Genomic DNA, 251,959 nt, shown 5'->3' on the forward strand with positions numbered 1-251,959 from the left:
CAACTTTAAACAATTTTAAACATATTTTTATTTTTCACAGTGTGGAGCCATCCTGTTCTCTTTGAGCCCAATCCTAAATTGGAAAATTCAGAAAAGTCAATTATAAATACAAAAGATCAATTGATTTCTTATGAACGTGATTTTTCTTACCTGACATGCTTTCCATAAATTAGGATAATGTGGCTGTGTTTTTAGATTCAAAGACCCGGTTCAGTATGTCTATCCGCGGAAGAGAAAATGAAACATCTACCTCGTGCATCCATTAGGAAGATGGACTTATGACAGGCAGCTGTCAGGCAAGGCGTCTGGATTCTGATGGTGCTGGTTTAGATCGTGGGGCTGAAAGTCGTCAAGAATCCATTGAAAGTCATAGAAACTTACCACAGCCCTTCCCCACCCTCCATCCCCAGAAACATCATGTACGATATGGCTGCCCACACATCCACAATCCTGGGTTTTTGAGCTTCCCCACCCCCAAGGTCCAGACCTGGATCCCACGTCCATGAGTTTCAAGCTGTCCGACCTGGGTCTCACCCATCATGACAGCTGGTTATTATGTGTTATTTTCATGCTTGGGCCGTGAGGTCAAGATTTCCTGGTCAAAAAGAATAATATAGGTGCTTTACAGTTTACTGCTACCATTTTTTAAAAATCCATATTACAGTTTTATGGAATAACAAACAGTTCAACGTATGGGTTTATTTTACAATGTTCCTAATTTACTTTAAAATAGTTGGACATTGAGCATGAGAACATGAGTTTGTATTACTGGAAGTCTCAACTCTAGGGGCATTTAGTAGCCCTTAGAAATTCAGGGGCGGGTGGCGCGCCTGGGTGGCTCAGTCGATTAAGCGTCCGACTTCAGCTCAGGTCATAATCTCATGGTTCATGAGTTGAAGCCCCGCAGCCGGCTCTGTGCTGACAGCTCGGAGCCTGGAACCTGCTTCAGATTCTTTGTCTCCTCCTGTCTGCCCCTCTCCCGCTTGTGCTCTCTCTCTGTCTCTCAAAAATAAATACATGCAGGAAAAAAAAAGGAAAAGAAAAGAAAGAAATTCAGGGGCAATAGAGAAATTCAGCCTCGAAACGTATTTCATCAGAAAGCCATCAGCTCTTCTGATCTCAATCACCACTTGAGGCTTTAAAACTCAGAATAGTGAGTATCAGAAGTGAGTTTCTTTAAGTGTTTATTTTTTTAAAAAATGTTTTTATTTATTTATTTTTGAGACAGAGAGAGAACCTGAGCAGGAGAGGGGCAGAGAGGGAGGGAGACACAGAATCGGAAGCAGGCTCCAGGCTCTGAGCTGTCAGCCCAGAGCCCGACGAGGGGCTGGAACCCAAGGAGTGTGAGATCATGACCTGAGTTGAAGTCGGACGGTCAACCGACTAAGCTCACCCAGGTGCCCCTGTTTATTTATTTTTGAGACAGTGCAAGAGAGGGAGGAGCAGAGAGAGAGGGGGAAAGAGGATACAAAACGGGCTCTGTGCTGAGAGCAGAGAGCCCGACATGGGGCTCAAACTCACGAACCGTGAGATCAGGATCTGAGCCAAAGTTGGAGGCTTAACTGACTGAGCCGCCCAGGCGCCCCCATGAGAAGTGAGTTTCTGTTGGCCAAAAGAGAGGCTTGCTGGTTTACATGATGAATGTCAAAAATGGGCTCTCAGTGTTCAAATTAAACGTATTCATATTTTGAGGACTGGGGAAATATTGGGCAGGTGCTCCCCAGCCCAGGTGTGAAAGGGCCGTAGGAATCCAGTGAGACCTGAGACCATGTCCTTAGGGACGGCATCTGACTCAAAAGAAGCTTTTGGACGAGAGGAATCCCCGAGCTCGCAGTTATATGAACTGTCCCAGGTCTGCTTTCTAAAGGGAGGTTTGTTTAATAAAAGATCTATATTTGTGGCCAAATCTGGCCTGAGAATTGCTTCCTTGATAACAAGATAATGAGGCCGAGGACATAGCTAACTCTCACCCACCTTCGATGCCCCAGTGCCATTATATGCCCCAAATTACCCACGAGTCGTGGTTGGACCTTTTGGATAAGGTCAGTTGACAATGACCTTAAAAAGAGGTAGACTTAGAAGCCTGGGTGGCTCAGTCAGTTTGAACATCGAACTCTTGATTTCAGCTCAGGTCATGATCCCAGGGTCGTGGGATCGAGCCCCACGTTGGGCTCTGTGTTGAGCGTGAAACCTGCTTAAAATTCTCCCTCTCTCTCTCTCTCTCTCTCTCCCTCAACCCCCTCCCCATGCTCTCTCTCTCTAAAATATAAATAAGTACATAAATAAATAAATAAATAAATAATAGACTTGAACTTGGATCCGGGATCTGCTCCTTGCCAGCTCTTTAACCTTGGGGCAAAAGTCCACAAGTGAGAAAGTAATAAAAGCATGGTCATGGCTATTATTAAGTGCTTAGCAATTCTTACTTCTCCTAATTATAAGTGGCTTTTCAGTGTCCCTTGATTTTCATTTTTCTTGATGTCTTACACGGAACTGTAAGTCAAAACTGTTCACTCTTATGCGTCTGTAACCTCTGTTGCTCCGGTGATTCCTCGACCTCTCTGGCTGCTTACTGTCCCCTTAGAATAAATGTTCCTCAAGGGTGATCTCCAGCGCGTTCCTCCTCCCCCATCTAGATATTTCCTTTCCTCGGCTATCTTCAGTAAAGCTGCCAGGTGTTTCTATGAAAAGCCTGCTTTGCACAAGGCATCATTCTCTTAAAAACAAAAACAAACACTTTCAACAACCCTCACCTGAGAGCATCCAAATCCCGCAGGCTGGGCGGCACTGCAGAGTCCGCGACCTTCCCCCGTGGACCTTCCTTTTGGGCGATCTTTCACTCCAGTCAAAATGGTTTACTCATGATCTGCTGTTGATCCCTGTGTTCACAGTCTAGCATCTCTCAAACCTTCCTACCAGTCTCCCCAAATCACAGAGGAGGTTGACCCAAGTACACAGTGGGAGACGTGACTTTCAAGCCTTGTGTTTTATATGAAAAGCCATATCTATCTTGCATATATCTGTCAGTGGTAAGAGCTTTTCTGATGCGATGCTTTAAAATGCTTCCAACAGGGGCGCCTGGGTGGCGCAGTCGGTTAAGTGTCCGACTTCAACCAGGTCACGATCTCCCGGTCTGTGAGTTCGAGCCCCGCGTCAGGCTCTGGGCTGATGGCTCAGAGCCTGGAGCCTGTTTCCGATTCTGTGTCTCCCTCTCTCTGCCCCTCCCCCGTTCATGCTCTGTCTCTCTCTGTCCCAAAAATAAATAAACGTTGAAAAAAAAAAAATAAAAAAAAAAAAAATAAAAAAAAATAAAATGCTTCCAACAGAGGGGCACCTGGGTGGCTCTGTAGGTTAAGCGTCAGACTCTTGATTTCGGCTCAGGTCACGATCTCACAGCTTGTGAGTTCGAGTTCTGAGTCGGGCTCTGCGCTGACAGTGCGGAGCCAGCCTGGGATTCTCTCCCTCTCCTTCTCTCTCTTCCCCTCCCCAGCTTCTGCTTGCTTTCTCTCTTAAAATAAATAAGTAAACTTGAAAAAAAGGAGGAATACAAGTAACAAGTAATGGCTACTTTTTCAATTAATTCGTTAGCACTTTATCAAAGTCAGAGATTTATTTGACTTGTTTCATAGTAACACACTAGTTAAGAATCCCTCACTGAAGTAATGCGGAACATTCTAGAAGAGTACCCACGCAACTCTTGACTTTCTGGCGGCCCACTTCCTTTCTCTGCCTGGCCTCCCCCCATTTAATTCCTCAATAACAGCCTCACGACAGGGAAGAGTGAAGGCAGTGATCTCAGGAAAGGAAGGGCTTTGAAACAAAAGATTATGATGAGAGTAGGTTCAGGCATTAACTATGTTTTCTGTTGTCCTCATTAACCTAGGTGATTGAGAGACAGAGAGAAAGGATGTGTCAGCTGAATCACAAAATGTTATTGTGGGTTTTGTCCTCTCTGTAGGCGCGAACGAATCACACACACACACACACACACACACACACACACACTTTCCCCAGCTCCCCAACCCCACTGCCAATAAGGCCTTTTGCTGACGGAAGTTACAAGAATCATCCCACTTCACGGTCAATAGCATCAGCTAGCACTCTTTTCACACCAGCTGAAGCATTGGTAAATTTGAATATAATTGAGGTGAGGGAGGGAGGCTGTGTGCCCAGTGGGCGTGGCTCTTGGGCTCCAGGTGAGAATAGACGTTTCCAGACAGTTGCTGTGGCCGCGTTCTGGTTGCCATCGTGTTGACGTCGAGGAAGCAAACATACACGTAGGGAAGGAAGTCATCTTGCACCAAAGGTTCAGTCTTCTGCTGTCTTGTTCATTGGCTGAGAAGTCATTTATTAGTCTGAATTCTGTGAAGGCTTATATTTCATTTTGTTTATGCAGTGGCTTCTAGTCCATTTTTGCAAGTCTTCAACTATGAAGGCCAATTTCCGTTAAAAATTGTTTCTAAAAATTATCATAAGAGAGACAGAGTGGTTGCTTTCCTATAGATAGACCTTCTGATATGCTTGCAGCCCACGCTGACTTCTTTTAGGCAAGTTCGAGTGCGCCCATTTGCAGGGCTGCAGGAAATTCAAACGCGTGTGCTCCGTGCAGACCTTCTGCGCTCCCTATCAGCACGGCATCTAAGTGCTTAGGCAAGGATAACGAGAAGAAAAGGAGGATAAACTTCTCCCGGGACTCTGGTCTATTGGTGTGCCAAGCCAAATTTTTAATTTGGAGAGCAATTCTGCAGAAAATGAACAGAAACTGCTATCTAAACATTTTAATAAGAATAAGCCCCCAAGCCAATATGCAATCGAGTGCACTGCTTTCTAGTAATTTCATTTATACAACAGCTCCCACAAGCTGTTTCTCTCTCCATATTCAGATAACCCTCGCCTCTAGGGTGACCGTAAAAATGATATTTTAATAATGTGCCACATCTGTGATCAGAAATACTTAATGAAACACTCTCGTGATCATATGGTAACAAGCTTCAAAGAACTATTTCCAGATTCAGACAGGACCAGTTTGCTTCTTGTGGTAACTTTCATCGGCACATTTTTCAATATTGTCTGCAAGAAATCATCCCTGAAGATAAGTGCGCAGGGTGGGGACCAGCACTTATTTCAGCTGTGAGGCTTGCTGGCTCCCGTAGAACTTCTAGATCAATAGGAACATAATGTGAGCTGTATATGTAATTTAAAATTTCTAGTAGTCAGATTAAGAAAAGTACAAAGAAACAGGTGAAATTAATTCTAGTAATACATTTTACTTAACACCTACAGCCACGAGAGTATCATTGCAACGTGTGATCCATACAAAAACATTATAAATGAGATACTTTACATTTTTGGTATTAAATCTTTGAAATCTGGCGTGCACTCCACATTTACAGCACATCTCAGTTTAGAGGAGCCATCTTTCAAGGGCTAGTAGCCGCCATATTGGGTGGTACAGCTGTAGAACGAAAAGCTTCTGGAAGAGTGGTCTTCAACTATCTGCATCAGGAAAATCCAGAGAATCTTAATAAGAATGTGAATTCCTGGGCCCAATCCCTAACCTACCAGATCATATCTCTGGGGGTGGTGCTGAGGGATTTCCACTTTCTAATGGGTCCTCTAGCTGGAGTTTGGCTTACTCAAATTTAAGATCATCTGTAAGGCTCCCTGTCCTGAATTTGCTCACAGCCCTTTAGCCATCACCACTGCAACCTACCTCCCAGTCACTTAAGCCAGTAGACACAATCATCCAACCCAGTCCATTCTTCCATTGACTCATTCTGTATGTCTGGAGCACTGATTATCTGCCTAGCACTGTTCTAGGCCATGGGAATAGAGGGATGAGCAACACAAAATCCATGCCCTTTGGAAGCTTCTATCCTAGGGCAGGAGACAGACAATGGACAAGTAGGGGACTAAATAAGTGATCTAACTTCAGGCGACAGAGAAGAAAAAGTAAAACAAGTGTAGGAGATGGAGGGCGGGGCAGAGGAGGAATCGCACTTCTATGTAGACTCCGCACTGGTCTTGGAGGGCTCTGGGAGGAGGTGACCACTGGCAGACTCTGAGCGCAAGGAGGGAGGGAGCCACAGAGCTCCTGGGGGAGGAGCCCCGCATTACAGCCGGCAGCAGGAGGGCCAGCGGGGCTGATGCCCAGTGAGCCAAGGCGGGCAGCTCGAAGAGGAACACGGCCACCAACCGCAGACGCCCTGGAAGGCCACCTCAAGGCACTTGGGGTTTATCCCAAGAGTGATAAAAATGCCCTGGCAGGTTTCAAGCAAGGGCATGTGATGTAACACCCAATGGAGGTGGCTACGGAAATGGTCCAGGAGAGACATAACGTCGGCTCAGGCAACGGGGACAGCCAGTCAGGGACATTCTTATGAAAATAGCGTATTTTAGTCAAAATGGAAGGGGAGGGTGGGGTTCATTTCTTGTTTGTCTCAGCTTCATCTGTTCTATCACTGCACTGTTTCCCACAGGGGATACAAAAGGTTATGAAGGAACTTTCCCTGCTCCTAAGGAGTTGGGAGAGACCCCAGCCTCCTTCCTAGTAGAATTCTCACCCAAATGTTCACACGTGCACGAGCACACACACACACACACACACACACACACTCCACCCTGCTTCTGCCCAGAAGACCCATAATCTCACCATCCATCCCGCTCCCTTTGGCTCCTCTGAGACTGGGAGGTAAGCTGGGTAGTCAGAATCCTAAAATGACTCACCCTTCTGTATCATCTGCCCCCCGCCTCGAGGGTGAGCAGGGCCTAGATTGTAATCTCACTAAGTTGCATTATAAGGTAAAAGTGAAGGGGTTTTGCAATGTCACTGTGGTGCCAAAGCAGTTGATTTTAAGTTCATCAAAGGTGAGCTTGACCTGGGTGGGCCTGGCCTAATCAGGAGAACCTTATAAAAGTGGGTCTAGAGGTCAGAGATGAAAAAGGCACCAATGTTCCTCTCCTGTTGGCCTTAAAGAGGTAAAAATGCCATGTTGTGCAGAAGCCCATGTGTCAGGGAAGGGGCTACCAGGAGCTGAGGGCTTTTCTTCTGGAGTGGCAAAGAACCGAGTTCTGCCTACAACCAGTGAGCCTGAAGAGAATGCCAAGCCTCAGTGGAGATTGCATCCCAGGCTGACATGTTGATTATGGCCTGCTGAGACCCTGAACAGAGGACCCAGCTCAAGCATATGACCTCTGACCCAATGAAACGGTGAGGTGGCAACGTATGGGGTGATAATCAACTAAGGTTGTGGGAGTTTCTTATGCAGCAATAGGAAATGAATCAAACAACGTAACGATAATAAATATAATAAGTATAGCAATACCAGATGATAATATTCAGCACGTATTATATGCTAAAATTTTTCAATTGCTTTCTCTCTTTATAGCAACCCCATATTTTGATGCTATTATTATCCCAATTTAATAAATGCAAAACTGGAGGCTTGGGGGGAAGTCACAGAATGGAGGGGGTGACAGGGCAAGGGTTGAGCCCAGGCCTGGAACTCTGAAGACAGAGTCTGACCACTAGGCAGGGTCACCTCCGACCAGACAGCAGTTCTGCCCCGAGACCCTCTTCTTCATAACAGTCAAGTCTCCTCTACCTGCACCTCAACCCCTGAGTGCCCTCAGTCGTGGACTCTCCACCCAAGCCAGAGTCCGCAGAGCCTCTGATGGGCCATGACGTCATTTCCTGTCTTTGCACTCTGGAGGTCCCATGGTCAGTTCGGACGGTGCGGCCTCTGGGAGCTAAGGGGTCCCCAGGCTCCCCCGAGCATATCCTGGCCCAGCTCGCCCTTAGAGCAACCCACTCATCTTGGTTTTCCCAGGACTGTCCCAGTTTTAAAACCGAAAGCATCTCCTCCCAGGAAATCTCTTAGTCCCAGGCAAACATGGATGCCTGGTCACCTTGTTGCCCTCCACACCAAGCCAGGCTGAGGTGGCCCCTGGAGCCCCCTCCACCTTGCGGTCTGCGAAGCCCTTTCCTTCCCACTGCCCACTAGGACATTTGGGTCCTGGTCTCTACAGAGAGCTAAGAGCGGAAGCAACTCTGCTGGAGCCATGGGCACGGAGAAGCTTCTGCTGGTTGGGGTTTGGCCAGAAGACCCCAAGCGGGGCTTTAGTCTGGACCATCAGATAAGCCTAGGAAACCATGCCCACATGGGGGTTTTCCCGCGAATTGAGAAATCTGCTTGCCTTGGGCATCGCATGAGAAGCACCTTGATCCAGACGTCACACAGGCCGGATTCCATGTTTCATTCCCTCCACGCCCCAAGCAGGCAACTCCGAGAAAACTGGGGAGCTGTGGCCCCTGGATTTGTCTCATTCTGCCTAAGACTGTGACCATCATGAGACTCAGCGGGGGTAGCAGGGACTCATCCATCGCTGTTCACCTCAGCCGAGAGCTCAGTCCTCAGGAGTTGCTGGCTTCTCTCTGTCGGGAGTCCTGGACCCTTGACCACACCCAGCTATTATCTAAATTGTGACAAGGGACACCGTGTGTGTGTGTGTGTGTGTGTGTGTGTGTGACAGTTGGTTGCACCACCGTGAATCCATCCTCAATATGGGAAATGGCTCGCTCTACAGACATATTTTATTAAATACTGCTAGCCAGTGATTTATAAACTCATTCATTCATTTATTCATTTGTTCAACCAATACCTGGGGGCCCCACAATGGGCCCGGCATTATCCTAGGCTCTGACACTGAGTTACGGCATGTTTCGTTTTGTTTTGTTTTAAATGTTTATTTCCGAAAGAGAGCACACAAGCAAGGGAGGGGCAGAGAGACAGGGGGACAGAGGATCTGAAGTGGGCTCCCTCACTGACAGTGGTGAGCCCTATACGGGGCTCGAATTTACGAACCGCAAGATCATGACCCGACGCTCAACCTACTGAGCCACCCAGGCGCCCCACAGCACATTTTAAACTGAGATGATATGATGGGTGCTGGGCACGATGCTAGCACATAAATATACCAACCTAATCCTCATGGGGTGTGTGAAGGATTCTTAAGGAAGTCAACAAAAGATCCTTCAGGAAGTCTGTCTAAGGAAGGATAGTGTGGGGGGCGGGGGTTTGTTTTCGTTTTTGCTTTTGCATTTCTCCACAATTAATCCCATTAAAACATCGAAAGAAAACATCTTAATCTCCTAAAACACCCCAACTGTCCCCTACCATATATCACTTTGCAGGACGTCTGTTTGAGTTCCGAACTAGCTTGAGGCAGGATGCCTGCGATGTGACAGTCTCCGAGCTTGGCACAGGAAAAGCAAAATAGATGGGACATCAGGGATATCCAAGAGCTAATGATTTAGTGGGACGGGGCGACACGCGCTAATAAACATCTTTCCATTGTAATATGGATTTGCTGCGGTTGAGATGTTCAGAGGGTGCTGTGGGAGGTCAGAGGGCAACACTAGACCAACCGGGAGATGGGAAGGCTTCCCAGAAAGGCCACGCTCTGGCTGTGTCTCTTCTGGTTCTGTGCTGAGTGCCATTTATTTGCTGCAAATAATACATGAAAACATAAACACAGAGTAAAACTCACCCCCAAATCGCTTCAGCCCAAGATAATCCTAATTGACGTTTTGGTGAATGCCTTCCAGGCACGCCTGCGTGTAAGGACAGTGTATTTTCTATCATCGTCGTCGAGGTTGACGAAAACCGAGTAGGTGTTCAAATGTAGCAAGAAGCCCACAAAAAAACTCGACCCCCAGCCTGAAACATGTCTCTGCGCTTTATTTGAGGAAAACATAAATGTGGTCACAAAACATCTTCGGGAAGTGGGGTAACTCAGGAAACCTACGGAACTACCGAACGGGTCTGAGTAAGAGATACGGGGCCACTGCCATTCTCAAGGGCGGGGGAGCGGACACTAAGTTATTTTCTTCCGGGGAAAGCAAGGTTAACTCGAGCTGCGGAGCCCAGATGGTCATTCGATTTACAGCTGTCTACAGAGGAGCTCTATCTTTCCAAGGGCTGAGTTATGATGACTTTAGGTATCGATCAGATGGAAATGCCGACCCTGTATTCGGCGGAGAGTCAGGGGATGAGGAGTAGAGGGGAGACGGTGGTGGTTACTGTCTTTATGTAGTTTTCGAAGTCACTTCCGAAAAAGAAGATGAGATAATAGTTGAAGATTCCGGCAAGGGACATGAGGAACAGGAACAGTATGATTCGCTTCCCAAATATGTAGCCCGGTGTGCTGGAAAAGAGAGAAAACAGTAGAAGCGGCAACTGAGATGGGCTTAACAAAGAACGTCACCAATTTGAGACACAAGGGGTTTCGATTATAGTTCCTTTTACTCAGGCATGCTCCATTGACTTCCTATGAAGAATGGAAGGGTCTCTGCTACTATTAGCCACTGAACGTACTTCAGAACCAAGCTACGAGAGCCCAGACCCCAAACCCCATCATCGTTAGGGCTCTGCTCTACAGCTTCTCTGCGTTCCCCCGGTGTCCTTCTGAACCCTGAGGGCGTGAAGGCAGTGGGTGCTGTCGGTCGGTCGTCAGGCCTTCTGACCTGGGATCAGGAACCCCAGTGACTCGTTGCGACCCTTTCTGCAGCCGCTCTGCTCCAGGAGTGCCTGCGAAGCAGTGCTGGCCGCTGTGTCTCACCCAGGACTGAAGTGCCTCTCCGAGACAGGGGCTGGTTTCACGAACCAGTGAGGCTGATGGAATCTAAAAGGTGCTTCAGGATCCGAGGGTTCAATCTATTCTCCTGAGGCTGCTTGGGAATGAGCCATGTTCACACTAATGAAAGCTGGACCCCTAGCAGCGGAAGACAGGCTCTTACATTTTAAGCGAATGGAGGTGGGGCAGAGATGTTTTAGTACATTCATATTCTTCTCTCAAAGGCTCTAAATCCTACGCTGCTTAGGCAAGTCATCAGCTGGGGTCAGGAGGCAGCTCCCCAGTGATAGGTGACCACCTAATTGTGCACAGCGGCTGCCCTGGCTCCCCTCTGAACGATCCTTTTGTGACCGCTGTGGCCGGATCCAACCCGGGTAGCGCTAGTGCATTTGGAAAGTCCAGCCAAATGGCTCGTTAAGGCTGTTAGTCACGACCCAGTGAGGGGACCCTTTGGCAATCATGGCTGTTCAACGAGAACAGCCAACTCAGCTAAACAGGTGCGTCAGTGCTGCTGAGCATTATGGTTTTTGACATAATCAAGAGAGAGAGCAGAATTTGGCATCCCCAGGCTCGACGTTAGAAATTTTATCTTTTGAAATGGACCCCAAAGCTTCATCACGGAACTCCTAACTTCCCTATGTCAAGGGTCTGAAAAACGTTCAGCGGTGCGACTATTTCCTTGCTACTCAAAGTGTGGGCCGCGGACCAGCAGTGTTGGCATCCACCGGGGGCTTGTTAAGAAATGCAGAATCGCAGGTCCCTCTCTGGATTCAGCGGATCCAAATCTGCGTTTTGACAAGTCCCTCCGTGACTCACAGGCCATTAAAGTTTGAGAAACATGGCTGGCCGACATTGTCCCTGCTCCTTGGCCCGCTGTGTTCTTCTGCCCCGTCCTGACCTGTTCTTCCGTCCTCGGTTCCCTGTTTACAGTCATGCTCACGAAGTGAGACCTCCTGTTTCTTTATTGGGGAGAAAAATAATATGCTCTCTAAAGAGAGCATGATGGGCTAAATTGTGTCCCCCCCCCCCTTCCTATGTTGAAATCCTAACCCCAATTCCTCAGGACATGACCGTGTTTAGAGACAGAATCTTTAAAGAGGTAATTAAGGTAAAAATGTTATCACCAGGGTGGACCCTGACTCAATATGGCTGGTGTCCTTTAAGAAGAGAAGATCTGAACACAGACCTACACAGAAGGAAGACACAGGGGAAAGATGGCCACCCGTGAGCCAAGGAGGGCGGCATCAGAAGAAGCAAGGCAGCCAACACCTTGATCTCAGATTTCTACCCTCCGGAGACAATCAATCTCTGTTGTCTGAGCCACGCCGTCTGTGGTACTTGATTACAGTGGCCCTGGCGGACAAATACAGTCACCTGCTAATGCTGATGAGAAAGTAACAGAGTCTAAGGAAGGGCTATCTTTTAGCCAGAGAGAGAATGGAGGGTTCAGGGAAATTAACTTGTGAAAAGTCAAATATTGTGGTGGCTCAGATTTATCACAGGAATGAGGCCACCATATGCTCATTACAGAAACAAGAAAAAGCGATCTGCAAAGCTGTTTCAGAATGTGCTCGAGATAAATCTGCGGTGAAGGATAAAATGGCAGCGCCTGCTGCTGAAATAGTGGTGTTCTCGACTTCGGGGCAGCATTTTTCAAAGGCCTCAAGGCATCCCGCCCCCGAGGAGACGGCTGTGTGGTGCCTTAACTCTTCCCGGACCGTGCGAAGGGCGTGGAAGGCAAGGGTTCAGCACGTGCCCACCACCCGCAGGGCTGAGTGTGAATGGGGGTCCCCACCTCGGGCACTTCGGGAGCCTCAGTTTGAAATCTGTCCAGCCTGGCGGTGGGCGCGGTGGGGGCAGAAGGAAGGGCCGGGTTGGGGGGCCCGCGGGACACGTCCTGCATAATTAGACTGAAACCCAAGGCATCTCTATGATTGTCTCTGGAAGCTGATGCACAGTTCTCTCTAAATGGGGCGGGGAAGGTCAGAATTAAACGAAGCATCTGAGGGACAGGCATTTTATATCTGTGACTTTGTGAGGTATTGGTAACCCATTATCCAGGTGGGGAAACTGAGAAGAGACGGGTTGAATGATGTGCCTAAGGGCACACAGCCAGGAAGAGGCAAAGTGGGAATTCAAACCTGTCTGGGTGAGGCCAGAGTCCTGCTCTGTCTACCTTTCCCCAAGGCTCCTTTGGAGACTAGGATTTTGTTGTTACGTTTCGAAATAAATGTATCCCCCCTCTCTTACACACACACACACACACAGCATCAAACCTATGTGAACACATCAAAAAGGCATTATGACAGGGGCACCCGGGTGGCTCAGTCGGTTGAGCATCCAACTTCCGCCCAGGTCACGATCTCTCACCATTTGTGAGTTCGAGCCCCGCGTCGGGCTCTGTGCGGACAGCTCGGAGCCTGGAACCTGTTTCGGATTCTGTGTCTCCATCTCTCTCTGCGCCCCCGCCCCCCAACTTGTGCTCTGTCTCTCCCTATCAAAAATAAATAAAATAAAATAAAAAATTCAAAAAGGCATTATGACAGACAATTCCCATCTCGAATGTGCCTAAAACTTCGAGGAGGAGGAGGTGTGGTGTGAGGTGTAGCTGGGGCCAGGCACCAGGACCCCTGAGCTCCAGCCCCCCCCTCCCTGCTGTGTGGCCTTGGGCAAGTCGCTGACCCTCCCCCGCCTCACATAAAAATATATACAAAATGTGGGTGGAAGAAAGAAAACTGCATGGTCCCATCTGGCCTTAAAATTCTGTTCTTTTCAGAAAGGAAATACCACTTTAAACCCGGTAACTTCTAAAGGGAATAAAAATTGTAAGGCCCACGAGAACAAGATATTGTTCCTCTGCTCACCCACATATCTCCAATAAATCAGGCCCTCCAGAGATTTTTGTCAAATGAGTCATTCTTAGAAAAGAGGCATGAACAGCCTTCAGTGATCCCCACACTGTGTGCAGAAGTTGTTAAAATGCATACTCCCGGGGGCGCCTGGGTGGCGCAGTCGGTTAAGCGGCCGACTTCGGCTCAGGTCACGATCTCGCGGTCCGTGAGTTCGAGCCCCGCGTCGGGCTCTGTGCTGACCGCTCAGAGCCTGGAGCCTGCTTCGGATTCTGTGTCTCCCTCTCTCTCTGCTACCCTCCCCTGTTCATGCTCTGTCTCTCTCTGTCTCAAAAACAAATAAAACATTAAAAAAAAATTAAAAAAAAAAAAAAAAGAAAGAAACCCCAGCCTTGGTACCCATACACTCACCCTGGGGGTTCCAAGAAAGCAAGTTCATTCTCTAACTCTGGTGAAGTAACCCAGAGTCCACACTTCAGGTGGGGGAGGGGAGGAAGAGATTCTAAAATATTGACACGAGAGGGGAAAATGGCTATGAGGGATCGGGACTTTTGAAAACTGTGCCTGTTATTGTTTCTATAAGGTGAGTAATTTTGGTACTGCTCCTGACTCTAGCAGACCCCGGGCCTCTTTGAGGGCAAGGGTTTTGTCATGTTTATCATCATCTCAGCCACTGACTCTTACCACCCCGGGGGAGGGGTGGTCAGTAAATATTTGCTACACGGGTGCTGAGTGCATGGGGAGTGAAGGTGGGGCTGGTTAACCTGAGTCGCCAATCCTTGCTCGTCCACCGCTAGGTTAAGAACTTCAAAATGCACAGAGGGATTTTAGTGGGAGCTCCCACAGGGAACAGGGCCCTGAGGGACGGGAAGAGAGAGCAGCTTGGAACCAGCTAGGGAAGGTACATGATAAAAGTCAAGTAAAGGTACGGGTGCCTGGGGGGCTCAGTCGGTCAAGCGTCCGATTTTGGCTCCGGTCATGATCTTGCGGTTGGTGGGCTCGAGCCCCGCGTCGGGCTCTGCGCTGACAGTTCAGAGCCTGGAGTCTATGTCTCTTTCTCTCTCTGCCCTTCCCCTGTTCATGCTCTCTCTTTCTCTCTCTCTCTTTCAAAAATAAATAAACGTTTTTTTTTTTTTTAAAGTCAAGTAAAGGTAGATGGTAAAAGACAAGTAGTCTTGTAATATAATGCCAACCGCTGGCTCAGAGCCTGGAGCCTGTTTCCGATTCTGTGTCTCCCTCTCTCTCTGCCCCTCCCCCGTTCATGCTCTGTCTCTCTCTGTCCCAAAAATAAATAAACGTTGAAAAAAAAAAAAAATTAAAAAAAAAAATATATAATGCCAACCGCCACTGAGTTTGGGTCCCGATAGTAGCTTAGAATGAAAGGGGAAGAAACTAAAATTCATGTTTTTTTTGAGAGTCAGACAGTGAGCGGGGGAGGGGCAGAGAGACAGAGGGAAAGAGAATCTCTGGCGGGCTGCATGCTGTCAGGACAGAACCCAACACAGGGCTCGATCTCACGGCCCTGAGATCTGAGCTCTGAGACCTGAGCTGAAATCAAGAGTCGGACGCTTAACCTGCTGAGCTACCCAGGCGCCCCTGAAATTCACGTGGTTTGAGATGCTACAAACTACCTAATCAAAACGGGGAGAAAAGTGTCAGGGAGTAGGATGTAGGGCTGAGAATGAGAGCCATGAGCTCCTAGGGGGGGGACAAAGGTGGGGGCTCCAAAATTCCAGAAGGAAGACGCTTTGGTGGGGGAGACACATCAAGGAATGTCATGCCCACCCACTGCACCCAAAATGACACTAGAACTTCTGATGTGGATAGGGCCAAAGCAACTTCTGGGGAGGAGCAAAGATGGTTGACAGCCCCCGGGAGAAATTCCTGGAAGGGTCTCCCTGGGCGGTATCTTCCTCTACGGTGAGCCCAAGAACTGAAGCAGATCCCGAAGGCATTTGGCCATTAGAGCATCTGCAGGGAACAAGTGCGACGCGGCCCAGGGACGGAAGTGGGGATCCGAACGAGGGGGTCCACGGCGGAAGAGGGTATTAGCACATCGTTCCCAGAAGGCAGAATTGAAAATCCTCTTGGACCTAGCCATGGAGGCTCTCGGGGTTGCATCTACCTCAAACTATATGTCGGTCTAGATTAGGATTAGACATTTCATCCCATGGGCGTCATTTCTCCTGATGCCAATAGCTCCGAACTCTGTGTTCAGAAGCATTGTGAGGCCGCGTCCGGTCTCGGTAGGAAGGAGGACCGTGATGGATGAGTAATGAAGGCTGTGGGTGCGGGACAGGTGAGAAGGCTCTGCAGGCACCACAGACAGGTGGTAAAGGGGCCGGTGGGATCTCACGGGGGAGACCAGGACAGGATTTAAGAGGTTAGGCCAATTACATTTTAATGAGGTCCAGGGAAGTCTAGTATTTTTAAGATTTTAAGTCTAGATCTTATTATTTTTTGCCACCTCGGTTCATTCCCTAGCAGTGATTACCTTTAAAATGCAGACAGCCTACGGGCAAATCAACAAATGCTGTCATGCTCCGCAGATCGTCTTAGAATTAAAGCAACTTTAAGATCTCAGGCGAGAGGTGACAGGCGAAGAGAACAGGGACTGGGCCAGACCCCGGAGACTCTGCGGAGGAAGACAGGGATGCACGGGAGGCAGCCCAAGAGAGCAGAACCCCCTTATTTTACTGACAGACACCCCACCACCCCTCGCTTCTTGACAACAGGTGCTCTCCCGGGAAAAGGCGGAATAGAGGCTTTCCAGAGTGGAAGAGAATGAGGAATATCATTTATGAGAGTGTTGATAAGGGTAAGAGAGATAATGGAACTGTGGTTTTCAAGGGTAAATAAGAACCCCACTAGAGAGGAATGAATAGCAGACGAACCCAGGACAGAATCTCTGAGAGACGAGTCATTCTTCTCTTGGCTGCAGCTCGCCATCCCCCCCCGGCCCCCAGCCATTTAGTTTCACAGGCTCCCAAGGTCCCCAGACAGAATGCTATCACCTGCTGACCTCCCGGGATGTCAATGCCTTTGTCACCGCTGCAGATGTTAACTAAACGGAGAGCCCATTAACCGCGAGAGGAGGGTGCTATGGTAAGAGACGGGGGGGGGGAGGGGGGGGAGTGAAACTAGACAAGGGAGAAAAATGAAGGGGAGGGCTGGAGTCACCACTCGGGCAGGCAGCAGCCTCCCAGAACACACGCCTGGCTCCTGGAGCCCTGCTGGTACATTAAGAATTCAGAAGAAGTGGGAGCGCCTGGGTGGCTCAGTCAGTTAAGTATCCGACTCTTGATTTCAGCTCAGGTCACGATCTCACGGTTCACGAGTTCGAGCCCCACAGCGGGCTCTGCGCTGGCCACGCGGAGCCTGCTTGGGATTCTCTCTCGCCCTCTCCCTCTCTCTCTGCCCCGCTGCTGCTCACTCTCTCTCTCTCTCTCTCTCTCTCTTTCTCTCAAAAAATAAATTAATAAATAAAATTCGAACAAGAATCCTGAGGAACTGGTGGCAGACTATAACATGTCTCCTGTAAGTATCCTCATTTATTTTATGGAAATCCGGATTTCCCAAACCGGGTGTAGCCAAAGTTATAGCTGCTGCTCTGGGGCTTTCCGTCTGGCAGCCTCCATCAGCAATGCAACGGGGACTCTATTCACAGGCTCCGTCCTCTGAGTGTTCGTGCGTCCTATTTTTGCAACATTCTTCCTGCTGGTCCCTGGAAAATCTGTTACTCAAGAGAACTGATCACAAGGTGCACGTTTTAGTTCTCATTTCTTTAGGCAAACAATGAAATGCTTCCCTCACCGGAGGCCTTGGGAAGCCAGACCCAGAAAGTCAGACTCTGAAGGGTGGGCAGAGGGGGTGCGAGAAGGGGCAGCGGGCGGTGTGAAAGCATCTTTCGTGGGCCCGACGCCACGTGGAGGAATGTGTTACTGGGCGTAGGAATCAAGTCCCCCAGCGGTATTTGCCGAGCCCGCAAAGTTCAGGGGGAAAAGGGGGAGGGATACTATAGCCCTCACCCTCCAGCCCCGAGTGACACCCCCCGCCCCCGCCCAGAGCCTTAAATCTTGGGCAGAATATGGTGGTGAACGATCCCTCTTCTTGCTCAAAAAGCATGGCTCACACCCTGGTTCTTAAACAGTCCCAGAGGCCTACCTCTGAGTTCTCTCCCCCAGGTAGCCGACGAAGTATTTTTGCCTCACGAACAGGTACATCAGTCCAGCAAAGGCGGCGGGAACTAAGTGGAGAAAGGGAAACACCCGTGTGAGTTTCACAGATGCCAGAACATGCTAAGTTAGCATGGTATTAATCCAGTCATTATACAACGAATGTTGGTCACAAAATCTAGCAGAAGCCTCAAGTGCTGGCAGCTGGGGCTGAACTTCAGCAAACGCCCAGGGCTGGTAGAAACCTAGAACCTCGATGATAGTAGTGTTACTTTCTATGGGCGTCGTGGTACAGTTTACAAAGTGTTTTCCTGCCCATCATGTAATCTGAATCCTTCGCACATGACCAATATCATCTTTGCTTATTCGACATGTGAAAACTTGGGCTTCAGGGGTCAAAGGGCTTGTGTAAGACTGCCAGGTGGGATGGGTGGTGTGTGTGTTTGTGTGTATGTGTGCGTGTGTGTGTGTGATGTGGTCCGGGGCAGGGGATGGGGAACCAGACCCAGAACCCCAAGCCCAGCTCTAGGCTGGCTGTCTTAAAAGTATACCCTTCCCCTCTGGGCCACCAGGCAGTGCAATGCTCAACCTTTTCTGAAAAATTGCTGCCAATTCAGAAAACATCTCTAGAGAAGGAGATTCCTTTTGCTTTCTAGTCCCCTGAGGAGCACCCGTGAGCATCAGGAGTCCTGAACCTTGGATTTGAGAGTTAGAAAACCCAACCCCACAAGAACCATTTGGATCAGGAGCTAATACTTAACTCATTCTACATCTGGACAAAGGGGTGATTGCAGCTTTCCTACCTCTCAGGAATAATTATGAGGGTGATATAAGTGATGGGTATAAAAGCACCCTGAAGACCTCCCAGCATTATTCAAATGCCAAATTAATTGTGTCGACAGAGTGCTTTTTATATGTCAGGCACTGCCCCCAGGCACTTTGGGTACTTGGGTCTCCAATCCTCCCAGCCCCCTGGTAAAGAGCGTATCACTGTCGCCATTGGGCAGATGAGGAAATTTAGGCTCAAGGAAGTCAGTTTGCCCAGCTGCACTTACCAGACCAAAAGACCCATGAGGACACACATCTTTGGCCAGCCATCATCTCTGTGCTTGGCATAGCACCTGGCACATAGTGGCTTTCAAAAATTATTTGTTAACTGAATTAATAAACGTCAAGTAAGCCAAAGAAAAGTGTTAAAAAGAAAACCACACACCCAAAATGGCATCAGTTAGGCCAAGTCCCCAAACCGGGCTTCTTATCTAACCTGATAACAATTTCCATCTCCCTCCAAAATGCAGTCTTAATCTGTAGTCAGGAATTTTCTGATCCGAGCCAAGGCAGTCATGGGTCGCATGGGCCCTCTCCCACGTGGGGGATGGAAGGAAGGTGAGGTCTGCAGGATAAGGGCCCCTCCTCTCCTCTCTAAGGGAAAGCAACCTTGCCCGGAAAAATCCTTTTCTTTTGCTAACAACTTTCTTGCCTCACCCTCCTTCCTATAAAAACCTTCCATTTTGTACAACCGCTCTGCCCCCCTCCCTCCCTCCCCATCCCCCCCGCTTGCTCGATGGGATGCTGGATTCGTGAATCCTTTAATGAAGCCGATTAGGTCTTCAAATTTATTCGGTTGAATTTTATGTTTTAACAAGGTGGAATCTGAAACCAAGTTTGTATAATTTTAAAACCGTGTTACCACCACCAGTGCCATCAATAATCACATTTACTGGGCTTCTATTGTTAGGTTGAACTATATGAACTGCCATTTTTGTGGATCCTAAACTGTCAGGCATCAGCAGTTTTCTATGGTTCAGTGTGATATATGCCATGCACTATGTCAGGGACTTTATGCACAGTCTCTCAAGCACCCTGGGAACTCAATTATTCCTGCTTTACAAATGGGGAAACTGAGGCTTAGGAAGGATGAGTGAAGAACAGCCCAGGGTCACAACACCAGCAATGAGTGTCCTCACAATAGTCTCTAGGGATGCCTGAGTATTTGATTAAGTATCTGACTCTTGATTTTGGCTCAGGTCATGATCTCACAGTTCGTGTGTTAGAGCCCTCCCATCAGGCTTTGTGCTGACTGCGCGGAGCCTGCTTGGGATTCTCTCTCTCTCCCTCTGTCTCTGCCCCTCCCCTGCTCATGCATGTGTGCTCTCTCTCTCTCTCTCTCTGTCCCTCTGTCTCTCAAAATAAAGAAAGAAAACACTTAAAAAATTAAAAAAAAAAAGAACTGTCTCCAGTCTGTCAGTCCCCAGACCCTCCCAAAATACTAGTGTTATGTGACAGGTAAGAAACCCAAAACACAAAAGAAACCACTTATGAAGTTCATGCTATTATCTGAAAGTCACGAAACTGTCACAATTCACAATCTGCCCTGAACAAAGTTTTTCCTGGTTTGTCCCATCTGGATGGCTCTGCTCTAACTTACCAGCACATCTCTCTCTCAACAGGAGCTAAACTGAACATGAGCTCACAAGAGTCAGGGGTGGAAAATGGCTGTGCTCATGCCTCGTGGACCCACCAGGCCGCCTGGAACAGTAGGAAAGGCACAGTGGGTTCGAATCTGGACTCGAAAATTCTGAGGTTTGAGCAAACCGCTTGTCCCTCTGGGACTCGGGCTCCTGCTCCTGTAAAGCGAAGAATCTGGGCGAGAATGATCTCTGAGGTTCCTTTTGACTAAACAATCCAGGAATTTACTATAGAGCATAAGAAATGACGATTACCGAAGCGGGTTTACTGACACTTTTGACCCCTAGCAATGCCAACAACTGTTTGGCAGAAAATGCATAGTTCCGGGGCTCTGAAACACCTTCACACTCCCTTTGTATTTATCTAGCTAGAACAACTCTAGATCCGCCTCTATCGAGTATCATCTAGGACCTAAAAGGAATCGTAACTCCTCGTATAAGCATAGTTTGGCTTGATTTTTCAAGTGACGCCGGACACGTTTCTTATTTCACCCGGGATAGATAGTGGTAAATAAATAGTGAGTGATGACAGCCTTATGGAGCACAGGAGGAGGCCACATGCTGTCCCTGAAGGGGGTTCTGCTGCCATCCCTCACCTCTGTTCTCTGTCCCTGCGCCTGATTCCTTTCCTTCATGGCGCTTCTCACTCTCGGCAGCAATGTATCCATTCGCTTTTTTTCCTGTGGTTCGTCTCACCAAGTGCCATGTGCTCGGCCACTATGTCTTGTTATTTATCACTGTGTATCTAAGCACAGGGCTTGTCACGTAGGAGGTGCTCAAGGTCTATGCATCATATACGTGGATAATGCAGAAAAGCCCTGGTGCAAAATCCAGGACTTAGCGCCAGAGACCTGGGCTCCGTTTCTGGCTCTGTTATTCACCAGCTGAGTAACCTTGAGCCCTCATCTCCCGGAACCAAAGTGTTCTCCAGGCGAATAGAGGGAGGGGCGCCTGGGTGGCTCCGCGGGGTTAAGCGTCTGGCTCTCGGTTTGGGTTCAGAGCCTGTGTGGGACTCTCCCTCTCCCTCTCTCTCTCTGCCCCTCCCCCACTCGCTCTCTCCACCACTCTCAAAAAGAAATAAAGAAACTTAACAAAAAGATAACAGAGGGAGATAATACGCCCTCTATCTACTCCCTCAAGTGGGAGAAGAGGTAAGGATTAAAGAGTCCCTCGGGGGACACTTGTGGCCTTTTCTTACACACCCCTGCGGGGGGCCACATTGCGGAAGCTGGCCAGGTCACGCCAGGCCCCCTCCCCCCCCCGCCAGGCACAGTGTCGATCTCCAAAGGGGACCCGAAAAACACGGCTCTGGTTTCCTGGTCCTTTTAGGTCAACTCTGGGAGTCAACCTGCTGAAGTCAAGACCGTGGGCGGCTGCTAACCCCGGAGAAGGCTGGGGACCTGGAATCCGGCCCGTGGCTCTGCAGACCCAGGCCCGACAGAGGACCTGCCACCCTGCAAGCTTATTAGCAGAAGAGCAGAGTGACGGACGGCGGTCCCAGAATAGATCCCTCAGGCGCCCTCATTTATAATGCCCTTGTATCTGCGCTAACACTGCTTAAGGATTCTGAGTCACATTTAGCCTTAAACCACCCTTGTCGGCGCAGGAGCTCTCAACCAGCCACCAGGGAGCAAGCATTAGCAATGCATTATCGCACCCGCTCCGCACAGGCGCAGAGCATGCCTGAAACACGACCTCCCGAGGGTTCTCACCTCTCCGAGGGCTTCACGGGGATCGGAGCTGGAGGTCAAGGAAAGTCTTTTCAACAAAAGAGCCCGCGCTTGAACCTCCCCACGGCGCACGCTCCAGAAAGAGAACACACAAGGAGAAGCCAGAGTTACCTTGGCTGCAGAGCAGCCCCGCGCTCCAGAGCACGACAAGGAACGTGGGGTACGCGTCCACACAGTTTTGGCTGTAGAATAAAAAAAAATAAGGAGAAGAAGCATCAGGAAACACGCTACCGCGGCACCGTCTGAAAATCACCTGAAACCCCAAGCCGATAATCACCATCACACATGAAGCACGAACCCCATTCATGACTCCACTTATATCTACCGGTAGGACCCGGCTGCTGCATGAGACATAGGCAGTGGCATAAAGCAAATACATGCTCAGAATCCATTTAGTCCCTTCCTCAGTGAAGCCAGTCGGAGACTCGGTTTCTTGATGGATTCGTTTTGGCAGGGTTCCTGCTCCTGGCTGTGCCAAAGTGCTTCTTGGAATTGAAAAGTGAGCAACACAGACAGCAGGGCTGTGGCAGCTGTCAGGATTGGGGGTGGGGGGTGGGGGGTGCAGGAGAGAGGAGCCCAACTGAGAAACCTTTGTCAGACACACAAGTCAGCTCAGACCCACAGGCGAGGCTGGGGAGGGGGGGTGGGGGGGGGTGGGGAGATGAGCTTCGAGCGTGAAAGAAACCAGGGTCGATTCAGAAAAGCTGACGCTCAGAAAGGTCTCGTGCTGGTGGTGCGATCGCCGTGTTCAGGGCTCAGTCTTCACTCTCGGGGAGGGGCTCTCCCCTCACACCAGCCACCATGCTGATATTTTACACCCTTTGTCCCCCCGAACACTCACCGCAGCCGTGTGAGCGCTCAGGGTGACTGCATGCGTTTTCTGCGGCTGCTGGAATAGGTAACCCCAAACATCGGGGCTTAAAACAAGACAAATCATCTGGGGTCAGAAGTCCAAATGGGTCTCACTGGGCCACGGTCAAGGTGGGTCAGCATGGCTGCAAGCCCGCTGGAGACCCTAGGGAAGAATCCGTTTTGCCTTGCCTTTCTCAGCTTTTAGAGATCACCTGCATTCCTTGGCTTGTGGCCCCCTTCCAACCTCAAAGGCAGCAGTGGCCGAGAGGGTCTTTCTGACACCCACTTCGCCTCCCTCCTTCGCATTTAAAGAACCCTTGTTAGGGGTGCCTGGGTGGCTCAGTCGGTTAAGCATCTGACTTCCTCAGGGCATGATCTCGCAGTTCACGGGTTTGAGCCCCGCTTTGGGCTCTGTGCTAACACCTGAGCCTGGAACCTGCTTCAGATTCTGTGTGGGTGTCTCTCTCTCTGCCCCTCCCCCACTCACTCTCTGTCTCTCTCTCAAAAATAAATAGACATTAAAAAAAATTAAAAAGAAAAGAACCCTTGTGATCCCATTGGTTCCACCCAAATAATCCAGAGTAATCTCTTGATTTTAAGGTCAGGTGGCTAACAATCTGAATTCCTTCTTGCCATGTAACAGAACCTACAGGTTCCCGGGATTGGGATGTAAAGATGTTTGGGGGCTCTTTATTCAGTCTACCACAGTTACCCTCATTGTCGCATGAGAAACTGAGGTTGGGAGAAGTTGACTAACTGCTGAGTGTCACTGAGCTACAAGGTGATGGGGCCAGGATGCATGTCCTGGTCAGTCCAACTCTGTAACCATATCTGTTAGCTCTTTGACTACACTAAAAAAATAGCAAATATCCTCTGGAGAAGTTGACAGTCTCGGTCAGGACCATCAATATGCACATCCACATTGGTAAAAATCCCCAACAAAGTAGGGCCAGATGGAACATACTTCAACATCATAAAGGCCACATATGAAAACACCCACAGCTAATATCATACTCAATGGGGAAAAACTGAGAGTGTTCCCTCTGGGGTCGGGAACAAGACAGGGATGTCCACTCTCACCATTCACTATTTAACATAGTACTGGAAGTCTTAGCCTCAGCAGACAACAAAAGGAAATAAAAGGCATCCAAATCGGCAAGAATGAAATCAAACTTTCATTATTCGCAAATAACATGATATTCTATGTAGAACACCGGAAAGACTCCACCAAAAAATTGGTAGAACTAATACGAATTCGGCAGAGTCGCAGGATGTGAAATCAATGTACAGAAATCTGTTGCATTTCTATACGCCAATCATGAAGCAGCAGAAAAAGAAATCAAGGAATTGATTCCATTTACAATCACACAAAAACAAGAAGATACCTCGGAATAAACCTAGCCAAAGAGGTAAAATATCCGAGGTAAGATACCTCAGAATAAACCTAGCCAAAGAGGTAAAAACCTAACCAAAGAGGTACAGATATTTTCTACGACTCAGTCGTATATCATTCCACGACTGATTCTGTAGAACAGTTATGGAATATCTTGAAAAGGACACAAAGAACTGGAAAAATATTCCATGCTTATGGACTGGAAGAACAACCATTGTTAAAATGTCTATACTACCCAAAGCAATCCATACATGTAATGCAATCCCTATCAAAATACCACCAGCATTTTTCACAGAGCTAGAACAAACAGTCTTAAAATACGTATGGAACCACAGAACACTCTGAATAGCCAAAGCAATCCTGAAAAAGAAAAACTAACCTAGAGGCATCACAATTTGGGACCTCTAGCTATATTACAAAGCTGTAGTCATCAAGACAGTAAGGTACGACACAAAAACAGACACATAGATCAGTGGAACAGAATAGAAGATCCAGAAATGGACCTACCACTACATGGTCAACTCACCTTTGACAGAGCAGGAAAGAATACCCAATCGAAAAAAGACAGTCTCCTCAACAAATGGTGTTGGGAGAACTGAAGAACAAGGTACAGAAGAATGAAACTGGACCACTTTCTTACAGCATACACAAAAATAAATTCAAAATGGATGAAAGACCTAAATGTGAGGCAGGAAACCATCAAAATCCTAGAGGAGAACATGGCAGTAACTTCTCTGACCTCGGCGGTAGCAACATCTTACTAGACATGTCACAAGAAGCAAAAATGAACTCCTGGAGCTTCATCAAGATAAAAAGCTTCTGCACAGTGAAGGAAACAAACAACAAAACTAAAAGGCAGCCTACAGAATGGGAGAAGATATTTGATAAAGCATTAGTATCCAAAATCTATAAAGAACTTGTCAAACTCAACACCCCAAAAACAAAAAGACACCAGTTAAGAAATGGGCAGAAGGGGTGCCTGAGTGGCTCAGTAGGTTGAGTCAGTTAAGTCAGTCCAACTCTTGATGTTGGCTTAGGTAACAATCTCACAGTCAGGAAATCGAGCCCCATGCCAGGCTCCTCACTGGTCACGGAAACTGCTTAAGATTCTCTCTCTTCCTCTGTCCTTCCCCATCCTCAAAAAGAAAGGAAAGAAAGAAAGAAAGAAAGAAAGAAAGAAAGAAAGAAAGAAAGAAAAGAAAGAAAGAAAAAGAAAGGAAGGAAGGAAGGAAGGAAGGAAGGAAGGAAGGAAGAGGAAAAAATGAGCAGAAGACATGAATAGATGTTTTTCCAAAGAAGACATCCAGATGGCTAACAGACATATGAAAAGATGTTCAACCTCACTCATCATCAGGGAAATACAAATCAAAACCACAATGAGACACCACCTCACACCTGTCAGAATGGCTAAAATGAACAACTCTGGAAACAACAGATGTTGGCGAGGATGTGGAGAAAGGGGAACCCTTTCACATTGTTGGTGGGAATGCAAACTGGTGCAGCCACTCTGGAGAACATATGGAGGTTCCTCAAAAAGTTAAAAATAGAACTACCCTACGACCCAGCAATTGAGCTCCTAAGTAGTTACCCAAAGGATACAAAAATACAGTTTCAAAGGCAGTGCATGTACCCCAAAGTTCACAGCAGCACTATCAACAATAGCCAAACTATGAAAAGAGCCCAAATGTCCATCAACTGATGAATGGAGAAAGAAGACGTGGTATACATAAATACAATGGAGTATTACTCATGCTATGTGCAATGACGTGGATGGAGCCAGAGGATATGCTAAGCAAAATAAGTCAGGCAGAGAAAGACAAATACCCTATGATTTTACTCATATATAGAATTTGAGAAACAAAATAGATGTACATACGGGAAGGGGGAAAAAGAGAGAGGGAAACAAATCACAAGGGACTCTTTATGATGAGAACAAACTGAGGGTTGAGGGAGGGAGGTGGGTAGGGGATGGGCTAGATGGGTGATGGGCATTCAGGGAGGGCACTTGTCGCGTTGAGCACCGGGTGTTGTATGTAAGTGATGAATCACTAAATTCTACTCCTGAAGACAATATTACACTATATTTTAACTAACTATACCTTGGATAAAACCTTGAAAAAAGAAAAAAAAAATACACGCACATCCGTGGAAAAACCACCTTACAAGACATGGAAGCGTGAATGGGGAAGGGCAGCGCGATGGAGTGGAAAGGGCACGTGACTAAGGTTTCGCCTCTGACCTGACATTCACCATCTGTTTGTCAATGGCAAAATAATCACTTTGGATGTAGTTTTCCCACCTGAAACACTAAGAGACTGATAGTAACTCTAAGATCCACGTAAGCTTTAAGAGTTGATGCTCTAGTGAGGTGGTCCTCAAAGTGTTGTCCCTGGATCAGCAGGCATCCGGAATACCTGGGAACTTGCTAAAACCGAAAGTGTTAATGCCCATCGGAGACCTACAGAATTAAACACTCAATAGGTGGGGCCCCGAAATCTGTGTTTTAACAGGCTGACTGTTTTAACAGGCCCTCTAGGTGACTCTGAAGCACACTCAAGTTTGAAAACCACTGGTCTAATGTCACTCAAACTAACAGGCAAAGCAAAGATGCACTCTTCAAAGCATATTTGGCCTTTTATCCGAATTCCTTCCTTGGATTCCTTCATCTGGACCCTCCCTGATCTGGTTCTCATGGCTTTCCTCCTAAATCGGCGACGGACCCTTATTCAGACTGATAGCGTCTCATGCCTCAGTGGTACCATTGAGGACTCTGGAATGACTGAGCCCTGGTCCATCCCCCACAGAGAACCCAGAGAGGATGTGCCGTGTCCCTGGCCACAGGAAGTTTCATGTCCCTCTCATGATCAAAAGATCCGCCACCGGAGAGGTCAATGAAATTAAAGGTAAGAAAGCAGTGTATCCTACCCTGGGATACAGGCACAGGGGAGAGAGCACAGCCCCGCTGAGCTTGCTGGGTACCCAGGGGTTTCACTGATCTAGCGGACACAGTAGTACTTACGTAAGTACTTCTGTGTCTCATTCCCAAAGGTGGAGAAGAACAAAAGGGAAAATACAAGTCCTTTTCTCCACGAACACATTGATGGTGTGGTGCATCATATTGAACACAGCACAGTGACCTGTCCACAAACCCGGCAAGTGCCTCAGAATCAGACCCGGAGGAAGGGCAGGAGCCTTGAACCAACTTATCATTTGGGGTGAAGTACTCAGCGAACAAACAGGTCCCGTACGCAGCTATGGAGCGCCCCAACGTCACAGCTATTACGTATTAGAGGAACAAACTCACAGCCTTGGGACTGAGAATGTGACCCTAGAAAACTAGGTCACATTACTATTTATTTAACTGAATAATGCTCTATGTCTGATGAGATCTAATACCTGAGGCTCCAACAATTTGACGATCTATTAATGCCAAAGATCGCCCCTACGTCCTCCTCATTCACATGCTTCTGGTTTTGTTTGTATTTGAGTACTGGTTTGGGCTGGGTGATGCAGTTTTTCAAAATGCTTAATTATCTAAGGAATTTGCTCATTAGAGAGAACGGTATAGTAATGTGACATTGGATCAGTCCTTCAATCATTCCTGCCTGTTGTCTCAAATCACCCGGGTCCCTCATAAAACACGGTCTGTCTGGATTGGAATGAAACTCCCAACTCCTGTCCCTCGATCTAGCTCAAGCCAGTCTTTTTCCCATCCAGAGTCTCTGACCCGCCTTCGATCCACAGCTCCCCACGCATATGTTCCTCCTTGGCAGAGAGCCACCGCCGGGCTGAATTCAAGTGGCATTGGTCAGTGACAGGGCCGTCCCTTGAGGTGGAGCCGGATGGATGTTCACACGCTCTTTAAAGGCACAAAGCCTGGGTCCGATGCCTACTCTGCCGCTGCATGAGTGCACTGAGCCTCAGTTTTCTTCATCTATAAGAGGTGAGTGGAGGGGTGCCTGGGTGGCGCAGTCGGTTAAGCGTCCGACTTCAGCCAGGTCACCATCTCGCGGTCCGTGAGTTCGAGCCCCGCGTCGGGCTCTGGGCTGATGGCTCAGAGCCTGGAGCCTGTTTCCGATTCTGTGTCTCCCTCTCTCTCTGCCCCTCCCCCGTTCATGCTCTGTCTCTCTCTGTCCCAAAAATAAATAAACGTTGAAAAAAAAAAATTGAAAAAAAAAAATTAAAAAAAAAAAAAGAGGTGAGTGGAGACGTAAGTAATTACCCCCCTGGCTTATGAAAATAAAATGAGATAGAGCAGTGCCTAGCCCAGAACAAGCATTCAATAAACGGTGACTGTTACCTCTCCAATGTCTTCCTTCTTACAGTCCCCAGTGGAAATGCCTTTCCTGCGGGCAAATTATTATTACTCCAAATTTTCTTTTGTGGAGGGTTTTGTGCCGTTCTTTCTTTTTTTTTTTTTCAACGTTTATTTATTTTTGGGACAGAGAGAGACAGAGCATGAACGGGGGAGGGGCAGAGAGAGAGGGAGACACAGAATCGGAAACAGGCTCCAGGCTCCGAGCCGTCAGCCCAGAGCCCGACGCGGGGCTCGAACTCACGGACTGCGAGATCGTGACCTGGCTGAAGTCGGACGCTTAACCGACTGCGCCACCCAGGCGCCCCTTGTGCCGTTCTTTCTACGAGACAAAACTGACAGACCCATCTTGGCCCTCTTCATTTCCCCAGGTCTGATTCTGAGGCACTTGCCCGATTTGTCGACAAGTCACTCTGCTGTGTTCAATGTGATGCACGACACTCTGTGTGCTCACGGAGAAAAGGACTCGTATTTTGCCTTTTGTTCTTCTCCACCTTCGGGAATAAGTGCAGGAGAACTTACTAAGGGTTTTGTTTAGGTTAACTTAAAGCAAGTAAATTATCACTAATAATGGTAATAGTAGCTATACTAATGGATGGAATCAATGCAGAACTATTAGCTTCAAGTTATTTACAAGTCCACCCTACTTAGAAGTGAGCCTAAAGCGGATTCTGAAGGGTGCCTGGGTGGCTCAGTCGGTGAAGCGTCCGACTTCAGCTCAGGCCGTGATCTTGCGGTTCGCGGGTTCAAACCCGGCGTTGGGTTCTATGTTGACAACTCAGAGCCTGGAGCCGGCTTCAGATTCTGTGTCTCCCTCTCTCTCTGCCCCTTCCCCCCCCCTCTCAAAAGTAGATAAATGTTAAAAAAAATAAAAATAAACAAAGTGGATTTTCAGAAGTGCAGGGGAGAAGGGATATTAGGGTGGCATTTTCCAAAAAATGCATTTTGTGAAGCACTAAACCCTGGATATGATCTGCCCAAAAAAAGGGATGGGGGGGTGTATCTGTACTTAAAAAAGACTTCCTCTTCTTGGAGAACCAAGAATCACAGTGTTCCTCAGTACCTTAGAAGTTCTCAAAAGTCCTGTTTTACAGAACTTGCTCTCCTCTGTAATACCTGTTACCAGCCCAGGAACGTGTAATCTATGGAACATGTGTAGAAAATTACATTTCTCCAGAGACCCGTCACCTCTCTGCAGCCCGTGCTTACCAGCATCATGGGGAAGAATCTTGGGTCAGTTTCACTGAGACTTTTCTCCAGAAATCAAGCTCTGTTCTAGCTGTGCTCATCATCTGGGAACAGGGCTTTGGACTACGCCTTGCACACGTGAACAGAGTCAAGGTCAAGATTCTTTTTATCTCTCAAACCCTGACTCGGCTCTACCCTCGTAGACCATTAACCGGGGCCCCGTTGGAGCCGATGGGCCACACCCAGCCACGATACCCGTTTATCAACGGCCCCCCCGATCTCGAACCATCTGCATCACTCAGCAGTCATATTTGGTGCTGAAAAATCTGCATCAGGCGTTTCAATCCACCAGCATCATTTATCCTTTACGCTAGTTTTTCTTTACAGCCATGGTCTGGAAACATTTATGATCTCACACCCCATCAACCAGAAGATCTGATTGTGCAACCCTGTGACGGGTATAACATACACACCGCTCTCAACCTGTGTATTAAAACCGAGCAAAGCTTAATTTCTTATTTTTTTGATAGCAAGATTAAATCCCTGTTCTTTTCTTGCTGCACATCCACGGCTCAGCTCGCACCGTCTTCGGTGCTTTGGGGGCCAGACGAGTCCCTGTGACACAGGACCCCTTGGCAGGAACTTCCTGGCAGACGCAGGCACACCGGCGCCTCTGGGTTCTGCCAGCACATGGTGGCCCATGGCCCTGATCTTTCAGCCCTTGGACAAACCACCACAGGCACACAGAGTGCCGTCAGCTGGGTCAGGGAGGAAGTGGTCTTTGTAACAGAACCACAGCAGCATCTGGGCCGCCTCCCTCTTCCAGAAAATTCTCCGTCTCTCCCCCTTAGCTGATCCCACTCTGCAGCTCCCTCTCCTCCCAACTCTTGTGGCTCTCCTCCCACGGAGGTGAAGCACAGACGCGTGGCTTTGGGGAGCTGGGCCACGCGCCCACACCGTGGGGACCCCCGGCGCAGCCGGGATGGGCCACCACGGTCCTCCAGCGCCTTCTTCCCTCCCGGAACCCCGCAGCCTTGCGGAACTTCCAAACCGCCCTCCCAAATGACGCAGCGCAGCGGCCACCAAAGGGCGACTTCTGCAATTTGGAGGCTGGCGCCCCGGGCCAGGTATGGGCGGAGCCGCTCCTTAGGCGCAGAGCCAGCGCCCTCCCCTCCCCCCCCCCCCCCCCCCCCCCCCGCCCCGGGGGACGCGGCAGAACCCAGAAGGCCTGGCCTCCTCCTCTTCGTCTCCTCTTCGTCTCCTCTTCGTCTCCTCTTCGTCTTCGTTGCTGCCAAAATGGAAACTGAACTTCCGCACGAGGTGAAACCACCTCAGGCCACCTGCGCCGCCCGGCTTCTCCGGAACGGAGCCACCCGGTGCAACTGCTAATAACGCGGAGATCTGGGCAGAAAGAAGCTTCTCCTTCCCAAGTAGTCAAATAGCGTCAATGTGCCCTTCGGGGTTGTTTGCAGAGAGCGTTTTGGGGCGTCCCTGATCAAAGGGACCTCTCGCACCTCTTCGCACCTCTCGCACGCAGAGTGTCTGAGAGGCGCTCTCACGGCTCCCCCTGCAAATGGCACAAAGACAGCGATGCGCCCTACGTACGTTCCCTGCGCTCCTTTAAGTGTCGGTGTCTAAAAATGGCTTCAGACACATCTTTAAACTTTTCCGACTGATTCTGAGAATTAATACCCCGAAGGTCCACATGTTAAAAGAGAAATATCCCCGTAGGTAGTTTAGCAAACGATTTCCCTGAGACCAGACTGCTGGAATGACCCTACTGGGGACAGCAGAGTGTGAGCGAGGGGGGCCCCACGGCAGGTGGCGAGGGCCTGAGTGAAGGGGAGGTCTTGGAGGGGCTTCGAGCACTCGGGAGTGGCCTCAAGTCCCGAGCCCAAAAGGCAAAGGGCTCAGAAAGGGTGAAGGGACCTGGATATCAGCCTGTGACAATTTCCTTGGGTATCCACGACTGCCCCTGTGGGAAGATCTCTGCGGCCATCAGAGCCACCTCCGAGTTGAGACTGAAGGCCAGCTCCTTGGCCAGCTCCTCTCCGAAGCCTTTCCCCGTGACAGGCCCCTGGTCACAGGCACAGAGAAGCAGACAGGCCACTGCCTGAAACTGCTGTTCAAATACATTCTGCGTAAAGGAAAAACGCGTGTGTGAATAACGTCCATTCAGATTTGCATCCCGAGTAGCTCCCATCTCCTTCTCTGAGCTGCTCAGGTATTTTCAAACAGCTTTTTTATTCAAAAGTAAAGAATGGCGGGGGGTGGGGGGGTGGGGGGGTGGGGGGGGGTGGGGAGGAATTACACAGCTCCCCCATTCTTTCTGTTCTTGTTCTGGTTGCTCAAGGAGAGCGGGCGTTACCAAAGGTCCTGGCACACCTCCGGAAGTCCCCCCAAGGGGGACGCAAGGGACAGTGAGCTGAAGGCTGTCACCATCGCGTCCCACCTGTTGCCCCCAAAGCCAGCCGATGAGTTTGCATGGCTGGTTTGCATGGTAGTCCCTTTGGACGAATTCCCCAGGAAGTCGGTAACGCCGTGGCTACGTGACTGGCTCAGAGGCTTCTGGAGCACGGGGGAGCTGCGGCGATCGCACCTCTCCCCACTCCCGCCCCCACTACCCCTAATTCCTTTCTTATTAAGATGACCAAGGGTGCCCCCAACACCCCCCACCCAGGTGAGGTTCAATCGTCCCTGGGAGCTCTGCCTTCCTGGCACTCTGAAGGTCGACCCAGACAGACATGTAGCCTTGACGGTGGCCTTCACTCCAGTAGGAAGGCCCCCTTTGCCCAGGGCCCCACTCTGTTAGTTTGCAGTATCAGGGTTTGAACTCACTTGGCAGTGTAGACGCGTTCAAAGGCAAGTGTTCCAGTCCTCTGGAAGCTCCGCCCATTCTGTGTCTTGCTTTCATGCTCCACCTTGTGGGCAAAGAACCCTGACAGAGGGAAAGGTTTGGATCTGGTTTACCATGGGCACGTTCATGAGCCTGTCGTCCCCTTATTTTACTAGAACGTTAAATGTTTCCTCGGTGTGCCCTCCAAACAGCCCCAAATGTCGTCTGTCAAACGTCACTTGCCAGAAATTCACTCAGCAGCTGTCTCTACTAACCTCTGACTTGCCACGAGCCAGACACTTAGCTTGCATCCGAGAACAAAACACACAAAGGACGTTGGCCTGAGAAGCTCATGCTCTGGCGGGGGTGGAAGAGGAGGAGGCAGACCGTAAACCGCGAACAAAACACTTAGATGAAATTTATCCAGTGCGCCCAGCCGCGGATGGAGGGGAACGCAGAGCCTGGTGGGGGGCCACGTGCGGTGCCCACAGGGTGGACAGAGCGAGAAAGCACTAAGCGAGCCCAGGCCTGGAGAAGAGGATAGTTGAGAAGCGCCTGCCGGATTTGGTGGCGTGACTGTGACCTTGATGTGAGCCGCGGTAAGAAAATCAGAATTCATGCCCATCTCATGAGCCACAAGGAGTCACTGGCAGGGATAAGCTGAGCAAGTGGTGGAAGCAGGAAGCCACTCCGTCTTCTGCATGGGGAGCGTCCAGAGGGGTCAGGACGGGGACAGCGGAAGATAGGGAGCCCGCTAAGGTGGGGCGGTGGGCTGGGGGGGGGGGGTTGCCGAGAAGCCAGAATCCCAAGGGTCTGTCTATAGATTGGATGGAGCGGGGAGGGATAGAGGTCTCTCTCCCTTCCCCTCGTCTTTTACTCCTCTGCTCCTATTTCCAGAATATCAGGGGTCCCTGTGGGATCCCTTTTCATCAGCTTGATATTAGCCTCCTCAAAAAGCTGTGAAATGGATGCCTTATCAACCGTGTATAGGAATAAAAGCCTTCTCTGGTTTCCTTTTGGGCAAAAGCACAGCCGTACCCTAGCAACATGCCTGTCTGGGGGCATAGCAGCTACGGGCCCACTGGTAAGCAGGGGGCGTCCCCCTCCAGCAGACACCTGACGTCTATTCCCTCGATGGGCCTTGTGCCCACTCCGCGGAGTGGGCCATGCTGTCTCCACTTTGTAGACAAGGCCCCAGTGACTCAGGGGGGTTGGGTGGCATTCTCAGAGCCACCCCACTGGGGAACAGTGAAGCTGGGGACTCAGATCCAAGGGGGCAGATGAGGATATTTTCTTCCTGTTGCTGTCACATTGCAGCTCACCGCAGGGGACCCACCAGCCACACAGGGTTTAAGTACACATCTGTCTGTTCTGAATGTCTCTTCTTAGCACAAAGGACAGCAGGAAGTCCTGCTCACTGGCTTTCCAGAACCTAAGGGTTCCGAACCTAAGGGTCCAGAACCTAAGAGGCCCTCGCCTCTGAACAGGTAGCAGAGATAGTATTAAGAAAGTCAGAGGTGATTTCTGCAACCAGCAGCACGACGTGGCTATAGTTCTCCATGCCTGCCTGCCTTCTCTCTCTCCTTGCTCAGACAGACCCCTTCCTAGTTTGAAGGGCTTGCCCTCGACCTGTGACTTCCAGCCCATCCCTGCCGCCTCTCCGGGCCTTTGTCTCATCAGTGTTCTCCCCAATTCCTGAACCTTCCCTCTCTTTTTTCCTCCTTCTCTTGACCCTAGAAACATACTCGGATCTCTCCTACCCATTAAACAAAAAAAGCAAGCCTGCCCCAGCCTACGAGGCTTTCCCTCTCCCTCCTTCTTAGCTACACTTGAACAAATTTGCCTTCCTTTGCCCACGCCTTGCCACCCATTCACACCCCACCCCCGTGTTATCTTCCACCATGTTACAGAAACCTCGAGCGCAGAGACCATTGATATGCTTATCTTGGCCAGCTGCTGACGGTGAGCCAAACCAGAGAGATAGCGCCAGAGTCAGAGACACAGAGAGAAAAGGCTGCCGACCACTAAAGAGCACACACACCACATGCCGGGCACCGCAGGCTACTTTCCCTAGGTTGTTCCATTGCAGGGTGGCTTTGTTTGTTTGTTTGCTTGCTTTTTGGGTAGGCTTCATGCCCAGTGCGGGGCTTTAACTCACAGCCCTGAGATCAAGACCTGAGCTGAGATCAAAGGTTGGACGCTTGACCGACTGGGTCACCCGGGCGCCTCTCCGTGCGATATATTCAACAGACACGCACGGAAGTCATCGTAGCCCCACTTGTCAGTTGAGGAAGCTGGGAGTCAGAGAAGGCAAACAGCTTTCTCAGGATCACATAAAACGATCTTGAGGACTTAGTTAGGCACAAAGTTAATACGAGCCAGCAGTGCGATAACAAGTGTTCAAAAGAATAATGCACCTGTGATTATCTTAATCGGATTGATGTCTGGATCTCAGGAAGAGTGAGTTTCCCTGTACAGGAAGCGTCTGTCTGCATCTTAGAAAGCTCAGGGCAAGATGGGTGGGAGGGTGTAACCCAATGACAAGGGACTCTGGAAACCAAGTCACAAAGGAAATGATACATTGATGACAGGATAGCTGACTCTGTAAACCTAGAAGCAGCAAGCATAGTCCAAGCTTTTCCAGACAATAGAAACAGGACCAGTGGATAGAAGTTACAGGGCAGTAGATTTCAGCACGTGTAAGAAAGAACTTCTTGAGTAGGGAGCTTTTGAATAAATGAATTTGAGGCAATCAACATAGCATAAGCGTCTACTTTTTGGAATTGGATTGAATCTCAGTCCAACCATTGTTCTAGCCTCTCCAAGCCCCACTTTGCTTATCTGTAAAATAGGACCGATCGATCGATAGATAGATATAGATATAATTCACAGGCTGCAAGGATTCAGTGAAATAGTATTATGCCCAGCACAAAGCACCATGCTTGACACAAAGCAAACTCCCAATACACCTAACAAGGGAAAGGGGGAGTCCAGTAGCCGTGAGCTCTCTATCACGGGAGGGTCCAGGCCGGAGCTGTTGAGAATGCTGCAAATAAGACTTCTGCTTTGGGGGCGCCTCCTGAGTCCTGTTTCCACGGCCCATTTAACCCTACGTGGGGCCGTTAGGTCTTCCAATATGGTGCCCGCGAGATTCACTTCGAGTGTGTGTGGTGGGGGTGGAAGTACCAGGGATGGCACAGAAATGGAGGTGTTCCCTGCCAGCTCTCTAGCCCTCCTTGTCCTATGCTCACAAACCCCTGCGAGAGCAGGGCCACGATGTCTCCCTTCCTGGCTTCACGGTAAGAAGAGAGTTGAGGCGGGAGCATGATGCCAGTTCCCACCGCCTTTCCCCACAACCAGAAGGGCGGCCGGAACGGCTCTCCTGCTGGAGGACATCTCTTCTCTGCTGCCACTCAGGCTTCCATGCGTGGGCTCAGTGGCCCTTCCCCTCGGCTCACCTTCTCCTCTCAAGCTAACTAGTTGGGCTGCTTATGGAAATCACTTTCTCCAAATTCATGCTTATTGCCTGCGTGTTTCTGCATGTCAACACTGCTGGCACCTCGGCAGGAGGGGTCGGAGGCCCTCTGGATGCTATTTATAGGAAATGCATCTATCTGCATTCCCTGGGAAACCAGCCTTTGGTGGTTCTGGCCCCGCTTTCTTGGAACGACGTATTTGAAACGTGCTCTGTGCTTCCAGATCTGTGTTTTGCTGGATCGAGCTGGAAGAGGGCCACAGGTTCAAAGATCTTGATGACTGAACAACGTTTCAGAGTCGGAGGGGGAAGTTCTGGGCTCTGGGGGAAGGCTGGGCTCTGGCCTCTTTCTGGGAAATGAGGTTCTCACACAGTGAACAGAGAGCACAGACCCAGGACACCATCACGGACACAGGCGGACCGGACCTCTCTGTCGTGGGGCAAAGACAACGTCTGTGGTGCCGGGCGACAACACGGAAATATTTTTTAAAACTAAGAGGAAGGGTTTGAAGTGGCATTTGGCGGGGCAGGGAGAGAAAGGCACCGTTTTTGCATATTTTCTGAACTCTCTGAGGAGGACCCATGGTTGCAACCTTGAGGTTAATTAGCATTGCAAAGGGTTCGGGACAAGCACTTGAACCTTTGCCTTCGCCTGAAAGCCCAGGTGTAAGCGAGCACAGATATTCTCTTCCGGGTCGTTTGGCTTTGTCTTGTTCCCCGACATGGGCACATTTGACGGTCACAAGTAAAAGGCCTCACCCAGCGGTCTCCACATCACACGGCAGTCCGGGTCTCGGCCTCAGAGGGAAAGCATGGCTTTCATGTGGCTTCAAAAAGAGCCTGAAAAAGTCTCCGGGCCCCAAACGGTGGCTCCACCCTGGTCCAGGTTTGCAGCTCCCCACCGGGCAGCCTTCATCCCGCATCAGCGGCTGGAGCTCTAGCAGCGAGGCCACTGTGTTGTGTCGCCATCTCTCTGAAATGGCCTGCCAAAAGTCAAGGCCCCCACGCCGCGGCTGCTAAGGCTCAGACATTTGGCCGCCTATCATCTCCCCTTCCACACCGTACCAAGGAAGAAGACTTAATCTCATCTGCCAAAAATAATTAGGAACTTCGCCGTCCCCCTCAAGTCGGATCAGGGCTTGCTTTGCACTCGGGGAAAAGCCCGGGACCCACTCGACAGGCCCGGACCGGGTTCTGCATCTCGGGAGCGATGAAGAGACTCTATTCTCACAACAGGAGACCCTGCGGCCTCCCCCAGCTCAGCTCTGAACCGAGAGGCAGCAGTTCCGGGTGACCTACAGCCTTCCAGCTAGCTTAGCCCCATCCACACTGGCCAGTGACAAGGCACTGGCTCCCGGGTCCACCGGTATTTGTCAGTTACGTTGCCATTTACAAGGGGGAGGGTGGGAGGGGAGACCCTACACAGAGCTGGAAAAGCACCGCCCACTCACCCAACCAGACCGGTCTTTGAAGGCTTCCTACTGACCTTGCCTGGTCATCTCTTTTCGCTACCCTTTCTTTCCTGGGACACCCACCCCACAGCTATGTCCCCATAAAGCCAGGACTCTGACCATCACAAGGGCGGGGGGCGGGGGTGTCCCTGCACGTTGAATAAATGAATCCCTTGTTGATTCACAAGGCCAAGGGAGGTCCTGACGCCTGCAGGAAATAGCAACGGACTCGAGGAATGGCAGACTAAACAACCCACCTGTTCCCTCTCGGAGCTGCCACTTTATTGTGTGGGTTTAACATGAAAATGGTTGGGTCAAAAAGCAGCCAACTGTTGTTCCACAGAGGAAACATACAGGGGAAAGCGGTCTCTCTGGTGTGGGGAGGTCTCAGGGAAGCCTTACTCAGGGCTCAGAAGGCTAATCCTCAGCCTCTGTCCAGGTTCAAGTTGGGGGGAAATAACAGAGGATCCCAAACTGGTGAAACATTCAAATGTCCAAAGTGTGACAACAGTGTGTGAACACGTAATAATTACCATTAAGTGGTAACAGCCGCCCTTGGTAGTTACTTTCCTTTTTCCTCTATCTTAATAAACTGCAAAACACAAAGCCACTGGAAATACTTAGAAAAAGAAATCTGTGGCAGTCCTAACTCGGAACTTTAAAGAGAAAATGCTACACGGTCTTGTCTTTTTCAGGTCCCGGTACCTTGCGTATTTCTTTCTTCCTTGCTCGGTTTTCTTAAGTGCTAGCGAGGTGGATGGAAATGCAAACCCCGCGCAAGAAAAAATGTTTCCTCTCTCTCTTTACATTAATAGTTCATATATAACGCGTATGAAAAATGCTTCAAAACTACACATCGCTAGGAAAAAAAAAAAAGTATTACAAAGAATCTCTTTCTTCCAAAGAAGAAAGAAGCAATACAGAGATAAATGATAATAAGGTGATTTCTTCCTCCCACTATCCAAATTCAATTTTTTTTTTTTTTTTTTTAGCCTACAGGTGACAGGTAACGTCAGTTTCACTGAAGTCAGCCCAGCTGCACTTAACAAAAGCCCAGTGTCTTGAGACAACATGTATTTCACTTTCCCTTTCTAGGCTTCTTGCCTCCCACCCGGTCTCTGGCCACAGTAATTAATAGTTAAAATGCTGACTGCAGACACTTTAGTAAGGGTTTTTATAAAGCTTCTAGATCGCAGCCCCGGCTTTACAAACATGGTTAGTCACCAACATTGAAGTACAAGAAATACCAGAAGGAAACCCCCAAAGTCATGCATAAATGTATATATCCTATACATTCAAAGCAAAAAGAAAACAAATACAAATAAGGGGGAAGTGGGCAAAAGTGTGCACAGACACAGAGAACGGTGTGAGCCTCTGACTTTCAAGCGATTGACAAACAAAATCGGTTTCGTCTCCCCCTCTGAGTGAGGGCGTTCCCTTACCGTTCTGGACCACGCTGATGAGGGTGACAATGGCCAACAGGACAATATTGCCCACGGTTTCCTGATCCATGTTTGCTTCGGGCTCCCCGGCAAGGACCTGCTCCTGTCTGGTGACACCCTGTGCTGCTCAGAAAGAGGAAGTGAGGGCCCTGCCTTTCATCACTAGAATTTCCAAAGGTCCCAGCACAGTTACACAGTGACTTCTTCTTTTTCTTCTTCTTCTTCTTTTTTTTTTTTTTTTAACTAGCCACCAAAGTGTCCTGGCTCAGTGTGACCAGCCAGGAGAAGCAGGGCTTGGAAGCCGAGCCGGAAGGGAAGACAAAATAAAACTTACATTTTAGGGGCACCTGGGTGGCTCAGCTGGTTAAGCGTCTGACCCCTGATTCCAGCTCAGGTCATGATCTCTCGGTTCATGGGATGGGGCCCCACGTCGGGCTCTGTGCTGACAACATGGAACGTGCTTGGGTTCTCTCTCTTGCTCGCTCTCTAAAAATAAGTAAACTAAAAACAAAACTTGTGTTTTATTTAGAGAGCAGCAAAAAGATCTGTGTTTTGAATGCTGTCACTGCTTTCTTGAATTCCCAGGAAAAAACCCTGACTACATAACACATGGCAGGGTCCAGAGTAGCAGCCACAGAATAAGGCCTGGATGGGTGAAGAAATGGATGAATGAGTAAGAGGGGGACAGCTGACATCTCTATTTCCACAAGGGGAAAAAAAAAAAGGCAACAAGAGAATTAAAACTAAACCAAAGAATTTAGATAAGGAACAGAAATGAGGTTACAGATGACCCTTAAGGAAAACTTTGAACAGAAGTATTATTAAACACCGTGGCTTGACCCCTCAGAGCTCATTGTTGAAACACCTTCCTGCAATGGCCTCAGTGTAATTAATGATAAGAGAGGAGAGAAGGTGTAAGAGTGAGCCCGCTGGGGCAGGTAGGTGGTGACCTGGCATTTTACGGGACAGCTTTCTCCGTGTAAATGGCAATCCCTCGGAAGCCACACAGAAAGTGCGAGATTCCTGCGATCTTCGGCCCGGACCCAACAACTCTTCAGCAGCGACGGAGTGGAGCTTTTATCAAAACCTCACTTTGAAAGAGAACGTTAGCCACTATACTCGGTGGCCGCAGGGAGCTGCACCGTAGTGTGGGAGAGGCCGGCTTGAGTGTCCTCCGTTCAACTGAGAAGAGACAGACGTCCGTGGAGGCGGTGTCCAGAGCTTGGACGCGTGGAGGCCAGTAGCTAGGGCCATCCAGATATGGTCTTGACACTCTTGAGTACTCTCTGAGTGCCTGGGGCACTCTGCCAGGTGTGATGTCACAAGACCGCTTAGGGGGCTCAGCACCAGCGAGATTTGTGTATTCACCTTAATGAGATCTGATTCGTATGGGAAGTTTGGTGAAGTTTCAGGAGCTGCTTAGGGCCGTGTAGATAAGGAGTCTGACCCTCATAAAGAGGTTGCCTTTCTAATGCTCATCATAACTTAGAGATAATGCATCAGAGGCGAAGGCCAGTCCCTTTTTAAAGTACTCCCCTTGCAAACAGTGGCAACTTAGCTCAAACTAGCGTGGGCAAAAAGAAAAGGGGGGAAATGATTGGCTCAAAAAATCCAAGGAACCAAGCAACCAAAAGTTGGAAAGAAGAGAGATGTGGTTGGGCCTTGGAGGTCAGGCATTCTCACTCTCTCTCTCTCTCTCTCAAATAGAGTTCTCTCTGTCTTTCAGTCTCTCTTCCTCTCTCAACTTTCTCTTGGTTTGTCAGCTTTATTCTCTCTGCAGATCGCTTTTCCCCACACTCTAAAGGACTGACTTCTCTCATCTGAATTCTTAGAACGATCTCACGGGCTCTGGGTAGTCACATATCATTCCTTGGACAACCAGGAAAACAAACGAACTGGTGGTTTCCATATCGTTCCCTAAAGAAAGATTGGGAGGGGTGGAGGCATGCCAGGTGTACGTAAACACTATCACACTGTGACTGTGCACTCCTTGTAATTCCAGATCGAAACACCCACTTATCAAAGAAGTGTCTCTCTCATACAGCCTGATGTCTTTAAGGCTCAGCCTAGTCTCCTTCCTGCTTGGGCGTTTGTGTTTCTGGCGTGTAAGTGTGTGTCCGCAGGCACACAACAAACAGCATCAACAGAGTCCAACGATGTCTTTGAAAATCATCCCAGCCTGGGCTCCTGCCTTCCAAGAAGGGCAACCTCTCCTCTTGCTTCCCAAGCCTCCAGGGCTCCCCCTCCCCCGCAATGTGGGAGTGGGGTGGGATGGGGGTGTGGGGATTGGGGGGGGGGGAAGGGGTTGGCGGTGGGGGTGGGTAATGCCCAGCCATCTCCCCTTTAGAAGAGAAGGCCCTGGTAAGAGTTCGGGAGCTGCACCCCCCCTCCCTCCCACGGGGGGCCAGCCACATCCGAGCTCCCTGGAGTCACCCTGGCAGCGTGAGCACGTGCCGATGGAGCGAGTTCACTTCACCCGGGAAGAGCGTTTTAATAGTCAGCCGAGATGGCCGTTAAATTACAGGGCGCACATTAAGATTCCCGCTGCCGCCGCAGAGGAACACTTATCAGAGGTGAAGCCTCTGGAAATGCCATTCATCTCAATAGAGAGCTGCTGAGACAGAACAAAAAGACGAGGGGCGCCCGGGGAGCGGGGGAGGGGAGTGCACGGCCGACTCCTTTCCCACTGCTAACGAGATGGTCCCTGGGTGGGCAGCCGGCCCGGCGGGGCCCAGACCAGACCCGGCACAGGCCCCGAGGCCCTGATCGGCCTGTGCTTTTGCTTCTCAACACAGCGCCCTGTGCACAGGTTACTCCTCCCATTGCCCAAAGGGCTAGAACTGAAGTTCAGAGGGGTTAAACTCCATGCCTAAGGACCCACGTGTAGTAAAGGAGCAGGACCAGGATTCAAACCCGGGTTCCTCTAGCTTCAAAGGCTAGGTCCTCAACCGCTCCGAATGCTGCTTCTGGAACAGTTTTCAGAGTTTGGGACTCGCTGGTGCTTCTGCATCGGTGCTGGGCAGGCCCCTCAGAGGCTAGGGCATTAATCAACGGCCCAAGGCCCCTAAAGAGAGATTTATTTTTTATTTTTTTAATGTTCAGTTTATTTTATTTTAGAGACACAGAGTGTGTGAGCACAGAGGGGGAGGGGCAGAGACAGAGGGACACAGAATCTGAAGCAGGCTCCAGGCTCCGAGCTGTCAGCACAGAGCCTGACGCGGGGCTCGAACTCACGAACTGCAGGATCATGACCTGAGCTGAAGTCAGAGGCTTCGCCGGTGGAGCCACCCAGGCGCCCCAAGAAAGATTTTTTTAAAAGGAAGGAAAGGAAAACAAATACACATCACAGGAAATAACATATTCCCCAGACACCCCACTGTTGTAAAGGTAGTTTAACTAGAACTATCCCACGGCTCCGAGCTATGAGCCCGGCCCTCTGCTCCCAGATCCCTGCTCCCAGCACCCCCGTGATCATGCCTGTGCTGCACTTACAGCGCGTGACAGGTTAGTTAGACAAATGTGCTGGGAGTAGGGAAGGATAATTAGCACATTCATTAATTAAAGTACTGCTGGTAGTTTGACTGTGAAGGACAACCATTTGTCAACAGAGATCAGGACAGCTGGGGCCACGCACCCACTCAGGGGGGCAGCAATTCAGAGAAGGCAGTGGCACTGACCAGCTGCTATAAAAAACATGGGAGCTGCTCATACACTTAGCGTCAACAGGCCTCCGTCACCATGGCAACATGGGGCCACTTCGTAGGCTGTCAAGCAACAACATTCACATATCCTTCATCTCACCTCCAGTACATGTTGCCGTTCCATGATATCTCTTCCCTTCACTTTCCAGACAGGGTGGCCCTCCGTGTTCACCAGGACGAAGACTTCCCTGTACATAAGTGCTGGGAGCGAGGCAGCAGGCACAGAATTCTCCTGGGCTGGGGCCATCAACTCTAGCTGGGACATAGAGATATAGCCCAGGCCCACGGGCGCACACTGTGGAGGGGTATAAAGCAGTTCCTTTAATTTCAGCTATTCTAAAAACTATTCAGACCACATTGATCTGAAAGATAGGTGATATCAACAAAGACCAGGCCATGCTGCATTCTAGATATCACACATCAATAGTCTCCAAGAGAACCAAATCAGCCTGATTAAAGTTGTCAAGTCTCCTTCCCCAGCTACTATCAGATGGTCTTTCTTTACATGAATAAACAGCCCATGGTCCTGACTTGAAATGAATTAAACAGAGATGAGCCTTCATGCCAATAAATAGACGAGGAAACTGAGGGATAGTGAATTGGCCATAACCTCAGTCCTACTGACTAAATTGCACACACGCCCAGGGCATTGAGCTAGGTGCTTTACAAATGAAAATGACATTCACAGATACGATCTCCATGTCCTAGAGTCTCAAGCTATAAGCTGATAATACCAGCGCAAAGAAACGAATAGAAGCCTGAAGTCCGCAGATACTCAATGCAGACTGTAAGAAACCGAGGTAGCATCCAGGAAATGTCTTCCCTCCCGTATCACAAACACACAAAACACAGTGTGTGGCTATGAGCTTGTGGAAAGATTAAGTCACCCATAAGAGCAGAAAACATCATACGTGTGTCGTACAAAAACAGGTATCTCGTGTGGGTTCCTTTCCCCCAGCTATCAGCTTGTCTTACAGGCTCTCTATGGAAAGGAGGTCAGTAGTGGGCATGACCAGATGTGGGCGCATTCAGTTCTAATAGAAATAAAAAATTGTGAGGCTCATATACGCCCAGTTAATTTTTGACAGAGTAATTCAATGAGGAAAGGAATGTCTTTCAAACAAAGGGTGCTAGAACAACTGGCCATTCATGGGGGGGAAAAATGAACCTTGACCTTACGCCCAAATCGCACACGTATAAGTAGAAATGGGTCTTCAACCCAAACCTAAAAACGAAAACTGCAAAGCTTCTGGAAGAAAAAAATAAAAGGAAGTCTTTGTGAGCGTATGGAGGGCAAAGTGGTTTTTCTTTCATTTTTTTAAATTTTTCTTTCATTTATTTTTCATTTTATTTCTTTCATTTCTTTCATTTGTTTTTCATTTTTTCATTTTTTTATTTTTTCTTTCATTTTTTCATTCTGTGTACAGTTGACATACAACATTACATGAGTTTCAGGTATACAACATGGTGATTCAACTTGTCTGTATGTTATCCTGTGCTCACCACAAGTGAAGCTGCCATCTGTCACCAGACAATACTATTACAATGCCATGGACTAGATTCCCTAGGCTGTAAAAAGTTGTCGTTGTTTTTTAAAGACACAAAAAGTGTAGGGGCGCCTGGGTGGCGCAGTCGGTTAAGCGTCCGACTTCAGCCAGGTCACGATTTCGCGGTCCGTGAGTTCGAGCCCTGCGTCGGGCTCTGGGCTGATGGCTCGGAGCCTGGAGCCTGTTTCCAATTCTGTGTCTCCCTCTCTCTCTGCCCCTCCCCCGTTCATGCTCTGTTTCTCTCTGTCCCACAAATAAATAAACGTTGAAAAAAAAAATTAAAAAAAAAAAAAAAGACACAAAAAGTGTGAGCTGGATAAAGAAAAAAATCAAAATTTAAAACATTTGTGCCTCAAAAGACACCATTCAGAGAATAAGAGGGCAAGCCACAGACAGGGAGAAAATATTTGTAATACATAAACTTGATGAAGGATGTAGTCTCTCCAGAATATATAAAGAACTTATTCCCAGCCAGTGATAAGAAGATGAACAATCCCGGTTTAAAAAAAAAAAAAAAATGGGTAAATGACTTGAAAGGACATGTCACAAAAGAAGATCTACAAATGGCCGATAAGTGCGTGAAAAGATGCTCGGTGTCATTAGTCATCGGGAAACGCAAAGTAAAAGATCCCACCATAAACCTTCTGGAATGGTTAGCAAGGACGTGGAGCAAATGGGACTTTAATCTAACCCATTTCTGGTCAGAGCGTAAAGTGGTAAATGTAAAAAAGGGGCAAAGTACAAATAAAAACACTTCGGAAAAAGTTTGGTAGTTTCTTAAAAAGCTAAATCCACATTCACTCTATGACCTGGCAGTCCATTCTCAGATATTTGTCCAAAAGGGATGAAAACACGTGTCTTGTCGCAGTCAGGGTTTCACCAGAGAAGCGGAGCTGCTAGAAGATTCTATACATGTTTACATATTTATATTTATACATATAATCCATACACGTATATGCATGTGTCATAGGGATCCGAGCTTACACAACTGTCTATGTGAATGTATTTGTTTTCTAGGGTCGCTGTAAAGAAATTTAAGACAATAGAAATCCATCGGGACACAGTTCTGGAGAGTAGAAGAAATCCAAAATCAAGGTGTTGGCGGGGCCATCAGCTTCTGAAACCTATAAGGGGAAGGTCCCTCTCTGCTCCCCCCAGCTTCTGGTGGTCGCCAAGAGTCCTTGGTGTCCATTAGCTTGCAGCTGCAGCCCTTCAGTCTCTGTACCTGTCACTACCTAGTGCTCACCCCTTAGGTCTCTGTCTTCACATGGCCATCTTCTCATGAGGACAAAAGATCCTCAAAAGGATCAAAAGTCCACCCTACCCCAGTGTGACCTTTCTTAATTCATTATATTTGCAACGACCCCATTGCCAAGCAAGGTCACATGCTGAGGTACGGGAGGTTAGGACTTCAACAGGTCTTTTGGAGGACACAGTTCAACCCTTAACTGCGCAGCTTCTGTTCTGGAGAACAAGTGGTTCTCCATTTGGTGCTGAAGCCTCAAATCCAAAAGGGCAAGCCGACAGGCAAACAGGGGCAGGTAGAGAGGTACATGAAGCGGGGGAAGCAAGAACTGGACAGACGCTAAAATCTGTGAGGAAACCACGAGGACAGGCTGGAACCCGTATCTTTCACACACCGACTTTAAGCCCAAACCTCAATGACTGCGGCTTTCCGCCGGAGAATCTGGTAGCCTCGTCACAGTCCAGTCAGAGAAGCTGAAGGAGTTCCTAGAACAAGCTGCAGGGACTGAGGGCCCAGCCAACTGCCCTAAGTCAACTGGTTGAGCCAGCAGATAGGCAAGAATGTGTGTGCCAGAGAGAGAGCCATGTGCCCTGCCTAACTGCTAAGCATAAAAAGATGGCTGCTGGTTCGCGTCTACCTTCCAAACTCATGTCAAATGCCTCCTGTAGTCCACACTAACCCAGAACTATGCAGGGAGATGAGAGGAGGGTGGGAGTCAATTTCTGCCAACCGCCTGTGCGTGTTGATATTTTGACCTCCTCCCACGAATCGTGAATGTTCTTAATGGCATCTAGAATAGTGAATCCTTTCCAGAAGATTTTCAATGGACTTTGCCCAGATCCATCAGAGAAATCACTATTTATGGCAGCTCTAGCCTTACAAGATGTATTTCTTAAGACTCCTAAGTCAAAGTTACTTCTCGATTCATGAGCTATAGAATGGATGTTGCATTAGCATGCCTGAAAACAGCATTAATCCAAAAAAAAATATTAATCTCCTTGTACAACTCCTTCAGAGCTCTTGAGTGACAGGTGAATTGTCAGTGAGCAGAATTGTTGGAAGGTATCTTTTTTTCTGACCAGAAGATCTCAACAGTAGCTTCAAATATTCAGTAAGCCATGTTGTAAACAGATGTGCTGTCCTCCAGGCTTCGCTGATCCACTTATAGAGCACAGACAGAGCAGATTTAGCATAGTTCTTAAGGGCCCCAGGATTTTTGGAATGGACAATGTGCATTGACTTCAGCTTCAGGTGATCAGCTGCACTGGCCCCTAACGAGAGAGTCAGCCTGTCCTTTGAAGCTTTGAAGGCAGCCATTGACTTCTCCTCTCCAGCTCCGAAAGTCCTCGGTGGCATCTTCTTCCAACAGAAGGCACTTTGGCCTACACTGAAAGTCTGTTCTGGAGTGTGCCACCTTCATGAATTATCTTCGGCAGATCTTCTAGAGAACTTGCTGTAGCTTCTACACGAGTGCTTACAGATTTACCTTGTACTTTATGTTACGGAGACGGCCTCTTTCCTTAAACCTCACGAACCCACCTCTGCTGGTTTTAAACTTGAGTGGCTTCCTTACCTCTCTCTGCTTACAGAGAGCTAAGCCTTGCTCTGGATCAGGCTTTGGCTTCAGGGAATGCTGTGGCTGGTTTGGCCTTCTATCCAGACCGCTCAGACTTCCTCCACATCAGCAATAAGGCTGCTTCACTTTCTTATTTGTGTGGTCACTAGAGCCGCACTTTTAAGGGCCTTCAATAACTTTCTTTTTTCATTCGCAACTCGGCTGCCGGTTGGGCCCAAGAGACCTCGCTTTCAGCCTGTCTCAGCTTTCAACACACGTTTCTCACGAAGCTTCATCATTTCTAGCTTTTCATTTAAGGTGAGAGACATACGACTCTTCCTTCCATTTGAGCACTTAAAGGCCGCTGTCGGGTGACTCACTGGCCTTATTTCAATATCGTTGCGTCTCAGGGCACAGGGAGGCCTGAGGAGAGGGAGAGAGACAGGGACGGTTGGTTAGGGGAACAGTCAGAACACACACATCTATCCATTCGTTTCACCTTCTTATATCAGCGTGGTTCCCGGCACCCCAAAAACAATGACCATAATAACATCAAAGAACCCTAATCGCAGATCACTGTAAAAAATGGGATAATAATGAAGAAGTTTAAAATATCATGAGAGGAGCGCCTGGGCGGCTCAGTCAGTTGAACACCCGACTTCGGTTCAGGTCATGATCTCGCAGCTCTTGAGTTCGAGCCCCGTGTCGGGCTCTGCGCTGCCAGCTCAGAGCCTGGAGCCTGCTTCGGATTCTGTGTGTGTGCGTGTGCGTGTGTGTGTGCGCGCGCACGTGTGTGTTTGTGTGTGTGTGTGTGTGTGTGTGTGTGTCTGCCCCTCCCCTGCTCACACTCTGTCTCTCTCTCTCAAAATAAACATTAAAATAATTTTTTCATCAAAATAAAATAATAAAATACGATGAGAACTACCAGAATGTGACACAGAGACATTAAGTGAGCAAAAATGGCACCCATAGCCTTGCTCTATGCAGGGTTGACAAATCTTCGACCTGTACATCTACGTTAAAACCTGCAGGATGAGTAGGAATCAGCTTAGCAGAGACGAGAGGAAAGAGGAAATGATGTGTTCAAAGATCCTGAGCAGGAGAAAGGTCACAAGGCAGCTGAGGAACTGAAACGCTCGGCATTTAGCTGGAAACTAGATTGAGGAGATGGGAGGGGAGGGGCCTGGGGAACCGCTTCACCGAGGGCCTCGCCAGTGCGGCCAGGAGTTTCAAAATGATCTTGGGAACAGAGAGAAGCCACTCCAGGACTTTAAGGGGAGTTGTCTCGAAACAGGATGGGGAGAGCAGCTGGGAGGCCGCGTCAGAGGTCTATGGAGAAAAGGGGATGAGTTAGACTTGGTGTGGTGGCAGTGACCTTGGGCAGAAGTTGGTGGGTTGGAGGACTGTTTCTTGAAGAGTAACTGCAAGGGTTAGCGAGGGATGAGGGATAAAAGGAAGAGGAGTCAAGGGTGATTCTCAGAGGTCTGACAACCTTCCAGATGAGTGTTGGTGTAATTCCCTGAGAAGTTTCTCTCGAGACTCTTTCATTATCATTGCCCTTGCAGCCCTTTGCTGGGGGGAGCGTGTGGGCACACAGCTGAAGTTCCCGGTGCCACGTTGACTCGGGCTACCGTCGAGTGAATGCTTGATAAGCACCCTAGCTCGCACACGGTCGCGTGGCAACACGACAGTGAGGTGGCAATATTAGACCTGCTGCGGACGTGTGTGTATTAAAAATGAACGCCCGTCTTCCGTGGTCTCGGATAGCAAAGGACTAGAGGGAGGCGTGTGTGGCCGGCAGACGGGGGGGGTGGGGCATGTGGAGTAGACTCAGTGAAGGGTCCATGAACCCTGTGCCGTGACGGAGAATGGAATTACAAGCTTCATTTCCCCCCAAGTACATGGCCACAGGGGGTTCCCAGCTCGAGATGAGGGGTGGAGCATCCGCACAGAATTCCGATCCCTGCGACCACAGCGCCCGCAGAGAAGTGGAGGGACAAATTAGAAAAGCGGCTCTAATCCCAGGAGGGTGCCCTCGGGCGGCAGACGGGTCCTTGTCCTCCGCAGAGAGCAGGGAGAGGCGAGGAGAAGTCCTGTGGGGGTTGCTCGGCCTTATTTTATTGACAGAAATGATGCAACAGGCAAGGAAAGAGAATACTCAGATCAAATGACGGGGCATTTAAAGATTCAGAAGTTAAACTTCTTCCCCCAGCAAAATTAGCCTGACCACAGTACCAGAATATATATAGCATTAGAGTGTTTTTGTTCCTGTTTTCCTTTTGAATAAACCAGCCGAAAACATTATTGTTTGCGGTGCTAAATGGATTTCATAACCAATACAGGATGTGGCTAAATTCATATTACTGTGATAATTTTAATTGAATTTCCTGACTCTTACATGCTTAATTGTCAACTTTTAGCACTGCATTAAACATAAGTTTCCAATGTTATTAATACGAAATGCTCACATTCCCTTAAGACCGTGATTATATTTTGCTTATCATTCCTGCATGTTGTATTAAGTCTATTTAAAATATGTCCCGAGAGACCCTTGCATGTTTACTGCATTAGAAGAAAAACAGATGTCCTCACATATCCTGATAGATATTGCAATTTACATTGTATATGAAGGTCGCTGAGAACCACTTAGAGGTTTCTTTTTTAGTCGGCCAGAGGGCTTAAGGTTTAAGTAATCCACAGTATCCGATAGCGTGTGACACTATAAAATTCAAAACAAATGCCAGTCACATTTTCCAAACGCAAACACACATTTTAAAAGTATCCTTGGAAAGAGGGAAAAAGGAGCATTCGAACCACAGCCTCGTCCTCAGGCTGTGTTTGAATTACATGCACAAGTGAGCACTTGCCTCAAGTTTACCTGCAGAACTGCCCCAACTGTCCCTCCTCACTCACGTGGAACTTGTCCATGAACCCCACTTGTCCAGCGCACGCCGCGAAGTCCGACATAGCGAAGACAACCCCGAGCAGCTCAAACAGATTTAACGGAGACTATTCACTAAACAAAACAGCGTTTGATTCTCTGAACTGCCCTAAGAAGCCTGGTCATTTTATACAGGATCGTAACAAGCTTAGTTGTCTGAAGTCCATACTTCCGGCAAGAGAATAAAGAGCTAGAATAAGGAGACAGGTGAGTGACAATGTGGGAATATTTATCGAATGCAGCTAAATGCAAGCACTCTTACACACGTCACTTTATTTAGACTTTAAAACAACCCTACGAAGAGGTATTATTGTCCCCTTATCCAGAGAAGAACACTGAGACTGAGGGGTCACCCGGTAAACAGGAGGTGAAACCGAAGTCCCAGTCAAGGTTGCTTTGGCTTCGGAGAATCATAACAATAACGTAGTTGCTAACAGGTTGCGGCTGCCTTTTCCCCTGCACGGCGCCGCCGACAGAGAAACATCCAGGTTCCCGAGCGAGCCCGGATGCACGTGGAGATGTTCTGCACGCCCACTGCCTGAGAAGGCAGCACCACCTTCACCTTGGCCAGGGCACTGTGGCACAGCCGTATTCCTCAAAGCAGAGAACCTTCCTAATAGCAAAAGGTAACATAGATCAGGTGCGGTAAATACACCAGGCACGGTACCAGGTGGCTCGTACTCAACGTCTCCAAAGTCCCTATGATGATTGCCCTCATTTGCAGATGAGGAGAGTGAAGCTCAGAGAACCCCAGCAACTTGTCCGTGGTCACACAGCAAGTTAGAGCGTGGTACTTAAGGCCATACTTGTCAGTCCCCAAAGCCAGTGAGACCTAGGTGTTTCATGGAGGCCCCGGGGGGCTTAGGCAACCGGTCATGGGCACACGTCGACCTGGAGAAGGAGCAAGGTGGCGAGCCCAAGGACCAGGACAGCCCTCCTATATCTTGCGACATGCCATAGCCAGTTGAGAAGCGATCTGACCTCGGAAGGGCCCCCGCCCCCGCCAAGGGCTAATCTCTCACGACCTTGACCGACGCTCAAAAGGGGGAGCACGGCACAAGACTACAGTGAGTAGCAAGACAGAAGCCAAGAATGGCGTTGTTCACTTAGTAAAATGAACACTTTGGCAAGCCCTGAGTTTCCCAACAGGAACCAGAGACCGTAAGCTAAGTGGAGACGTTCTGCCAAATGCCCAGGGCCCGTTGGCAGGCGGTCCTCGAAGAGGCCACAAGAAGTCCCCCAACGGAACCACCTGCCAATGTTTCCCACATCTACGGTCCTCCCCTCTGGCGCGGCCACGAGAGCCCCACAGCGGACTGCACACCACGTGCTGGTCCCCGGAGCACCCCTTGGGCTCCCGGGCAGCTGGCAGCCTGGCAGGGGTCCCCCCCCGACAAGCCCCCTGCCAGCCGCTGCCTCTCGGGCAGGAGCCAGGGGAGGAGGGAGAGCGGGGCAGAACGAGTGCAGCCTGCGGAAAGGGATCACTCACACACGACGATGACGAAGCGCTCACCCCCCTGGTTTCCGCACCTGTGGATGTCTCCCTCTCTTTGCCCTCTCCCTCCCCCTGCACAGCAAAGGCCTTCCTGTGAGGAGGGAAGGAGCCCTTCCCTGCCCAGGTGTCTTTCTCAGGAGAGAGGGAAAGGGGTCCTCTGGCCTCTCCCTCCAGAGGAACGGAGACATAGTCTAAGCCCTTCATGAATCTCGGAACACGCGGCTCAGGTTTTTTCTGTTAAGGTTAGTACATCCATCACTTATCCTAATGCTTATTCAGCATCCCTTTAGAAAGAGCCAGGGCTGGGAGTTCCCTCGACAAAGTAGCTTTCAGGGACTCGCCATTATTTAGTGCAAGGCAAGTAAGAATCCCTTAGCTGTTGATTAGGAGTGCGACCCCATGATGCAGATTTATGGAACAAGACTGGAGAAGAAATTCGGTTCAGAAGTAGGTGAAGTTGGATGTACGTCCCAGGACCTTCGCGCTTCTGGGAGCCGTCGGCTCTTAAAACCACTGCATGTGCCCGAGGACTCAGGTGGGTTTGTAGGGGGGCACGTAGAAGATGCCTCCAACACACACACACACACACACACACACACACACACACGCACACGCACACACGCACAACAAGCACCTCAGAGACAGCCAACATCTTCTATGTTCCCAAGGCTCCCCAGGGGGCCTAAAGATTTCCCAAATTCAGAGGTTTTCAGACTTTTCCCGTGCATTCCATGAGAGCTGCGGTTAAATGCCAGCATTTTTTGCTTCTGTTGACTTCCCGGAGTTGTGCGAGGCCCTGTTTGCAGTGAGAACAACTCTACAGAGCTCTAGCAAGATCATCCAGCTGTGTCGGAACGCCCCCTTTGCACGGGGCTCGGGGGGGTGGGAGGGGAGAGAGGGGCAGAGGTGCGGGTGGGGAAATCAGGGCCTGCAGAGCCCCCACAGTGGGAGCGGGTGCCCCTTCAGCCTCACCTCTGCCAGAGCTGTGGCACCTTCACTTCCCTAGTCCCATGTGCCGGGAAGCGATTTCTGTTCCTTTCCTGGGCGCCTCATGCCTCACCAGCCTCACCAGACAAAACACACTTCAGATGAGGATGGGGGTTGGTACAGTCTTCTGACTGTGGGGTCAGAGGCGGTGCAAGGAGAGGACCCGAAGTTGCAATGTTATCTCACTTACTCATTTCCTTGTACCCTGCAGAGAGGAAGGCTCATAGGTTCAGGTCCACAGAAGGACAAGTGTCCCACGTGGACACTTCCTCTTTTCAAACGTCTGTGTCACCCCCACTTAATCTGTCTCCTACTCTACCCTCGCAGCCCGGTGTCCTCGCTCCTTCCCCTCTTTAGAAAGCTAATCCTGGGGCGCCTGGGTGGCTCAGTCAGTTACGCGTCCGACTTCGGCTCAGGTCACGATCTCACGGTCGGTGGGTTCGAGCCCCGCGTCGGGCTCTGGGCTGATGGCTCAGAGCCTGGAGCCTGCTTCCGATTCTGTGTCTCCCTCTCTCTCTGCCCCTCCCCCGTTCATGCTCTGTCTCTCTGTCTCAAAAATATATAAACGTTAAAAAAATTTTTTTTTAATAAAAAAGAAAGCTAATCCTCCCCATCCACCATTTCCAGCCCTTCAACCCCCACCCCTTCCACCATCCCGCATCCCCAGAAAGTTCTCCTTCTTATGTCTTGGAAAGTCCAGCTTCTCAGGCTTTGCTCAGATGCACAACCTCTCTTCTGCTCAACTTTTGCCAATTTAGGATTGGAGAAAATGAAATGCAGCAAAGAAGATGTGTGGGCTCTTATACCCAGGCATGGCTGGAGGCAAGTTGGCTTAGGCGCATCCAGGACCGGGACCCAAAAATCCTGACAATGCTCCCTGCCTACAGTTCTGTGTCTTTGCGAGCCGGCTTCTTCCCCTCTGGCTGGAGTCGGGCTCTAATTCAAGGGCAATGGTGGTGGTGGGTGTTTCACTCCACTTCAGAGTCCCCAACAATGAGAGCGACGACAGACGGTATCCGTTGTAATCTGGAGTAGCAACCAGTCTGGCTTGACTTGAGGCAAATGTGTTCTTCCTGTTAGCATGGCTTTGTTCCTGGACCTTGCAGAATAAAAAATCCTGGCACCTTGGTCCCGGCCCACCTTACAAACTCCATGACATGTCTTAGTAGCTGTTACTGGTTGAATTGCATCCTCCGAAAGATACGCTCAAGTCCTAATGCTGCAGCCTCAGAATGTGATCTTATTTGCAAAAAGGGTCACTGCAGATGTAGTTATTTAAGTTAGGATGAGATCATCCTGGGGTCAGGGGGGCCATTTTCCAACATGACTGGTGTCTTATAAGAAGACAGACACTCGGGGCGGGGGACGGGGGGGTGACAACAGAGGCACATGTGACAATGGAGGCACAGGTTGGAGTGATGGATCTACAAGCCAAGGTTTGCAGGCAATGCCAGGAGTTGAGAGAAAATCATGGAAAAGTTTCTCTCCTGGAGCCTTCAGAGAGAACATGGCCTGCCAACATGTCCATTTGGGACTTCTAGCCTCCAGAATGAATTCCTGTTGTGTGAGGCCTCCCAGTTTATTGTACGTTGTTATGACAGCTCTAGGAAATGAATACCGCAGTAAATACGGGTTGTTCCAACTCGAGTCAACTCTTAACGGTCACTAGCTATCACGGCGACAGGAGATATTTGTGCCTCAGTTCACCCCACCAAATGGAAAACCGTTTGAGTCGAGGCCTGCTAGGCACTTGCCTGTCCCTCGAATCAATTTCTTCCAAGAACAAGGATGGGTTAGTATTAAAGGCTAAACGAATAACTCAATAGCAGGCAGTATAGACAGACTTACGGGATCTCAAGGCAAGAAATGGTGCAATATCCATGCTGGGAACTTGAGCAGTGCCTGCTGTGGGACAAGGTAATAGAGTCTGTCACTAAGTGCACGAAGAGCAGGTTCTGATCAGAAATGGCTGTTGTTCTCCCTGACATCTCCAGGATCCAAACATTTGCCATCATGCTTTCTCTGCCTTTGAGTTTTTAAGACATAGATTCGGTTAAGATATTCACGAGGCGGTTACCTCTCAAAGATTCAAAACTTGCAAATGTAATTGGTGCAGCCACTCTGGAAAACAGTGTGGAGGTTCCTCAAAAAATTAAAAATAGACCTACCCTATGACCCAGCAATAGCACTGCTAGGAATTGACCCAAGGGATACAGGAGTGCTGATGCATAGGAGCACTTGTACCCCAATGTTTACAGCAGCACTCTCAACAATAGCCAAATTGGGGAAAGAGCCTAAATGTCCATCAACTGATGAATGGATAAAGAAATTGTTGTTTATATGCACAATGGAATACTACGTGGCAATGAGAAAAAATGAAATATGGCCTTTTGTAGCAACGTGGATGGAACTGGAGAGTGTGATGCTAAGTGAAATAAGCCATACAGAGAAAGACAGATACCATATGGTTTCACTCTTATGTGGATCCTGAGAAACTTAACAGGAACCCATGGGGGAGGGGAAGGAAAAAAAAAAAAAAAGAGGTTAGAGTGGGAGAGAGCCAAAGCATAAGAGACTCTTAAAAACTGAGAACAAACTGAGGGTTGATGGGGGGTGGGAGGGAGGGGAGGGTGGGGGATGGGTATTGAGGAGGGCACCTTTTGGGATGAGCACTGGGTGTTGTATGGAAACCAATTTGACAATAAATTTCATATATTGGAAAAAAAAAACTTGCAAATGTAATTAATGACCTGAATAAGACAGTGCTGCTTCTATTGTAAATAGGGGCAGCCTTGTGGAAGGAAGGTTGAAAAACTCCGTTCATGAATCTTATGCCCTCCTGTGTACCCCTTACCGGGTTGAGAAGCCATGAAATAAACTTATATATATAATAACTTATATATATAATATTATATATATATATGTAAACATATATATACAATAACTTATATATATTATATATACACACACACATATATATATACACATATACATATATACATATGTATATATATATATTCTGGATGTTTCTTTGTCCTCACTCTCTTTTTAAAAGTTTTCCATGTTTACTTATTTTTGAGAAAAAGAGAGAGACAGAGCGCAAGCAGGGGAAGGGCAGAGAGAGAGGGAGACACGGAATCCTAAGCAGGCTCCAGGCTCTGAGATGTCAGCACAGAACTCGATGCGGGGCTCAAACAGGCCATGAGATCGTGACCTGAGCTGAAGTCAGGTGCTTAACCGACTTAGCCACCCAGGCACCCCCGTCCTCACTCTTTATTTTTCCCCCAAGACGTTTTGTGGCACTCTCCTGGTTTGTGAGATTGACCTACATCCAGCTGCAAGGGTGGGTTCTGATTTGTCCAAAGTGATAGGTGCGATCACTCCCCTTCTGCCGCAGTGGTGGGTACACTAATGTGGTCCTCGCACAGCGTGAAAATATTCCTCTCCCTAGTCTCCATTGCCACTAGGGGGTGGCCATGTGATCGGTTCTGAGATGCGAACAGAGTCCTGATTGGGGCCTCCGGAAGGTTTTTATGATGGTTTGGTTATTTGGGTTTGGGATTTCTTTTTTTTCTTCGATTATAAAGGGGCAGACTCAGCAGGGTGCTGAGTCTTAACCTGTCTGTCCTCTTCTTCCTGCCAAGGCCAGATTGGGACGCCATTGACGAAGCAGCCATCTTGCTTCCAGAAAAACAAAATCTGCTCACTGACGATGGTGGAGCAGAGAGCCAGAAGGAACCTGGCTCTTCGCAGACAACTCCCTTGAGCAGCTTTACCAGCCCGGGTCCACCTACCTCTGGAAACAAACTAAAAACCCCATCTGAATCGAGAAGGTGGAAACTGGCGTAAATGAGAGTAGACAAGTAGATCAATAGAACAGAACAGAGAGCCCAGAAATGGATCCATGCTGGCCATACAATTAAAACCTGATCTACTGAAGTTCATCAAAATTTAAAGTTTCCACCCGTCAAAGACATTAAGAATATGAGAAGGCAAACCACAAGCTGAGAGGAAATATTCACAACACATTTATCGGGCAAAGAGCTTGTATCCACAATACACACACTGCTGTAAATTAAAAAGAAAAGAAAACAAAGGGAAATGCAACCCACGGTGTTTAGAGAACGAGCTGAAGACTTCAAAGGGCATGTCACAGAGAAAGCTGCAGAAATGACCAAAGAGCGCATGGAAAGGCGTTCAACATCACCCGTTATCAGTGAAATGTAGTCACAACCACGTGATATTTCACATCCGCCAGGATGGCCAAAATGTTTAAAACTGGCAACACTTCTGTCCGCGAGCACGCGGGGCAAAGGAACGCTCACACGTTGCCGTTCAAATTATCGTGGGCATTTGGAAAAACCGATGGGCAGTTTCTCGAAATATTAAATACGCACCTGTTTATTACCCAACTATTCCCCTTCTGGTTATTTGCCCCCGAAAAGTGAAAACTTAAAAGACGTATACAAGAATGCTTTTAAATGCTTTACTCACGACAGGCAAGAACTGAAAACGGCCCGAATGTGTATCAACCAAAGAATGGGTACAAAAAGTGTGGCATATTTATGCACTGGAATACTACTTAGCAGTGAAAAGGAAAGGACTACTGAAACTTTCAACCACGTGGATGAATACTATGACTATTACGTTGACTCGAAGAAGTCAGACACAAAGGGATACATTCGGTATTGTTCTATTTATATGAAGTTCTAGAAGCAGGCACAACTAAGCAATGGTAAGAAAAATCACAACAGTGGCTGCCTAGGGGAAGGGGTCAGGGTTCACAAGAAAGGGACATAGGATCATTTCCTAGGGTGATACACATGTTTTATATACCAATGGGGTGGTTTCATAAACTATATAGTACCTTTGCCAAAACTCACTGAACAGTAAACTTAAAATATGTGGATTTACATCATGTAAATATCTCAAAAACAAAACTAAACTAAACTAAGCAAAAAACCTTATTTGGTTAAGTCCCTGCCGTCGTGTTTCTTTTAATGTGGCTAATGCCATCCATCCTGATTCAGGAAGGAAAAACTGGAGCAAAAAATATAAAGATAATAACAGGAAAATGAAGAATCAACAGCAGGCAGTGTGGTACACAGCATACCTCCGTCCACAAGTCCTTAAATCATGTAAAAGCGTGTAAAATTAATTGCGTTCATCATATAGTTGAATGGAGTTTCTTGCGTAGGTGGGTAAGCTTTGTGTACCAGTCATGTTGCATGGAAATAGGACACATATAGTTATTCCTGAGGGGAAGCTCAGGCCCAGGGGAAGGTGGGCTACCAGACGTTCCTGACATCCTGGGACCAGCTTTAAAAACACAGCTGCAGGGGCGCCTGGGTGGCTCAGTTGGCTAAGCCTCCGACTTTGGCTCAGGTCACGATCTCACGGCTCTCGAGTTCAAGTCCTGCATCGACTCTGTGCCGACAGCTCAGAACCTGGACTCTGCTTCGGATTCTCTGTCTCCCTCTCTCTCTGTCCCTCCCCTGCTTGCTCTCTCTCTCTCTCTCTCTCTCTCTCAAAAGTAAATAACCATTAAAAAAAAAAAATAACTCACTGCTGGAAAACTGGTGTGTGAACCAAACGTACCCAAATCTTTGAAGTTCCAAGAAACCCAGACTAGAATAGGAGTCAGGATTGCCAAGGGAGGAGAGGGGGCGTATCCTTGGTGCTTGGACCCCTTCTGAGGTCCCGCTGGTGGTTCTGTCCCCATCCTGCACCCTGGTATCCAACCCAGCCACATATGTGGTGATTTGGTATCAGCTCAAAGCATTTTTCAAGGCAGCAGAGGACCTTCCGTGGAAGATCTCCTCCCTTGCCCATTTATCACTACCCAACAGACATAGCCTTGTCCCCTGGCTCCAGGGCAAGCGTCCTCCCCAAATCCTCCCCTATCCCCCCGCTGAGGCTCCAGAAAGAAAATCCTGCAGTTGCCATCTGCAGCACATCATCCAGAGTAGATTCATGTGGGGCCTTCACATCATTAGCAACGGACCCTTGCGTTCTGATCCCAACACATTCTCAACGTCCATGCAGTTCTCATGGAAAAACACTAACAACACCTTTGTATTACTTATCCCTACCGCTCGTCTCGGGCACACGCCAGGTAAATGCTTTGCCGATGGTGGTGGGGGGGGTGATGGTGATGCTGCAAAGATTATATTCCCCCCAAGGGTGGCTCTTTTTCTTCAAACCCCACCCCCCCCCCCCAGTTCTGAGGACCGCACCCGTTCGGAGTGACACGTGATATTGTTTTGCTGAACCCCCAACCCTCAAACCAAGAAAGTGGCCCTGCCTGTCCCCCGCAGCTTTGCTGGCATTCCTGCTTTGAGCTGCTGCTACACCTTTGTTGAGACACGGCACGGAGATGTCACCTGGTCTCCACGGGACACCAGCGCTTTGTTCCGTACTAAAGCCACCCCTTCGTCTTTTCCATCGGTCTGCAACCACTTTTAAAACACCGCTGGAGGGGGCATCCGGGTGGCTCGGTCGGTTAAGCGTCTGACTCTTGACTTCAGCTCAGGTCAGGAGCTCATGCGTTTTGAGCTCTAGCCCCGCACTGGGTTCCAGGCACTGACCGTGTGGAGCCTGCTTGGGATTTTCTCTCTCTCTCTCTCTCTCTCTCTCTCTCTCTCTGCCCCTCTCCTGCTTGTGCTCTCTCTCTGTCTCAAAATAAATAAATAAATAAACTTTAAAAAAAATGATAAAATAAAATAAAATAAAATAAAATAAAATAAAATAAAATAAAATAAAATAAAATGCCACTTAGCATCAAAACAAATTTGTGGATATGGGTCCTGAGGGGCGAGGTAGTACTCCTACATAAGGGGTCAATCAGCACCGAATATGCTTATTCCGACCCGTTTAGACGATCATAAACTCTAAAAAGCACAATTTCTAAAATTCTGGCAGAGAACTCTTACAACTCTGGGGAACAGTCCGGTGGGTTCTCGCCCCCCCCAACCCCCAGCCTTGGCCCGGGGCTGCAGACCCCATCGGGGAAACCCCTCACCCTCTCTCACGTTTCCCTCGATGCTTTTCTGGCTCTGCCTCAGATCTGACTCCATGGGATGCAACAGCACGTGTGACGAGTCCCAGGGGGTTTTCACGCAGGCCTGTCCTAGGATTACTATAAAAGCAGTATTTATGTCCTGGTGGTTTTCTAACGTCACCTGGCCAGGTATTACCTTCAGACTTGATGTAGCTGTCATAGAAGGAAATTGCAGGAGAAGCTTCCTGCCTCTTGGGCTTTATTCACAGGCTTCCTTACTTTTCAGCTTCTGACGTGCACTGACGTCGTTAGGCCTCAAGAGCAGGACAGAAGGGAGCGGGGTGGAGGCCTTCGTGCCCAACTTGCGGCCTGCCTTCCTCTCCCCTAGCAGATTGGCAGACTGTCGCCTGTCAGGCCCAGCTGAAGCTCCCGCCCGCGTGGGTCACTGGCTGTCAGCTGGAGGAGAAGTTCCAGGAAGTGGATGTTGTTTTTCAGGCTCAGAAAGGCCACATGCTAAAAATATCGATGGCAGAGGCTGTCACCAGGGAACACTTGGCAGTGAGGAAGATGTGCTGTGAAATGGAACAGCCTCGTCCTTCAGGGAGAGGCTTCTCGACCAGCCCGATCTGTGAAGGAGCCTTGGTGGCCAGCCCTCCGCGGAGCTCTGGACACAGGGAGCTCTCCTCGCCAGGAGATAGACACCCCCACTCCTTGACTCCTACCCACGCGGGCTCCCTTCTGTGTTTCCTCTTTGGGTCAATGAGATCATGGCTCCCCCGTGTTCCTGGGCTCAAAACCCAGGAGTCACCTTCGTGACTTCTTCGCCTTCACCCCCCTGCGTTGACGTGCCATTCTCCCGTCCCCCAGCGGTGCCTCCGCTTCCGCTCTCTCGTTACCTCTCGTCTGGACGACTGCGGTGGCCTCTTAAATTTTCTTCCTGCTCCGGCACTCCTTTCGCCAACTTGGGTTACACACATCCTCACAGTCATCATCATCTTTTACGCCTTTAAAAAAACATCGCCCCCGTTGCATACAAGTATGGCGCCTTGAAAACGAAGGCTCTTCCCAAACTCTTCTCCAAGCCTTCGTTTCTGTACGTGTGTCTATTGCTGTCTATGAAACGACTCCCAAAACCAAAGCCTTAAAGCATCAAGAGAACACCTACTGTCTCTCAGTCACTGTGGGTCAGAAAATCAGGAGCGTCTTAGCTGAGCGGTTCTGGCTCAAGGTCTCGCCTAAGTTCCAGTCAGGATATCAGCTGGGACTGCGGTCACCTGGAGCTCTGACCCAGTTCTAGCGGATCAGCTTCCAAGAAGGCTGGTTCACACAGACAGTAGGAGCAGGTTGGTGCTGGCTCGTGGCGGGAGGCTTCAGTTCCTTCCCCACGCGGGTCTATCCCTAGGCTGCTGGGTGTCGTCACCACAAGGCAGCTAGCTTCCCCCACAGCAGGCAGTCCACAGAACAGCAAGGGAAGTGGCAATATCTTCTGTGGCACAGTCTTAGAAGTCACACACCATCACTTCCGTTGGTCACACAGACCACCCCTGAGACAATGCCGGGAGGACTACAAAAGAACATGAACAGCAGGAGTTGAGGATCATTGGGCGCCATCTTGGAGACAGTTTTCCACCTTGACCCTCACCATCTCTTCCTTCGCACCCTGAACTGCAGCCCAACAAATGGTCCTCCGCCCGTTTCTACCTGACAAAATCCTACCTGTCCAACCAGGACTCACACGGCCATGAAGTCCTCCCAGATCCCACAGGCTTTAATAAATTCCTCCCCTCCTGGTCCACTTAGCATTTCTTTTCTTTTCTCTTTGCTTTTCTTCTCTTTTCTTTTCTTTCCTCTTCTTTTCTTTTTTTTTTTTTTTTTTTTTTGAGAGAGAGGGAGAAAATGAGAGGGGAGAGGCAGAGGGAGAGAGAGAGGGAGAAAATCTCAAGCAGAAAATCTTAAGGTGTGACTTCCACACCTAGCACGGAGCCCAATCCCACGACCCTGGGATCATGACCTGAGCCAAAATCAAGAGTCAGACGCGTAACTGACTGAGCCACTCAGGCACCCCCCACTTTTCTTTTTTTTTTTTTTTTTAGCACTTAGCATTTGGACCTCTAGGGTAGTGCTTATCACATTCTGCCTTGTGTTACAGTTGGGTACAAATGTAACTAACTACCTCCGAAAACCCCTGAAAGAAAGGACCCATGATCTATTCTCTTGTTCACCCAGCCCTTGGGAAAGTACTTACAGAAGTAGATGCTGTATATGGGTTTATTGAATTGAATGTGTCCTCCTTCCTGTCAGGGTTACTGGTTGGGTTAAATCCTACAAAAGAAGAGAATATTTCACTTAGCATCATACTATGTGCCTACTGTGTGCTAGCTTTTGAGGATAAACATGGTCCTTGCTGCCACAGTGTCTCAGCCTAGTGAAACATTTGTAAATTCTCATGAATGACCAGACAAATGGAGCCACATTCAAAATTCTCTACTCTGTCAACTCAGCACATTGGAATATTCGAGAATATTCCTAATTTTTGAAAAATATTTTACCTGGAAGATTTTGTGGCCCAATCTTTCCACTTTATCCTCAGCTTTTTTTTTTTTTTAATTTTTTTTTCAACGTTTATTTATTTTTGGGACAGAGAGAGACAGAGCATGAACGGGGGAGGGGCACAGAGAGAGGGAGACACAGAATCGGAAACAGGCTCCAGGCTCCGAACCATCAGCCCAGGGCCTGACGCGGGGCTCGAACTCACGGACCGCGAGATCATGACCTGGCTGAAGTCGGACGCTTAACCGACTGCGCCACCCAGGCGCCCCTATCCTCAGCTTTTTAATGATGGCTCCTACTCATTCATTCATTCATTCACCTACCCAATCAGCCATTCATCCATTCAACAAACACTCACTGAGCAAGCCACTGTGGGTATTTAAAGATAAACGAGATGAAGCGTCTCCTTTAAGACTTTTGAAATCCAGCAGAGGAGACAAACAGGTACACAAAGCACTATAACACAACCAACCGTTAGCACAGGAAAGGGAGGAGCAACAGATTTCAAGGGCAATTCAGAAGATGCTCTCCAGCCTGCAGGGTGAGGGGGCGGAACCCCCGCGTCTGCTGTAGAGGCTGCTGAGGGCAACATTAACCTCCTCAAACTACATCAGAGATGAACAGCTGTGTCTTTTTTGTCCAGAAAGATCTGGACCCCCTCCCCTGGTCCCCAGAACGAAACCTCACCACCAACCTCTCCCTCTTTCTACTCAAGGCGTTGAGAGCCAACAAGGGAAACAGGAACAGGACTGTCAATTAAGATCAAGTTCGCCAGGTGAGCCTTCTCAGCAGCATCCCTCCCTGGGTAAATGGATCAGTCCTCACCTGAGTAGTGTCCTTCCCCGCTCTGAAGCGGCCTGGAGAGGACAGGCATACCAATGATTCAATACTAGTGACTCTATGAATCTAGAACCTGCCGTCGGTCCAAGAAGGGAAAAAAATAAATACATGCTCATGTATTAATTCCTAGAAAATCGGTACTATTTCTATGGTTACTGTATTTTTTTTTTTTTGAATCATGAATAAGAATATCTGGGCGGTCCCATTGTTTGCTACATGAATCCAATAATGGGATGGAATATTTTATTTCATTGTTTTCCTGGAACCCTGGGACAGATGATTGCTAAAACAAACCTCATAAATGCTCATTTATTTTTAATGCATTTATTTTAATGCATGCAAGACATATAATACACATAAAAAGGATTTATAAGACATATGCACATTTTAAAGCTTAATAAAATGAACACCGGGTACCCACCACCCCACTCAAGAAATATATGTCAGTTGATTATTAATAATAAGAGCTAATATTTTCTAAGCACTTATTATGTGCCAGACACTGTTCTAAGCACTTTACATATATTATCTGATGGATTTTCACAACAACCTTATATGTTAAGCATCACTATTATTTCATAAATGGAATAACAAGCCTCCGTGTGGGAGCTTGCCTGAGGACACACAGATAATAAGTGGTTGAGCTGGGGTAGAAACCTAGACAGTCTGCCTCTAGAGCCCACGCTTTATTATTTTTTTAATATTTATTTATTTTGGGGAGAGCACAAGCCAGGGAGGGGCACAGAGAGGGGGACAGAGTATCCAAAGAGGGCTCTGGGCTGCAGGCTGATAGCAATGAGCCCAACGCAGGGCGCGAACTCATGAACCTCGAGATCATGACCTGAGCCAAAGTCAGACGCTCAACCGACGGAGCCACCCGGGGAACCCCCAGAGCCCACACTTTAAATCACTACACTATACAGAGGCCCTTGGCTGTACAGGATATTGGGACAAATTGACCATAAGATGAAACGTGTATGCAAACCAAATGTCTCTACTGACTCCTACTCTTACATGGAGGGTGAGTTTGGGGGCAGAAGCCTTCCTAACCACAACAAACAAAAAACTCCTGAGACCCAGGCTATCGTTGCCAAAGAGCAGCAGATTTAAAAGATGTAAAGGCAGGGGCGCCTGGGTGGCACAGTCGGTTAAGCGTCCGACTTCAGCCAGGTCACGATCTTGCGGTCCGTGAGTTCGAGCCCCGCATCAGGCTCTGGGCTGATGGCTCAGAGCCTGGAGCCTGTTTCCGATTCTGTGTCTCCCTCTCTCTCTGCTCCTCCCCCGTTCATGCTCTGTCTCTCTCTGTCCCAAAAATAAAAATAAAAACGTTGAAAAAAAAATTAAAAAAAAAAAAGATGTAAAGGCAGAAACAACAGGGCAAAAGGTATAATGATTTTTAAAAATCCTATTACCCGCACCTACAGACACATATACCTCATGGTTATTTTGCATCAAATGCAAACTTTATCCTGAAACAGCCAAACGTGATGTTAGAGCTTCAATGATCATGGGAATTTTTGATTCCACAAATAACTATTAAGGGGAAGATGGTTTCAATCGATATATTTATCTTAATCTCAATAGGGCGGCATGCAAGGCCCATGACTTTTTTTTTTTTTTTTCCAAATGTCCGAAATCAGAGTATTGGTGGGAATCAAAGATCTTTTTAAATGACCGAGCTTTAGGGGCGCCTGGGTGGCTCAGTCGGTTGAGCATCTGACTTCGGCTCAGGTCACGAACTCGCGGTTTCTGAGTTCGAGCCCCGCGTCGGGCTCTGTGCTGACAGCTCAGAGCCTGGAGTCTGTTTCAGATTCTGTGTCTCCCTTGCTCTCTGCCCCTCCCCCGCTCATGCTCTGTCTCTCTCTCTCTCTCTCTCTCTCTCTCTGCCAAAAATAAACATTTAAAAAAATTAATTAATTAAAATAAAAAAAAAAAAGACCGAACTTTAGAATGCCAGACAAAACGCCAGGAAGGTCTGCCTGAGGTTGTGCATCTGTGCAAGGCGTCCGGGGCAGGGAGAGAGCCTGCTGCAGAGCCCGGTGGGCGAGGTCCGCCTCCTCTTTCCCCTCCCCTTCTCCTTTCCTGGTGCTTGGGCTCTTCCTCTCCGCCCTTCCCTTCCGACTTCACTTCTTTCCTCCCACTCACCCTCCACTCCACGCACTGCATTTGTCTTTCCTTCCACACCCATTCTTAGAATCACCTTCTATTTCTGCACCCAAATGCCTCTTCTTTGCACCCTTCAGACCCCTCGGGGAAGCTCACCGAAGATGTGTAATGTGCCTCCATTAACAGCTGGTTCCGGGCTCCAAAGCATGGAGCACATTTGTGCAGGGACATAGGCAGGCAGGGTACAGATGCGAACGAGACTGGGTCCTCCTGGCCCCAGACAACTTCCCGTCTAGAGAAGGAAGCAGACAGAAGCCCATATAACAAACCCAGGCTGAGTGGGCTAAGGCAGAAAAGTAGGGCTAATACTATGGGTGAGCAGACCCCTGGGGGGAGCCCAGATTCATGCTGCAACAAGGAGGGCTTCCCGGAGGAGGCAGCAACTGAGCAGAAGTGCAGGGTCCTGCCTTTCTTATCTCCGAAGCTTCACGTGAAATGCTCAGGAGAGATGTCTTCACAGGGGTTAGGAGAAAGGGTTGCCGGAGAGTTTCAGCACCCGCTTGCATAACCGCGGGAGCCTGAGCTCTGCACACAACCACCCCTGTGGCTCCCCGCCCCAGCTCACACAGCTACGATTCCCCCGGGATTCTGTCTCGAGGTGCAGAGCTCCGAGGGAGATCAGCAGAAGGGAGCAGAGTCGGTCTTAAAGATCTTGCCTTCCCGGCCCGGAATGAGAAGCAAACGCAGGCCCGGACACTCAGCTTCTCTCACGTTCCCTCACCCCCCGCCCCTCTGTACGGGGTTTCCAGCCTGCCTGTCCTTCGGTTCAGACTCAGGACAGCAGGGAAGGTGAGGAAGTGGAGAGGGAGGGCGAAAGCAGATGATTCTTTCAAGAATCTGCTCTTGAGCAAACCACTTCCCCTCCCTGGGCCTCAGTTTCCTCATCCGCAAAATGAGAAAGCCCGTCCCTGCCAGCCCAGCCGGGCCAGCTGTTTTCTGTTTCCGTCCTGCCCTCCTTCGGTATGTCTTTCTCTTGCAGTCAGATGGGGCTGTTTCCCAGTTTCTGGAAACCGCTTCTCACCATCTGCCTATCATCGTCCTCTGGCACAGGAGCTCTTCCCCCCCTGGTGGGCACACACGGACAGGAGGCCGGGCTCTCGAACTGTGTGCTCAGCACTTGGGGCAAGAGCCATTGCCCCCAGCCTGACTCACAGAAGGGAATTCAGAATCTCTGCAAGGCCAGCCGAGCCGGGTTGGGGAAATGGCCTCTTTTTTTTTCCCCCCTTCGAATCCTGGTTAAGACTTCAAGGAAGAGTTAGGTGAGCGTGGTTGTGGCAAGACGGAAGCAAGGGGCCCTCCAGGCAACGGCGAGGACACGGTCTGAGGCGGGTACGGAGTCCGCGGTTGATAAATGGGAGAATGAACGCTGCTGTGGATTCTGTCGCAGAGGACGTTCCCTCCCTCTAGAACCGCTGCCAGAGGAAGGGACTTTTCTAGGATACACTCCATATGGAAAGACAGGACAACAGTCCCGTGCGCGTGAAAGCCATTTCCCTTTGGGTCTTTGGGCTGGAAGCTTCCTCCCGGCTTCCTTCTCCCGAAGCAGCCCCTGACAGGACACATTGGTCGGAAGGGCTGGCAAAGCAGGGCAGGCTGCTCAGGCGACCCAGGCGTGCGGGTGGTGCGACCCTCCTCCGCTTGGCCGTTGGTCCGTCTGTCCTTTCACTCCCGCGGCCCCTCCTTTGTGCGCCCACCTCCTCCTGCCTCCCCGAGAACAGACCTGCGACGCTATGCCAGCCTGAACTTCCGTCCCCACCCCGACAGGCGCAGCCCGCGGCGCCAGGGGTGAGCTCATGAAGGTCACAAATGTATCTGTTCTCATCCCTCACGACAGTCTTGCTCTCTCCCTACACGAAACGCCTCCAGCATTTGTGTTCTGGAACGCTCAGCCAGCGTCCAATAAACTCTGCCTTTTTTGATTGTAATCCCTTTGATGCACAGGCCCAGGGTCCCCAACCAAACTGCAAGTTGCTCTCTAACCTCTCTAACCCCGGTACCTGTCAACGTGTCTCATTCACAGTCAGCGGATTCCTTTTTATTTTTTATTATGGTTTATTACACAGATAAAACATGCTCACGGTAGGATTACATGTTTATTGGCAGAGTAAATCACCACGGAATCAAGTGCACAGCCTCCAAAGCTATTAAAGAAATGCAAATTTTTTTTAAAATGGAAGATATTCTTATACATGTATTAAATTAAGGCAAATCAATAAAAATGAAAAAACGCTATGCAAGAGTGATTATGGAAAAGAGTGTGCTTACACAGCATTGGTGGTGGGGGGGCCACCTATCGTTCGGTTCAAGACTCTGGAACACTACCTGGAGGTATCTCACAGGACGTATAAAGATCCCCATGCCCTGGGGCGCCTGGATGGCTCAGTCGGTTGGGCGTCAGACTTCCGCTCAGGTCACCATCTCGCGGTCCGTGAGTTCGAGCCCCGTGTCGGGCTCTGTGCTGACAGCTTGGAGCCTGGAGCCTGCTTCAGATTCTGTGTCTCCCTCCTCTCTGCCCTTCCCCCGCCCGCACTCTGTCTCCGTATCAAAAATAAAAATAAACGTTAAAAAAAAAATTTAAAAACAAAAGATCCCCATGCCCTTTAATTTGGGATACGAGTGTTAGATCTGGCATCGGGGTATCCTGAACTTTCTCCATTCTGTATTCTCCTCTCCTTGTTGCCTTCTCTCTCTGTCTCTGTCCTCTCTGTGTCATCTCCTCTCTGTCCACCTCCCCTCACCGGGGATTTCCTCCTGCCACTGTGTCTGTCCTCAACCACATTGCCAAGAGCCCGTTCTCATTCTGCTCCAAAGTAGAAGGAAATGTCTCCCCGGGCTAGACTTTAAGCCTCTGTCTTCCAAGTGTCTTCTCCGGTGTGGATAAGTCCCGCCTTGCTTGTGTTCCTCCCATCAGAGACTTCACCAAGCCCTCCGGGTGAATCAGGGTGTTCCCTGTGAGACATCACCAAACACCAGCACTCCGTGTGCAAGGCCAGGGAGCTATCCTTTCCTCCCTGGAGTGGGCGTGCGGAGCAAATCCCAAGAGCAGAGACTCGGAGCTTGCTCATGGAGAACATGCATAGGCCAAGGCCAGCAGCGAGACCCCCCCCACCCCCCGCACTGCTTCCTCCCCAGCTCACTCCCAGGACCAGAGGAAAGAAGAGATGGGGGGGGGGGGCGGCGGGGAGTGGGGGTGGGAAGGGAGTGCCTGTGCTGTTTCCTTACTTAGCTGGTCCTGTTTGTCTTCTCTCTGCCGTCCAGCGGCCACTGTCATGGTAGCCCTTGCCTACTTCTCTTCCGAGCCAGTTTGGAGGTTCCGCTGTGATTGTCCCATGGACAATCCCTCCGTTGGGAACTTCACAGAAGCACAAGGCCTTGGCTCAGATACCGTAGCAGACGCTGAGGGTGCTACGGCTGGAGGCCAGAGGTCCACACTCTTCATGGCACCCGGCAGATTCTTTCTTTCCTTTTTTCCTTTTATTGGAGCTTCGTTGACATACAATGTCATGTGAGTTTCAGGTGTTCAGGGTAGTGCGTCAACAGTTCTATACGTTATACAATGCGCACCACCTCCAGTGTGGTTACCATCTGTCACCATCCAACGTTTTTACAACATTATTGACGATTTCTTCTCATCCCTGTGCCTTATTGATTTCATAACTGGAAGTTTGTACCTCTTAATCCCCTTCATCTATATCGCTCATCTCCCCCACCCCTCCCCTCTGGCAGCAAGTTCTTTCTTTCTTTCTTTTTGAGAGAGAGAGAGAGAGAGAGCACAAATGGGGGAGGTGCAGAGAGAGGGGGAACAGAGGATCCCAAGTGGGCTCCGTGTTGACAGCAGCGAGCCTGACGGGGGCTCAAACTCACAAACCGTGAGATCACGACCTGAGCCAAAGGCTGCCGTTCAACTGACTGAGCCACCCAGGTGCCCCTGCGAGTTCTTTCCTGTAGAGAGAATCCAGAGCACCTGCATGGCTTCCACAACCACCTAAACATCACCTACTTCTAGGGATCCAGGAACGGAGTTTTCTTTAAGAAACGTTAGCCTTAAAGCTCTAAAGTTGCCCCCTTCCCCCTCCCTGAGACAGGAGCTGGATGCTTTTCCCCCCAGATCAAGCAACAAGTGAAAGGAGATATAAGGGAACCGCTGGAAGAAAGCGAGAGCCCGTCTCGCACGCGGAAGGACATGTGCCTGGTGCTGCTGCAGGATGGGCAGAGGGCGGCGGGATGGATCTTGCTAGAGCTCCATTTGTGTGTCTTCAGTTTGGGAAGCCTGGACCCTGGTGCCAGGGGCACGGGATGAGGGTAACAGCGGGAGCTCCTGGAATTCGTTGGCTAAAAACGCACACGGTTCCTGTTGCACAGCAGTGTGAATATAGCTAACCCTACTGACCTGTACCTTTTAAAGGATCAAGATGGTGACGTTTGCGATATGGTTTTTACCACAGCTTAACAAAAGGGGGAGAGATGCACAGGGTTTTCCACAGCCCAGATGGGCACTGCGGAAGGTAGCTGTCGGGAGCCCCAGAGGATCCCTGCCCAGAGAACTGCCTGCCGTGGGGACACGCAAGCAGGAAGAGGCCAGCGCTTACTGCTTCTGGGGACGGGGACTGAGCCGAGTGGTGGCAGATCACCCGGAAAAGGAGCACCCACTTGAAGGGATAGACACGTACAGACTCCCCAGCAGAGGGGTCACTGTGGAACCTCAGACAGGGGTCACCCTAGGGCCTCGCTATGCCTGCCCCATGTGGTACCCACTAGTGGACAACTGCTGGCCCAGAGCTCCCCACTGGGTTGGCTACTACTTCCTCAGATTGCCACCATAGTCTGGGGCGTCCCCGTCCAATCCTGTTTCCTCCATCAGCTTTTACAGCCATTGCTCTGCACTGGTAACCAGTTCAGTGTCTGCTCCCAAGGGGATCCAAACAGTCACAACTGCAGAATTTCAGAACTGGTCTCCCCAAATCATGCCAAGTGCCGCGGGTTGAGCGAGTGTCTCTCTCTGGGATGTGTGAGCGCTTTTCACCCTTTTCCTTCGGCTCTGAAACACCAACACCTAATACGCCGTTTGTTACCCACGATTTCTGTATCCTGTTACGTATCGCACAAGCCAACTTTCGCTACGTAACACTGTGGTGACAAAACCTAAAATCTCCGTGGCTTACCACGACAAAGGTTTATTTATTTATTTATTTATTTATTCATTTTAAAGTTTATTGACTTATTATGAGAGAGACAGAGACAGCGCAAGTGAGGGAGGGGCAGAGAGAGAGGGAGAGGGAGAATCCCAAGTAGGCTCCATGCTGCCAGCGTAGAGCTCTACATGGGGCCCAAACTCACAACCCCAAGATCAAGAGTCATACACGCTACCGGCCAAGCCAGCCAGGTGCCCCAACAAAGGTTTATTTCTAACTGATATTATAGGTTACCAGTCACTTCTAGATGTCTTCTCATAACGGAATCTGGGCTAAAGGAACAGCTTCTCTCCTTGATGTGCCTTTTTAACGGCAACGGGAAGAGAGCAAAAATGCGAGTGGACGTGTGCAATGCTCTGCAAGTTTCTGACACTCATATCTTATTAGCCAAAGCAAATCACATGGCCAAACCTGACAATGAAGCATGGAAGTATATTCTTCCCACAGTCCCAAGGCAGCAGGCAAGGATATCTAATCTTCCTCTGAAGGGGCAAATATTTGAAAATACAGAAAGATGCCAGGGCTGAAGTCTCCAAGAGTTCTTGACCTTTCCTAGTTGTGCCAAAGTGGCTGCCACGGCTCCAAGAAACAGAGCTATTCCACACAGGAAGGAAAAGAAAGGAGGAAGGATAAGCAGGAAGAAATGCTGACGGAGTCTGTCAATCTCTTTCTCTCTCTCTTTTTTAAGATTTTTATTTTTATTTAAAAAAATTTTTTTTAAGTTTATTTATTTTGAGAGAGACAGAGACAGTATGAGTGGGGCAGGGGCAGAGAGAGGGAGAGAGAGAATCCCAAGCAGGCTCCGTGCTGCCAGCACAGAGCCCAAAGCAGGGCTCAAGCCCACGAAACCATGAGATCATGACCTGGGCCAAAATCAAGAGTCAGACACTTAACTGACTGAGCCACCCAGGTGTCCTTAAAGGTTTTTAAGTAATCTCTGCACCCAGTGTGGGTCTCACACTCACAACCCCAAGATCAGGAGTCACACGCTCTACTGACTGAGCTAGCCAGGAGCCCAATGTCTCTTTGAAGAGTTGTTGTTATTGGGGTTTTTTTTTTTTTTTTTTGCTTTTTTTTTCTTTTCTGGCAGGCTGCCTTAAAGACTTCCACTTACTTACGTTTCATTGGCCATTTCTCTGTGCAAGGAAAGCAAGGCTATGTTATTCAGCTACCACTCCCAATAGAGGGGTTTTGTGAGTAAGGAAGATAGTATGAATATTGGGTGCTCAGCTGGTGGTTTCTGCCATTCCAACAAGAGAGGTATCTAAAAGTTTTTGAAAGCTGCAAGACAGAATGAAACAAATTAACTAATGAAACTGAAAAAGAAGCCACAGTCTCGAATTTTCTGTGGTTGTTGCAGAGATGCTGGAAGCTGATCTACCTACTAGAACCCTGACATGTTTCTGGGCTCCGAGTCAGCAGCTGGGCTAGAAGACAGAAGCAAGAAGTGGGCTGAAAAGAGAGAGAACTCGTGAATGTCTTACATGGACAACTACCCTTCACACCATTTTCCCATCATGACCCAGAAAGCCAGCACTCAGCATTTACTCCCATGCAAAACAAAACAAAACCCAAAGATACTAAACAAAATATTTCAGCCCTCTTTCTTTAAGCCTCTATTTGGAGGCCCCTGCAGCCTGACAGCCCCCTTCTCACCCACTTTACCCAGAGCTCTGCATCCAAATCCTAGTTGGTAAAGATAACTGGCTTGAGAACAGACCACTGTGGAAGCCCACATCAGCTAGGCAGTCTTTCTGCCTTATATATGAGCAAACCGTTGGGGCTTACCAGGCAAATGAGGGGCTCTACTGCAGGATCAGATGCAATCTCAGCTGATGCCACACCCACAACCAAATGTTAAGTGAAAGTCTGTAGGCTGAACCATAGGCCCACCCCCAGCCCTCTTGTATCCATGCAACAAGAACAGGTTGCTATGAAAATGGAACATTCAGAGAACCACAGAGGAGTACTTATAAACTTAAAAACTCTGCCTATCACAAATATAAATATTAACACTGGGAAGAGGGTGGTAGACTGGGCAGTGCAAAGTAAAATCTTCATATTGAAGAGTTAAAAGATAATGTCAAAAGTCTTCCAAATAAGCAAATAGAGGTAACAACATATAATCTAGAGTTCTGAAGGTAGCCACAAGAAGAACTAAATAAAGAACCTGTTTTGAAGGAAAGGAAGGTAGGTAGGAAAGAAAGGAGGGAAGAAAGAAAAGAAAAAGAGGGAGGGAGGGAGGGAGGGAGGGAGGGAAGGAGGAAGGAAGGAAGGAAGGAAGGAAGGAAGGAAGGAAGGAAGGAAAAGAAAAGAAAACATTTTCTCTGAGTTTGGGATTCAAGGAGGGGAGGAAATGTGGAAGTCCACGACTTTCCCCTATAACCTGCTCTGTATTATTTGATCTGTTGCCAGTCACATGGACTTCTGTACCTATGCTTTCTGCAACACTACATTTTTAGATATATACACATTGAAACTGCTATATAGCATTGCAGTGTCTAAATATGCCATGTTTATTTATACAGACCCTTTAGATGACTATTTGAGTCATTTAAAATGTTTCAGTATTAAGAACAATATTGGATCAAACAGTCTTGTATACATCCTTCTGTACAAGTCTGGAGGAGGGATACTCTGCACTGGAGGGAAGGAGTCTAACTTCACCAGGAAACTGACAAATTGCTCTCCAGGGCATGTGCGCCAGCTCTCATCCATAAGAGATAAAAGTGTCAGTGTTCCACACCCTCACCAATTGTTTTTCAAGTCTCTTACATTCTGCCAGTCTGGTGGGTGTGAAATGACGTCTCACTGTGACGCTGCTTCCCAGATTATTAGAAGAGTTGAAGGTCTTCTCATGAGTTTGCTGGCAATACGGATTTCCTCTTCACTGAGGCTTTGCCTGCGTTTCTGTTTTGTTGTTTATCTTCCGCTAACTGGTAGGCATTCTTTACGAATTCTGGATACTAAGGCTTTGTGGGGCACACGTGTTGCAAGGTCTTCTCTCAGTCTATTTGGTTTTTAAATCTGTTTACTTTTTGCTCATTCATTTAACATACGTTTTAAGTGTAATCAAATACATCAACCTTTTATGTTCATACTTACGTTGTGTTTATGAAATCCCTTCTTACCCTGAGGTCATCATTCTGTCTTCCTTAGGGCACAAAGTAACGCTTCAGTTAATATATGAATAAATACACGAATAAATAAAGTCTTTCCAGGTTGTTGGTCTCCAGGACATTACACAAATCCAATTTTTATTTTGTACAAGCACCTTGCTCATACAAGCAAATTTGTATTGCAAGATCAGACTTAAAGACAAATGTTAAAGGGATTGTTACCATTTATCATAATGAAATCAAGCTGAAGCATGCCTTACTTTACACACACGGAAGTGTACAACCAGCGAGACTAACTAATTCTTCTTCACAAAAGATGCACTTGAGAAATGGGGTTTTAATATACAGCAATGTTTAGATTAGAAATCAGAAAAACAATCTTGTTAGTAAGGGCTACAGCAATACAACAGGGCACCTGGAACAGCCCGTGTATTGAAAAAATTGTACTGAGCCTCTATTGTATGGCAGACCTGTAAGAAAAATTGTGGAACTTCTTTTTTAAAAAGGGTGGGGGGAGGGGGTGGCGCCTGGGTGGCTCAGTCGGTTAAGTGTCTGACTTTGACTCAGGTCATGAGTGTGAGCCCCTCATCGGGCTCTGTGCTGACAGCTCAGAGCCTGGCACCTGCTTCGGATTCTGTGTCTCCTCCTCCCTCTGCCCCTCCCATGCTCATGTCTCTGTCTCTCAGTAATAAATAAGCATTAAAAAAAATTTATGGGGGCGCCTGGGTGGCGCAGTCGGTTAAGCGTCCGACTTCAGCCAGGTCACAATCTCGCGCTCCGTGAGTTCGAGCCCCGCGTCGGGCTCTGGGCTGATGGCTCAGAGCCTGGAGCCTGTTTCTGATTCTGTGTCTCCCTCTCTCTCTGCCCCTCCCCCGTTCATGCTCTGTCTCTCTCTGTCCCCAAAATAAATAAACGTTGAAAAAAAAAATTTATGGGGCGCCTGGGTGGCTCAGTCGGTTGAGCGTCCGACTTCGCTCAGGTCACGATCTCACAGTCCGTGAGTTCGAGCCCCGCATCAGGCTCTGTGCTGACAGCTCAGAGCCTGGAGCCTGCTTCAGATTCTGTGTCTCCCTCTCTCTCTGGCCCTCCCCCCGTTCATGCTATGTCTCTCTCTGTCTCAAAAATAAATAAATGTTAAAAAAAAAAATTAAAAAATAAAATAAAATAAATTTAATAAATAAACATTAAAAAAACCCTATGCAATCATTAGATCTGAAAGCCAGAGTCATTGCCATCAGTAGCACCAAGTCAACGGCTCTAACACGCATGTTTATCAACTGCATCCCACTGCTTTTCTCCTTAAGCCTTTGTCTTTCGTGTCCTTTCCATTCTCCGTGGCCCCATCAAGGCCTCCTCTCTCCACATCGAGTTTACAGAAACAGTCACCCAACTGGTCATCTTCCTTCCAGCTCGCTCTCCCATCCTCCCGTGCTGGACGAAACGTCCCCCGAACCTGGCTGTGATCAAGCCTTCTGCTCAAAATTTTCACCGCATCCTCGCCGCACTTTGGATAAATATGCCATAGAAATGTGTACATTGTCCCTTTGATGAGTATTTAAGTCATTAAAAATTTTCCACTCTTATGAACAATACCATTCGTAATGCAAATTTTCTCGCTGGGTATTCAGGGCCCTCCATACTCTGTCACCAATTAGCTTTCTTTATGTCCCATCGCATCCTATGTAAATCCTCTGCTTCCTCTGGGCTGATCTTCTGTTCTCCGCCTTTGTTCCTTCTCCTCCCCGGCTAAAGGATCCTGCCAAGGACAGCCCAAGACCCACTTCTTCCACTGATTGTTTACTGACTGTTCAGTGATTATACCCACCTCACATTCCTAAAACACTTACCATCTGTGCCATGCAGTTGGCACATGCTGTCTTGAAACGTTTTTATATATCTCCTGGTTCCCAAAGTAGATTAAAGCGATCTGTGGGCAGGAATGATGTGTCAGGGAGTCTTGGGCAGAAGGGAGGTCCCCGAAGCATCCAGCCCAGTTCCTTACAAGATTCAATAAGTATCTGCTGTCATTTAGCCCCAAATGTATTAAATTTTTCATAGTATATTCACCAATGCTAAAGAGAAAAGTCTTAATACTCTCCAGTAGGTTGGGTTATGCTTCCCAGATGAAAACGACTCATGGTAGAAAAAGACAAATGATTGATGCAAAGAAGTGTTTTTGAACATTAAGAAGAAATACAAGAGTGACCTAAAATCTCAGGCACTCCACATCTCTTTTTAAATGAAAGCATATTTGGGGTGCCCGGGTGGCTCAAGCGGTTGAGCGGCCGACCTTGGCTCAAGTCATGATGTCACGGCTTGTGGGTTCGAGCCCCGCATTGGGCTCTGTGCCGAAACTCGGAGCCTGGAGCCTGCTTCGGATTCTGTGTCTCCCTCTCTCTGCCCCTCCCTTGCTTGTTCTCTCTCTCTCTCTCTCTCTCTCAAAAATAAATAAGCATTTAAAACAAATTTTTTTAATGAATAAATGAAAGCATATTCATTACTGAAGAGTCACACGTTGTAAAACTCCCCGCAGAAGTTTACACGTTCCCCAGACACCCTTCTCTCAGGGGGTTGAAGACTTGGAGAAGAGAGGCCAGCATTGACGGTTACGCTGTGCTCGGCCAAGACCCACAGGTCCGCACACTGGGCTGCCCAAGTCGCCACCTCAGGCGGGCACTCTTCTGGCCCCAGACAGACCAAGTGGAGAATAACCACCTACCACCCTCTACCTGTAATTTCGGGAAACTGCTGCTGTCGCCTTTCATCACTGGCTCCTTAAAAGTACTGCTTGCTGCAAATGCTTGAGGAATTAGCGAAAAGAGGTAAAGAAGAAAATACAAACCACCACCCAGGCATAACCACTAACACTCTTTTGGAGGTTTCACCAAAACTACACACACACACACACACACACACACACACACACACACACACACACTCACCGCCCTGTGGGCTCCTGCCCCACAGGCAGTGAGAGGCTGTGTGGGTCAAGGTTACAAGCGTGGCCTCCGGAGCCTGACTCCAGGTCTGAAACCTGGTCCCACCGCTCACTGGCTCCGTAACCTGAACAAAGTGCTTCCTGTGCACATTCTTTCACCTGCAAAATTAGAATCATAGCGTCTGCCTCATAGGGTTGCTAGGGGTTTAAGTGAGGTGATATATATGTCACGTCCGTACCAGCGAGATGCGTAGAAAACACCGGGCAGTTCTGAGTTATCATGATTGGACAAGTCCCCATCTTACCTTTGAACTTGACATTTTATCAGGGCTCTGTTGCCAAATCTTCTTTGAAAATACTGTCTTTATGGGGGCGTCTGGGTGTCTTAGTCGGTTAAGCGTCTGACTTCAGTTCAGGTCATGATCTCGTGGTTCGTGAGTTTGAGCCCCGTATCAGGTTCTCTGCTGTCAACGTGGAGCCCGCTTCGGATCCTCTGTCCCCCTCTCTCTGCACCTTCTGCTTGCTTGGTCCCTCTCTCTCTCTCTCTCTCTCTCTCTCAAAAATAAATAAATAAATAAATAAATAAATAAATAAATAAATAAATAAATAGGTTTTTTTAAAAAAAGAAAATATTGTTTTTATGATTATATGTTTCTCTATCCTACTTTTAACCTATCAGTTTATCACGCCTATATGTTTTTAATATTCTTTTAAAACATTATTTCTGAGGTCTGTATAACTAATACTCTATCTTCTAAATATGCCACATTCATCATTTTCTTCTATTGCGGGATGTTCAGGCTGTTTCCTATTTATCACTATGATATATAATACTGTGATAATAAAAACTTTAGTCACATCTCTGTTTGCTTTCTTGTGACTTCTAACATAGAATTTCTAGAAGGATAGGGGATAGGCATTGTTTAATGTTTATGTTACCAAACCGCCATCCAGAAAAAATACTCCAAGTTCACACCCATCAGTCCTGTGTGAGAACGGCCTCTATATCCATGATGGTGTTTTAGTGTTATCTCTTTTCTCCTTTTTTTTTTTGCTACTTGGGAAAAAGAAAAATTTTATGTCATTTAATTTTGATTTTGACAGCCAAACTTTTATGATTATAATGGTCAAGTGTATTTCCTCTTTCGGGAATATTCGATTCATGCCCCCATTCTTTTGCATTTGTTTGATTTCTTTTGGCTGAGTTGCAAAGAGGTTTTTCATATTAATTGGTAAGTGCTCCTTATAGTAGCAATTTAATTTTTCTGTTACATTTTATTTTTTTCCAGTTTACTTTAGAGCTTACGGCTTTTATTTCCTCATTGACTCAGCACATAGTTATTGAGTGCCTGCTGTGCCAGACAATGTTGTAGGTGCTGGGGATTCAGCAGGGAGCACAGCCGGCTAAAATCTCTGTCCCTGGAGAGCTTACATGTTAGTGGGAGAGTGGAATTGCAATGCACAGAACCATCTAGTTCCTGGAATGCCTGCTCTAGAGTTTTAGAAGCACCTGTAACTTCTTAGACACAACTGGCCTGTTAAGTCATCTTCTTTTCAGAAAACCATTGTACCTACATGAATACAGAGGAAGAGAGACCCCAGGGTCTCTTGATAGAGAAAATTAGATAATATTTTCAAACGCGTCTGACTGGAAGGGCACCCATAGACTTTCAGACGGGACTTGGGAGATCAAGAGCACATCTAGTGTTGTTTCTTTTTCCTTTCACACACACACACCTCGCTTACACATCCCACACTAGGGGGCAGGAGAAACAGAGGGGTGCAGGCACGGATGACGAGAATAGAAAAGCTTGCGGTCCTATCTGAGTTGGCTCAGGCTGTCACCACAAAGTGCCACAGAGCGGGTAGCTTATAAACAGCAGCACCCTCTTTCTCCCAGTTCCGAAGGCTGGAGGTCTCAGATCGGGATGCTAGCCTGGTCAGGTTCTGGGGAGAGCCTTCTTCCGGGTTGCAGACTGCTGACCGCTTGCCGTGGCCTCACACGGTGGGAAAAGGTTGAGCTGGCTCTCTGGCCTCTTCTTAAAAGGGCACTAATCCTATTCATGAGGGCTCACCCAAGTACCTCCCGGAGGCCTCACCTCCAAAACCCAGCACACTGGAGATTAGACTTTAACATGCGAATTTGGGGAGGCCATAACGAGGCTCCATAAGCAGAGGGGATTGTGCCAGGAAGGACTTTATGGAATGGTTGATGCACCAGCACCAAGTTTACAAGAGATTCCCTTCCCTCAATGGATGCACAGGAGAGCTAGGGGACCCACAACAGGAGCAAAATGGCCTTCTCAGCAATCTGTGTGCACGTGTGACTCAAGCACCAGATGAACGACCACCCCTCCAAAGTGCCAACTCTTGGAGGGGTGCCCGGGTGGTGCAGTCAGTTGAGCGTCCAACTCTAGATTTGGGCTCAGGTCATGATCTCACGGTTCATGAGTTCGAGCCCCGCATCAGGCTCGTGCTCACAATGAGGAGCCTGCGTGGTATTCTCTCTCTTTCCTCTCTCTACCTCTCCCCTGCTCTCTCTTTCTCTCTGTCTCTCCAAATGAGTAAATAAACATTTTTTAAAAAGTTTAAAAACCAAGTGTCAGCCCTTGGAAACAACTCCAGAGAAGCAGACAGAGAGAATCCTGAGTTAACTGAGGTTGTGCTTTGGGCGGCAGCAGAACAAGGCTGAAAATAAAAGTTGAATGGAGTTATAGAAAGTTCTATTTCTCATACCTCTGAAAGATCTCCCTGTGCTTTTAAGAGGGATCATGCAAAAAAGAGATCATTATTTCAACACTTAGACAAGAATTCCCACAGTTCTTAAGAAACCGAAAATGCAGATAGAAGGTTCTGTTACATTAGCATAATCTTAAATTCACTTTGGGGCGCCTGGGTGGCGCAGTCGGTTAAGCGTCCGACTTCAGCCAGGTCACGATCTCGCGCTCCGTGAGTTCGAGCCCCGCGTCGGGCTCTGGGCTGATGGCTCAGAGCCTGGAGCCTGTTTCTGATTCTGTGTCTCCCTCTCTCTCTGCCCCTCGCCCGTTCATGCTCTGTCTCTCTCTGTCCCAAAAATAAATAAACGTTGAAAAAAAAATTTTTTTTTAAAAAATTCACTTTTGCAAAGGCAGTTCCAAAAACAGCCGCTCCGATACGTACAAGGTGGAGGTCATCAATCCCTCCTTCACCCTTGGCCCCTCGCAAGCAACACATACATAAACATCCCTACAGAGCCAGGACAAACACAACGGACCCCCAAAGTCGCCCAACGCAGATGAACAAGATCCTCGTGAGGACAAAATCTCTAGATGGCCCTCCTCAGAAGACTCCTCCCTCACCCCCTCTCCTTGCCCGGCTCAGGCTTCCCTGCCGCCTCCACTTTGTCCGCTGTCTCCACTCTTTGTCAAAAGCTGCCCTCTTATCAGACGCTGCCCTCTGTCACTCTCAGCTTACTCCTCAATAAAGCAGAGCTGGTTTCAGGTTCAGAAAAGATGTTCCGCATCACTAATCGTTAGGGAAATGCACACCAAAACCACAATGAGATAACACTTCGCACCCATTGGGATGACTACTTAAAAAGGGGGGGGGGGGCTGGTGGGCAGGGAGGTTGGTGAGGACAGGGAGAAAGAGAAACCCGGGGGGGCGGGAACGTAAAATGGCACACAGCCGGTGTGGAAAATGGTGTGATGGCGCCTCAAAAATTTTTAAAAGGGGATTACCATACAATTCCCCAATTATACAGCTGGGGATGCCCCCAAAAGAACTGAGGGCAAGGCCTCAAAGAGATGCTTGCACACCCATGACCACTATCACTGCAGCATCAGTCACAAAAACCAAAAGGCGGAAGCCACCCAAGTGTCCCCAGACGGATGAATGGGTAAAGATGTGGCCTCTTCATACAATGGGACATGATTCAGCGTGAGAAAGGAAGGAAATGCTGCCCCAGGCAACAATATGGCTGAATTCTGAGGCCATTGCGCTAAGTGAAATAAGCCGTCGTCGCAAAAGGACAAAGACCGTCCGATTCCACTCCCATGAGCTGCCTATAGTCCAAGTCATAGGGACAGAAAGGGCAAGGGTGATTGGCAGGGTCAGGGGGGAAGAGGGGAATGAGGCGCTCGCGCTTGAGGGGTCGAGAGCCTCAGTTGAGGCCAGGACAAAGCTCTGGAAGTGGATAGTGGTGGCCGTTGCACAGCGATACAAATGTACTTAATGGCACAGAACCGTGCGCTTCTAAACGGGGGAGGGGGGGGGAGAATGCTGAGAAAAAGAACTTGGGGGAGGAGTGGGTGTCCGGTCAAATCGGACGGAAACAGGAACACTCAAGGACCGGCTTTACGCCCTGGAGAGCTGGAGTGAACTCCCCAGGCTGTAGGGCCAGGAGCGGGGAGGCGGCCCCACCGAGCTCTAGGGACTGGCCACCCAGAAGGATGTCTGCAGCTTATCTTAATCGCCACACCCTCCACGAAGCCCCCTTCTGATGTCCCCTAAACTCCGCCTGATCAACGGAGGCCACATGCCCTCCAAGCGGGCACTGGCTGGGGCTCAGGAAGGGAAACACATCTTACATTCTTTAGCCCAAGCACAGATCGACGTTCGGCCCGGGCGCAGACGCACGGTGCCTGCGGAATTAAAAGGTAACGGTGAGGGGTGGTGCCGAAGGGGGGGTGGGAAGCCTCGGGGCGAGGGGACACACGCGACGCTTGGGAAAGCCAGCCCTGCAGTCTGGGGCCTGACACACGCGGCCCCGTGCTCCGAGCCCACACCGCACTTGCTTCTTCTCTCACAGGCTCTACCGGGACCCCTTTGCCCAGTTCTGCCCGCGGGACCCAGGGCGGCGTCTGCTGGGGGCCGCGGGCACCCGGCGGCGCCCCGCACGCGGCCCGCGCAGACACGCAGGGCGCGCCCCTCCGCGTCCCCCGGGCTCGCGCCCCAGCGCGGGCGCGCTCACGAGCTCGGGCCGGGGCCGGCGCCGCCCGCGGGGGCGCGCCTCGTCCCCCCACTCCCTTCCCCGCGCGGCCGCGGGCTCGGCCTCTTCGCGCCCGCGCCCCCGCGCCCCCGCGCGCCCGCGCCGGGCCGCCCGCAGCCGCGGCCCCTCCCGCCGCCTCCTACGCACGCTCCTCCGCGCGCTCCTCCGCGCGCTCCTCCGCCCGGCTCGCGCGGCGACGCCCTGGGCGGCGAGAGCCTCCGCGGCCGCGGAAATCTGTACACACCGCGCGGCGAGCCTGGTAGCTGGGTCTCTGTGGCGCAATCGGTTAGCGCGTTCGGCTGTTAACCGAAAGGTTGGTGGTTCGAGCCCACCCAGGGACGGGGAGCGCTCATTTTCCTGAGATGACCTCGATACGGATCCATTTTAAAATGGCAAGCCTGAGATTTTTAGTCGAACGGGAGTACGACGCCACCACGCTTCCAGGCTAGAGGAAGACCTTGTCCTCTCAGTATTTGTTGCACGGCGGGGGCGGATCTAAGAGGGACTCTGCGTCTGGACTGGCAGCTTGTGCCTTGGTCATTCAGTTCCCGTGGTCATTTATCCACGGGAAACCTACACACATTCTTCGGGAGACCGGCCCAAGATTGTGCTTCAACAGCAGTAACTGTAACGGGGGGGAAATAATTGCCCCTTGACAAGTGAGTTTCTCCCAGAAAATCGGATACCACCAAAAAGTAAATGTACTTACTCAATACTGCCTTATCTACTGCCGGAAGAATCCGAGGAGCTGTTCGATGAACATATGCAAGGGGAGTCACCTAAAAGTGTGTGGGGGCATAATCACCCCACGTAACTGTGCTAAACGGAGCTCTGTTTTGGACAATGGACTTGAACCTAGGCAAAGGTGTTAATGTTTGCGTTAGATCGCTGACACAATTTTCCCTGAAATTAAACTCAGGCAGAAATTGTTTGTATGAGTTCTTGCTTAAAAGGTTTCCAATGACGTGTTTTCAACTCCGGTCTCACAGAAGACACAGATCTTTTACAAGCAGATGGTTCACATAAGACTTTCTATAAAGATAGAGAACCACACGATAATATGATAACGTGATGCTATAATTCGTTCCTGCCAAGATTGAGGTCATGTGGTGGGTGCTTTGTCTCTGGGATGTACTTTTCCTGGATAGAACTGAGAGACTCGGAAGAAGGAATAAGTTAGCTGCGTCACTCGGCGGTCTCTTAGGAAATGCCTTGGCAAATGCTGGCTGATAATTATTTATCAAATAATTGTTGATAATAAAATATCCTCTGTTGTCTAGTGAGAAGCCCTAAAAAAGGAGACACAGTGTTGCACTTGGAGAATTTCAGGCAGATTCAGCAGTAGCCGGCCCCCCACCCCCACCCCCCACATTCCAAGCTTTCCACTCATAGTTATGGATAGATTATAGTAGAAACAAGAAAAGGGAAGGCAGTTAGGTCATAAGATCATTCATGTACTGTCCAAATCTAGTCCAACACTTCAAGATGAAGGAGGCATAATATTTGCTAGTACTTAAGTTATGAGGCCTTAGAAAGCATATCCTTCCGCTTTAAGCTGATCGTATTTATACTAGGTTATAAGCTCCTTGAGGGAAGAGACCAACTTCTGTTCTTAGTGATCATTTTAGATTCCAAACTGCTTCCTTCAAGATGCAGTTCAAATTCTTGAGCTTAACACACAGAGGCTTTCATGATCTGTGGCCTTGTCTCCTACCGTGTTCCTGCATGAAAACTTCTAGTGGTTATATGCATTTACCAGGAGTTCCTTCAATGGCGCATGCCGCCTTGTACCCTCCACCCCCCCAGATGTCTTTCCCGTTACCCTGATGTGCCAGTCCCCGCCCCCTCTGTACACACCTGGGTAACATCCGCAGAGGAGTTACCTTCTCAGGGAGGCCTCCCCTGATGCCCCTCCTCCATTCATTCATCACGCTACCCTGAAAACAGGGAGTTACTTGTCACCTACGCTAGAATACGAACCCCTGGAGTGTAGTGACTACGTCTTTATTCACATTGTTTGCTCACCTAGCACAGGCCTGTCACATGCACATGCTCAGGACAGATGCGTTCCCTGCCTTCCCAGAGTATGTGATTAACAGAGATAGATACTCAGATAAAAATGCATATGATGAAGTGCCAGCGTGAGGGCCACAGAAAAATGTTCCCAGGCAGTAAAGGAGGAAGTCAACATAGATAGGCTGGATTGTGTCTCCGTGGAGGATTTGAAACAACCCTGGAAGATCTGGACAGGCCAGAAGGCAGGGGAGAGCTATTTAAAGCTGGCAAAATTTGGAGACAAGATGGGGGTGGGTAGGAGAGACGCGTAACCAGAATATGGAACAAATGTACTTAAATAGAGCGCACTGAAAATGTTCTTAGCTTGCGGAAGGGCCCTGAAGACCAAAGGATGAGGCTAGACTTTACCCTATAAAGTAAGGGAGTAACTGTTAAAGGTTTCTGTTTCAGGATATAATGAAATTTAGTCTTGATGGTTGGTCTGGCAACAGAATAGGGAAAATAAGAGATCAGAGAACAGTTAAGAGGAAATTATATTTCAAAGGAGAGGCAATGGGGTGACTTTAGAAACGAAGGATGTAATTCAAGGGAAGACTGGATAAGATTTAGAGACTGAAACAAGAGGGAAATGTGGAGGGTGGTGCCTACATTTACAGCCTGGGTGACCCAGGAAATGGTGATAGTGTTGCTTGATGTTGGAGGGGTCTTAAAGAAATCTTGAAATTGGAGAAATTATACATTGCCCATACTTTCAGTTTACCGTACTTGTGGCTGGTTCTCCACCATGGAGTTCATCTAAAACCTAGCCCCAAAAAGAAAAAAAAAAAAAAAGAAAGAAAAAACCTAGTCCCAGAATCAGTCTTCATTTTTTTAAAAGTTTTTATTTATTTTGAGAGAGAAAGAGAGAGCTTGTGCACATGCGTGAGCTGGGGAGGGACACAGAGAGAGGGAGAGACAGAGAGAGGGAGCCAGCACGGAGCTTGATTCGGGGCTCGAATCCGTGAACCGTGAGATCATGACCTGAGCCAAAGTCTGACACTTAACTGACTGAGCCACCCAGGCGCCCCTGTATTTATTGTATTTGTATTCTAATTAGTGATAAAGGTTATAAAGTATGTCAAATCCAAAGTGTTTAGGGATGGAAAAATTACTAAACTGAAGCTTTTAAGGTAATACAAAGAACTAGAATAGTCTAATACTATTGACAAGCCACCAAGAAACCAATTTTTCTTTTTCTTTCTTTTTTTTTTTTGCTGAGCAATTAAGTAGATATGCAAAATTAGTAATAAATGACTTCAGACCCCAAAAAAAAGCCTGCTTTGGGGTTTTAACACTTAATACCTTATTTTTATAATCTGCAATGACTTGATGTGAAGGGCTTTACTATATTGATCCTTTAAGGGTTGCTTCTATAGGGATTTACAGCACAGCAGATACCAATTTGTATTTCTTTCCTTGCAAGTTACTTTAATGACATCCAGCAAACTGTCATATTTTATTACCCCCTTGGAGGAATTGAGCCATTTTTCATTGCTTTTTTTTTTCTTTTTAGTAAAAACAGAACAGAAATTACTGTCTGCCAAAGAGGACTCAAACTAGTTATTCCCTAAGATAAAGTGACAAAGTAAATCAAACACACACTTTAAGGAGACCGACTATCTTAGTACTAAGCTGGGAAGTCGATTATTATAGATTATCATATGTGTGTGTGAGCACAGGGGTGTTTATTTATACCTAATTGAACAACATATTCACTTTAATACTAGAGTTTAGGCTAGTCTGATAATTGAAATTCACTAGAGTGTAAACTACATAGGCGAAAATCTACATTGGATGTGACTCAACATAGAACTGAAGTTTGAAATACAGAATTTCTCCATTAATCATCAAGCAAGGAGGTTCTTTACTGGAACCACAACTTTCGTGGCCAGCGGGGACATCAGTTTACTGCTGCAAACATTTTGCCATCCTGCTGAATTGGCCTGGTTTACACTGCCTTAGGGCTGGGGGAGCAGTAAATATCTGGTGTTGTAGACACTTGAACCTCAGCATATTCCACGATCTCCGCCTCCAAGCCTGGTGGGAAGGTATACTAAAAAGAGAAGGCTGGCAAGAAGGGTGCTTTACCAAGCTATTAAGTACCTGCAATAACCAAACAAAATGAATTTCCATCTTGAGATGTGAAGTCTTTCACAAGTTCCTTTTCTCTCGATGACCTCTTGCTTCTGTGGTTACATTTTAACTCCTGACGACTGTATTTTACACTTCTCTGGTACTAGCTTTGTTGTCACTTTAGCCCGTTTGCTATGTTGCAGAAGTTGATAAGCCCCTTTTCGTGGATCTGCTCGGATTAGAAACAACCTGGTATGCCATTCTGCCTCCTTTGCCACTTCTGTGGCTTCCTGAGGGAACACTGGTTGGGGAGAAGGGGTGTGGAGGTCCTGGTGCTCAAAAGTGAAAGAGAGCCAGAAAGACAGTCACAGATAAGCTCGCTGAGCAGGCCTGTTCAGACCCAACCAACTATGGGGGACTCTTTACAGGCACCCACAGGAGGGGTTGCCTCTGGAAACTGCTCGGAATGAAGTCATTAGTTTAAATGTGACTTCTTTGGGATGCTTTCTCTAACCTCCCAGGTGGATCCCACCCTTCCTCGTCATCCTCTGCCATAACACATATTGATCAATGTTTTTTGGCCCCCAGGCTCTGCGTTTGGAGAAGCAGTCCATTTTGTGTTGTTTGTATTTGTGGTATCTAGCAAAACTCTAAAGTTACCTAAATTTGATTGCAGTAATCATTTTTGTGATTATAAGCCAAAGCATTATGCTGTATACCTTAAGCTTATGCAGAGATGTAGGTCAGTTATATCTCAATACAACCGGAAGCGAACAAAAACAGAACAAAACTCTAATAAATCTTCCACTTTTCGTCCAGTGTTTCTGACTTGCAGCGTACATTATTATAATAATGTTAACTGGAAGAAAAAACAGTTAAAATTTAATAGACTTTCCTCCCAGCGTATTTTCTCCTGGAAAATTGAGATTTACACTGTTTAATTGGCATTCTACCACTGAGCACCAAAATTTCCCCCTCAACTTACTACAGGAATTGAACATTTGTTACATTTAATATGAAAGATAGGTGAATGGTGTATCCTGAATGGTTAAAGAACAGTAAGTTGATTCAGCAAATGGTGTTCAAACAAATTTACTATCAGGGGAGAAAAACCTCAGTGCAGCACATCAAAATACATTCCAAAAGAATTAAAGATTCATGACTGAAAAAAAAAGAAAGAAAAAAGAAAGAAAAGAAACCTAGCTCTACCAGAAGATATATGTAAATATTTGTATATTTGGGGTGTGGAAATGACCTGGCTAAAACATAATACCGAAAGGAAAAGAATATAAAATAATGTAAAATTTCTATCAAATTTCTCCTAGTTGCTTTTTCAACCCCTGTTCCCCTCTTCATTATAACCCTCCCGTGCCTTTGAAGCACAGACCATTAGACTGAACCACCCACGCTGTTCCTTTGCGGCCATCAGCCATTTTCGTGGTATTCCGCCTTTCCTTGAGGATTTTAGCTCCTGGCTTACTGTATATTTCTTTCCACCAGGATTCCTGCCGCCATTTAAATGACTCTGCCTTCCACAAAGTCTATCCAAACACCATCCTAGCCTCTTGATTCCTTCATCTCCTCACTTTTCATGGAACCTTGGCCATGCACTTCCCTTGTCACACTTCAGACCTTGTCATCGCCAATAACTGCACTGTTCCCAAAAGCTCAGTTTCAAGCACGCTGCTTTCTTACTCACTCCAACTAGTCCCGCGCTGGCATTCTTCGCACCCACCTCCAATCCACTGAGATCTGCCGCCACTTTTTAAATGATCACCACCTGTCCTATGTCCCTCTAGCCCTCCTTATCACATCCTTAAAATCATTTTCCTTGCATAAAGCCTTAATTCCTTTTCTCCTCTGTCCCATTTACCTGGCAATACCTCTAACCTTGGCTGGATCCAACTTCCCATCTACTCTTTCTGTCCTGAGCAGCAAATGTGATTAGAGAAAAACAACCATCTTGGCTCATTTTGGTTAAAACTTACGGCCATCAACGTCTGGTGGGTTCTCTGTACGGCCTAGTGAGCCTATTGCCATGCCCCTGTTCAATTAGCTCTCAGACTAAAAATTCTAACTTCTCTCACTCAATGTTCAACTCCCCCAACACTCATACTCAGCTGGTAATATTACTATATCCCTGAGAAAATAAAAATGTGACCTTCCTCACTGCCCAATCATCACATCTCCTAATATCTGTACCCATATATTTGTCTTCTCTAGTATTAACGGGGATAAACCTGGGGGCTCTGGGGTGGCTCAGGTAAGCGTTCAACTTGAGTTCAGGTCATGATCTCACAGTTCGCGGGTTCAAGCCCCACATCGGGATCTCTGCTGTCAGTGGGGAGCTCGCTTCAGATCCTCTCTCTCTCAAAAATAAACATTAAAAAAAATAAAATGGATAAACTCCTTCTAGCTCGTTAAGGTCACACCTCCTCTCATACACTGGGTCGCCAGCCCTGGAGAAATTTACTGTGGCAGCTATCACTCCTCTCATCTACAACATCCATTCAGGTCCACACATACACATACTATGACATCTCCCGTCTTAAAGACATTAACAAAAATCTTGACCCCTCACTCCCTCACCGGGCACCAGGTGAATGTTTCAAAAGGGTAGGTCTCTATCTGCACTTTCTCTCAATCCCTTCTCTCTTGAGCCCACTCACACTTGTCCCAACTCCACTGAACTGTCCTCCCCAAGTTACCAAAGACTTTCCAATTACAAAAGCCAATGGTCATTCTCGGTCCTCTCCTTACACTACTTCTCAGCAGCATCTGACACATCAGCATCGCTCCGCCTCAAAAAAAAAAAAAAAAAAAAAGCTTTCTTCCCTTTTCAGGACACCACACTCACGTCCCTTCCATGGCTCTTCCTGTTCCCCAGATGTTCCCTAAATGACTCCATCCTTTACTGGACATTAAATACGATCACGTATTCATAATTCCTAAGTAGGAATCTCTGGTGTCCGCCTCTCCCTATTAGATTATCTCCACTTGGCAGCCTAATGGGAACCTCACATATATTCAAAACTGAATGAGTGAGTGCTTTGCTTTAAATTTTTTCCTTCCCAAGCCTGTCCCATCTCAGTAAATAGTATGACCCATCTGCTCAGGCAACAAAACCTGAGACTCCTCTTTCTGCCCCACATCCAACCCATCAACACATCCCGTCGGCTCTACTTTTGAAATGCAACAGTAATCCAGCTACTTTTCAACACCTCCACAGGGCTCACCCTAAACTCTGGGGAGGCTGTAAAAGACTATGGCTTCTACTCTGACCGGCTATAGTCACTCTCCACGCATAAGGGATCCTTTTGAATCTAAGACTAGATATCCTGCCCTTGCCTGAAACCTTCTAGTGGCCTCCATTATTCTCAAGTGTTAACAAGGTCTTCGCTATGGCCCACAAAACCATTCAAAAACTGGCTTCTGCCAACCTCCTTCATCTTGTGTTTTAATTCTCTTTCCCTGTGTCTCTGCTCAACCACAGTGGACTTTTCCTAGTCCTCAGTCATGCCAAGCACCCTCACTCCTCTGGACTTTTGTTCTTCCTGGAATGCCCTTCCTCTACACAGTCACATGGCCCCACTCCCTAACTTCGCTGAAGCCCCTGCCAAATGACACCCATCTCCAAGAAAACTTTCCAAATCCACTCAGTCTGAGTCCTCCCATGCGCTCACCTGCGGTTTTCCTCCACAGCATTCAGTGCTATTTGACTAAATCCTCATTATGCAGATCGTTTGTGATTTTGCCTACATGCTTAGATTTATAACCTTACAAATCAACACTTACAATGTGGTTACTATGGACACCCACAGAGCCGCCCAACACATATGACCCCAGGTGAGGTCTAACAGGTCAACACTGCCTTGATTCAGCTCTCATGCTGGAAGTGTCCTTTTTACAATATATCCAGTGCCACATCTTTTGTGTGTTTTTGGTGATTTCACTGTTTAAAATGTACCTCAAGTGTAGTGTTAAACTGCTGTCCGATGTTCCTAAGCACAAGAAAGGTGTGATGTGCCTTATGTGTTAGATAAGCTTCCTTCAGGCGTGACTTAAAGTGCTGTTGGCCTTGTACTCAATGGGAATGAACCAACGATATATGTTACCTGAGGTGTTTTTAAACAGAAGCACAGAAAAAACAAGGTTATTTGTTGATCAGTTGACAATAATGCTGCAACCAGAGGCTCACAGGAACCTAACCCTGCAATTCCCCTAGGAGCAGTGGTTCAGTATTTCATATTCATGGAATGCTTGTGGAAACTTTCTAGAAGAGAACCACAAGTGACCATCAACTGTATCTGTTACCACTTAACATGATATATTTATTTCCTTGTTTAGAAGGCAAGCTCCTTCTAAAGGGCAAGAATTTCTTTTTTTACTGCTTTATCTCTGAGGTTTACAACACTGTTTGGTACTTACCAGAAATCTAGAAATATTCAAATGATTAAGCAAGTTCTTGGAGAAAGTCAACTGGCCAATCGTTATAGAGGTATATAACGTCATATAAAGTTATACTCAACCGCACCAGTAATCATGAAAATGTTAAAACAACAACAAAAAAACAGCCAAGGTTTTTTTGCTCCTTCAATGCTACTACTTGGTGTTGGTGAGGATTCAGGAAAGCCAATCATGCCATCATTAAAAGACTTTAAAAATGCATATCCTCTGACCCAGCAATTCCACTCCCAGAAAATAAGACAAAAATAAGAAAGAAAAAAATCTGTGCAAAAACTTAACAAGAATTGTTGTGGCACAATGAATAACAACAAAACAGTACAAATCACCTTGAAATCTCAAGACTGGTAAAACAACGATAATCCGTACAACCTAACATTATGGAGCTATCCCAAAGGTGCCAAAGCTGTTAAGATGGAGAAAATGCTCATGAAACGTTAAAACAGATTGTACAAACACGTCGAGTAGAGTTTCTTTCTTAAAGTCTATTTGTATACAAATGTGAAAATGTTCGTGGTAGTTATTACCACTAAGTGTAAAGATCGAAGATTCAAAATCTTCCTATTTTTCTGGATGTTCCAAGCTTCTCCTGACAATAAACACGCGGTACTTTTGTGATAAAAAAAAGAAAATGGGGGCGGGGGAGGGGACGGAAAGCAAATTGGACAAATCAATCACGAAGTGCCGAGTCCCAGAGTACTCTATCCCAAGACTGCCACCCTTAAAACCTTAGGAAGTACCCCTAGTAACTCAAATCACTATTGCAGTGGTGCGGTTTAAGCAACCAAATTTTAAGTGGGTCCTGAGGGGGAACACATGCTTCTAACAGCTGCAGGAAGCACACTACTCAAACCCGGCTGTACGACTTACTAAGCTCTGTGCTGTTTTTTTAGGTCAAATGTGATAAAAGGAGCCTGCTCACAGAAATGTTGATTTTTGTTTTGATTTTAAAGTTTATTTATTTTGAGAGACGGTGTGCACAAACGAGGGGAGGGGGCAGAGAGGTGACAGAATCCCAAGCAGGCTCCATGCCACCAGCATAGAGCCCATCGTGGGGCCTGAACTCACAAACTGTGAGATCACATCCTGAGCCAAGATCAAGATCTGACGTTCACCCGACTGAGCCACTCAGGTGCCCCAGAAATGTTGGGGTTTCAATGAATTAGTGTTTCATACAAAACAGAACGTAACATACAGCAAGCTTTATAAGCACTTGGTTATTATTTTCTCCCTAGAACAACTGTTGGATGGCGTCCAAATTTGCTTGCGGAAATAAATGTGTGGGAAAAATATGAGATTTATGATCATGTGGACTCTTTGCATATAACACAAAAATAGATTATTTTCCTGTTAGAGATCATTTATTGATCACGTAATGTTACTTAAAGTTCTAGTAACAAGGTTCCTTCCATCCTTACTAAGTAGAGAAGGAAAGTTCTTTGGGGGAGGTTTACATTCCACAGCAACTTGACTGGTATAAGAAACAGGCGTTAGGATCTATGACCATAGAACGATTACCAGTCACACATTCATATCCCATGTACAATGACTTAAGTTTGTACAAACTAGTGTTTCTCCTGAACCACTGTAACCGAAAATTAAAATGTAGAAATTTAATGTACCCAAATGTAAAAACTGCCAGAAACTAGACACTCCTCTGTATCATTTTTAACATTTTGAAAAACTCACTCTCCTACAATACAAAATGAAGCAAACAAGGAAAACCAATTCCTGATCATTTTAATTTGTAAAACAGATTACATGCTTTGTGGGTAGAACCAAAGGTAAAACCTCGCGTAGCTTACATTTTGTTCATGACAAGGCCAGTGTATAAATACTACTTAATAACATATTAAGTTTTCCAAGAGCCATAATAAATATTAAACTAAAAAAAGATAGCATGCAGTCAACAACTCTCAAACAGATATTCATCAAAATGAGGTAAGTCTAATGTGTCATTTGCTAAAGAATTTAACGTCGAAGTGGAAAAAAACTCATCAAAAATATCAGTCTTCATGGAACTTTCCAAGTTCAATGTCCTAACGCAGGCATTATTTGTCAGTGAGTCTGGCTGAACTTCACACGGATTCTTCTTGGTAGGGCTACAGTAATTATGGTCCTGTCTCAGGTGTGTATTTTGGGGAATGTAATCTAACTCAGTAGGCACTGGTGCTGCGACGTGGTCATCTCCCATTTCTAAATACCTGAAATCAGCCTCCCCATTTGCCGAGTGCTCTGTTGAGACAACAGCTGTAGGAGACAACAGTTCTGCCAAAATTTCTTCATGACTTTGACCACTGTATGGAACCGCGGTGCATCCAGATTTATTCTCAGCGGTATCGATCTGATACTGTAGTTCTTTTAACAAGTCTTCTATCGAGTCACAATCGTTTGGAGACCCACAATGGGACACGTGTTCTAAATTTTCACTTGGAAGCGCTCCGTTTTGGGGGGAAGACATAAGAGCAGCTAATTTCTTCTTCTTTGCCTTAAGTTTTTTAAGAAGTTTGAGACGAAGTTTATGAATCTGACCCTCAACTGAGTCTCCATGGTTTGCAGAAGAAACACCATGTTCTTTGACACAGGAACTGTGACTGCGGTGAGCTCCGTAGGGGGCGTTTTCACATTTCTTCAGAACATCTGAATCAGCAGTAACATTAGCATGAACATGAGAAGTCGTGCCACCAGGCAGTGGATGACTTGGTGGCGGGGTGCTAACCGTAGGAGGCTTCCTTGCACACCTATTAGCTTTCCTGGATGCCCGGGTAGCCTTTTGGTTCACACCTTTAGTTTTAAAGCCACCAAAATTACTTGCCCCCTTAACCGAAGGCTGCAAATCAGTTACAGTGTTCCTATTACGAGCCGAAACACAAGGTGGCATAAAAGAAGCACCTTTGCTTAATAAGCCTTTAACCCAACTTCCTACAAATGGTTTCTTCGGAGTGTCTTTCAGAGATGGATTCTGCAGTGGCTTTGCTGTTACAGGTTTAGAAAATGCTGCCGTTTCGTTTTTCTTCAAATTAGATACCTGAGATGTAACCTGTTGTTCGGGTTTTAATTTCTCAGTCTTTGGTGAAGGAAACCGTGTCAATGGAGTGTCCTTCTCGTGGGCCACTGTGCCCTCAACTTCCGGCTGCCCACCGTGTACAGGATCAGTAGCGGGGATATTATTCACAGGTGCAGCAATCCCCGTGTCTTCGGCATTCGGCGGTGCAAATCGCACGCTTGCATTTACAGTTTGAGACGGAAGCTTTAAATCCATGAATTGGTCTTGAGTCAGGTTTCCAACACATGGAGCAGATACTAAAGAAGCCAGTAGTGACTCTCGTGATTGCAAAGCCTCTGTTTTGCCAACTCCTGCATTCTCTGCCACAGGTTTATTTTCAAACGGGAAACTTTCAGAGTTAACCTGTATTTCTTCAAGTGTCAAAGATAAAATATTGTCGTCCCCCAAACCTTCTGGACCGGAAAGTAAATGATGTCCGTGAGCTACAGCCTGACCCTGCGAAAGAGTATTAGGAGCAAATGACACACTGGTGGGGAGAGTTCCTGAGGACAGCTCGGCGGAGGCAGCATCACCCACAGAACACCACGCTGGAGAGGCTTGTTCCTCATCACCAAAAGCATGCTCATCACTAGTCTTTTTAAGTGGAAGGCAGGCAGATGTTTTATCTGTCATCTCAGATGTTCTTCTTTCCCAAATAACAATATGGATCTCTGAAGCAAGAACTTCAAATTTCTCACGCCTTTCAGAACATAGGCCTTTTAGGTCATCACATTCCAGCCAAGTTCCTGGGGGATGAGGAAGTTAAATAAATGAGGTTAGACATTCAAAACGCACCAGCTAGGTTAATTTTCTTCTGGCCATTTTAACTGCTGTATCCCTGAATATCCATCAAAGGAGAACACTTGAGAACATGGCCTTATCGTTGTCACCATTTCCTTCTGCCAAAGGTTAAAGTCTTTATTTGGACAATTAAAGTTACGGACTAACATCCAGAAATTTTAAGAACTGAGATAGTGTTTACTCTTCCCTAAATTACCCACAAAAATCAAGACAGAAGTCTAAATATTTAACTTTTGTGACTTGGAATACAGTATGTATCGCCCAATTTATCCAACAACATCAGAAAATGGATTTTTTCTGAGGCGCCTGGGTGGCTCAGTCACTTAAGCTTTTGACTTTGGCTCAGGTCATGATCTCATGGTGTGTGGGTTTGAGCCCTGCATTGGGCTCTGTGCTGACAGCCCAGAGCCTGGAGCCTGTTTCGGATTCTGTGTCTTCCTCTCTTTCTGCCACTCCCTTGCTCGTGCTCTGTCCCTCTCTCTCTCTCTCTCAAAAATAAATAAACATTAAAAAAAAAAACAGGGGGATTTTTTCCATATCTGTGAATTTTCATGAAGTCTGTTACCTCAAGTACCAACATTTGTTTGAATTCTTATTTTAATTTTTTTTTCTGATTAAAAAAACGAAAACTTTAGAGCTTTCATGTGTTTAGTTGTTTTATTTCTGAGCTTCTATTCTCTCATTTGTCAAGCAAAAATGAAATCATGTAGGTAGGACAAGGGAAGAGGTTAAGACCCTGTAGACACACACAAAAAAAAACCCAACAAAACCATTCACTAAGTTTATGTGGATATATCCTTATAAACCACCTGAACCTACTATTTCTAAATTTTTTTTTCAACGTTTTTTATTTATTTATGGGACAGACAGAGACAGAGCATGAACGGGGGAGGGGCAGAGAGAGAGGGAGACACAGAATCGGAAACAGGCTCCAGGCTCCGAGCCATCCGCCCAGAGCCTGACGCGGGGCTCGAACTCACGGACCGTGAGATCGTGACCTGGCTGAAGTCGGACGCTTAACCGACTGCGCCACCCAGGCGCCCCTGAACCTACTATTTCTATACCCATTAAAACTTCTGAGACTCTGTTGTCTGTTTATGTCAGTGGTTCTCTACCATACATGCACATTAGAATTACTTGGTTAGGGGCGCCTGGGTGGCGCAGTCGGTTAAGCGTCCGACTTCAGCCAGGTCACGATCTTGCCGTCCGCGAGTTCGAGCCCCGCGTCAGGCGCTGGGCTGATGGCTCAGAGCCTGGAGCCTGTTTCCGATTCTGTGTCTCCCTCTCTCTCTGCCCCTCCCCCGTTCATGCTCTGTCTCTCTCTGTCGCAAAAATGAATAAACGTTGAAAAAAAAAAAAAAAAAAAAAAAAAAGAATTACTTGGTTAACATTTGGACCTAATCCCCAGGGACTGATTCAATGCTCGAGGGAGGAGCCATGACCTTTTTTATAAGGTAACCATTTGATTTTTATATGTTGGAAACCATATAACCATGTAACCTACTGAAGAGGATTTCAGATTCCCTGGAATGCAGTAAAAAATTAATTTTTTTTTCCAGTTTGTTTATGTTATTGAGAACCACTTCCCTCCAAATGCTGAAGCAGAGTAAAATTTTAAGGTAATCTTATTTATAATGTGAGTTTTGGCTTGCAAAGTGCTTTTATAACACATTATTGTGCCACCCACCCAAACCACCCAAAGAGGAAAATATCAGCTATGAGAAGTGTCCAAATAATAGAAAATGGAAAAAACAGAAAATATCAAAAAGACCCCTTACCAACAGCCTGATACAACACTTTAAGTGGCTGCGTTATCTTGTTTAAGACAAAGTGAACACTGTGAGAGAAACACACTCAATATTAAACCATATTAGATAAATGTTAGGAAAAACCTAGCAAAGTTCATGGGCTGTACTATTTAATCTTCTTTTGAAAAGTTTAACTATTTAAATAAAGGCTTTACGGGGCACCTGGCTGGCTCAGTAGGTTAAGCGTCTGACTTCAGCTCCGGTCATGATCTTGCGGCTCAGCTCGTGAGTTCGAGCCCTGCGGAGCCTGGAGCCTGCTTCAGATTCTCGGTCTCCCTCTCTCTCTACCCCTCTCCTGCTCACTCTCTGACTCTCTCTCTCTCTCTAAAATAAATAAATAAGTAAATACATACATACATACATACATAAAGGCTTTACGCTATAGCAAATTATAGAGTTCAGATACTCTATTTCATGGGGAGAGAAGGCTACATGATCTGTAATGTCCAATAGTCTTAGAAATAGATGTTTTCTTTATGACTAACAATTGTAAACTAAGCAAAATTTTTTTATTCTCAGTTAAAAACCTTTCAGTACGATGCACTCTCTTTTTAAAAGAAGTACATGTTACATATCTAAGAAATCAGAACTGGCACCATTCGCTTATCTGTACTGACCACCTATTACTCATGGAATAAAAGCAAACAGGGGAAAAAAGCAAATTGTAAACTAACAATAGTATATGATCCCGTTCTTCACCTAGAAAAGAAATACGCATAAGCACATGTACGCCCATACAAAAGCAGCAGAAGACAGGAGTGATTCTAAACCAGAGTGACAGAGAGGAGGGGGCAGAAGAATGAAAGGCAAGGGCAAGAAGTGAGAGGGAAAGGAGTCAAGACAAAGTCTGTCTTTAAAAAAAAAAAAAAAAATCGAGAATTTAGCCTCCATGCCTATTATCATAAAAGAAAAAGGTTTAAACACTTACCGTCAGCATCTAAAATCCATGTTATAAAATGATTATTTGCTTGGTACTGAATTACAGAAGTTATTTGATAAAGACAGCCTTCAAAATGGAATGAATAGCGCTGCAAGTCATTTCGTGGCAAGCCTTCCACAAAGTGCAACATGAATATGGGAGATACTCTGTGGGAGAGGAAGGCAAGCAAAGTCAAACAAATTTCATGCCCGTGCCTGGTTATACAAAAGACAGTCTGAAGCAAGGAAGTCATACATAACGCTTTCAAGGCTAACTGCACTAATTTTTCTTGAGAACCTCCAGATGTGTGCCTTAATTAGCAATGGAGAACTCACTCTACGAAGTATGTAACAGTAAACCCTTCTCAGAATGGTATCACTGACAGTTGGAAGCCATCATGCAATAAGGCTCTAACACAGACCATTAAACAAAAATTGCTCTGTAAGCCACACTGCTGCTTTGGCTTAAAGAAGATCTCACAGTAACATAACTATTCTGCAAAATCACAGGGAAAAATCCAGACCTTTTAGAATTTTCTTGGGCATCCAGTGGCCCAAATGAATTACTTTTGTGAGATGGCATAGGTAATATGGGAAAACAAAGTAACAAACCTAAGACACTGAAATAAACATTTAAAAAATTGCCAATATGCTAATAACTTGTCCTATTTCACTTTTATCTCAAGAAGCAGAGTGGTCCATCAAAGTAAAACTACTCCTTAGGAAGCTTAATTTGTACCTAAGTAGACAAGAAAATAGAACATACTGGTTGATTTACCATAAACTTCAAGACATCCCTAATTTCAAAAATACACTTTGTCGTTACAGTCACATGCCAAACCAGAAAACAGAATCCAAAGATGGGCCTCAAATTAACCAAATTTAACAAAGCTCTCATGATTTAAGAAAAATGTCAAATACCCCTTTTCCCAATATTTAAACAGCTGTCAAACTTATCAAAACTTATTCAGCTGAAATGAACTTGAATCAGTGTCCAAAATGCAGATTATTCAGACAAGGAATAATTAGTAAATTATCTCATCGATCATTCTGTTAGAGGAAAGAATCAAGTCTTCAAAATTTAAGTACCTATAAATAACAAGTCCTGCAGACCTGTCTATAATGCTAACCCCCTTTGTTCTTTTATCATATCTGTAGCATCACTTTAAGATAATACTGATTATAGAGGCGCCTGGGTGGCTCAGTCAATTGAGCGTCCGACTTCAGCTCAGGTCATGATCTTGCATTTGTGAGTTCGAGCCCCGCGTTGGGCTCTGTGCTGACAGCTCAGAGCCTGGAGCCTGCTTCCGATTCTGTGTGTGTGTCTCTCTCTCTGCCCCTCCCCTGTTCACGCTCTGTCTCTTAATAACAAATAAATAAAATTTATTATATTTATTATTTAAATATACTATATTTATTATTAATAAAATAAATAAAAAATGAAAAAAAAAGATAATACTGATTATAAAATATACCACTAGGAAAGAGAACTGCTAACTAAACTCTACCACGCCATTAATTTATAGACATACTCCCATTTTAAATATGTGAAAATGTGCCTCTGAATCAGTGATCCACAGTGAAAGTACAGATATGTTCTCACAGCTTGATATGCAGGCTTCAGGCACCTACTTGACTCCTTAAGTACTAATATCTTTCCAAGATATCTTTTTAAAAAAAAATTTTTTTTTAATGTTTGTTTATTCTTGAGACAGAGACAGAGCGTGAACAGGGGAGGGGCATAGAGAGAAGGAGACACAGAATCTGAAACAGGCTCCAGGCTCTGAACTGTGTCGGCACAGGGCCCAATGCTGGACTCAAACTCACTGACTGTGAGATCATGACCTGAGCCAAAGTCAGACGGACGCTCAACCAACTGATGAGCCACCCAGGATACCTTCTGTGGCTAGTTACTAAAACATTCTCTCCTGGATCCCTAGATTACGCAAACTTGCCTCCTTAGTAGTGTGAATTACACATGGAAAGTGTTCAATGGTCAGTATTTTTTTCTTAACGGCATATTTAAAAAAACAGTACAATTTATAATGATGGCATCTTGGATTCAGTAAAATAAAGCATATGCCCCCTCCTCTTCGAGTTTATTTTCCTCTCTGGGTCCCTAGACTCTAGCGCCCTTTAACAGTCACAGATTTCTCCTACCCGTACTTCCAGCTTGTCTCATTTCCAGCCTCGTAGCTGAGGGTACAACTTTACTCTTAAGCTGGCAACAGATCTTGTTCTCAGGCTTCTTGCTACTCGCAATGCCTAGCATGTCGAGGATGATGCTCAGAGCTGAGACTGAGTTAAGCTGAGACTTAACCATAAAAAACCTGGATGGGACAGGTTAACAGAATTGGAATGAGAGTCACAAGAGATTTCAAGCTAAGATCTGCTTGCATTCACCTCCTTAACTTGAGGCTGAACTCCTCCTACTAGAAGGATCTACCCTCAGGAAGAGAAACAGAAAAGAGAAAGAAGCACAAGAGAACCGTGCCAACTGCCCCGCTACTCAGACAGCAGGGCAACACAGAGTCCCTGTCCCACAAAGAGCAGCCAGTTTTATGTAATGGCCTAGATAGAGTACAAGTTTTTTATTTTTATCCCAACTAATGTAATGTAATAATTCGTATTTTAGAAAATGCAGATTTAACAACGTGCATATATACTCCTGAACTGTAATAACAGGCTTTAGGCAAAAAAAAATCTGCAAATATAATTTTTAAACCTCATTACATTCTAGATCTAATTACATCACTGAACTAGTTCATATTTCAGATTCTATGACAAAAATTGAGGGGTGCCTGGGTGGCTCAGTTGGTTAAGTGCTGACTTCGGCTCAGGTCATGACCTCACGGTTCGTGGGTTCTAACCCCATGTAGGGCTCTGTGCTGACAGCTCGGAGTCTGGAGCCTGCTTCAGATTCTGTGTCTCCCTCTCTGCCCCTCCCCCATTCATGCTGTCTCTAAAATAAACATTAAAAAAAAATTAAAAAAAAAATGTGAGTAAAATCAGGTATAATTAAAGTGAGAGTTGGGGGTGCCTGGGTGGCAGAGTCAGTTAAGAGTCCAACTCTGGATTTTGGCTCAGGTCATGATCTCACGGTTCATGAGATCAAGCCCCATGTCGAGCTCCATGCTCACCAGCACGGAGCCTGCTTCGGATTCTCTCTCTCCCTCTCTCTCTCTGCACGACCCCCCACTCATGCACACATGCACTCTCCCTCTCTCTTAAACTTAAAACAAAAACCCGTAATTTTAACTTTTTTAAAATGTTTTTTTAATTTATTTTCGAGATAGAGTGTGAGTGGAGGAGGGGCAGAGAGAGGGAGACACAGAATCCGAAGCAGGCTCCAGGCTCTGAGCTGTCAGCACAGAGCCCGATGCAGGGCTCGAACTCACAAACCGTGAGATCATGACCTGAGCCGAAGTCGGACGTTTAACCGACTGAGCCACCCAGGCGCCCCTTAACTATTTTATATGTCAGTACTCCAACCAAACTTTTGTAGGGAATGGTTCAATTTATCTGCTTGGAAGAAAGTCTCAAAGTCATTGTATTTTAATGATACTTTAATGACACTTTAATAAGCTCTATAAGCACAGAACAGAAACATCTAATTCTCTTCCTATCACTCCCCTACCCTTTACAAAAAGTTATTAAAAAAAAAAAAAATCATGGCACAAAAACAGACACTCAGATCTAGGGAACAGAATAGAGAACCCAGAAATGGACCCACAAACCTATGGCCAACTAATCTTTGACAAAGCAGGAAAGAATATCCAATGGAATAAAGACAGTCTCTTCAGCAAGTGGTGCTGGGAAAACTGGACAGCGACAAGCAGAAAAAGGAACCTGGACCACTTTCTTACACCATACACAAAAATAAACTCAAAATGGATAAAAGACCTAAATGTAAGACAGGAAGCCATCAAAATCCTTGAGGAGAAAGCAGGCAAAAACCTCTTTGATCCTGGCCACGGCAACTTTTTACTCAACAAGTCTCCAGAGACAAGGGAAACAAAAGCAAAACTGAACGACTGGGACCTCATCAAAATAAAAACCTTCTGCGTAACAAAGGAAACAATCGGCAAAACTAAAAGGCAACTAACGGAATGGGAGGAGGTATTTGCAAACAACATATCAGATAAAGGGTTAGTATCCAAATCTATAAAGAACTTATCAAACTCAACACCCAAGGAACAAATAATCCAGTGAAGAAATGGGCAAAAGACATGAATAGACACTTCTTCAAAGACATCCAGATGCCCAACTGACACATGAAAAAATGTTCATCACTCATCATCAGGGAAATACAAACCAAAACCACAATAAGATACCACCTCACACCTGTAAGTGGCTAACATTAACAACTCAGGTAACAACAGATGTTGGTGAGGATGGGGAGAAAGAGGCTCTCTTTTGCACTGCTGGTGGGAATGCAAACTGGCACAGCCACTCTAGAAAACAGTATGGACGTTCCTCAAAAACCAAAAACTAGAACTGCCCTACGACCCAGCAATCACACTACTAGGTATCTATCCAAGGGATACAGGTGTGCTGTTTCGAAGGGGCACATGCACCCCAGTGTTTATAGCAGCATTACCAACAATGGCCAAAGTATGGAAAGAGCCCAAATGTCCATCGATGGATGAATGGATAAAGAAGATGTGGTGTACATACATACATACACACACAGACACACACAGACACACACAGACACACACACACAATGGAGTATTACTCGGCAATCAAAAAGAATGAAACTTGCCATTTGCAACTACGTGGATGGAACTGGAGGGTATTATGCTAAGTGAAATTAGTCAGAGAAAGACAAATATATGACTTCACTCATATGAGGACTTTAAGACACAGAACAGATAAACACAATGGAAGGGAAGCAAAAATAATATAAAAACAGGGAGGGGGACAAAACATACGAGACTCTTAAATATGGCGCACAAACAGAGGGTTATGGGAGCCGGTGTGGGGAGGATGAGCTAAATGGGCAAGGGGCATTAAGGAATCTACTCCTGAAATCATTGTTGCACCATATGCTAACTAACTTGGATGCAAATTAAAAAAATAAAAGAAAATAAACTTTAAAAAAATATCGAGTACCCGCTATATAACAGGGAGAGATGACACAGTACTGTTTACTGATACATGAAGATTCCATAAAATAATAATAAAATTGGATTATAAAACAACAAAAAAAAATAACTGTTAAAACTGAAGTTTAAATAAATAAACTTTTCAAATTACAATCCAGGGTACTGTGTGACTTAGACTCCTAGTAATGAGGTTTTTTTCAAGATCTGTAAAGTAAAATTAAATCAGATTCTAAGTTGGTGCTCCGTATCACCATGCTCTGAATATAATTCCTAAATAATACACTTAAAGTAGCAGATCTGGCCTTGCTAGATTTAATTCATCTGATTTATCAATGGACTCTTTTTCCAATGGGAATATATTAGAGTGTGGATTACCTGAGACAAGGTGTTCGGGGAACTCACAATACTATTAGTTTTTAGAATGCTGACTGTAAGGTTGAATTATACATGATATCATAATGGATCTAATTACTTTTAAGTTATCCTTAAAAACTATTAAATTTGTTTCTAGATTCCATTCGACAACAATAAATCTTGATTTGTTGAATCTTGTTGTTGAATATGAATTTCAGGGGCTCCTGTGTGGCTCAGCCAGCTAAGCATCCGACTTCAGCTCAGGCCATGATCTCGCGGTCCATGAGTTCAAGCCCCGCATCAGACTCTGCGCTGACAGCTCAGAGCTTGGAGCCTGCTTCAGATTCTGTGTCTCCCTCTCTCTCTGCCCCTGCCCCACTCACGCTCTGTCTCTGTCTGTCTCTCGAAAAATATACGTTAAAAAAATAGTAATACAAAAAGAATATAAATTTCAAAGTAAAAAACTCAGAGGACTTCAAAAGACCCTGTCGTTTAAAATTTAAGTGAAATTTTACACACTAGTTCAGTTTACTTTTGAATATAGTCAATGTCCAAATTATAAACTCAGCTTATAATTGGCCTGTTAGAACTCTAAACACATTTCACATTGAAACACTTATATTCAACGGATATGTTCCTGATCAGAGCCTGAATCTCTAATGTAAGTAATGCATCTTATTTGTATAATTAAAAATCGTACGTTGCAGTACATCCAATTAACAGATCAAACAAAATCGGAGTAAAAGTTTATCTTCAATGCTGGTGCGTGAGAAAAAGCAGGTGTAAGTGTTAGATGAAATCACATACACCAGGCACCTCAAGCAACCCACCGGTCCAGTACAGGATGGCAGATACCCACACCCTGCTGCCCTTCTACCTCCTTCTCAAGACAGGGCGTAAACAAAAAAGACTCCCACAACACTTCAATCTCAAAGTTTGAAACCCCAGACAACCAAAACAGACTGTGGACTTTCCATTAAAGGTAGCTCCTCTTCTTTTCCATTCAAATGCTATCAAATGATAGCGAATGGGGGGAAAGAAAGGAAAGAAACCGAAAGGGCCAAGAAGGGGAAGAAGACATGAGGAAACAAGCAAACAACAAATATTCTGCAGGCAAAAATTAAAGAGCAACAGGGAAGCGGTAACTGAGCAGAACGGATGAAACGGTGACGGGAGCGCTGTGGGGTGGGCACACTCAGGAGAAGAGCTTACACATGTCACAGAACCCCTCGAAGACTCAACGCTGATGGGCAACAGATACTGCAGAATGTGGGGTAAGGCCCTGGGCTAAAAACTAGGGTAGTGACAGGAAGAGTGTATCCAGAGCTCCCATGCACCAGGCTCAGAGAGGAACCAGTATAGACCGGAACACTGGAGCAAAAGATGAAAGGTGGCAGAAGAAAGGTTTCTAGAAAAAAACGTGGGGGAGGATTGCAAAATTGTGAAACATTTAAGTGTTTAGAAAATGTATCAATGAGTGTTTGAAGAATTTGGAAAAATTTCACAACGCATACATAAAGAAAGCAAATGAAAACACAAGGAAATAATTCCAGGAAAACTTAGAAGTTATAAAAGAAATGAAATACAACCACATATACTGCTTGGCTGGAGAGGAAATACACAAGTATTCATAATAATAAATAATGAGTACTGATTACAAAAATCAGTACTGATATCAGTATTACTGATAACAAAAAATGTTATCATGTTGCAAGGACAGGGAGAGGTTAAAAACAGACGGAGCCCAGTGATTGGTGTTAAGAACCCTAGTCTTCAACAACTATAAAAGAAGGAGAATGGGGCGCCTCAGTTGAGCTTGGTCCAACTTCAGCTCGAGTCATGATCTCACGGTTCGTGGGTTCGAGCCCCGCATCGGGCTCTGTGCTGACAGCTCGGAGCCTGGAGCCTACTTCGGATTCTGTCTCCTTCTCTCTCTGCCCCTCCCCACTTGTGCTCTGTCTCTCTGTCTCTCAAAAATAAATAAGTGTTGAAAGAAAAAAAAAAGACTGCATAAAAGTGGAATAAGCTTTAAAAAGAAAAAAGAATGAAAACAAAGAGAAACAAAAGGTGGAATAAGAGCACTGTTCTGAAACGTCAAAGTAAATACCGCTTCACAGGTGTAAAGTAGACGCTTATGGGAGAGGAGGTCGGAGGGGCACTGCTCTCTTTCCTTCTAGGTCTTGGCAGGATTAGATTAACCAAGAATGTATTACCTGGATGAAAACAACTCTTTAGGAAAGATTGGAGGGATTTCCTGGCACATCCAAGGGCATCAGAAAAGGTATGAAAAGCTTAATGCCCCTGCTTCTTTATATCACATTATACCTCCAAACATTTCTTTACTGAGAGTCAGAGGCGAGGATGACTAAACACGAAGGTTACAGGATGCATTTGCGCGAAGTGTATTAACAAACGAGACAAACTGCCTAGAATGGAACTGACCCATGAGCTTAAAATATGGGCTTCTGGTAGCAATTTTAGAAAAGGTAATTCTGACCAGTGGTCCCACTGCGGACAAATAGAAAAGCTGGCAAAATATACTAAAAACACATCTGCTCAAAGGCAGCAGAAAGCTTCCAAGGGGATGAAGAATTAGCAGGCCGAAGTCTGGGAGAAGATGGGAATTCAGACAGATGAGCCTGTGGTTCACCTTTGAGTCATCTTAGTTCTTGAAATCAGATTAAGGAAATCCCAGAATTCTAGTGACTCCAGGCACTTGGCAGAGGAGACAACAACTGATGATTAATATCCTTAAAGGGAGAAAACAAGGTAAAAGAAGGCAAGGCCCCGTTAGAGTGGGGTCAGACAGTCACCCTGAGACAGGTGCAGCGGTACTTTGCCTGGGACAGTTTGCTGTCGGCCAGAGTCCACGACGGAGAGGCATTTTGGCAATTCGTAACAACGCAAACTTCTGACAAACAGTTTCAATTCTACAAATTAAATCCACCTTCATTTCGTGCTAAAAATAGTAAGACAATTTTAACTCACTTTTCCAATACCATTTTTCTTATCTGTGACTTATTCCTGCAATTGTTACATGGACCAAAATGGGCAGCATTAAGTGGGTGCCACTCAGGGATGACATTTGTAAAGGTGACCAGATTCTTCATGTATCTGTAAAACATAAGACATAAAGTAACTTAAATTCGTTTACATTAATTTCAATCAATGCCTAAACCTTCATTCATTTATTTATACTTCCCTATTCCCCCATATCCCATGATCAATCAATATGCTAACGTTCCTCGCACACCCTAGTAAAGCTCTCTGTGAAGACCCTCCACAGTGACTCCTGTACTTTTTCAGCTGTGAGATGAAGACAGTATGAAAGGCAGGGTTTCTCAAGAACAATACTGACATTTTGCGCTGGGTATTTCTTTGCTGTGAGGCATCTGTCCCATGCACTGGGGCTGTTGAGCACCATCTCTGGCCTCTACCCACTAGATGCCAGTAACAGCCTCCAAGTGTAGCGACCGTTAGCTCCAAACACCGCCAAACGTCCCACGAGGTGCAAAACAGCCCCTCGCTGAGAACCACCGCTTCCAAATTGATTACGAGCTCACCCCTTACCTACAAAATTACAATCTGGCTACCCGTATGGACAACCATAAAGGAAAAAAGACAGTTCCAAATGTATAATCACGAACACATACAACTTAACTTTCTTGATCTTTAAAAAATTAGAATGCCAGTTGTGGCAGAATTTTGTTTTCCCAGATACAGAAGTTCCAAATTTGCACTTTAGTCTAGATACCTGACAGCAAGAGGCACCTAAAATGATCTTTCAAGATGTACACTACATCAATTGGGTCTACTTTAATAAAAAAAACCTTTAAAGGGGCAATTAATTACCTAATAGACATTAGTTTTTTCCTAAACAATAACAACAAATAATTGATCAATCGTAAGTGAGATCAGCACAGGCTATTACAAATACAGCAGTTCTCAGGGAAGCTAACATTTTAAAAGCGAGCAGCATAAAGTTATCAACAAAATGGAATGATTTATTTCTACTAAATTTTTAGTGCTCACAGATGACTGTTAAGGCTCCCATTTTTTAGTCTATAAGGGGGAGTTTGTCTCTGCAAATAAATGTTCATGCTCCGCATGACAGCTAACGTTTTTGAGCACGTACTATGTGCAGGGCAGGGCGTTTACGCTCCTCTCCCAAACAACCCTAAGTGGCAGATACTATTCTTATCCCCATTTTACAGATGAGGAAAGTGAAACAGACTGCATATCAGATGATAAATGACCGACTTGAGATTTTAATCCAGGGAGTCTGACTCCAAAGACCATGTAAATAACTGCCTCCAGAATATACCTTATAAATCAAGTAACAGATCTTAAACTGGCACCAAAAAAAGCAGCACAAAACCCAGTGAGTTTGCTGGATATTCTCACGTTGGATTAAGTGGAAATAGTTTTAAACTATGATATATTAAGATTTAATGAAATGCCACTTCATGTTAGCTTTTCCTCTAGAATTATTTTTAGAACAAAGGAATTTAAAAAAATAAAACCAGAAACCAGCAAACTCAAACAGCCAGTGGCTTCTTTCCCCTGAGCCCTCTGAGATTTTTCAACACACCTCCAAAATGCTCTTGTATTCAAAGTATTCAAAGTAACTTAATGCAGCCAACAGATCAAAATAATTACTAAGTCACTGGCCCTCAATAATGTGTTTATATGTTATCTCCCTAACTAACTGGTCTGAATTTGGCCAGATAGAGATTATTTCTGTTGAGTTCCTGGCACATAAAACATACTCAATGAAAAGCTGTCAAACAACTCAGATGTAGACTTTGGAAAAGCTGTAATTAAGCTGATTTTAATCATCAAGCTTGTTTGTATTACTTAAAATCCAGGTGGTGATTAGGGAGTGTGTATACGACAGTGAGCAAGAAATCGAGGCCAGAAAACGTAAGCCTGAGTTTTGCCATCTACTAGTGTGTGTCACCTCGGGTGTCTGTCTACCCCCTTTTCAAGGTTCAGTTTCCCTATCTGTCAAATGAGGAGAAAATTAGATAATTTATATAAACCAGTGACAGAAGACCGAGAAATAGATAACTTGTTCTTATACTCACTTACAGAAAACTATTTTAAGTCCTAGGTGTGAGTGAGTGCTCATTCTTACTCTGTTCTACTACTTTTGAGTCAACTGGTAAAAAACAAATGTCTTCTGGTTCTGTTGCTTGCATTCCCTAGAACATTCTCTCAGACTTAACTCTCCTTGAGTGATGCTTAAATATCAAAAATAATCTCAATTTAGATAATGAATATCTAAATGGTTTTCTCTCACATTTTTATTTAATAATGTTAAATAATTTTAATTTTAAATATGTTATTTAATAATTTGACTCCAAATTTTCTAATTTGCTAGTAGGTGGGTGAGTTTAAGGCAAGAGGAAAGTATCGATCTCCACGACAGTAATTTGAATAAATGACCAACAAAACCAGTTTGGTGATTTTAACTGCCAGTCAGCAACTTTCTCACGTATGGACAGAGTGAAGGTGTCATGTGTGATGAAAACTTTCTCTGACTCCTCTTTCCAAACCAACTTTCTCTCCTTGTTATGTGGCTCAGTGTATGGAAGAGAAATTGCCGCTTTCTTCTCCATGGTTCCTCTCAAGTCCCAGTCTCAGGGCATAAAATGATTGTGCGCCCATCAGGACCCCTCTAATCCTCACCCAGAGCATCAGGGAAGTAGGAAGCAGGCTGAGACAGCTCACACGCAAGAGGATTTTGGCGGTGGCTGGTCTTTCGCGGAGGAGCGGAAGAGCCTAAGTTCTTCTCAGAACTACTGCCAGACTCCCAGAGCCTCAAATCAGTTTCCGTGAGGTTAAAAAAGGTAACCGAACAAAAACCCTAGTTGCTAACAGAGGAAACAAAACACGTATCATTTCAGGCAATTCTAAGAAGTATTCTTACTCCGCAGGGAATCCAGAACGGGGGTTGTGGGAGAATGCACTGCTCTTCCCATCTGTCCCCACGGAAGAAAACTCCTACTAAGTAACCCCGCAGACCATGGTTTTTTACTCTTCCAGTTGAAAGAAGCAAGCAAATTACAGTTTCTGGGGCTCAAATTTTTCCACTGATTGATTACTTATTTATTTGAATTTTTAATGTTTATTTTTGGGAGAGAAAGAGACAGAGCACGAGCGGGGAAGGGGCAGAGAGAGACACACACAGAATCCGAAGCAGGCTCCAGGCTCCAGGCTCCAAGCTGTCGGCACAGAGCCCCATGCAGGGCTCGAACTCATGGACTGTAAGATCATGACCTGAGCTGAAGTCGGATGCTTACCGACTGAGCCACCCAGGCGCCCCTCAAATTTTTCCTTTTAATCTTACTGGTGGGGAGACTTTAAGATATGGTAGGGTATTTTTTTTCTAAACATTTTTATTTATTTCTGAGAGACAGAGAGAGACAGAGAGTGAGTGGGAGAGAGACAGAGAGAGAGAGAGACACAGAATCTGAAGCAGGCGCCAAGCTCTAAGCTGTCAGAACAGGGCGTGACACGGGGCTTGAACCCATGAACCGTGACATCATGACTTGAGCCGCAGCTGGACGCTTAACCACCTGAGCCACCCAGGCACCCTGGTAGGAACTTTTACTGAGGGCAGAAGGAACCAGGGAGAGAGCAATGCCACAAATCGAAGTTTCATTAAAATTTTATTACTCAGAACTATTTTCAATAGAATGAGTCCATTTTTAAAAAGAGAAAAACGAAAAATATAAAAAATTTAAAATTTAAAAAAATAAATAAAAAGAGAAAAACTAACCTGCTTTGATACTTGTGCCCACACTGTGAGCATTCAAAATTCCAAGAGAAAGAATACATGAAAAGCTTTTCAATGAGGGGTTCCATTTTTAAGAGCAGGGGAAGTGCAAACACTGGGCTTTCCATATCACCTATAAAAAGAAAAGGGAAAACTATTGTTCATAATTGACTGAAAAAAGTAAACCCAAATCATTAACTGTTATCTTTTCTCACTACATTCACAGTACAATATATGTGAACACATGAATATATGACAGAGTAAGTTACTCACAGTGGGGCAAGGGGAAGTTTTTAAAGCATTTCTCTAAAAATGTCTACATAAAGATTTAATTATCACTTCAGTCCCTGTCTTCCATTTTTCGTGGCGGACACCTACGAAAACTTTTTAAGACAAAAGACACAAAAGACCCATACTATCTCCTCAGAGCTGTTAACAGCTCTAGAGTATTATAAAAATAAAGCAAAAATACATAGCTTGCCACAGATACTAAAACTAGTACACCTGGTGAAACATTGGAGAATAATGGCAGACGTGGACAAAACCATTAAAAAGCCACTTCTGTTCCAACCGTCTTGTTCCACGTGTGAAGGACGTGACACACAGGGTTCACGGGCCGGCCTCAAATCTCCCTGCTCTTCTTCTATCACTCTTCTTAAAATCTTTTAACAGTTAAAATTAAACTTCAATGACTTTAAGACTAGAGAAGATCTGAATCCTGGTGTCCTTGAAACAAAAACTGGACAGTGAATCGGGTCCTCCAGTTTTGAGATCAGCAGGCAAATTAAATAGGAAGATTTACATTCTCCTCTTACACTTGTTCTCCAGTTGGTTTCTTGCCTTTCTGTCCTCAGGGGAGCTTAGATGGTGCCGTACTGATCCAGCCCTAGAAAGAACTGGAGTCCTTCCCTTCCCTACCTGCCCGGGAACAGTCTCGCTTCCATGGTCCAGTTCTCCCCCTGGCCTGCAGCTACCACAGCCTGGAACGTGTCCAGGAGGAGTCACCTTGGCAGGATGCAAATGCAGAGCAGGTGTTACTGCCGGAGCACACTCTATACCAGTAGTTACAAAGGCTATTTTAACAGTCGCCTTTGTGGTATAGCCCCACAGCTATTTCCATACAAAAATAAAAATCAAAACAAAATTTTTGTACGTAGAAATAAATGCAAATCAATCTCCTAAACACACGTAAACAGCGTAAACAGGGAACAGTACAGCATGTCTGTAACAGTTACTAGCATTTAAATGCTTACTCTACCGTAGCTAAATATTAATTGAGAAGCAACTAATTTATATTTCTTAATGACAACATAGAATCTGCAAGTCTAAAAATACATAAAGTTCTCAGTAAATCAAAATACCATAAAAGAAAAAAATCATAAAAGAGCTCAAAACACACTGTTAAATAAGTTATATGCATACAGATCATTTTCAGTAATTTATATAGCTCCTAAATTAACCTTAATTATTTTTCCTTTGTTTACAACTCTTACGGGTATTAAGCATAAAGCATTTACTAGAGAACACGTAATATCAATTAATACCAATTTTTATAACTTCCTGCTGAAATCAGTTAAGTGGTTTCTTTGACTCTAGTATCTTCAGCCCAACTCCTACCCAACTACCTAGTTTTTCATATTTCCCTAAAATACTATCATTTGCTATGATGCAAATCTTTCAGCGACGTTTTGCTGCCCAGCTAGTCAAGTTTTCTCTTCTGCTCATTGTTTTTGTTTTTTTTAAACCAATGTACAGAGTTCTTTAGAAGATATCCAGGATATTATTTCTTTGTTCTATTTTTGCCCAGAGGTTTTAAACTTCAATGTAATCGTATCTACCACTATTTTATGTACCTTATTTAGGAAATTCTTCTCCACTGAGTGGAAAAATATTCAGCCATATTCTTTACCAAAGTGTTAGAATTCTGCTTTTTCATGTTTAGGTCTTTTTTCTTTTTAATTCATTTAGAGAGAGCGAGAGAGCGCACGCGAGCGCAAGTCAGGGAGGGGCAGAGAGACAGGGAGACAGAACCCCAAGCAGGCTGCCTGCTGTCGGCGCAGAGCTCTATGTGGGCCTCCTACTCGAGAACTGTGAGGTCATGACCTGAGCCGAGCCACCCAGGCACCCCTGAAGTTTAAGTCTTTAAATGGGCTGAAATTTCTTTCTGATTACAGTGTCAAGTAGGGATCCAACCTCCCCCCTGTCTCAGGAACAAACTGTCCCAACACCATTTACTGGACGGCCTTTTTCCTTCCCCTACTTATCTACATCACCACCTCTGTCACAGGAGGTTAAGCAAAAAGGGAGGGTTTCATCTGGACTCTATTCTATTCTACTGGTCTGTGTATCCTTACACTAGTACACAAATCTCAAAGACTAAATTAATCTTTAAGATTACATAAATAAATCCAAACGAGAACAATATTAGCTTTATCTTTAAAAAAAAAAAATTAGACATTAGAAAAAGAAAACTAAGTTGAAGAGCGCAGTTACCTTTGTGGAGAGGTAAGGAAGAACTGAACAGGAAAGCGTACAAAGGGGGCTTAGCTTGTATTTGTAATGTTTTATATTTCTTAAACTGCAGGGAGGGGGAACAGAGAGGACAGGTTATGATGCATTTTTTAAAAACAATAATCAAAACGATGCTATGGCTGATCTTAAAAATGTAACCAACATTCGGGGTCAGTACAGATTCTCTTTCTCTTTCTTTAGTACTTTCAAACACACATTGACACTCAGAATGAGAATACAAACACTGTATAATTTTAAAATGCTCTTTTTAAGTTTATTTGTATTTATTTAGCACAGATTAGATTTCACTGGTAAGATCTTAAGCTCTAACATAGCACCCAGTACTGTGCAATGAGTAATATGAACACAAACAAGAGAGGAATTCTACTGTATTAGAAGAGCTGTACGCATGCCCAACTGCTATGACTGCACAAAATAAGAATTTAAAATTCCCTTCTCTGGGGGTGCCTGGGTGGCTCAGTGGGTTGAGCATCCGACTTCGGCTCAGGTCATGATCATACGGTTTGTGAGTTCGAGCCCTGCATCAGGTTCTGTGCTGACAGCTCAGGGTCTGGACCCTGCTTCAGATTCTGTGTGTGTGTGTCTCTCTCTCTCTCCCTCTCTCTCTGCCCCTCCCCCACTCATGTTTTCTCTCTCTCTCTCTCGCTCTCAAAAATAAATAAACATTAAAAAAAAAAAAACCCCACAACATTTAAAAATCCCTTCTCTGTTACATAGAAAACCAGGCCCAAGGCAGCAGTGGAGCAAGACACAACCTTGCTCCAAATATAATGATCAGGACTAAGAAGGGTGGCGATTCAGACTTGGGGAGAAACCACTCTCGAATTCAACTGGGAACTGGAGCAGGAACCCTGAATAAAACATCTCCGGTCACTCCAGGAGGGAGGCGATACCTGCAAACTGCACCACGGGAGCCCCTGAGTCTGCACTCTGGTAATCTTATGGAAAAGGCTCCTCTGCAATGAGTATCCACCCAACAGATCAGGGGTTGGGGGTAAGAACAGGGACTGAAGGAACCTCAAGAAAACTTTTAGGCTGACAGCAGCGTTCTCTACCTTGATTGTGGTAATGGTTCCACACACCGTATACGTTTAAAAAGAGCTTTACTACATCTAAATTATACTTTGCTAAAAAGGAAAAAAGAATTTTCATCGCATCTGAGATCCTACCTGATAATAAGTTACAAAAGCCCTTTAGACCTAAAGGAGATAATGCCAAAGATTTGGCAAATCGAATTTCAGTTTATTATTTTAGGGACAGAGGAAACACAAACGTAGGAGCTCACGGAAAACAAAATAATAAAAGTAGGGGACAGAAATGTGAGACCAAAGATACTACCATTTACATGGTTTTTACCATGTAAAAACCAAGGTTTTTTTACAAAAAGACCTTGCTTCCAGATGCAGTATCTGAGTCTGATGAAATAGATTTTTCTCACTGAGAGAAAAATTTGAAGGCATTGATATTTTATATAATTTAATATGGCTAATATACTAATAGAGGTATCCTGTATTTTTTACCACAATACAATATTAGTAGAAGAGTCAATACAAGGATAAAGAGAAATAAAACAAAAGGCAATACCCTTTAAAAAAAAAATCACTACTGGCTCTTCTTTGCAATACCCAAAAAATTGAGAAACCCCGGGACTCTAGCACCCCTAGCTCCACAGATCATAGAGAACAAAGCAGGTCTCGTTACTGTGCCCTTCTTAAAAGAAAGCTTTCCCAAAAGCTCATCAGGATATTTCTCCTCATATTCTCTTGGTGAAAATTGGGTACGGCAATTCTTCAACCAATCCCCGGCAAGGGAAGTCCAATTACTATGGCTGGGTTTAGATCAGAGCTTCTCAACCCTGTCCATCCTTAAGAATCACACGGGGCTTCTAAGCCGCATCCCTGAGATTCTTATTTAATGGACGTCAAAGTACTTTTCAATGCCCTAGGTACTTTTTAATGCATCGTCAAGGTTGAAGACACTGAATCAGTCTACTGGAGGTAAGTATTAGAAAAGCAACCAATGGTGTCCACCCCCTGAGTATCCATCTGGTTCTGAGAACTGCATCCACTTTCAAGGGTAGAACACAAGCCTGCATATTCATACAGGACAGCTCTACCCAACAAATGATTTAACCAGCGGGAGGCTCCTAAACGAAACTACACAGATTTTTTCTCCCAAGAATCTAATCACCCAAAGTAATAAAATAGTGTATTTCCTTATGGCGTAAGGATTTCTTTATGATAGATGAGTAAAACAGTTAAATTACACAAATTACTTACCTAATGTGCATCTAAGCTGAGGCTGAAGCCTAATGAAAATTTCATCTCTGACTTCATTCAGACAGGTCTCTATCTTTGCAAATACTTCTGAAGGAAGCTTTTTACAATCTCCATCTAAAAATGAAATACAGATTATCAACTTCTCATCAATCTGTATCTTCCACAGAAAATTAAGACATTACCAAGAATGAAAGTTCATCAGAGTCAATATACTTTGTAGAGACGAAATGGAAAACACAAAATTTCCTTGATTCTTACTCCTCTGTGTTATACCATTTACTGCCTTAATATTTCCTCAGCCCAGCATCATTAGTAGCAATTCCATGAGCTAACATCTTTGTGCTTGAGTAAATCTCAGTGCAAAGCTTTCCTCATCCAAATAACCACAGGCCTAGCAAAAGAGCTAAGCTTTCAGATAGTGTGCCTACCTCTGAAACAGCTGAAGCTACGTCTTGTCTTGTGATTATTACTTATGTTAGAGACATCTAGTCATTTATTTTTTTGTAGAACTTTTATCAAACTTAGCCAGATCACAGGAGCAGATAAAAGTATAATTATTTCCCAAACTAACATTTGGTATATATAGCTCCCTCCTTCTATTGTCTCTGGGGGGTGGCGGGCGGTGAAGGAGTCTTCAATGACAGCATAATGTTTATACAGTTCTGCTTACTTAATGTTTACACATCCTGCTTACTTCACATGAATTTGCATCATTAAAAATTTTGTAGGCTAGTTATTACACTCCAACTGAACCACAGTTTTATTAAAAATTTCCCTAGTGCCGGACGTTTAAGTTGCTTCTTTTTTCACGATTATAAATACTGTCGTGATAAACGACTTTGGGGCACATACCTGTCCACGTTTTTATTCATTTCTTTAGGGTTAAAGTCCTCATAATGGAACTATTGTGACAGAAAACTAAGATTAATAAGAAAACTATTTTGAATCAAAGCCACCATATGCACCTGACTCTAGTTATTCTCAAGCTACAAAAGACTTCACCAAAACCTCTTACAAATAATTCATATAGCCTGATCACACTCTGTTGGTATGTTTTACTACGAAAATACCTAGATTCCCCTATAATATGAAGTAAGCATAAACTGGAACTTTTATTTGACCATGCCAAAAAGAGAAGAGAAAACTTACAATTCAAAGTAAGTCAACTTAAATGTAATTACAACCATATTATACAAGCTACAACTACTCTGTTAAAAAATTAATGATTGAACATATAAAATGGGTGAAGTAAACAGAATTAAGGGTATACTTATTGTGATGAGCACTGAGTAATACACGGAACTGCTGAATCATTATATTGTACACCTGAAACTAATATAACACTGGATGTTAATTATAGTGGAATAAAAAAAAACACACAAAAAAAGTGGCTATGCTTTATAAAAAAATAAACATAATTAAAATGAATGCAAGTCCATTTTGAACGAGAAATATGCTCTTCTGCAATAATCAACTGAACTGTCAGCTAACTCCGTACTGGGGTTCCTATAATCATAGAAATACAGAGAAAAAACAAAAGCAAAAATGGTCGTGAAAAACTGGATTTTAAAAATTACAAAAAATTCAATCTCAAGGAAACTCAAATTGAAACAAAATATCTGACAAAATTATAACTTTTAAAATGTTTATACCCAAAGGTGATCTGAGTGCTCTGGGATGTTTTCCTCTACATATAATGGAGTCATATGTTGATATAACCCTTCTATAAAGCCTTTCAGAAAGATTCTTTATATTCACATTTTAATATCCCTTCTAGGATAAAATCAGCAGTGGATTCAAAGGATATATGGATATTTGTCATGAAGCTTATTCAAAACTGAAAAAATAATAAGCAGCCTGAATGGTCAACAATACGTATGGAAGTACAATATATATATTTTACACATGCAAGACGTATATATAAAAGACTGCAACACCAAAGTCACGCTGAATAAACGTAAGGATTCTTGCCCCTACCAGAGAGAAAGACCTCAAAAAGCCACAATAATTAAAATAGTGTGGCATCGGTGCAGGGACGGAAACATGGTCAACAATGGGGGAACTATGTATAAGACTGACGTAACAGACTGCATTTACCAAAAACAAGATGAAAAAGGTGAGGATTTTGGGAAAACAGTGTGTAAGATTTATATAAAAGACCGCATTGCATGATCAAAACCAAGCTGAATAAAGATGAGGATTCTTATACTTCCAGGCAGCAAGACCTAAAAAACCCCAATAATTAAAAGAGTGTGGTGCTGACACAAGGACAAAGTAACCAAGAAAACAAAACTGCACAAATAAATGGACGGCTATATGACAGAGGTGGCCTGGCAGGTAAATTGAAGAAAAAAGCGGAGCTGGACAATGGGGAAAAGGGGATCTTTATCGTGCACAAAAGGTAACTTTAGCTGAATTAAAAATTCCACGTTGGGGTGCCTGGATGGCTCACTTGGTTGAGCATCCTACTTTTGGTTTCGGCTCAGGTAATGATCTCACAGACTGTGGGTTTGTTTGAGTCCCACGTCGGGCTCTGCGCTGCTGGTGTAGAGCCTTCTTAGGATTCTCCTTCCCTCTCTCTCTGCCCCTCCCCGCTTGCACGCACTCTCTCTGAATAAACAAATAAAACTTGAAAATAATTCAATGTCAACCACAAATCTTTCTGACTTTTCAGTGAAAATATAGGTGAATAACTTTCTGATCTTGGGAAAAGGAATGACTCCTTTTAAATGTCGTATTACTAGCTACAAAAGGAAAGATTAACAATTTCTGTACAAAAGATATCTTTAGAAAAGTGAAAACACAAGATACAAATTGGGAGATTTAGCAACACATACCTGATACAAAGATAACAACAAAGACCCATAGAAATCAAACAAATAAGAACATGACAACTGAACAAATAGCGGTAAGACACAGGCATTTCACAAGAGGGAACATATGATCAATGCTACACATGAAGAGCTGTCCAACCTCTTTAAAATTTGGGAAAGGCAGAGAGGTTGGTGGAGGATGGGCTAAACAGGTGAGGGAACTAAGGAGTGATGAGCACGGGGTGATGAACAGAACTGCTGACTCACCCTACGGTACTTCCGAAACTAACGTAACACTGTGTTAACTGGAATGAAAATAAAATTTGAGAAAGGCAAATCAAGACGACAACCCATTTTACATCAAATAGCAAAATTCTCTAAATGTGAAAATAACCAAGGGAGAATATATGGATCGGGAAGATAAGGAAGATCTCTTGCACATTGTTAATAGGAGTGCTGGTACAAGCACTTTGGAAAACAATCTGCCATTGTCTTGTCAATCTGAACTCAGATTTTATTCCATTCCTACGGTATACTCAAGAGAAACTCTCTAGATGAGCCCAGGTATTTACAATGGCAAAGAACAACTCAATGACAGTTGAATGAATAAATATACTGATATATTTACAAAATGTATATTTATAGCAACAAAAAATAACAAACTACCAATACACACCAACTTCATAGATAAATCTTTATAAAAAGAAAAAGAAGGCCCCAGAAGACATACCGTACAACATCGTTTGTATAAAGTTCAAAACAAACTGAAGTAGGCAATATACTGTTTAGCAATACATACATAAAAGAAAAAAACAGAATGATAACCCATATTTGGGAATAATGATTTCCCCTAGGGGAGATGGAGGGTGGGATGGGGAGGAACACATAGGAGGTTAAATAATCGAGAATATACTAATTCTTCTTGAGTTGGGAGGTGGCTTCATGGGTATCCTATTTTATAAGAAAAAAACTATATATGCCCTTAATTGAGAATAGAGATTTTGGGGGAGTTGTGGGATAATGAGTGATGTGTATCTGTATCTTTTCCACACGTATGAGACAAAACTGAAGATCAACCTCTGTGGCTCAGTCGCTTGAGCTTCCAACTTCAGGTCAGGCCATGATCTAATGATTCGGGAGTTCAAGTCCTGCACCAGGTTCTCTGCCATCGGCGCAGAGCCCACTTCCGATTCTCTGTCTCCCTCTCTCTCTGCCCCTCCCCCACTCGCTCTCCCTCTCAAAAATAAAAACATGTGAAAATAAATAAAGAGAGAAATAAAATATTACCAACCTTTAACTCCTTCCAATTGACCGGTGTGCAGAAGCTTGCTTGCTTGATTATACTTCGTAAACAACTGCCAGAACACAGATTCCTCATTAGAACACAGGTCAGTCACAGTGTTCTTTAACCCTTCCAAGTGCACCAGTGCTGACAGAATACAGTCTAACCAACAGAGAGCATTAGCATTTTTCCATTGGACGTAGGAAGACTGGCAAAGTGACGTACATTTGCTCTCCAACAGCATTTCCAGTTCAGATGTGCATCCTTCATTGTGAGGGGAAATCCCTCCAGTTCCAGAAACATCAACTGTAGTAGGAGCTTCTTCAGCAGCCATGTCAATAACATCAGCCTCCAAACTCTCATTCTGTTCCAAGGAACCAACTGTCCTGTCTGGGTGCTGTGGTCCACTGTGTGGTGAATCAGGTAAGCTTGACGAGGTTTCACCATACGTTTCTCCATCGCGTTTGCTGTTCAAACCTTGCTCACCGTCAGTAACAGTGTGATTTTTAGTCTTTTTGGCATTTGCTAAAAGAGGTGAATCTTTATAGCTGGTTTCCAAGAACTTTCTTTTTTGAGACTTATTTGGAGTGTGATAATCTTCCAAATCAGGGGAAATTAAGTTATTAAGTGATTTAGAGCCCAAAGGGTAGATGCACTAGAAAGAAAAAATAAAATGATAAAAACTACAAAAAAAGTCAAATAAGCTCAAGTTTTATATTACAGTTTCTATGTCATGAAATGTATGTATAAAATTTCAGCATTATTATAATTTTATCAATCTAAATTTTTTTTTTTTCAACGTTTATTTATTTTTGGGACAGAGAGAGACAGAGCATGAACGGGGGAGGGGCAGAGAGAGAGGGAGACACAGAATCGGAAACAGGCTCCAGGCTCCGAGCCATCAGCCCAGAGCCTGATGCGGGGCTCGAACTCACAGACCGCGAGATCGTGACCTGGCTGAAGTCGGACGCTTAACCGACTGCGCCACCCAGGCGCCCCTCAATCTAAATTTAAAGGACCTAGGAATTTAACCAAAATTTTGGCCCCCAAAAGAGTTAATCTTCCCTAATTTGAACAATCAAGGGTTTAATCTGATCCACACTAGAGTAAGCTAACAAGGAAAACATACATTTTTCTGCTTTAATAAAAAATCTAATGCTGAGTGAATTAACAATTTCAACAATTTAAAGAAACATTCTATGATAAGTGTTACTCCTTTTGGGGCAGGTACACTGCATAACATTACAAACTGGAAAAGTGTTTTTAAATAAAAAAAGCTGCATGAGTAATTTCTGTGTCTCTTAATTTTAAAACTGAATGTTAGGGGCGCCTGGGTGGCTCAGTCAGTTGAACGTCTCTAGATTTCGGCTCAGGTCATGATCTTGCGGTTCATGGGATAAAGCCCTGCATGGGGCTCTCTGCTGACAGCACAGAGCCTGCTTGGGATTCTCCCTCTGCCCCTCCTCCACTTGCACTCTCTCAAAATAATAAATAAATGTTAAAAAAAATAAAACAGTATTAATCTGAAAGCACATCAGCATTATTAATTTTACATCCTTACTGGATCTAAGAGTCAATCTGGGTGAATTTTAACAACTTCATCAAATCTCACTATGTATTAACACAATTTCAGCCAAATATCAAAAGTGTAGACAAATCACTTAGTTTGAAAACTAGCAAAATATTTAAAAAAACAAATTCAAGAAATCTATATACTATGTGTCATTTAAAATGCCTTCTTCTACACAAGCATGCTAACTGCTACCCTGGTGGCCTCTAATGAGCTACAGAACTACCCCACCTGGTATTCACGCCCTGATAGGGTCAGTCCCCCCAACATAACGCTCTGGGTTTAGCCACGTGACCAGCTTAGATGGGATGTTACCAAGCATGATGCACGTGGAAGCCTGGTAAGTATAGGCTCATTGGGCTAGTCCTTTTGGAACCCTCCTTCTGGAACACTCTCTCTTAAAGAAGTCCCATCCATCATACTGTGAGGAGCCCAAGTAGCCCCATGGAGAAACCCTTATGGAAAAGAACTGAGATCTTGGCTGACTGCCTACGCGGAGTTCCCTGTTGGCAAACAGTACTGACACCAGCCATGTGGACATTTTAGGTGTCCCAGCCAACAGCAGGTAAAGTGTTAAGAACTACCTGGGGAGCCCACAGAATCATGAGGAATAAGTAAAGCCATTAAGTTTTTTTAGTCACTAGGTTTTGAGCAACAGACACTGAAATGCATTAAACGCTTTCATTTAAAGTAGAGCTGCTTCTATACAAGTGAACGCCATTAACACTGTACTAAGGAAATTCTTTAGTTCAATAGGATAAGTTCTGGATTCTTCTGTTACCAACTAGTAATGCACTCACCATCAGCTAACAACTTGTCTCTCAACTTTATGCCCTGAGATTATTTCCTAAATCCTACTGTATGTCAGAAAACAGAGAACACTTTAAAAGCGATAACAACTATATATTCATAGTTATAAACAGGTATATATATACAGAAAAAATGAAAGCAGGACCTCAAAGAGATACTTGCACACCCTTATGCATTGCAGCACTATTCACAATAGCCTAGAGGTGGAATCAACCCAAATTTCCATGAATGAACAAATGGATAAAGAAAATGTGGTATAGTCGGGGGGGGCGCCTGGGTGGCTCAGTTGGCTAAGAAAATGTGGTATATACATACAGTGGAATATTACTCAGCCCTAAAAAAGCAAAGGAATCTGTCATAAGCTACAACATGGATAAACACTGAGGACTAAGAGTCAGTCACAAAGACAAATATAGTATGATTCCACTTCCATGAGGTACCTAAAGTAGTCAAATCCATACAGACTAAAAGTCGAATAGTGACTGCCAATGGGTCGGGGGAGGGAAAGGGCGAATTGTCACTCAGTGGGTACAGAATTTGAGTTTTTCAAGACGATAAAGTTCCAGAGATCTGTCGCACAATAACGGGAATATAAGTAACACTCCCGAACTGTACACTTAAAAATGATTAAGATGGTAAAATTCATAGTTTTTTTTTTTTTTTTACATTAAATGAAAAAAAAATTTACAACAAATTTAAAACTAAAAAATCTTAATCGGTCTCAAACAGAGTTAAAATAATGTTGTGCACATCCTACCAGCACCCCTTCTTAATTAAAAGCAATAAACCATAGGGCACCTGGGTGGCTCAGTTAAGCGTCCAACTCTTGATATCAGCTCAGGTCAAGATCTAACCATCGTGAGACCGAGCCCTGCGTCTGGCTCTGCACTGAGCGTGGAGCCTGCTCCGGATTCTCTCTCTCCCTCTCCTTCTGCCCCTTACCTGCTCCTGCTCTCTCTCAAAATAAATAAACTTAAAAAAAAAAACAAAAACAAAAAACCATTAAGGGCCCTGGGGCTGCAAAATTTAGTGGCCTAGATGGTTTCCCCCCTACATTATTTGAAAATATCTCAACTGACTTTTCAATCTATAATTTGTGGTCCAATCATAGGGCAAATTTAAAACATAATTTGTCCTTGTCCTGATTTTTCCCTCTTATAAATTAATGCTTTTGGATGTTTCTCTCTTTTATACGTCAACTTTAGGTCTTAATATGCCACAGAAGTTTTTGGCTTGTCTTCAAAAAAAGGGAAAAGTCATAAAACAATACACAGAGTGCTAATTTCTCCATCTAGCCCAACCATGTAAAAGCATTCAAAATCTAATGCTGCCTCTTTCACTGATTTTGTTGAGTAGCTTAAACAGACTCCCATTTTTAATTCTGTAAAACAGAAAAAGGAAAACACTGCACACTACCTTACATTTGGAAAACTATCTTAAGGTATGGCCAGAAACAAGTTATAAAAATAATTTACAAAAAAAGTAATAATAATTTACATTCATTTTACAAATAAAAAAAAAAACAGGAAAATGAGTTTTTTGATGGCTTAACACTAAAGACTTAAGAGCCTTATAAAGTTCATGTTTAAAAAAATAAACTAAATAAGTGTTCCAATAAAAGACTAAATAATGGAATACTCAAAAAAAAGAGAGAAAGAGAGAAAAGATAAGTTAAAACTCCCTACAGTTTGAAAAAACTTGAATTTCAATTTATTAATTTGGAAGCAGAGTTTGAACATTAGTGCTGTTTTCAAACCAAGAAACTTCTGATCAAGAGGGGTTTCCCATGTGGTTTACAATTTGGCAACTGAAAGCAGAATGTTCAGTGGACTCCAAATTTTATAATAAAACCCTACAGAAATTAACAAGTTGATTCAAAGGTCTTCTAGACCAGGGATCAGCAAACTTTACCTGTCAAAGGCCAGATAAATATGTTAGGCTTTATAAGCCAGTCAATGTCTGTCATTAACTACTCAAGTCTGCCATTATAATATAAAAGCAGCCACAGACAATACAAAAATGATAGGATATAGCTAAGTTCCAATAAAATTTATTTATGGACACGGAAATCTGAAATTCACATAATTTTCATGTATTACAAAAGAGTATTCTTTTCATGTTTTCCTAATCATTTAAAAATCCGTTCTTAGCCTGTGGGTGTCATACAAAGTGTTTGCTGACTCCTGGTGTAAACCAATCTACCTCATAAAACATACCGGGCTCTTACTGATTAGAACATTTTCTAAAATTTAGATAATAATTACTTTAAAGTTCTCTTTTTATATTTGCAAAGTTTATACTTAATATTCTTGGTTATATGTTTTCTTCCTCATCACTTAAAAAGAATGCTTCAAAACTAAAAATGCAAATACCTCTAACTTTACGAGCCCAAACCTAATGTCCTAAGGACACGGACTTCTCCATTATGGTAGTCTGTGGTTAAAGAACTCTACTGAAATATTATACGTTGTCTGGAAGAGCAGGAAAAAGTAGTTTTTTTCTAGGAAGATTTATTTTCTCTCTTCAATATTCACCATTCTACAACTCTGTTCTGAGCCAGCTAATGAGTAAACTCTCTGCATAGTCCGCTGCTAGGATAAGCCGTCCAACCTAAAATCAAGCCCTCTAATGGTGCGACAGAGCCCATGTGTGCTCAAAGGAGAGCAGCTCTCCAGCAATTCCATGACACTTTTCTATTTTCCCCTCACTACTGGATACAGTCAGCATACAAACATGCCGTTGTTCCTCCCAACTTAAAAACTTCCTCTTCCAGGTACCACCTCCCATCTATATTTCTCAGTTCTTCCTCTCCAATTTTCTATCACTCACTGCAATCAAGCTTTTATCATTAATACTTTACCCAAACTATTCTCATTAAGGTCCTCAATGACCTACAACACTAGCCAATGGTGAGTATTCATCCTCATTGAGTTCTTACTGGCATTGAAAGTAAATAATTTCTTCTTAAATATTTTTTCACTTGACTTCCAGGACAAAATTATCTCCTTTCTGGGTTTACTCCTACCTCACTGTCTATTTCTCTCACCCTTTTCCTGGTTCCACTTCATCTCCCCACACTCTTAATGCTGGAGTATAACAGGGCTCAGTCCTTGAATCTCTACCCATACTTCTAGGTAAACTCATCCACTGTCATGGTTCAATTATATACATGCTGATGACTCCCAAATTTATCGAACCTCACTCTCCACCTAATAGCAGACACACAGATCCAACCATTTATTCCATATACCCTCAATATCAGATATCTGTCTCGAGTCTGACTTGGTGCTGGCCTGATCTTCCCCTAAAATCTTCGTCTTCCCAAAGTCTTTCTCATCTCAGTGACTGGCAACTCCATTCTTCCAATTATTCAAGTCAAAAATCTGGGAATCATCCTTGATTCCTCTCTCTCCTATTATGTATCTATCCCAATCTTTCAGCCAATACTTTTTGGATCTACTTTCAAAATATGTAGATAATCCAATCATGTCTCATCACCTTAGCCACTACTTGCTTCCCCCAGGAATACTCCAAGTGCCTTCCAACTAGTTAGTCTCCCAGCTTCAAGTCTTGGCCATTACAGATACTTTCAACAAAGGAGCCACAATGATCCTTTTAACATGTAAATCAGATTATGTCACTCCCTGCTATGGTTCTTCCTTTCAGTCGCTGTAAAAGCCCGGTAAGACCCTGCTGGGTCCAACCTCTTCCCCATTATTTTTCTGACCCATCTTCTAGTACTCTGCCTCACTCCCTCAGATCCAGCTCTGCTAGTTTCCTTGCAGTAGAACATGCACAGGCACCCCCCATCCACCGCCCCTCACAGGGCCTTCGATCTGCTACTCTCCCTGCCTGGAAAGCTTGTTCATCCCATACCCACATGGCTTGTTTGTCTTCATCTTTCAGGTCTTTGCTCAAATGTCTCTCAATGAAGAGTTCCCTTCACCACTCTGTTTAAAATTGCAAACTACACATTCCCGAACATTCCATTCCCTGGGCTTTATTTTTCCCCACAGCACTTTTCATCACCTCACACACAAAAAAATATAACTTACTTATTGATTTTCTTTCCTACTCTAGAACATGACCTTCTTGAGGTAAGAAATTTTTGCTTTTTCACTGTATCCCAGCCTTTGGAACAATGCCAATATGGTTACACTCGAAAAAAAATTACTGAATAAATGCAAAAAGAAATTTATTTCTATTTGTGAGAATGCCTGGGATTTTCTTCAAGTTATACCCAGCAAAAGTATCTATCACCAACAGTGTGATTTAGTTTAGTATTTTGCAAATTTGGCTGATCATCAGCCTCACCTTAAAAGTTACAAAACTATAAAATTCTGGGTCAACTCTACCGAATGAGCATCTGGGTGTGAGATCCAGAAATTTTTAAAAAGTACTCCAAGTGACTCTGAAGAACTGTTACTTTACCTGGAATAAAACATACCTGAAATTAAAAGACTATATTCCAATTACAGTTCTGCTACTTTAGGAAGATCTTATGTTCCCAAACCCTCTGTATCTGATTTCTTAATCATAAAATGGAACTATCTACCTTGCAAAACTTTGAGAACTAAATACGTAGAGAACAATTTCACCAACTGTTAAGTACAATAAAATGTGGAGTATTATGGAGTTTAATGAGCTCCTATATAAAAGCTGTACCACTGGAAATGAAGTCTATAATTAATTCTAAAAGATATTTAGATCCTTAAGGACTTTCAATTAATAACTTTTCCAGTAAGTTCCAAAGTTTATAAACCAAAGAGGTGAAAGACTATATTATATACCAACAACTAACAAGGACCCCCACAAGGTTAATGGAAAAAAAAAAAATCTTGAAATGTAGATTCTCTTCTCATTAAGTCTAATGATAATAAAAACAAATACCTTCATGCAATACCCCAGGGAAATAACTGAAGTGGAAAAATAACACAAAATATTTAAAACTGTACACCAGACAGATCTAGAAACTCTGATTATCTATTAAAAATGTACACTCTGAAAGATACAAAACGAGTACAAATATAAATACTGAAGAAAAAAGCAAAAAGCTAAAACCTTGATACTATCTAAGATTAATACTTTACCTGCAGATCCTCACACAAAAAGACAGATTCTTGAAAACTAATTCGGTAAGTCTTTAAGGCTTTTAACTTTCCCTTCTCTCTACAAGCAGGACAATACCCATCTGACGGGACTTTAGCTGAATCATAATTCTAAAAAAGAAATAAAGTAAATTAAAATATAGACATTCCTAAATTATATCAAATTACAAAAAGTCAAACGAAAAAGGAACCAGAAAAAAATTACAATTTTCACCTGGAAGTGTTCTGGCTAGATATTTTAAACATGGCAAATAAAAGAAAAGCACATAGGCTTAAAATACAGCTACTATTCCAAAAAGAAATGCATTATAGTTTTAAATATTAAATTTTAAGTGCTAAAAATAGCATCAGTTTTATGTGCAAGAAAAAAGTAATGTCAACTGCCAGGGAAAATGTATGTTCCATATTTTCAGAGAATAATACACCACAAGGTCTATGTTCTATTTCTACTTTCACATACCAATAAAACACAGAGAGGTAAACACATTAAAATAATCTTTCGCCATTGCTTAAGATTTCCGTGGAAGATATAATTTTTTAGAAGTTAATTGGAAAATTAAAACCAAATTTAAATCTCTAAAAAAAGGAGGAAAAAACCCAACTTTGCACTGAGGCAAAAAATAAGTTCACTAACTTTTCCCAAATACCCCACCATGTGGAGTGAAGATATCCCTATATCAGTCCCTGGTCCAATCACTGGCAAACCATTTCCAATCTTCGGGGAATCCATCATTCCGAGTCATTGGCTAATTTATGTCACTTGAAACATGTCAATATCACTAAGGATTTTTCAATGAACCCTGGAAAAAAAAAAGTCAATAGACAATTAAATAAAAAATTCTATTTACCTTGAAAAAGAGCTATGCTATAAGATGTATATATATTAAATATACTTTGAAACCATAGGTCTTAAGATAAACATATTCTAAAATTGTAATCTTGACGTGAAATCAAATAACCTATACATAGAAACCTGGCAAATTTGTTGGAAGAGGGCAGACTGGAAACAGGACCAAGTTTCAGACTTACTTATAAGCCAATTTATTAAAACTTACAAAAGAAGGTAACTATTCTTTAAAGCAAATTATACTGACCAGAGTTTGAAAACTCAAGTTCGTAGAGTTTATGCATAATCTGAAACAAGTATGTCAGCGTTATATTAGAAGGTACTTTAAAGACTCAGGATCTTTTGTGCCATTGCTTGACAGAGACAAAAGAACCCCATAAATTCCTATTGCTTTCAACCACCAAGAACAGGTCACCAAGAGGATAATGCTATTTTTTTTAAGTTTCCACCAATATACTATTTTATAATAAATGAACTGTACCCGACAAAAATGTTAACTCTGTAATAGTACAAATTAGGTATTTAACAAGCTTGGTTTGAGTGTTCATTTCATGGAGTAGAATCACATTCCGTAAAGTTGAAATTATGAGACTGGAGCTCAGTAGAAGGAAAAAATAATTGTTAAGAGTAGTTTAGATATGTGTTTAAAATATAGGGAAACCAGATACAAAAGACCTATAGCAGAGAACAGCAGGGATGTTGTAAAATAATTTCAAGCAAAAGTCTTTCCCAAATCTAAGAATTCATCATTCTATGACAACCATTTCCTGGGAAACTGTGGCTCGCAGATTCACTTTAAAAACCAGTGACACTATTCTGTTCTGGATATATAAAGTTTACATGTCTTTCAAGCCGAGGAATAACGTCAAAAATAAAAATGTTTAAGAAGAAAAGTGTAAGTGAATCTCAATTCCCTCTTCCTAAAGAAATATATTGATATGGCAGGACTTCTCAACCACAGCACTATAAACATTTTGGACCAAATAATTCTTCGTTGTGAAGGCTATCCTTTCCCCGTATGATGTTCAGCGGCATCGCTCACTCTTACCTACCAGATGCCAGTGTTACTCCTCAGTTGTGACAAAGTCTCCAGACATTGCCAAAAGACCCCTGGGAGGCAAAACTGCCCCACTGAGAACCACTGCCAAAATGATCAAAGTAAGGGGCACATGGGTAGCTCTGCCAGTTAAGCATCCGATTCCTGATTTCAACTCACTGCATGATCTCAGGGTTCATGAGTTCGAGCCCCAAGTCTGGCTCTGCGCTTCACAGCAGGGAGCCTGCCTGGGACTCTGTCTCTCTGACTCCCTCTCTCTCTCTGCCCCTCCCCTGCTTGCATTCTCTCTCTCTGTGTCAAAGTAAATAAATAAACTTCTAAAAAAAAAAAAAAAAGATAAAAGTTTGGTGCTTTTACTTTATAAGCTCCTCACAGAAAACACAAATTTATCATTTTTGCTTTGTTCTATTTATAATGTACTTACAAAAGGCAACAAACTAGACAGAAAAGGGTCCAACTGCTTATGGTTCCAGAGTGGCCAAAAGCATGGGCTTTACAACAGCAGATCTGGGTTCAGAAATTTGTAAAATTGGTTTGTTCTAAGAATTAAATACATATAAAATGCTTAGCACCTGAACACACAATACGTTTTAACTACTATTTGTTTGGTGCTAATTTTATACTTTACCCTATAGAAACTATGGAGCCCATCTTGTATTATTCTGCACTATTCTCAAAAGAAACTGGTAGAACCTGGTACGCTATAATCCTTGAATGAGATGTTTTTAATGAAAATTTCCATCTGCCTGTGAGATCTAGAAAAACTTTTTTGGCCTGTTTTGTTTTGTTTTTTTCTCTCTCTCTCAATTATAAAAGTAAAAATAAGAAGCCTTCAAATCTGCTCTGATCCTGATCTCAGCAGCCAACATTTCAATGGGACAAGCAGATAGGCTGGTGGTTGAAATTCTGACTATGCAAAACCTGGCAAAAGAAAACTGATTACAAAAAAAAAAAAAAAAAAAAAAAAAAAAAAGCAGAGGTGAGCTATCCAGGACTTTCAAAAACAATTTACTTTGTCTTATACACAAAACCCTGGGGGTGATTCTTGCAAGTTAATTTGCCCTCAATGATGGTCTCCATTGTTCTCGCTACAAACATAACCTGCTCCTCTTTCTTGTATCTCACCTAGATTTTGGCATCTTCATCCTTCCAAATACACATACTAGAAAATTCGAGTGGTTCTCTAAACTTTCACTTCCCACTTCCTCCTGTCCAAATTCTGTGGACAATTCTTGGGAAGCATCTCAAATCCCACCTCTTTCCATCCGATCCCCACTCCGTATTGCAGCCAAAGTAACGCTAGTATAAAACAAGTCTGAGTCTGTCACGGCTCAACTTAAAATCATTTACCCCAACCTGATTGTAGGAAAGTCCAAACAGCTCAGTATGGACCTAAGGGTAATACTATGACCTTAAAACTCACTGTACTTGAGACCGACCAACCCGGCTTTCCAGTCTTACCTTCCTCTCCTCCACTTCAACCTCAGCACCTTCCTTCTGACTCCCTCTTTTCATTATTTCGGTGAGCCACTGATACTCCAGGAGCCCCAGTGTGAATGCCTAGCCCAGTATGAACCCAGTTACAGCACAAAGAATATGTAAAGTTGCCCCTGGGTATGCCGAAAAATATGCAATTAAGCTTCTTTCACAGCCCCGTGTGCACAGTGGGGACACCCAGAGAACCAGCGGCTCCGGGAAGAGCCTCAAACTTTACATCTGAGCTTGCCCTCCAAGACCAAGAGAGCTCAGCACATGAATTGTCAAAGGTAAGACCACAGTAAACTTGAAGCCGAGGACTGGGGTCGGCTTTGGGTGCCCGGCCCTCCAGAATCAGAGACGCACAGGACCAAGACCTGTCAGTTTCAAAACCAAACCTTGGAAACCCAAGGTGCAGGGTTCCGTTAACCCTCCCCATCTCCACGCTCCTTGGAAGAACGAAACACAAAACAACTCTGGTTTCTCTTCAGCATTTACCTCTCTGAGCCAAAACGAATCAGTAACTCTCTACCTTAATCGCCAACCCTTCCCCCCCCCCCCCCCCCCGAGCCCAGTCCCAGCCCCTTCCCTCTCCCAGCCTGGCCCACCTTTCAGCGCGCGGACCCCCCCAGCGGCAGTCCCTTTTCCCCAGCTCTGTGCCCCCTTCCCTACTTCGAGAGCTGAAGGAAACCACTTCCTCTCCTCCCTTACCTGCCGCGTGCACGCTCCTTCTTCACACCGGGTCGGTGCGAACTCCTGTTCCAGCTTGGGTCCACACCACCCCGTGCAACGTTCAACCCACGTTCCCCCCGGCCCGCTCCTCCCCCACCGGCCTCTCCGCTCGCCAAGCGGCTTCCGGTTTGAGTCCGCGGCAAAAGAATTCCCCTTCCTGCTCGGCGCGGGGCCTGAAAGTTCGTCAGCGTGGCGGGGAAGGTGAGAACGGGAGCACTTCCGGACGGCCTCTGCAGAGGCGTGGCTGCCCGCCCGGCTGTCGCAGCCGCAGTTTCAGCCGCGGCGACGGCTAGGGGCGGGGCCGGTGGCTGCCGAGCCCGGCATCTGTGAGTGGCTGGGTTTGGGGAGGCGACGTTTCTGGAAGCTGCTGGAAAGCGCTCGAGTGGCGGAGGTGACGCCGGCGACCAGGGGGTGGGGCGTGATTAAAACTAGTGCGCGCTCGGCAGCGGAGGGATTACGCTGAGGAAAGAGAGTGGCGCGCACCTCGTTGCGCCCGGGCCGACGCGAGCCCGGGTCGGAAGTCGACGCGGCGGAGAGTGACCTGGGTGGGTGGGTGGGTGGTGGGGCGAGGGAAGGGCTCCCCAGCCTGCAGAGGCGGAGGGTGCAATGGAGCCTGTCGGCCGGCGCGTCCCTGCAGCGCTGCGGTCTCCACGACGACTGTGGGCCGCGCAAGGCCCCCGTAGTCCGCTCTCCTAAAGCCTCGGTGAGAGCCGAGCAGCCACAGAGTGTGTGTTCACAAAGGGTCACCACACACGGAGCTGCCCCTCCCTGTCTCCCTAAACCCCATCTTCGAGGCCAGGGGCTTTTCTGCCAGGATTCTGGGGTGTTTCTCCTTTCCTCCCTCCCAGATCTTCTAACGGTAAGGGGAGTAGCCAAAGCACAGGGACTTTGCTGTCCACCGCCCGTTTTTGCTAGTCAGCAGCCGATCTGTCCCTGCTGCGTTCATTTTAGCTGCCCTGCCTTGCTTGAACTTAAGAGAAAAGGATAGTTCTCCTGTAGTTGATAAGTTTAAGGCTCTGCTTTCGTAGGAAGGTCATGTGGCTTAAGGGACATCGTGACCGCGTGTGCTATTTCTGAGTTGCATTCTGAATCTTGGGGCAGCATATTCTAGAAGTCCTTTTGGTCGACTGGTTCTATAACCTAGAGTAACAGTTTGGATTTCGTGACCCTGTCGTGACAGAGTAACCACCGTTAGCATTTTGGGCTGGGGGGGGGGGGATGTTTTTAGTGGTTTCAAACTAAATAACTATATTCTAGAATAATGCTGGTAATTTTGATAGGGCGGTATAGAGGAAACAAGTCCCTTATACCAAGAAATTCTTCAGTAAAAAGGATTTTAGTTGTCCGTACTTATGAATGCATATGGGCCAAGAAATCCAGTAGGGAGTTTGTTTTTCCTCCAGACTGAAAACTAGGCTGGTTAATTTTTGCTTACCTTTCTTGTTGTCCTCTATTATTAATATGCTGGTATATTTGTTGTAAGATCTAACTAGTTTTCTCTTTTTTAAATGAATTATGAAAATAGAACATAGTATTTTCTTCTTGAAATAATAGACAAACTCGGAGCGTTTTTCTTGTTCACCATTGCTATTTCCATTTTCAGGATAGAATACAGGATTTTTTTTTTTTTTTGTAAATAATGCTTGCCGAATTGTTAACTTCGTAAGTTGAACAAAATAATTGATTCAGTTAAAATTGTAGCTACAATTTTAAGATGGAAAAATCAACATTGCCAAACTGAATTATATCAATGAAACGTTGTTTGTGAAGTTGATTTATAGTCTTGCAGTGCAAATTTGATTTTTTGCCAGGAAAAAATATGTAATAGTGACAGAAACAAAATGGATGTAGGGCTTGGGTTGTGGAAAGAAAAGAGGATTTTAGATATACAGATTTGACTCCAGAATTTTTCCCCCTTGTAAAAGGTAGAAAAAGTTCCGCAAGACTTTCTAAAAGGAGTGATGCTAATAAGGACGATTAGGAGAGGTTGACTAGAAGAACCTCTCCTTTCAGTTATAGTACAGTAGCAGTCCCGGGTTGAAAAAATTAAATACATTTATGCTTTTCCCTTGTGAATGTGTTTGGAATGCCTCTTTCTATGTACACTGGTCCCAGAAAGAGTACAGTTACCTTTCAGTAGAAAGCAATCTCCTCGTCAGCAATGTGGTACAGAAATTTTATTTAACATGTTTCCATTTAAAAACTAACACACTGTGATTAAAGGAAGCTTTTATTAGTGAACAGCCAAAATAGGAATATAATGTACAATTAGGATTTTCTTTCTTCTCTTTTAAATGTTTTCTTTTCATAGCATCAGGTTTTGTCCCCTCTGCTGGATTGGATTCCTTAATCAGGAGCCAAGTTTTTAGCCCAAACCTGGGATGTAAAAGCTGCCTGCTGTGATTGGTCGTTCTGATCTCATCAAAAAAGATGAGAGTTGAAGGAACTAACCCTATTTTTTTAGCAGCACCTTTGTGAGTGCAGTCTATAATCTATTTAATTCCAACATTCAGGAGGCTGCACAAACCAAAAACTTATTAAACTTGGAGAGAAAATTAATTTGGTAACAAAATATCACCCAAGCTAATGAAAAGTGATACATAGTTTTTACTCCATATGTTTTGCTGAGGAAATAGGTTATATGTTTGACTGTGGGGTGCTCCCCTTGACCACTGGTGTGGGAAGTGTTATGTGTATCCTGTAACATTTTTAAATTTCAAGGAATTGTTATTTCTAAAATGTATCCAGACCCTGGGTTTTGGATAGGGAATGTAAACCTATATTACTATTTTTGGCAGTTATACTTGTGCGAGGCGTTTGCAAATTTAGAAAATTAAAAGAAGACACTCTAGTTCTTGCCCTCAGTGGATTCAATTGAGATAGGATAAAGACAGTACATTTATCGTACTGTAATACGTGCAGTGAGGAGGATATGCACGGCCTATTTGTAAGTGTCGCCACATCAAGGCCACACTAAAAATGAGTAGTCTGAGGAGTTGAAGTTATTTTGTACTTTAGCCTCTGAATTTTAGACAGAACATGACGACCCTTTATGTAGTCTAGACTTGTTTCCATTTTGCCCACACAAAATGAGAAGACGGTATGATACAGAAGAGTTGTAGAGTAGATCTTGGAACATCTGATTTCTAATCCTCACTCTTTTGTTATGTGACCTCACATAAGTCGCTTAATTCTCAAGGCCTCGGTTTCCAGATCTATAAAGTGAGTTTAGAATAGATGGTCACTTACAGTTCCAATATTCTACCTACTATGCCTACTTTTTGCAAATGTTTAACATTAAGAGCATGATCCTTTTTCATCTCAAACTACTTTTGTGCTGATCTAAATTTTGTATTTTCTTTTGGATTAGGTAATAGATTCACATGGTTCACATTTAAAAAGGTAAAAAAGAATATGCAGTGAAAAGTCTTCCTTCTACTCCTGTCCCAGTTTCTTCCCTAGGAAGCAACCACTGCTACCAGTTTCTTATATTTTTTTCCAAAAAACTTTCACATGTATATAAGCAAATAAATACTACATATATTCCCCCCCCTTTTGTATGTAAATGGTACTATGCACAGTGTATGTACCCTGTTTTTTTCATGTATCTTAGAAACTGTTCTATGTCATTATCTAAAGTGGTTCCTTATTCATTTTTATGGCAGCATGATATTCCACTGTATGATGTATCACTTAATCGGCCCTTTCCTTTTGGACATTAGGTTTTTTTTCCTGGTCTTTAGTAAAAGCATTGTGCAATGAATAACTTTGTACATTCATCGGTTTCCACAGATGTGAATATATCTTTTCCCTAAACAGTGGCGCAGGTCTATTGGGATAGTGACATAGTTGGTAAACTATGTTATTTAGCAACCAGTAACAAAAAAATTGATGGATCAGGGTCTCAGCAGTATATTGCCAGGGTTCCATCCACTTTGACTTATGTGCTCTCTATGGCAGTATAGTATAGTCATGTAGTGGAGTCTGTACCCTATTTGGTTCTAAAGTAAACATAGGAACTAAATCACATCACCTGAATGACTGTTCTTTTTTTTTTTTTTTTGAGCTGTGGATGAAGTAAATGGATATGCAGGGACCTTGTTTTAGGCAAAGAAGTATGTAAGGTGTGTGTGTGTATACACGTATATATGTATGTGTATGTATGCGTATATAAATAAGTATATAAATCTTTAAACACTAAAATCATACAGCACAGCAAGATTTTCAGTGAAAGGCTCTTAACTGAGACTAATTGATGGAACAACATATTTGGGCCTTCCAGCTCATGCTTACCTCTAGGCATATACTCACTGAGTACTATTTAAATTGATATTTTTCTTTTAAACTTTTTGCCAAGCACATGGAGTTGACTTTGTATAAGTTGCAACTTTTATGTATTCTCACTTTATAATTTTTTTTAATGTTTATCAGAGAGAAGTGGGGGGAGGGGCAGAGAGAGAGGGAGACATAGAATCTGAAGTAGGCTCCAGGCTCTCAGCATAGAGCGTGATGCGGGGCTTGAACTCTGGAATCACAAGATCATGACCTGAGCCGATCTGACGCTTAACCGACTGAGCCACCAGGTGTCCTATGTATTCCCACTTTACCAATGATAAAACTAAACCTAGAAGTGAACAACTGACCCAAATTTGCATAACAAAGTGGCAGACCTGGGACTAGAACCTATGTCCTCTAATTTCTAATGCAGGGCTTTTTCCAGTACATCACATGCTCCCATTTCACAGGTAGCTGTAGCAGTAGATCTGAGAATGCCCCGTGGTTAGGGACCACTGTAGGTAGGTTTCCTCTACGTAGGTTCTAGAGCAATTTGCAGTTCAGAAAGCAGCAGGTCATTTTTCTGAAAACAAAAGAACATTCTATAATTATTGAAGTAATTACACATGTTGATTAGCAATCAGGAGGACTCCCAAATCAAAAAATTAAAGATGATTTAGAGAAACACTCTTTTCCTAATTGGGACACAGATGTCTCTTGGAGATGAATTTATCAGTCGTAAGATTAGAGGGAAATTAGGATTATTTGGAAACAGCCTTACATCCCCCTGAGTTCATGCCATTTGTAAAATTTTGCCAGGAATACCTGAACCATCAGAAAAAGAGAAGTGATAGAAACAATTGCAAAAGAACTGACAAATAGAAGGGTAGAGAATGTGCTGTGGTAATTGGATTCCCCTGAAGCTGGCATTGTAGCACGTGGCCGCCACCCCTGCTTCAGGGCCTTAATTCTCCTAGCTGTTCCCCTTCTCCTTGCGTATGTGACTCATCCTTCAGACGTCAGCCTCAGTTTCACTTGTCAAGCTGTCCACCCTATGAGCAGCCCTCTACCTGCCACCCCTACTCTAATTCCTTATTACCGCCTGCTGTTTGTTTTCTTCACAACCTACGTACATATTAAGTGTCTACTAGCTTGTGAGGGCAAGGACTACGTCTGTCTTACTCGAGGTTATATATACGTTGCCTAGTACATAGTACATGTTTTGCTAATCAATGAAAGATCATCACGGTTCCCAGTTCACAGGGCTGACAAAACCTACTCTTAAAATGTAGTGTTTTCCACAGTATATTTCCCCACGTTCTTATCCTTGTTAGTTCAGGGTTTTGGAGGATGTGAGAAAAATATTAGCTTATTTGTCAACGCACTTTTATTGAGTATGCAAAGCACTGTGCTAAATGCTGGATGAATGCAAAGGTGCTTAATGCATAATCTTTATCCCTAAAAAAAAGTAGAAGCATTTGTAAATGGATAGTTTTCATACAAAGGCAAAATGAAGTAAATGCTAAATAGAGATGTGCAAGCAATATTCCATAGCAACAATGGAAAGAAACTAGTTCATTTTAATTACAGGAAGGGTCTCACAAAGTTGAATTTTGACTTTGGTCTTAAAGATGGAAAAACAGTTGAGGTGCCTATATACATGGAGAATAGAGATAAGTAAGTATTTAGCTTCACTTTTCAGAAAGTCCTTAAGGGGTGCTGGGTGGGTCAGTTGGTTGGGCATCCAACTCTTGATTTCAGCTCTGGTCCTGATCTCCCCTCTGGTCATGATCTCACAGTTCATGGGATAGAGCCCCAAGTCAGGCTCTGTGCTGACTGTGGAGCCTGTTTGGGATTCTCTCTCTCTCTCTCTCTCTCTCTCTCTCTCTCTCTCCCCCTCTCCGCTCTTGCATATGGCTGCACATTCTCTCTCTCAAGTAACATTTTTTTTTAAGTCCTTAAGGTAGTAATATTTATCACGAAGTCTTATAAAATATTGTCGTAAAGCAGTCTTTAAAAATTTCAGTTATGGGGTGCCTGGGTGGCTCAGTCAGTAAAGCATCCGACTCTTGATTTTGGGTCAAGTCATATGTCACAGTTGTGAGATTGAGCCCCACGTTGGGCTCTGCACTGAGTGCGGAGCCTGCTTAAGACTCTCTTCCTCCTTTGGGGCACCTGGATGGCTCAGTTGGTTAAGCATCCAACTTCGGCTCGGGTCATAGTCTTGCAGTTGATGAGTTCCAGCCCCGCATCGGGCTCTGTGCTGACAGCTCAGAGCCTGGAGCCTTCTTCAGATTCTGTATCTTCCTCTCTTTCTGCCCCTCCTCTGCTCATGCTCTCTCTCCCTCAAAATAAATAAACGTTAAAAAAAAAATGTTTTTAAGATTCTCTTCCTCTCTTTCTGCCCCTCCCCTACTCACACATGTGTGTGCACACTCTCTCCAAAAAATAAACATTAAAAAAATTTTTTCAGTTATAAATGAAATTACTCTGACCTTAAACATTATGCTTATAAGACTAACTGTAAAATTAATTTGACTGTTTTGACTAGGTTGGTGCTTTCCAACTAGTTGCTGAATCATCAGTTCAGTCTAATAATTGGATTCTGATTGCTAATTGCAGTTGGTAATTATTTAGTAAACTAATCAATTCAGACAAAACTGCCTTTGATTTTTTTCTTTTGATCTTTTTTTTTAAAGGGGTGCCTGGATGGCTCAGTCGCTTAAATGTCTAACTCTTGATCTCAGCTCGGGTCATGATCTCATGGTTTTGTGAGTTTGAGCCCCATGTCGGGCTCAGTGCTAGCAGTGTGGACCCTGCCTGGGATTGTCTCTCTCCTCTCTCTCTGTCCCTCCCCCACTTGCACTGTCTGTCTCTCAAAATAAACATTTAAAAAATTTTTTTTAAAAACTTCAAGAATGTCTTTTTTTTAAAAAAATCTTTTTAAAACTGATTTTTATATCATTGGTGGTCTTTAATGTGTGGTTGTCTGACCACATCATAAGTTTAAGTGTAGACTATTTTTTGATGGTCTAATTTGATTTCTAAGTTTACTATTGCTTTTCTGTTCTTGTGTTCTTTTTAAGCAAAGGAGATTCCTTTCCATCTTACTAAAAAGAAAAAAAGAAACAGGCTTTAGATTCACAGACCTGATTTCACCTTGTCCACTTATTAATCACAGTTCTTCCACTTTCCAATTTTGTTTCTTCCAACAAAATACTTAACCTCCCTGAGGCTCAATTTCATCCATATGATGAAAATGTCTACTAATCCCACTGTGTCGTTTAACTAATTTTGTGACCTGAGGTAAATGATTTCATCTGTCTGAGCCTCAGTTTTTCCATGTATGCAATGAAATTATCTTAAATGAGGTGATGCGTAGAACAGTGCCTGGCAGTTAATAGGCCCTCAGCACATTCTGGTTTCCCTCCGTTATCTACCATCTCATCTAAACCCTGCGTGTCATTTACAATTTGCTTAAAGTTCTGTTTGCTGTAATCTTTCCTTTGATAGCTCACAGCAGTCTCTTTTTTTCCAGAGTCATTGCGCTCCTTGTGTATAGCTCGGGTTCCTAAATTGGTATGAATCAGCATTATATTGGGAACTTATTAAAAATGCAATTGCTTGGGTCCTATTCCCAATTCTGTGGGTTTGGCATGGGGTCTGGGCATCTGTGTTTTTGCCTTTCTTCTTCAGATTTTCTGATGCTTACCAGTGATCATAATTTCTCACTTATTTATTAATAACTCTGTGCTTCTTATAGTTTACATTTGACAGGTAATTATTATTTAATCCTTCAGGTTATCTTAGTTTACATCCCAAATATACCATACAGTCCATATGGACACGAAATACCCATTATAGTGCTGTGTATTTAGTTTAGAGATTGATAAGTAATGACACCCTTTTTTTCCTTGCTGAAGTTTGAATCGTGGTAAGAAATAAGATGTAGAAATCACATAGATGAAGATTCAAATACAAGTTTACCCAAAAAGTTGTTTTGGAAACGTGGCTGAGGTTTGCAGCAACAAGGAACTTCCTAGTATTGCACTCCGGAATTAGGCTGATTTCAGCCTCACCTTTCTCTGTCTACAAGAATGGAGTTTGTCCCACTACATTTACTGTGTGATAGAGAACAGCCCAGAATAAATGGCTGTCTTCAGTTAGACAAATCCCAAATAGAAAAGAAAAAAGGAAGTGGCTGAGCCCAGAATTTTTTCTCTCAAATTTATCAGACTGGTTACTCCTTCCTACCCCAGGGAAGAGTTAGTGAGAAAGTGGAGATCAGCCATGAATATTACTCTAAGGAAGTTTCATGTGCAGTGTGACAAAGCTTTCTTGTCGTCAGTGGTACTCGATAGGTATTTGTTAGTGGATTTCTTTTAATACCTTGCATTGCATCAGGACACTGTGATTTTTAATACTTAAGTGGGATGTTATATAGCTATAACTTCAACCAGTTAAATTAGTATATATCATTGTATAGTTATATTTTGCTGTGCAAGAAAGTACCCCCAACGGCTTAAACCATAGATATTTATTATTAAACACAGTTTCTGATGGGTAGGAATCTGGAAGTATTTTAGCTGGGTGGTTCCAATTCAGAGTCTCATGTGACTGCAGTCATCTGAAAGCTGCATGAATGTCCCTTGACATGACAGCTGGCTTTCCACCAGAGTAGGTGATCTGAAAGAGAGGCAGAAACCGTAGTGTCTTTTATAACCTGGTTTTAGAAGTAATATACCATTTGGGGCACCTGGGTGACTCAGTCATTTAAGTGTTGGAACTCTTGATTTTGGCTCAGGTCATGATCTCACGGTTATAAGATTCAGCCCTGTGTCAGGCTGAGCATAGAACCTGCTTAAGATTCTCTCCCTTCTTCTCCCCCCCACCCCCACCCCCACCCCCACCCCCATCCCATGCATGCTCTCTCTCAAAAAAAAAAAAAAATTATGCCATCACTCTCCTGCACAGACCCACCCTGATCTACTGTGGGAGGGACCCACACGAGGGTGTGAATACTTGGAGGTAGGGCTCGCTAGAGGCCATCTTGGAAGCTGGCTGCCACAGTTATATAACATGTTAGTTTGATTTTGTTACTTCACTTTGCTTCATTTGAGATCAGATAATTGAGTAACATAGTTTCCTAGCTGGAGAATAGGTTGAAAGGATAATTTTCTGCTGCTGGCCCCTCCTTCTCATCTAGCTCCATCTAAATGAGAAGTTTACATAACGTGATCAGGGACTACCAGTGGTTTTTATGATCTTCCAGACAGTCTGAAAGTTGAGATGACCTACAGGCAGACTTATAATTACAGGTGATAATAGCTACAATTTTTATTTTAACATGAATTAATTTACTTCTGGGAGGTGCTTCATGAAGTCTGGTCCCTAGCTTCTAATTTATTGAAGTAAGGGGTTTTTTGCAGTAGTAATCAGAATGAGGTGGGACTAGGTGGCTGGTGAAGGTCATTTACCTCGCTGAAATAAACCATAGGCCCAAAAGGGTTGAAAAATATCACTTAAAATAAGCATCAGTGGTTTGATTAAAATTCTAATGCCAAAGCACTAAAGAAGTCCAAGTAAGTGCAAGGAAATGGTTAAAAATCATTAACCGTTTTGGGGCTCCTGGCTCCTCTGTCAGTAGAGCTTGTGGCTCTTGATCACAGAGTTGTGAGTTCGAGCCCCATAAAATCTTTGGAAAAAAATCATTAACCATTTTATTTTAGTCATTTATTTCACCATGTGCAATGAACTCTTATGAACTCGTAAATGAGATGAATTCATTTATTTTATGATATTTCATATGCCATGCTAAATGCAGGTTTTGTAACGGCAAAAAATAAATAGCAATGTAAGGGGGAACATGAAACATTTATTGGATCAAACAGTATAAAATTTGTATACTGTTTAATCATTTGTATAAAATCATTCTGTTTCTAATGGTTTCTAACACTATGGAAAAGACAATTTTAAGATTGTGGCAGAAAATGTTTATGACAAATTGATAATGCCTAAATGTTCTTTAGAATTCTAGTCCTAAACATTGTCGGGTCAGTTTGCATTTTAAGTTGCTTGAAGAACGTCCATTAAGTTGTGTAAAGCATTTATGCCTGACTGACCAGTTACAGAAGGCCAAATACAAGTTTAATCAAATCTTGCATCTGTATTTAAGTTCTTTACTACATAGAATGGTGTAGAGAGCATACCAGCACCAGACTCTGTGCACCCTTTTGGCTATTGTAATTTCTGGTCACGTGGGCGTATTTCACAGCAGCTTTCACCCTCAATTATTAGGAGGCACTATTTTGCTAATCAGGAAAGAAATTTCAGAGAATTCATTTTACTTTCCAAATGTAGTTTGTTGTGCTTAACCAATAAAATGTTTGGTGTCAGTACTGATTAGCTTTAGGATGAGATCCCCATGATTCTTATAGTGAGAGGCTGTAGTCGATTTTTTCTGACCATGGAACGTATAAACCCTGTAAGTTGCTCAGTTGAGTCTTTAGAGCTTACAGGAGGCAGTTAAATGGAAAAAAAAAAAAAATCCTGGAATAAATTGAGAATTTTTGTAAAATGAAAGGGCAGAGAGATAGAGAAAGTTGGGAAGTGTTAATTTTAGGATATTTTGCCAAGAATAATGAATATATTTACTACTTTTTACAAACTCTTCCCTTCCAGGACAGAAGAACAAGTTAAGTGGCTTCACCAGGAATCAGTCAGGTCCATTCTGTAAGACAGGTCTTTTCAAAAACTCATTAAGAGACACCAAAGGAACATGATAACCAAATGTAATGCGTAGACTTTGATTAAATCCTGGTTTGAGAAAAACTGCTGCAAAACCTATTTGGGGGGGATTTTAATATGCCTAGCAATAAGCTGTATTTGGGAGTGTACATTTTCTTTTCCTAGATGCGTTGTTAATGGTTATTACGGTTGTGTCGGAGAATTGCCTTTCTTTTTTTTTTTCAGGAGATGTATCTGAAGTATATTTAGAGATGAAGTTACCTTCGGTGTTCGGGAGGGTGTGTGTGTGTGTGTGTACATGTGTACAAATAGGAAAAACACATGATAGTGTTAAATGTTGAGTCTGTTGTAGACATAAGCAGTTTTGTCATACTGTCAAGTTTTCTGAAGGTTCGAACATGTACCATAAGCTGGGAGGGAAAAAATCCTCCTCCGGATATTACCTGTTTTTTTACTCAGCTTTACAAAGACCAAGAGAGTGTATCCCTGCTTACAGCCACTGTCTCTACCTTCCTCTGCTATGAACTCTTTGGCCTCCAGGCCAGTCAGGCTTTCATTCCTGCCTCTCACCGGCACCGTTCATTTCCACATCAGCATCGACATCCGTGTTGCCAGATCTTGTGGTCATTTCTCAGCCCTCACTTTCCCTTTCCCTCTCAGCAGCGTTTGACACAGCTCCTCGTTCTCACTTACTCTTGGTTCTCTTGCCTCAGTCCTTCTCCTTTGCCTCTTTAGTAGTTTATGCTGATTCCCCTCCCCTTTAAGCATTGAAATGCCTCAGAACCCAGATCTTGTCTCAGTTTTCATTCCCTCCCTAACTAATCTCCTGTCCTGTAGCTGTTCGTACTGTATGGTTGCTGAAACTCCCAAGTGCCCGTCTCCAGCCCCAGCCTCTGCCCAGAGCTTCAGGCTCACGGATCGATCTGCCTACTTGATACGTTCACTTGACACCAGGTAGATAGACAAAGTTCAACATTTAATATGTGTAAAACAATTGCTTGAGTCTCATCAGCCACTTCTCACCTGCAAACAAAACAGAGCACCTCCTCCCTACTTACTGCTTCCACATTCTTCCTCCTCTCAACACTAGGCACTTCATTCTTACAGTTGCTCAAGTGAGAAAGCTTGATATCCTCTCTGCCTCTTTTTCCCTCATACTATACATTTAATCCCACAACACATACAGTCAGCTCTACTTTTTTTTAAAATGTATTTACTCTTTTTTGAGAGAGAGAGAGAGCGTGCCCACAAGAGTGGGGGAGAGGCAGAGAGAGAGGGAGTACAGAGCCTGATGTGGGGCTTGAACTCATGAACCCTGAGATCATAACCTGAGCTGAAATGAAGAGTCTGTTGCTTAACCAACCGAGCCACTCAGGTATCCCCAGTCAGCTCTACCTTTTTTTTTTTTTTTTAAGTTTATTTATTTATTCTGAGAGAGAGAGAGAGAGAGAGAGAGAGAGCAGCATGAGTGGGAGAGGGACAGAGAATCCCAAGCAGGCTCTACACTGCACAGAACCCAATGCGGGGCTCGATCTCACAAACCGTGAGATCATGACCTGAGTCGAAACCAAGAGTCAGACCCTTAACCAGCTGAGCCACCCAGGTGGCCCCTCTCCTTTTAAAATCTATCCAGAACTAAGCACGTCTTGAGCTGTCACCACTACCATCTTAAACCATGCCACCATTCTGTGACAGATCAGAACAGTTTCTCCAACTCAGCACTATTGACATTTGCAGCCAGTAGTTCTTTTGGGGGGGATGGGCTGACCCATGCCTTGTAGGATACTTCGTGGTATCCCTAGCCTTTACCCGCTAGATACAAGTAGCAAGTGCCTCTCACAGTTGTGACCACCAAAAATGTCACCAGACATTGCTAAAATGTCCCCTTGGGAGCAAAATGGCCTCCAGTTGAGGACCATTGGATTATAGCAATAGTCTCCTCTTCTCCCTACTTCCTTCCCTCCCCACGGTTTATTCTCCATCTGCCAACCAGTGTATCACTAAAAACATCAGTAAGGTCATGTCATTTCTTTGCTCAAAACATTCCAGTGGCTTCCCTTCTCACTAGGCTCAAAATCTATATGTGCCTACAGATTCCTTCTCTACACACGTGCACACACACACCCCTGTTGAAGAGCAGTTTATTGCCATTGTTTAAAGCTTTTTCTCTTTATGCAAATGGAAAAGGACACCCCTTTCACTAGGTAGATGCAGCCCTTTGTGCTACGTCATTTTTCTTTACTGCATCATATGTCAGTTTACGTGTTGTATTTATTGAGTGAATGGTAAAATAAGTACAATTGTAATGTATACCAAGTCTACGATTTTAATAATGTGTACAGTTGTACATAATACAAATATAGCCAAAATAAGTGCTGAAATTTCAAGAAAGGCTTAGCACCTAACCTAGTCCAGAGATTTTTAACGTTTTTTTTTTTTTTTTTGTATTTATTTTTGGGACAGAGAGAGACAGAGCATGAACGGGGGAGGGGCAGAGAGAGAGGGAGACACAGAATCGGAAACAGGCTCCAGGCTCTGAGCCATCAGCCCAGAGCCCGACGCGGGGCTCGAACTCACGGACCGCGAGATCGTGACCTGGCTGAAGTCGGACGCTTAACCGACTGCGCCACCCAGGCGCCCCAGTCCAGAGATTTTTAAAAGATCTCTCAGAAGAAACCATGTCCAAATAAGACTTCATCTGGTAGTGGGGCGCCTGGGTGGCTCAGTTGGTTAAGCGTCCGACTTCGGCCTAGGTCACGATCTCGCGATTCGTGAGTTCGAGCCCCGCGTCGGGCTTGGTGCTGACAGCTCGGAGCCTGGAGCCTGTTTCAGATTCTGTGTCTCCCTCTCTCTCTGCCCCTCCCCGATCATGCTCTGTCTCTCTCTGTCTCTCAAAAATAAATAAATGTTCAAAAAAAATTATAATAAAAAGACTTCGTCTGGTAGTATAGAAGGAGGGAAAGGTATTCACAATAGAGGGAGAAGAGAAAGAGAGGAGCAAATGATTAGTTCAGTTTCAAACTGAGTCTGGGGTCCCTCCATGAGATTATTCCATCAGGCAGTTAAGAGATGTGAGTCTTGATCTCAAGAGAGACATCTGGGCTGTAGCTACAGATTTGGGAATAATCAATAAGTAGGCAGAAATGAGAAGTTTACATGTCATAATTGGAAGGATAACCTTGAAACGTAGTCTGATAAACTGAGGACATTCCTGATCACATGCCACAGGGGAGAATGTAGATGAGAGACTGATGGTGTGCCTCTCGAAGACAAGGGAAATAAATAAGTTAGGGTCAGTTAGATCACTTGTACTTTAGAACTCCTTACCTTACTTCAGCCTGGTTTAAACTAAATAATCATTCTTCCTCAGGGCTTATCAAGAGTGTTGATCACATCAGACAAACAGAGCCTGCTGGTTGGGACATACAAGTTCTAAGACTCTATATTTTCTGCCCTAGAAAAATCAGTTTTTCTCTTTTTTTTCTTCTAAGATTTTATTAAATTCAAGTTAACATTTAGTGTTTCTCAGATGTAGAACTCAGTGATTCATCACTTACATACAACACCCAGTGCTCATCACAGGTGTCCTCCTTGATGCCCATCACCAGCCCCCAACAGCTCCCCTCCAGCAACCCTTAGTTTGTTCTCTGTAGTCAAGAGTGTCTTATGGTTTGCCTAGGAAAATCAGTTTTTCAAACTTGGAAATTTGGGGGTGTGAAACCTTTAGGGTGTGGATTATGAAGTTCTTCTCTCATTCTTCTACTTTGAACTTGGAGTAGTAAACTAACATGTTTTAGTCTAATGGTCATTTGTTACACAGCAAACTGCTCCACAATTTTGTGGCTTTAAAAAATGTTTATTTCTCACAATTCTGTATGTAACTGTACAGTTTTTCTGCCGGTCTCACCTGGATCCACTCACACAGCTGCGGTGAGCTGGCAGCTGGCCCGGGGCGGAAGGGTCTAAGACAGCCGCGCTGACATATCTGAGGCCAGGGTGCTTCCTGCCAGCTGGGCATCTCTCTCTGTCTCCGAGCAGGGTCTCTTCGTTCGTAATCTCCCTTGGGCTTCCTACCATGGCAGCAGAGTATTCCAAGAGGGCAAAAGCAGAAGGCTACAAGGCTTCTTAAAGCTGGTCTCAGAAGTGGTATGCTATCGGTTCTCCTGCATTCTGCCACACTGTTATGTGTGCTGATTCTCATGTAAACCTCACAACAGTGCTACAAAAAGTAAATATCATTATTATCTTCATTTTCAAAATGAGAAAACTAAAGCTCAGCACCAGTAGTTTGACCCCAGGCACCAGACGAGCAAGCCACAGAGCAAAACATGGGTTTCAGTCTCTCCTTACCAACCAGCAAACTCTGTGATGTTAATTTATCTGAGCCTGACTCCTCGTCTGTAAAATGAGGGTACTACTACTCTACAGGCTTATTTTCAGGATTGAATGATTCGCTTTCTAAAGTACTGAGCAAAAGCAGTTCAAGATGGCAGCGTAGGAAGGTCCTAAACTCTTGTCCTCCCACAGACACACCAGATCTACAGCTACATGTGGAACAGTTCCAGAGACGGCACCTCTATAGCAAAGGATAAAAGGGCCACATAGAGACCGGTAGGAGAGGCAGAGGTGTAGTCTTGCTGAACACCCCATCTCCAGCACAGCAGCCCACAGCCGGAAGAGAGCTCACAAATATGGCACTTCTCCCTGAGGAGCAAGGGATTCCTGCCTCACGTTAGTCCCCCCAACTCTTGTGATCCGCGTCGAAGAGACAAACCTTTAAAACAACTGGCGTTTAAAACCGGCGAGGCTTACATGTCTAGGAGAACCAAAAGGCTGCTAGGAACTGAGATCCTTTCTGAAGGGTCTTGCATGCAGAGTCACTCACCCCATGGCCCGGCACAAAAGCAGCGGTTTGAAAAGCACCTAGACTTGTTATGAAGGAGCTTCGTTTGCTAATCTTGAAGCATCTGCCAGAGGAGTAGGGACTTGTCGCAACTTCCTCTGGGGACAGAGGCACTGGCAGGTGCCATTTTTGTGCTCTCCTACCTTGCTGGCACCAGCAGGCACGTAACAGTCACGGCACCCTTCTGCCCCACTAAAGCTGGCAAGCATACCCAGTCCATGTGCTCCCCCGCTATATTGCTAAAGCTGGCAGGCGTGCCCTACCCCTGTGCTCTCCGGCTGCCTTTTTAAAGCTGGCAGGTGCATAGTCCACATAGAGGACGTCCCTTGATTGCCTGGCTGTGGAACAGACACTCAGATCCAGGAAGCCCAGAAAGTTCCAAATAAGATGACCCCAAAGAGATCTACACCAAGACAAATGATAATTAAAATGTCAAAAGTTAAAGAGAATCTTAAAAGCAGCAAGAGAAAAACAACATGTTACGGACGAGGGAACCTCTATGCAACTATCAGCAGGGTTTTTTTGGCCAAAACTTTGCAGGCCAAGGGAGTGGCATGATATAATCAAAGTACCGAATGAAAAAAAACTTGCAACCAAGAATGCTTTACCCAGCAAGGTTATCATTCAGAATTAAGGAGGGGATAAAGAGTTTTCCAGACAAGGAAATACTGAAGGAATTCATCATTAAACTGGCTTTACAAGAAGTGTTAAAGGAATTTCTTCAAGCTGAAAAGAAAGGGCACTAAGAAAACATATAAAAGTGAAAAATCTCACTGGTAAAGGTAAATATGTAGTAAAGGTAGTGGATTAATTACTTAGAAAGCTAGTCTGAAGGTTAAAAGTAGTAAAAAGTAACAAATTTAATAGTTAAGGAATACACAATTAAAAGATATAAAATGTGACATCAAATAAAACATAGGCAGAGGAATAAAAATGTAGTTTTAGGATGTGTTTAAACTTGCTATCAACTTAGATTGTTAGATATAACATATATAAATGTAAATCTCATAACCACAGAACAAACTTGTAGAAGTTATATAAAAGATAACAAGAAAGGAATCTAAGCATAACACTACAGAAAGTCATCAAACCACAAGGGAAGAGAGTAAGATAATAATAAAGAACAGAGAGGAGCTATGAAACAGACAAAAAACAACAAATGGCAATAAATACACACCAATAATTGTATGTAAATATACTACATTCACCAATCAAAAGACACAGAGTAGCTGAATGGGTAAGAAAAACAAGACCCTCCTATATACTACCTGCAAGAGGCTTCACGTGCAAGAACATACAGACTGAAAGTGAAGGGATGGAAAAAGATGTTTCATACAAATGGCAGCCAGAAGAAAGCTGGGTAGTTATGTTTCTATCAGAAAAAGAAAAGCTATCTTTTGATATCTTTTCAAAACATAAACAGAACTGACAGACTTTTAGACTGAGAAAATGAGAGAGGGCTAAAATAAAATCAGAAGTGAAAAAGGAGAAGTTACAACTGCTACCAAAGAAATACAAAGGATCATAAGGGACTACTATGAATGATCATATGCCAGCAAATTGGACAACCTAGAAGAAATGGATAAATTTCTAGAAGCATACAATCTTCCAAGACTGAATCATGAAGAAATAGAAAATCTGATTAGACCAGTTACTACTAGCAAGGAAATTAAATCAGTAATCAAAAAACGCCCAGCAAAAAGTCCAGGACCAAGCAGCTTCACTAGTGAATTCTACCAGACATTGAAAAAAAGTGGGTTTTTTTTTTCTTTTTTCTTTTTTTCTCTGTTTAAGTAGGCTCCACGCTGGGCATGAACTCACAACCCTGAGATCAAGACCCGAGCTGAGATCAAGAGTTGGACGCTTAACTGACTGAGCCACCATGGTGCCCAGGAGATTTTTGTTTTTCAGAGATTTAATACCGTTCTCTATCAAAGTCTTCCAAAAAATGGAAGAGGAGGGGACACATACCAACTCATTTTATAAGGCCAGCATTACCCTGATACCAAAACCAGACAAGATACCATGGAAAAAATACTATAGGCCAATATCCCTGATGAACATAAATGCAACAATCCTAAACACAGTATTGGTAAACTGGATTCAACATACCTTAAAAGGATCAAATATCATAACCAAGTGGGATTTATTCCAATGATGTAAAGATGGTTGAATATCTGATGATTGCAAATCAATCAACATGATACACCACATTAACAAAATGAAGAGTAAAAATAATCTCATCACCTCAATAGGTGCAGAAAAAGCATTTGACAAAATTTAACATCACTTTATGATAAAAACTCCCAACAAATTGGGTATAGAGGGGATATATCTCACCACAATAAAGGCCATATGGTCAATTTGTTTACAGCAAAGGAGCCAAGAATAAACAGTGGGGATCGGACAGTCTCTTCAATAAATGATGCTGGGAGAACTGGATATCACATGCATAAGAATGAAAATAGAGTACTGTCTTATACCATAAACAAAAATTAACTCTTAATGGATGACATACTTGAATGTAAGACCTGAAACCGTAAAACTCCTAGAAGAAACTATAGATGATAAGCTCCCCAACATCAATTTTAACGATGATTTTTTTTTGGAATTGACTCACAAAGGCAAAGGCAACAAAAGCAAGAGTAAACAAGTGGCACTACATCAGACTAAAAAGCTTCTGCATAGCAAAGGAGATCGTCAATGAAATGAAAAGGCAACCTACTGAACGGGAAAAAATATTTGCAAATCATATATTCGATAAGGGGTTAGTATTATAAAGAATTCATACAACTCAATGGCAGAAAAACAAGCAATCCAATTAAAAAGTGAGCAGAGAACCTGAAGAGGCATTTTTTTCCAAAGAAGACATACAGATGACCAACAGGCACATGAAAAGATGCTCAGAATTACTCATCATCAAATAAACACAAATCAAAACCACAATGAGGTGTCACCTAACACCTGTTAGAATGACTGTTATCAAAAAGACAAGATACCAAATGTTGTCAAGGGTATAGAGAAAATTCTCTGTAAGGAATTTTCTACAAGGAACCCATGTGCATTGTTGGTGGGAATGTAAATTGTTGCAGCCACTACAGAAAACAGTATGGAGGTTCCTCAGAAAGTTAAAAATAGAACTATTATATATCCAGTAATTTCACTTCAGGGTGTTTATATGAAGAATATGAAAACCGTAATTTGAAAAGATAGATGCATCCCTATGCTCACTGCAACAGCATTGCAAAGTATTTACAATAGCCAAGATATGGAAACAAGTGTGATACACACATACACAATGGAATACTGATTGGTCATTAAAATGAAGGAAATCCTGCCATTTGGGACAACATGGATGGACCTTGAGGGAATTATGCAAAGTAAAATAAATCAGAGGAAGACAAATACCATATGATTTCACTTATATTTAGAACCTAAAAAAAACAAAAGAAAACTCATAGGTAGAGACAACAGATTGTGGGTTGCCAGAGAGGATGGGTCTTGGGGGGTGGGCAAAATGGGTATGAAAGGGATCAAAAGGTGCAAACTTCCAGTTATAAGTAAGTCATGGGTTGTAACGTACAGTATGGTGACTATAGTCAATAATATCATTTTGCATATTTGAAAGTTGCTAAAGTTTCACAAGAAAAAAATTTTCTTTGTATGGTGACAGATGGTAACTAAACTTACTGTGGTTCAACTGATGAACGGATAAAGATGTGTGTGTATATACAATGGAATATGACTCAGCAATCAAAAATAAGATCAAAACGGAAGGGGGCACCTGGGTGGCTCAGTTAAGCACCTCTCTCTCTCTTTTTTTTTTTTTTAAATGTTTATTTACTTAGCACAAGTGGGGAAGGAACAGAGAGAGGGAGAGAGAATCCTGACGCAGGGCTTGATGCAGGGCTTGGACTCATGAACCGTGTGATCATGACCTGAGCGGAGATCAGGAGTCAGATGATCAACTGACTGAGCCACCCAGGCGCCCCAAGTGTCTGACTCTTGATCTCTGCTTAGGTCATGATCTCACAGTTTGTGAGATCAAGCCCCACATTAGGCTCTGTGCTGACATTGCAGAGCCTGCTTTGGATTCTCTCTCTCCCTCCCTCTGTGATCCTGCCCTCGCCCACACTCTCACCCTCCCAAAAATAAACAAATAAAACATTAAAAAAAAAAAAAGGCAAACCATAAGAGACTCTTAAATGTAAAGAACAAACTGAAGGTTGCTGGAGGGGAGGTGGGTAGGGGGATGGGCTGAATGGGTGATGGGCATTAAGGAGGGCACTTGTTGGGATGAGCACTGGGTGTTATATGTGATGAATCACTAAATTCTCTGGAAACCAGTACTACACTATACATTAACCTGAATTTAATTAAAAAAATTTTTTTAATGTTTATTTCTGAGACAGAGAGAGACAGAGCGAGACAGAGCATGAGTGGGGGAGGGGCAGAGAGAGAGGGAGACACAGAATGCAAAGCAGGCTCCAGGCTCTGAGCAGTCAGCACAGAGCCCGACACGGGGCTCAAATTCAGAGACCGCAAGGCCATGACCTGAGCCGAAGTCGGTCGCTCAACCGACTGAGCCACCCAGGTGCCCCAACTTGAATTTAATTTTAAAAAATGTTTTTTAAATAAACTTACTGTGGTGATCATTTCCCATTGTATATAAATACTAAATTATTATGTTGTACACCTGAAGCTAGGAAGTGTTATATGCCAGTTATACCTTGATTTAAAAAATAATGAAAATTTGGGATGCCTAGGTGGCTTAGTTGAGTGTCCGACTTTGGCTCAGGTCATGATCTCACAGATTCTGAGTTCGAGCCCCTCATCAGGCTCACTGCTGTCAGCGCAGAGCCCGCTTTGGATCCTCTGTTACCTCTCTCTCTCTCTCTGCCCCTCCCTGACTTAAGCTTTCAAAAATAAAGAAAAATAATAAGAAAAATTAAGCACTTAGCAGAGTGCATGATACAGAACAGAGACTCAAAAATGTTAATTTCGCCACCTTCCTCTTATTCTTCTCAAGTTTCTTTATTAGGAGATGTTTTTATGCATGTCATTTGTCTTTTTATCTTAAAACTTATTATTAAGGGAGATGGTCATTAACATTCCAATGTTAGAGGAATAATAAAGAACATTCCATCTGATGGAATTAGTTATTTATTATAACACTGTGATCTTAGCTGTTCTACCCTAAGGTGTTAATGTCTGATGATCACTTAATGTATTACTCCTCCAGAAATTACATTTTCAGAGGAAATAAAATGCCAATGAAGGAATAGAATAAAAGAATTTTAGGTTTTGTGGCAAGCCAGCGAAGAAGCTAAGGTTAGGAAAGGGATCTTTCAGAGGTGTTCCTTGTGGTCTGTCTACAGACCTGGGCCAGCCCTGGCAATTTATCAAGTCAATCATGTATACAACTCATAGATTTGGGTTTGTATAGATAAAAGGGAGAGATTCCTTTTAATGAATTCAGATCACCATGTGGTATTCTTTCATTTGCAGATGTGACATTTAGGTAAACACAGATGCAGTCACTACTATTAATGCAAACTATAGTGCTGACAAGTTTTGGGCCTGTTATGGGCTGAATTGTGTCCCCTCCCAAATTCATATATCGAAGCTTTAATTCCCAGTACCTCAGAATGTGACTATATTTGGAGGGCAGGTCTTAAAAGGGCATTAAGTTAAAACGAAATCTTCAGGATGAGCCCTAATCCATTATGACAGGTGTTTTTATAAGGAAAGGAGATTAGAATACAGACCTGCTCATGTGCAGAGGGAAGACCACATGAGGATCCAGTGAGAAAGTGACCATCTACACACCAAGGAGAAAGGCCTCCGAAGAAACCAAACCTGCTGACACTTTGATCTTGGACTTGTAACCTTCAGAAATAAATTTCTATTGTATTAGCCACTCAAGTCTGTAGTCGTATGCTATGGCAGCCCATGCAAACTAATACAGGGGCCATTTCTACCCTTTCACCTGATGTTTAACAATTGATATTTTTTCAAAGCCAAAAATTTTTGTTACAGGAACAGAAATCAGGTATGAATTATAGGAAACTTTTCCAAATTAAGTTATGATCTAGTGTTTGAAATAGAATAGATTAGAAGTATCTTCTTATTCTTTATCCTACCACCATGGCTATAATCCTTTTTCCTTACCCTCCTTCACCCTACCCTATCCAACCCTATCCAACACACATCCACTCCACGTAGCTGGCTCTTTTACCTTCAGTCTTTATATTTTCAGATATGTTCTCTTAACAGGCTTTAGTTATTTTCCCTAAACAGCAGGAAAATCATCCATGTTGTTTTTAGTCTTCACTTTGTAGAAGAAACACTTGAATAGCCCAGTTGAAGGAGGAGAGAGAGCCTTAACATTTTTGGAGTGGCTATTTTATGCTAGGTACTAGGTTATTCACTTTACATAAACCATCTAGTGAGAAAACAGCAGTGGCCCAATTTAGAAAAAGAGGAGGGGTGCATGGGTGGCTCAGTCGGTTGAGGGTCCGACTCTTGATTTCAGTTCAGGTCATGATCTTGTGGTTTGTGGTATTGAGCCCTGCATTGGGCTCCATGGTGTCTCTCCCTCTCTCTCTCTGTCTCTCTCTCTCTGCCCCTCCCCTGCTCATGAGTTCTCTCTCTCTCACTCGCTGTCTCTCAAAAAAAATTTTAAGAAAGAGAAGGAATGGGGTGCCTGGGTGGCTCAGTCAGTTAAGTGTCGTCCTTTGGCTTAGGTCATAATCTCACAGTCCATGGGTTTGAGCCCTGCATCGGGCTCTGTGCTGACAGCTCAGAACCTGGAGCCTGCTTCAGATTCAGTGACTCCCTCTCTCTCTCTCTCTGCCCCTCCCCACTCATGCTCTGTCTCTCTCCATGTCTCAAAAATGAATAAACATTAAAAATAATAATAAAGGGAAGGAAAAGCAACAGTAATAGACTCGTGACATCATTTCGGAATGTTAAGTCTCTGGCCATTGCCCTACTTTCTGTATACTTAGCCCTGCCACTATCAGATCCACAATGCCTGATGGCTATGAAAAGCACCTTAACTATTTAAACCCCTAGATGTCAGTCATTTTGTGAGCTATGAAAGCTGCATATCCTTGGGGTATCTTTGGGGAGTGGCCCTGGAAATAGCATGGGGGTACTAATCCTTCTGAGAATATGTCACTGACAGTCATTAGTCATTTGTGTGTGCATGCCCCGTAGTGGAGAGTAACCAAAGGAAAAATGGAAAAAGTTGCTATCCTTTGGACTACTCTAATAGTTACAATAGTAACAGTAGTCAAGAAGGGACAGCCAGCCCTAAGGATATTGGAAGCATGCCTGGTCTGGTGTAAAATATCTTTCACCTACTTGTGAAAAAAAAAGTTTGAAATGGTTGCCCTTGGGCTTGGAATTCTGAAGAAAAGGAGCCTAAGGTTGTGTTACCCCTCTACATCAGGGTTCAGCAAACTGTGGATCCAGTTTAGCCTGAGCCCTGTTTTTGTACATCCCTTCGCCTAAGAAGGAATTTTACGTTTTTAAAGGGTTGTTAAAAAATAACAATATGACAGAGACCTTACGTGGCCCACAAAGCCTAAAACATTTACTGTCTGTCCCTGCAGGAAAAGTTCGTCATCCCTTGCATATCATTGTAGAGGATCCGTTTTGCGTTTTCCATTGAAAGACTGGTTGTATACTGCAGACTACTGAATACAAGAATTTTTTTCTGAACACTTGTCGTCTCTCATAGAATTATTCAATTTTAGACACTATAAAATACTGACAAGTTCTCTCTCATGTCTTAGTTTGTGAGGGCTGCTGTAATACAATACTGCAAATTGGTGGCTTAAGAGAAATGCATCATTAATATCGTCTCACACTTCTGGAGGCTGGATGTCTAAAACCAGTGTGTCGGTGTGGATGGTTCATTGTGAGGAAGAATCCGTTCCGTGTCTCTTCCTAGCTTCTGATGGTTTCCTTGCAGACTTCAGTGGTCCTTGGCTTATAGACATAGTGCCCTGATCTCTGTCTCCATGTTCACGTGGCATTCTCCTGGTATTTCTGTCTCTATGTCCAAACTTCCCCCTTTTTACATGGACACGGTCATATTGGTGTAGGGCCCACCTTTGTGACCTCATCTTAACTTTATTATCTGCTAAGAACCTATTTCCATATAAGGTCACGTTCACAGGTACTGAGGCTTAGGATCGCAGCATCTTTTTGGAGAACTCCGTTCGACCCAAACCATTTTCTAATCGTTTTACAGATAAGAGCACCAAAGCCAAGAAAGTGTAAAGAAGTCATTCAGGTTCTATAGCTATCTGGGAGCAGAACTAGTATTAAAATGTAGATCCTGTCACTGGTCCACTTCTTGTTCACCTACATGCTTTACACCATAATACACAATTGTAGAATAATGAGGTTCATATCAAGTCTGTGGTACTTGCTTATACTAGTTGGATTATTCCAGTTGTCTTTTAGGTGTTGCAATAATCACAGATAATAAGTTATAGATGGATCAGAATTAATCCATAATTTCCATTACAGAAACCAGCGCATCTTGTACCAATTTTTGTTTAAAACCCATCTTTGTGGGGCGCCTGGGTGGCTTGTCGATTGGGCATCAGACTTCGGCTCGGGTCATGATCTCACAGTTTGTGGGTTTGAGCCCCGCACTGGGCTCTGTGCTGACAGCTCGGAGCCTGGAGCCTGCTTCGGATTCTGTGTCTCCTTCTTTCTCTCTGCCTCTTCCCCCGCTCACACTCTGTCTCTCGCTCTCAAAAATAAATAAAACATTGGGAAAAAATTTTTTAAGGAAAAAAACCATCTTTGGGGCACCTGGGTGGCGCAGTGGGTTAAGCGTACGACTTCAGCCAGGTCACGATCTCGCGGTCCGTGAGTTCGAGTCTCGCGTCAGGCTCTGGGCTGATGGCTCAGAGCCTGGAGCCTGTTTCCGATTCTGTGTCTCCCTCTCTGCCCCTCCCCCGTTCATGCTCTGTCTCTCTCTGTCCCAAAAATAAAATAAACGTTGAAAAAAAAATTAAAACAAAGAAAAAAAACCATCTTTGTATAATGCCTAGTGAAATAGGCATCTCTGTCAGAGAAAGATAGATACCATATGATTTTATTCACGTGAAATTTAAGAAAGAAAACAGATGAACAAAGAAAAAGAGACAAACCCCAAAACAGACCCTTAACTATAGAGAACAAACAGATGGTTACCAGAGGGGCGGTGGGTGGGGGGATGGATGAAAGAAGTGAAGCGGATTAAGAAATATACTTACCACGATGAGCAGAGTAATCTATAGAATTGTTAAAACCACATATTGTACACTGGAAACTAATATAACACTGTATGTTAACTAAACTGGAATTAAGATTTTTTTTTTAATCCTTGTATATTTAGTTCAGAAAGAATTTATGAAGGTCTGTTGTTACTAGAGAGTATCTAAGCATACAGGGAAGGTATGAGCTAGGTAGTAGTCGGTGAAACTTTGTGGAGAGCGTGCCCTGGTCTGGACCTGTGCTTTGCCTGTTTCAATAACTTTTACGGGCAGGTGGCTCCTCTAGAGGTTCTAGTCCCAACTGTGCTACAGATTCTAGGATTGAAGGCTCATTTTTTGTACCTTTGACAAATCATGTTAAGCCTTAATTCCAATTTCTTTAAAAGAAAAAAATCAGGTTTTCAAAAGTACCTTATACCTCTAGGATTCTAATTCTGTGAATGTGATGAGACCTTTTTGCATTTGTGAGCTATCTGTTGGTTTGGGACAATACATTTAATTTCATACTAAAGATTATATGGTAAACCTCTATACAGACTAAGACTTATCTAGCCTATCTGGAGTAGTATGTATGAGTGTTAATTGTGGGGTCCCAGTATTTGATTATAAAAACTTATAAAGTTCCCTTTGGATGCATTCTAGTGTATGCTAGATTACAAGTGGGAGAAATATTGCTGGACTGTCGTATTTTCTGTGATAATTATTGGCCAGATTTCTGAGTGAAGAGCTAACTTTAAAAGACTGTACCCCAGAGATAACCTAATATTTCTTATCATTGGCATCCCAAGGAATGGAGTTTAATTGCACCTCCTTTGCACTCTTGGTATTTTTTTACCTCTCAGGCAACCTTTCATGGGAGACACTCTCCAAGATGGCCCTGGTTATTTCCTGCCCTTGTGAGGTCCCCTCCCATACTCAATAGGATTTGCCTATGTAACCAATAGGATATTGTGGAAATGACAATGTGCGATTTCTGAGGCTAGATCATAAAAGACACTTTAGATCCAGTTTGCTCTCTTGAATCACTGTAGGGGAAGTCAGCTGCCATGTCATATGGACACAGACAGCCCTGTAGAAAGGTTCAAGTGATAAGGAACTAAGGCCTCTCAACAACCAGCACTGACTTGCCTGGCATGTGAGTGAGCCACCCGGGAAGTGGAGCGTGCAGCCCTCATCGGGTCCACAGAGAACTGCAGCCCCAGCCAGCATCTTGTCTGCCACTGAGCCACGTCCAGCTAAGCCCTCCTGGATTCTTGGCTACAGAAGCATTAATAATAAATGTTTGTTGTTTTAAGCTACTAGGTTTGGGATAAATATGCTATGCAAAAATAGGTAGCAATACCACGTTTGTTGATTCTGCTCCTGTTTTCAGATCACTGTTTGTATCTATTATCTCCTAATAGATTTTTATCTACTGAAGGGCAGAGTTCATGTTAATTCACTTTGATATGCCTCAACTGAGGTTATTTCAGTACTCTGAACATATTTTAAATGCCATGTGATTGACTTGTATAAAGGCTGGAACACCTGGATTGCACCGATTGCTGCTGTTGGAAAGATGTAAATTACCTTTAGTATTTTATTTGGAAAAAATGTATTTTTTTAATGTTTATTTTTGAGAGAGAGAGAGAGAGAGAGACAGAGAGAACATGAGCAGGGGAAGGGCAGAGAGAGGGAGACACAGAATCTGAACCAGGCTCCAGGCTCTGAGCTGTCAGCACAGGGCCCGACGTGGGCCTGAACCCACAAACTGTGAGATTGTGACCCGAGCCGAAGTCGGACGCTTAACCGACTGAGCCACTCAGGTGCTCCCAGTGTAGTGTTTTAAATAGGTTTCCTTAAAAAGAAATTAGAGTGTTGGGGCACCTGCGTCGCTCAGTCGGTTAAGCATCCAGCTTCGGCTTAGGTCACAATCTCACAGTCCGTGAGTTCAAGCCCCACATCGGGCTCTGTGCTGACAGCCCAGAGCCTGGAGCCTGCTTTGGATTCTGTGTCTCCCTCTCTCTCTGCCCCTCCCCTGTTCATGCTCTGTCTCTCTCTGTCTCAAAAATAAATAAACATTAAAAAAAATTTTTTTTAAAGGGAAAAGAAGTTAGAGTGTTTAAGGGGCACAGTCCGTTGAGTGTCCGACTCTTGATTTCAACTCAGGTCATGATTTGGGGATCGTAGGATTAGGCTGCACATCGTGCTCCACACTGGACATGGAATCTGCTTGAGGTTCTTTCTCTCTGCCCCTCTCCCCAACTCGTGCGCATGCACTCTCTCTCTCTCTCTCTCTCTAAAATAAGAAAAATGAATAATTTTTAAAAATAAAAATAAAATAAAAGAAGTTAAGAGTGTTTAAAAACATAAGTGAAACAAAAGTATAGTTATTTATAGGGAACTTAATATTTTAACAAGTAGCAAAACAAATAGAGGGGAAAAGACTCATAGAATCAGGAAGAGCTGTTAGAGTTGGTCATATTTAAAAAAATTACTGAGAAAAAGAATGTCCTTTTTTGCTCACTTGTGTTTATTCTTTATTTGAAAATAATTTCAAATATGGGTAAGTTGAAAAAAACAAGAACTCGTGTATACCTTCTACTTAGATCCACCTATTAAGATCTTGTCTCATTTGCTTTATCACTTATGTCCCTGTATCCTCTTGCCTCAATGGTGTATTTATAGGTGTATATGTATGTGTGTGTGTACATATACATGTATGTGTATATGTATGTGTGTGTGTGTGTGTACTTACGTGTATATGTCCACACATACAATATTTTTTCTAAACCATTTCAGGGTAGCTTACGTATATCGTAGCCCTATACCCCTAAACTCTTAAGTATATATAGTTCCTAAGAATTGCAGTTAACAAACTTCCATTAAGTTCAACATTGATACTTTACTGTTTGTAATCCGGTTTTGTCCATCCATCCAGTAATGTCCTTTTTGCCATCCCCCTCCCGCCCCCCCACCCCATCCCAGTACAGGACCAAGTATAGGGTCATGCATTTGAAGTAGTTTTGCTCTCCTTTAATCTGTAACCTTTCCATAGGCCTTCTTGGTCTTTTATGGCATTGGCATTTTGGAAGAATACAGGTTCCCCTCACACACATTTTTTGGTAGAATGTTCTTCGTTTGGGGTTTATCTGGTGTTACCTTGTAATTACATCCAGTATCCGTTTAAATGTTCTAAAGTGAGAAAACAGTATTCCATTCCAAGCATCCGTTTTCAAGAAAAATTTAGGTCACACTTAGTTTGAATTATTAGAAATTGAAATGGAAACCCAAAACCTGTTGTAGAATCCACTTCTTAGAAAATGTTTAGAATAAGAACATTTTCTATCTTTTGTGATTCTGTAAGTAGTATTGGTTGGCCCGACAACCGGATTTTCAAAAGTCAAGAAATGCTCGGCTTTGGGATGACCTGAAGTGGTTTTATTTCAGCTTCATGGTGAACTCAGCCCCCCGCAAAGCCCGTGGTATCTTTCCGTGGAAACAAAGGATTTTTCTCCCAACTATTGCTACATTTTTGATGGTCGTTGTGAAGTCCTTACCATCTGTCAGACACTGAAGTGGATGGTGGGGGTACAGAGAGGAATATAAGGCACACTTCCTGTGCCACACTGTGTATTAGAAGACTGCCAGAGAGGCCAGCACCCCGGAGAGGCCAGAGCCCGTGCGTGGGGCCAGTCTGTAGCCATCCTGGAGTTGGGGAGGCCCGATGCGCCTTTCTGCCCGGAAGGAATCCCTGTTGCTCCTATGAGAGTCACATCCATCTGCAAGAAAAACCTAACCTTGCTGCTGCTTGGCATTTTTACCTGTTCTGGCGCATTAAGAATGACTAAATCATGTTGAATAGTTTAGTGCAGGCAATCCCTTAAAAGACTGCAGGGTAAGACAGATGATTTCTTTTAATGCTCAAATTCTTGAATCGTCAGTTATTCTATATTACGTGCAGTGTCCAGGAACTCACTGAGAAAATAGCACTAAACTTTTAATTGTAGTTCTATTTACTTATGCATCATTTCCAACAGTGTCACAGGTGAATGGTTAAACATTATTTTAAGGTGAAAAATGTTCTTTTTAAGTCTGAAGATAAAACAGCTTTGTATCTTCTGATGCTGTGCACACAGTTATGACTTTGTTCTTGATTCTTCATCTGGCAGTGTTCTAGGCAATTCCTGGAAAGACTGATATTTTCATGTAATTCTCATTATGAGACTTAAGAAAATGCTATCTATTCAAGGTTCTGGGTTGTATTTTGTTAATACAGTAATCAAATACCAAGCTAAAGCAAAGAATCTGTGGTTTTATATTCTCAGAAACATGACTTTAAAAGGCATCTTGGGAACAGAAAGGAATTCAAGAATCCATAAATCTAATATGATATTGGGAAAGATTTTTTTTTAAGTAGCTGTGTATAGTCCTTGATTATATGTTGGTAAATACAGACCGAAGAGAAATATTCTGTTGATAAGTGTGTATTTTAGTTAAAATAATTCTCTAATAAATCTCTCAAATAAGCTAACTTCAGCAGTCTTCCTTTTATTAACACTAAAAGGAAAGGAGCACAGATTCTTTTAATTCATGTAGTTTTAAATGCAGTTAACTATAGTATATAAATATAATTGACCTTTCAAACTACCTTAGTTGTTGGGCTTCCCACAGTAGGGACAGTATTGTGAAGCGTAAACTAAACTCTGAATCCGATTTTAAATGGAATGTAGATTACATAGAAGTTCTTTCTTATTTATGTTGTTAATATTGATTAAGAATTGACTAGGTTGTCTTAAATTTAAAAATCCTTACTGCTTTGCACAGAGCTTAGGGAGCAGAATGCAAAGTGTTTCCAATTCCTTAGCGCACATAGCGTGCTCTGACATTGCTAGGTGATTCTTTTTAAAATGAAAACTGGTTGGATATGGGAAATTTTATATGAGTCCACCTTAAAATGGATTTCTTTGTAACTTGACTTCTGCCTTCCTCTCTAGCTTCCTGTCCTGCCTCAGCCTGCCTTGAACTTCATTGCTTAGCAACATGAAACAGCTTGCCATTTCCTTGCTCACCTCTAACTTTCACAATTTAGAGTTGCACTGTCCACTCTGATAGCCACTACCTGCATGTAGCTATTGAAATTTAATTTTAAATTCACTAAAACTAAATTAAAACCCTCATTCCTGTTGCACTAGCCACATATGAAGAACTCAAAAGCCACATGTGATTAGTAGCTGTCTGATCACAGAAAGTTCTACTGCACAGTGTCCTTAGAGTCTTTTGTTCCACTACAACTTGCTCTTCTTCCTTGTCTATTTAAAGCCTACTTTTTCTTCAAGATTTACATCGTGTGTCATTTAGTGCAAGAAACACTTCCAGCCAGTGCTGTTCATTCCCAATGTCTGTGTTAGATTTTTCCTTTATTTTTAGCATGTTGCCTTCATTATTGGCATTTTACTGTTTGAAAATTTAGGTTTAAGGGCTCCTGGGTGGCTCAGTCAGTAAAGTGTCCAACTCTTGGTTTCAACTCAGGTCACAATCTCATGGTCCTGAGATTGAGCCCCACATCAGGCTCTGTGCGGAACATGGAGCCTGCTTGAGATTCTCTCTTGCCCTCTCTCTCTGCTCCTCTTCCCCACGTGCATGCTCTCTCTCTCAAAATAAATCAATAAACATTTTAAAACAAAAACTCTAGGTTTATATCATGTATGCCTTCCATTCTAGGTGTCACTTTTCAAATTCTGCCTCCTAAATATTCCTTGAGTCTATCTCTTTTTTCATTCTAAATATAGTGGAAACAGCATAGTCTTAGATCTCATTTTAAATCAGGCCCCTCCATTTACTACCTTTGTGATCTTACCTTTAATCTTGTCGACCCTTAGTTTTCTCATGTATAAAATGGAAAACTAGGTATTCAACTTAATGATTGAAGGTTGTTATGAATTGAGTGTTTGTGTCCCTCCAAAATTCCTATGTTGAAATCCTAACACCCAACGTTGTGTTAGGTCAGGCAGGTGTAGCCCTCAGGAATGGGATTCGTTTTCTAATAAAAGAGACCCTCAGAGAGCTCTCTGGATACAGCAAGGATACATTAATTCAAGGATACACAAGGATATAACAAGAAACAGCAGTCTGCAACTGAGAGAGGGTCTCACCAGAACGCAGCCATGTACCCTGATGCTGTACTTCCGGCCTCCAGAACTCTGAGAAATAAATTTCTGTTGCTTATAAGCTCCCTCACCCCCACCCTCCCCACCCCCGTCTGTAGTGTTCTGTTATAGCAGCATGAGCTAAGACAGAGGTCATAAATATATATAATTAGAAAAGTACAGTAAATGCTATTTTTTTTAAAGATAACAATGCAGCATAGGAGGGGGAATCACATAATTTTAAAGTGGTATGACCTATTTTTTCTCCTTTCTGATTTATTTTTGAATAACTGATTTTTATTAAATTAATTGTTTCTGAACAATTACGTACATATCCAACCTTCTCAGTTCTCCGAGTTTTTGGAGAGACTCTCTAATGAAGAACTTTCAGACCTAGACCGATATGTCTATTTGCATTGTGAAGATTTCAAAATGTATTTTCACCAGACATGTACTTCATAACTGATATGATCAATCACGTATCCAACTATGCCTTTGACATTTCCTCTTGAATATCTACTGCCACGTTCTTCATCTAAGCCCTCCCAACTACATAATCTTCTAGCTAACTTCCCAGACTCCAGGCCCTCCCTGTTTTCGCCCATCCTCTGTGCTTCTGTGTCAGTCCTTTGTCTCATTTGTTTAAGCTTCTGTTTCCTGTGTTATCGTTCTACCTTTTTGCCTCAACATTAAGGCCTTTAGTATCTTCGTTATACCTTACCTGTCAAATCTTTTAACCATGTAACTTCTATTATTCTCATTTTTCTACAGAGGCAGATCTTTTTTACTGTGCCATTGATATACCATGCTCAGTCCTACCTCCTAGTTCTTACTATGTTGTGTGTTGTATGAAACAACATGGTATATATGATAGAAAGGTGGAAATTTGGCATTAACTGTATTCATTTAGTTTTACCGTTATGGTTATTTTGAAATAGGAACTAACGAGTTGTGTGTGGTGCCTTATGGATAAAGGGCACGGGCTTTGGTCTGAGACTAAATTCTAATAACTCTCCTCTCACGAGAGCTGGGTGACCTTGGGCAAGTTCTTCCATCTGTCTGAGCATTAGTTTCCTTTATTTGTAAAATGGGGCAACGTATGACTGCTATAAGGTGGTTGTTAGGCTTACACGATGTACCTATGGAGAACACTTACCACAGTGGAACACGAATGTCGATGTTATTGTGGTTAATTATTTAGAAATAGATTCAGTTCTGGGTGGCGGAAAACTCTGAATGACAGTGGCTTAACAAGTTGGAAGGTTATGTCTTTGACCACATAAGTCTGCATAGGGATCTAAGACTAGTATAATATCCTGAGATACGAGGGAACTGAATTTCTGGCTTGTTGGCCATGCCATCTTTGGCCTCCAACTCATGGATGAAAATGGTGGCATTTGCGTTCTAGGTATTAGGATAAAGAAAGGTATGAAAATGAAGGAAAAACCATGGTATGTGCTCTGTTTAGGGTAGGCATCTGAAGATATCTCATGACATTTCCATTTACGTGTCATTAGCTAGAACTTGTTCACACAGCTACACTGAGCGGCAAGGGAAGCTGAGAAATGCAGTCTTATTCTCAGCAGCCAATATTTTGATTGCCAATATTCAAGCTAAAAATTTTATTGCAATAAGAGATGGGAAAATCCCTTGCCACATACTATGTTTATTAAAGTTACAAAATTATGAGTTTTTTTGACACCAATATTGGTTTGATTCATTGTTTTTACAAAGAAATATACATGGAGCATAAGGAGAGAGCCTAATTTTAACAAAGTAGAGAAGTTATATTACTTAATGTTGATCTCAGTTTAAAAAGATAATTCTACATGTGAAGGTTTTAGAGAAAAGAAATTTAACATTTTAATCATAGTAACCAGTGAGAAAAGAACTTTTAGTAAATTTATAGCAAATTCTATGGAATAAGCATTTATTCAGTATACGAGTACAGAATGGTAATGTTGTTTATTGAAGAAGGTAGGGACAGGTTTGGGAGAGAGTCCAGTTAGTTTGTTGAACACATTAAGTTCGAGTTGCCTATTAAAAGTCCAAGTGGATCTGTCAAATAGATCAATTATTTTAAGAGAGCCTAGGGGGAAAAAATCGGGATATCACAGTTTTTTTAGCCTACAGATAGTGTTTAAGGCATGGAACTGAATGAGATCACCCAGGAGCAGTACACGGAAGGAAAAGGGTATAGGTCCAGTCCTTGAGTTGTTCTTACTATTTAGAGGACAGAGAGAAAGAATAGCCAATAGAAGAGTAAGAAGTAGTGGGAAAATAATAGAGTTGGGTTTTTTTTAAAACTCAAGAGAGTGTTTTAAGGACGGAATCATCAGCTATGTCAAATGCTTCTGGGAGATTGGGTGAGATGGAGACAGGAAATGTCCACTGGATTTGGCGACATAGACACCATTGATGGTGTCCTTCGTAAAAGCAGTTTTAGTGGAAGAGCGCGGAGAACTGCTGCCATGTTGGAGTAGGTTAAAGGTAAGTGAGGGGATGGGGAGAACACAATTGTCTTGAGAAGTTTTGCTGCAAAGAAAAGAGAAGTGAGTAGACAGGTAGAGGTGAGAAGTCACAGGACAGTATTTTGATGGGAATAAGCTAGCAGTCAGTTTTAAACCTTTCTGAGTGGCGTTGAAAGGGGTATTTACACTTTAAAAGTCCCTGCAGAATCAGCCATATACTTTTTTTACAAACTGGACTTAAAGTGTCCACATTGCCTTGCTTTTCATAAGTGAAAAAGTTCAGTGTTTTCTGTCTAAATTTCAAAATTCAGTGCGTTCTGTCTAGTCACGAGTACATGTTTCTAGAAAAACTTGTGTTAGTGTAAGCGTTTTCAGAAGCTATCCAGTTGATAAAACATTTTACAATGTAATCCTTCCAGTTTACAAAAATAGTAGATATTTTATTGAAATAACTGGAAAATACCTGCAAAATACCAACATTTAAATAATTACATTTCAGTGCATATCTTTTGCTGAGAAAATGAAATTAAGTAGAATGTTTCAAGGCTAGTCAATAAAAATTTTTTTATCAAACACTCTATGTTCCAGGCACTATTTGAGCTGCTGATAATACCAACAGTGAATGGTTCCTGCCTTCAAGAAATGCTTACATTTTAGGAGGTGGGGGTTGGGGGTGGGGAAGACAATAAGCACATACAAAGCACTTGGTACTTAACGTAATACTTCTTGGTACTTAACGTAGTATTAGCAAGCACTATGAATAAAATAAAATCGAAAAATGTAGCAGAGAGTGACTGGGACAACTACTTTTGCTAAATGGTCAAGAAAGGCCTCTTTGAGGTGACCTTTAAGACTATTCTGAATAATGGGTGAAAGAGGTTCAAGTGTAAATGTCTTGAAGCAGGATCGTATTTGGCTGGTAACAGGAAAATGAGAAGGCTAAGGGGCCTGTGATATGGAGTAATCTAGAAACAGAATGGTAGGAGATATTCAGAGAGCTTCTTTGGGCTTCTAAGGAACTTGGATTTGGGTTTTCTCCTTAATAGGAATCCATCAAAAGGTTTTATTCAGGGAAGGGACAGGGCTAGATTTGTGCTTGGAAAGATCAGTCTGAATGCTGTGTGGAATAGACATAGGCATCTACAGTAGTCCAAGTGAGATCATGATCATGCTGACTGAGACTGTAACAGTGGAGATGGTGGAGAATGGTTAAATTCAGGGTGCACAGGTGGATTGGGTATGGGCCATAGGGGAAGGAGAATGTCATGTTCAGCAGAGACTTAAGTACCTGTCCTAATGCAGTGCTATGTTAGATAACAAGCATACAGATTGACTTAAGCAGCTATGTCCCTTCCTTCTTGGATAGTAAGTCTTCATGCTTCTTCCCGTTTTGGTGTGTTAGTAAACCACCTAAATGCATAATATTAACTTTCTTGCTACTTAATTATGTATTTTTCAAACAATTTGCAGAGGTTTTGATTGCAAGAACAAAGATAAATTGTGCCAGTTCCAGTAGAGGCCTTTGTTTTATCAACACTCCTGTGTATGTCGTTTTGGTTAAGTGTCCAACTCCTAGCACAATGAAACATACCACATATAAAAGTTTCCACAGATAGTTCTGAAGCACCCCACCTCTCTTAACTCCTGTCTTGTTTTCTCTGCCTGCTTGCTGTTGGCTCCAGCTTTGATGCCCATTTGTTCTGGCATGAGATGGTGATTCTGTTGAATATCATAAAACACTCCCTTCAGTAAGTCCTGAGGCACTTTTTTTCCCCATCTTCCCCACTTCTCAGGTCGTCAGGGTTGTTGAAGAAAGCAATCTCTGCTAAGGAGAACCCATCTGTAGAAGCATAGTCTACAGATTAAATACAACTGAACACTTGTTCACATGTTAAAATCGACTTGAAATTTCTTCCCACAGAAAATTCTGACTTTGCCTGCATTTGTCTCCCTTCTCATTAAGATAACCTTCTATCAAAGCAAAAGCCCTGATTAGGAACCTCAGTTTCCATTATAGATTATTATTAGCCTTATCACCTGCTGGTCTGGCCTCTGATGCACATGGTTCTGCTCTTAATCAGCAGCATAGAATATTTGTAGTCTCCCAGGGTCAGCACACTTTCCATGCAGAGTCTGTTATGGACTGAATGTTTGTATCCCCCCCACATCCCTATGTTGAAACCCTGCCCTGCCATGTGATGGTATAAGGAGGCAGAGCCTTTGGGAAATAGTTAGAATTAGGTGAGGTTGTGAGGGTTGAAACCTCATGAGTGAGATTAGTATCCTTATCACCTCATCTAATCCTAATGACCTGGCCAAAATCTTGCTTCTTTTCTCTCCTTTCCACCATGTGAGGAAGCAGCAAGGAGTTGGCAGTCTGCTGCCCGGAAGAGGGCTTTCACCAGAACCCTACTGTGCTGGCTGGATCTTAGACTTCCAGCCTCCAGAACTGTGAGAAATAAATTTCTGTTGTTTCTAAGCTACCCAGTTTAGGGCATTTTGTCACAGGAGCCCGAGCTGTCTAATACAGGGTCAGATGATAGATTTTTTAGTCTTTGTAGGCTGTATGGCCTCTGCCACAACTACCCAGTTCTGCCCCTATAGCTTAGAAGCAGTCATTGACAATACAACAATGAGTGGGCATGGCTGTGTTCTAATAAAACTTTCTTTACAGAAATCAGCAGCAGGCAGGATTCGGCCCACAAACCGTTGTTTGCTGAACCCTACTCTCTAGGCCTTTGTTAGACAAACTGGTACACTGTTCAGCTACCATCAAAACCTGGACTGTGCTATTCATGGAGTATGATTAGAAGGAGCCATCATATATCCACTCATGTAAGTAATCCAAATTATGAGATTCAGTTCTTGGATTTGATTCCCTCTTTTGTCCATTAAAAAAAATTTTTTTTTCCCGCTGTTAGCCAAGTAGACATACAGCTATGTCTTACATCATCTACAACAGAAATGCTGAAGAGGAAGAATGTCCTTATTTAGCCAGTACTTTCCAGGGAAGGGCTGTCTTAATTATAATGACCAATGGTGATTAGCTGCATGGAAAAATATGGAGAATAGATAAAGGCAACCTATTGTTGTCTTTATGAAGACAACATCAGGATCAACACATGACAGAAATTCTCTAAAAGAGCCAAACTTGACTCTTTCTTGACTCTTGGGGGTCATTCTGGTCTCTAATTGTATTCAACTAATTGTTGTTCAATGTCCGTTATGTGCAAAGCATGGTGCTCAGCAGTGTCTCCTGAGAATATTTTTTTTACCAGTAAAAAATGCCTATTGGTATCTGCTTTCCTGCATATAGAGCTCATTCCCTAGTATGTAGGAGATGCTCAATAAATATTTGTGGCTGAATTAATATCTCCTGTTATGAATCAATAAATTGATATTATTTGTAAATTGCTGTCTAATGGATTCAATTAACATGAATCAGTGGATGAATTGATAAATAAAAGAAGCCAAAGCTAATGTCCAACCATGAGCCCAAGGTGATTCCAAATAGCCTGTGGTGTCTATTTTAAATTTTTTTTTTTTTTCAACGTTTATTTATTTTGGGGACAGAGAGAGACAGAGCATGAACGGGGGAGGGGCAGAGAGAGAGGGAGACACAGAATCGGAAACAGGCTCCAGGCTCTGAGCCATCAGCCCAGAGCCCGACGCGGGGCTCGAACTCACAGACCGCGAGATCATGACCTGGCTGAAGTCGGACGCTTAACCGACTGCGCCACCCAGGCGCCCCATGTGGTGTCTATTTTAATAAGATTACTGAAATATCTCTTTCTCATACTACCATATACAGCCCTGAAATATGTAGAGGGAAGTGATTGAATTAAATAAACACAATAGACTTCTTTAGGACAAGAAATAATAGCTAATTTGGGAGTTAGAACCAGGTGGCTGTTTGCAGGCTAATAAAGCAAAGCTAATTTTGAACTTTTCAAACTTTTTGAAGCAGAACTTTTTGAACACCTACTAAGTTCTGGTTTCTGGTGTTGTACGTAGACCTTTTTTTTTTTTTTAATGAAAAACTGTGAAATTGTAGTTATTTGTTTTTACTAATGAAAAACTGAATCCAAAAAAGTAATTTATTTGGGGGCCACTCCCTTTTCTCGCTGTCTCTTTGTGTCAGAGATAAAGGCTTGGATGAAGATAGTCTGATGTCTTATTTCTTTTGTCATATGTAAGGTTACATATTCGCCCCCATTATTTTCCTTTTCCTTCCAGTTGAGTCACTCCACTATTGTAGCAGGTGAATCGACTTTGTAGTTCACTGCTTTTATACAGTAGTCATTTTTTATTTTAATCTACTTTTCCCAGATGCCAGCAATGACCTCCTGCCTAATTTAGTACCAGTAGTCAATTTAAGTTTATTTGATCAAAGGAAGAAACTAACATTGAAAAAAAATTTTTTTTTATTTTATTGTTTATTTGTTTTTGAGAGAGACACGGAGTGTGAGCAGGGGAGGGGCAGAGAGACCGAGGGAGACGCAGAATCCGAAGCAGGCTCCAGGCTCTGAGCTGTCAGCACAGAGCCCTGTGCGGGGCTTGAACTCATGAGCCGCAAGGCCATGACCTGAGCTGAAGTCGGACGTTTAACCAACTGAGCCCCCAGTGTGCCCCAACGTTTTTTTAATATCTTATGTCCAGGTACTATGCTTTCATCATCATCATCGTCCTTGCTAAGATTTACTGAGTAAATACTAAATACCAAGCACTGTGCTTGGTACTTGGTGGCCTTACATACATTTACATACATTATCTCCACTCTGTGAGGATACTTCTGTTGTCCTCTGGGTGATTTCCATGAGAAGACAAAGTTGGGGGTAGAACTAAAGAGAGGTTTTGTAAGGTGGCCCAGTGAGCTGTGATATGGACCAAGTCTTTCTTACAAGTTTTCACATCTCACTGAATGTTCCCCAGACTCTACGTGATGGACATTATATTGGGGTCATTACAAAAACTAGTAAACTAAACTAAGAAGTGACCATACACAGTGTTTTCTTAACTTTTTAAAAAGTCACTCCATTGTAGGAAAAGAATTTTACGTTGCAACCCAGTACACGTACACACGCACACATGTAACTGAAACAAAAATTGTGCCAACTTAATGGCCACCTTTGCTGCATGTAATGCCCTCTGAGGTCTTCTATTATTCAAATTCTTTTTTATGATGGATTGTGACCTACAGTTTGAAAAATAGTGATCTAATGTGTGTCTACTCAGGAATGTATTCTTAGTATGGTAATAAGCCTAAGGTTCTTCTCTTTTTTTTTTTGTAGCTATTCTGTTCATAAATTTATGAACCTAAAAATATGCTTATAACTATTGAGTGTTGCTTACTATATGCCAGATGCAGTTCTAGTTCCCAGGATATACAGACAGTAGAATTCAGTCCTTGCCCTCGAACTCAAATGGATAAAACAGACAAAAATTAAAATAACTTTTAGTAAATACAGTTGACCCTTGAACAAGATGGGGGTTAGCGGCACTGACCCCCTGTGCAGTTGAAAATCCTGGGGCGCCTGGGTGGCTCAGTCAGTCAAGTACCTGACTTTGGCTCAGAGTCATGATCTCGCAGTTTGTGGGTTTGGGCCCCGTGTCGGGCTCTGGGCTGACAGCTCAGAGCCTGGGAGCCTACCTTGGATTCTGTCTCCCTCTCTCTCTGCCCCTCCCCCCCCCAAAAATAAAATAAACGTTAAAAAATTTTAAGAAAAAAAGAAAATCTTCATATAACTTCTGACTCCCCAAAACAACTACTAACAGCCTCCTGTTGACTGGAAGCCTTACCAAGAACATAAACAGGTGATTGACACATATTTGTATGTTATATGTATTATATACTGTATTCATACAATAAAGTAAGCTAGAGAAAAGAAAATATTAAGGAAATCGCAAGGAAAAGAAAGTACATTTATAGTACTGAACAGTATTTACCGAAAAAAATCTGTGTATAAGTGGACCCACGCAGTTCAAACCTCTGATGTTCACAAGTCACGTGTGTTATAATATCAATATGAACAATGTGCAGTGGGAACAGTGGAGCAAGCAACTAACTCTCCCAGCCGAAATCCAAGAAAGGCTTGATGAGGGAGGTGACTTAGTGCAAATGGATCGTATGGAATGAGTGAAGATTTTCCAGGTGTAAGAGAGAAGAACATGCAAGCAAAGGGACCTCCTGTGCATGCACGGGCCGGGAGGTTTGAGAGGCCCGAGCTCTTTCCAGCAACAGAAGAAGCTCAGCGTAGCATAGAGTTTAGGAGCATGCAGAGAAGTCAGGTAGAGGGGTGGGTTGAAGGACCTGTGTGCCTTGTTAAAGAGGTTAGATGCCATCTCCTGCAGGGAGAAGCCCGGTGAGGTTTTGGATCTAGGCCATGCAAGATAAGATGTTTGTGCTTTAGGAAGACAGTTCTGACAGCTGCTTAAAGGATAGTGTGGGGAAGAGAGAGGTCAGAGGCAGGAGATCCTTTGCATGGCCTCACATGAGAAATAGAGCCATGAACTTAGAAAGCAGTGGTGGGTATGGAAAAGATCATCTGGATCCCAGAGCTCAATTCCATTGAGCTTGTCAAACATTTACTGAGTGCTGACTGCAAGTCAGGTTGTTAAATACTATGATACAAAAAAAAAAAAAAAAAAAGAATAAAAATGGTCTCTGACCTTGAGTTTTCTGTCTAGTGGGAAATGAAGACACACAAATAGATCACTTCAGTTTTATAATGGTTAAGTGCTATGATAAAGGCTTACATGAAAATGAAAAGAGCAGGGGCACCTGGGTGGCTCTGTCGGTTGAGCATCCGACTTCGGCTCAGGTCATGATCTACGGTTCGTGGGTTCAAGCCCTGCGTCGGGCTCTGTGCTGCCAGCTCAGAGCCTGGAGCCTGCTTTGGAGTCTGTGTCTCCCTCTCTCTCTGCCCCTCCCCTGCTCATGCTCTGTCTTGTCTCTCTCTCACAATTAAACATTAAAAATGTTTAAAAACAAAATGAAAAGAGCCAAGGTGAGAGGTTCATTACTGAGACTGAGAGGTTCACAAAGGCTTCCTCAGAAGGAAACATCCACGTGGAGTCTAGAAGGATGAATAGGAATTGACCAAGTGAAGCAAAGGACAAGGGGCGTTCCAGGCAGAGGGCAGAGGGAAGCGGTCCTGAGTATCCTGGAACAGCAGGAGTTCAATGTTGCTGGAGCAGAGTGTGGGTGAGGAGTGATATGCCTGAGGCCAGACTAGGAGCAGAGGGTTCACTTGACTTACTGTTGTGGAACTTGCAGGTTCTTAAGGAGCCCGTAAGTCGTGCTAAGGAGCCTGAACTTTATTCTGTCGGTGGCGGGGAGCCCAGTGAAGAGTTGTAAAACATGGGAATGGCGTGGGCAGCTCTGTGGTTCAGGTGGCTTGTTCTGGAAACGGAGACCAGAATAGCCCACTTTCACCAGATGCTTATAATGCACCAAGCAATCCTGTGAGCGTTTTACATGTGTCACCTTGCCGAAACAACCCGCCTGTTCACTGCGCAGGGAGATCACTGACACCCAGATTCAGTAGCTGGCCCAAGCGTACAGAGTCGGTGGCAGAGCAGGGACTCAGTCCCCAGTGATCCGACTACCCCACAGTGCCATTCAGTAGTTAGGAGGTGAGAAGAGAGCGACCAGACTACAGGGGAGAGAGGATGGTGAGCTGCCCCGGGGGTTGCGGAGCAGAAGGAGGGATGTCTGCCGGGGCTGCGGTAACAAATTACCATAAACTGTGTAACCTCACAACAGAGATTGATTTTCTTACAACTCTGGAGGCTAGAAGTCTAAGATGAAGGTACTATCGGGATTGGCTTCTGTGAGGGCCCTCCTTCTGGCTCGTCGATGGTAGCCTTTCCTCGGTGTGTGCTTGTGGGGAGAGAGAGCAAGCTCTTCGGTGTGTCTTTTAAGGACACTAATCCTGTTGAATCGGGGCCCCACCGTTATGACCCCTTTTGACCTTAATTTCTTCCTTAGAGGCTTTGCCTCTCCAAATACAGTCACGCGGGGGAGTTAGGGCTTCAATATGAATGGGGACCAGGGGAAACAAACATGCAGTCCATAACAGCCACATTCCAGAAACCATTTAGAAGATAAACTGAGCACAAGTTGGTGACTGATGGGATGTGCGAAGGGAAGGAGAAGGAAGAGTTGAGGATGACTCAGGTTTCTCACAGAGGACACAGAATAAGGAGCGACTCTGTTGGGGGGGAGGACAGCTCAGTGGGGATGATAGTAAATCGGGAGCTCCTGGAAGGAGCCAGGAGCTAGCTGGCAGTGGTGATGGGAGGAGAGGCACCAGCACGTGGATGGCAGTGGAAGCCACAGGTTGGGTCCCATCATGTAGAGAAAATACGTAGGGTGAAAAGGAGGCAATGCTGCCAAGGATAGAAAAATACATGCCAGGTACACAAAAGAGAGACTTCAGAAATGAGAGACCTTTATGGTTGAATACAAAGCAAGAGAGAATTTCAAACAATGGAGAATCTAACACTCAAATTCTGTAGCCTCTTGTGTGTCAGCTTTGTATTCTTAGGTGAGAAAAGGAAACAGTCACAGAATCGCAGCATTTCATCGCCTAATGGGACCAGAAGCATGATTTTACAATCTTCTGGCTCTACAAACAAGGAAGCTGAAGCCTCGCAAAGCCTAATGATTTGTCTCTTTTGTGGCGGGCACTGGCAGAACTAGAATTGAGGTCTCCCAGGCCTCTTGACGTCAATCCAGTGCTTCTAACAATATATCAAATGGAATCCATCGCCGTGGGGTTTGAAAATTAGGTCTAAGTTGTAAAAAAAAATTCCACTAAATAAGGTGGAGAAAGACACATCACAGTGTTACTACTGTATGTATTTTGGGAGAGGAAGAAGTGATATATAAAATGTATGAAAACGTTATGTAAGAGGACAGGTTAATAGTGTTGGCCTTGGACAGTGATAAGAAAATGGACTCGTGGAAGAGAGCTTGGAGACAGGATGTCCCTACTACATTTAGAGTGGAAATGCCACATTGACCGGGGGCGCCTGTTACACGGCACGTGGATTTTTTTGTTGTTGTTGCTATGTTTTGTTTGGGGAGAGGGGGGAGGCATGTTTTTAAATGCGACTCCTGTTTATGTTTTTCCTGTTGCTCACCCCGTATTAGATGTATGGTGATACTGTTGTTAGAAAATTGCTTTTAAGTCAGTATCTTCTTACGGTCTTGAAACTGACAGACCTCCTTGCTTATGGAGAAGAGTGACTGACTCTTCTACAGGATTTCAGAGCTGTCTTCAGCCATATAGACCCGCCATAAGTGAAAATTTTCTGTCAGTAGTAGTTTACCTTGTAACTCAGTTGATGAAGGATTTTTGAGTATCTGCTGTAAATAAAGCACTGTGTTAAGCTCTTCAGGTTGTATTAGTGAGTTGAACGGCATCCCTCTGGAAGACGAATAGAGCCTGTTGCAGGTAGAAACTGTGTCACATGAACCTTTGGACTCACAAATATCTTAATGATGTCAGTATTGTCAAGAGTGCTAGTATCTTTTCTTCAGGACTTATGATTGGAAATACCTGAGCTCACTTTGGCATATATTTATCACTTCCAAGTTTTAAAAAACAAACAAAAACTAAAGCAGGTTTAGCCACCAACTTGGCTTGTTATATCAATTGCTTTCTTGTCTGTTGAATGAATGAAACAAACATGAATTTGACTTAATAATACTATTTTTTCCACTTTATAACTCTATAAGCAAATATTTAAAATAATAAGTATACTCTACTATAAAGATACTCTCACTTGGGGCGCCTGGGTGGCTCAGTCGGTTAAGCTTCTGACTTTGGCTCAGGTCATATCTCACAGTTCATGGGTTTGAGCCCCGCGTCGGGCTCTGTGCTGACAGCTCGGAGCCTGGAGCCTGCTTTGGATTCTGTGTCTCCCTCTCTCTCTGCCCCTCCCCTGCTCGTGCGCTGCCTCTTTCTCTCTCAAAAATAAATAAATATTAAAAAAAATTTTTTTAAAGATACTCTTGCTTTTTACTTCTATTTTTGGTAGATTTTAATATATTGATTGAGATGGAATTATACAGAGTCCTAACTGATTCACTAACAGATACAATTTTGGTACCATTAACAGAATTTTTATGTGGCGCATGCATACAATTATATGGAAAATAAACCAAACTCAGTATGTATAAGCATTATATAAAGGGACTAGATAACATGCAGTTAGCATCATAAAAAGAATTTTCATGTGTAGTATAGTATAAATTTCTGCATCAGGGCGAGCCCTCAACAAAATTGTGAAATAGGTAAAGTGTAGCTTCAGAGGATAGCAGAATCTTGGCATAACTGGTAATATGTGTTATTCCAGACATGAAATCTGAAGGCATTTCATGAAAAGTTTGACCTATAATGCTGCACCAGTTGAGACTTTCAGTAGAATGAGAGGCTTACCATAATTCTCTCAATATTCCCATCGTAGAGTAGTCCAAGGAAATGAGTAGGTTTCCAGTAAATGTTTACTAAATGACTGTGTTCTGTTTATTTTAAAACATTAAGAAATGTTGACTGTGGATTATATTAACGTAGTGCTATTATCATAAGAGGATTTATTTAGCAACCATTCATTGGACATCATCTATGTGTGGATGCCGACCGTGTTGGCAGTAGGAATACAGAAATGAATAAGCTTCAAGCAGTGGGATTGGGAAGAGTACATGAAGAGGGAAAAAAACACTTGTAAACAGATACAATGAAGATTCCTGGTACGATAAGAGAACTCTGAAGACAACTGTAAAGTAACATTGCAATAACGGAAATATCTACAAACAAAATATAGTTATGTCATTATCAAAATAAAAAGTGCTATGTGAGTCCAGAAGAGAAGTTAATTCCAGTTGAAAGTAGTAGTTCACAGGGCAAGTGACTTTTGATCTTGGGCATCTCAAAACCACTTGCGTCCATTGGTGTATTCATTGTTTTCCCCTTCCACCCGTCTGTCCTAGATCTACATGTCTGATAGTCTTGAACATGATCACTGATTCACCCCTGACCTGGAGTCTTCCTTTTGGGAAGTGCAGGAATCATTGGACTCTGTCTTTTCTCCCTCTAGTATTAATCGCTATGGTTACATGAAGTTTTGAATAATTGACAGTTTTTGATGATAGATCTACTTTGTGCATAATCAAAAGCTTATCAAAAATATTTGAATATATCACATATAATTGCATATTTTAAATTTTGTTAAATTATATACAAAAAATGTCATCTTCAACAATTCACCCTTTTTTCCACATTGAAAAAAAATCCAATTTTATCTAAAAACTGTACAGAAAATTGTAGAGCTTACTATTCTAGAAAAGGTATCCTGGTTTGCAGTCACAACAGTGTCTTTATTTTAAATAATAGTATTCTTCTAAGAATATATTTCTTTTAATTTGTGCTTATCTCTACAAAACCATAAAATTTTAGCACTACTGTAGAATTTCTAGAGAGTAGTACATTTCTGCTGCCATTTGGAGGAGCCTGCATCACAGAGTAATGAGGAGTTGAGTCTGACTTGCAAAGATGCCTCCATTTAAAATTCAGACACACCCCCCCCCAGAAGAATTATTAGTCAAATTCCCATAATTAATGAATTGTGTCTTCCACATTTCTCTGGAAATTTTTCTCAATCTAATACAAGTTACAATTACAAGTGATTATTTTGTAGAGGCTCTGATGACATTCTTACACCACTGAAACAGTAGATATTCTCAAAGCTGAAAGTGAAACTGTCAGCTCTTGGCATCGAGAGTTAACAAACTACTTAAGAGTTCTGTTGATAGATATCTAGGTAATTGTGAGATTAAACCAACAATGTGGGAGGCCTCCATGCCTTTCTAATGAAAACCACTTAAGTTTCGTTACAATCTGTGAAGCATAACCAGGGTCTCTTTTAATCCAAATTGTTAAATAACACCTAGAAAAACTTATTCTCTAGAGTAGTTTTAGGAGATAGGAAAAGCAGAAATAATATGAGAATTTCATTCCCTTTTTCCTTGAACCATATACACAGAGTTAACAAAGGATTAGCAAAGTTCATCAGTATGAAGTTTTACCCAGCCGATCCCTTGCTTTGGTGAAATACTGGGAAAATATGTTGAGAAGTAGAAGGAAATGGGAGAGTCAAAGGAAATTTCAGTTAGTTAGTGGAGATGCATTTAGATAATCTTGCCATGATTGTAAAGTCGTGAATTCTAATCTTGCTTTTGCTAGTGTAAGGCTAATATATTTTACTTAATTAAAATTGTTAAATACGCAGCCTAATTTCTATCAGCAAGATAGAGAATTTGCATTTAGAATGGCCTTCAACATTAAATAATTCTTAATGCCTTTATAGAACGTAACTGAACAGTGTCTGAAGGCTAAGATGAATACTTTATCTCTGATGTGTCCTTGCCTGTTGCTGACGTGTTTGAGAAAAGAAAGGGATTTCCTAACTGGAGTATTTATTAACACTACTCACCCCTAATACTCATGAACCGTCCTGGCATTGTTCCATGCCTGGTGACATCACATTCATCCTTAAGTTTTAACTCAATGTCCGTTCTTTGAGGTCATGCTTACTTTCACATCGTAAGCTTGCAGAACTCTGCCTGAAGCTATTTCATTTCCTCCGAAGTGACACCTGCTCTTTGGTTCATATCAATACAGACATAGTTTCAGGTGTGGCCTCACGGTCCCTACAGCCAGATTGATGATACAGTAAATTTACTAAGCAAATACAAGCAGGTTTTCATTAAATTATTTTTTTTAATGTTTTTATTTTTGAGACAGAGACAGAGCATGAGCAGGGGAGGGGCAGAGAGAGAGGGAGACACAGAATGGGAAGCGGGCTCCAGGCTCCGAGCGGTCAGCACAGAGCCCGATGCGGGGCTCGAACCCACAGACTGTGAGATCATGACCTGAGCTGAAGTTGGACGCCCAACCGACTGAGCCACCCAGGCGCCCCTCATTAAATTATTTTAAAATCTATATGTAACTCACAAGAAATTTTTGAATGTAAATAGTAGCTACTAGAGTATAATGTTTAGAGCAATATAATGTAATATTTGTGAAATATAATGCTCAAATGTATTAGTTTTTCTTACTCATCTTGACATCTTTTCATTCTGTTTAGACAATCCCTGTCTTCTCTAGACTTGAATAGATTTAAATGCTTTTCATTACCCTGTTTGTGGCTTCAAAACCACAAAATACTATGCCGTCTGTTAAAAGTGGAGTTTTATTCTTCGTGAGCTTAATTGTCCAAAACAGAATGTAGTCATTTTTTTGCTAATCCTGGAAGAGTACTTTCCTACACTTCTATTACTTCTATAAGTTGTCAGAATTCCTACCCCATTTTTTGCCTGCCAATCAAAAAAAAAAAAAAATACAGAGGCACCTGGGTGGCTCAGTCGGTTAAGCATCCAACTCTTGATTTCAGCTCAGGTCATGATCTCGACGTTCATGAGTTCGAGTCCTGCATCGGGCTCGGCACTGACAGTATGGAGTCTGCTTGGGACTCTGTCTCCCTCTCTCTGTGTCCCTCACCCCCCACTTTCCCTTTCAAAATAAATAAAAACTTAAAATGATATAGAATAAAATGTTAGTATATGCCAAAAATTTCCGTATTTCTAGTCAGAATATGATTTTTCTATCACCTTCCAACTATTTTAAGTTTGAATTTATGAGAATATAATTTATAACGAATGCACACATTTATTCATGAGGCTGACTTTTGAACAAAACTATTTGTGAAGGGTCTATGATAGACTAAATTTTGAGAACATATATGTAAATCTTTTGAGGATATGACAAAATTGCCTTTATTTAAGTAAGAGGGAATTAGGTGAAATCAGAACTCCCTCGGAAAATATGGAATATAGAATCATCTCCATGGAGCATGGGCCTTATCTATTTGATGCATCTTGGTAGAGTACCCAGGACAGTAGCACAGAAAGACAGACATTTAAGAAAAGCTTTTAATAATACGGAGATGAACTTCTTTTGATATGAAGAAGTAACCAAAACTGCTCATATTCTCATTGTCCTTATAAGTGTGGGAAGCAGAGCGTTTAATACAGTGCTCGAACAAGAAAGCTGCACACAAAATCGGAAGTACACTGTGTGGAAAGATGGAGATTTATGGGGGCCCAATTCCGTGTAGGGTATGTAAGTAGAGTCGCATGCGTCAGGGTGTGTGTGCAGACTGATTAAGTTAAGCAGTTACTGAAATTACTTTCTGAAAGCTAAGTGATCATAAAAATAAAATGCAGAAGTTCGAAGGGAAAAAGTTACCTTAGACTAAGGAAAATGAGAACCCAATAATGCACTAAAGCACTTTTACAACACGTAGAAGTTTTCACCCACATCTAGAAATTCACAAGTGATTTTTTTTTTTTTAAAGAATGAGAATTTGAATCATTTGTTGCTTTCTCTTTCAGTGTACTTGTTTAAGCAGAAGGGTGGCTTCTATGCGGTGCCTCAGACTTCTTTTTCACTCCCACTCTCTCTGCTTGTGAGTCATCAGGACCAGTGTGCTGTTGTCCTTCGCATACAAAGAAAATGCTGTTGACCCATTGTCTTAGTCAGGGTCAACAGGGCCAGGCTGCTGTAACAAATTATCATAGATGGAGTGACTTCAACAACACACATTTATTTCTCACGGTTCTGGAGGCTGGAAGCCTGAGATGAGTGCCAGTGCGGTCAGGTTCTGGTGAAGGCCCTCTCCTGGTTTACAGACTGTTGTCTTCTTGCTTTCTGTGTCGTCTGTCTCGTGTCTTTTTTTTTTTAATGTTTGTTTTTGAGAGCGAGAGAGCATGAGTGAGGGAGGGGCAGAGAGAGAGGGAAACAGAGGATCCAAAGCAGGCTCCATGCTGGCAGCTGAGGGGCTCAAACTCACGAACCATGAGATCATGACCTGGGCCGAAATCAGACGCTTAACCAACTGAGCCACCCAGGTGCCCTTTGTGTCTTTTCTTGTAAGGGCACTAATCCGGTTCACGAGGGCTATAGCTATACCCTTAAGACCTAATTACGTCGCAAAGGCGCCACCTCCAGATATCATCCCATTGGAGATGAGGGCTTCAGCATGTGAATTGGGTTGGGGTGGGGACACACAAACACCCATCATCAGGATCAAGAAATGCACTGAATCTGTAATCACGTTCTGCCTTGTCCCATCTTCCTTCTAATTAGGCCCATGCATACATAAACTTCTTGGCAGGTTAGAGAACTGTGGATGGCTAGACTCTGCCTCTAGACCCATCTTCGTTTTCTCCAGTAAGCAAGGATGAACAAATATACAGAGATGAAGTGCATGGCCTTTGACCCCTTTAGCACAAGAATTGATTCAAGTTGCCAGGTGCCTGGGTGGCTCAGTCTGTTAAGCCTCCGACTGTTGATTTCAGCCCAGGTCATGATCTCATGGCTGGTGGGTTCGAGCCCCACCTCTGGCTCTGCGTTGACAGCATGGAGCCTGCTTGGGATTTCTCTCTCTCCCTCTCTGCCCCTCCCCCTGCTCTTTCTCTCTCTGTGTCCGTCTCTCTCTCTCAAAATAAATAAACATTAAAAAAAAAACTGGGGCGCCTGGGTGGCTCAGTCAGTTAAGCATCCCACTTTGGCTCAGGTCACGATATCACTGTTCGTGAGTTCAATCCCCGCATCAGGCTCTCTGCTGTCAGTGCAGAGCCCTCTTTGGATCCTCTGTTCCCCTCGCTCTCTGCCTCTCCCTCGCTCACACACATGCACTCTTTCTCTCGCAAAAATAAATAAACGTTAAAAATTTTCTTGAAATTAAAAGAACTGATTCAGGTTGTATACACTTGGTTTTGGTGTCTGAAAGACTTCCTGTCTTTTTCTCCTCCCCCTTCCACAGCCTGTCTTGTGACCTGTGCTTATTATGTTCTCCATCCATCAGACCACACTCTCTGAAAGCAGCGTAGGAAAGGCATTCTCTTAAGAGCAGAGGCTTTGGGACTCCGACTCAGAGTAGCTTATGGCCTGGTGCTGCCACTTAGGAAGTATGTCCTCTCAAATAAGTGAGGCATTTAAATGACGTTATTTTCTCATCTGTAAAATGGGTGCAATGCCTTCCTCACAGAATCCTGTAGAGATTAAACAAGGTTAAGCAAGTGGTTAAGTGTCTGGCTTCGGCCCAGGTCATGATCTCACAGTTCTTGGGTTCGAGCCCCGCTCTGACAGCTCAGAGCCTGGAGCCTGCTTCCCATTCTTTGTCTCCCCCTCTCTCTTTCTGCCCCTCCCCCACTTACACTCTGTCTCTCTCTTAAAAATAAATGCACATTAAAAGAATTTTAACAAGGTAGTGTATTTAAAGTGCTCAGTGTATTCCGAGAAATGCACGCTAAATAACTAAAAATGAAAAAGGAACTAGAGTTGTTTACAGTAAGATTGATACATTTAGCTTGTAATGCATTGCCTCTCTCCAAAAAATTCACCCTTCTAATAGGGTATGATGACACAGTCTCCAAGTACGACATGAGGAGTACCACACAGTTGGTAAACAAGGCTTTGTTTTAAAATCGCTTGTCCCACCAGCCCTGTAGACCTAGGCTCGTGCCTGTTTTGCTGAATACAAAACTGCAGCCCTTCATTAACCTCTTTGTGCTACTAAAAACATGGCGAGGTCCTAGGATGAACCATTGTTTCATAACCATTTTTTATACTGTGAATTCGTCTCCTAATGCTGCCATAACAAATCACCCACCAACTTGGTGGCTTAAGACAACATAAATTTATTCTTAACAGCTCTAGAGGCCAGAAGTTCAAAATCAAGGTGTCAGCAGGATCGGTTCCTTCTGGAGGCTCTGAGGGAGAAACTGTCCCACGCGTGTCTCCTAGCTTCTGGTTGTTGCCCGCATTTCTTGGCTTGCGGCTGCATCGCTCCAGTCTCTGCCTCTGTTCTCACAAGGCCTTCCCCTCTGTCTTTCCCTTATAAGGACACCTGCCATTGGATTTAGGGCCCACTCTCAGTCCAGGGTGATCTCATTCAAGTTCCTCAATTTGATTATGTCTGCAAAGACCATTCTTCCAAATCAAGTCACAAGACCATCATTCAACCACTATGTAAGAGACCACTATGTAAGAGAAAGAACCAGAATGTGAGGTGAAAGAGAGGGTGAAAAGGAAAAGAAAACTATGCTTCCTGAAGATTCCACCCAGTGGGAATACTAGAGTAGAGCTTCGTTGCCAGTGTGGTCATGGAACCCTTGAAGATTAATTTTCTAGGCACAGCTAAACCTCTGCCCGGTGGGCAGGTCTTCATCTTCAGGGGCAGGTGAACTGCTGTTGGGATTTGTCCAGTTTTCTTTGTCAAATATGTCAGTACTGTTTAGTTTCCAGAGCCTATTAACTATATTTGGGAAAAGAAAAGAACAAGCAGTGGAGCTAGAAGCACGTGATGTGGTTTGGGCTTGAGAGCCATGATGGAACGTTCTAAGAAGCACCCGACTAAACAACATACCAACAGCCATCAGAACACCGTGGTAGCCCCTTTTCAGCAGGAATGTACCTCGCCCCAGGCATGCGTAATTGGAAATTTGGCTAACCAAAAGATGGAGATGAGTATTCTTGATGCTTCGGGGCTTTGGCTCTGAATGGAGCTTGGGAATTGGCTACCAGTGCTGAATAAGGAAAGATAGGAAATTACTGCATTTTTTTTTCCACCACAATAGTGTGACCTGTAACTGGGAAAAGGACAGTGCTAATACCAAGACCCGTTGCCCAAGACTTCAAAGTTTGAATAGTTGGCATCCTGGCACCTCTACCTAAAATGGTCTGGAGTAGTTGTTAGTTCAAGGACACCCAGGCTGTAGAGACTTGTAACTCCGTTTTGAAAAAATTTCCTACCAATATGCATAGCAGGCTGCCCACAAAAATAGCATTACACACATTTTTAAAAGCAAAACTCATTTGTTCGTCAGCTCTCCCGACCAAGATCTCCTCAAAGTTAATTACTACCTTGTTCCTTTTTGTATCTGTGGTTCCTACCGCAGTGCCTATTGAGGAGGTGTTTAATCAGCCGATTATTTAGTATATTCCATCACTGCTCACCTTTTAAATTGCTATGATTGATTTCCATAAAGATCAAAATATTGAGAAAGTAAATGACACGATCTAAATGCTGGATTCAATAAGTACAACCACTTCATTTTTCAGAATAACGTCCTGTTGACTTGGTAAGAAGAGAGAAATGCATGGTTTCAAGGAGAACATGTGTTGGTATAAATCAGATCAAGGTATCACTGCTTCAGAACCAGGGGTCAGCAAAGTATAGCCTGTGGGCCAAACCCAGCTCACTGCCTAATTTTGTATGGCCTGCAGGCTAAAAATAAAAATGGCTGTGCCCTTTTTAAACCGTTGGACAAAATCAAAAAAAGAAAACTATTGCCTGAAAGTATATAAAATGCAGAAATTCCAGGGTCCACAAATAAAATTATATTGGAGCAGAGCTCGTTCATTTATGCATCGTCTATGGGCTACTCTTGCCCTACAGTGGTAAAGTTGAGTTGTTACAAAAGAGGCCATATGTGGCCCAGAAAGTCTAAAATATTTACTCTCTGACCTTTAACAGAAGTCCGGCATTCTGTCAACACCTGCCATGGTGCAGTGTCCATCAAAATGCTCATTTTGAGCCTCAGAATGTTAAGAACTTGAGTTTGTTCCTCCGTCTGTAATTTGGCTTCAGGAAATAGGGAGAAATAGGGATGCACCGTATCAGATAGCTGCCAGGCTTTCCCCCTGTGGACTGAGGAAGAGTGGACAGACACTGGCAAACTGGGCAGACACTTCACGGTGTTCAGAAAATGGTCAAGTATTGCTAGACAGGTGGATCAAGGAGTGGTCCGAACAGGACACTGCCTCTGGCCCCGTTTACATTGAACTCTAAATGCCACTCATGCCGGGAATGACTTCTAAATTGCCTTTGCGTCTTTGCAATGCAGCCCAAGGAGCATGGCCCTGGAAGGAGGTTTCTGGTTGGCCGGCCCTAGGCCACATGTCCATACCTGGTTGTCAGGGTATGGGTGAGGGAGGTACTTGTTCTCATTTGCTCGTTTTCAATTCGTCCCTCCCAGTATGATGCACAAAGAGAAGATTTCCCCCAAATAGGAAGCCATGCTAGGCAGCTAGAGAATGTAAATCAAACGTCTTACGTATCTTTGATCCCCTCCGTGTGGTCTGAGGACCAGCATCGGAGGGTCCTCAGGTGACATGATGCATGTCACCAGGCATCACCTGGGAGTGCAGTAGAAAGGCAGCCTCTCAGACCCATCCCCAGACCTACTGAATCAGATTCAGATTCTAACAAGGTTTCCAGATGATTTGTATGTGCATTAAAAATCAAGGGGCAGATGGGTGGCTCAGTCGGTCAGGTATCCGACTCTTGATTTCAGCTCAGGTTATGATCTCACAGTTCGCGATATCGAGCCCCACGTTGGGCTCTGTGCTGACAGTGCTGAGCCTGCTTGAGATTCTCTCTCTCTCTCTCTCTCTCTGCTCCTCCCGCCCTCTCTCTCTCAAAATAAATAAATAAACTTTAAAAAAAAGTAAAAAGTAATCTTCACAAGTATTTAGAAAAAAAATTGAGACGAGATCCAAATAAAATTCTAATTGGCAGGATTTCGGGCAATATTATGGAGTGAAAGGAAATAGACAGTTTGGGGGCATATATTTTTGGCCTTGAGAGCTTACCCATAAACATGCCAGCTCTATCCGGGAACCTACTCACCTAGGCTAGGCCTGCTTTTTGGTATCTTCCTTTCTTAAACCCTCAAGATTTAAAACCTCCAAAATTATAGCATTTCCCGTGGCAGTGCGCCAAGAGTCCCGACAGTGAAAGTGGACAATGAGGGAGCAGGGGGCTGTTTGCAAGTGATGGCTTGCCTGTGTGGGTCACAGGGCCAAAAGTGAGTTATTGACCTAATATAAATTCAAAACCAGGAGTTTAACATGACCCCAATCATAGTTGAGATTCAAGTCCCCAGCTCTGTTGCTTATTTTGTGATTTTGTTAAAATTTTTTAATTAATTTATTATTTATTTATTTTGAGAGAGAGAAAGAATGCACCCACGTGAGCGGGTGAGGGGCGGGGCATGGGCAAGAGAATCCCAAGCAGGATCCCCACCGTCAGTACCACTTGGGGCTCAATCCCACAAACCGTGAGATCATGACCTGAGCCGAAATCAAGAGTGGGGCACTTAACCAACTGAGCCACCCAGGAGCCCCTATTTTGTGATTTTGATATAACTTAACATAACCTTCCTGAGCCAAGATTTTCTTGTCTCTAAAATGGGGATAACAATATGGCGATAGTCTATGTGAAGGAGATACCACCATGTGTAGCAAGAACTATGTACTCCATGAATTATAGTCACTATTTGTTTTAATTTGCTGCATTAGGTGACCATTTGGTTAACCAAAGCCTTAGAGCTTACTAACTCATTTTGCAGTAGAATTGTTACAACTCCTAAAGCTGAGTAATTCATGCTGAGTTTTAGGATTACAGATATTTAGACATTCAGTTTCTACTTCTGTCTCCAGTTTCTGTCACCATGAGACATCATAGAATACACTTGTTTGTTATACCATCAGGTCAATTTGATAAATTGCAATCATGAATATTAGAGGGATAAAAGTACATATTTGAAAAACTGCTGAGTGTACTAAGTGTATTCTTTAAATACGACTTCTGGAAGATTGCCACACTGACTACAATAGAAAAATCTCAGCAGAACCTATCTGTAGGACAGAAACGATTACTCTTAATTGTCCTAAACCTACTAAAATTTACTTCCAGCCATTTTCAGAACTGAAGAAAAACATCTTTGCAAGCACAGGACAGTGGTTGGTATGTTAGGCATGTGCTATCCTAATCATTTGTCTCCATTTCCTTTGAGAATCTATCACCTCGGTAAAATCGATCCTTTAAAAATGTGAATCGGATTTATTCCCACAGCTAAAATGTTTTGGGCACAGTGCCCCTGAAGTTATTAAAATAAACTCTTTATTGAAAAGCAAGATAGGTTTTCCAGTTACTATTTTAATTTTTATTGCCTTGTAAATTAAAGAAGAACGCAGTTATAGAGTAGAAAACCAGCTAATAAAGCTTAAAGAAGTTGTTTATAAATGAACTGGATACATAAAATCCTCCAACCATATCTCGGTTAGCAGTGAGGTGTCTTTATCCTCCATTGATTAATACACTTGCTCTACGCAACACTTGCGTCAAAGGCACCCCTAACATGAAGGTCCTACGTTCCTGTTGGCTCAAATCTAAATGTAGATTTGCAGGAACATTACTAGCCTTTGAAGCACATGGCTATAATGTACCAAATCAAAGAAAATATTTTATTATTAATACCCAGGCAATATTATTACTATTGGCCAGGCAGTATAAGGGGACAGACACCCTGTCAGAAATGAAATTTCTGGGGATTTTTCCCCTGTTCTTTAACAAGAAAACGTCTAAATGCTTTTATAAATGGCAGGAATCTCTTTTGACCTTGAAGCAAATCTTTTCTAGTAAAATATGCTTGAGAATTGCCCTTAGAATGCATGGCTAGTAGACTTCTTGCTATGCTATGGCTGCTAGGGGGAATTTTATGTATGTGTGTGTACACACACACGTGTGTGTGTGCATATATATATATATATATTTTTTTTTTTTTAAGAAAAAAAAAAAAGGAGAGGGACAGAGAGAGAATCCCAGGCAGACTGCATGCTCAGTGAGGAGCCCAACACAAGGTTTGATCCCACCCCCCTAGGATCATGACCTGAACTGAAATCAAGAGTCAGACGCTCAACCCACTGAGCCACCCAGGCATCCCATCATAACTGCACATCTTAAAGAAGTGCGGTCTGCGCTCCGTTTCCACTCACACACTTCCCCACTCTTACTCCTCAACCCAACGTCATCTGTCTTCTTTCCTACTACTCCACTTTGTTCTAGCAGGGTCTTGAGAGACTTCCTTCTTACCAGTTGGTTGATATTTGACAGCAGGCTCACTGTTAGGCATTCGTCCTTCCTTTTCGATACCTTATCTTCCCTTGGCTTCCCTGAGTCCCCTTTCCTACCTCCCTGCTGACAGTTGCTTAGTCTCCTTTGCAAGCGTCTCTTGTGTTCCTCAGGAACCTTCCTGGTCCTTTTCTCATTCAGCACACAAAGGCTGGGTAATCCCAGCTACCTCCATTACTTCGATACCATCAGATAGAGTTTCCTCCTCACTCTGAGTTCCACAGACGGGGAAGTTGTTGACATCCCCACCTTTGTGAAATACTCTCTTCTGTTGGGTCCCCTGGTTCCAGAATGCCTTGGTTTTCTTTCTATTTTCTTTGGCAGATATTCCTCAGTCATCTTAAATCTGTCACTTTCCTACTTAAAACGCTTCATTTGTTTTTAAATTCCGTGAGTTATAAATTCAGTGGTTATCAGACTCCTCCTCACTTCTCCAGATGCTTCTCCAGATAGCTCTAGCTATCCTCATCTTACTGATTTTTCCTTTCTTCAGACACCCTGCTCCTGGTCTCTTGCTCCTTATATATATAACTATATGACATGAAGCCAGTTCTAATTTATGAACCCTAGCCTCTGCCGGCCTGAGTAGTTATTCCAAATTTCCATCACTCTTCAGGCCTTCAGTATCGTTACCACTATCCTATCTCCTACCACTGTGCCACCTGCTTCATGGGGGTGGGGGTGGGGGGAAGAAAAGAAAAACAGAGTGAGGCCTTCATACCAGGATTTCCTCAGCCTCTTCCTTAATACTTAGAAATATACCTCCATGGGAACCTACCCACTCTTCCTTATTTTTTGTCCCAGGGAAAGAAATGTGCTTCCACTTATTGAAGCCCAATCCAGTCCCTTCCTGACTTTTCAGGAATGTGTTCTACTTGTTGACATTGGCTTTTGTCTCAAGTAGTTTTGTCCATTGTTATACTCTTACACTCCTTGGAAAAGAGGAGTCCCTTGATTCCACATTTCCTCCTAGCTACTGGCCTAGCCGTGCTTCCTTTCACAATCAGGTTTCTTGAAAGAGAGGCCTGTAATTGGCTATCCCCACTTCCTTATGCCTGTTTGATTCCCCAACCCACTGCTGTTAGCTTCTGTTCCCCAGACGCCAGTGAAATGGTTCCTGCTAACTTGCCAGTAAGTTTCACGGTTTCCAAAACCAGTGGACAGTTTTTGTGTTGTTGTTTTTTTTTTATCTTTACCTTATGTTGTGCTTTTGTAATATTAGACACCGCTGACCGCCCCTCCTTGGACCTGTCTTCTCCTCTGATGGACGTGATCCTACTTTTCTCTGGTACTTCTCTCATCTTCTCAGCTTTTTCCTTCGCAGGCTCTTTGGGGCTCGTCTTTATTCACTTGTTCGTTTAGCAGGTATTTATTGAGCTGGACCCTGGAGCTGCAGTGAGGGGTAGAATATAATCCCTGCCCTCATGGAGTTTGTAGCGTACAGGGAATGAGAGACCATTGAATAATCACGCAAGTAGCCATAGACCATTATGAATTCCGGTAAGTGCTGTGAGAGCGCGAATCAGGGGCCTGATCTAGTTTTGGGGTACCTGAGGGTTGACGCATACTAGGTGTCATCCATCATACTGTACGACTTTTCTTAGCCTTCTCAAAATATGAAATTTTGGTGAATGAATGCATATTCATCTTCGTCATACCCTTAATTATTTAATAACTGTCAGTCACGTACGCTTTCACAATCTGCTGTTTCCAAATGGAGATATTTTTAGTCTTTTTATGTACAGTCTCTGCTTCTCTGCTGCCTATTAGTAGTTATGTAGAGACTTGGGGCTTAAATACATTTTTGTAAATTTTCTTCAGTTCCCTTATGCCTGACTTGAGCAGCAGTAGAACTCCACGGCATTCCAGGTGCCCGTCTCTTTGAAACTGCATTCCATCCTCTGTCTTAAAAATTGGATTTACACATGTAGCTTTCTAAATTTAGATCTTGTGCATCAAGAGTAGACAGCCTAGGGGCGCCTGGGTGGCGCAGTCGGTTAAGCGTCCGACTTCAGCCAGGTCACGATCTCGCGGTCGTGAGTTCGAGCCCCGCGTCGGGCTCTGGGCTGATGGCTCAGAGCCTGGAGCCTGTTTCTGATTCTGTGTCTCCCTCTCTCTCTGCCCCTCCCCCGTTCATGCTCTGTCTCTCTCTGTCCCAAAAAAAATAAATAAAACGTTGAAAAAAAAATTAAAAAAAAAAAAAAAAAGAGTAGACAGCCTACTACAGGCACATCTATACCACTCCTTTTTAGTATGCCGTATTGTTGAGGAGGTGTGGACAGTCCGGATCTGACCTCCGTCGTTTCATAATTGTGACAAATGACTCGGATGTGCTGCCCAAGGAAGCGCTGCGAATCGGCATCAAAACCCTGGCAATCTGGCTGAGATTGGGGGTTTAACCTGTAAGTCTGTTGTTTGGTCAGTGGTCATTGTCATGGCAAGAAGGCAGTTCTCCCCTGGTGCCCTTGACTAGCCGGTCTGAAAGCAAAAGCAACTAGCCTTGAGGAGAGGCAAGTGCCTAATCTATCCTGGGAGGGAATGATCTGAAGCAGTGGTTCTCAACAGGGAAGGATTTTGCTTCCCACCCCTGAGTACATTTAGCAACATGTGGGAACATGTTTGATTCTCCTGACTGGGTGGGTGCAACTGGCCTCTAGGTAGAGATAGAGGCCGAGGATGTTGCTAAACATGCAAGGCAGGAGACAGACTCCCACAGCACAGAATTGATCTGGTCCACAATGCCAAGGCTGAGAAAAAATGACAGGGTTGGAAAATCCTAATTTAAGGAGTGATGGAAATATAATAATTTAGTAACTTTGCACCACAGGTGGATGCGGCAAACATCCTCTTATTTCTGGCGAAGCACTCAAAAGCTATTTTTAATTTGAAAAAAAACAACAACAACATAGATTCAGAGTTCTGAGGAAATGTGTAGGCTAACCATTCAACTACGAGCCACGTGCCGGGATTTCAACTCTCCACAAGCCTTGGTGCCTGCCCTCAAGGGCATAATCCAGTCGGCAGGAGTAGTCTTTAAACTTTAAAGTGCATCAGAATCTCCTAGAGGCTTGTCAAAATGCATTGCTGCCCCCCCCCCCAACCACCACCACCAGAGTTTCCGATTCAGTGAGTAGGTAGGACCCAAGAATTTGCATTTCTAACAAGCTCCCAAGCACTGCCAAAGAAGCTGGTCCAGAATAACACTTTGAGAACCATTGCACTAAGTTGTGCAAACACCTGTGGTTTTGTTATGAGCTGCATCCTTGTGTTTCCCCCCCCCCAACCCGCACCCCGCCCTCAGATTCATAGTTTGAAATCTTAACCTCCAGTGTGATCATTTTAGGAGGGAAGGCCTCTGGGAGGTGGTTGGGTCACGAGGGTGGAGAGCGTACCCTTTTAAGAAGAGGCAGAAGAGAGCTGCTGTTCCCCTGTCTCTGCTCTTTGCCTGGTGAAGACACAGAACAAGATGGCCACCTGGAAATCAGGATGAGGGCTTTTGCCAGAAAGTTATCAGGCTGGCATCCTGATCTGGGACTTCCAGCCTCCGGGATGGTGAGAAATAAATGTTTGTGGCTTAAGCCACACGGTCTATGGCAATTCGTTAGGGCAGCTGAGCTAAAACAGATTTTGAGGATTAACATTTGCAGTAATTGTGGACGCTTGAAAGATTGAATTGTATCTTTCAGAATGTCTTGGGTTGTAGGAAGGATTTCGTAGCCCATGGCTGCTGAAGGTAGACTTGGTGTTTCCGTGAGAACGGGTGTTATTGCTAAAAGCCCAGCTGTTTTCATTTCTAGTTCTCTAAAGCCAGCAAGGTTGTACATTTTTTCATCTTAAAAAAAATGTTTATCTCTTTTTTATGTGAATGATGTGTTCATTTCAATTGTCTTTTTATATATATTTCTCCTGAGGTCTTGGTGAGCGAATGATTTTCAACTCCACCGTTTTGGCTAACAGTGAGACGCGAGATATAGACACTAGTCCTTAAAATTCAGCACGGTTCAGTTTTGCCAGGCAAACATAAACTTGGGTGGCATCAAATTATAGAGAACACAGTATCTAGAATATTTTATTTGATCATTTTTACATCTTCACGGAGGAAGGTAGTCGGGCAATCAAGGTAGCAAATCTCAAGCAAGCGAGGGTTAAGTTTCCAGGTTGCCACAAGTCAGAATTGACAAGAAAAGCTTTCCCTTCCATATTTGCTCCAAGGGAAAGGCAAGAGGCAGCAACTCAAATTCTTGTTCCCTACATTATCCTTTTTTTAATAGCTTTTGCATCGGCTTGATTTTTGGAAGTTGTATGATGCTAATTTAGGTATATATGTCATTACAGTTTTAGCCTGGATCCTTCGCAGGCATACACAAGATATGCCAGACATGTGAAAAGGGGAGGGAGCGAGCCAAGCATTGGAACCTCTGGGGCACTGATGTAACAATATTCCAAACTCAAAACCCACTTCAACACCTACCAAATTGATGGACCTGCGTTTCGAGTCCATCTCTGAATGAGGAGGAATAACCCTTCTTCCGGCCCCTCGACCTGAGGTTCCCTGTTCCGCCCATAACTGTATTCGATATAATTCCCAAGGGGAGACATAGACCCAATGGACAAAAGACTAAAACAAGAGAGTTTGACTCAGTTTGACTATTATATAACAATTAGCTTTGTTGTGGTTAATAAAATTGACTTGGCACAGAGGCATTCTTTTCTCTGGATGTGTTTTTGCAAAGGCTGGCTGTTCAGAAAGTAGAACGGTAGTTAGAGCATTGGGTTAGACGACCTCCAACAGCCTCTAACTCCAAGGCGAATCTATAAATCTAGGATTCTTTAGTCAGCATTAATTGGAGCACGGCCATGGACAGAGCATCGCATTAGGCATTGGGCATATGCAAGAGACATAAAGCATGGTCTTTGCCTTCAAGAGGTATATTGGGGCACCTGGGTGGCTCAGTCGGTTAAGCATCACACTTTGGCTCAGGTCATGATCTCGCAGTTTGTGGGTTTGAGCCCCACGTCACGCTCTGTGCTGACGGCTCAGAGCCTGGAGCCTGTTTCAGATCCTGTGTCTCCCTCTCTCTCTGCCCCTCCCCTACTCGTTCTCTGTCTCTGTCTCTCAAAAAAAGAATAAACGTTAAAAAAATTAAAAAGTACACACACACACACACACACACACACACACGCAAAGCAAGTAACAGTGCAAAATAATATAGACCATTATTTTTCAGTCCTGGATCTGGTGTTGAGGATCCTATGCTTAAGTTTTGAATTAAATTTTTAGAGATTACATTATTTCGACTGATACACAGCAGCCAATGAATTTTTTTTACTAGAGTTGGGCAATTTATTTCCCTTGAACACTGCTTGTGGCAAAAGTAAAGGTGAAAACATGGGAAAAGGTAACCTTAAAAATATGTGGGCTTCCGTGCAGATTTTATTAGCCTACGAAAACAAATTGTACGATTATTCTTCCCCATTACACATATTTGAAATATTTACCTAAAATCATGAAAAGCTATGATGTTACAAAACATCAGAATAAGAATTTGTTTTTATTTTGCTATGTAAGTAAATTGATCTTAGTGTCTTGAGAACTCAATAAATTGTTGTAATGTATACTCTCTAAAGACTCACTTGTGCCTTCTGCTTATTGACAGCTATGGAGGAAGCTTCCAAAAGTTGCTTTTTCTGAGGTCTTTGTGACTTTCTGACACTTTTCCTATTGACAATGTAGACTCTTTCTTTTGAATAATTCTCATTTCCCACTAAGTGCATGAACAGCCTTGAGTATTTTGTGAGATCCATACAGATTAACATTTCAGGCACAATAATCCTTACACATCCTAGTTTGGCTACACATTGTATGCATAGTCCTTATACATACTAGATTATGGTAATGACATGAAGGTTTTGAATTAAGAGCACTTTCGAGGTCCCAAAGCTTTGAAAATCTTAGGTAGAAATAAGACAACACATTCCTCTGAGGTATTGAGGTCATACTAGTTTTCTTAAGTATCCCTCTACAAGTTGAGAATTTCTTCCTGAAATTTAGATTTAATATATCCCAGTATATTGTGAAATGTGGTTTGTCTTTTCGTAAATTTAGGATGATTATTTTAAAAAATAATCCGAGGGGCGCCTGGGTGGCGCAGTCGGTTAAGCGTCCGACTTCAGCCAGGTCACGATCTCGCGGTCCGTGAGTTCGAGCCCCGCGTCAGGCTCTGGGCTGATGGCTCGGAGCCTGGAGCCTGTTTCCGATTCTGTGTCTCCCTCTCTCTCTGCCCCTCCCCCGTTCATGCTCTGTCTCTCTCTGTCCCAAAAATAAATAAAAAACGTTGAAAAAAAAAATTTTTAAAAAATAATCCGGGACATTGTTTATTAGGGTAAGAGTGTGTTCAGTGCATTGGGTAGAATTTTGGTTGCTAATGAAAGTGACTAAAATTAGCCAGTGCAAAAGAGGGTTGGAGGTAGAAGAATGCAGCTGGGCCTCAAGAAGGAAATAGACCCTAGAACTAGAAGCCATCAAAACTCTGAGAAGTTCTTGCTCACGTCCTCTCTGTCTCTTGTCTCTGCTTCTTCACGAAGTATCATAATGAAGCACTATGCTTCATATTTGCTCCTTTCTATAAAGCAGACTCGCTGTGCTTGTTCCTCGATGTGGCAAAGTGTGGCCGGCCACTCCATAGATCCTGGATTTCATTTTATAGCTAAAGCCATATGTGAGGCGAACCGCCTCTTTCTTGATCTCAAATTCAATTTCCCCAGATAAAGAATCTACTCATAGTTGAATTAGCTATAGCATGAGGGGGAGGATCACAAAGTCTCCTAGTAAAAATGTGGACACGTAAGCCCACTTCCAAGGAGCTGAGGGGAGGAATAGTAAGTTTTAAGGGAAATAGGAGTAAACTTTAAGAAGTAGTGAGATAGCTCCTCTCTGGGCAGACATCCAACGTGCTTTATTATAGTCAAGTACTACTCTAGAAATTTATGTATGTCTTTATACACACATGTACACACACACACACATATCAGGGGAGGGAATTTCTAATTTCTAATGATCAGAGTCCTGCACGGTATTATTATCTTCATTATAAACAGAGGAAAGTAAGGCTGAGAGGTGAAATTAACCAGCTCAAGATCATAGGTAACGAATGACCGAACTTAGGTCCAAATTCAAGTCTGCCTAATCCTAAGCTTGTGTTCTGTTCACCTTACCACACTCTGTTAGTCTGGGCTCTCCTGCAGGTAGCTGTTGGAGGATGTGAGCAGGTTATGAGAAACAGAAGGATGACCCCAGGAAGGAGGGAAAGCCAATCCAACGTTCCTTTTTTAAAATTGACAGCCGTTACGAATATCTGCTACTTGGTCCTACAACAGCTTCTGAGGAAACTTGCAAAACGCATCTCAGAATCGGCCACCCTGGAGATCAAAACCGGGGAAGCATTTTTCACGGTCCCTCCGTGGTCAAGGGTGGCCCGATAGACCTTGACGGCTGGTTTCCGGTGTGGTGGGAGTCCTTTGCCACCACACCAGTGTAGCCCTGGGGCCAGACAGGAGTTTGCAGCACAGGCTCAGAGTAAGGTGCTGTCGGACTGCATCTGCGCAAGGCTGACAGAAGCCTGTACAGGACTGGACACCAGTGACACTTTTGAAATAAGAGGCGAAACTGGGAAGACATTGACCAGTTATAAAGGGAATGTAGAATGAGGATCGTGAATGTCACCATTCACTCATTCATTCATTCATTCATTCGTCCATTCAGCCAACAACTAATGCCAGGCAGTATACGAAGTGCAAGAGAAACTGAAATGAGTCTAGTTGAGTTCCAGATACTAACAAAAAAAAGAAACAGACAAAATGATGGAATGTGGTGAGTGCTTCAATGCTAAAAGGTAATAAAAATACAGAGGTGAGACATCCGACACATTGTGCGTGTGTGTGCGCGTGTGTGTGTATCTGCGTGTGTGTGTGTGTTAGGATGTCATGTCCTTTTACTAAACCTTAGTCTTAAAACATTAATAATAATAGCCACTTGGGAAATTTGGGGAGAAATTTATTGACTGTATGTTCCAATTAAATTTTAACATTTTCATATTACATTTCGCAAGTGAGAATATAGTGTTTTGGTTGTGTAAGAGAATGTCCTGTTTTTAGGAAATACATACTGAAGAATTTAAGAGTAATGTGTCAGGGCTCATGGGTGGCTCAGTTGGTTAAGCGTCCAGCTTCAGTTCAGGTCATGATCTCACGGTTCATGGGTTCAAAGCCCCACATCGTGCTCTGTGCTGACACCTCAGAGCCTGGAGCCCGCTTCAGATTCTGTGTCTCCCTCTCTCTCTGCCCCTCCCCTGCTTGTGCTTTGTCTCTCTTTCTCTCTCTCAAAAATAAATATTAAAAAAATTTTTAAGTAAAGTGTCATAATGTCTGCAACTTACTCTTTTTTTTTTTAATGTTTATTCATTTCTGAGAGAGAGAGAGAGCACAAGCAGGGAAGGAGCAGAGACAGACAGAGGGAGACACAGAATCCGAAGCAGGCTCCAGGCTCCGAGCTGTCAGCATGGAGCCCGACGTGGGGCTCAAACTCACGAACCATGGGATCATGACCTGAGCCGAAGTCAGAAGCCCAACCAACTGAGCCACCCAGGGTCCCCTGCAACTTACTCATAAAAGATTCAACAAAAGTAAATATGTGTATGGCAGCGGGGGGAGAGCAAATGAACATAAATGTGGCAAAACGTTCACAACTGATAAATACAGGTGGAGGCTTAATGAGTGTTTATGTACTGATCTTACAACTTTTTGAAATGTTCCCCCCCCAAAAAAAAACTGGAGGGAAAAGTTAATTAATTGGGAGCCATGGGCAGGAGTTGGGAGGGGGTGAAGAGGAGGGGTCTAGGATGAGATTGTGACAGACACCGGGGCATGAGGAAGCTTGGGGCTTTTCAGAAATTTCAAATGGTTAGGTCTGACTGGAACAGAGACAGCTGATGGCAGGGACATGGCGAAAGTGAGGCGGGACAAGGCGGTGAGCTGTGCGAGCACGTGGGTGCTGCTTCCTGAAGGCCTCAGGCTGACCTTGAGAGGTTCCACGCATCTTTTGTGTTTTAGGTTGATCACATCGGCGTCAATTTAACAAGACTGGCTTAGAAAGGGGCACCATGATGGCAGAAGGCTTAGTTTGTGTGATATTACGGTAGTTCCAGGAACAAGTTCGGTAGGCCTAGAGGAAAATCGTGCCACAGGTCAAGTGGAGAAGACAGTTTTGAAGCTAGATAGAGCAGAAGAATCTACAGGACTCGGCGGTCAGGCTCACTCAGTGTGGAAGGAAGCTGGCTTGGTCGAGTTTGGTTTGATGACTCTTAAACCCAAAGGAAAAGGAAAACTTGTGGAAGGGTAAAATGTCTAACTTCTCTAGCCACGACCGATAACTTAAGGAGACTGGTTTGTACATCAAGGATTTACTTCTCCTTCGTCTCCATATCTAGTATTGCTTGGCATATAGTAGGTGTTCGATAAATTTTTTTTAACCGTTTTTAGAAGTCATGATAGTCGATAGTAACATGCTTCCTTCGGTTGCTGTTCCTCAGGGGAAATATGCTCTACATTTTGTTAATGTTTTCTCCCTGAGGGTTAAGCATTTGGTGAGCATCTGTCTCCTCACACCTGTTGGACTGGTTTACGTGCAATCTCAAATGAACACATGCCAGGGTAGGGCCGCGCAAGGTACGTGCACTTTTAAAATCTATCAGATGTGTCTAGAATTAGTTTTGTCTTAGTTTATTGACTCGGTTCAGAAAGTACAGATATTTCTGTGTCTTAGTAAACGTGATACAGTAAATGTGCATTTGCAGAACTTGCAAAGTAGAAACGTTTCTATTTCATATAACATGAATTTTTCAACTGTAAAAATTTCCTCTCGGTAGTGATTCCTATGCTTGAGTAACAGTGACGAACAGATATGGTACTGAAGCCAAGCTTACCTAGACGTTGCATCTCTAACTAAAGAGATGGCCTGGTTGTGTCATCAGAGGATCCCTAGGTATGGGCGCGATTCCTTTGATGGGTGGTGAGCTGAACAAAGCAGGCAAGTAAGGGGGCGCCTGGGTGGCTCAGTTGGTTAAGCGTCCAACTCTTGATTTCAACTCATGTCATGATCTCAGGATTCATCAGTTCGAGCCCCACGTGAGGATCTGTACTGACAGTGCAGAGCTTGCTTGGGATTCTCTCCCTCCCTTCTGTATCCCTCCCCAACTCATGTGTCCCTCTCTCTCTCTCTCTCTGTCTCTCTCTCTCTCTCTCTCTCTCAAAATAAAAATAAAAATAAAAAACATTGGGGCGCCTGGCTGGCTCAGTCAGTTAAGTGTCTGACTTCGGGTCAGGTCATCTCGCAGTTTGTGAGTTCGAGCCCCACGTCAGGCTCTCTGCTGACAGCTCAGAGCCTGGAGCTTGCTTGCTTCAGATTCTGTGTCTCCCTCTCTCTCTGCCCCTTCCCTGCTCGCATTCTGTCTCTGTCTCTGTCTCTGTCTCTCTCTCTCTCCCAAAAATAAATAAACATTAAAAAAATTAAAAATAGGGGCGCCTGGGTGGCGCAGTCGGTTAAGCGTCCGACTTCAGCCAGGTCACGATCTCGTGGTCTGTGGGCTCGAGCCCCGCGTCGGGCTCTGGGCTGATGGCTCAGAGCCTGGAGCCTGTTTCCGGTTCTGTGTCTCTCTCTCTCTCGGCCCCTCCCCCGTTCATGCTCTGTCTCTCTCTGTCCCAAAAAAAAAAAAAAAAAAAAAAAAAAAAAAAGTTGAAAAAAAAATTTAAATAAAAAAAAAATTAAAAATAAACATCAAAAAAAAGAAGGCAAGTAAATGATAACGTAGTTACAGCAAGAGACTCAACACTAAGATGTCAGGATTCAGTTTAGGCTTTCTGTCCTTGACATCCCGCCCCACCACATTACAGAGACCATGTGCTCCCGTCCCACTCAGCCACAGACGTATCACACTTATCATAGCTTGTAATTGTCTGCTTTCCTCCTTCTACCTTATATCAGCACTATGAAACCCATCCACCTGTGGCTTCCCCGTTTAACATGGTGCCTAGCACAAGGTCAGTGCTCCACAGTTTTTACATATATGAATGAATACATGGACGAATAAACATGCGTGACTTCCTAAAAGGATCACAGTTCCCAACAGTCAAAACAGGATTACAAAACCCTTTCTTTGTAATGAGTTTCAATTTAGTGCTTTAAAGAAGACATGACGTGTTTTAGTAGTACATACGCACATATTTGGAGTCCTTCTAGTAAATATGAATAGTCACTTATAAAATAATCTAAGCCCATATGCTTTTTACAAATTAGGATTTATTACTTAAAGTGTTGTTTTAGAATCTGCCAAATACGGGGCTGCTACCTTGGACCTTTCTCTGATTCTTTTGATTCCAATGAAGCAAAAACTTCAAGACACCATGAGATAAAGCAGCCAAAAGGAATTCACACCGTCCCCTTTATTTACTATCAGGGACACTGTTATAGGACTGCTTCTAGCTCTCTGCACGATGGTATCCAAGGCAGGCACTTCTGGTTGATCTTAGGGACAGACCCCGAGGAGTTAGTGTACAATGCACAGCACAGCTTTGTGGCAACTGCTTCTGTGGGAGACATCTTCTGGCTCTTTTATATGTCCCCTGGAGCAACAACTGCACGTCCTGAGTGACATCTTACCATAACTCAGTGGAAACACCGAGAAGCAAGCAAGCCTAATCCTGGGCAAAGAAGAACTTCTGTTGTAAGATTTTTGCAAGCAATACTTATCTCTAATTTTGTCACAATGCATGTAATTTGTCTTTTGGGAAAGAAGCACACAGATCTGGAGGTAATTTGTGTCCTGGTCACTGCTCATTAATGAAACATCCTTGTTAGTTGAGGAGAAAAAAGGTTAGTGACATCAGAGTTTCCCATAACAGGCGCTTATGCCTGTATTTAAAAACCTGAAACATAGTGGTGTTCCTATCACAAGTTCTCGTAGGGAAAACACCATTAGAAAATGCAATAAATGAAAGGGCTTTCCATTGTGGAGTGAGAATTTTTATTTTCTCCTAAACATAGGTGACTACCTCAGACCTTTGTTTTCTTTTCTTATAATGCTAGAGTCTACTGTTTGTAAAGACCCTTATCCCATGTTATTAGACAGCTTTTGCAGCAGTAACACTATCTAACGAATTACCCCAAACACAGAGGCTTATTTATGTATGTATATATTTATGGATTTATTCTTACACCCACAGGTTTAAGGTTCATCGGGGGTAGCTTACATAGGATAGGCTCAGCTGGGTTGATCTGCTCCAGACCGTGGGTAAAGGACACTGCTATTTAGTCAAATGGAAATAACCTTGCCCTATATTAAGTTCATTAGGTTTTGTCACCATACATAATCGTTAAACTTGCACTAAAAATGTTTAGCACCAGTATTTTTTATGAAATGAAAGGAAAAGTAATAAAACTTATTACCAGAGCACTACCTTGCCTGCAGTAAGTTCTTAAATAATATTTGGAAAAAGACAAAGCAATGGAATATAAAAAAGAAAATCAGAGGGGCAACTGGGTGGCTTCGTCGGTTAAACGTCTGACTCTTGATTTTGGCTAGGACGTGATTTTGGCTTGGTTTGTGAGATAGAGCCCCAAGTCGCTCAGCGTGGAGCCTGCTTGAGATTCTCTCTCCCTCTCTCCTTCCCTTCCCCCACTCACGTTCAAAACATTCTCAGGAAGACTTCAGGTTTAATGTGGCAGATTGAACACGTCCCTGCCTAAAACCCATTAAAATGATAGTAAAATAAATGAAATAGGTGTAAATACCTTTTGGAAGACGAAGACAGATGGACAAGTGGTAACTAACAGCAGAAGGCTGAGACCTACCTTCAAGAGTGTACGTTCGAGTGGAGAGTGGTTAAGTTAAATTTCAAGAAATGGAGTCCTTTGAGGACCTGTGAAGTTGGGTTTGGGGCAAGGTTGAAAACTAAAGAATTAATGAAAAAATTAGATAAAAAGTAAGCAAACTTTCAGATCCTCTTATCCAACAGTACAGTCAAGAAACGACTTCTCCCAAAGCAAAAAATATGAGGTTCAGTCTCCAGCGCTAACAGAACTTTCTGTGATAAAGGAAAGGTTTTCCGTCAGCATTGTCCACCGTCACGTGACTCAGTGGCCAGCGTGGCTGGTGTGACTGCGGAACTACATTTCTAACTTAATTTTAATTAACTTTTTAAAATGTTTATTTATTTTTGAGAGAGAGAGAGAGAGACAGAGAGGTAGAGAGAAGGAGACACAGAATCCCAAGCAGGCTTCCTGCTGTCAGCGCAGAGCCCGACGCGGGGCTTGAACTCACAAACTGTGAGATCATGACCCGAGCTGAAATCAGGAGTCGCGCTTCTAACCAGCTGAGCCAGCCTGGTGCCCCTAACTTTAATTAATTGAAATTCAGATGGCCCCATGTGGCTAGCGGCTACCACACCAGACAGCGCAGCTGTGGACCCAGGGATACCAAGCGCTGCTGAGAACAGGGATGGATCATCTTACGGAGAAACAGAAATTCAGTAAAGTTCTTCATACTGAACAGCGAGAGCTCTCAACCCTTCCTACTGCTCGGGGCCTGGATTGGGGGATTCCTTCCTGAGGACATCCACCTGCCGAAGAGGAAACATCTGTAACCCCCACGACATGTCTGGCACTCTCCCTCCCTATCTTGTACACGGCAGGGGCCGCCCCACACCCGGAGCTTTCAGTCAGTTTTTTAAATGCCTCACTCTTAAATATGACAAGGCAGCCAAAGATCACCACACGTTTGAGGACAGCTGGCCAGGCCAAAAGAGAGACAAATAACAAACAAAAAAAAGGGAGCTGACATTACAGACAACGGAAGGAAAAAAAATTTTTTTTCTTAAATTTCTTCGAAAGGAGGAGCTATTGCAGCAATGAAATAAGATCAGGGTGCGATTTAAAAGATGAGAAAAAGAATTGTAACTATTTTGGACATTAAAATTTTACCAAGATAAAAACACAGGAGAGATATGGGAAGATAAAGTTGAGATGTCCTCTCAGAAAATAAACCAAAAAGAAAATCCAAGAGAAAAGCTGTGAGTATTAGAGCTCCAGAAAGAAAGAAGTGGAAAAGAAAAAAAGGAAAGGATTTAACAAAGAAGCAATTGCAGAAAATTTCTCTAAAATGAAAAAAGTCAAGATTCAGATTGAAAAGGCTGAGTCCCCAGCCAAAAACTGGGGAAAAGACTCACCCCAGCCAACAGAAATGCATACGTCTGTTGTAAAGATACAGCAAAGGCCATGTACACAAATGTTTGTGGCACCTCTTTAATAGCCGAAAACTGAAAACAGCCAGAAGTCCATCCACATTAACGCTGGATAAATTAATCGTAGCGTGTTCATAAAAAGGAACAAGCATGAATGAGTTCCCCATTACATGCAGGTGACACACGTGAATCTCCCAAACTTAACCGGTGAGACCAGAAGCAAAAGAATATATTGTATGGTTTCATTTTTTTAAAAACATTTTTGCATTTTTTTTTTTACCTTTATTTATTTTAGGAGAAAGAATGCAAGCAGGGGAGGGGCAGAGTGAAAGAAGGAGACAGAATCCCAGGCAGGCTCCAGGTCCCAGCTGTCAGCACTGAGCCCCACACGACTCGAACTCACGAAACATGAGATCATGACCTGAGCCGCAGTCAGATGCTTAACTGACTGAGCTACCCAGGTGCCCTTGTAAGATTTCATTTCTATAAAAATTCACAAACAGGCAAACTCTGATCTGTGGTGTTAGAAATTAGGATAGTGATTACCACTAGGAGCAGGTAGTGGCCAGAAGCAGGCTCTTGGTAGTACTCTCTTTCTTAATCTAGGTACTGGTTACACACTATGTGTGAATTTTGTAAAAAATCATCCAGTTGATACTTATGATTCATGTCCTCTTCTGTGATTATGTTATTCTTCAGTAAAAAGCTTACGTTTCTGAAAGTTCCTACCCAAACACATCATAGTGAAATTTAGAACCAGATAAAAGCCTTCAGTGGGGGTGGGGAGATAAAAGGATCAAGACGGAAAATAACTTAAGACTCCTGAAGAGCACCTAGAAGCATAAGCAAATGGAAGCAAAAAAGGACTATAGGAAAACATATATAGGGAAGGAAATGTCATGGAGGTATACTACAGTGAACAGTATGTACTTTTAATGATATAAATACCGAGGGGTGCCTGGGTGGCTCAGTCGGTTAGGCTTCCAACTTCGGCTCAGGTCATGATCTCACAGTTCGTGAGTTCAAGCCCCGCGTCAGGCTGTGTGCTGACAGCTCGGAGCCTGGAGCCTGCTTTGGATTCTGTGTCTCCCTCTCTCTCTGTTCCTCCCTTGCTCACACTCTGTCTCTCTCTCAAAAATAAAAATTAAAGGGGCGCCTGGGTGGCGCAGTCGGTTAAGCGTCCGACTTCAGCCAGGTCACGATCTCGCGGTCCGTGAGTTTGAGCCCCGCGTCAGGCTCTGGGCTGATGGCTCAGAGCCTGGAGCCTGTTTCCGATTCCGTGTCTCCCTCTCTCTCTGCCCCTCCCCCGTTCATGCTCTGTCTCTCTCTGTCCCAAAAATAAATAAACGTTGAAAAAAAAATTAAAAAAAAAAATAAAATAAAAAAAAAATAAAAATTAAAAAAATAATATAAATACTGAATATTGGGGCGCCTGGGTGGCGCAGTCGGTTAAGCGTCCGACTTCAGCCAGGTCACGATCTCGCGGTCCGTGAGTTCGAGCCCCGCGTCAGGCTCTGGGCTGATGGCTCAGAGCCTGGAGCCTGTTTCCGATTCTGTGTCTCCCTCTCTCTCTGCCCCTCCCCCGTTCATGCTCTGTCTCTCTCTGTCCCAAAAATAAATAAACGTTTGGAAAAAAAAAATTAAAAAAAAAATAATAAATACTGAATATTGACTTAATTTTTTTTAAACCTTCGTATTAGGAAACTAGGAAAAGGAAAGTGCAATGTGTCATGAGAAAGAAGTTGGGGAAAACGTCTCAGCCCTAATAGTCTATGATACGAGATCAATACTATGTATACTATGTGTGTATATTACTTTGATAATTAATTTTTAAACACTGGTCATCAGAAGAAAAATAATTGGATAATAATTGCAACACAGTGAGAATTGTTTTTCGCAGTAACTTCTGTTTAACTGGAGAAAATAAAGTTTTCCATTTCTTGATCCTCAAGTGCACTTTAGTGTTTTTGTCCAGCTTTGTAAAACCCAATGTTAGAAAAATCACTTTGAAAACATGCTTCTGTTTTCTGAGTTAATGTTATCTGTAATCATTACAAAAGTGGACTTTTATTATTTGAGTGTGTGTTGCTTAGCTTAGTGTATTCAGGTCGCAACTGTGGGGGGGGGGGCAGGGAACAGAAGGGGGAGAAAAAGGTGTTCGTCAGTTCCAATAAGTGGAATAAGAAGATGTCATAAGAATGGCACTTAACATCTTTGCAGTTTCCCTGCTGAAGTAGTTAATCCTAGAAGCCTTTTTCCTGAGGCCCAAATGGTTAAAATGGGCCCGGAGGGAAAAGGTGCCCATTTCCCTCTCCTCTTACGGGTAGTATTACTCATCCTTTTGGCTTAGAGAAAGTAGCAACACACACGCACACACGCGCACACACACACACACACACACACACACACACACACACACACACCTTTTAATGAGGTCTTCCATTCCCCCAGAGTGTTGAATTTCAGAAGAAGTTCTCTATCATTTTCATGATAGGCAGCTTATTTTTTCCCAATCGTGACAGTTGTGAAACTTCAGAATGAACTGAGCAAGTATGGAAGTCTCCCCCCCACCCCATATCTTCTCCGAGGGCTGACAAAGCAGGGTTTCAGATGAATCCCCTCAGATGGTGTTGGAGGCTTATCAAGACGGGGGGTTGAGGTTTGCGATCACTCTGTGAGAGGGGAGAAAGAAGAAAGCCCAAACAGGGGAAACTCGAGAGAGGAGCCTTCTCCTTCAAGTTGTCATTATCAGGGTCCCCCCAGAAAAGACTGACGAGTAACCCAACACTGACTTGGAAAATCAGCTCTCAGTCAAATTCCCTCTCTTAACCTGTGTCAGCCACTGGCCAGTCCCTCCGCTGTTGTAAACAGGGAACAGTGCAAACCGAATTGATAGAAGGGTGAAAACGCAAATCTTCCAAAAGATGGGAAATTCTATGGAGTCTATGAAAGCGATATTCAAAAACAGCCAGAATCACAGGAAAGAGGGAGATGCACAGGGAAAAAAAAGAGTCCATATGGATGATACCATGATGCCTCAAAAAGAGTGATGTGAATGTTTTTTTTAATGTGCGGGAGGCCCTCGGAAAATTGATGAGCCCTTCCTTTAATATTTGTGGGGAAAGTGAACATTTTAACAGTTAAGCTGTACAACTCAAGCCTGAAGTGAAGGGTGTTACATTGTGCCAACATACATTTTTGTCAGATATAAGTGTACCCCCTGAAGTCAGGAATATACTTACTTTGTTCATTCTGAGAACTAGCATGGTATTGCAATGATGTCTAAATTCTGATCAACCTAAAATGAAGTCAGCGTTTTCATGATACAAAGTTTCATCAAATAAACCTTTTTTCCCCCCGAAAAAAGATTTATTACAAAATTTAGCCCTGAATAAAGTGAATTCGTTTCATGTGGCCTTTTCTGATGTCTGGGTTTTTTTTTTTTTTTTTTTTGGATATAAGGATCTCCCAGAGTACTTTTAAAATGCATTATTTGGCGGACGCCTGGGGCTCAGTCAGTTGAGCATCCGGCTTCGGCTCAGGTCATGATCTCGCGGTTCGTGAGTTCAAGCCCCGTGTCGGGCTCTGTGCCGACAGCTCAGATTCAGGTTCTGTGTCCCCCTCTCTCTCTGCCCCACCCTGCTTGTGCTCTGTTTCTCTCTGTATTTAAAAAAAAAAAAATGAATAAACATTTTTAAAAAGTTTAAAAAGAAAATATTTCCTGCCTTCGTAGAGCTCACAATCTAATGGAAAACAAAATGATACAATGCAAGAATTTGGTAAAATGTACATAAATGGCCACTGAAGAAGTGATTCTCTGAGGGCACAAAGGGAGTCTTTTCTTTAGAAAAGAGGGACTTCAGAATACAAATCTTTGGAAACTATTCTGTCTTCACCAATTTGCATTTTGATGTTCTGCCCCTGGCTTTTATTAAGAGGCATTGTAAGAAATAAATTTCGTATATATATAATGAAATTTTAACTCCCATTTGCCATACGAAAGGGGTTTAGAACGTTGTTTTCTCCATCATTTTTGTGAAATCACCTCCATACCCCACCCTCCACCCCCATTTAAGTAGGGCCTCAGATGTGGGTACTTTGCCCTGAGGTACACTAGCTGGGAAGCCTGGGTTGAATGCAAGGGTGCATGTCATAGGCTCTAGGGCCAAAAAAAAGGGTGAATACACTACAAAGTCAAAGGGGCAGATGTGGAAGCCCAAAGAAGAGTAAAAAGGTTTCACAAAGGGTTGGAGGCAGAGACTAGAGCAATTTCCTCAGCCAAGTAAGATAACTGCAATTGTTTTTACTGTAGGTGGCATGGCCCTAGACCAATGGGAAGGGACTCACTGTTTAAGATTCTTTTATTTATTTTTTTTAAATTATTTTTATGTTTCTTTATTTTAGAGAGAGAGAACAATCAGGGAGGGACAGAGGGAGAGAGAGAAAATCCCAAGCAGGCTCCACACTGCCATTGTGGAGCCCTGTGCAGGACTCGAACTCCCCAACTGCGAGATCATGACCTGAGCCCAAATCAGGAGTCAGATGCTTAGCCGACTGAGCCACCCAGGCGCCCCACTGATTAAGATTCTTTCAGAACGTAGGCAAAACCCTAGATCCCTGGAAGAAGTATATAGTTCTTCTCTAATAATACTTACGTGTCTCCCCTTTTACCTTTTGTTTTAAATTGTGGTAAAATACGCACAAAATTTATCATCTTCACCATTTTTAAATGTACAGTTTAAGCCACACTGCGGCGGATCTCGAGAACTTTCTCGTCCTGCAAAACTGAAACGCCATAAACTCTGTGTATACAACAGCAGCCATTTCCCCCTAGCCCCAGCCCCTGGTGACCACCATTCTACTTTGTTTCTCAGTTTGACTACTTTAGAGAACTCATATATGTGGAATCTTCCAGTATTTGTCTTTTGGTAACAGCCAATTTATCTGTTTGTAATTTTGACTGGCTGATTTCACCGATCGTAATGTCGCCAAGGTTCCTCCGTGTTGTAGCATGTGTCAGAATTTCCTTCCTCTTTAAGGCTGACTAATATTCTGTTGTATGGACGTACCACATTTTGTTTGTGGACATTTGGGTTGTTTCCATCGTTTGGCTATTGTAAGTGATTCTGTTATGAACACGAACATAAAAATCTCTCTTTGAGATAATGCTTTCGTTTCTTTTGGATATATATCCAGAGTGGAATTGCTGGATCCTTTTATAATTTTATTTTTTAAGTTTTTAAGGAACCACTATACTGTCGGTGGCTATCAGCAGTGCACAAGTTTGCAGTTTCTCCACATCCTTGTCGACACTTGTTATTTTCTGGTTTTTGATAGTAGCCATGGTAACGGGTGTGAGGTGGTATCTCCTTGTGGTTTTGCTTTGCATTTCTTTGATGACTAGTGATGTTGAGTATCTTTTTTTGGGGGGGGGGGGAGTGGGGAGGGGCAGGGGAAGAGGAAGAGAGAGAATCTTAAGCAGGCTCCATGCTGGGTGGTGCGGGAGTCAATCTCTGTGAGATCAAGACCTGAGCCGAAATCAAGAGATGGACCCTTAACCAACTGAGCCACCCAGGTGGCCCTTGAGTATCTTTTTCGTATGCTTTTGGCCATTTGTATATCATCTTTGGAGAACTATCTATTTAAGTTTCTTGCCCATTTTTAAGTCAGGTTATTTGATTTTTGTTGTTGTTCTTGAGTCATAGGAGTTCTCTATATATTTTGGATATTAACCCCTTACCAGATATGATTTGCAAATGTTTTCTCCCTTTTGTGGATTGCTTTTTCACCCTGTTGATTATATCCTTTGATGCACAGAAGTTGATACATTTGTTGTCTCATTTGCCTATTTTGCTTTTTTGCCTGTGCTTTTTTTTTTTTATGGTAGCATATCTAAGAAATAATTGCCAAATTCAGTGTTGCAAAATTTCCTCCCTGTGTTTCTTCTGGGGTTTTTATAGTTTTAGGTCTTTAATTCATTTTGAGTTAATTTTTGTATATGGTGTAAGGCAAACTTCCAATTTCATTCTTTTGCGTGTGGATATCCAATTTTCACAACACCATTTGTTGAAAAGGCTGTCCTCTCCCCCATTGAATGATCTTGGCTCCCTTGTCGAAAATCATTTGACTGTATATTTGTATATTTGAGGTTTTATATCTGAGCTTTCTTTTCTATTCCATTGGTCTATATATCTCCTTTTAATCCCCTTTTACCTTTGATGGTCAGGTAAGTTAATTGATAGCTAAATTCGGAGCTCAACTACAACCATGGATGTGGACCTTCATGATGTGAAAGTTAACGTTCTCTTCTTTTCTTGCCATGGCCTTGAACTTTTTCTCTCCTTTAAGTTTCTCCTGGTCCAGATTCTTGATCCATATTTCTTTTTTATTAGTATGCTGTGGTATATGCTCTTATCGTGAAGTACCCTATATGCTTTATGGATAAATTGAGACAGTGCATCACTCCCGTAATCCGTCAATCACACACAGCCGCTAGGATGCTCACGATCTCATTGAAGAGGTTGGCTTCACACGTGGAACAATGCAAGACAGAACGTGTGTCACCACATGCAGGTTCGAGTATTAAGCTCTGGGAGATAAAAAAGGAAGAGAACAATGTGGGACAGAATGTCCAGGGTAGGTTGTACTCGGACTGGGTGTCTAAGGAATGTCAGCGCTTGGATTGATAGCCATAGAGGGTAGACAAAACAGAGCTTTCCCTCAAAAGGAGGAGACTTGTAAGGCTAAAATGAGAGACAGGACTGAGCCTGGCCTGGGCCAGAGGGTGTGACTAGACTGAGACCGAGAATGAGAAGGTGGAAGGGGACCCGCTCACAAAGGAATCAAATACCGGAATGAGGAATTCGGATGGACCTTAATCTTTTTCACATGCCCACCTACCTGGGGAGATAAAGACAGTATCTTCCGGGATATAGTGGAGGGTTTTCAAACTAGGGGTTTTGACCAGCATTGGGTTTTTTGGGTTTGTTTTTGGTTTTGTGTTGTTTAATGAAAGAGAAAATTTCACAATGCTTTGCAGATAGCAGGTAGAAGTCTGGTTGCAGTTGCTTGCGTGTGTGTGTGCTGGGTCACAGCGTGAAATGCAATCAAAAAGCGTGAAAGACACTGGTGTGGAAGAAACTGCACGGTTCTGTTACAGATCTAAAGTACTGGGAAGCCCTAACATTGAGCCACATCAGACTGCACCACAGTATTGTGAAGTCCTCAGGCTGTGGTGACACAGATGTCTCCCCATGCTCCAATCCCAGCTCCTCCCCGCAGGGGACATTACAAGGGGTACTGGCTCCAAGAGCCTTTGCTCCGCCTCACTCCTCGCTTCTGTTGAAGCCTTCACTCGACCCCCCTGAAGGTGGATCCATGCAGTATGTAGCAGAAAGAGTACATGTTTTAGTCTCAGCGGATCTGGGCTAGTTCAGCCACTTACTAACAAAGTTGTGAAGCCATTCTGAGCCCCAGTCGCCTCTTCTGGAAAAATGGGGAGAAATAATACCTATCTCATAGGGTTGTAGGGAAGATTTGATGTCCCCGTCAAACAAGCTCTATGTATTCCACTTCTGGGAGGGTATCTATGTAAGTCTTCACGTGCCAAGATTCGTATGAGTGGATGGTTGCTGGCAGTCTTTCTTACAGAACCAAAACTTTGGAAGCATGTAAATCCGTAATAGGGGATTGATTTTTTTTTATTACGATATATCAATAAAACAGAATACTATGTAGCTACTAAAAAGAGTAAGGTAGAGGCACCTGGGTGGCTCAGTCGGTTGAGCATCCGACTTCGGCTCAGGTCATGATCTTGCAGCTCCTGAGTTCAAGCCCTGCATCGAGCTCTGTGCTGACAGCTCAGAGCCTGGAGCCTGCTTCCGATTGTGTCTCTGTCTCTCTCTCTGCCCTTCCCCTGCCCACACACTGTCTCTCTCTCTGCCTCTCTCTCAATTGTAAATAAACATTAAAAAAAAAAAAAAAACTTAAAAAAAAAATAAAAAGAATGAGGTAGGCCTAGATCTGCTGATATAGAAAGATATCTGCAGCACTATTAAGTGGGAAAAAAATAAGTTGTAAAACCATAATCCCGTTTTAAGAATACATAGATTTTTTGGATACGTGTCAAGAAATGGCTATAGGAGTTTCTTGAAGTCAGAATTACGAAGAACTTTAAATTTCTGTTTTATCGGTTTTTCTGTTTTTACACTGGGCATGTGTGAATTTTATATTTAGAAAAAAATTAGCTTGATATACATGTGTGCATTCACATGCTTGTATTACCTGGCGTAGTAATTCTGAGCAGATACCTTGACACTTTTTGTAGTTAGTAGTTATTGTAAGTATTTGCTTTCAGCATAGGTGTTCTGAATCTTCAAATCAAATATTTCTGTAGCGGTGGAACCATTGTGCCTGGGGGTTCTCGGTGAAAATATTCCCATTTTTCCTTCCTGGTAGACTGATTATTCTAGTTGAGGCCTGTTCTCTTTTCCCCTTTACTCAGTGGGCTCGGGGCACCCCTCACAGGATATGCCGTCATTCATTTTAATTTTTAAAATTATAATAGCAATTTAAGCTCATCTTAAATATTTAAACAATACTGAAGTTTATAAAGTAAACACTGAAAGTCCCCATTCTTCAGTCCCGCTACTCAGGAATGGAGATAGTTCAGTGTATGGTCTTCAGAACTTCTGTGCATATGCAAACGTCCGTGTGTATTTTTGTTACACAAATGAGATCATATCATGTATACCAATAAGTATCCTCCCATATCCTAGATTAAGTTGTAATTACAGTGCATCCTTTCGAAGAAGCACCTAATAGTACCCTTCGTAGGTATATCATAATTTATTTCACCGTTCCTTCTATTGTTCTATTTCTGGCCATTGCTAGCAGTGCTCCAAAAATATTTTTACATATATCATTGCCCACTTCGGTGAGCAGATCTGTAGGATAAATTCTTACAAGTGGAATTAGTGTTGTTCAAAAGATCCCTACATGAATAATAATTGTTGTCACGTTGCCCTAAGTTACACTTCTCCCAGCAGTGACTATATGAATTCCTTTTCCCCCCCACACACCTCCTCACCAGTATTGTCATTATTGTCATCCTAAAGTCCTCACCAGCCCGATGTATGAAAAATGGATCTGATTGTTTCATTTGAATTTCCTTGGAGTGAAATTGAACATCTCTGTTGCCACACCTGTTGGGAAATGTCACACGTGTCTGCAGATCCAGTGGGAAGTTTGGTCTGGAGTCTGCGTTCTTGGTTAAATGGTGGTACTCTTCTATTAATATGCTTAGAAATGTGGTCCAGGATAGAGCATTAGGAAGAACAGACGGAGCAGATGGTGTGATCTAGTATATTCATGGTTTCCTATTTGGACATCCATGGCAGTGGGGGAGGACAGGTTGGATGGTGGCATATTTCTATGCATAGAAATAATAACCGTGCGGCTGCTGATTGAGCAGTCCCCAGTCCCTCACCTGGCTGAAATATTCCAGTTCAACCTTTTCTGAAACTACGGAAATCTCGTCCATTATTCTCTGTGTCCTCTTCCCCACAGAAATCTGGCACGGTATTGATTCAGCCTCTGGAAGAGCCAACACCAGTTTATCAAACCTGCATCCCCTCACCTAGCAGTGCCTCATATGCCTCAGGGATTTCACAAAACTTCCTTTTAGAATCACTGCTTGAACTGGTCACGTTTTAAACCCCTGTAAAGAAACTTGTTAACGCGGCAAAATGTAGGCAGAGCCTTCAATGCAGAGAGTGTTCAGATATCTTTACCATCAGCTTTTTGGTGATTGCTCGGTCCCCTCTTATCCCCTTATTGGTTTCTCCATCTTAGGATCCAGAGGGACCTACTTGTGGAAAGGACATGATTCTTTCTGACTACTCAGGACCTCCCAAAACATTGCAGTCTCACGCAGATCTTAGTTAAGGAATTTTGTGCTTTGTTTTGTTTTGCAGCTTCCTGAGGTAAGCCCAGTGGTTCTCCTCTGTTGTTGTTTTTTTTTTTTTTTCATTTTGTTTTAATGTTTATTTATTTTTGAGAGAGAGAGAGAGAGACAGAGTACAAGCAGGGGAGGAGCAGAGAAGGAGGGAGACACAGAATCCGAAGCAGGCTCCAGGCTCTGAGCTGGCAGCACAGAGCCCAGCGCGGGGCTCGAACTCACGAGCTGCGAGATCATGACCTGAGCCGAAGTCGGATGCTCAACCAACTGAGCCGCCCAGGCGCCCCTCTCCTCTGTTTTTATACGTATCAGCTTTTCCCCCACGGACTTCACGTCTTAAGATTTCATGTCTTCCAAACACACTGCACTCACAATTAATTCATTATTCCTTTTTTTTTTTTTTTAAGTCAAGCAGATATATAATGTAACTGCACATAGGGCTTCTGGTCAACCTGCGACAACCAGTGTTAACTCACGCAAGAGTCAACTCAATCAAAAGCAAGGGAAGGTGATAGTTCAGTACTTCTGTAGGTAGACTTGAGCTTACCCTCCCCCACCACACTCGTTATCTTCTTTGTTTTCCTAAAAAGGGAAAGATTCTGGGCTGAGAACGCCTTAAGTTACCCCCTTCTAAATGATAACTCCCTTCCTTTATCCCACCCCTCTGACTTTCCTAACTAGTATGTGGTTGACCGTGAAAGAAGGTGAGTGGTTCAAGATCACCCACTTCACCCCTGCACCCAAAACAAGACAGCGCACATTTACATTTCGCTGGCAAAGGAAGCCCCGCGTGGAAAGTTTTATGTAGAAAACAGCCTTGGAAGTGAGTGATGTGTCACAGGCCCTGCAGCACACTGAGTTCCCTGTTTGGGATCAGGTTGTTAAGACCACATGCGGATGAGGTGCCGTAAAAGTGTCTGCCTTCTCCAGTTCAGTTTTCCCAGAGTACATAAATCCACTGACAGTTTTCTTTAAACAGTTGTTCTCAGCTTCAAATAAAATTTGAAAATAATTAACACCTGGTTTGCTTTTTAAAAAGTCTGATGTGTAAAGTCGGGCACGGGGAGGGTGTAGGTTTGGGGGTTATGGAAGTCATTGTAATATCGGGAGAGAACACAAGTTTCTCGTGATTAGGCATGTTTGACTTTGAACTGTGGCTTCACCAAATATTTGGCTATGTGACCTTGGGAAGGTTACTTTTAAATCTCGATTTGCGTATCTGTAAGTAGGGATACTATTTCCTTGAAGTCTCGTTTCTTTGAGCCTTGAATAACGGAAATGAAGAGGCACAGCATAGTGCCAGAAAAGGCACTGGTCGGAGCTCAGTGAAGGACGGCTCACCTATCCATTCCCATCTCTCTGTATGACTCATAGAATCAGAGCCTCCTTTTTTTTCCATTTAACTTGAACTCAGTTAACTGACAGTGTAGTGTCGGCTTCAGGAGTAGAACCCAGTGATTCATCTCTTAAGTATAATACCCAGTGCTCATCCCGAAAAGTGCCCTCCATAATGCCCATCACCCGTTCAGCCCATCCCCTCACTCACCTCCCCTCCAGAAACCCTTAGTTTGTTCTCTGTTTTTTAAGAGTCTCTCATGGTTTGTCTCCCTCTCTGTTTTAATCTTATTTTTCCTTCCCTTCCCCTGTGTTCATCTGTTTTGTTTCTTAAACTCCACATCTGAGTGAAGTCGTATGATAATCGTCTTTCTCTGACTTATTTCACTTAGCATAATATGCTCTGGTTCCATCCGTGTTGCTGCAAATGGCAAAATTTCATTCTTTTTCATCACCAAGTAGTATGCCATTATCCATTCATCCGTCGATGGACATTTGGGCTCTTTCCATACTTTGGCTATTGTTGATAGCGTTGCTATAAACATTGGGGTGCATGTGCCCCTTCGAATCAGCATTTTTGTATCCTTTGGAGAAGTCCCTGGTAGTGCAATTGCTGGGTCGTAGGGTAGTTCTATTTTTAATTTTTTGAGGAACCGCCATACTGTTTTCCAGAGTGGCCGCCCCATTCGCATTCCCACCAGCAGCGCAAGAGGGGTCCCCTTTCAGAATCAGAGCCTCCTGTTCTGTGTGTATTTAAGGGAACCCTGGATGCCACGTGGTGATGCCGACTGAGGAAGCCACAGTCCATGAGGGGACAAGGGGGTAGAAGACAGGCCATGCCATTGTACCCCTAGAAGCAAGTCCCCTGAGCCACTGCAGACTAGCAGACCTCTGAGGGGGGTCAGAAGAGGCTCAGTGGTGGGAGCTCTTGCCGTATTCAGGCTCTCCTCACCCCATCACACTGCCACGTCACGTGGCGTCTGGCCGTCCCCTACAGGGAGGAGGAAGCAGTGCCTCCTGGGATTAGTTCAAGGGCCAGGTGAGAGTAGGTTGAAGACTCTGTCCATCGTCCTGCCTCTGGCCGGCGCCTTTCTCCCCGAAGTCTCTCTCAGAGCCCAGGCTTCAGTTCTGGCAAACAAGGACCAATGGACCTACCTGCTGGGTCCCAGCAGTTACCTCCCCAGGCAGGGTCCTGTCTCCCTTCTGAGAGAAATACTCCTCTCAGCTCTCTCTCCTACCGCCCCCCGGAGAGCGAGGAGACTCAGCACCAGACCCACAGCCACTATAGACCCTACTGTGGTGAGGATTCTTGAGCTGCCCAGTACCTCGGCTGCTTGCCAACGTGCAAGCTCTCGGCCACCCTCTTGACCTACCTGGCCCGGAAGCCTGCACGGCTCTGGGATGCACAGAAAAAGACCCTCAGCAGGACGTGCTGGAAACATCGAGATAAGCGATGAGTGACTTCTGGGAGCACAGACCTCAGGCTGACTGTGACCGGAGAAGCTGAGACAAAACAGCACCAAGTATTTCAAAATCGCTAAGACGACAGTGGAACACAGCAAGAGAATGAAGGTGCTCGATCCTTTGACCTGGCCCCGCCATGGGAAGGCAGTGTGGTACAGCCGGGGGTGGGAACGCAGGCCCTTTGGCGTCAGGCAGACCAGGCCCCTTTCTGGTCTCTGTCTTGGGCCAAGTACCTTAGCGGTGACGGTGGAGGCGGGACCACGGCAGTAGTTCTCGCTGTTGGCAAGTGCTGAGGTCTTACTCTGTGCCGAGCAGTGTTAGGTACTCTCTTCCCTGCGAATTGGGAATTAAAAAATACTCTCTCGCAGAGTTGGGGAAATAATGGGTGGTTCCCATCAAGTCAGCGGTATACAGCAGGTGTTCGGTAAATGCGAACTTTCTTCTAGGAGGACGGGTCCTAATGAAATAATAAAAAGGAGCAGAAGAGATTCCTTCTGTGCAAGGACGTAACCTGGAAGCCGCCGTCTCTTTTTAGGTCTGTTAATATTTGCTTTACATACTTAGGTGCTCCTGTGTTAGGCGCATTAATATTTACCGATGGTATGTGCTCTTGTTGGATTGACTCCTTTGTCATTATGTAATTCCCTTCTTTATCTTTTATCACAGTCTTTGTCTTAGAGTCTGTTGGGTCTGATGTAAGCCTAGCTGCTTCGGCTCTCTTTTTATTTCCTTTTCCATCCCTTCACTTTCCGTCTGCATGTATCCTTACATCCGAAGTCGAGGCTCTTGTGGACAGCATATAGATGGGCCTTCTGGAAGCCACCTTCGTGTCCCACGCCAGGAAAATGTGTAACAGATGATGACAGGGTGTTGTGCAGCCACTAAAATATTTATGGAAAAAAAAAACGTAAAATGGAAAGCATTCATGATTTTATGTCAGGTCAATAAAGCAAAATGCAAAATCGCAGGTGTATATCAATGACCCCTACATCGCTTCAAGTGTAGACAGGGGTTTGGAAACAAAATACAATAATTAAAAGTTGTTAGACGTAGGTTCTTTAATGTTGAGAGGTACTGCCTTCCAGTTTAAAACAAAGCAAACAAACCAAAAAAGCCCAACAAGAACAAAAGCGGTGCCAGGGGCCACAGGTAGCAGCTGCTGTGGGCATGATCAGGATGACCTTAGCAGGTGTCAGATATGAAAAGGATTCCAGTGCTTTGAACCACACCAGCCTCTGCAGAGAGTGAGTGGGCCCTCTCAATAACATCTCTTTGTTGTTCCTATGCTAAGAATGGAACGCATCTTTTGGACAAATCCTGAAAAAAAAATTTTTTTTGGTTTCAATAGATACACCACACGCTCATCGACCTGCTGGACTCTGTAAACCCAACACAAGGTCACGGTCCAGTGTTGAGAAGTTGACTTTGCTAGTGAGGTAAGGAAGCTCTTCGTTTAGAGGCCTTTACCCCCGCTCGGCTGGGGTTTAGTAACATGCAGATTTTCTTTGACTAGAAAAGAGTGGTGCTGTAGAGCTTATAACCTCCAAGGAGATCATTTCATAAAATATTGATTTTTTTGCACATAAAGGAGATAGTTCATGAATAGAAAATGTAAGCATCAGCAAAAATTCTTTCGCACTCTCAGTTCATGAACACGGAAAGTAATGAATCCCGCTTACCAACTGAGGCTGACATCTATTCCTTCTGGGGGGGGGGGGGTGGGAGGGGCAGAGCTAGAATATTATTCTTCCTCAATGTCATAATTCCAAGAACAGATGTGCCCAAAAGAGACCAACCTGGATTGTACAGCCTTTTACTACAAGCTGTGAACACCGCCCCACAGACTTTGCTGCAAGTCGTAGATTTTGTTTTGCCTCTGTACCTCGCAAGCTACAACCGGGCCTTTTCCCAAAATCAGATTCGTCTTAGTGAGCTGTTCCTGGCCGATGTGGTTTACTAGCTGTTGCCATCTTGTGAAAGCCAGCAGTGGTATCACAGCATCTCACAGGGTGGTGCCATGCTGCGTCCTCCCCACACTCCCCAGCTTACCCCAGATCTGTCATCGCCCTTGTCCCCACTCTGTAGCAGATAGCTCTCCTGAGGTTCCAGTGGCCCGGTGTGGTGAAACAGCAATGGGCCCAGAATCGAAGAAGCATCTTACTAGTTGACGTGCTGTCTTTAACTGAGCTATCTTGAGCAAGTCAATGAATCAGTCTTTGTGTTTGCTTCCTTGACTGTGGGTAAGGAATGGGGACAGATGTTGTGTGGACCGAATGAGCAAATGCAAGGGAGAAATCCTTTAAAAATAAGTGCGTTGGCCACAATGAAGATATTCGTTCACACCCACCAGGACAGCAATAAGCAAGAAGATGAGATAATAACAAATGTTGACAAGGATGTGGGGAAATTGGAACCCTCATATTTTGCCAGCTGGATTGTAAAATGGTACAGCTGCTTTGGAAAACAGTCTGGCAGTTCCTGAAACAGTTAAACATAGAGTCACTGAAAGACCCAGCAATTCCACTCCTGGGGATGTGCCCGGGAGAAATGAAAACATCCATTTACACGAAAATCTGCACATGAACGCTCGCAGCATTATTCACGATAGCCAAAAAGTGGAAACAACCCAAGCGTCCATCGGCTCCAGTAGATAAATCAAATGTGGTATATCCATACAGTTGAATATTAGTCAACGGGAAAAGGGTGTGCAGAACTGATTCAGGCTACAGCACGGGTGAACCTTGACAACGTTATGCAAAGTGAGAGGAGCCGCATATCGTGATTCCGTGTATATAAAATACCCAGAAGAGGCAGATCCGTAGAGATGAAAAGTAGATTAATTACCGGAGCACTGGGAGTTGGGGGAAGAATGGGGAGAGGTTGCTAATGGGTCCAGGATTTCTTTCTGGGGTGATGAAATTGTTCTAAAATTGATTTATTGGTATACATCACAAAGATACTGAAAAGCATAGAATGTTGCACTTTAAATGAGTGAATTGTAGAGCATGTGAATTTTATCTCGACAAAGCTGTTATGGAAAAAAAAAATTAGTGCAATGCAAAGGCCGTTAAATAGTAATCCTGTGTTTTCTGCGCTTACCAGAGCGGAATCTCAGCAGGGTTCCATTCAGGGCCTGATTGACCCCAACGTCTGTAAAATCGCGATGCACCTTATGATCGAAGATGCCTCACAGTCTGTTGGCCAGGCCACAGCCGTCGTTACCTACATGTCCATGAACTTCAAATGCAGCAGTGTCCAAACTTGGGAAATGGGTGTCCGTTGCTTGCAGCCAACTCCCAGAAGGAAGGGTGAAGCCCTCTTTAAACCCCAAGAGCCAAATGCTTATGGGAGAGGGAGTGGGGAAAATGAGAAGTCATCACATGCTTGGCGGTATTCTTGAGGCAGGAATCAAAACTAGGCCAACAAACAGCGCAGCCCCAAGAGCGTTTAGTACTGTAGGATTCTCTTAAGAAATGCTGCCTCAACAGTACCCCCGACGGTACCAAGGGTGATACGGAGTTAATAAGCAATGACACACACTCTGAGTCAAACAAGGGATTCGGAAGATGGGGGCACTGAGCGTGAAGACAACATAGGAATATTTCTTGTAATATTTATTCATTATTTTGAGAGAGAAAAAGTGAGTGAGCATACGCACAAGGGGGTAGAGGCAGAGAGAAAGGGAGAGAGAATCCCAAGCAGGCTCCACGCTCAGGCAGAGCCTACGCAGGGTTCCATCCCACAACTGTGAGACCGTGACCTGAGCCGAAATCCAGAGTCAGATGCTTAACCGACGGAGCCACCCAGGCGCCCCACGTAGGAACGTTTTAAATGACTTTATTTTGCCTATGTTTTCCTTTTTATGTGGGCAAAAGGATGATAAATGTTTTAAAAATCGAAGTCTGAAAGAGCGACTTCATAGGGTCTGAAATGAGAATTGCAAGTACAGATAAGAAAGCATCATCTGATGGGGCGCCTGGGTGGCGCAGTCGGTTGAGCGTCCGACTTCAGCCAGGTCACGATCTCGCGGTCCGGGAGTTCGAGCCCCGCGTCAGGCTCTGGGCTGATGGCTCAGAGCCTGGAGCCTGTTTCCGATTCTGTGTCTCCCTCTCTCTCTGCCCCTCCCCCATTCATGCTCTGTCTCTCTCTGTCCCAAAAATAAATAAACGTTGAAAAAAAAAAAAATTAAAAAAAAAAAAAAAAAAAGAAAGCATCATCTGATAGTTTAATTGGCAACATTTTTTTTAACCGCCACATAATACAGTGTCGCGTCTTAGGATCAGAGGTCTTATATTTGATGATATTTGGTACTTATTCAAAGTAGCTCATGAGGGTGGTGGGAACCTCTAAGTTGAAGGTAAACCTCTCTTAGCTGTCTCATTGAAAAATAATCGTAGTGAGTCCAGGCCCGGGGGGCCAGGGCCAAATAATAAACATACAAACACACAAATTAATCAATAAATATTTAGTGTAATTCTAGCTTCTCAAACGTTAAAATTGACACCTGTTCTCGGACTTTCGTAGAATTTTTGTTAGTAGTTAAGGATGGTTTGTGGTTTATGACCCCTTATTCTGTGTGCTTTTCGTACATTTTCTCATTCGCCCCTAACAACAATGATATGTAGAAGGTGGAGCTATTGCTTATCTTATAGAAAAGGAAACTGAGGTTTAGAAATATTAAATAACTGGGGCGCCTGGGTAGCTGAGTCGGTTAAGCATCCGACTTTGGCTCAGGTCATGATCTTGCGCGGTTCCTGACTTCAGACCCCGCGTCGGGCTCTGTGCTAACAGCTCAGGGCTTGGAGCTGCTTCGGATTCTATGTCTCCCTCCCTCTCTGCCCCTCTCCCACTTGTGCGCGCGCGCTCTCTCTCTCTCTCTCTCTCTCTCTCTCAGAAAAAAAAAAAAAAATTTAAAGAAAAAAATATCAAATAACCCTCTCATAGTCATTCAGGAACAAATGACAGAGCTAAGACTTGAATCCATCTGACTCCACAAGATCACTCTTGACCACTCTTCCAGAGCACATTTTACGGCTGATTGCAAATTGAATCTTAAAACCACAGACAAGGAAACAAATGGACATAGAAGTCGTATGGTAGTTGCAGACTTCTGGGCATTCTCTCACTACACCGATGGTCAACGAGGCCAACGCTGCATTTCCCGTGTTCTGGATGGAGGCAGGAGCAAGAGAAGTGAGAATCTGTAGTTTCAGGCTCCGGCTTTCTCCTTCTGCAAATTCTGCCAACAGCTGTAAAACCAAGTTTTTGTCTCCCACCTTCATTCTCTGAGCATTCTGGCTCTGCTTTCGTGTGCTGAAATACCCACGGAGGGAACTGCAGAGGATTTGAGCTGCAGAGCCAGAACAAGGATCTCCTGTGACAAAATCCCCAAACACCGAGCTTTAGAGCTAAATGGGATCTCGGAGATTGGCACACATCAAAACCACCTCTGCAGCTTTTCCCAGACCTGTTGAGTGAGAATCTCAAGGGAGTCGGTATAAGAGTTAGATTCTCTGCGGTGCTCAAAATAGGGTTCCTGGACCAGCAGCTTCAGCGTCACCTGGGAACTTGTTAGAATTGCATTCTTGGCCCCCCACCCCCACCCCCCCAGGCCTGTGGACCAGTGACTCTGGGGCTGTGGTCCAGCAATCTGTGCTTTATGAAGCCTTCTAGTAGTTCCTAAAACCTCCTAAAGTTTGAGAACCACTGACTTAGAGCAGAAATTTGGACAGGATCCTAAGGTTAGTCCTCATTTTTGAAGTATATAGAAGCTCTGTTTCAAATTCAGTAAAAAAAATATATATATATATATTTATTTTCAGTTTTTTCTACATGAAATTTCTTTTAGAATTTATAGTACTTAAAAGCACAAGAATCCTAGCCTAAAATTCTGATCTTATTCTCCTCTCTTCCATGGGGCCTTACTCGACTTAATTATCACTGATGAAAAGTATCCTTTCTTAAAAAGCTGTTTAGTCTGACATGTTTTCTTTTTTTTCTTTTTAATTTTTTTGAATGTTTGTTTATTTTTAAGAGAGAGAGAGAGTCAGAGCATGAGCGGGGGAGGGGCAGAGAGAGAGGGAGACACAGAATCCGAAGCAGGCTCCAGGCTCTGACCTGTCAGCACGGAGCCTGACGTGGGGCCCGAACTCACGAACCGTGAGATCATGACCTGAGCCGAAGTCGGACGCTCAACCGACTGAGCCACCCAGGCGCCCCAGTCTGACGTGTTTTCTGCATTGAGTTGTAAAGTATTAGATGACAGAAACCACCTTGCTACACTTACGTTTGAAACATGTCCACTTTAGTGATGCACAAATAGGTATGGCATCACTTTTCTAGAAGTCTCCTTGGGAGATTCATTTTGCCATATAGGTATTTTATTAATATAGTTGTTAAAAATCAGTTTTCTAGCTCATTGACACTAGGGAGTATAGTGAAAAGTTGTGACAGCCAATAGGGAGAGAGGCAAGACACTCTCCTGAGTATCTTGTAATCGATTCAGTTTCTGAAACATTTCTTTCCGGACTAATATTTTGATTTGACATTTGGTCTGGGAAAGCGAGGGATTTGTTTAGGTCAGCATTTCTCAGATGGTGTCGCTAGATGTCAAGCCCTGTCCCGAAGCAAAGAATCTGGGGTAAATACATCTGCGAAATGCTGTGTTACAAAAAAATTAACTAGATTCACTTCATGGCTTCTTTGAGCTCTTAGTACGGTCACATGCAGCGTGTCTCTCCAAGGGGGTAGTTAATACACAGCCTTTGCCAGATTCCTCAAATAAAAACTTTTGGAAACGCACCAACACAAGCATCATTTCTAAGGATCTTCTGCGTTGACATGGAGATAGAATTGTGACACGGAATCCTTCTTTGTAATGCTAATTTATGCAAAGAAATGTTACCTGTAAATCCCTTTGATGATTACCTTAGTTGGTGACATATTTTGCTAGCTGGATTTTGGTGTCCTGAAACTAAGATATAGCCCCTGGGTGTATGAAATGTGTAGCTGGTGCATCTAGCTATAAGTAATTCCTTTTTATGTTTTATAAAAACATCACTTCTGGAATAATGTATTTTAAGCAATTTAATACATATAAAATGAGCATGCCAGATATTGCCCAAATTAAAATCTTTGTTAAATCTCTCTTTTTTTTTTTGATGATAGAGAAGACTAATTGACATTTTGACATTACTGGTGATAAGGTAGTTATTTCGATTATTAATGTTTTCTCAGTGGGTATGTATTGACAGTAATGTTAAATAATATATTAATAAGACATTTAAAAAGAGGTATTAGTCTTCTGTTGCTACATAACAAAAATTGTCACAAATAGAAGCACCTGGGTGGCCCCGTCGGTTAAGCGTCCGATTCTTGTTTTCCGCTCAGATCATGATCTCACAGTTTGTGGGATTGAGCCCCGCGTCAGGCACTACACTGACAGTGCGGAGCCTGCTTGGGACTGTCTCTCCCCCTCTCTCCCTCTGCCCTTCCTGGCTCAGGCATGTGCTCTGTCTCTCAAAATAAATAAACATCTGGGAAAAAAAAAATGCTGAAATCAAGACGTTGACCAAACGGAGCTCTCCTCTGGAGGCTTTGGGAAAAACCCACTTCCAAGCTCATTCGGGTTATCGTCGGAATCTGGATCCTTGCCACTGTATAACTGAGGCCTCTGTCTTCTCGCTGACTCTCTTAGGGCATTCCTCTCTGGTCCTCAGGCTGCTTTCAGGTCCTTTCTGTGTGGCCCCCGCCACCTTCAAACCCGCAAGGGCATGCCCACCTTTTTCCTGGGATTTGAACCTCTGACTTCCTCTTCTGCCTCTAGCCAGAGAAAACTCTCTGCTTTTAATGATTCAGTATAATTAGATCTGGCCCACCTGGGCAATCTCCCTTTCGTAAGGTCAGCTGTGTTGTCTACCATAACCTGATCATGGGAATAATACCACATTCACAGATGCCACCACATTCAAAGGGGAGGGGATTCTACAAGTAAGAGGGTTACGTGGGGTCCTCATAGAATTCTGCATACCACAAAACATAAGATACATTCCAGTTCTTCAATATCTAAAAATTAGTGTGTGGATCTCCAAATATGAACAGAATATACATTTTTATTTGTTTTTATCTTTTCATTATTATTTTTTAATGTGTATTTATTTTTGAGACAGAGACAGACAGTGTGAGCAGGGGAGGGGCAGAGAGAGAGGGAGACACAGAATCCGAAGGAAAGCAGGCTCCAGGCTCCGAGCTGTCAGCACAGAGCCCGACGCGGGGCTCAAACTCGCGAACCGTGAGATCATGACCTGAGCCGAAGTAGGAGGCTCAGCCGACTGAGCCACCCAGGCGCCCCCAGAATATACATTTTTAAATGAACAGTGCAATGAGTGTAGCAGCAGTTTATAGAAGGACAACATCCGCAGAATCAGTTGGTTAGAAAGGTCACATAGAGTTTGAAAAGAAATTGCACTTGACCCTAAGGGATAATAGTAGCAATGGCTAACATTCATTGAGTTATAAGCCCTGGATACTATGCTGTGTGTGTGTGTTATCTCATTTGATCTTTACAAAGTCCAAGTATAATTATTCCTGTTTTAAAGTCGAAGAAACAGAAGCTTACAGAGGCAAAAGCGCTGGCAAGTGACAGAACCAGGAACAGTGCCAAGCCAGTGTGCTCCTTGTCACCATTCAGTGTGACAGACCTTTGTTAGGCCATTACCCTGCTGCAAGGCACTCTGCTAGGTGCCCTTAATACAAAAGTGAACCACAATTCCCGCCCTCAGGACTTCACATTAAGAGACAGGGTCAAGGAAACAAATCATCACCCTGGAGTATGTAAATCATGTATTAAGTACAATGGCTGCACTAAACAAGGAATGATCAACTCCACTTGAGTGGGTCACCAAGAGCTTCTAGGAGGGGTGACACTCGAGATACATCTGAAGAATGAATAGTTCTCCAGGAGAATGTGGAGTGTTGTGATGGACAAGGGAGAATCCCAGATAGGAGCAAAGGCAAGGAAGAATGAAACCATGGGCATTTAGGGAAATGCTCATGTACCTCCTGGTTCTGTAGGGCTGGATCTCGAGGAACTGGAAAAGATAAGAGATGAGGCTGGAAAGGAGGCCAGGGGTCCATTCATAAAGGGACTTGCATGACATAATGGCCAGTTTGGATTTACCCCCGTAGGCAAGGGATCCATTGAGTTGTCTCAAGCGGGAGAATAACATGGACAGAGTTGTATCCAAAGATGGTAACTTTAGCATTCATGTGGAGGATGTATTTGAGAAGAACAGGCATGGAGCAGGGAGACCAGTTAGAAGATTACCATCACAGTCTAGATGAGCAACATCAAGGACCTGAGGTAAGAGCAAAGTGGACAGACGTGAAGGGACAGTGGGTGAATGAGATTTAGTGACTGATTAGATGTGGGGCGTGAACAAGGAAGGGGATTTAGGATGACCCGTAGGTCTGACTTAGCATGTTCTTTGGGTGATGGTGCCATTAACTGGCATAAGGAGGGAAAAGCAAATTCAGTATTGGCTCAATGAAGGCTGGGTTATCTGTATCACGTCCAGGTAGAGACGCCCAAACACACGTGCAGAGGGTTGCAGCGTCACGATGGGCACACGCACAGCATACAAGAGCATTTATGGGGAGTGACTTCCTAAAACAGGTGGTTCCAGCGGGATAGGAGTAAGAGCAGGAAGGAATAGTGGAACGGATCTTCTCTAGAGCAAGCGAAAAGTGACTAGAGAGCAAAAAATGGGGGGGGGGGAACTGAAGAGAAAACAGGATCCACGTGAAGATAAGTTTGGTGTTTCGTGATGCGGTTTCACAGTGGTGAAATGAACATGCGGTGACTGTGCCCAAATAGTGAGCAGACTCTTCACTCTGAGGCCTTCCCTGAACCCGTTTACCTTGGTCGGTTCACTGTGGTCCTGAAGCTCTTCCTCGGGCTCAGAAATGGGATTTATTGTATTTGTTATCATTATTGTTGGACTGGAAGTGGTTCCATTTCTCAGCAGTGGCCTCACATTGACCCAGCACAGCAAGACTGATTACTCACATGTAAGCACACGCCTGAACGCGGTGCATTGACTTGCAGGGGCAACTATCGTTGGCTGTCTGGCCGACCAGGACCCAGTCCATGGGAAGCCAAACGCCAGGAGCTTGCTGTGGGATCATGGGCTAGTGATGGGGATTGTTAGGTGACTCCAGTGTTCTCTAGTGGCAGACCCTGAGTTATCATGTTCTCCCTCAACAGGCACGGATAGACATTCCAGTTGACCTAACACGCAGGCATTGCCTACTTCTTACTCTTTGGGTTCCCCTTGCTGGCCCTTCTAGTCACACCTTTTCTCTAAACCAGGCTCATTGTTTGCTTCTGCTTGCCAAGTGACAATCACTTTTTAGCCCCGTTTCCCTGGTATGACTCACAGGTTTTGATTGGAGTTTGGCGTTATCCCAAGCTCTTAAGAGTCCCTCATTTACAGAGTAGGCAATCGTTTGATTCCCTCCTGCAGGTTACATCGATTGTGTAGTTTTACCCAGGAAAATCACGATGACAACTTCCCAGGTCTCACAGGGCGGTCCGCAGTCACCCCCCTGTAAAGAAGAGTTGCAGAGAGCTTAGATGAGGAGCATCGGCTTAGATGTAAAAGTCTTTGAAAATCTGGCTAAGGAGTGTGTGCCTTGTCCTGTAAATACTGGGAGCCCCTGGAGATGTGGGTTGGGGCAGTGCGGATGGCTTGATGAAATCCACATTCGGGGGACATTGATCTGGGGCTGGGGGTGAAGTGCATTCACATAAGGAGAAACCAAACACCAAGAGCCCAGCCAGGAAGCTGAGATCATGCAATTGGATGAAATATGCAAGGCTGGAACTAAAATGGTGAGAAGGTATGGAATGGAAATGCCACGTTGAATGGTCATTGCAAAGACAGAAGCAACAAGACTTGGTGACCCAAGGGCTAGAGAGAATACAAAGGAAGAAAACATTGGTATGCTATTTTTCTTGAGTTGTATGATTGTTCCTGGCAGTGTTTCAGGTACTTAACTATACTCACTTTAGGTGTATGTTTATAAGCACTACGTACGTAAAACTGTGGTTTCAGTGGGATGAACAGTCTGTCAGAGTCTGGCACTCCCACCCTGATTTACTTAGGACATTTAACAGAATGAGCATTTTATAGAATTTTTTTTTTTTTAAACTCCAACCTGTAGGCTAATCTGGAATATTTTCCTCTCTCAGATCTCTTCGGAGGAAATGTTCCTGATAGAAGCAGGAAGTTTGGAAGAATAAGGAATAGAATTCTGAGAGAATAGTGGAGAGGGGAGTGGGGGGCGGGGAGAGTCATTCAGTAAGCTTTTAGTAGTCACCTACTAGATGCCTAAGGTGGCGTGAGGTGCCGTGGAGGCTACAAAAGCTACATAGCTGTTCCATTTTGCAAGAGCTTAACGCCATCTCTGGAGCCAGATCCTACTCTAAGAAATAACCAGAAGCAAGCAACATAAAAGAGTGTATAACTGAGCCGCTAAGCCGTGTGTACAGATTAGCGGTATTTACGTACAGATGAGTGATGGGCCTCTGGAAGCCATAGCAGAGAAAACAGCAAGGTTAGGAGGACAAAAAAATCATAGCTTGAAAGGAATAGGCAAACTGGGACTGGTAAGTTTAGTTAACAGATTCCAGAAGGATTTATTCTCTCTATGTTGTTCCCCCCGGAGGTTTATTCTTTGCAGAACACTTTTATGTGTATTAATCTCATTTTAGCCTTGACACAATCCAGCAAAGGAGGCAAGGTAGGGATTATAAGGGGAAGGGTGGGGGGAGGATTTGGGAGAGATTTATGCTGTAGAAACAGCAGGATTTTATGACCAATTAATCTTCTGGTTGAGGGTGAAGGACGAGCTGAGGATGACCCGCCCCCACTCACTCATTCACTCATTAAATCACTTGTTCAAGTACTTCTTGAGGGTCTATTGTGTGTCTGCTCTATGCTCCGGCGCTGGGTTTCCAGATTCCTGGCTGGGACTATCAGGTGGATGAGAGTGCCTTTGCCTGCCGCAGGCAGCAGTGGAGGGAGGATGCCTGATGCTGACTGTCCTTCAGATTTCCACCCTGTGAGTTCGGGCCGCCTTTGGGACACCCAGGTGAAATTGGCAAGTAGGTAATGTGACAGAACAGTTTGGCTTTTTCAGGAAAGAAGTCTGGGACATGAAATAGATTTGGAAATCGTTAGCCTGGAGGTGAGCGTTAAGACTGAGAACGGGTTAGGTGACCTAGGGAGATCTTGGTTAAGACATTTAACAATTCTGAGTTTTCAGTTTCCTTCTGTGGGAGATGGAGAAGATATCTTATAGCACAGGATTGTCTTTGATCAGATGAATGTGAATGGGCCTGGGAAACAGCAAAGTATTATAGATATTGAAAATGCTATTACTGAGGGGCGCCTGGGTGGCTCAGTCGGTTAAGCGACCGACTTCGGCTCAGGTCATGATCTCACGGTCCGTGGGTTCGAGCCCCACGTCGGGCTCTGTGCTGACAGCTCAGAGCCTGGAGCCTGCTTCTGTTTCTGTGTCTCCCTCTCTCTCTGCCCCTCCCCCATTCGCACTCTGTCTCTTTCTGCCTTTCAAAAATGAATAAATGTTAAAAAAAAAAAAAGAAAATACTATTACTGATATTTCATTACTATAGTATCTGCACCTTCTCTAACCGAACAGCTTAGCAAATTCCTTAAAGAAGACCAAATTTTGCACCAATACCCCTCTTTTATCTTATTATCATCACACCTCTAGGCAGAGGTCAAGAGCTAAATATGAATCGGTGTTGATATTTTGGCTTTGAATAGAAAATCAAGAATATCAGACTAATTCATAAATGCGTTTTAGAAATGAGAGATGTATCTGATCAGGAACGAAGGCAGGAAGATAATGCAATGCAGAAGGTTGTACTTTCATTCAGCTTGATTTCTGAAAACACAACTAATGAAGAATGAATAGGAAAGAAATATGTTCAGAGAGCCTGACCATTGAAGAGTGAGGAAGAGGGGAAATTTATCGAAATTTGAGAGGAACATTCAAGTTATGACCAGGAAACCCCCTGATCGTCAAAATGAAAGCCAGGGGGAAAGCCAGGATACCTTTAGAAAAATACTCAAAGCAGACTTGGAGGAGACTAAATTTAGGAGTGCTGTTTTGATTGAGTGCAGGGATGAAATAGTGACCAGGAGGGTTTTTCCTTTCCTTAAGATGTGTTTTTTGTGTTTGTTTTTGCCGTTTCCGGCTGGCTAAGACTATGATTTAAAAACAACTTTCTTGGGGCGCCTGGGTGGCGCAGTCGGTTAAGCGTCCGACTTCAGCCAGGTCACGATCTCGCGGTCCGGGAGTTCGAGCCCCGCGTCAGGCTCTGGGCTGATGGCTCAGAGCCTGGAGCCTGTTTCCGATTCTGTGTCTCCCTCTCTCTCTGCCCCTCCCCCGTTCATGCTCTGTCTCTCTCTGTCCCAAAAATAAATAAACGTTGAAAGAAAAATTAAAAATAAAAAAAAATTAAAAAAATAAACTTTCTTAGGGTAATCTGTATTTTTCAGATGATGTGACTACAGCTAACTTCATGTGTTAGGACCTGACTGGGAATGATGAGGAACACACCTACGCTCAGTTTTTAATTTTTTATACAGGGTGATACGAGAGCGAAGGTTGGGTGCCGTGGCCAGTCGGCCCGTCGCGTTTTCTGGCTTGTGTTAACGAATAAGTGGGAGCATTGGTTCGTCTACAGAGCAAGTAGCCACTCTACCTCAGACGTTCAACACGAGGAGGAAGTCGGGTTGCCACATAATACAAAAGGGCTTACTCTTCTACCGACAGAACACCGTGGGTAGTTTCCTGAAACTTTAATTTTGGAGACCTCACATACTCAAACGGCAATGCTAGTCTTCCTCAGACTAGAGGAAATTAGTGTGAAATGTCTGTGTTATTTGTGCTTCTGCCGTGACAGAAACTGAAAGAACCGAATGCTTTATTTCCTCGTGCAACCTACGCTGAGGTGCTCATACGTGCTAGACATTGTGCAAACTGCTAGAAATACACGGATGAAGAAGAAGGCCTTGCTCTTAGGAACCTTCCCGTCTAGAGGAGAAGACAATGCCAGGGTTAGGCTCAGGGCACACTTCACACAGGTGTCAACACGAAAACGGGAGTCTTCAGGGATCAGCAGGACGTGGCCAGTGGGTGAAGGGTTGAAATCCCAGGCAAGGGAGAGAACCCACAACATGAGAAGACTTAGTAGGGGGCTTGGAAAAGTTCACGTTGCAGTGGGAGGTTGTATGCTTGTGGGCGGAAGGTTGAGCTGAAGAGCTGGTTAGGGCTAGAAGGGCCTCACCCTCTAAAAAAAAATCTGGAGTTTTACCGTGAATGTAATGGGAAGCCTCCTAAAGAACAGTTAGCAGGCACTCTGATCTCCTTGCTTTGGGGGAGACGCTTCTCTGTAGGCTGAATTACTTTGAGAGCAGAGGTGGTTTTGTTCATCGCCACTGTTTCCCCTCAAATATTCGAGCGCCTTCTGAACGAGCACCTGAAAGCCAGGGATGCAGGAGAAATTCGATTCAGCCCCTGCTGTCAGGGCGCTTGGGAGAGAGATGCTAACGTGCACCTGCTCACAGCGGAGCGGTGAGTCATGGGTTTCCTGAAGAAGGGGAGGCTTTGGAGAATCAGCAGTCCAGGGAGGCAACGGAGGGCTGGGGGACATTCAGAGAGAGGAGAGCGGCAGGTGCAGCCAGGGGAGGAAGGACAGGAGCCGGAGTGCGCGTGCATACCTGTGTCGTGGAGCGAGTGCGGAATGACTGCAGGTGCAGGACCCCGGAGTGGGTGGGAAGGAGGCTGGGGGCGGGGGGGGGGGGGGGCGGGGGGAGTTGCTGAAAGGAGACATGCTGGCCAGGAACAAAGAGGAACATGTCCTCCAGCAAGATTGGAGGAAAAGGAGGGTGGATGTGACTATGGATTGGTTTCAAGAGGGGGTCAGCGATAGATACAGTTTCAGTAATCATTTGCTTAGTCAATCATGTAATAGTATGTATACCCTTAGCACCACAGAAGCCAGATGACCACCAGCAGATCTAAAATGCTTCTACCCAGAAATCTGCACCTACCTGCTCTGGCCCTCCCCGCTTCAGAGGACTTCTATCAGACATCCCAGGTGCCACCGACCTGGGAAGGGGGTGAGGAAGCCTTCACAGCAGCTCTACGTCCCAGCCCAGGGAGAAGCTTTCCTCCGCCTCCTCCTACACGAGTCCTGATTCAAAGGGCGTTCACTCACTCACTGCCTTCCAGTCAGTTTGGTATTTCCGTGGAGACTGTTTTCCTCTCTCCTCAAATCTGTCTCCTTGTCCTCAGATTACTCGTCGAGAGGATGGGAGTGAGTGAAGGGAAAGGGGGAATCCAAAAGGCACGCTTGCTTTAAGATGATTTTACTCACTGAAGTCATTACAGATGACACGGTGACCTCCGAATAATCCAGTAAATAAATAGAAGTACAGGTGAAAACAGGAGTGGCCGTGGGCCGACAGCTGCTGAAGCTGGACGATGGGTTCATGGGGTTTCATTACACTCTCCTCTCTATGCCTTTGCCTGTGTGCAACTCACCGTGATTAAAAAGTTGAAAAATAAATAGTTGGGATTTGAATTGCGAATTTACAATAGTACTTCATTTTTGCCGGTTAAAGTGAAAGAACATACATTATTTAGCAATGTAAAAAAAAAAAAAAATGCAGGAAGTGTCTTATGAGAACATTGCTGGGTCGGATCTCTCCTGCCCTCTCACCTCTGGCTCCAGTCTTTGGTGGTGTTACCTGTACCCTTCCTTCTTGGTCTTAATCAGAATCACCAACTTCATTCCTTCTGTCTGTGCATGCTTGTGAAAGGAGCACCTTCCTTTATCTCTGTTAAAAATTTGAAAGGGTGTGGGCGCCTGGGTGGCTCAGTCAGTTAAGCGGCCGACTTCGGCTCAGGTCATGATCTCATAGTCTGTGAGTTCGAGCCTCGCGTCGGGCTCTGTGCGGACAGCTCAGAGCCTGGAGCCTGTTTCAGATTCTGTGTCTCCCTCTCTCTGACCCTCCCCCGTTCATGCTCTGTCTCTCTCTCTGTCTCAAAAATAAATAAACATTAAAAAAAAATTTTTTCTTTTTAATTTGAAAGGGTAACCCTATTGTAGGGAAGTGGCCATTTAAACCTTAACCTAAGCCTAACCTTTCCCTGGTCTGGACTCTTCTTTCCACCCCAGCTGTGACGTTGAAGTGATGGGGAGTTCCTGGTCGTCCTGTTTTTCAATTACCCGCCCCCCACCTTGGGCATCTCAAAATTAATCCTCCTTTGTCCAGCTTTTTCATGGGTCTCTGATGTTTTAAAAAGAAGTGTCTAGAACTTCTGCACCAAAAAGATGCTTAACCATATGGGCATGCAAAACAAATTTCAGATACAAACGATTATTTTCAGTTGAGATCACATTTTATTGAGAAACTTGAAGACAAGTTATGAGTCAAAAGATAAGGAACCAACTAGCGAGAATAGCAGATGTTTTGGGTGGAGCCTGTGTCACGGGCTGGGGCGGAGTAATTCACATTCAGCCTTGTGAATGTCTTTTCCTCCGGGCCTACCCTATTCCATTTCACCTTCTTTTTTTTTTTTTTTTTTTTTTTATTTCAACGTTTATTTATTTTTGGGACAGAGAGAGACAGAGCATGAATGGGGGAGGGGCAGAGAGAGAGGGAGACACAGAATCAGAAACAGGCTCCAGGCTCTGAGCCATCAGCCCAGAGCCCGACGTGGGGCTCGAACTCACGGACCGCGAGATCGTGACCTGGCTGAAGTCGGACGCTTAACCGACTGCGCCACCCAGGCGCCCCCCATTTCACCTTCTTAATGGCTCTGCATTTCTTCAGGATAAAACGGGAATTTCTCAAAGAGCACGTAAAATTAGTCGAGATCGGACTCCATGTATCTCTCCACTTAACATCTCAAGGTTTCCTTCCCAGAACCCTTCCTTGATGCCTCAAAATCATACTGATTTCACCATTGGGGCTTCCAGAGCTTCCATCTATCCCCCCCCCATCTTAACTCTTGTTTTCCCTGCTACAAGTTTTTTGGGCTCAGGTTTAGTCTTGGTTGCCTTTGTAGTACTTGTGTTCGGCACCTGCGAAGTTCCCCCTAATAGCCTCAGTTCCCCTGCAGAAGGGTAACAGCCCCAAATGAAGACAAGTAATTAAACAAACCCTTAGGGTGGCAACAGATCTATTACTTTTCTAGCAGTGGAAGAACACTCAGCCTAAAATATATGACAGAACATCATTGTTTTATTCATTTTTATGGTGTGCCTGCTAGGATCCAGCCACTGTGCTGAACACTACCTACTTCACCTCAAGTATTTTTATCCTACTCTCTCTCCTCCACCCACCTGCACCGCCACGTTCCATCAGATCAGTTAAGAGTGTAAGCTCTGAAGCCAGCCTGCCTCTTTCTAGCTAGTTTAGCGCACAAATTTCCTGACCTCTCGTGCCTTAGTCTCCACATCTGCAAAATGGGTTTGATAATGGTAAATACTTAATAGAACTGTCGTGAGAACGTGAACAGTTACGATGTGTTAAGGTTTTACAACAGCGGCTTGCCCACAGTCTAGGTTATAGAACTGTTGGCTATTTATTTCAAAATACATACTCAAAGTTGCTGTGTTTTGTGTATGCGTTTTAAAATATATTCTATACCCCCCCCCCCTTTTTTTCCCCATTTGCCAGTTCGTTTTTGGACTCTTAAGACTTTGTAAATCAACTGACTTCTCTTTGTCTATTGAAATCACAGGATTACCAAAACAATTCAATCTAATTGCAGTCTTCAGGCATTTTTTTCTAAGGAAACTGACATGGAAGATGGCCTCTCTTTGTAGAAAGTAATCAGAAATCTCTCCATGCTGACATTGAGAGAACATCGTCAAGGTTTAGTACTAACTGGAAAATGAAAATTATATATACCTATATATCCATGTATCACCATAACCTGAAGAACAAAATTTTTAAATAAATTATCATCTATACAATATTATATATATTTAAAATTTTTATTTATTTTTTTTTAATTTTTTTTTTTACATTTATTTATTTTTTTTTTTTTTGAGAAACAGAGTGAGACAAAGCATGAACGGGGGAGGAGCAGAGAGTAGGAGACACAGAATCAGAAACAGGCTCCAGGCTCCAGGCTCCGAGCCATCAGCCCAGAGCCTGACGCGGGGCTCGAACTCACGGACCGCGAGATCGTGACCTGGCTGAAGTCGGACGCTCAACCGACTGCGCCACCCAGGCGCCCCATTGATTTTTTATTCTATACATTTCGGTAGCGGGATGCTTTAGAGTGAACCTGTGTTTATGTATTTTTATGTATTTTTCATCTGTTTTGTTCACTGCTGTTACTCCAGCACCTAGATCGGTGTCTGCATATAGCAGAGGATCAGTAAATATTTGTCAAAAGAACAAATAAATAAATTACATTGTAAACGTAAAACACAAATAGTGTGCACAATAACTTGATAGGTTTGTGTATGGCTGACTCAAACTTGCTAATTTCTAAGATCCATCTCCAAGATAGATTTATGGCGGTGATGCTTTCCAGCAATTTGAGAACTATTCTTGGAATACTCTGAATGGGCCCCGGCTTTCAAAATTCAGGCTCTGAATTTGATTTTTGGCTGCAAAATTTGGCTCTGAAAGGAGTTTCCACAGTATGTCTTTTAATCAGTCTGTTATAAGGCATGCAGAATAATTTATTCTTCTTGTCTAATACGGGAAGATGAGACTGTAACTGAGGAAAAATTGTGATTTCATTTGTATTCAGTATTGCTTTTGAATTACCTGCTTAAAGTTTTTCTTAGACATTAGATAATAGTGGAAATATGGTAGTTTTAGAAATAGTGGAAAATCAGGAGTTTTCAACGTAGTCTAAAATAGGTATTTGAACTTCTCTTTCCCAGATAAATTTGTTTTATGTATGTTAAGGTAAATACTTGTGGATAGGTATTAGAAATGCTGGAATGGTATTATCTGTATTAGTATTTAAACATGGCCACTGGTCATGTATGATTAGTTACAGGAACTGACATGTTTTATCTTGTGGTTTGCTAAAATGGAAGTTTTTTGCTATTTTAATGCATTTGGAAATATATAAAATAATAATATCTTGATTTTAATCTTGGCTTTCCTCTAAAACAAAAGTTCTTAAATCTTTTATAGGCCATAAACCCCTTAAACTTTTGTACCAGAAAAATGTAGATGTTTGAAGATGGTCCAGACCAGGGTTAATAACTCCTATTCTAAAATCATTAAAATGCATGCAGCTCTCCATAGATATCTTCACACCCATAGTTTCCATATATTGATTCATAAATATTTAACTTAAAAGCATGTAATTTGACCAAGGCTTCTAGCTTATGTATGGATGGCGACTTTCATCTTTAACCTGTGGCTCTTCAAGCTAACAAATTCCGTGATTAGAATATCGTACTCACTTCTCCAGATAGAGCTGTAGGATGATTGGCAGATGGGCTTCAGACTCACATTAACCAAACTCCAGTGGCTTTGGGCAGATTTTAATTTTGTTTAAGTGAATTCAATAGTTTTCTGAACTCTTCGGAGAAAGTCATTACATAATTATTTAAAGGGAGTATAACTAAAGGATCGGCTTCTCAAGATTCCTTTTTTGGGCTTATGATGCTAAGAAGTTCAAGACTAGCCATTCTGGTTTTGAAAGAAGTGGGAATCTACAATCAGTGAAGGGTTATTTCTCATACTTTGCGCTCTTATGAGAACAAGGGAAGGGTATTGTGGTTTTTAAAAGTGGTTTGGGGAGGGGCGCCTGGAGGGCTCAGTCTGTTAAGCATCTGACTTGGCTCAGGTCATGATCTCACAGCTTGTGAGTTTGAGCCCTGCGTTGGGCTCTGTGCTGACAGCTCAGAGCCTGGAGCCTGCTTCAAATTCTGTGTCTCCCTCTCTCTCACTCTCTGCCCCACCCACTCCTGTTTGCACTCTGTCTCTCAAAAATGAATACACGTTAAAAAAAATTTTTTTTTAAATAAATAAAAGTGGTTTGGGGAATGTTTATGATCATGGAAAGAGCGTTGGGACAGGCTACAAGGTTGCCTAAAACGCAATGATACAGGGGCACCTGAGTGGCTCAGTCGGTTAAGCATCCGACTTTGGCTCAGGTCATGATCTTGCAGTTCGTGAGTTCGAGCCCCGCGTCAGGCTCTGTCCTGACAGCTCGGAGCCTGGAGCCTGCTTCGGATTCTGTGTCTCCTTCTCTCTCTGTCCCTCTCCCACCCGTGCTCTGTCTCTCTCTGTCTCTCAAAAATAAACATTAAAAAAAAAAAAAAGACAACGATACAGAGAGAAACACAGTTCAAAAAAAGGAAACTGGAGAAGTCACTGGATTGAGGGTCAAGGATGGGTGAGAATAGCAATCCTTGAACTGACGATCCAGAGACGTGCTAGTCCAGAGCCATCCAACCTACAGGTGAGAGATTCAGCGGGCCCATCACAGACCTAACCACAGCTGTCACTCAGTTAAGTTAGTGGGGCAGGGAAGGGGTTGGGTGATTACTGACCCCCATCTTCAAAACAAAGAATTTGCTGGTTTCCTGCTCTAAAAAAACTTTTCTAGATTCGTGGTATTTGGGGCAAGAAGTATTGGGCAATACTTCTACCTAGTTATAGGTATCCTGCTCTATAACTAGACTTGAACAGTGGGGGAACCCTATGGGGAATAGAGTGAATAATGATGATTTTCAGAGGAAAACAGACCCAGCAATCTCCCTCATACCCCCAGCAGCTATTACTCCTCTCAAGGCTCTCCCAATCCTGCTGGATCCTAACAGGAAAAGCAAAAGTATATGAGAAGACAAATTCCAAAAAGCCATTGAATTGGTCCAACCAAAGGTCCTTATTCACCTTAGGAAATATATTTTTGTGGGTTAGTGAAAACGGAGTACGTGCTGAATCCGGGGTGGGAATAAATGTTGGATAATCATTCGAGGTGTTCCGCAAGTGAAAAGAGAGAGAGAGGGAGAGAGATGGGTTCGTGCAGTGGTTTTGGATTGAGATACGTCTTCCACATTGGAGAGTCCTGGTTATATGTAAAGGGGAAGAGAAAAGAGCCCATGGAAACTGCTAAAGGATAATTTTGGAAGAAGAAGAGGAGACTGAGGACCTTACGGTCTGTCTCTAGGATTGAAGGGAAGGAGGGCTGAAGAGCGAAGGGGATGGTTTTCCTGTGTGGAGGAATATTAGCACCGAACTTCTAAGAGTAGAAAAGACACGTCATGTGAGACCCTGGGAACGATGAGCATATTGGCGGTGGGGGGGAAGGAGGGTGTGCAAATGACCATCAGCCTGAAGTTGACCGTAAAGAACAAAAGTGCCAAAACACATTCAATTGTCTTTTCCTCTTAAATGACTCAAAGTTTCGAAGAAAATTGCCTGGAAAAGCAGTGCTTCTTTTCGCCCGTTGAATATGTTGGTACTTTACTTTTGAAAATCCAAGAAACAACTGCAATGCTCCCAAAGAATCTTCTCCCCCCCCCTCCCCCCGCCCCATAGCTTAGCTTTTGAGCTACCCAGAGAAAACAAGCTGGGAGACCAGCTTTTTGGTCCATTCCCCTCCACATTTTTTGGTAAGGCTTTTATTTGAGGCTCCGTGTCTGATCTGGCAGGTATTTTGCATAAATGCATTTCCTGGATGTGTGTGTTTTGTGGCCATTGCCAACAATGTCTGCTTCTAATCACTTGCTGCAAGCGCCCAGTAGCTATCAGGGATAGCACTGACGGTGCGCGGAGGAGGCCCATGTGTTCGATTGTGGGTCTTGGCAGATTGTTGAAAAGGCAGTTACTTTCCTAGGGTCTAGAGTTTGGTAAGTAACCGATAGGAGGCCCGAAGGGGGGAGTGGCTGAGGCAGGAGCCTGCATTTGCTAGCAGGAGCCATCGACATTTAATAAAGAGGCAAAACTGTTGAGGACACAATTTGGCCACTCCATTCTTCAGGTGCCCCCTGGGATCATCAAAATTTATTTTGGGGAAAACAAAACAAAACAAAACCCACCCAAATGTTCGAATTCGCTGTAGGTTAATATATTATCAGCTTTGGAGGTAAAAACTGTCAATGGCACGTTAGGCTGAACTGTTGTAATAGAGCAACGGAAGAAAGGAGATGGTGGTCCACCTTCCATCGGTAGGATTATATTGTCTTAGGCGGCCCATTTTGAGAGGGACACTGACCAACGTGGGTCACGATCAGTGAGGAATAGCCAGGGCCACCGTGTTATCTGAGGAATGAGCCAAGGCCTGGATAAAGAAGGCCCTCAGGCTATCTTCAGGTATCTCACGGGTTGTCCGCCATGTTGAACAGGGAAGTGTTGTTATTCGGCATTCCTCTGGAGGCCAGAACTAGGAGCAATGGGCCGAACTGGTGAGGAAATACATATTGGATTAAAATAAGAACATTTCTACTAATCAGAGTTGTTCAAAAGTGGAATGGGGCAAAAACAAATTTCAGAACAGCATGAGACATTTGCTTCCATTTTAGTTTGAAATTGTGCGCAAAGGTCTTTTGGGTAGTGGAGGGACAGGATCGTTGCAATAGCAAAACGATGCTGGCAGCAGGTGAGAAGATGCATGAGAGAAGGTGGCAAGGATGGCCAGTTAACAGACTGCTAAAATAATCCGGGCAAGAGATGGTGAGACCCTAAGCTGGGGTAGTAGCCATGGGCATTCAGAGTTGTAGATGCCCTGACTTTCCATCAACAGATGGATGGTTCAACAGCCTCTGCTGTGTATACATGCATTGGAATATTACATAGCCTTAAAAAGGAAAGAAATTTTTTAGTTAAAAAAAAATTTTTTTTTTAATTTTTTTTTTCAATGTTTATTTATTTTTGGGACAGAGAGAGACAGAGCATGAACGGGGGAGGGGCAGAGAGAGAGGGAGACACAGAATCGGAAACAGGCTCCAGGCTCTGAGCCATCAGCCCAGAGCCCGACGCGGGGCTCGAACTCACGGACCGCGAGATCGTGACCTGGCTGAAGTCGGACGCTTAACCGACTGCGCCACCCAGGCGCCCCAAAAAAAATTTTTTTAATGTTTATTTTATTTTGAGAGAGAGAGAGAGACATAACGGGAGCAGGAGAGGGGCACAAAGAGAGGGAGACGCAGAATCCGAAGCAGGCTCCAGGCTCTGAGCTGTCAGCCCAGAGCCCGACGTGGGGCTCAGACTCCCGAACCGTGAGATCATCACCTGAGCCGAAGTCAGATGCTTAACCGGCTGAGCCACCCAGGCACCCCAAGGAAAGAAATTTTGATACATGCTAGGACATAGAGGAATGTTGTAAAATACGTAAAATAAAGCCAGTGTTACAAAGGACAACTATTGTGTGATTCCAGTTATAAAAGTACCGTGAGGAGTCAAATTCATAGAGACAGAAAGGAGGGTGGTGGTTGCCAGGGGCTGGGGGGGGACGGGAATGGGGACTTCTTGTTTCATGAGGACAGGGTTTCAGTTTGGGGAGATCCAAAAGCTATGGAGATAGATGGTGATGATGGCTGCATAACACTGTGAGTGTCCTTAGTGTCACCGAACTGTACATTTTTAAATGGCTAAAATGGTCAATTTTATGTTATACGCAACTTTTAAAATACACTGTTCTGAGTTTTTTTTTTAAGAGAAGTAAATTCGAGAAGGACAGTAAAGGTGTGAAGGAGGAGTGAATGTGGTTGCCAGGCTGTCTAGCCTAGCTACTGGGTAGAGGATGCCATTAGTCAAGAGAGTATTAACCAAAAAAAAAAAAAAAAAAGAGAGGGAGAGAGAGAGAGAGAGAGAGAGAGAAACAGGCTTGGAAGGAGCTCATGAACTTGGTTTTAGAAATGTGACATTTGAGTGGCCTAAAGAACATTCAGTTGGAGATTTTTAATTTTTTTTTCTTTGAGAGAGAGAGAGAGAGAGAGAGCGGGGGAGGGGCAGAGAGAGGGAGACAGAGAATCTGAAGCGGGCTCTGCACTGACAGCAGCAAGCCCGATGTGGGGCTCGAACTCACAAACCTCGAGATCATGACCTGAGCCGAACACGGACGCTCAACTGACTGAGCCACCCAGGAGCCCCTCAGTTGGAGATTTGTAAAATAACCTTATGGAGTTGTATACAATGTAAATTGCATCTTAAATGGTACAATTCAGACTTTAGACAAATGCATGTACCCACGTATCCATCACAAGCAAGGTACTGAACGTTTCTACCATCCCAAAAGTCTTCTGGTCCCCCTGACCCTCTTCCATTCCTGCCCCAGGCAATGACTGATCTGCTTTCTGCCACTTATAAATGAGTTGGCATTTTTTGCAATTTCATATAAATGGAATCGGTCATACAACAACGTACCTGTTTGTGTGCGTGTGTGTCTGACTTATTTCACTTAGCGTGATGATTTTGACAACCATCGTATTGTTGCCTGTATCTGTAATTCAGTCCTTTTTATTACCGACTGATAATCTACTGTACGGGTACACACAACTGATTTATGCATGCACCTGTCTGTCATCGGGCATTTGGTTTGTTTCTAGTCTTTATTAACAAATCAAGCTAAGTGAACATTCCTATAATGTCTTTGAGTGGACATTCCATTTTCTTACCCAGCAGTAGATGTGACTTGGTCGAATGGGAGGCATACCTTGCACTTTTTAAGAAACTGTTAGTTTTTCCCAAGTGTTTGTGCTATTTTACATTCTCACCAGCAGGTGTTCCGTATCTTCATCAGCACTTGGTATTGTCAGCTTTTTCTTTAAAATTCTGATAAAGGTCAGTTTATCAAGTTTTCTTGTTTACGAAAATTTGTTTTTATGTACCAAGACATTTTTGTCTCCTTCAATATTGAATAGGTTTTCTCCTCCGTGTAGCCCGCCATTTAGTTTGAGGTTTTGCATGGAGGTCTATCATTAGTTTTTAGTTAATTTCTCTGTATAGTGTGAAGTCAGGGTCAGTGTTCATCCTCCCCTGCCCCCTCAATATGGCCGTGTAGTTACCTGGCAGAATTTGTTGAAAAGATCTTCCTCTCCCCCATTGAATTGTCTTACCACCTTTGTTGTAAATCAGTTGACCATTTATGTGTGAGTCTGTTTCTGGAGTCTCTCTTCTGTTCCAGGTGGAGGCATCTAATGAGATGTTTGAAATTGGGAATTAGAGAGATATTTTTTGCTGAGTATTAGCCGTGCATCTCTGCCCAGCCCCTGGAGAAAGCATCTTTCTTTACCTCTGTCAAGTTTGCTTGTCGTTTCTTAAATTCTTTTGTTTTTAATTTTTGTAAATGTTTACTTATTTTTGAGAGAGAAAGGCAGAGAGACAGAGCATGAGTTGGGGAAGGGCAGAGAGAGGGAGTCACAAAATCCAAAGCAGGCTCCGGGCTCCAAGATGTCAGCACAGAGCCCAACGCGGGGCTCGAACCCACGGACCATGAGATCATGACCTGAGCTGAAGTCAGAGGCTTACCCGACTGAGCCACCCAGGCACCCCAAGACTCTTAAATTCTTGATTGAAATGCATGTTTCTTACGGGCTAGCATTAGAGGCAAGACCCACAACAATAAGGCAAAGGGAAATATGAAAGCGTGAACCTAGACTTGGTCAAATACACCATGTCACAAAGTCTTTGGAGACCTAATTGTTTACAGCGCTAAACTTATCCGTGTATTATTTCTGTGGACAGATTTACAGGCTAAAGAGCTGGACATGCCTGAAGACAGCTTAAGGATCTGGGAACTTTCTCTGCAAAGATAATCAGGAATCTGGACGTTGGCAAAGTACCCAGCCTTTTCTTATTCCTCATGTCACAAGAAGTCGTGTGTCAGGGCACCGGATCACTGGCTCTGTTTCCCAGGCGTTGGTGTAGATGGCCTGAGAAAAGAAGGAAACTAGTCCAATTTATTGTAAATAAGACTTTGAAATAAATATGAGAGCAATATGGAGGATGTAAGAGTAGAAGAAACTAAATATGAAACTCAATTTTAGTGGGTCATTTAAAAGGATAGAGGAAGGGGCGCCTGGGTGGCTCAGTTGGTTAAGCGCCCGACTTCAGCTCAGGTCACGATCTCACGGTCCATGGGTTCCAGCCCCGCGTCGGGCTCTGGGCTGATGGCTCAGAGCCTGGAGCCAGTTTCCGATTCTGTGTCTCCCTCTCTCTCTGCCCCTCCCCCGTTCATGCTCTGTCTCTCTCTGTCGCCAAAATAAACGTTGAAAAAAAAAAATTTTTTTTAATAAATAAAAGGATAGAGGAATATGTTGAAGAATGTGTATTCAGAAGCATGGGGCCCAGGGGTCCAGAATTTGCATTTGATTTGGGCGCACACCTTAGAAATGTTAACCTCTCTCCCCTCTCTTAATGAGAGCCACCATGTGGTTAGGAGCGGGACATAATGATTGCTTCACTCTGCTTATTTAATGACAAGTAAATTTAGAAATATATTCTAGACAAATCCTTTTTTACTTCCACCAGCAGTGTGTTTTTTTTTTTATTTTTGTTAATGTTTATTTATTTTTGAGAGAGAGAGTCAGAGTGTGAGCGGTAGAGGGGCAGAGAGAGAGGGAGACATAGAATCTGAAGCAACTCCAGGGTCCGAGCCATCAGCACAGATGCGGGGCTCGAACTCATGAACTGTGAGATCATTACCCGAGCTGAAGCCGGACGCTCAACCGACTGAGCGACAGGCGGCCCGGCAGTGTGTTTTGTTTTTTCTTTTGTTTTGTTTTGGTTTTGCTCTCACACTTTAAATTCTGACCCTCTTTCCATGAATTCAGTTACATCTTTTTGGTAGGAAAAAAAAAAAAAATCAGTCAACCCAGGAATTAATCTTATATCCTTCAACAAGAGTTTTTGAAAGAACCTGGAAGGGACCCCTGGGTGGCTCAGTCGGTTAAGCATCTTGGTTCGGCTCAGGTCATGATTTCCCCGTTTTGTGGGTTCGAGCCCCGCCCCGCATCAGGCATCAGACTCTGTGCTGACATTGTGGAGCCTGCTTGGGATTCTGTTTCCCTCTCTCTGCCCCAGCCCCACTTGCACTGTCTCTGCCTCTCTCAAAATAAATAAATAAATAAAATTTTAAAGTGCAAAAAAAAAAAAAAAAAAGTGCCCGGAAATTAAAGTTACAGGGTTTTGAACTGTTAATGATCTTCTGAAGAGGGTCAGATCCACCACCTGCTAAGCCTGTTCCTTTAAAGACACTCAAAAATGTAGTAAGACTCCTCAAGCCATTATATATGTGTGGTGTATATAATAAATATATGCTAGGGGTATGGAGGTTGAGTTTCTATAATTGCAAAAGTCGTCAGCTCCCTTGAATCACGCTTATCTCCATGGCGACTTCGATCCATTTCTTAATGATGTTGTAATAATTGTATCTTAGCATCTAAATTAGAAAACAAAACTAATGCTGGTAGTAGTTTGTTTTGTTTTGTTTAGAATGATAGTTTCCAGGTGCAGTTTTATTATTTAAAATTTGCCAGGAATAGGATGTAATTACTTCCATTCTAGATACCATTTAATATATAAACATCAAGTTTGTATGACCACCTGGTATATTTGGTGGGGTGCAAAGGTTACACAACAGTTCTGTAACTCTTTAAAGACTTTGGCAACATGGGTTTTTTTTTCCCCCTCCGTTTTAAATCATTATTTTGTAAGGAAAATTTAATTAGGTAAAAAATGGGTTTTTTTCTAAATGCAGGCCCCTCCATTGAGCCAATAAAGAATTTGTTTGAAAATAATTCCCAGCGTTTAGAACTACTAAGAGTATAAATTTTTCCCCTTTAATTAGTATCTTAGATTTTTTTTTTTTAACCAATGCCAAATGCAATGTGAGCTCAAGTTTTTTAGTTCAGTTCTAAACTTAGAACCCGTGATTTTCAAGTGGGTTCTAAATTTGGCAAAATGTCTTCGCTCTGCCATAGTAGCTGGTGTTTTCCCATTCTTCAGGGTTCATACATCTTATTTTCTAAGCAAGCAGTACTGTTTTTCTTCGCTTTTTAATAATTTTTTTTTCCTCTCCCCTTTTAAGGAATACCAAATGCGATGCAACCTTTTTTAGACTGTAAACTAGATATGGCAGCTTTCTGAACGGGAAGGAGAGTGGTAAGGAGGGGCGGGGGGAGTCATTTAGCCTCTTCCTTACAATGAAATGATAAATCCTATATGCCTTCGATGCTGAGTTATGTGAAGTTTAGGTGTAGGTGGGTCAGAATCACCAAGTCAGAATTCGGTTCAAATACTTCTCTTTCCTGCACATTTCTGCGTACGTACAAATGAGCCCCAGCCCCTTCCTGAGGAAAACGTGGGAAACAGCATCCTATTTGGTCACCACTTCGAGAAGGGTGTCCAACAAAGCCGTCTCCTGTGGTCTGCTCTGTGCTAAATACTCCATCTCCCTCCTGGGAGATGAAGACGCCAGGCAAAGCGCTCAGTGCAAAACTCCCCGGGCGCGGAACTCAGACCCTGGCCACCGTGGGTCTAGGCTGTTAGCACATAGATGTTGTTGGCAGTTGAAAACAGCCACTTCCTCATTCTGCAAGGTGTCGGAGGGAGGGAGGGACACCAAGACCTCTCCCCAAACCAGGCTCGCACACACACTCTGCACTCACCTGCACTGATCTCTGTTCTTCCGACTCCAGGCTCACATCTCTCCCTACCACGATCCTCCTGGCCCTTCTTCCTGCCACTGCAACCATCTTTCCCATTAAAAGAAAAGGAGCCGGAGGAAAGGGGACCAGCGTGAAGGAAACTGAGCTCTGTTTCCCTCCGGGGCCAAACTTCTGGAATTTGACCCCTCAGCTGCGCGCCTCTGCAGCCGCGCGTGTCTGTCTGAGCAGCTCCCTTTCCCACCGGTGATGATGTCCTTGAGGCATTTGTGATGATGTCGTTGAGGCATTTGTGTGTGCCGCCCCAGCCCAGAACGCGAGGCTCAAGCTGCGTGCGTTCTCAGGGAGCGTTTCCCAGCACCTCTTGGAGATCTTGGCCACTGGCATCCTGTTCACGCAGGTCTCTCCAGCCCAAGCTCAGGCCTCCTCTAGCAGGTGGAGGCCTCCAACGACAAGCCAGCCAGCGGGCGGCCTTGACGGTCCCGTCCGACAGGTTCCTCTGCTTTATACCCTCTTGCCTCTGCAGTGCCAAGAGGGGAGGACTGGAATACTTAAGATATTTCCCAGTCGCCGTCTCCCTGGGTGCTAAGCGTTCTGACTCCCAGACTCCCAGCAGAATTTTCTGGGATGGACAGCCCTCCCATCCTCCGTGCCACTGCCACTGGCAGCTGTCTCCCCTCCCCACCCTGCAAGTGTTGGTAGAATTCCATTGACCTCAGCATTCCTAGAATGGCTGCAGTTGGCTTGAACATCCAACCTTGAAGGGAATGTAGCACAGTGAAGCGGCCGACGCTGTGCTCCCGTGGACAGGCCGGATCGCTGGAGCCCAGGGAGTAGGTGCTGGGACTAAGAAACGCACATCGGTTGGGGGCTGCACATCATCCTGGCCAATCTCCTGCCTCTGACAGCGGCATAAAGGGCCGTGTTGTGAGAAAACAGTGTTGCTCTTTCCCACGTCGGCCTCAGGCTTTCCCGGTTACCAGACAACCTCCTGGCTTTCCTTCGCCATGTTATTTATCCGGCCTTGTCTCCAGATTTTCTATTTGGGGTCTCAATCGTCTGTCGCAGGGTCTTTAGATTAAATAATCTAAAGGAAGGAGCATTAATTAGACTAGGAGTGAGAAGTCCCGCGTTCAATCTGTAGCCCTGCCATACGGTGATGGGTGACCTCCAGTAAGGCCTCGTTCCGAGTTTCCTGAGCCTGCTTCCTTCATCTGAAGCATGGACGGGGGGTTGAGGGGGCAGCTGGAAGTGATAATAACCGGGTTCTGGAATTCCACGAGTCTTGGGGCTCCTGGGTGGCTCAGTCGGTTAAGCGTCTGACACTTGATTTGGGCTCAGGTCATGATATGGTTTGTGAGTTCGAGCCCCCCCCCCCCCCCCCGCCTCCATCCGTGGGGCTCCACGCTGACAGTGCAAAGCCTGCCCTAGGATCCTCTCTCTCTCCCTCTCCCTCTGCCCCTCCCCTGCTCACGTGCTCTCTCTCAAAAATAAATAAACAAACTTAAAAAAAAACAATTGCAGGAGTCTTCTTTAAACTGCTACTTAGCAGTAGAGTAACTGGACATCTAAAATGCTACCATAAGATAGTATGTCCCCCACAATTGTCCCTAAATTACTTCGGTCAAACTTGGAGGAGCAATGCTATTTCCAGTCTTACAGGTTCCCCCCCCCATTCGGTCTCTTCACGACTGCATTCGCTTTTTCATCCTCCTCCTTTTCTTCAGCGTTTACAGATTGCAGATGTACTGTCTTGTTTTTCTTCTTCGTAAGTCTGCTTTTCTTTAGAAAGTCTCAAGGGGCTCCGTTGTCTTTGCTACCCACATCTAGTGGACACCCCGGCTCTGAAGAAAGCAGTACCTACCCTGGGCAGGATGACGGTGTCTCCCCTTTTGTTTCTTCGTGACACTCCGGTCTGGTGGCTTTGTGATGGCAGCAACCTGCCGAGTTGGTGCCTTTTGGGGGCCTGGCCACGATGTCTCCCAGGATGCCTTTCCTGTACTATAAACAGGAGCTCACAGTCCCTCATCTTCTAAGGACATGTGAGCTCTTTTTGCCCAAATGCCTGGTAAAGCAAAGAGTACTTTGCCACATGAATACCTGTCTCCCACTCTTTGCACATTCACAGAGCTTTGGGAGATCTTCTGGCCGTTTATCCCCCTGCTTCTTCGTCACCGTGCAGGAGGATCATCTACAGAACTGAAGATGGCACGGAGGAGCGCGTGTCATTTTTTTTTTTTTTTTTAATGCTGAAGGAAAAAAAAAAAAGAAAACAAATCAAAACCATAAAGTCTCATACTCCTCCTGATCCCTGGGAGAGAATAGCAGCTGGTGGGGGACGGTGAGTGAGGAACGAGGTGAAGATCCTTCTCGAAGGATGGGAAAACAGCATTTCATTTTAGCATGGGTTTTAGTAGCAGGTTCTACAGTGGTTGGTGGCAAAGTCATGATTAGACTCCCATCTCTTCACGACTTCCTCCACTCTGTCGTATGTGAGCCTTTGCCCGCGAATTGAGTGGCTCCTACAGGCTGGGCTCCAGGCTAAATGCTGGGGGGGGAGGTGAGTACCGCACGGCCTGCCTTAGAAGGACCTACGGACGAGAAGTATGGGCGGTTGCAGGCCTGGGTGAGCGTGCCGCGATAGGAAGGGACACAGAGTGGAGTAGCGGCCTGGCAGGGAGTGCCACGCCCAGGATGGGCTCAGATCGGGGTATTCAAGGAAGGCTTCTGGGAGCGGTGACCTCTAAGCTGAAAGGCCAGTGGGAGTTGGATGGGTGGAGGATTATTCTAACAAGAGGACTTATAAGTGGCCGAGGGAGCATGTCCGTGCCAGGATCTCTCAGTGGTTCAAGATGGTGGGAGCTTGGGGCGTGGGGCTGGAGAGAGAGGCAGACGCTGACTGGGAAAGGCCTAGGATGCTCTGCTAAGGAGTTTGAACGTTCTCTTGAAGACCATGGGACGTCCCAGAGGGATGTTTTAAGGAGAGATCTATCGGGATCGTATCATCATATTTACTTTAGAAGAAAAGCCATCTGAAGTTTTCTGAGGCCAAGGCCCAGAGACATTAGATAGTTAGAAATTGTTCGAGTAGACTAGGCAAGAGACCGTGGCTTCGGCTAGGAGGGTGGCCTTTGAAATGGAGGGAAGTGGGTAGATCAGAGGCATAAACGAAAGAGGCAGAATCCACAGGACTTGATGGTTTGATGATTGTTGGGAGTTAGGGAAAGGGAGGAGTCCGTGATGAAACGATCGGGTTGGGGCACCAAGCTACTGAGCTGGAAAGCACCACGAGAGGGTATTAATGGTAAATGCAGAGACGAGGGAAGTTCTGACTCTCACGGCTCCCCTGAGGCAGTACCAAGTTCTTAAGTCCTGGTGGACCCAGAATGATGAGGAACTATTCTAAGAATGAAGTGGGTTTTCTGTGCCTACCTGGCCCATTTACCTTTGGGCAAAGCGTGCTGGGGCACTACCCTCTTGGCTAGATTCTCTGACCTGTCCTCTGTGCCATGATTTCTCCTCCATCACTGGCAAAGAACATAGGGTTCCTCACTCCACACAGAGACTCTAGAAGGAGGTGGTGCTGCACAACTTCTACTAACAGCTGTCATCGTACTACCTTTGGAACGTATCTCTTTGTGACGGTTGGATTTTAGAGCCAAAGCAGAGAATAGGAGATACCCATGGTGTCGTGGCTTTGGAGTCAGAGAGACCAACTGAGCAAGCCCTAAGCAACCTTAATTCCCTCCTCTGCAAAACAAGGAAAGTAGCACCAACTCCAAGGACTTGCTGTAAGCCTTATAATGCGGTAAAACATGTATGGTGCCCAGCAGATGGTAAATGCCCAATAAATATTACTTTCTGCCCCCACAACCCCCATCCGTGGGCACTTACATTCCACACAACGCGGCCTTCTCACCCTGAGAAAGGAAGCTCCATGATGCTCTTACCTTTACCATCTTGCTAATAACCGGTTGGTTGTTGCTGTTACTGTTGCATTCCATTTCTTAGACAGTGGAGAGAAAGAGAGGGAGGGGAAGGGATCCAAATTCAATTTAGGAACTTTTCTGAGTGGAAGTTCCGCCTGAAAGAGTTCCATCACGTGTCTGACGTCAGTTCTTTCTCCACTGCGTGTGAACCTGTGGCTTGTGACAGTCGTGCGTCTTAGTCTCTTGAGACTAAGAATACTTGGGTTGGGCTGGAATATCAGGCTAATGGGATGGACAGTTCCCATTTCCTTCAGAGACTGACTTTGACCCCCCACTCTTTGTCCTGGAAACTTACAGTGTGAAGCTGTAATGCGATTGGCATCTCACTTCAGAAAAATGCAGGTCTTCTGCCTTGAGTCTGCTCCAAATCGTTCAGCTTTTGGAGACATGCATGTAAATTCTTTCTTATTACCTTTCCTGGAGGTAGATAGCATCTAACCCTTGCATTTAGGGCTCACAGGACTCCCTCCCTCAGGCCACCTTTCTTAGATTTGGATAGATTTAGGGAACATTTTTGAGTGGAACGCTCTTTGGCACTAGCTTCTACTTCTGCAGCCTTTCCTTGCCCTTCTTGGCATTCTTTGCTTCTGTTGTTCTAGAAGTTCCTCTTCTAATCTCATTTGTACTATTTTGCTCCATTAATAGTAATAATTAAAAAAAAAAAAAACCCTTTGGGAAAGATACGAAGTTCAGTGTCAGCCATTGAAGAAATTTAATAGCTCCAGAAAATGTTTTTTGAGTCTTCTGTCATTAGTAAATATATAGCCTATGATGACAGCTTGTCATCACTTAGGTATATACCACTTAGGTCAGGATACGGTTTCTACCTGCAGAAAGTTTTCATTTGTTCAGGTAAGGTAAGAAAACACAACAGGAAAAAGATTGAAGAGACTACTATTATACCTCTTTTAAAAGAGACTGTAGCCTCTCAAAAATCTATTCTTCTGCCGAGGATGAGATTATTAATTTCCTTAGTTACTATTTTTCCCTGAAGTGTTGGAATAAGTGCCTTTTGATGCCTAGGCTTGAGAAAAGCTTGTTCCCCAAAGCCACTTGGCAAGTATAAATCCCAGGAACTAGGTGCTTTAAGCACTGTGTTTGTGAAGCAGCAACCATTGTTGGGAGAGAAGCAGGGTGGGGGAGGAGAGAAGGCAGGAAGGGGGGGTGGAGGGAGAGGGAGGAGGGAGGGGAAAGTGACGGTACTTAGGAACGCACCAATGGTGGGCGTGACCAAAATATACTGGAGACTGGGTCCTTCCTGGGACCTTGCAAGTGGGACTCGATCAGCTTCCGTCTTTCTCCCACCACCAGCTTCACCCAGGGAAGCCACTGCTGCTGTTAAATCTGGAGTACCTTCATGCAAATATAAACGGTTGGGTTGTTTCCCTCCAAATCTAAGGCCTAGAGAGAACCCCTTGAATTCAGCGAACACACGCTTTGGTGTCAAAGTAAATGTTCTACACAAGAACAATGATAACACTTTTGAGGAGTTCATGAACTTCTGTGATATCTGGGAATATGTAGGAAAAAAATGTGTGTTAACCTCAGAAAGCGTCTTTGTTGCCACACAAATGCAACCATTTAGAAACCTGGTATTTTGACCTGAAAGATTTTTAATAAGATACATGAATGAAAATATGAATCTATTTTTGACCTTATGAACTAAAGCAACACCTCACCGTAAAAAGCAGAAAAGAAAATCTGTTAAAACAGCAGTTCATAAAAACACTGCCCCAAATCATCAGGATAGGGGCCACCCTAAATAGAAATTGAACGTGAAGTTGCCAATATCCACTGATTTTGACCAACAAAAATGACAACATGACAATACATTTTGCTCCATGTCCCTAAAGCCAACATGCAAGAATGTAATTTAATCTCTGAAGGGAAGGGAAGCCCAGGTGCCGTTTCTTAACATTCAGCATCGACAGCGTGGTAGGTGTGGGCAGAAAGTCAGGCATCACCTTTACATCAGCTGACCTGTATTGGATGCCCATGATGAACAAAGTGCTGGAGAAATAAAAATGAGGAAGAGAGGATGATATATAATATATAGGTTACAACATATATAATATATTGTTCTATGCACAGCACTAGAGAACCATTGGAAAGGCAGAGCTCAAAAATGAAAGAAAGCTCACCAAGTTCAGAGTTACAAAAGGTTGGGAAGCTTTCAAAGGACAGGTTGGATTTTACGTAGAGGTGGGGGAAGGACACTACCAGCAGAAGAAACAACGTGACCAGACGCTCAAAGGTAGGACAGTACAATGTCCAGGTCGATTGGAAAATAGAGCAGTGGAAGGAAAGCAGAGAGCAATGTGCCTTAGTAGGAGGGCCCTGAAGGCCAGGGGAAGACTGTATAGTTAATTTGGAAGAAAATGTTGTAATTAAATGGAAATTTTTTCAGCAATGGAGTTTTATGCATTAGGAAAGCATTGATAATTCCAGTTTTTAAAATAATCTAAAATAAACAGCCAACATCTGTTGATCGTCCACAGCGTTCTAAGCAATTTACATGCTAGGCTCAGCTCTTATGTATATGAGCTAGTTTAAATTCACAACCCCCCTTTGAAAAGGTGAGTATGATCCATTTTACAGGAGCAATTGGGGCTCAGAGAGGTAAATTCACTTGGCCCAAGGTGACACAGCTAGTTAGTGCCAGGGCCAGGATTTTAATCTATGGGCGTCTGGTTCCAACGTCTCCGTCGTGACCCACAGAATAATAAGTGCCAGAACCAGAGTTGGGGCCGATAAAAATGAAAAAAGGAAATGATTCAAAGTATTGTGACATAGATATTATAGAATTTAATGTGAGGAAAGAGCTAGAAGGGGGAATCACAGACTCCTAGAATAGGAGCCAGCATGGGAAGTTGGAGTGAATGGAGAAATCGGAAAGAGGCGGACGCCTCTGGAGAGCAGGCAGGAAGGAAGGTGAGCTTGAGAAGTCAGTTTAAGTGGTGGGGTCCAGGAGAGAGACCAGGGCTAAAAGGGAAGTTCAGGGCTATTTACATAGAGATGGAGGTTAAGAGTCAATGTGGAGTGGGTTGCCTAGGTCTCTAAGAGAGCAAAGAAGCAAAAAGACGACTGGGGACTGAATTATGGAGAAAGAAGGAGTATCCACTAAAGAAGGCACCTCAGTAGAGATGAGAGGTAAAAGTTGTTTCAAGTCGATGCTAATACTTTTCTTTCCAACAATTACCTAATTCTGATTTGTGTTATCAGGATGGTCACCTTTTGATAACAATGGAGATGCCTTTGCTTCAAGGCTATGACAAATGTGCATGATTTATGTATATATAGTATAGTATATTTATATATATATATATATATATATATATATATATATATATATATATATATAGTATATTTCCTCATAGGGAAGAGTTTCTAGAGTAATGGAGTCTGAATTTTTCTTTTTAAAATTTTTTTTTAATGTTTATTTTTTTTTTATTTATTTATTTTTTTATTTTTTTTTTCAACGTTTATTTATTTTTGGGACAGAGAGAGACAGAGCATGAACGGGGGAGGGGCAGAGAGAGAGGGAGACACAGAATCGGAAACAGGCTCCAGGCTCTGAGCCATCAGCCCAGAGCCCGATGCGGGGCTCGAACTCACGGACCGCGAGATCGTGACCTGGCTGAAGTCGGACGCTTAACCGACTGCACCACCCAGGCGCCCCAATGTTTATTTTTTTTTAATGTTTATTTATCTTTGAGGGAGACAGAGACAGAATGTGAGTGGGCTAAGGGCAGAGAGAGGGGGACACAGAATCCGAAGCAAGCTCCAGGCTCTGAGCCATCAGCACAGAGCCCGACGCGGGGCTCAAACTCACGAGCCATGAGATCATGACCTGAGCTGAAGTCAGACGCTCAACCGACTGAACCACCTAGGCACCCCTAGGGGCTTTTATTTCTAACTATAGAAGTAATATAAATTGATTGTAGAAAACTGAGGAAATACTGAAGAGTAAAGAAGAAAACCTTTTGCCAGTAATAAACACTACTAACATTTTTTTTTTTTTTTTTAGTATATCCTTCCATTCTGTTTTGGATTTACGGACACGCTTTTTTTCAAACCAGGGATCCTTGATAAGATACTGTGAATATTTTTACGTGTCGTTAAATTTAGTATTCGTAACAGTTTGGTAGCTGCATCATGGTAATCCGTCAGAAGGATGGACCAGAATTTATTTAACCAAGCCCCTGTTATTAGATAATGTAGGTCGTTTCCACCTTGTAGATAATGCTACAGTTAGTATTCTTCATCAAACTTTTTGTGCTTTTTACTTCTTTCTGATTATTTTCTAAATAGTTCCTAGGAGCAAAACCGCTGGTGAAATGCCATGAATGTTTCCAAATCAGAGTTCTGCTTCCAAATGTGGTACCAATTTGCCGGGAGCACTTATGTTAGGATATAGCAAGTTGTGCTGTCTCCTTCCTACTTCCTTATTCTCATTCTTGGAAGCCAAAGGAAAACCTTAGAACAAGGATCAACGGCAACCTTTCCGAAAAAGTATACACATCGTTGTGTTGCTGGTTTTGTTCTTTTTTTTATTAACCTCCTCCTGAGCCACGTTATGGGTCCGCAATCAGCTTCTGTTTAGTCCCGCAAGGCATTCTGGGTGCTCTGTGTTTGGAAACAGAAAGGCCTGGTACTTTGGGAGATGAGGCCAACTTCCCCGCCAGTCCAGTGCCTGATGGGCAGAGGGGACTCCGGGTTCTGGCTTTCGTTAGCGGCAAGTGCAAGGTGGGGAATCTCGCTCCGGTGAGGATATTTACCGGGGCTGCCCGGATGGCCCTCCTAGGCCTTGGGGACTGGCAGTCAACCTCTTTGCATTTCCCAGAGGCCTGTGGCCTGGAGCACTGGTTTTTGTCTTGGGTCTCCCTGGCAGAGCAGAGCACTCCCCTTTCCCGTCTTCAGAGTCTTGGGGGCAGTCCCACAGTCTTGGTGCCTAAACTCCCTTGCTGGGCTGCGGCACTCTGGCCGCAGGACCTGGGTGCTGGGCATGTCTCCCGGCCTGCCCGTCTCTTCAGTCCTGTCCAGTCAGCCTGCAGCACCCACACTTGTTACTAAGGGCTGATGCTACTACCCTTGTCGGGAAACAGGGCTTGCTTACGACAGCCCTAATGCAGCATTTTGCAAACCGAGGGGCCTGATGGTGGGCTGCGAAGTAAATTTAGGATTTTAAGGAGAAAAATCAGACTGTGTGACAGTAATGGTAGGTATTGTTCCGTGGAACTTCTTCTCAAATGTTAATATATACAAACTGTATTGGTCCTATCCAGAAACCTTGAAAGCCAAGGCCGTAAATGCAAGTCAGGATTGCCATGAGGATATGAGGAGGTAGGCTTAGGTGGGAAAACGTGATGTTTTAAAAATGTTTTTTTAATGTTGATTTTTGAGAGAGAGCACGAGTTATTTTTGAGAGAGACGAGCTCAGAGTCTGGAGTTTGCCTTGGATTCTGTCTCTCTCTCTGCCCTTCCCCCACTCGTGCTCTCTCTCTCTCAAAAATAAATCAACATTTAAAAAAGAAAAGAAAAACTTCCCAACGTACCCCTGGACAGTACTCTCTTCACATTATTTTGTAGCACAAATACACTTTAAGCATGTAACGTGTAACTCCAACCATAGATGAAATCTTCACCTAACGAAGAGAACAGTTCTCGTTTTCACGAGGTGTTAAACACCAGGGGCAACAGGAAAGTTCTGGACAAAACTAGCAAGTTGGGTAGTGTTCTGTCATCCCCTTCTATGTTTGGTAATCAAAACCACTCATAAAAACATTTACTCCTTTCTTAAAAAAAAAAATAGCTTTATGGAACTATAACTCCCATACAATTCAATGGTTTTTGGTATATTCCCGGGGTTATGCAACCATTACCATAAACGGTTTTAGAACATTTTTGGCCTCCTAAAAGCAGCCCCATCACCATTAGCAGTCACTCCCTTCCCCTGCAAGCTCCCAACCCCTGGTTATCACTGATCCAGTGTCCATTTTTATAAATGTTTGTATTCTGGACATTTCATATGAATGGAGTCCTACAATACGTGGCCTTGGGTCACTGGCCTTTTTAACTGAGTCTGATGTTTCCAAGGTTCATCCGTGTTCAGCATGCATCAGTCCTTCATTCCCCTCTATGGCTGATAATACGCAGCCATATAGATCTGCCACATTTCATTAATCACTCATACACGCCACAGTTGACGGGCATTTGGATCGTTTCCGCGTTTTGATGATTACAAATGAGGCTGCCGTGAACATTCATGCGCAGGTTTTCGTGTGGACATGTTTTTGTTTCTCTTGGATACATACCTAGGAGTGGGAATTGCTGGGTCATATGGTAATTCTATGTTTAACCTTCGGAGGGACTGTCAGACTGTTTTCCAAAGCAGCTGCACTATGTTACATGCTCACCAGCCGTCTATGACGGTTCCAATTTCGCCACATCCTCACCCACACTTGCTGTCGTCTGTCTTTTTGCTTACAGCCGTCCTAGGTATGCTAAGACATTGATTCCTAAGGTTTGCGACACTTTCAATACAGCAGTTGAATTTGGGCTGTTGATGTGGTTCTTGAGATCAAGACCTAAAAGAGTGATCTTTGTTGGATTTAGATCATTGTTCTACAGGGAGGGGCGCCTGGGTGGCTCAGTCGGTTGGGCGTCCAACTTCGGCTCAGGTCATGATCTCGCAGTCCGTGAGTTCGAGCCCCGTGTCGGGCTCTGTGCTGACAGCTCGGAGCCTGGAGCCTGCTCCAGATCCTGTGTCTCCCTCTCTCTCTGACCCTCCCCCGTTCCTGCTCTGTCTCTGTCTCAAAAAATAAACAAATAAATGTTAAAAAAGAATTTAGATCATTGTTTTACAAAAAGTTTTGCTGATAAGCTTTCCCCTCCTCGTGTGTACCATTCTTTGGCGAGAGAACAGGCATCCTATTAAGAAAAGGTGTGCTATCTCTTCCTTATTCACCAGTGAAATATTCCAGTTCTAGAGATATTATTGGTATAAATTAGCTTCAGGACTGTTTTCTCTGCCTCCGCCATCAATGCAGCCCACAGCTGATCTCACTCCTTTCCCTACTTGCAAGCCACAGACAGAAAACTCTGGCTGGGGCAGAAATACTTAAGCAACTCAGGACCAGCTTGGCCTTCTCCACGCACTGACAAATGTAACACCACCTCTCAGCCCCCTGCCTCTGGTCTTGCTTTGTGCCTATCCCGTAACATCCTTTCGAATTAGACAAGGTTTCACTAGGCCTAAGTAAGAGTGGGGGAAACGGAGCACAGGCCTTAGGGGCTACCAGAAGTCCATGAGCGTGGGGGTGGGGGGTGGAGGAGGGCACTTGGAACTCAGTGTCCTAGCTCGGAGTCCAAACTTCACAAACCTGTGCTCTTCTTTTCCTG

General features: G+C 44.1%; 2 protein-coding genes, 4 long non-coding RNA genes and 1 other non-coding gene across 10 annotated transcripts; 2 read left to right on the top strand and 5 right to left on the bottom strand.

The window, feature by feature from the left end:
• Positions 1-9,725: 9,725 nt before the first annotated feature.
• On the bottom strand, positions 9,726-38,965 carry ALOX5AP (arachidonate 5-lipoxygenase activating protein). The gene is made up of 5 exons (XM_025924854.2): positions 38,810-38,965; positions 32,444-32,543; positions 21,969-22,039; positions 17,649-17,730; positions 9,726-10,206 (listed from the first exon to the last, which is right to left on the bottom strand). The coding sequence occupies exons 1-5, from the start codon at positions 38,877-38,879 to the stop codon at positions 10,044-10,046; spliced, it is 486 nt and encodes a 161-aa protein (XP_025780639.1). The 5' UTR covers positions 38,880-38,965; the 3' UTR covers positions 9,726-10,043.
• LOC147584849 (uncharacterized) lies at positions 27,411-28,510 on the bottom strand. Its single transcript, XR_015253847.1, has 2 exons — positions 28,403-28,510; positions 27,411-28,036 (listed from the first exon to the last, which is right to left on the bottom strand). It is a non-coding gene; the product is annotated as an uncharacterized LOC147584849 (long non-coding RNA).
• Positions 38,966-73,667: 34,702 nt separating the features above from the next.
• Positions 73,668-82,407, bottom strand: LOC147584850 (uncharacterized). The gene is made up of 4 exons (XR_015253864.1): positions 81,300-82,407; positions 74,996-76,639; positions 74,332-74,904; positions 73,668-73,870 (listed from the first exon to the last, which is right to left on the bottom strand). It is a non-coding gene; the product is annotated as an uncharacterized LOC147584850 (long non-coding RNA).
• On the top strand, positions 81,323-81,396 carry TRNAN-GUU (transfer RNA asparagine (anticodon GUU)). Its single transcript has one exon. It is a non-coding gene; the product is annotated as a tRNA-Asn (tRNA).
• Positions 82,408-91,370: 8,963 nt separating the features above from the next.
• On the bottom strand, positions 91,371-129,093 carry USPL1 (ubiquitin specific peptidase like 1). 4 transcript variants are annotated; one of them, XM_086714238.1, is made up of 9 exons: positions 128,949-129,082; positions 125,510-125,657; positions 124,840-124,968; positions 117,379-118,024; positions 113,275-113,388; positions 108,467-108,596; positions 104,671-104,796; positions 96,231-96,388; positions 91,371-93,439 (listed from the first exon to the last, which is right to left on the bottom strand). In XM_086714238.1, exons 2-9 carry the CDS (start codon positions 125,588-125,590, stop codon positions 91,554-91,556), a joined length of 3,270 nt encoding a protein of 1,089 aa, XP_086570364.1. In that variant the 5' UTR covers positions 125,591-125,657; positions 128,949-129,082; the 3' UTR covers positions 91,371-91,553. The 4 variants fall into 4 exon arrangements, with proteins under 4 accessions (XP_086570364.1, XP_086570355.1, XP_086570370.1 ...); XM_086714229.1 differs by having other exon boundaries at positions 125,492-125,657; XM_086714244.1 differs by lacking the exon at positions 125,510-125,657 and having other exon boundaries at positions 128,949-129,093.
• A 428-nt stretch (positions 129,094-129,521) lies between these two features.
• Positions 129,522-225,190, top strand: LOC147584851 (uncharacterized). The gene is made up of 3 exons (XR_015253861.1): positions 129,522-129,828; positions 213,222-213,309; positions 221,060-225,190. It is a non-coding gene; the product is annotated as an uncharacterized LOC147584851 (long non-coding RNA).
• On the bottom strand, positions 137,767-144,098 carry LOC147584852 (uncharacterized). Its single transcript, XR_015253865.1, has 2 exons — positions 143,899-144,098; positions 137,767-137,930 (listed from the first exon to the last, which is right to left on the bottom strand). It is a non-coding gene; the product is annotated as an uncharacterized LOC147584852 (long non-coding RNA).
• Positions 225,191-251,959: the final 26,769 nt, after the last annotated feature.

The sequence above is a fragment of the Puma concolor genome, chromosome A1 (genome assembly GCF_028749965.1).
Source record: "Puma concolor isolate L17-30 chromosome A1, mPumCon1.1.hap2, whole genome shotgun sequence".
Taxonomy (NCBI): Eukaryota; Metazoa; Chordata; class Mammalia; order Carnivora; family Felidae; genus Puma; species Puma concolor.

Bases quoted from the DNA above. Each gene is read 5' to 3' on its own strand.
- ALOX5AP (XM_025924854.2), bottom strand. From the start codon at position 38,879: ATGGATCAGGAAACCGTGGGCAATATTGTCCTGTTGGCCATTGTCACC. The intron at 32,544-38,809 runs GTAAGGGAACGC...TCCCTCTGTCAG, and splicing joins CATCAGCGTGGTCCAGAACG to GGTTCTTTGCCCACAAGGTG. The intron at 17,731-21,968 runs GTAACTCTGGCT...TTCTCCACTTAG, and splicing joins GGGGCTGCTCTGCAGCCAAG to TTCCCGCCGCCTTTGCTGGA.
- USPL1 (XM_086714229.1), bottom strand. From the start codon at position 125,590: ATGATGGATTCCCCGAAGATTGGAAATGGTTTGCCAGTGATTGGACCA. The intron at 124,969-125,491 runs GTTAGTGAACTT...TTTCTTTTTTAG, and splicing joins TGGTGGGGTATTTGGGAAAA to AATTATGATTCAGCTAAAGT. The intron at 96,389-104,670 runs GTGAGTTAAAAT...CCTCTCCCACAG, and splicing joins AGAAAAATGGTATTGGAAAA to AGTATCTCCCATATTCATGT.